The sequence below is a fragment of the Geotrypetes seraphini genome, chromosome 1 (genome assembly GCF_902459505.1).
Source record: "Geotrypetes seraphini chromosome 1, aGeoSer1.1, whole genome shotgun sequence".
In the NCBI taxonomy this organism is placed as follows: domain Eukaryota; kingdom Metazoa; phylum Chordata; class Amphibia; order Gymnophiona; family Dermophiidae; genus Geotrypetes; species Geotrypetes seraphini.
The window spans coordinates 236884854-237173211 of record NC_047084.1 but is presented as its reverse complement, the minus strand read 5'-3'; the positions used below and the strand labels follow the sequence as shown (position 1 = coordinate 237173211).

The following is a 288358-nucleotide window of genomic DNA, read 5'->3' as shown; positions in this document are numbered from 1 at the left end:
GAAGCTAGTGTTTAACAGCTCAATGGATCAGTTATTGAGGAGAAAGAGTTGTATGGGTCAGCAGTCTAGATATTTCAGGAACAGATATGTTTTTAGGCGTTTCCTGAATTCCCCATAAGTACCGGTAGTAGGCGTAAGCAATTGTTCTAGATCTTTACCCCATAATGGTGCCTGATGTGAGAAAAGGTGTTGATGGTGTCTTTTGAGTTTACATCCTCTAACTGGAGGGGAAACGAAGATCGAATGTGAACTTCTCTTATGTCTGTTGGCTGAGAAGGAGAAAAGGTCAGTTATGTATTTAGGAGCTAGTCCATATAGTATTTTAAAGCAGAAACAGGCGAACTTAAACTTTACGCGTGCCTCCATCGGTAGCCAATGCAGCTGTCGATAGTAAGGTGTCACATGATCAAACTTCTTCAGCCCGAAAATCAGTTTGACCGCTGCTTTTTGCATTAATTGTAATCGTCGCATATTCTTTTGGGAAATTGCTAAATAGGCGATGTTACAGTAATAAAGTTGACTCAGTATGAGGGATTGTACCAGATTCTAAATGCTGGCATATCAAAATATGCTCTAATGGATTGAAGTTTCCAGAGAATGAAAAAATCCTTTCTGATTAAGGAGTCTAGTGTTACACCCAATACCTTCATAGTAGACTGAATAGGATAACTAAGGTTATTGATGCATAGCGGTGTTTTGGTGTCAAGCGGGTGTGGCGAAGCTACAAAAAATTTTGTTTTTTCTGAATTAAGTTTCAGTTTGAACTCAATCATCCATTGCTCCATCAAATTTAGTGCTTCTGATGCCTTGGGAGTAATTTCCGAGAGAGAGTTAGTAAATGGAATGATAATCGTAAAGTCATCTGCATAACTGAATAATTTTATCTCCAGCTGGGTCAATTGCGCACCTAGTGAGGACATGTAGACATTGAAAAGCAATGGGGATAGTGGTGATCCTTGCGGTACGCCAGATGGATTGCTCCAGGTATCGGAGAGATCGTAATTGAAACGTACTTGATAGGCACGGGACATAAGGAAGCCTCAGAATCAGTCCAACACCTCTTCCCTAATGCCAATTGCATCTAGGCATTGTAGCATTTTCCCATGGTCAACCAGGTCAAAGGCAGAGCTCATATCAAATTGCATGATCAGGGCATTAAGGCCCTTACTGAACAAGAGACGCAGATTATCTAAGATAGCCGCAATTCTGTTCACTAGTGTCTCAGTACTGAACAAAGGTCTAAAGACAGATTGAGTTTCCTGCAAGAGAGAGAACTGATCAAAATATTCCATCAGTTGGGAATGTACCAATCCTTCCATGATTTTTACGATGAATGGAATGGATACTACTGGTCTATAATTGGTTACCAGTGCTGATGATTCTTTACTATTTTTTGGAATTGGGGTTATTATTATGTGATCATTATTAGTGAGGAATTTTCCATTTTTTAGGTTATGGGCTAAGTAATTCAGAAGAGATAGTTTAAATTCTAAAGGAGCCGCTTTCATAATTTCTGGGGGACATGAGTCCAGACTGCAGTATGATTTAGAGTATTTGTTATATAGTTTGATATAATTATTCCATTCTAAATCTTGAAAAGAACTCCAGATCATGTCTGCTGGTATTTCATTTCCCTGTATGTTATCTATTTGATTACCGTTAGTGTAATTTGTCGAACAGTTGTTTCTTAGGTTTTTAATTTTTGAATCGAAATGCTGTGCTAAATCATTTGCTGAAGGTAGTTTAATACTGTGCACAAGTTGAGTGTGGCGTGTGGTGTCAAATAAATTTGTAACCAAGTTGAACAGCTCTTTTGTATTGATTAAGTACAGTATCTGGTAGTTTTTGAATGGCACAAACTCACTGCATACTAATCTCTCTTTTTTTTTTGAGAGTCATGTAAGGGGTGAAGAGAGGGCATGCCTGTGCAAACCAGTTAGTGCACAGATAACCAAATCAGAGAAGGTAAGTGTCCTCTTGGTAATTTTTTGTTTCAATAGTCATGCACTAATGCCAACATTAGCACATGGCTCTTAATAGAAAAAGAGAAAATCGGGGGTTATATGGTGACGGTAAAATGACCTTAGTCACAGGAAAGACCCACATAAGGGTGCATTTTTTTTTTTTTTTTTAATCACATCTTAGTTAAAAGGATCCATAAATGAGAACATGGGAAATTACACTACTGCCAGTACTACAAGACTACTGCTAGAGGTTACGGTGGCCATTTTTGCTGAGCCATCCACAAGAAGCAGGAGCAAGCAATATTCGCTTGATCCTTATGTTAGGTTCAGAGAGGATTATCAGTTCATTCAACAGTTGATCACTTACAGTTGGCTGGCAATGCCGATGAGCTCAGATGGTGACTAAGCTCAGATGGTGATTCCTTGATTGGGATCCTTTTAGCTGTAACAGGACCTGTAGAGGTAATATTGACAATAATCCTTCACCCTTAAGATGTTCCTGAATCACAGGGATTGTGGCATGGTAACTTTCTGGAATTCATAATGATAGTCCAGCTTTAATCTTCTGTTCACTAATGTTTAAAAACATAGAAACATGATGGTAGATAAAGGCCAAATGGCCCATCCAGTCTGCCCATATGCAGTATCCATTATCTCCTCCTCTCCTTAAGAGACCCCCAAGTGCCTGACCAACGATTTCTTGAATTCAGACACAGTCTTTGTTTCCACCACCTCTACCGGAAGACTATTCCGAGCATCTACCACTCTATCACCTCTTAACTTCATCCTTTGTCCTCTCTTTCCAGAGCTTCCTTTCAAATGAAAGAGACTTGGCTGATGTGCATTTATGCCATGTAGGTATTTAAATGTCTCTATCATATCTCCCCTATCCTCCAAAGTAGGAATGGGAATGGGGACTTGTATACTGCCTTTTTGTAGCTTTGGCATTCAAAGCTGACATTCAAAGTGGTGGGCACTGGAGGATTAAGTAACTTTCCCAGGGTCACAAGGAACAACACTGGAGTTTGATCTCACAACCTCTGGGTGAAGAAGCAGCTCTACCAGTGAGCCATACCTTCCAGTATACATATTGAGATTTTTAAGTCTGTCCCCATATGCCTTATGACAAAGACTACCGACTATTTTAATAGCCTTCCTCTGGACCGCACCTTCAAAAAGATATAAACAGGATAGAGTTGGTCCAGAGCAGGGGTAGGCAATTCCAGTCTTTGAGAGCCACAAGTAGGTCAGGTTTTCAGGATATCCACAATAAATATGCATGAGATAGATTTGCATCTCAAGGAGGCAGTGCATGCAAATCCATCACATATATATTCATTGTGGATGTCCTGAAAACCTGACCTGCCTGTGGCTCTCAAGGACCGGAATTGCCTACCCCTGCTCTGGACCAACTCTATCCTGTTTATATCTTTTTGAAGGTGCGGTCTCTAGAATTGTACACAATATTCTAAATGAGGTCTCTTCAGAGTATTATACAGAGGCATCAATACTTCTTTTTCTTACTGACCATACCTCGTCCTATGCACCCTAACATCCTTCTAGCTTTCGCCGTCACCTTTTCAACCTGTTTGGCCACCTTAAGATCATTATTTACTATCACACCCAAGTCCCGCTTCTCTATCATACACAAAAGTTCTTCACCTCCTAAGCTGTACTGTTCCCTCGTTTTTTTGCAGCCCAAATGCATGACCTTACATTTGTTAGCATTAAATCTTAGCTGCCAAATTTCAGACCATTCTTCAAGCTTCGCTAGGTCCTTCTTCATGTTATGTACACCATCAGATTTTGGTATCATCCATAAGAGGCAAATCTTACCTGACAGCCTTTCAGCAACATCGCTTAAAAATGTTGTAAAGAACAGGTCTAAGAATCAAACCTTGAGGCACATCCTTTTCCTCAGAGCAATCTCCATTGACCCTCTGTTGCCTTTCACTCAACCAGTTTCTAACCCAGTCCATCATATTGAGGCTCACACCGAAGGCACTCAGATTATTTATGCAGAAGGATCTCTACCCTCAGGCATCCAGCATAAATTAGCTACTTTCTAGGTTCTGGTTTGCTGAAGTTTCAACCTTGATCCTTATGCCTAATAATACATTGGTCTGGCTTATTACTTCTGAGGTCTATACTGATAAGGCTTGGCTTGAAGGCTTTTCTCTAACAGAAAGGTCAGAGGCTGGGGAGGTTCTGGAATCTAAGACATGGCTTCAAGCTGGAATCTCTGTTTTATATTTGGAGGAGGATTCTTCTAAAACCAGAGCCTCCCACTGGACACTCTTTTGGTTCCAGTGTTCTGTAACTTCTAGATCTTTCTGAAAAAGTGCCAGAAAGTTCACCTGTCATACACCAATCTATGGTCAATGGATCAAAAACTGTTAACAGTTCCATCGCTGAAAATAATAAGGACCCGAAGACTGGATATTCTCTCTGTGAATGCACCTAGGCTTTGGAACACTATCCCCTTCTACTACAAAACTGCACTAGCAGTTTCTAGTGCAGAGAGCCACGCTGAATAACCTGTGCTGGTCCCGACGCTCATAGGAACTCTATGAGTGTCGGGAGCTGCGCAGGCCATTTAGCGCGGCTCCCCCCGCTAGAAACTGCTAGAGCAGTTTTGTAATGAGGCACTATATCATTATACCTTACACGTTTTAAAAGTTACTTGAAAAGCTTTTTGACTTGTAGCTTCCCCAAAACGCTATTGCAATTCCTCTCTTTTACATTCTTCCGATCCCCATCCTTACTGTACCTTCCATATATGTTAACTTTCTCTTTTTTATAACACATTGTAGTTCAACCCCCCTCGCCTTACGTACCAGTTAGTATCTGCACCTGTTTTGTTATAATGTTTTTATTGAGATTATTTTTTTTTAAAGTTGTATGATACTTTATGTTCTTATATTTTTATTGGTGTATTTCGCTTAGAAACACTGGTTAAGCAATTTGATCAAATACTAATAAACCTTGAAACTTTTCCTACAAATGAGATCAGCCAGAGAGTTTCATTCTCTTGGTGGTTTAAGTATGAATCTAATATATATTTAGTTAGATTCATACTTAAACCACCAAGAGAATGAAACTCTCTAGCTGATCTCATTTGTACTGCTCAAACATTTCAAATGGGTGGGATATGACTATACCAGGATACAACCTGCTTCGCCAAGACAGAGAGGGTAAGTTAGGAGGAGGGGTAGCACTTTACATCAAAGAGCACATCAAGACAACCAGGATTATGGATGTTAAGTATACTGGGGAATCCATCTGGGTAAACCTGGCCAGAGGCGGAGAAAAATGCCTGTACCTCGGTGTGGTATACAGACCTCCTACACAATCGGAGGACAAAGACGCAGAATTAATTGAAGACATTGAGAATATCACCTTGCAGGGGGATGTTGTTCTATTAGGTGACTTCAATATGCCTGATGTAGACTGGAACACACTCTCAGCGACAAATTGTGACAGCAGGAGGATATTAGCGTCCATGAAGGGAGTACAGCTCAAACAAATGGTGCTAGAGCCTACTAGGACTCAGGCCTTCCTGGACCTGGTACTTACGAACGGGGAAAGTGTCTCGGAGGTCTCGGTAGGAGAAACGCTAGCCACCAGTGACCATAACATGGTATGGTTTAACCTTAGGAAAGGCTTCCCTAGATCTCAAACAAGAACAAGGGTACTCAATTTCCGGGGCGCTGACTTCGCACGCATGGGAGATTTTGTTCATCAGACACTACAGGTTCAAGAAGTAACCGATAATGTGGAAGCTATGTGGTCAACCTTGAAATCGACCATTCAGGAGGCAACTGTCCGCTACATTAAATCAGTAAATAAACAACAAAGAAACAAGAGACCCAAATGGTTCACTGATGAGGTCTCGTACTGCGTCAAGGAGAAGAAAAGAGCATTTCTCTCATACAAACACACCGGGGAGAAAGAAGCGAACATTGAATACAAGACAAAGTCCGCAGCGGTCAAAACAGCAGTCAGGGAGGCCAAACTTTGAATGGAAGAAACTCTAGCGAAGAATATTAAGAAAGGGGACAAATCCTTCTTCAGGTACATTAGCGACAGGAAGAAGAATACAAATGGGATAGTACGCCTTAGAACACCAGACGGGAGTTATGTGGAAACAGATTCAGATAAAGCTAAACTGCTGAATGATTACTTCTGCTCTGTCTTTACCTGCAAGGCACCAGGGCACGGGCCACGGCTGGAAACAAAGCAAAGCATGGAAGATCCATTTCAGAATTTTGAGTTCACAACTGCTGATGTTTACAGAGAACTGTCAAGACTCAAGGTGAACAAAGCCATGGGGCCGGACAATTTGCACCCACGAGTGCTCAGAGAGCTATGCGATGTTCTAGCAAAACCGTTAGCCATGCTCTTCAATCTCTCCCTAAGTACGGGGAGAGTCCCCCTGGACTGGAAAACAGCTAACGTCGTTCCTCTGCACAAAAAGGGATGCAGAGCAGAGACTGCGAATTACCGACCAGTGAGTCTCACATTAATTGTGTGTAAACTCATGGAAACTCTACTTAAAGGTAAATTAGACACGATTTTGGATGAGGGAGACCTAAGGGATCCCCGTCAACATGGATTCACTAGGGGTAGGTCATGCCAATCCAATCTTATCAGCTTCTTTGATTGGGTGACGGGAAAGCTAGACCTGGGAGAGTCTCTGGACATAGTATACTTGGATTTCAGCAAAGCGTTTGACAGTGTCCCACACCGCAGACTATTAAACAAGATGAAGTCAATGGGTCTAGGCGAGAAGCTAACTGCATGGGTCAATGATTGGCTGAGTGGAAGACTTCAGAGGGTGGTGGTCAACGGCACCCTCTCTGAGACATCGGAGGTGACTAGCGGAGTGCCGCAGGGCTCGGTCCTGGGACCATCCCTTTTCAATATATTCATAAGAGACTTGACCCGAGGGCTTCAGGGTAAAGTAACACTGTTCGCCGACGACACCAAACTGTGTAATATAGTAAGTGAAAACAATCTTAAGGATAGTATGACGCAGGATCTGATCACTTTGGAAAACTGGTCCTCGACATGGCAGCTGGGCTTCAACGCTAAGAAATGTAAGGTCATGCATCTCGGCTGCGGAAATCCATGCAAAACTTACACCTTGAATGGAGAAACACTAGCTAGGACTTCAGAAGAACGGGACTTGGGAGTAATCGTCAGTGCAGACATGAAGGCTGCCAAACAAGTGGAGCAGGCCTCATCCAAGGCAAGGCAAATGTTGGGATGTATCAATAGAGGCTTCATCAGCCGCAAACCTGAAGTCATAATGCCGCTCTACAGAACCATGGTGAGACCTCATCTGGAATACTGTGTGCAATTTTGGAGACCACACTACCAAAAAGATGTGCTTCGAGCTGAATCGGTCCAGCGAATGGCCACTAGAATGGTCTCCGGACTCAAGAGTCTCCCATACGAGGAAAGACTGGACAAACTGCAGCTCTACACTCTTGAGGAGCGTAGAGAAAGGGGAGACATGATTGAGACGTTTAAGTACATCACAGGTCGTGTCGAGGCGGAATGCGATATATTCTTCCCCAAGGGACCCTCGGTCACAAGGGGACACCCGCTCAAACTCAGAGGAGAGAAATTTAATGGTGACACCAGGAAGTATTTCTTTACAGAAAGGGTAGTAGATCACTGGAACAAACTTCCGGTGCAAGTGGTCAAGGCCACCAGTGTACTCAACTTTAAAAATAAATGGGACATCCACGTGGGATCCCTACAGGGGTCGAGCTAAGGAACTGGGTCATTAGCACTCAGACTTGATGGGGCGGGTCAGAAGAGTGGGCAGACTTGATGGGCTGTAGCCCTTTTCTGCCGTCATCTTTCTATGTTTCTATGCCAGATTCTCAGTGAGTCCTACATGTGGATTTTACATATAAAATTGTAATATGGACATCTCTGACCCTGTTGTAACATATTCTGGTTATATTTATCACTCAGATACTCACTGACTGAAATATATGATGTGCTTAAGAATATACATCTGATGAAAACAAAATCTATCTTCTACAACATAAGGCATTAGCAGTAGGGGAAAAGGAGGTTAAGTTTAATAAAATTTGATTCCTAGTGAATGTGTTCTCTTTGCAGCAAACTTAGTACTGTGAGTCCAAAGAACACTTACTTCTGTTTGGAATTATGACTATATTGACCTGACACTTTGTTTTCTTGTTATGTATTGTTCCTTTTCTTTTGTTCCATTGTACCTTTATAAAGTCAATACATATATTGTACCTTTATTTTTTTTTTTTAAACCCAACAACATAATTCTCTCAGACATTTACTTGGACAAGTCACTTAACCCTCTATTATCTCAGGTACAAACTTGGACTGTAAGCATTCTGAGAACAGACAAATACCTACTATAAATCATCTTCAGTTACTACTGAAAAAGCATGAGCCAAATCCAAATTCCCATAATAGGACTGGGTCATGCTCAGGACCTGAAGAAGAAGAAAATTTGCTTTTCATCCATAATTTAATTCTTTTTATGTACTTATATATTTATTATAATTTATTTACAACCGTTTTGAAAGAATTCACTCAAGGCGATGTACAGCATGAATAAGTCAAACATAAGCAACAGACAATTTCAACAGTAAAAATATTCAAATTGCAATGTTACAAAATTATAATATTTATATTTTCCAACAAATTTCAGGAGCTGTCAGTTTATAGCTTTTATTCAGTTAAGCGACAGCTGCAGAAGTAATCTTACATAATCAAAGCTGTATCTGTCATTAAGGGGATCGTTTACTATGCTGCATCAAGCAACTAGCATGGGCTTCACCATGTGGTAGACATTACCGCAGATGCACATTAAAACCAGCAATAGGGTGCAAAAATCTATGCAGCTGCACATATTGCTTCTTCGAGATGTCCAGTCTCCTTTCCAACAGCCCCCAATGTCCAATCCCCCTTACTCATTCCACCACCCAGCAGATGGTCCAAACCCCACTGCCCCTCACCCTCCAATTCCCCTTGACACTTATCCAGTGGTCTTCATCAGTGTAGTGGTTCTAGGGAGGAGGATTCCACCTTTGCTCCTGCCCAGGCATTAGCTAGGATCTAAAATGGCCACCATGACCCCTGGAAGTTGTCTTGCAATACTACCTCTAAGAAACATCCTTTCATATAATCTTTTCTGCTAAGAAAATAGGCTGCTAAAAGTGACTTTGGGGTAACTGGACAAAATGATGACCAACAGAGACATTTCTGAGGTTTGATAGAGGGACACAGTGAAATGTTAGTTGAATAGGAAAGGAGAGTAAGAACTGCAAAGTCAGTGGAGAAAGAAAGGACCAGGAATTAATAAAGAAAATTTCTCCTTATATGGCAGGATGTGCCATAGTGGTAGTTCTATGAGACTATCACTAGGGGTCATGGCAATCATCTTGGATCCCAGCTGAGGCCCAGGCAGGAGCAGAAGTGGACTGCTTACTCCTGGAAGGATGAGAAGAAAAGGAAATGGGCAGGCCTCTGAAAGAGGTGAGAAGGTTGAAACAGGAGAGGTAAAAGTGAGAATGGGAGCCTGAATAGGGTATAAGACATAAAAAAAGGACTAGAGGTAAAGAGAGGATGAGTGAAAGGGAAGAAGTTCAATATGGTGAGGAATGAAAGGCAATAAATAGATGTGGTTGGAGAGAGGATATGTGCATGGGGTGGAACAAAAAAGTTGATGAAGGATGTGTATAAACAAGATACTTGGGAAGGGATGGTACAGATGGAGAATAGAAGAACTAGGTACATAAGAATAAAAAAGTTAGTAAGAAGGTGAAAAGAGGGAGAGTGAATAGTAGGGGGGAGGAGTAATGAGATCTAGTTATAGGTAGATAAAAGACAAATGAGAGAAATGGAGAAAAAGATGAAGTAGAAGGGTCAGTGTCAAAGGCAGATGTAAAAAAAGAAGTGGAAGATGACAGGGAAAGTGACGGAAGAGAAATTAGGTCCTAAAAAAGGGCATAGGAGACAACAAACAAGAGAAAGCAAGACCAGGACTAACTCAACTGATCAGACAACAAAGGTACCAAAAAAGTAATTTTCTGGTTTTAAAGGATGAATACAGTAGCTTTGAAAAGATAAAGTAGTTTAGTTTATTATTATTATTTCTTGTCCACCTTTGTCCAAAGCCAATTAGGAGTAGGCCATGCATTTCTGTTTCTTTCTTCAGTATTCCACGGTTTTTATATATTCTTTTCATTTTTTAAAATCTGGCTATTTGATTTTCCTTTTGCAAGCGAGATGAGAAGGGTGTTTCTGATCTGCTCTAATCATTTATTATTATAATTATTTATTATTATTTTATGTTTTGACATTGTTTCAGAACATTCATTGAACCATATCCACGTCATTTTCTTCTTGGCTAGGCTGAAAACTTTTCAGCACCCCATTGTAGAATACGTACATGTCAACGATGCTTTTTTGTTATCAAAAAAATTCTGAAAGCCTGATGCTTTTAGTGTGCTATATTCAGTAATAGTGCAAGATAAACAATCTGCTAAATGTGAAACTATTTTTAATAGATTATGGGATTATTACCCACCAAAGAAAGCTTTTTGTTGACATATTCACTGTTTTTTTAAAGATAAGTAATGAGCTTTCCAGTGAGAAAAGGTGTACTGAAATTTTAAAAAGCATTTTTGCATGAAAATCCTTAGCCAATGTTTAAAATAAGACTGATAAACAAGCATTCAAGGACTATGTGACAAAATAAAAGAACGGTGTCTCCAGTCAGCCTTTCTTTCTTTTTTCCCCCCCTTGCAAGAGGAACAAGTTTTAAAACAGTCATAATTGTTTACATTGGAAATATGACCTGCATGGCTACAGCTTTGGCATGGCCCCATGTAAGCCTGAGGCAAAAGTAAATATGTTCATTTCTGAAACCTGCCAAAGGTGAATACAAAGTGTGTGCAGATTTGCATGAATATATGTTTTTGGACATCGCTGTGGGAGGAATGGAAGGTGTAATGAAATGTTCATCATAGCATAGCACTGCCTCCTGTCCATTCCAAGTATCTTTTCAGGCCATGACATATCTTTATTATGCCAGATATCCAGTAAATATATTGGTTTATAGACAAACCCATATTATTTACCACTATTCATGTTAGGAGAACTGAGACTCATCTATTTTAGAATTAAGGCAGTTGATAATTTATGATTTCTTTGTTTAAAACATATTTGAATAGCAGGTTAGTTGATAAGATGGTCTAAGTTTTCACAGTCTCAAATTCGATGCTATGTGCTATATACTATGCTAACTTTCATCCCTTTTCCAACTTTCCTTTCTTTGCCAAACTCCTAAAGATCATTTTTCTCCAACTTGATCACTACTTTGATACCACAAATGTCCTACATTCCATGTAGGCAGGTTTCCATAAAGGACACAGCACTCAAATACTGCTTCTCGCCCTACACACTGCTATACACTCCACCCTGGACCACCACAACATAAGAACATAAGATCATAAGAATAGCCTTACTGGGTCAGACCAATGGTCCATCATGACTAATAGCCCATTCTCACGGTGGCCAATCCAGGTCACTAGTACCTGGCCAAAACCCAACCCAAAAAGTAACAACATTCCATGCTACCGATCTGTTATCCTGGTCACCTTAGATCTATCTTTAGTTTGACCTAGTCAACCACACCCTTCTTCTTACCCATTTATATGATATTGGCATCTCTGACAGTGCTCTAATGGTTTGGTTGTTATGGTACTTGACACACTGTATCTGCCAGCTGACCCACTTTGACACTTTTCCTGTTTTCTCTGGTGTACCCCAAGGCTCCATTCTAGCATCAATTTTGTTCATCTTTCTTTCCATGTTACTTACTGTCATTCAAGATCACAGTTGCACGTCCCACTATTATGTAGACAATATTCAAGTCTTTGCTGTGTCGCTGATCCCCATCCCCATCTCGATAAGCCACACTCAATTCCTATCTCACTAGTATCTCAGTCTGGCTCAAATGCAATCACAATTTTTTTTTTTATGGGGGTAGTAGGTCAAGTCAAACCTTCCAGGAGGGGTTGGGAACCCTCCTGCTGGCAAACATCGGAGGGTGGGGTCATCTTCGGCAAGGGGGGTTGGGTTCCCTCCTGCCTCTGCGAACATTGGGGGGGGGGGTCGTCTTCGGGCAGAAGGGTTTGGGCTCCCTCCTGCCTCCAGAATCATCGGGGGATGAGTCGTCTTCATAAAGGAGGGATTGAGCACCCTCCTGCCATGATTGATCGGGGGGGAGGGACTGGCAGTCGCGGCCGCTATACGTATCACGGCAGGGAGATCCCTTGTCGCGATAAGTATAGCCATTGTGTCTACTTACAATGTAGTTATGTTTCCACAACAGCAGGGACAATGTATCAGCCAGAGTCAGAAAAAACAACAAGTGGCAGTCTCTGCGCTAGCTACGGATGCAAGCATAGTTATACATCCAGCTGACAAGGGAGGGGGGGTGGTCATTCAAGACACTCATGATTATGTCACTGAAGCACAGCGCCAACTCAGTGACCCTACATATTATGAACTTTTGCAGCAGGACCCTACACAATCCATACAGGATATCATTTCTCAGCTTTTGTTGCAAGCGTTGGAGACTGGGGTTATTACGGAGAGGGAATTCAGATTTTTGAGCTGTCCCCACCCCAGGATACCAGTAATCTATTTTGTTCCGAAAATTCACAAATCTCTGTCCCATCCTCCTGGCAGACCCATTGTTTCTGGCATTGGGTCTCTCCTTGAACCTTTATCAGCATTTATAGATTTTTACCTTAAAGACAGGGTTCCTTTGGCTCCCTCTTACGTTTTGGACTCTACCAGCATGATTCAGTTTTTGTCATCTTTTCAGGATGTACCCCATGATGCTGTTTTACTTACCTTTGACATAGCAGCTCTTTACACTAATATTCCACAATGTGAAGCCATTGAAGTTATTCGAGTAGAGTTACAGCAGTTGGATTTTTCAACATCCAGGACCCAATTCCTGCTTGATGTGGCACATGTGGCACTTAGCCTCAATTATTTTCAATTTGACCAGCAGTTTTACAAACAGGTTAAAGGCACAGCTATGGGGTCAAAAATGGCTCCTTCTATAGCATGCCTGTATGTGTCACAATTTGAACACCGTTTTTTGTATCCTTCTGAGCACTGGCAGCATTTTCTATTTTGGAAAAGATACATTGATGATGTTTTTGCTGTCTGGATTGGTACAGAGCTTGAACTACTATCATTTTTTGATTGGCTCAATAAATGCGACTCGAATCTTCAGTTTGCCATGACCAAAGACTGTTATCAGGTTGCTTTTCTGGATATTACTGTTGTTCTACATCAGGGTACTTTTCAGACATCCATCTATCGTAAACCCACAGACAGAAATAATCTACTCCAGTATGACAGTTTCCATCCTAAACACTTAAGAGACAACATTCCCACTGGACAGTTCTTGCGTCTCAGGAGATTATGTTCGTCAGTGGAAGAATATGTGTACAGGGCTGAAGAAGTCAGGAACAGATTTTTACAGAAGGGTTATCCGCCAACAGTTCTCAAGAAGGCCTACAAGAGAGGCTTGTATGCCAATCGTTCCTTACTGTTACAGTCACATCCTGCTCCTCCATCACGTCCCTTGGTGTGTGTTTTACCATATTCCATTCATGCGTTCCACATCAAGAAGATCATCAAAAGTCATTGGCCCATTTTGCAGTACCATGAAGCTTTTCATGAGATTCCTATGTTTGCTTTCTCTAAAGCCACGAATCTTAAACAGAGATTGACCCACTCTCAATTTTTGAGTCAACCCTCTCAGCTACCCCCTCTGGGACATCATTCTCCGTGTGGACATTGCAAGTTATGTTTGTTCAGTGTATCAATACAACAAATGTCACTCCCTCCTCACCTGAAGTACACTCATTTTAGCACTAACTGTAACTCACATCATGTAGTGTATGCTATTTCATGTCCGTGTCAATTAGTGTATGTTGGATGTACTACACGTCATTTAAAACTACGGATTGGGGAGCACATGAGTCGCATTCGAACAGGGGTGCAGGAGGCCCCCCTGGTTCAACACTGGCAACAAGCACACCATGCATTGGAAGATCTGACTTTCACAGTTTTGGACAGTATAGAGTGCCCCAGGGGTGGTGACATCGCTCGAAATTTGTGGAGGAGAGAACAGAAATGGATCTTCAATTTGAACACTCTGCATCCACATGGCCTTAATGGCGAAATTGAATGGGCTGCTTTTCTTTGACAATACCAGGACGTGTTGTACATATGCCTTTGACAGTTACTTTTTTGCGTATCAGCTGTGAATTGATGACGTCATCACGTCTGTGCGCACGGGGCACCCCTCCCCCTCCTGCTTTTAAATTTCAGAGCGGGTGGTGGCGTTCCTTGTTGCACAGAATTTTTCTATTGTTTGACCGGTATGTATGATTTATGTGCCTTTCATGCGTATCAGCTGTTTATTTCTATGAAATTTGCACAGGTACAGTAGCTTTTTGAGTGCCTGCGTCTGTATCTGTAGCATTTTATCTTGCTTTTGGTTTTTGTATTTCAGACCACAGTTTGAATATCTTTATCAGTGTGATTCTTTTGCAAGCATTTATCTCTTGTGTGTGGCGGGGTTTCCTGAAGCAGACGCCGAAACGGGGCCGCGTCGGGACCCTGAGTATAGCTTTATGCTTACAAGATAAGTACACTTTCTGTACAACCTGAATGCAATCTCCTATTGTACTTTTTTCAAAGACGAATCAACTTATATAGTATTATTGAAAGCATTACAAACAGTCGCCTTCTTGAGTTGGACTTGCCCTCACTGCATATTTAGCTATGATTGGATGCAAAACTCTTTTTCTAAGAGAGGATAATCTTCCCCTCTTCAGAGTTACAAGTCTCTGAGCTGTGAGACAGTAGCGCTTGTCCTTCTCATATGTTGGCTTTACTGAGTGAGTCAGTCTCTATCTTGTTATTACTTACAATGTAGGCCAGCATTTTGCTGGCCTACATTGTAAGCGTCTCCCGCTCTACTAGGGAGACACGTAGGGCCACCTAGGTTTGCCTAAGGCTACCGCCTAGCCTTAGGCGAGCTTAGCCGGGCTTACGGGCCTCCCTGGGTTCTCGGAGGTGCCTTCATTATAGGCGGCCTACCTGGGGAGCTTTTTTTTAAAAAAATGTGCGTCCCTATTCTATTGGCTTATTAAACAGCTGTAGGATGCCTACAGCTGCCTACAATCAGGACGCAGTTTATAGAATCCGGGCCTTAGACCAGTGATTTTCCACTTTTTTCATTCCATCAGAAAAATATGGAATTTAAAAAAGTAGAAACTTGCTGGAGTAATTGTACAGCCCTTGATAGCGACTGCCCCAACTTTGTTGGTTGAGTTGAGAACTTTTCAGCTTGTAATGTGTCAGGACTTAGAAGGTTCCTGGTGATTCAGCAGCTTGACCTAAGTCAGTATATCTCAAACACTAGTGTGCCTCCTAATATTCCAAGTGTGCTGCGGCACACCGAGTAGGAAGAGAGGCGCCTGTCAGCTAACTTCCCTACGCAGTACAGGTACAGCGCCAGCACTACCTAATTTGCAGAAGGCCTGCATGTTTCCCCCTTCTCTCTAGCGTCCTCCGGCTTCCCCCCGGCCTCCTGGTATTACCTTTAAAGCTAATTACAGCAGCCTACAGAGGATCGCTAGTAGGTAAAATGATTTTATTTTCAATATAGTGATTGAAATGTGTCAGTTTTGAGAATTTATATCTGCTATGTATATTGTGTGTATATGAAAAATAAATGGAAAAAATTGCATTACAATTAGTAAAGGGGATGGGATCTGGGGGAAGAGCTTGGGTGGGCCTAGGGAGGTCTGTGGTTGGGGTACTCAGTTGATATTTGTTAGACTTAAGGGGTACTTAGCTTGAAGTAGTTGAGAAACACTGCTGTAGGCAATCAGCTGGCGCCAGTGTCTCTCCTTCTCTCCCCTCTTCCCTGCTGGCACCCCCTACTGGCATCTCAGGGCCCATCTGGAGGGCCTCTGCACATGTGCGGACGTCGACATGATGATGTCACGCATATGCATGATGTCATCACGGCAACGTCCATGCACTTCTGGGTGCCCCAAGCCATGAAAACTACCTTTAGTGTGCCCCGGCTCGAGAAAGTTTGAGACACTGATCTAAGGCAAGCTGCTAGACACTTCAATGCCCACTTGGCCTTATTTAAACATGATTTGAAACATTAACATGTCCTTATTTCCATAGGATGTTCTGGGAGAAAATACAGTATGATAACATACTTGGAAGGTCTGAAATTTTATTCTTAAAAAATCTCCACTAGATAAGAGAAGTAAAAAGCAAACTATAATTTTATTAGTAAAAGCAACCTAGTTCAAATGTCAGACAGTTTGTCTATTAGATGAAAGTTTCATTCTCAGAATGAATAAGGGGAGGGCCCAGGCTGAGTGGCAAAAGTCACAAGTCAGGACTGGAAAGCCCCCTTTTCATGAATGAATTGTCTGTTTTATTTTATTACTTTCATAAACAACTTTTTAAAGCCACCTTAAGATTTCTGAGACAAAGACTTTCTTTAAAAACAAAGGATATCCTCATTTGAAAGGCCTCAGCTGTATATTATATGAAACCTCATTTGTGTGAATGAGAACAATCTCACATGTACAGTAACACACCACATAGGACTGTGCTGAGCTGTAGTTGGGCCCTAGGTTTGTTTGTTTATTTCTCACCCGGCCTTATCCAGGGCGAGTTACATATTAACATACAAAATAAAAGATTTTCCTATTGGCATTCCCACCCTATTCGATTTGCCATTGCCAATGAGAGAGGAGATGGTAGGCTTGGAATAATTTTTGCACCCCTCCATATTTCTGCTGAATGACCAAACTGCTTGCACAACCCTTGATATGGGGCTGATGCCAACTATCTACATTTGATTTCCACCTTGTAGCAGATAATATGTAGAAATAAAACAAAGACATTTTAAAAAATATCATTTGTATCAGACTAACTTGTTGCTGTTAGGTGCCATTGACTTGTGCTCGAGTCCTAACGACTTGATGAATTGCAGATCTATAAAGTAATCACTTTTGTGCTAGACCTCCTTTTATCAAGCCGCGTAAGGGTATTTTATTGTCAGTTGCTGCAGTAAATGTGTCAGAGCTTTTACCACAGCAGCCGTCACTAAAAAAAACCAACCCTAATTGGGCTTAATGTAGTTTTCAAAGGTAACCCCTTCTTTCTCAGATCAGAAACCTTCCAAAAGCTACATTAAGTTAGTCCAATAAAAAAGGTATTATTTTTTGTATGATTTTGTTTTAGTTCTACATATTTCCTTGAAGAGTGGATTAACATGGCCACCAAACCATTTCACCTTGTAACAGAGATGCAGCTTCAAATGCCCCCGATGCAGACTCCATTTTTCACTTCTGCCCAGGGCAGGATTAATTCGTTGAGGGCCCCTAGGCACACAAGTATACTGGGCCCCCTGCCCCGCCCCACCCCACCATGCACCCAGGCGGAAACAGGAAGCTGCGTCAGAGGGAAGCTTTGGGCAAGCAGCACCACTTGCACAATTACAGTTCCCATTGTCTTTCTTACTCGCGTTGCTTGCTTGTCTTACTTTCTGTCGATGGGGCGGGGGGGGGGGGAGCCCGCGTTGCCGATCGATGCTGGAGGGGCCCATCGCCGTTTGGAAAAAACAATGTTGATGCCCTCCTTCATCGGGCCCTCCTGACTATTTCGGGCCCTAGGCACATGCCTACTTGGCCTATTGGTTAATCCTGCCCTGCTTCTGCCTTGTTCCGTACAATACCATCATCAGATATGTAGAGTCCGAGGATGAAGAAAGTATTCTTTGTTAACTGATGTGCCAGTGTTGCAAATGTATGGGCAGGAGAACTCTGAATCAATAAAGTAGAGTGCTGAGATGACAAAAATGTTTTTTAATATCTTGATGGGGTTAGTGTAAACCCTCTGGTGGCAGAGATTTAGGGCTCCTTTTACTAAGGTGCGCTAGCGTTTTTAGTGCACGCAAACCACACGCTAAATGAAAAATACTAACGCAAGCTCTATGGAGGCATTAGCGTTTAGCGCGCACCCAGCACGCGCTAAAACCACTAGCGCACCTTAGTAAAAGGAGCCCTAAATCTCTGCTACTTAAAAGCTGATATCCAGAACCTCCAGGATAGAATTTTCAGAAATGCTCCCATTCCACATCCAAAAGACAAGCAGAGATCAATGCCTGGATGAGGCAATGTACAAGAAAGAGGGTTTTAGATTTGTTAGGAACTAGTTAACATTTCATTGAAGGGGGTGAATAAAAATGCGGATAAAGGTAAACCTGTCTATAATTTGTATCTGGATTTTCAAAAGGCATTTGACAAAGTACCTCATGAAAGACACCTGAAGAAATTAGAAAGTCATGGGATAAGTGGTAATGTCCTATTATAGATTAAGAGCTGGTTAATATATAGAAAACAGAGAGTAGGGTTAATGGTATTCTCAATGGAGATGGGTAGATAGTAGGGATGAGTTTCAAAAGACTGTATGGTTTAGGTAGTAGACAGAAACAATGAAAATAACACTAAAAATAAAAAATGACAATGACAATAAGGAGAAATAAGTATTAAATTGAATAAAATATTTATAAAAATAACAAATACTAGTGGAAAAGCCAAAAAATTATATAGGGTTTAAGCTTAGTGAACCAACATGTAATACGCAATGGTGAATTAGCAATGCAGATTTTAGACTTGTAGAGGACTCCTTTAGGGGAGTAGTTTAAATTTTGAAGTGTGCAAATCGTTTGAGAACAGAGAAGAATTGCATGACATACAGATCGGTAGGTTTGTCCTACATTTGGTAGCCTGGCAGAGATGAGATATGAAGTTTTAACAACCACCAATCACAATGTGGCATTTTTATGATGTCAGACGCCATAGATTACAAAGGCTGACCCAGAGGTAGCCATCTTGGCCTTGCCAGTGAGCACGGAGTGAAAGTGCCAAAGTAAGTAGTAACACTCTAGCCTAAGGTTTTAAGGAGTTGCAGATTTTGTATGTTTTGTTAATGATCTGACACACGCATGTCTGCATTTTGTTTTATAATACAGCCTTGAATGCCCTGATGCAGCTTCAGCGAAATGCTGGCTGGCCACCGTCAGCTACGGCTAAGCAGATTTGCTTATAGTGATTCTGTTAAGTTGAAGAACATGAAACAGTAGTGCTGCAAGATAAGTGACAGAGTTTCTGGGATGTGAACATTATGAATTCAGAGCTCAAATATATATTGGAAGCACACGATTGAACACGCCCTCAGCACATAAATAGAAAGCTCTGAGGTATCACTACCTGACACAGCCTGAACATTAGTAGTTTGGCTCATAATCAGTAGGATTTAAAGGAATTCAAAATAACTTAAAAGAATTTGAAGGAATGGATGGAGGAGGAGGTTTTTTATGCCAATGAGGTATCTCCATGTGAAAGCCTGTTTGCATGCTAATCTGCTAGCAGCAGGCATAAGTCTGAGGCTTTTTCCACCTCTTTTATAAATCTTTGAAACTTTACGATGACACTTTTCTTCAATTGGATACACTAATTGTGAGCCAAAGGTATTAGAAGTAACCCCTTACATAGGAAGGGTTGTACATTTTTTCCAAGGGTTTTGGAGATTTGATTAGATAGTAGGGTTCCCCAGTGATCTGCGCTAGGACTGCTGGTTTTTAAATATATTAATGAATGATCTAGAGATGGGAATAACTAGTGAGATAATTAAATTTAACGATGACACACAGTTGTTCAAAATTGTTAAAATGCAAGAGAATTGTGATAAATTGCAGGAGGCCCTTGCGAGACTGGGCATCATAATGGCAGATGACATTTTGGGCTCCTTTTACGAAGCCGCGTTAGCAGTTTAACGCGTGTAATAGCGTGCGCTAATTTGCCGGCTGCGCTAGCCTCTACCGCCTCCTCTTGAGCAGCCGGTAGTTTTTCGGCTAGCGCGGGGGGTAGCGCACGCTAAAAAGTTGCATGCAATAAAGCCGCTAATGCAGCTTTGTAAAAGGAACCCTTTATGTGAGCAAGTGCAATGTGAACTATATGATGCAAGGTTCCACATTAGGAATCACCACCCAGGAAACAGATCTAGGTGTCATCGATGATACATTGAAACACTCTGCTCAGTATGCAGCAGCAGCTAAGAAAGTAAATAGAATACTGTATTAGGAATTACTGGGAAAGGAAAGGGGGGGGGATTAAGAATGTTATAATGCCTTTATATTGCTCAATGGTGTGACTGTACCCAGGGCAGGATTAATTCGTTGAGGGCCCCTAAGCACACAAGTACACTGGGCCCTCTGCCCCACCCCACTCCACCATGCGCCCAGGTGGAAACAGGAAGCTGCGTCAGAGGGAAGCTTTGGGCAAGAAGCACCGCTTGCACAATTACAGTTCCTGTTGCCTTTCTTACCCAGTTGCTTGCTTGTCTTACTTTCCGTCAATGGGGGGGAGCACGCATTGCCCATCGATGCCGGAGGGGCCCATCGCCGTTTGTAAAAAACAATGTTGATGCCCTCCTTCATCGGGCCCCCCTGACCATTTCGGGCCCTAGGCACATGCTTACTTGGCCTATTGGTTAATCCTGCCCTAGCTCAAATATTGTGTGCAATTCTGGTCACCGCATCTCAAAAAAAAAGATATAGAGGAATTAGAAAAGGTACAGAGAAGGGCAACAAAATGATAAAGGGGAAGGGATGATTACTCTGTGATGGAAGGATAAATAAGTTAGGGCTCTTCAGCCTGGAAAAGTGATGGCTCAGGGGAGATATGATACAGGTCTGTAAAATGATGAGTAGAGTGGAATCACTTGTTCAAAAATACTAGGATTAGGTGTCATGCTATGAAGCTACTACTGTATTTCTTCACTCAACATGTATTATATGTTGTTATTATATATTTTTAGTTTATCAGGTACTTTAGCTAGATTGTGAGCCTTTGGGACAGATAGGGTAGTTTTTCTCAAGTACCTAATTTCATTTTAGTTTGATACTTTGTAAACCACTTTGGTCAGTAAAATGCAGGAGCGGTATATCAAATCTTAAATAAACAAACATAATTCTGGAATTCATGGCCAGAGAAGTGTGTGGTGTGTAAGGCATTGTCCCCATATCCCCATTACCCTTTTCTTGGTGATTGAAAGTAAGGAGCTTCGCACAGAATGGAAAGGTAAACCTAGAGTGGAATCCTCCCTCCCTCCCACCAAGTCTCAATGTACAGGAGCAAAATTTTAACACTACTTCAGCTGCTGCTGAGCTCCTTTGAGATTCCCAGGTCAGATATATATATGTCTCCATGACACTTGCTACGGTCCAAGTCCAAGGTTTTCTATGCTGGGCCCTCAGCAGAACACACTGTACATCATATGTTCAGTGTTGAGACTTTAGAACCATTTCCTCACTACCCTGGTAGCCAGCTAAGCTCCTCATCACCACAGAGAATGGATAGCCTAGCATATGCAGAGACTTCTAGGCAATTTCCTCCTTGCTCGGTCATGCATTATAGTGCCTCTTCAGCACAGGTTACCAATACACTGCACAACTTCCTCACTGCACATACAACCAGCAGTTCATCCATACAGCAGTGATCTTGATCTTTGCCCATAGCAGAGGATTGTTTTCTTTCATCTGAAGCTGTCATACAAGTTTCCAAGTTTATTAAGTATTTGATTAATCGCTTATTCCACATTCTAAGCGATGTACAAAATATTAAAATATTAAATTACAGTAGTTCAAGGGAAACAGACAATATGAATATAACTCACAAGACAAAACATGACTCAAGAGGAAGGGAGGTATGTACTGTTTCATTCACATCTTTGTGGGGTGGGAGGAGGTCAGTACCCACTGGGGGAGTGTATGTGTGGTAGTGGTGGTGGGTCATACTTACATCTCTCCAGTAGTCATCTGGTCAGTTTGGGCACCTTTTTGGCAATTATTCATTGTTAAAACATGTCTAGCCCACCCCAGTCCCATCCACACCACACATCTAACATACCTCTTTGAAATTTAGATGATCTAATGAGCCCCAAAATGCTCTATACAACCGAAGACGCATACTGCAATGGCCAGCGATAAAAAACCCTAATGTGGCTTGATAAAAGAGGGCCTTAGATTGTGAACGCACTAGGACAGAGAAAATACCTGCTTATAATGTGTACAGTGTTGCATACTCCTGATAGTACTACAGAAATGATTACTAGTTGTAGTAGCGCCTAACGCATCTTAATAAAAGTTTACATATATGTAGGACCCCTAAGTGATCGAGCTTCAATAATAAAAACAATTCTACCTTTATTTTTAATAATTCATTTCCTGGGGCATCCTCTGTACCAAAACCTAGGGATGTAAAGGAAGAAGTTATTTCCTTAATAGCCTGATGCTCTAACTTTTTTAAAAAGATGTCACTTTTTTCAGATAGCGATACAAAATGAGTCATCAGAGTTGCATTCTTTGTGGACTCTACAACCAAATGTTTCCAAAAGGGCAATTCAATTCCCCTTTTCAAACTAATTCTCAGTTCTCCATCAGCCTGCCTCAGGCTCTGAACATAATGGGCTATAGAGATAGGTGGAAGAGAAGATGAGGCTCATTTTCAAATCACGTAGACACACAAAGTACCATTGTAACCTATTGGAACGATGAGTGAGGTGGTTAAATTTGCAGATGACACTAAACTGTTCAAAGTTGTTATAACGCATGCAGACTGTGAAAAATTGCAGACAGACCTTATAAAATTGGAAGACTTGCCATCCAAATGGCAGATGAAATGTAATGTGGACAAATGCAAAATGAAGAATAACCTAAATCATAGTTCCCAGATGCTAGGGTCTACTAGGGGTTAGCGCTCAAGAAAAAGATCCAGGTGGCATTGTAGACCGTATGCTGAAACATTCCACCCAATGTGCAGTGGTGGCCAAAAAAGCATACAAGATGCTAGGAATTATTAGAAAATGGATGCGACTTGTCTGTTAAATGTAACTTTATATTTTGTATGTAAGTGTGTAACTCGCCCTGGATAAGGGTGGGGATAAATAAATAAAACAAACATGAGACTTGCCATACTGGGGCAGACCAAAGGTCGATCAAGCCCAGTATCCTGTTTCTAACAGTTGCCAACCCAGGTCCCAAGTACCTAGCTAGATCCTAAGTAGCAAATAAGTCTAAGAATGTTATAATGCCTCTGTATTGCTCCATGATGCAACCTCACCTTGAGTACTGCGTTCAATTCTGGTCGCCATATCTCAAAAAAGATATAGCAGAATTAGAAAAGGTTCAAAGAAGAGCAACCAAGATGATAAAGAGAATGGAACTCCTCTCATATAAAGAAAGTCTAAAAAGGTTAGGATTCTTCAGGAAACAGACAGCTGATGGGAGATGCGATTGAAGTCTACAAAATCCTACATTGTGTAGATCTGAAACAAGTGAATCAATTCTTTTACTCCATCAAAAATTACAAAGACTAGGACACAGTGAAGTTACAGGGAAATATTTTTAAAACCAATAGGAGGAATTTTTTTTCACTCTGAGATTAATTAAACTCTGGAACGCGTTGTCAGAGTATGTGGTAACAGCAATTAATGTAGCTGGTTTAAAAAAAATAATTAATAGAAGTAGTAGTAGCAGCTTGAGAAGAGTAGCACAAGGGTGGGGATTGGTTTGTTTGGACTTTCCAATCAGTACTGTTCCGCTATTTCTGAGAAAATTAATGAGCATTGATGTATGAATATTTTTTTAAAATTGCCATACTAAAACAGCAGCAGATTTTACAAACATTTTTTAAAAATTCAGCACAGTTTTGCAATTTTCACCGAAAGTGCTTGCATGAAGCTGGGGATAACATTTGGCAATTTCACCTGCAGCTCTGCTTTGACTAAACATGTCTGAGCAAAACTGTCAGTAGTTTCATCAACAGTACTAGAAAAGGGGTTATTTTCAGGAAGTCTGTGGGTTTCAGTTAAGAGTGGAAGCAGAGAGATAATAGATAAAAAAACAGAATGAGAGAAAAAAGAGGGGAATTTTTATGCCTATGATTACACAGCTTGTATGTGTCTTTAAGGTTACATTTTTGAGTCTGTTGGCCCAATGTTTAGCAGCAGTTATCTATCCAGATAAGTGCCTCTAATCAGGGGCAAACCCAGATTTCCAGCGATATTATCGGGTTAATGCCACTGAAAATCTCTACACACCATCACGGTGCTATCTGAATAGACAGCAAGTCTATAAATTGGCACCTCAGTCTAGATGTGAGTTTGCTTTGGTGTGCCCATGTTTAGGTCTGCCCTCTTGTGCCATGTCAATGGCAGGTATAACTTGGCATGCCAAGGAGTGCCGACACACGTGATTTGTCGTAGTCTATAAATATCCCCCAAACCTTAAATTGTGCACGCAAACCAGTGTGCACAGCCAATTTGAACACACAACTTAATTGTTTAAAAAGCCTAATCAGAGGCAATAATTGGCCATTAACATCTCATAATTTATACCAATTGGCACTAATTAGAAGTTACACGCATAACTCAGTAGGCGCATTCTATAAACTGATGTGCATCAGGTCTAGTGCGCAAATCTGAAAAGGAAATAGGGCCATTCAGCTTAGTGCCCCTGGGGTTGTGAGGGTCTACTAGTGGTGTAGTCTACATTGTATTTATTTTTTAATTTATTATTTTGCTTTTACTTTCCTTTTAAATTCAATTTTGTAGATCCTTTCCAATTTTATGTTTTTATTGTAATTTGTGAACCGCCCTATTATTGCCTAAGGAAGGGTGGTATATTAAATAAAACTAAACCATAGAATATGCCCAATCCATGCACAAGTATTTAGGCCTAGTTTTCCTTGGCATAAATGGGTTCATCTAAAAGATATGGTATGCACTGGTGCTTAGTGCGATTTTACAAGGTGCACCTACCTTTATAGAATCACACTATGCGTCATTCTAGTCGGTGCCAATTTTTCAGGCCTCATATATAGAATATGGCCCTATGTGCTGGGAGATATGCCCATGGACCACCCATGCTTTGCAGTTAGGCAATATGGGGCTCATTTTCAAAACAGAAAGACATCCAAGAATTGGCACTGGACGTTTATCTCACCAAACCAAGTAACCATTTTTGAAACAGACTTTCTAGACTTTCTATTAGGCTTTTTCTCTGCAGTGCATCTAAATCTCAAGGGGGGGGGGGGGGTGTTGGAGGTATGTTATGGGTGTGATTTGGATGGGCTTAGCACTTGGATGTTTTGCAGTGATAAATCAAAATTTTTACAAAATATCCAGGGCACAATGTGGACGTTTGAGGTTAGACCTATTTTAAAAATGAATACGAGCCAAAAGTTTGCCCCTAACTGACTAGATGACCACTGGAGGGATTAAGGCATGATCCCCCCTCCCCCCGGACTCCCCCACTGGTCAATGACCTCCTCCCATCACCCAAAAATGCAAGAAACAGTACATTCCAGCCTGTATTCCAGCTTCATATGGCTATACAGACACAGTTCAGAAGAGAAGAACACCACATTAAAAAATCTCAGGTACACATCACAATAACCTGCATATATTGTATGGTGAGCCCTCCAAGACCCACTGCCAACATGAAGAAGAGTAAAGATGTATGAAAAAGTATCAAATCGGAGCACTACCCTGATGCAGGAACTGAAACGCTGGCCATGTCAGCAGAGGATCCAGAAGATGCAAGTAGCAAGTTAAGTGCCTTTGGATATAAAAAAAAGTGTGCAAAGTTAAAATTTTTGATGATGATGTATTTGACAATAGAGTTTTTGGATTTAAATTAAATTTGATATAAAATGGAATATCCAGTGATGAATTCAGGAGTTATGGAGGTACAGTTGAATTCTCTACAATCCACTACAGAGGATCTCCTAGAAACATTTTTGTTAATTCTGCAGAATTATTGGTATATGTGAAATATGAAATTTGGAGAATCTTGAGAATCTTATCCTTAAGTTGTTGCCGAGTTACTTCTATATCTATATCAAGTTACACCACTTTTGATTATTATTATTGTTAATTTGTTTGAAATTCCAAAGTAAGACACTGTACCCCTTGAGAACATTCCTTCCTGTTCATTCAGAGCTACTTTCTGCTGGGTGATGGCACCTTGAACCATTTTTTCAACTACTCATAAGATTTTGCTCCTCCCCCTTATGTAACCCTTCCCCACTGACCTCATCAAATCATTGCACAACTAGTTCTTGACCAAAGGTCATGTACTAGGGGCAATTATAGGACCTAACTCCAGCCAACAGATGTCAGCATTGCACAATGACTAGGATTTACCCAGGTGCTGTAAGTTCTGCTTCTACAGCATCTTCATTCCCAGTCAACCTATGAAGCTGTAATTTGTGGTATGTTAATACATGTTAAGCCTACTTTAGATAAGTATAAAAAGCACAGTTACTTACCGTAACAGGTGTTATCCAGGGACAGCAGGCATATATTCTCACATGTGGGTGACGTCATCTACGGAGCCCCAGCGCGGACAGCTTTTCAAGCAAACTTGATTGAAGTTTCAAGTTTGCACACTGCACCACGCATGTGCTAGCCTTCTTGCCCACTAGAGGGCGCATCCCCACCTCGTGGTCCTCAGTTCCATATCAAGCAAAGAAGCCATCCCCGGGGAGGTGGGCGGGTTGTGAGAATATATGCCTGCTGTCCCTGGATAACACCTGTTACGGTAAGTAACTGTGCTTTATCCCAGGACAAGCAGGCATGATATTCTCACATGTGGGTGACCTCCAAGCCAACCAAAAAGGGTAGGTGGGAGGATGGCAATCATGAAAATAGGTTACGTAACACCGACTGGCCAAACTGGCCGTCGCTTCTGGACAAAGTGTCCAGACAGTAGTGTGAGGTGAACGTATGAACCGAAGACCAAGTGGCAGCTTTACATATGTCTTCCATAGGAGTTGATCGGAGGAAAGCAACCGAAGCTGCCATCGCTCGGACCTTATGCCCCGTGACTCGACCCGAGAGCGGGAGACCAGCCTGAGCGTAGCAAAAAGAAATACAAGCAGCTAACCAGTTGGACAAGGTGCGCTTGGAAACCGGATGTCCCACCCGATTAGGATCAAAGGACAAAAACAATTGAGGAACCTTCCGATGAGACTTAGTACGTTGGAGATAAAAGGCCAACGCCCTCTTACAGTCAAGCGTGTGAAGCGCCGCCTCACCAGGATGAGAGTGGGGCTTGGGAAAAAATACCGGAAGAACAATAGACTGATTGAGGTGGAAATCAGACACAACCTTAGGCAAAAATTTAGGATGGGTGCGAAGAACCACCTTGTCATGATGAAACACAGTGAAAGGAGGATCCGCAACCAAAGCCTGCAGCTCACTAATCCGACGAGCGGACGTGAGCGCAATCAAAAAGACCACTTTCCAAGTGAGAAACTTAAGAAGAGATTTGTCGATAGGCTCAAAAGGCGGCTTCATCAGTTGAGCCAAGACCACATTAAGATCCCACACTACAGGAGGAGGTTTGAGAGGAGGATGGACATTCACAAGACCCCTCATGAAACGAGAAACCAAAGGATGCAGAGAGAGGGAACGACCCTCTAAATGTTGATGAAATGTTGCAATGGCACTGAGATGCACTCGAATGGAAGTCGTCTTCAGACCAGAATTCGACAGATGCAACAGATATTCCAGCACCGAAGACACGGGAACCGAACTCGGGTCCAGGTGGTTCGAGATGCACCAGGATGAAAATCTGGTCCACTTCTGGGAATAACAAAGCCTAGTCGAGACCTTCCGAGAGGCCTCCAAAATTTCCCGTACTGACTGAGAAACAGGAACCGAAGTCAAGGGGAAAGGAACCAAGCCGTCAGATGTAAAGACTGAAGATTGGGATGTAACAGCGAACCCCGACTCTGAGACAGCAGAGAGGGAAAGACAGGCAGAAGTAGAGGTTCCCTGACACTGAGTTGAAGCAGCAGGGAAAACCAGTGCTGTCTGGGCCAACGAGGCGCAATGAGAATCATAGTGGCTCCGGTCGATTTGAGATGCACCAGTGTTCTCAAGATCAGAGGAAAAGGAGGGAACACATAAAGGAACCTCCCCTCCCAGTCGAGAAGAAATGCATCGGCCTCGAGACGGTCCCGGGAGTACATCCGAGAACAGTAGAGGGGTAGTTTGTGAGTCTCGGGTGAGGCAAACAGATCCACCTGAGGAGTCCCCCAGCGGTCGAAGACCTCGCGTAGAACCCGGGAGTTCAGCGACCACTCGTGCGGCTGGAGAAGACGACTGAGTTTGTCTGCCAGACAATTCATCTCTCCCTGAATGTAAACCGCACGCAAGAAAATGTTCTGAGAGACTGCCCATGTCCAAAGGCGCAGGGCTTCCTGGCACAGGGGCCAAGAGCCCGTCCCCCCTTGTTTGTTTACATAATACATGGCCACCTGGTTGTCTGTCCTGACGAGCAGAACTTGATCGCGCAGGAGATGACAGAAAGCTCGAGCAGCCATAAAAATGGCACGAAGCTCCAACACATTGATGTGACAACGACGGTCTTCGGTCGACCATAGACCCTGCGTTCGAAGACCGTCGAGATGTGCCCCCCACGCATACTCCGAAGAGTCCGTTGTCAGGACTTTGCGATGCGGAGGAACGCGAAAGAGCAAACCCCCAGAAAGATTGGAAGAGTTGGTCCACCAACAGAGCGAGCATCTCAAAGAGGGAGTCACCGTTATTGGACGCGAGACTGGGTCGCGATCCTGACGCCACTGCGAGGCCAACGTCCATTGAGGAAGCCTCAGATGCAATCGGGCGAACGGCGTCACCTGGACCGTCGATGCCATGTGACCCAGAAGCACCATCATGCGCCGAGCCGATACTACCGGCATCAGCGAGACTTGACGACCCAATCGAAGCAGTGCCTCCAACCGAGGAGAGGGGAGGAACGCACGGAGGCGAACCGTGTCCAGCACGGCTCCAATAAACTGGAGGGATTGAGCCAGGCACAAGTGCGACTTGGGAAAGTTCACTTCGAATCCTAGACCCTGAAGAAGCGCGATAGTCTGTTGGGTCGCTGAAATCACTCCCTCCCTGGTCGGGGCCTTGATCAGCCAATCGTCCAGATAGGGAAAGACCTGCATCCCCCGTGAGCGCAGGGCAGCCGCGACCACCACCATACACTTCGTGAACACCCGAGGGGACGAAGCCAGGCCGAAAGGGAGGACCCGGTACTGGAGGTGCAACTCTCCCACTTGAAATCTTAAAACCTTGCGAAAGTCGGGATGCACCGGAACATGGGTATACGCTTCCTTCAAGTCCAGGGAGCACATCCAATCCCCCTGCTCCAGCAGCGGATACAGAATCGGAAGCGACAACATACGGAACTTCTCCCGGACCAGGAACTTGTTGAGCTTCCGGAGGTCCAAAATAGGGCGCAAGTCCCCGGTCTTCTTTGGGACCAAAAAGTAACGGGAGTAAAACCCCCTGCCCCTCTGGTCGCGAGGCACCAATTCGACTGCCCGGAGGCGCAACAATGCCCTGGCTGCGTCCAGGAGAAGGGTCAACTGGCTCCGATTGGGCGGGCAAACTCCGGGTGGCATGTCTGGAGGCTGCACGGAGAAATTGAGCGAATAGCCCTCTGAGAAAATCCGGAGCACCCATGCGTCTGACGTAATCTCTGACCAAGCCCCGGCAAAGGCCGTGAGCCGACCCCCGATGGGAAGGGGGTGTAGCGACCTCGCGGCGGGGGCCAGCCCCCAGCCGCCTATCCCATCAAAAGGACGGCGCAGGCTTGGATGCCCCCTGCGTAGCGGGCTTGGAGGGACCTCCCCTACCCTGATGGGGTGGACGTCGGGGTGGAGGTCTCGAAAAGGCCAGCGTCGTTTTCTGTGGATACCGCCTAGGAGGCTGCCGAAAAGCCCTTTGCGGCGTGGTCTTAGGCTTGGGGCGCACCAGGGAGGCCAGAGAGCGCTCTTGGTCCGAAAGCCTCTTGGTCGCCGCCTCCAAGGAGTCGTCGAACAACTCCGACCCCACGCAGGGCAGATTCGCCAATCGCTCCTGCAGATTGGGGTCCATCTCAAGGGTATGCAGCCACGCCAGCCAGCGCATAGCTACCGCACAGGCCGATACCCTCGAGGCAAGTTCAAATGCGTCGTATACAGCATGGAACAGATACAGGCGCAGTTGGGAAAGGTTCGACATAAAAGTGGCGAACCTGTCCCTATGAGAATCCGGGATGAACACCTGGAATTCGGGAAGGTCCTTCACCATCGTTCTTAAGTATGAAGAATAGGAAAAAGCATAATTTAGGACCCTCGTCGCCATCAGAGAATTCGCATAAAGGCGACGGCCAAATTTATCGAGGGTCCGACCTTCCCTCCCAGGGGGGACCGCAGCAGAGACCCTGGAAGGTTGTGACCTCTTAAGCACCGACTCCACGAGGAGCGATTGGTGCGAGAGTTGCCCCTTGTCAAACCCTTTAGGGGGAATCGTCCGGTATTTTGATTCCATCTTGGTGGGCACTACCGCGACTGTAAGAGGGGCCTCCAAATTCCGAAGCAAGGTCTGAAGGAGGACCTTGTTCAGTGGGAGGCAAGGGGATTCCCGTGGGGGAGCAGGAAGATCCTGCTCCTCCAAAAATTCTTTAGTATAATGGGAACCCGCCAACAGGTCCACCCCCAAGGCCTTCGCCATATCATGCACGAACTTTGAAAAAGAAGAAGTTCTTGCAGGCGGAGAGGGTGTCCGAGATCTCCCCGCCGAGCCGAAGGGAGAGGCCTGGAGAGAGTACCTCAGCTCCTTACCGGATCCCGATCCCCACGAGGCACGGTCCCGTGACCTCGAAGGGGTCGGGGATCGAGTCCGCCTGAAGGAACCCCTGGGGGAACCCCCCGGGGTGCGGGGTATGGAGGCCCGTCCCTTCCGTCCTGGCGAGGAGGCACGGGAACTCTCCCCGATCGGGGACCGCAACAGATTGGGGTTATCGAGGCGGAGTTCCTCGACCCGTAAGGGCTCGCCCTCGGGCGGCGTCGAGCGACCGCGCCTCCGAGGCGAGGCCCGAGACTGCTTGGCCTTCTTCGGCCGGCGCCTCGCCCGAGGCTTGCCCGAAGGCGAGGAGCCCCGCGAGGACCTCGAGGACGAGGTAGAAGAGATCCTCCGCACCCGGCGCAGCTTGTCCCGGGACTGTACTCTACCCTCAGGCTGTCCCATCGAGGTCGGGTCCGAGGGGAGCGCCGAGGTCGAGGCCGAGGGTGCCTCGGGCGCCGAAACCCCGGTACCCGAGGCCGAGGTCGCCACCTGCGGGGCCGCCGAGACCGAAGCAGTTGAGGCCAAAGCCTGCTGCAGTTGGTCAATGGCCCCGGACAGCTCCGAGGAGATTAACGCCCGGAGCAAGTCCTGGAATGCCGGGATCGACAGCCCCGGCGGCAACACCTGTCGATGCTCCTCAGAGGGCGACCTCGGTCTCGAGTATTCCCTCGGGGCTATCGACTTAGATACCTTGGACTGGGCAGAGGCCGATGCCCCCGCCGACGAAGAGCCCGAGGATGGCTTCCTGGTTGATCCTGGAGCTGAGGAGGGAAGTGGAGACTTACCCGAGGCCTGTTTTTGCAAGGCAACCGGCTTCGAGGGCAGCGAAGGTATAGCAGAGGGACCCGATGTCGAGGTCGAGGCCGGGGCCGAAGCCGAGGCCGAACTCGAGGCCTTCCCCGTCGGGGTCTCGACGGCGAAAAGATCCGCCATGCGGGCCCTGCGGCGTGTTAGAGCCCTTTTCTGGAAGGTGGCACACTTAGCACACGACGCTGTCGGGTGTTGGGGCCCCAAGCACCTTAAACAGCACCTGTGAGGGTCTGTGATCGACAAAAGTCGGTCACACCGACCACACTTCTTAAATCCCGTTACGGGCCGGGACATGGGCCCAAAACGAGGCCGGGAACGGACGAGGTTCCCCGGCCACGGCTACCGGGAGCCCCCGGAGCGACGGAAACAACAATTTTTTTTTTTTTTTTTGCAAAACAAAGAAAACAAGGAATGAAACAATAGAAAACGCAGCGACCGCGTCGAAAATCAAAACACAGCCGCGGCGACAGAAGGCAAACACGAGCACAATTTTCCACAGGGCTTCTGGCTCCGCGGATGAAATTGAACTGAGGACCATGAGGTGGGGATGCGCCCTCTAGTGGGCAAGAAGGCTAGCACATGCGTGGTGCAGTGTGCAAACTTGAAACTTCAATCAAGTTTGCTTGAAAAGCTGTCCGCGCTGGGGCTCCGTAGATGACGTCACCCACATGTGAGAATATCATGCCTGCTTGTCCTGGGATAAGTCGCCTTTACCTGATCATGATGGGAATAGCAGTTCAACTGATCACACATAATTGGAAGAACCATGAAAGGATTAATTACACTTTTTGGTGGGTAAATGTGTATACCACATATAAATATGAAAGAATGATGGCGGAGCGTTTGGGGACTAGTAAGTCCTTTAATGATGTATGGAGTCCATTAACTACTTTTGTTGCATTACAGTAAGGGTCATGTTTCTTTCTTTTTTCATTAGATTTCCTTACACATCCAGGGAGGGTGGGTGGGGGAAGGGAAATGTACTTTGAAGAGTTAAATTATTAAATTATAATATTGTAATCACATCATATGTATTATTGTATTAATAATTGAGATGAGGATGGGAGGAAATGAATGTTTAATGTAATAATTGTATAGTTAACAGTGCATTTTATGCAATATTTCTGATTTATTAATTGTATTGCACTATCAAAGTTTGAAAATCAATAAAGATATTAAAAAAAAAGAATGACCTATATAGATGTTTCGGACCTTAGGACATCTCGTTTTTGACCATTCTCAAATATAAAGATGTCCAAATGAAAATGCTCAAAAGCAAGTTTTCATCTAGGCAGCCTGCATTCTTAAGAAACTGTTCAGACAGCTGAGCATAGCAGAGGGCTCTTCTAAGAAGTATTATAGTGAATTTCACTTAAAAGTTCCAGGTACAGACGTCACTATATCTTGCTTATATTGGATGGTGAGCCCTCCAAAACCCACCCACCAAAACTTACTGTACCCACCTGTACTCCATAGCATTAGCCCTTATGCCTGCAGGTGTCATCTTTATGTAGGTATAGTAAGTTTTGGAGGGCTCACCATCCAATAGAAGCAAGATATAGTGACATCTGTACCTGGTACTTTTAATGTAAAATTTACTGCAGTAACTCTTAGAATGCCCTTCTGCTCTCTGGGCTCAAATGTCTGTGTTACAATTTGAAGCTGCTTGGGAAGTTCATAGCAATGCCCTCTAAGGTGACCCAATGCTCTACTGGCATGTCTATGTGGCCAGTCCATTATAATGCTGGCCCCTCCCACATCCAAATGGTCTGCATTAGAACATTTTCAACTTGGACATTTTTGTGGTCGAAAATGGTAAATAACGTTGGATGTTCTAAGGTTGGACATCCTGGTGACCAAGAATTAAAAAAATAAAATTGGATGTCTTGCGGTTTTGCAAATGGCCACTTCTCTGTCTCAGACTTTGGATGTCATGTGGGAAACTTCCAAAGTCAGACTTAGACGTCCTATTGAAAATGCCCCTCCATGTCACTTATGCATATCAATATAGAATAGCATATAGGTACTTTCCTGGGTAAGTGTACACTTATCCATGGGAACTCGCAGCAGCCATTTCTAATAGCAAGCCTGCATGGGGCAGGAGCGTAAGAGGATTGCTCCTGCTCCAATTCACCACTGGACCACCAGGATGTCAAAAGGTAAGAATTTGGGATATCCGGGAGGTGGGGGTGCAGAGATGGCTGGGACAGGACACAGGAGAGGTCACTCCTGTCCCAGCTCACCACTGAACCACCAGGGCTCAAGGCAAGCCCAGGGAAAGCGTGTAATGTTTCCAGGAGGGGGGAGAGCAGGGGGCACAGAGCCGGGGAGGACTCAAATATAAACGAAGACCCCCCATTTTTGAGCCATTTTTGGCCCAAAAATCTCAGTTTATATTCAAATATATATGGTATTCAAATTCTGGTGTTACCTCACTAGCTACAAATTAAAGGCAAGTGAGATGGTTATACAACCTTGAGATTAAATTTATTATGCAAGAAAATCATAAACACAAATAGTCTTACAAGAGGACCACAGCACATGCAGCACCAATTCTGAACAGGCAAGGTCAAATTAGTCCATTGCACAGACCTCCCAAACAAATTCCATAATTTTCGCTCCATAAGATGCACTTTTTCCACCCCCAAAAAGGGGGTAGAAAGAAGGGTGCATCTTATGGAGCGAATACCCACCCCATCACCTTTTTTTTTCATCGTCACCCTCCCTCGCTAGGCGCGGCTGCCTGCCTGGTCCCGGCAAGCAGTGACAGCTGATGTGGCTCAAGACTTGAGTCCTCTTCTTTTCCCTTGCAGGCAGGCCCCTTCCCCTCCCCGTTTATTTATTTTTTTTTTCATTCTGTCGACCTCCCTCGCTAGACGCGGCTGCCTACCTGGTCCCGGCAAGCAGTGATGGCTGATGTGGCTTGTGGCTCGAGTCCTCTTCTTTTCCCTTGCAGCATGAGAAGTGGCATAGGACCAGGCAGGCAGCCCTGTGTGCCGCTCTGCTGCAAGGGAAAAGGACTCGACCCGCGAGTTGCATCAGCCCTCACTGCTTGCCAGGACCAGGCAGACAGCTGCATCTAGCGAGGGAGGGCGACAGAATGAAAAAAAAAAGGTAACAGGGGAAGGCGGCCTGCCTGCGTGCCCTGTCCCTACCTGCCTGCCAGCCACTAGGCTTGCCTGCCCTGTCTTGGCCTACCACTAGACCACTAGAGGGGGGACAGGGTACAGAGCCTGGCAGGGATTGGGGCAGGGTGCAGAGCTTGGCAAGGAGTGTGGGGTTGGGTGGAGAGCCTGGCAGGGAGAATTCGGTTCAGAATGGGGTTTTTTCTTGTTTTCCTCCTCTAAATCTGGGAGCAAAAAATATGGTATTTCTTCAATGGAATCATACAAGTCTAAACTGGTGAGGTCAGATTAGTCCATTGAATAAGCATCCCGACTAGGATCCCAGTTTCGGCATCATGGGATGCTTTCTTCAGGGGGCACTTAAATAAATAACCATATAATCAAATAAAAGCATAATACACATAGAAATAATAATACATATTGAGGACTAAAAACATGTGCTGTGATCTTATTGTAGGACTATTTGTGTTTATGATTTTCTTGCATAATAAATTTAATCACAAGGTTGTATAAACATCGCATTCGCCTTTAATTTGTAGCACTTTTATAGTTTAAGGCATATTCTCCTCTGTTTTCTTGTTATTACCTCACTAGCAACACATCAAAATCCCTCCAATGCTAGATACAGTGAGAGAAATAATATGAAACTCTGCAAATGTGTTACTCAAATTATTTAACAAATACATCTTACAGACAGCAGATGTACAACATTTCCAGTGGCAATAGTTATTATTGGAGGTAGTGAGGAAGCAGAAAATGGGACTAGTTAAGAGGATTTCAAGTATATTATTCTCTGGTTCTTCCCAGCTAGCAGGCACAAATGGTTAAGGAAAGGATACACTGGTTGAGAACCGCTGTTGTACCGCTGGTACCGCTGGTCTTAATGGTAGCCCACATTAATGATAACTACGCCTTTAAAATGTTTTTCTGCCAATAATACTTTGAAACTCTGGTACCGCAGAAATCATTTATTTTAGAATTTTTAAAGTGCACATTAAGGCTCACATTTTCATGTAGAACGACTACTATTAAATGCTAACTTAATTCATACATTCAGCAGCATTATCCATTTAAGAAGCACCATTGAAAATACATATAAGCAGTACCTGCTTTAGTATAGTAGCTGATTATAGGTGTTAAAAGGGTAATTGCCAGCTCTGCCTTTGCTTTTCCCTAAAGTTTGTTCCTTATAGCAATTTAATCTGACCATTTAGCAAGTTATATAGCCAGATCTTATCCATATACTGGTAGTAACTGAACGTGCCAGCAAACATACAGTTATAGACTGTGTTTTTATATATTCTTGAGGCCAGGTCAGGAGCACAATAATGTAGAATGAAGTGGAAGTTAATCCAAGAGGACATATGTTTCCAAGGTTTTTAAGTACTTCAAGAATGCAGTGTATTTCGAGAATAGAAGAAATTAGAAAATGTATCATTAATCTCCCCCCTTTTATAAAACCACGCAAGAGGACTTTAGCACTGTCTGGCGCGAAAATCCTCTTGCATGGTTTTGGAAAAAGGGGGAGGGGGGTAAATAAATTGATATACTTTGAGAATATACTATCCTGCCACCAGAAATAAAGCACTGTTCTTTTTCACCCAAAATCAGATTTAGAAAAGCTTGGAGGCAATGCCTTTTTGCACAGAATTATTTAATTGGGAAATACTTTTAACCATATTTTCTTTAAAATTGTACTATTTAATTTAAAAAGGAACAGCAAATTGTGATTGCAATAGACAATGTATAGGAATGAATGCTGACACCACTTATAAACTTTGTGATTGATGACCATGGACAGGTTCCATCTGAAGATGTTTTAGTTTACAGTTTTGGCTGCAAACAACATATGCTGATACTGCATGCCTTATGATATAATCTTTAAAGAATTTTATAAACACAGGATATGCAATATGGGTTAACCACTTGTCTAGAAAAGAAAATAAGCAGACTTCTGCCCGAAGGATACATCTTACACATAAAACTAGCAACTTAGCTAGAAAAGTTATAATTCTAAATGTGAATAAATAATAGCCAGGCCTCAGAAACTGTACCACAGCTCATGACATTTAAATGGGCGTTATTCAACCACATTCAAACCAAACTGTTCATGCTCTCGTATTTTTTCTTTTCGTTTTAAAAAATATTCCAACATCCAGTGCAAATTCATGGGCATGATGTGAGTTACTTTGAAAAACAAATGTATAATTAAAGGAACCGTTTCAACTCTCAGGACATTAAGTAGCCTCAAAATATAAACCAAAGGTCCTTCTAGCCCAGTATCCCATCTTCACAGTGGCCAAACCAGGTCACAAGTAGCTGGCAAAACCCCAAATATGTCCTTTACCATAAGAAAAATGTTTTATTTCATTCTCTCTTATTTATTTAGTGATATGTCTTATAGTAACATAGTAAATGACGGCAGATAAAGACCTCCATGGTCCATCCAGTCTGCCCAACAGTCACATTCATTTGAACCAACAATCTAGTTCTACTTGTTAAGTTCCCCCGATATAGGCAAGACCTGCACTCATATGATATGAATGTGGTATAAGATTTGTATACTTGCTCCTGATCCATCTTGCAGTATATGGACTCAGACTGTAGAAGTCCGTTCGGCATCAGCTACATTGCTTCACTGCTGGAGTTGCCATCAAAGCTAACTCCAGTTTGTTCTGATCTGTCTTGCCCAGGGCCGGATTAAGGAATAGGCCCAAGAGGCACATGCCTAGGGCCCGAAGTTACCAGGGGGGGCCCAATGAAGAACCAAACAAGACTCTGATTTTTTTTTTCCTTTCTGCAGTGCCACCCCCCCCCCCCGGAAAGATCTGCAGTGCCGGCCCCCCCAGGAAAGATTTGCAGAGCCCCTCCCGGCAGCGGTGGCAAGTTCCAACCATTCCTGCAAGCGGTGTTCAGTCAATAGCTTCCCCTCTGACGCAGCTTCCTGTTTCCGCCTGGGCAGTGCGTGTCAGAGGGCAGCTTTGGCTGAGGAGCAGCACCACTTGGAACAGAACGGTTGCCGCCGGATCAACAATCCCAGAAATGCTGCCTCGCACTCTCCCAGCTGCACACGCACAGATCACCGGCTCAGACCATCCAGCTGGAGGCAGCGCGCGCGTGGCAGTAGCAGCTGTTGCTGCTGCCCCCTGACTTAGCGGTAGCGCGGGTGCAGCTCCCGGTCACCACGCTCGTTTTACACAGCCTCATCCATCCTGGAGAGCCCTTACACTGATGGCACCACCAGCAGGGTTGTCATGGCAACAAAGGAATTGAGAGACCAGATCACCTAGGTGGGAGAGGAAGAGACTAGATTGCCGGTGGGGTTCTTATGCCTACCCACTTGGATTTCTGGCTACCCAAAATTGGGTGTTGGGGAGAGGATGTAAGAGAGATGGGGAAGATGCTAGGTGGGGTAAAAAGAGAGAGAGAAATGGGGAGAAGGGGGAAATTCTGCATATGGATAGGAGGACAGGGAGAGGGGAAATGCACATGGATGGAAGGGAGAAAGTCTGCATATAGAGGGGGAGGAAAGAGAGGGAGCAAGTAAGAGGGGAGATGTATTGCACATGAAGAAAAGGAGATACCAGACCATGGAGGGACAGGCAGAGATAGAAGAGAAGGAGAGGAGAGAGATGCTAGGGCATGGGGGGGAAGGAAGGAAAGGAGATAGAGATGCCAGACCAGTAAAATGGAGAGAGGGGTGAAGCTGAGATGAATCATGTACAAAGGAGAGAAGGGGCACAGGATAGACAGTTTATTGAAGGGAAATAGAAAGAGGGAAGATGCCATATGGAAGAAGGAGAGGACGGACACTGGATGGAGAGGGCCGACAGTGGATGGAAGGAAGAGAATGATGAGAAGATGAGGAAAGCAGAAACCAGACAAGAAAAGTAGAAAAACATTTCTATTTGTTTTATTTATTTATTTTTGCTTTAGAATAAAGTATTATTGTAGCTGTGTTAATAATCATTTATTAATAGAGAGCTTAGAGATGTAAATGGGATGAAATTGAGTTTGGAGGGTAGAATGTCGACTATACATGCCAGGAACGGAGCATCAATGATATCTGTGGCTGGCGTTTTGTGTGGGGAGGATGAATTTTAAGAAATGCTGAAAACTCAATTATTTGCCAATGCCTTCTTATGCTAAGGTATATTTCAGTTGATAATTGCCTTTTAGAATTTTTTTTTTTACACCAATGTATGATTTAAAATTTGATTGTATTTCTGAATTGATTGAATTTGTGCTCTATCCCTGTTTATAACAGGGATGATTAATGATGTTCTTTAGACATGTCTACGTTATATGTGATAATCGTAGGGAAGCAATATTTTATGCATATGATATGGAAACCGCATAGTTGTATGCGGTATATACATTTTAAATAAATAAATAAATAGAAAATGGAAATAAGGTGAACCTGTTTATTGAACTAATTTTAATACATTTTTTTTTACTAATTCAGAGACCATAACTCCTTTCCTCAGGTCAGGACAGCGATACTGTAATAGCAGTATAGTTTACTGACCTGAAGAAAGAGGTTTTAATCTCAGAAAGCTAATTGAGAAATGCATTAGTCCAATAAAATGGCAGGCACTGAATTTTCTTTCTGCCATGCCCCATGCCTCCTAATCAAATGCAAAATATAAATTGGTAGGCTTCCCAAAGCCCTGCTAGCTGAAGATCTCTTCCTCTAGGAAGGAAGGGTGGATTTGGTCAGAGATGTTTGGAGGTTGCCTAGAAGAAAATCTGTACACAGGCACTGGTATGGTCATCTTTGTTGTTTGTTTTGAATTTTAAAATAAAAGAAATAAAGTGGAAATAAAGAAGTAAATAAGAAAATGGATAAATATATGGGGGCGTGGCATGGCAGGGGGGTCCAGTGGACTTGTGTGCCTAGGGGCCCTCAACGAATTACTCCTGCCCTGGTCTTGCCATATACTGGACACAAACCATATAAGTCAATCCAGCATGGATTTCGCTTCCCTGCTCCCTGCCATTAAAGCTTGTCCCAATCTATATTGCCATATACTATAACATTTTATTTTAATAGATATGGTTTTTAAATATATTCTTATGCAATGTATGGTTTTTATATGTGATATTTTGATTTTTATATGGTCTAAGTTATATGTTACTATTTTTGGTGCGCACACTATCAGTGACGCCAACACGAGTTTAGCTATGCAGCCCGCATTGATTGTGATTGTGTTTGTGTTTGTCCACAAGCCCGTACTTATTTAGTCTCCTGAAGAAGGCATTCTAAATAGCCGAAACTGGGATCCTAGTCGGGACTTTTACTCAGTGGTTTCATCACCTAAACATACTAGGACTTTTTATGCTAATAAACGTACTCTTTGGTTGTTTTATGACATTTCACTTGCCTTTCTTGTTTGACATATTTTGAAGCAAGTCTCCTTCCCTTTTCTTGAATATATGTTTTAAAAAAATGTATATCTGTTTAAGTGTCCTCTGACGAAGGCATTTTACAAAAGCCAAAACTGGGATTCTAGTTGGGAATTCTCTGATTCCAATTACCAGTTTGGTACTTTGCTAAATGCACAAAGACTAACACAGATTGATGTGTTTTGTGAACATTTTATAATAAATTTCCAGTTGTTTTCTGACATCTCACTTGCTTTTATCTTTATGTGTTTCTACATTTTAAGGCAAGTCCCCTTTTCTTGTATTAAAACCCAAATAGTAGCAACATTCCATGCTACTAATTCAGGGCAAGGAGAGGCTTCCCCAATATCTGTCTCAATAGCAGACTATAGACTTTTCTTCTAGGAACTTGTCCAAACCATTTTTTAAAACCAGCTATGCTAACTGCTCTTACCGCATCCTCTGACAATGTGTTCCAGAGCTTAACTATTCTCTGAGTGAAAAAATATTTCCTCCTATTAATTTTAAAAGTATTTCCTTGTAACTTCTTTGTGTCTTCTAGTCTTGTTATTTCTGATGAGTTAGACCCATATGGCAGGGAGGGAGTGTGTTGGAGGATGGTAGGGAGGATAGGTGTCTGGGGTTGGTATGTTTACCTAGCAATCAATCACCAGTGATTTCCCCTCAGTTCAATCTCCTGTAGATTCCAGAGTGCTGGAAGATGTATGCATCATGTGTGGAGCCTGAGTATCATACATACATGTCCCCCTATGTGTCAAACACATATATTTCCCCCTATGTGTCATACACAACCTGCATATTCATTGAGTGTAATGGTTCCATGATGTGGTAGGTGACCTTATCTACCCAGGGCGGGAGGAGATGATGCCTGTGACTGAGGGGATGCAAACTGTGTCATGGTGATGGTGATGGTGATGTGAGGGGATGGCATAGAACTGTGCCATGTGTTCTGTAGAGCTGGGGGGTGCTGATGATGATGTGGTCTGGGGTGTAGGTGTGGAAGTCTCAGAGGCACTGGGTGAGGCTGTTGGGGATAGTGGGTTGGGTGAGGCCTATGTTCACTTCTAGGACTGACTGGAAGCTCCCAGTGTCCAGTTTGTCTGTCTTGACTAGATTGTAAGCTCTTCTATGTTTTGATGTACAGTGCTGCATATGTCTAGTAGCACTATAGAAATGGAAAGTAGTAGTAGTAATGTGAGAGAAGCAATAACCTTGATGTGAATGGATATGGGATTGTTCCTGCAGGTGTTTTGAGCTACTCACAGAGCTCCTGTAAGGCTGCCCTAACAAAGTGGTATCTGTTTATGCATTCCTGGTCTCTGAGTTCCAGGAAGATGTGGGGCCTGAAGACTCTCGTCCAAGGGTATCTTGTGGGGCCCTCCCTGACCATTCTCTTCTGCCTACAGTATAGCTTCTACCACCACCAGTGTATTGAGTGCATACCCCCTCTATCCCCACAAACACTGCTGTGTGCACCTACACCTATCACTCCCAGATAACACCCAGGTATTCACTCTCCCAGGCCTAGCACATGGCCCTCAGACACATACAGCAAGTGCAGTACTGACTCAGGCACCCCAGCCCCTCAGATGTTCCAGACACACACAGGTGTCACAATCAGCACTCACTCTCTCCAGCTCCTAGCAGAGTACAGACATACAGAGACAGCATAGAACACAGTGACTGACTGGGGGTAGAACGGTGGGTGAGAGACAAGAAAAATGTAGGAGGGGTAGAGAAAGGGTGTAGTTAAGATCTGGCAGGTATGGGTGTGGGGCATGAGAGGTGGCAGGCAGAGGAGTGGGGCTGCTTAGGTGAAGGTTCACACAGGCAATACAGCACTCAGCAACTCTCCTGTAGTTCAAACAAATGCTCACTTCTTGCTCTCCATTCTCCAATACAACCAAATAACTAGTAGATCAAAAGACAATTTGTTGCTCACCAGAAAGTATTTCTTCACAGAGAGAGTGGTTGATCATTGGAACAAGCTTCCAGTGCAGGTGATCGAGGCAGACAGCGTGCCAGACTTTAAGAATAAATGGGATACCCATGTGGGATCCCTACGAGGGCCAAGATAAGGAAATTGGGTCATTAGGGCATAGACAGGGGGTGGGTAAGCAGAGTGGGCAGACTTGATGGGCTGTAGCCCTTTTCTGCCGTCATCTTCTATGTTTCTATTTGCTTTTAAAGCAAGTCTAAATCTAGGTGCATTTTAGGATGCCCAAACGAATCCTTTTGTATCCATTTTCACACCTAAATGCACTTCCCCCGATGCCATCCTTTAAGGTTGTCCAGAAAAACTGGAGGCCGTGTTGCAAGGAGTTGAACAGCATCCTATCTCAAGAACACATTAAATGTATGAGTGTTTGGAAGCCATTGGTATGTTAAATTTCTTTTATTTTCCACAATAAAGTGCAGATATTTGAATGTTCTTATAATTAAATACTGCAAGATATTTTGCATAAAGTGTCTTTTTATCAACATATCATTGTTGAGTGAGAAAACATAAAAAGTTATAGCTATTGTATATTACCAAGAAATTTGCTCCATTAAGCAAAAATAATAGCAAATTTTAAGATAAATGGAGTTTTATATAATCAGTGGCTTTGAGCAAATCCAGAACAGACTTTCAAAAAAAAATTTTCTGATCAATTCGTGGGAAAAACCTTCAATTTGTACAGTTTATCCAACTTGAGGTTTTTCTTGACAAAACTACCATTCATTTCATGCCTACATCATGCCCACAGACATCTTGATTTCAGTGACTAGCATTGTGTGACACTTTTGTGGTTGGTTTTTGATTATATGCTTTGGACATTTTGTTCACAGGTGGCTGTCCATCTTCCCCTTATATCGTGGTTTGGACTTTTCAGATTTATGCACTGGAACTGATATACGCCACTTTATTGAATGTGCCTACCAAGTTGTATGCATGCCAATTAGCATCAATTAAGAGATGTTAATTGTCAATTATGAGCACAGATTGGTCTTGTTAAACAATTAAGTTGTGTACCAATCCTGCCTCAGATATGTAGCATCATATCTGTTGTAGCCTTTGGGATCTTGACAGGTAGTTGTGACCTGGATATGCCACTGTTGGAGTCAGGATACTGGGCTGGATGGACACTCTGGCTGTCCAGGTATGGCCACTCTTGTGTCTGTCTGTCCACAGACTCAGTTCAGGGAGCAGCACTGCTGCAACAGCCTCTATAGCAGGCCCACCATTTTGACCTGGATCTGTCAGTGTATGACAAGAGCTCCTGCAGTAAGTCTCTGTGCATGATGGGAGATTTGTTGCAGGAGCAGCTCAGGTTGGCTAGATGAGCAGTAGGGGCTGCCAAAGCAGCTGGTCCTTGGGCCACCACTGGGTAGCTGAGAGGCTGCTACTGCTCCCCCTCCTTCTGTCCTGCTTCACCCTCCAGGCCAGGCATGTCACTCTAGGGGTCCTCATCCTGCAGGGTGTCTGCATTTGACACCTGGAATGGCAACTCCCAGGCTACAGGGTAAACTTCCACCTCTGGGTTCCTGCTCTGTTCCTCCTGGCTCTCCTCTGGGGTAGCAAGCTAGTCTTCCTCACACCCACATCCTGCTCCTCAATATAACCCCGCCCACTCTGGCCCAAGCGCTACAGCTCCTTTTTTCAATCTGTAGTCATGGTATACAAGTGGCCGTCTAAACACTCAGACAGAGGAGGCAGGATTTCAGATAAATAGCACTAGCTACTCCTAAATTAATAAATTATTTAGGAGAACCTGGCTAGGACTAAAGATGGATTGAGAATCAGCTCAGATGTTACACACATACACAGTTAAAAAAAAATAAATCTATCTATCTATCTACTTTAAAAAAAAAAGATATATTTATATACTTATATTTATATATATATACACACACATACTTTTTAAAAAAGATATAGATATAGATATATACACACACATATATATATATATATATATACACACACACACACGAATTTTGGAAAAGTTTAGCTACATCTGTGATGGTTAAAATTTTCCTCTTCAACGTATCAATACGATTCTGGTTTAAACAACAGTATAGATTGGTGTCAGAAAGTTGATGAATAGCTTTTGAAATATAATCACATGTATTCTGAATCATCTTTCAATGATTTGTGACAAAGTTTATAGAGAAGATAAAAGGACTTTCCACCAAACAAAAGGGGAAAAAACTGTATAGTCTTCAGGCAAACAGGGGAAACACCTACTGTGTCTCTTCTATTCAGGGAAAACTGTATGTATTATAGAAGCAGTGCACTGAAGGCCAGTGTTTAGATACCTAAATAATGTGGGCATAATACAATACTATATATATTCCCATGTTAAATCACTTTGAAAATGGGCTTTTTGTATTTACTTTGGCAAAATATGCACAAATTGTCATAATAATGGTGATTCCTTCAAGAAATATATACTGTGTGTGTGTGTACTCAGCATTTCTTCTAATGCTAACAATATGACATTAAGGGGCCCTTTTACTAAAGTGCAATTTTTGGTTGTTTTTTTTTAGGTTCAAACAATTTTTATTGATGAAAACAACAGTGTAAGCATAACAATGGCACATAAAGGGTGCACAGCACAATGATTCATCATATACAACACTATATCATGCAGGATCAGGTAAAGAGTAACAGCAACAAACCTTCCCCTCCTCAATCTACTCATGGCAAGCGAGGCCAGGTAAAGTGCAGTTTTTGTTACATACAGTTTTAGATAGTGTAGAATCATCCTCATTATCAGGCACTGCATGTATTGCAATGCTGGGCCACGCAAAAGGATAATTAAATATATAATTGCTGTAACGGTGCATCCCCATGACACATCTGTCTGCCATGTCATCTCGTTTTGAATGTATCACCCTCTATTCGATGCCTCCTTGCAACACTTTCCCAACATTCCCATACATCTGATGCCCCCTTCTGAACACTCCTCCAGCACTCCTTATATGAAGGAACTAGTGTTTAAGCCCATTACATTAACGGGTGCTAGAATAGATGTGTAGACTTAACAGGCCACAAAATCAACTGAAAACTTACCGTGGGAGCTTTAATATCCTTTGTACGGTTGATTTCCAAGCTTTAAACAGGCTTTACCCAAACCAATGCAAGATCACTCCAAGGCCCCCTTCACAGTACACCCCTCTCCCCAAAGCAAAGCAAGATCATTCCTTGCCCCCTAGCAAGCACACCATTCCCCCAAAGCAAAGCAAGATTGCTCCCTAGCCCCCTCCCCAGCACACCCCCTTCACCTAAACCAATGCAAGATCGGTCACTGCTCCCCCACCTTTCCCCAAACCAAAGCAAAATCACTCCCTGCCCCAAGCACAAAGATTTTGGCTTATCTGAGAAGTCTCCCATTTTCTGAAGCAGCTCTGGCAGGGTCTGACGCAGGCTCCTTGAAGCGATAGGGAAACCAGCGCACGCAAACTGACGCAGGCTCATCAGCTGGAGGAAACAGCCACACGCAAACCGCTGTGGGTGCTAGAATAGATGTGTATGGCATTTCTTTCTTTCTTTATGTCTGTCTTTCTCTCTCCCTGCCCCCTTTCTTTCTGTCTGTCTTTCTTTCTGTCTCTCTCCTTGGCCGCTGTCTGTCTTTCTGTCTCTCTCTCTCTCTCCTGGCCGCTTTCTGTCAGTCTTTCTTTCAGTCTCTCTCCTTGGCCACTGTCTGTCTGTCTTTCTTTATGTCTCTCTCTCTCCTTGTCCACTGTCTGTGTGTCTTTCTTTCTTTCTGTCTCTCTCCTTGGCTGCTGTCTTTCGGTCTCTCTCTCTTCCTGGCGCTGACTTTCTTTCTGTCTCTCTCTCTTCCTGGCGCTGACTTTCTTTCTTTCTTTGTCTCTCTCTCTCCTTGGCCGCTGTCTTGTTTTTCTTTCTGTCTCTCTCTCCTTGGCTGCTGTCTTTCTTTCTTTCTGTGTCTCTCTCCTTGACGGCTGTTTGTCTTTCTGTCTATCTCTCTCCTTGGCCGCTGTCTTTCTTTCTCTCTCCTTGGCCGCTGTCTGTCTGTCTTTCTTCTTTCTGTCTCTCTCCTTGGTCGCTGTCTTTCTTTCTTTCTGTCTCTCTCCCTCCTTGGCCAATGTTTGCGTGTCTTTCTTTTTTTCTGTCTCTCTCCTTGGCCACTGCCGGTCTTTCTTTCTTTCTCTCTCTCTCCTTGGTCGCTGTCTTTCTTTCTGTCTCTCTCTCTCCTTGGCCGCTGTGTGTCTTTCTTTCTGTCTCTCTCCTTGGCCGCTGTCTTTCTTTCTCTCTCCTTGGCCGCTGTCTGACTTTCTTTCTCTCTCTCTCCTTGGCCGCTTTCTGTTTGTATTTCTTTCTTTCTGTCTCTCTCTCTCCTTGACCGCTGTCTTTCCGTCTCTCTCTCTCTCCTTGGCCACTGTCTTTCTTTATTTCTGTGTGTCTTTCGCTCCTTGGCTGCTGTCTGTGTGTCTTTCTGTCTCCTTGGCCGCTGTCTGTCTGTCTTTATTTCTATCTCTCTCCCTGGGCCCCCTGTATTTCTGTGTGTCTGTCTTTTTTTTTCTGTCTGTTTCTCTCCCTGCCTCCTGCCTGCCTGTGTGTCTTTGTTTCTCGTGCGCTGAGACATTTCAGCTCCAGGCCCCTTCTCCCAACTATCTTGTAAAAAAAAAACAAATCTCGCAGGGTCCGACATAGGTTCCTTGTATTGAGGAAACCACTGCAGTATGCAAACTTAGTCAGCTGGAGGAAACCGCTGTACGTAAACTTAGTTAGCTAGAGGAAACCACCGCATGTGCCGTAAACCGCCACAGGCTCCACCGCCGCACATGTCGCAAACCTCTACTACGCATGTGAAGCAGGGATCACAAAGACTAAAGTCAGTACACAGAAAATTCCTGCCAGTTCATGCAGGGCCAACGAGATCAATGCACTGAAATTTCCTGCCAGTCCACTCAGGGCCGGCGAGATCATGAGGAGCCTCCAACAGTGGCTTTCTCCCCTCCCAGCAGCTCTAAGTACTTGCCAGCAGTGATTCACTTCGGCAGCCTTGGGGCTTTTGCTGAGTCGCAGCTGTCTCTGATGATGTAACTTCATCTTTCCTCAGAGGTGGCATAACCCATCAAAGGACCCAAGGCTGCCTAAGTGAATTGCTGCGCTGCTGCAGGCAAGTACTGAGAGCTGCCGGGAGGGGAGCGGAGGGAAGGAGAGGAAACCACTGTTGGAGGGTAGGAAGCTGCTGGACAAGGGAAAATAAATGGAGAAGGGTCTACTGGACCTGGAAGGAGGGAGAAGGAGAGATGCTGCTGGGAAGGGAGGTGGAAAAAAGGAAGGAAACAGCAGGGAGATTAGAGGAGGGGAAGGAGTCAGGGTGGAATTGAGAGATCAGATGAGGGAAAGGGGAAAGACTGAGAAATGAGAAAGTAGAGAGAGATTGATGCTGGGAAGGGGGTCAGCAGAGAAATAAGGAGAGAGGGAAAAGATCTGGTATAGGAGAGATAAAAATGAAGAGAGTAGTGAAGTTGGAATGAATCATGTAAAAAGAATAGAGGGGGCACAGGCTGGATGGAAAGGGGAGAGGGGCATAGAAAGAAGGCAGATACCATATGGAAGGGGGAGAAGGCAGACAGTGGATGGAAGGGGCAGATGCTGGACTGAAAAGACAGAGAGGGCAGATGCTGGAAGGAGGAGAGTGAAAAGAAGATGAAAGCAGAAACCAGAGACAACAGAAAGTAGAAAAAAAATGTATTTCTATTTTGTGATTAGAATCAGATTTAAAATATGTATCCTGCTAGAGCTGGAATGAACTGGGGACTGCAAAGCCCAGGCAGTGCTTCTTTAGCTTCCAGCTGGCTTAGGGCTCTCTCTGACCAGGGGTCAGTTGCCCTCCCCTAACACTATTCCTGTCATGTGTGACTGCAGTATTCTGTTAGAATTATATTTTTGTGTAGCATTCTGTAATAATTTGGCTTACTTAGTTTTCTTGATAGTAAAAGGGATATATGTGAAGGGGAGGGGAGACAGGGGTTTTGTTAATCCTTGTACATATTTATAAAATGACAATTGTACAGAATATTGTTTCTTTTTATTCTTTAATAAAATATGTTCAATATTAAATTATAACTGAGGCTTGTGTGGATGGGATCAGATTGTTTGCGGGGACCAAGCTTGCAGAGACAGGGCGGAAACGTTTTTTAAAATTTCAGTCTTAGTAGTTTGCTGGTCCACAAAATAATTCTTTTATTTCCGCCGGTCCATAGGTGTAAAAAGGTTGAAGAACACTGGGTTATAGCACAATTTTGGATCCCTGTTCAGTCCTGAGCAGGAGAAGAGGGGTACCGCTTCCTCCCAGGTTCCACTGGACCATCAATGGCAACCGAGTAGGTCTTGAAGGTGGATGGAGGGGAAGTTCTCATGTGGGTGTCTGGGGGGAGAGGGGAAGGACAATTGATGTTATGGGGATATGTGTCCAAGGGGAAGATCATATGAGAGGGTGTTGGACGAGGCAGGAGCACTGCCAAGGAATTTTGTTGTGCAACCACACTACCATAATGTTATTTATTTATTTAAATAACTTATTATCCAATTATCTCCTAAATGGCTTACAAGTAAACATACACAGTGGAGATCAAATTTTATCATACATTTTCAAATACATCATCAACATCAATTAGCTTTGTTTACATTATTCAACAAAAAATGGTAGTCATTCTCAAACATTTTATTGGATGTCAGAGGGACAGCTAAAAGCTAAGATGAAAAAATGAGCCTTAAGTAATTTTCAAAATAGCAGTACATTGTTACAAAAATGTATTGCTCTTGACAGGCCATTCTAAAGCACCATACCCACAACTGAAAAACAAGACTTTCTAGTGCAGGCATATTTAATTTAATTTCTTATTCTTGCATCTAACAGCATCCTATTTTCTGATCTCAAAACTCTATTAGGTTTATATACGGTATTTTCAAGCATTTAGACAGATAGTCTGGAAGGGTGTCATATATCCCTAGATGGATTATTTTCAAAATCTTACACTGTACCTGATGATTGGCAACCAATGTAATTTCTTTAAAATTGGTGTAATATGTTCATACTGTGCTGCTCCCGATAAGACTCGTGCCACGGAATTTTGTATAATCTGTAATGCTTTTAAGCGGGTGGATGGAAGACCCAGGTAAATGCCATTACAGTAATCAAGCTTTGAGAGCACTAGTGTCTATAAGACTTGTTTGAAATCCCAAACTGATAAGATCTTTTCCAGTTGGAGCAACTTTCTGATTGCGAAGTATGCAGCCTGCACTACTTTAGTAATGCAGCCTATGTACAACTGGTTTGTTTCCTTTGTATATCTATTGGAAAAATTCTTAAGTCCACAGGCTCATTTGTGTCTATGGCAAAAATACATTTGGTCTTCCTGTGTATTTTACTAGACTGTAGAAAGTAAATCTAACACTTCAACCCAGGCTTTCTCAAGGGGAATCCCTATTAACTCTTTCTCAAGCAATCCCTGGTACAATAATAACTTTCCTCTGCAGAGAGAAAAATGCTAGAGGCAGCAGGCATTAATCTCCTCAGCAACAAGGAGGCAGCAGGCACAGCTATTTGTTTTCCTGTTGTTGTTGTTAAGTGAATGTCACCAAGGAAACCTGAGGCTTTTTTTTTTTTTTTTTTGCTATTGGTGTTCAACCACAACTTCCGTTGACAACTCTATGCTGCTAACAGCAATAAGCCAGCTATGGATGGTTAGTGTTAGTTACAAACAAAAAATAAATAAATCATATTTCATAAAAATGACCAATCTAACAGCAAGTATAACACCTTCTCCAACCTATAACATACATTTGTGAGTAAATAAATATGAGTGGTTTAGGAAAGAAAAGGCCTCAAAACCTTTCATTGGCATTCTTTTAATTTTCAATACTAGGCAAAAAAACAGTGGAATTAAATGTACCCCAACATGAAAACTTATCTTAAACATCCTTATTTGACATTGCCCAGTGTTTTGCAGTCCTCAAACTACTGCATAAGGGAATGTCTTGGACTTTTCAATCCTAAGAATTTAAGCATAAAAGTGCTGTTTCACTCCTATAAATATATAATAACATTCTATCAGTCCTGGAAAAATCCATGTGTACTTATCTTTGCTGTAGACTGTGATGGTGCCAAACACTCTTGTGAAAAATGCTTCTGTAAGTGACTTGATAAATTTACCACTACTGTATCTGTATCTTTTACAAATGTGATTTGACTGATTTTGAACTTTCTTGGGGAATTGTCTCCATCTTCCCCCTCTGCATCTTTCCTTTGGGACAGTCATCTAAGCTAATTATCTTCTAAACTAGAAAAAGCACTACTTGAAAGATTAAATTGAAATTTCAAACGGTCTTCCAAAACAAATTGTTCATTCTCTGTTATACATGTAGTTTTGTGAGTTATGCTCCGCTTTCCTCATGTTATTTTGTACTATTACATTTTAATAGTGGCACGTTTCTTTATCATCTTAAAATACATTTTTGTAAATTACATTTGTGAAGGACTTAAAATAAAAACGTGCACAGGCTGTTTATACATACTGCACGAGGGCAAACACTAGGTCTGTATTAATTTTAATTATCAAGTGCTACTATAATTCTCAAACTTATTTACAAAATGTACTTAAATCACCCCCCAAGAATCAGATATAAGAATCATAGATTATATTAAACAGAGCGGTTTCTGAGGCGCTTGCGTTTTCAGTTCATCTGCAATCCTGACAATGAACCCCTTTTAAGATAACCGTTCTCCCTACATAATTTACCTCCTTAGATTTAACTATCATCCCCTGTGTCAGTATGATTCTGTCCAAGCACCCACATTTCATCATTTTCCGTTCAAAAACACAAAAAGCACACATTTAAAATCGGCCTAATATAGAAATCAGTGGGTTGCAAGGTATTTCCCCGTTGCCCCTCTTCAGGGATAGGAAACGCTACCTTCAGACAAAAAGCGAGAAACGAAAACCATGCTTGCAACCTTCTAGCTCAGCCCAATAATAATACTACTAATCATAGTGGGAAAGTAAGAAAAAAAAAAAAACCGGCGGGGCAACTCCTTCATTCACAGAAAGAACAGTGCACTCTGCCAGTAAAGAAAAAAACAGCCCAAGACTCCACCCTTCTCCATGCCAACCCACTGCACCATTCACTACCTCGCACCTCCCAGACCCGCCCCTTTCCAGCTCCCGCGAGACTCTCATCCCTCTTGCCGGAGTCCCTTACCCAGCTCTCGCGAGAGCTCGCAAAGTTCCCACGCCTGTTGTGTCTGGGAGCGTGACGGAGTTCCCCGCCCCTCCCCCCCACTCCCTCCTCCTCCCCCTCCAACGCCGCGGAGGACCAGCGGTGGCCCCAACTGCAGCTGCACGAGCTGTAGCCGTGGGGGGGATCTCGCGAGGCTTGGAGTTTAGGCGAGAGTTTGTGGAAGATGGCGCCTGTTGTGACAGGGTAAGTGTGAGATTGAGGGGGTTGCAGTGGTGAAGCTTTTCGCCTTTTCGGTTGATTCCCGCCGGTGGGGCTTGTGCCTGTGGAAGCAGGAGAAGGCGGCGCTATGAAGCCGAGACCAAGGCTCCGTTGCTCTCTCCTTTTCCCGGTCTACTGTTGCTTCTCGTTGCCTTCCCTGTGCGTGACTGCCCGGCCGTTCTTTCTCTCCCTGGAGGCGGGGGAGCGACGGGCTTGAGCTATAGGGAGACAAGCGATGGAAAGTGATTTAAGAGAGGGTTCCTGAGAATGGAAAGAGTCGGTTAATCCTCCCCCCAGACGTAGTTACCGTGAGATCTGAAAGGCCTGGGACACCTATATGGTGATAATCCCAGGTGGGGGGGTGTGAGGCTCTCGGGTGAGTTTGATAGTGGCTCCTTACGCTGTCCCCCAGTCTCTGCTTGTGATTCCAGAAACGGCCGGGTGCTTTTTTCATACTGATCAGGAGTAAGGTATCTTTTGTTTTGACATGAGTCGGAAAGTGGCAGCGCCTGGTCTGCAGTTGCAATGAAAGTGGCGCCGTGTTTCATTGCTGTGCTCAGGTTTCTGCAGCCTGTGGACTTGAAATATATGTTTATTTTGTGTATTTCCATGCAGAAAAATTGTCTGCAAGTTTTTCTAAAAACGTATAGAGAAAGCTGACTTGTGGGGTTTCTTTCTAGCTCTGTGGTCATCATTGAACCATGCTATACTTCCTATAATTTTATTTAATTCTAGACACGTCTTGGTTAGAATACGTGCAATTGTATTGACTTTTTCCCGTGAGGGAGGAACGAACCAGAAGCAAGACTGAAAGATCTGAGATTATTTCTGATTACTTCAATGTAGCAAATCAGTGTGACAGAGAAGCTGAGAAAGTTACTAGTAGTTTGCATAAAGGGGCTTATATGTTGAATATGCATAGTTACATTATTTTTTAATTTACATTTCATAGCATATGTTAAAATCAAGGAATAGCTATTAATGTACTAAGTTAATGGTTATGCATTTAGTTATTTTATACTTTGCTCAAGCATGTAGTAAAATTCTAGCATCCCGGTTGGCATGGCAACTGTTCTAAATGGTTGGGGGGAAGAGATCTTAACTCTGGGCCTTACCCCCGCTCTTACTTAATGAAGTTCTGTTTCTTCTCCCCACCTGATTGTGAACCACCCCAGTAATTCTCAATCAGAATATTTGATCCCTCCAACTCCCCTAGGGATCCTATGTACCTATCCCAAGTGTACTTGAATTCAGTTACTGGTTTTGTTTTCACCATCTCCAGCAGAAAGCCATTCCATGAATTCACCACCCTTTCCATGAAGACGGTTACTTCTAAACCTGTTCTCTTTTGCCTTCATCCTATGTCGCTTCATTCCAGAGCTCCCTTTCCATTGAAAAAGATTCCCCTCCCCTCTATCATCTCAATTTTCTCACCTTTCTTCCAAAATATGCATATTGAAGTCTGCCCCCTTATGCTTTATGACAAAGACCGCTGACAATTTTAGTAGCCGCCCTCTGGTGAGACCTAATTTAGAATATTATGTGCAATTCTGGAGACCACACCTTCAAAAAGAGCTAAAAAGGATGTAGTTGGTCCATAGGAAGGCTTCTAAAATGGTGTGTGATCTCAATATGTATACTTTGGAGGAAAGGCGGGAGAGGGGAGATATGATAGTTAAATACCTACGTGGCATAAATGCACATAAAATTCAGCGTGCCTGCATATGTTCTAAACTAAGAACATTTTGCTATCTTTGAGGGGCTTAGTAATTATGTAGTATTCACACGCTTTAACTGCTGTTAGAGTGTAATGCTCTTAAAATACATAAGCTGCCCTGATGATATAGATCTGGAATAAAACCCCACTTTGAATACTGAGTGCAGTTCTGGACATTAGGGTATTTCCTAAAAGAGCATTGACAGGGTAGAACAAATCATAGGAGGACCACTAAAATAGTATATTACAGTGCTTCCCTTACTCTTCTCTTCTCTATATAAGTTCATGTAAACCTTTTTTTCCTTCTCTTCCTATATTTTAAGTTCTTGTAAACCGTGCCGAGCTCCACAACATCCGTGGAGATGATGCGGTATATAAACTTAAGGTTTAGTTTAGTTTTGTGGCTGTGACGCCATATTTGTGGTTAAATAAAATGAGTCTAGTCTCTTTCATTTGAAAGGAAGTTCTGAAATGAGAGGGCATAGGATGAAGTTAAGAGGTGATAGGCTAAGGAGTAATCTGAGGAAATACCTTTTTACAGAAAGGGTGGTAAGTGCGTGGAACAGTCTCCTGGAAAAGGTGGTTGAGACAAAGACTGTCTGAATTCAAGAAAACGTGGGTTAGGCACATGGGATCTCTTAGAGAGAGGACGAGATAATGGTTACTGCAGATGGGCAGACTAGATGGGACATTTGGCCTTTATCTGCCATCATGTTTCTATGTTTTTATGAAAGTGCAATTTCCAAAATTGTACACACAATTCTAAATGAGGTTTCATCAGAGTTTTATAAAGAGGCATTGTCACCGCCTTTTTCCTTTAGGTCATTCATCTGCTTATCAACCCAAGCATCCTTCTAGCTTTATCATCACCTTTTCTACCTGTTTGGCCATCTTAAGATAATCATGTATGACCACACCTTAATCCTGCTCCTCTGTAGTGCACAAAAGTTCTTTGTCTCCTAAACTATACTGTTATGTTGGGTTTTTGCAGCCCAAATACAATACCCCAAAACAGGAAATACTAATCTGAATAAATAACAATACTCCACTTATATAATATAAGAGCACTATCTATATGAAGATGTAAGTGATACAACATATAAGCCAACGTTTCACGGTGTGTAGCTGTTTCTTCAGGGCTTTGTCAAATGTCGCTTCCCCACATTTAGTGTGTTGCTTGCAGGACGCTGGTAAGAGCAGAAAAGCAAGCAACACAATAAATGTGAGGAAGTGACATTTGACAAAGCCCTGAAGAAATGGTTACACACCGTGAAACGTTGGCTTATATGTTGTATCACTTACATCTTCATAATTTAAAAAAAATGAACTTAGTCCTACAAAAATAGAGTAGTGGTAACCACACATTCTCTTCGGAGTTTTTTTGCCAATGATGTGGGTGGAGGAGGTTTGAACATTTCTTGCTCTGCCGTGATAATACCTGAGGCTTTTTCTTCCATTGGGGATAGTATTCTTACATTATATAAGTGGAGTATTCTTATTTATTGTTATAGCCCAAAACAGTACACTAGTACTGTAGTTTACTGCAACTTTGAACAGGAACTTTATTTGTATCACTAAAACTACCCATTTGGTATAACTCCTGATACTGTAGCTTACAAAATTTTAAAATTCAGCGTGCCTGCATATGTTCTAAACTAAGAACATTTTGCTATCTTTGAGGGGCTTAGTAATTATGTAGTATTCACACGCTTTAATTGCTGTTAGAGTGTAATGCTCTTAAAATACATAAGCTGCCCTGATGATATAGATCTGGAATAAAACCCCACTTTGAATACTGAGTGCAGTTCTGGACATTAGGGTATTTCCTAAAAGAGCATTGACAGGGTAGAACAAATCATAGGAGGACCACTAAAATAGTATATTACAGTGCTTCCCTTACTCTTCTCTTCTCTATATAAGTTCATGTAAACCTTTTTTTTCCTTCTCTTCCTATATTTTAAGTTCTTGTAAACCGTGCCGAGCTCCACAACATCCGTGGAGATGATGCGGTATATAAACTTAAGGTTTAGTTTAGTTTTGTGGCTGTGACGCCATATTTGTGGTTAAATAAAATTGCGTGACCCTTTGGGAAGTGCAGAATAATGATGCACCTATGGAGAGACCACCTAGGTCGTGACCCCTGTTTACTGTCACAATCCACAGATTGAGAAGGCCTGATGTATGGCATGTATAAAGTGATAGGTAGAAAAAAGAATGACAAGTCTATTATATATAAGAAACTAAAGAGTATATTTAGTAGGCTTCAACAAAGTCTCAAAGAAAATCTCAAGAATAAGTGGTAATCATGAAGTTGAAGTGCTAAAGTTCAAACAAAATACATTCATAAATATAGTCATGTGAAAAAATTAGGACACCCCATGAAATATTCAGTTCTTTCTTAAGAAATGTTCACATATTGATGTCAGTTTTTAAAAAAATTTATCTCTGGAAAAGAAAGTGATGTAATTTAAGATAAACAACAAAAATTTCCTAGATTTATTCATGAAACAAAAATATCCACAAAAATGTGTATTCTAACTGAGGAATAAATTAGGACTCCCTAGTCCCCAGTCATTAGTAGTGATATAGAAGTAACTAGAGTAGATGAAATGAGGAAAGAAATAGATAAGAGCAAGAAACTCCGTATGGTCTCTCTAGACATATCTTCTGCTTTTGATATAGCGGATGGCACTATTATGTTGGGTAAATTGAGAACTGTGGGCTTAGGTGGAATGGTATATGATTGGTTTGTGTCTTATTTTCATGGATGCTCAATTAGAGTCCAAAGTAATGGGTGAATGTCTGAAGTTGCACCTGTTAGTAAGGGGGTCCCAAAGGGTCCTGCCCTCTCAGCATTGATGTTTTATCTGTACATGGTGAGTTATCGCTTTTATGCTGATGACATACATAAAATTGGGAAATTGAGTTGCAGCCTAAATTATCTGTATGCCGTTGAAGAGTGGATGTCATAAGCTGGCACTGAATATTGCTAAGACTGATGTGATTGGAAAAGATGAGGATCATAGGTGGCCAGAGAACATTGAGATTAATGTGAAACTCTCAATACATAAGCGTCTTAAAAATCCTATGGGTTTGGCTGGATTCTACCTTGAGTATGGCTGTGGTCAAGTCTATTTTCTTTCAAATGCGAGTACTTAGCAAGTTAAAACCAATGCAAATTTTTGTATTATGCATTTGCTTTTGAATAATTTTATATGAATGTAAGTTATTTATTGTTGTATTGTTATTATCATTATGTAATAATGATAATAGTTTATATACCGCAGGACCGTTAAGTTCTATGCGGTTAACAAAGATTAAAAGATGCTACAAATTGAATTAACAAAGTTAAAAGTTGGTGATTAACAGCTCAAGAGATCAGTTATTGTGGAGTAAGTTTGTCCTGGTCAGTTACCTAAATACTTCAGGTTCTCATCCCTTTTTGGTTCCTCCTGAATTTCTAGTTGTACTTACATCTCTGGCCATGAGGTTTTTGAAAAGCAATTTTTTTATGCACATCAAAGGAGTGGCCCTGGGGACATCTTTTGCCCTGGTGATTGCTAACCTATTCATGGCCTGGTTTGAGAGAAAATGGATATCCTGCTACTTTGTTTCAACATGTATTTTGTTGGTGGCGTTATGATTTGGACTGGGTCTGAAGAGAATTTAGCGCGGTTAGTGAATGATCTCAAACAACATCATCCTACCATTTGTTTTGAAGCACATTGGGCTATACATACTGTTAATTTTCTGGATGTAAAGGTGCAGCAGGGACTAAAGGCTTTGAAACTACTGTGTTTGTTAAACCAACTGATTGCAATATTTTTTTTTACACTTTATGAGTATGCACCCCATACATTCCCATAGTAGTATCCCTTTTTCTCAACTTATATGCTATTGGCAGATTTGTTCTTCTACAACTGTGTACACTAAAAGATCGATGGAATTGGTCGATCGATTTGCAGCAAGGGGCTATCCAGATAAAACCCTTAAAAATGCCACCAGAAGAGCACGTTTTAATTATAGAGAACTTCTATTACAATATCAATCTATGAAGAAGACTGAGGATATGATGAGCTTTGTTCTGAAATATAATATACATACTTCACAGATGGTCCGTTTTCTTAAGAAACATCTGCATATTTTGTCCACTGTATCTGCCTTTAGTAATACATCTTTTTTGTTTTCCTACAAACGAAATCCTAACTTGCGTGATATCCTATGCCCTGCTGTTGTGGGCAGAGATTGGGAACAGAGGAGGGTGGCTTTTGGTAGACATTCTAAATGTGGACAATGCTCTGTCTGCAATATAATGATGGATATTACAGAATTTAGAGACCCTAAAACTGAACAGATTATACAGTTTAGATCTATTACGTCCTGCACCTCTGCAAATGTAATCTGTTTTCATCTGTCCTTGTAATTTAATGTACTTGGTCAGATGTCTTGTCAGTTGAAGACCCAGCTCATCGAACATATATATTGCATAACCCAAAAGAAGATCAAAGAACCTCTGGTGGAACATTGTCTTGCTTATGAACATGAGTTCGCTGATCTTAAATATTTTAATTTTGAGCAACTTTACGTCAACCTCCGTAGGGGTGATGTCAGCCGCAGATTGCATCAGCAAGAGCAGCAGCTGATTTTTGCTCTACAAACTACTTTCCCTATTGGTTTGAATGCAGCCCTTGGATGGTGCACATTTTTGTGATTGGATTTTCGCTCTTCAGTTGCCTTTTCTATTGGTTGTTTCTTTCAGTCCCATCATGACGTAATTTAATTACGTGCAACGTAATTTTTTGTGGCCTTTGAAAAGCATCGATGTCTCCAATTTCCTTTGCCATTTTTTGCAGCATAGCCTTTCTGGAGGATCGTCTGTTCTACTGTCCCCTGACAATGTGACCAGTGAAACGGGGTACTCCCTTTGGGATTTGACTTCTACAGTTGAGACCTGAGTTTTATCAATATGGTGTTTGACTGGACAGCATAAGATAAGTGGCCATTATTTTTTTTTCAGTTGCTCTTTATGTATGACTGTGTCTAATTGGTCTCTGTGGACTTACTACCCTGCAATCTGCTATGTGGGGTGGCTTTGAATACTGCCTTTTAGAGTGGAGTTTTTTTCTGACCTATGACTGTTGTATACCTGCTGTATTTGCTTGTACCTTGTCAGTCTTGTGCTAATAGCATGGTTATAGCTCCCTTTGGGGCGTTAATGAGGTCTTTTTCTCCACTTGCAATTTTGAGTTGGCTTTCGTGATTCTTTGTCCCCCCCCCCCTTTAGCAGTAGAAGAGCAGATTTTTTTGTATTCTCTTGATTATTATCTGCTCTTTTCTCTTTTTGATATTATTATATAAAGATCAGTGTGATAAGCCATACTTTAGCACACTGTATTCACTATCAGACCTAGGCTTCCACAAATGGTTTCTTCACTGACTCACTCTATGGACCACATTCTAGATCTAATCTTTATTCAAAAAGATACTCCGCTCACAAAAACTCCTGGGTGCACCACCAAACCAGTACCCTGGTCTGATCACCATTTGATCACATTCAACCACACCCACACAACAAATTAACCATTAACCAGGAAGCAAAACCAACATAAGATATACAATAACGACGCTATCAACTTAGAGGATCTCTCCACAGACCTGTCTAACCTAGTGAGAACATTAAAATCCAATTAATGAATCTGTTGACAAGGCTGTCATGGCCTGGCACACTGAGATAAAAACCCTATATGAATGGCTAGTCCCAGTCAAAGAGATCAAATATTGTCCCCACAAATATTCCTCCCCTTCATTTACCAATGACTTTTAAGAACTAAGAGAATTAAGAAAAATGGAAAGGAAATGGTACAAATCCAGGCTTAACAGTGACAGGTCCAAATGGAAGGAACTGCATGAAAATTTTTTAAAAAGCCACCATAGAGGCTAAAAAAGATATACTACTCCCAATAATTATTAAAGATTCCTAATAGATTAAAAAAAAAAAACCTTTTTAAACTAACAAAAAAGATCACAACATCACAAGGAGACAACCTTGCAACATCACAAGGAGACAACCAATGCCTTAATACTGAACTTGACAGTGAAATGCTCTCAGATTACTTAACTGCCAAAGTAGACAAAATATGGTTTTGCCTCAACCCCACCCCACAACTCGGACAAGTTAATTAAAACTACAACTGGGAACCTAGCTCTCATGATTACATCACCAAGATACTAAACACTATTTGCCCTTCTGGCTCCAACCTGAACCCCTGTCCGCCACGTCTATTAGTGGCTGTGAAAGATGCCTTTTGTAGACGTCATCCTTCCTCTCATTAACACCTCTCTACAAACAGGCATAGTGCCCACAAACTGGAAGTCATCAGTCATCAGACCAATCTTGATAAACCCCACACTCAACCCTAATGTGCCCAGCAAGTTTAGACCGTCTCCAACTCCAAGACCGTCTACATTTTCAAGATCCTGGAAAAAACAGTGTTAAACCAATTACACTCTTTCATCGACAAACAAGGAAACCTATCCACCTTCCAGTTGTGATTCAGGAAATTCCACAGTACTGAAACTGTCCTTCTTAACATCCATGACTGCTAGAAACTCATGCATTAAGGTAATGATATCCTTCTGGTGCTACTGGATCTCAGCATGGCATTCAACACTGTTCACCATCTTCTTCTCATTTCTCGACTCTGAAATTGAAATCCGAGACCCTGCATTATGATGGTTCACTTCCTTCCTGAATAATAGATCCCAAAGTATACTACTCAACGATGCAGCTCTCTGAAATTGAAATCCGAGACCCTGCATTACGATGGTTGACCTCCTTCCTGAATAATAGATCTCAAAGTATACTACTACTACTCTAAACTAAGCACACAGCCTAGGAATACACCCTTGACTCCATCCTATCGCTTTCCAACCTCATCTCACAGGGGGTATTTTCCTCATTTTACTAAATATGACAGCTCTGAAAATAAGAAACTACTTTTCAGAGTCTGACTTCATCCAACTACTCTATGCCTTAGTCCTCTCCTACATAGACTACTGCATCGCGTGCTATTCAGTGGTCTCAAATCGAAGAACATACGACTCCAGCGTGTACTAAACACAGTAGTCAGACTTCTAAAAAACCTCCATGCCCGTGACCCTGTCTCCCAAGCTTTATGCTCAGCTCACTGGCTACCTGTAGCCAAATGTGTCTTCAAGGGCAAAACCTCCATGCCCGTGACCCTGTCTCCCAAGCTTTATGCTCAGCTCACTGGCTACCTGTAGCCAAATGTGTCTTCAAGGGCCTTATGCTAGCGTTCAAAACCTTGCACGACTACATGATGACCAAGCTTTCTCTGTACTTGCCAGATGGGTCCCTCTGCTCCCAGGATTGGTTGTCTCCTTGTGTCAAAATGCTCCCTTAAAGGATTCCTCAACTTTAGGAAAGTAATAAAAACATACCTCTTCACCTAATTTCCCTGCTGAAGAATCTGTCCCTTTCCACCCTCTCTATGCCCTTCATGATCTTGAAAGTCTCTATCATGTCTCCTCTGAGTCTCCTCTCCCTTGAAAATAGGAGACTCAGAGGAGACATGATAGAGACTTTCAAGATCATGAAGGGCATAGAGAGGGTGGAAAGGGACAGATTCTTCAGATTATTGGGAACCACAAGCACAAGGGGGCACTCAGAGAAGCTGAAAGGGGACAATTTCAGAACCAATGCTAGGAAGTTCTTTTTTACGCAGAGGGTGGTGGACACCTGGAATGTGCTTCCGGAGGTTGTGATAGGACAAAGTACACTACGGGGGTTCAAGGAAGGATTGGATAAATTCCTGAACAATAGGGGGATTGAAGGATACAGATAGAGGTAGAGATAGGTTTTAGATAGAGTATGGATAGAAGGATAAAAGGGATTAGAGAAGGATCACATTACAGGTCATGGGCCTGATGGGCCGCCGCGGGTGCGGACTGCTGGGCACGATGGACCTCGGGTCTGTCCCAGCAGAGGCAACTTCTTATGTTCTTATGTATATTGGTACTAGATCTCGGTATGTGTCACATTAGAATAAAAACTTATATTAATAAAATTTTCACTATAACTATGTCAAATTTAACTTGTAAACTGTATATTATGTATATTTGTATTAGATCCCTAGTGTGTGTCAAGTTGGGATAAAACTTGTATTGAAAAACCCTGCACTGTAACTATGGCAAATTGTAAACTGTATCCTATGGGGCTCATAATCGAAACTTAAATATGTCTATAAACCCGTCCAATTCAGCATTTGGTCATCCTAAAAGACAGGTCGTCCAAATGCTGATAATCAAAATGGCTTTTTGGATGTATCCAGGGACATTTTAGGCCTCTGAATCCCGCTGTGTGCCTGGAGCTGAAAGGGGTTTTTTTGGAGGCGTGGTTAGGGCAAAATGTGGGCTGACCTAAATTTAGTCATCCTGAAGGGATAATCGAATGTTTGACGAGACTGCCTAGACAAAACTTTAACGTTGTGAGTTAGACAATGTAAAGACAGGTGGGTTATTCCATGTCAAGTGATCAAGGGCTCCCTGCATGACCATCACGGATTTTGATAAAACTTTATGCACAAAGTCCCACATGTATCAAACGAACTTTGGTAAAGTTTTAGTTTCGCCTGTGGAATATTCGTGGAGATATAGCCATTTGTTTGACCCCATACCGCAATGACATACAGTACAACAGTGACATTCTGACAACTTTGAGACACAATATCTCACGAGCTATGTTTCCAAAAAAACTGAAACTTAGCTACCCTGCACAACTTTTGGAGCTCTATTCAGTGCTACCAATAATAATTTTTGTCGAGCACTGAGTGAATGGCTGAATTACAGTAAACTTGGCCAAAAAAATTAGTGCTCCAAAAAAAGTCAAAGTTTGACATTACTTAGCTCCCACAATAATTGAGTAATAAATGCGAAATTTGGCGCATAATGTCTCAGTACAACATTGTTTTCAAAAGTACAATTTCAACCTCCAAGCTTTTTCCATTAGTTTACAAATTAAGTGTAAAGTTGCTAATTTGTGTAAAAAGGCCAAAAATAGGGTATTTTCAGCCTGCTTTTACAGAAAAATACCTTTCAGAAACTCTTTCAAATCAGTCTCATTAGAAAGAGCATATTTCAAACCCCCTAGAAAAGTGGGCTTCATTTTTCAACGCAGGTTAACAATGCCCGAAAAAGGGGGACAAAGTTGGGAGATGTCACCATGGCAACGGCCTACGTTTCAACTTACAATTATGTTACTTTTCACACTGTTTTTCCCTGTTTATTTTTACTCAAGCTTTGGGTACAATTATAGTGTTCTTAATTAATGATTATTCCTAACTAGAAATTGAGGTGATAATTTTGTTGCATGCAGATCACAAATTACAACTTGTTTTCTTTTTCAGATCCACATTATTATTAATTCAGTTTAAAATGGATGCCAACGAATCGACTAATAATAATCCTTTTCTGCCAGACTGTACCATTGGGCAAAAATTGTTGTCAGTGTCATATGACGGCACATTTTATTCTAAAAAATGTGGGCTCATTTTTTTACATAATTTGTCAACCGATGAAAAATTGCTTATCACTCGGCGCTCTGAAGTTGAACTGATGGATAAAGACCAAATCTGCCTCCACCACAAAGCAAAGTATCTCGACAAATACGAATTAAAGCAAACATCGTGTTGTAATCCATTTGAAAAGAAAAATCACATTGTTCAAAGTGGATTGTTAAAAGTCGATCTTGCCATGTCTAATGATTTTAGAAAAGTGGCAAAAATAAATATCAAGCCAGGTCAGAAACTTTGCAGTAGGTGCAAAGCCCAATACGTTTCAATGAGTGAAGCTACTGCAGCATCTTCATCTTCAGATGATTTTGATATCAGCATCTCTGATCAAAACTTGACTGCTTTAGGAACCTCTCCATTGAAAATTCGAAGGTTAGCTAGTAGAGATAAAGCCGGCTATGTGATATGAAAAATTGAACGTGTGCAGAATGTGATAGCCAAGAAGATTACATCTGCTGCTGGAGTTTCAGCTGAAGAAGTTGGGCCGTCTCGTCAGTCTGTAGAATGCAAGTTATGTGAAGATTACACTGACCTCATTGAAGAAATGAAAACGAAAATTGCAATATCCAACAGGTCAATGAAAGTTCAATTATTGACGATGGACCCAAAAAGTTGGTCAATAAAGGAAACAGCAATAAAGTTTGGCGTTTCAGAGCGCATGGTCAGAACAGCCCAAAAAGTAAAGAAAGAGAAAGGCATTTGTTCTATACCTGATGCAAAAATTGGCAAGTCCCTTCCAAAAGAAATTGCAAATAGAGTTCAAGATTTTTACGAAGACGATGAATTCAGCAGAATATGTCCTGGCAAAAAAGATTGCATTTCAGTCCGCCTCAATGGTTTAAAAGTACAAAAGCAAAAGCGGCTGCTGTTGTGTAATTTAAAAGAGCTGTACGTGGCGTACTGTAACAAATAAGGAACTGAAATTGGTTTTTCCAAATTCTGTGAGCTCAGGCCAAAGTGGTGTGTAACCGTTGGTGCATCAGGTGCACACTCCGTGTGTGTCTGCACGATACATCAAAATGTAAAACTCATGCTACAAGGCGCCAATATCAAAGAGAACTACAAAGTTCTTATGGAAAAAACTGTGTGCGACCTAAATGTCAAGGACTGTATGCTACAACGATGTCAAAACTGCCCTGGTGAAGAAGCACTAACAGCATACCTGGAAGAAATATTCAAGGATTTAGATCCAGAAGAATCAATAGAATTTAAGCAATGGGTTCACGCTGACCGTGAAACATTAGAAACAAGCGTACTAACCATGGACAACTTTATTGAAAGACTTGCAAGCAAGATTTGGAAGTTGACAAGCCACCATTTCATTTCAAAACATCAAAGTGAATATTTGAAGATGTTGAAGACAGGCTTAAAAGAAACGGAAATGATCGTTTTGATGGATTTCGCTGAAAATTACTCATTTGTTGTACAGGATGCCGCCCAAGGCTTTCACTGGGAAAATTCACAAGCTACAGTACATCCTTTTGCATATTACCTCAATGAAGTGGGCACATTGCAAGTTGTAAACTGTTGCATTATTTCTGATCATATGCAACATGATACGATATCTGTACACGTGTTTATTCAAAAGTTGATCGAATTTTTGGTAACTCAAACAAACATTACCAAAATATACTACTTCAGTGACGGCTCAGCTGCACAATATAAAAACTACAAGAACTTTGTGAATTTGTGCAATCACAGAAATGATTTCAACATTGAGGCTGAATGGAATTTTTTTGAAACTAGCCACGGAAAATCACCCTGCGATGGAGTTGGTGGAACAACTAAACGACTGGCTGCCCGGGCTAGCCTCCAAAGACCATCAACGGATCAAATATTGACGCCAAAGGATTTATTTAACTTTTGTGACTAAAATATACATGGAGTTAAATACATTTATGTTCCAAAAGAAGAAATTGAAGAAAGCAAAAAGTTTCAAGAAGAAAGATGGCATGAAAGCAGCACAGTAGCCGGTACCAGAGAGCACCACCAATTTGTACCAGTCGACTCAAACTCGGTTCGTGTCAGCAAAGTTTCAAATGACACAATAAATTTTGTTGCCAAAATTTCTGATTCTGCCATTCCAAATTTGAAAGTGTCCGAAATCTTTCCTGGTTGCTACGTTGCCTGTACTTACGATAATCAATGGTGGATAGGCAACGTTGTTGAAGTCTCAATTGAACAAAATGATGCATTGATAAAATTTATGCATCCTCACTGTCCAGCTCATTCGTTTTATTGGCCAGAAAGGCAAGACGTTTGTTGGGTTCCAGAGCAACACCTCATCTGCATGCTTTGTGCCCCTTCAGTTACATCATCCGGCTGCCAATATCAATTTCCAGAAACTGCATTGAAGAAAGTGGCTCAAAAATTTAACAGAATGTTATAAAGATTGCTGGCAGTTAAAATCAAAGTGGACTTCACTTCGGCTTGGGAACCATATAAGATACCCAATTTAGGCTTGGGAACCTAGGATAAGACACCCTAATCATTGGCTTTGGAACCAGAAAGATACCAACAAAAGGCTTTGGAACCTTGACAAAGAAACCAAATGCGAGGCTTGGGAACCTGGACGAAGTGGCCCACCCGTGGCTGGTATTGCACAGCTATCGGGCGTGACCCCTATGGCGATGGGGTTGCCAGTTCAAACTCTTGAACTGGTAGTGACAATGTCACCATGGACCAACGCAATAGAGTAGTAGTAATACTACGTCAATACAAAACTGTAACTTTAAAAATGACAGAACTATGTTGAAATAGAGGTTGTTACCGTGGCAACGTCTCCCAACTTTGTCCCCCTTTTTCAGCCTTTGTTAACCTGCATTGAAAAATGAAGTCCACTTTTCTGGGGGGTTTGAAATATGCTCTTTCTAATGAGACTGATTTGAAAGAGTTTCTAAAAGGTATTTTTCTGTAAAAGCAGGCTGAAAATACCTTATTTACACAAATTAGCAACTTTACACTTAATTTGCAAACTAATGGAAAGAGCTTGGAGGTTGAAATTGTATGTTTGAAAACAACGTTGTATTGAGACATGTGCCAAATTTCGCATTTATTACTCATTGTGGGAGCTAAGTAATGTCAAACTTTGACTTTTTTTGGAGCACTAATTTTTTCGGCCAAGTTTACTGTAATTCAGGCATTCAATCAGTGCTCGGCAAAAATTGTTATTGGTAGCAATGAACAGAGCTCAAAAAGTTGTGCAGGGTAGCTAAGTTTCAGTTTTTTTGGAAACACAGCTCGTGAGATATTGTGTCTCAAAGTTGTCAGAATGTCATTGTCGTACTGTATTTCATTGTGGTATGGGGTCAAACAAATGGCTATATCTCCACAAATATTCCACAGGCGAAACTAAAACTTTACCAAAGTTCGTTTGAGACATGTTGGACTCTGCATATGAAGTTTCATCAAAATCCGTGATGGTCATGCAGGGCACTTTCCAAGAATCTGATTACTTGACATGGAATGACCCAGGTATAAGTGCTCAAAAGGTATACAAAGTGACCAAACAACCACTGCAGAGACAATGTAAAGACCCCCATCCCCCCATGTTCACTGACCCCCATCGCACCTCCACAAAATTCAGAATAAAAATGTATATACCTGCCTCCAGAACATCAGCATCTGGCATAGGAAAGCCTAGTCAAGCTGCAAAGAGGTGGCTTAAATTGTATGGGGGAGTGGGCTAGTGAACCATAGAGAGGAGGACCCAGGCTCATAAGCCACTCTAACCAATACATTCATGGTGGAAAATGTGAGCCCACCAACCCCCCCAAAAAAATAAAACCCCTACTCTAAACTAAACTAAATCTTAAGCTTATATACCGCATCTTCTCTATAAAGATAGAGCTCAGCACGGTTTACAGGAAATTTAAAAAGAAGGAAAAACATAATAAGAATTAGTGATTGTATAGAAAGCATTGAGGTTTACATTTTTGAGAATAGACAAGTTTTCAGATGTTTTTGGAATAATTGGAAGGAACCCAAATTCCGCAGTTGGGTATATAGGTGGCATCCGCAGCCATAAGGGCTATTGGGATTGTAGTAGGTATAGTGGGTTTGTGGGGGCTCACCATAACCTATAAGGGAGTTCTGGTGAGATGTTTATCTGGCACCCTTTTTGTTAAGTTCACAGCAGTGCCCTGTAAGGTGCCCCACTGCTCTGTTGCCATGTCTTTGGTATAAAGATAGACGTAGTTACAATCTGGACGATCAAACACCTGGATGTGCAAATAGATGATTTTTGGGGAAACCCCCCCCACCCCTATTTTAGATGTACAGGTAGTCGTCGACTTATGACTTATGTGACATGCGACCGTTCGACTTTACAACGCATTTCCCCAGTCCATACTAATTACAGTACTGTACAGTATTTTTTACCCCTCCCCGCATACCTTTTCCCTGGTGGTCCAGCGGTGTATCCTGCCTGAGCCCCTCCTGCTGATGTCAGAAGCCAGCAGCGCACCCGGGCCGGCATGCGTAGTAGTGAGCTTTTAGAACTCCCGCCCCGCTGACTAAAACACTGCTGTAAGTTCTCACGGGAGTTGTGGTTCTGGCTGCAGTGTTTCAGTCAGCGGCACAGGGCGGGAGTTCTAAAAGCTTGTTCCTGTGCATGCCGGCCCGGGTGCGCTGCTGGCTTCTGACATCGGCAGGAGGGGCTCAGGCAGGATACACTGCTGGACCACCAGGGAAAAGGTACGCGGGGAGGGGTAAAAAATAGCACAGTACTGTATACAGTACTGTATTAACATAGGCTGACTTATGACCGAATCAACTTACGACCTATCAGTCGGAACCGATTGCGGACGTAAGTCGACAACTACCTGTACTTTTCGAGAACGGACATTTTGCCACTGCCAGCTTTGAGCGACTAGTGCCCTACGTCCAAATCGGACTTAGACATTTTTTTATTATGACCTTACATATATATTGGTATTAGATCCCTAGTATGTGTCGAGTTAGGATAAAAACTTGTATCAAAAAAACCCCTTTATACTGTAACTATGGCAAATTGTAACCTGTTAACTGTATATTATATTCTGAGCTCTTTGGGTAGAACGGTATAGCAAGCAAATCAAGTAAATATCCTTCTCACAGGAAGTATCTCTGCTTCTGCATAGGTCCTCGATATTTTCAGTACAAGGTGTTACCCTTCGTACTAGTCTCTCTGCACCTCGTGTTTTCACAAAGAAGGAAATTCTATAACAGGTGCCTAAAAATAGGTGCTAAATAGACGCCTAACTTAGGCACCTAACTTAATTAGTATATTGGCTATAATTACGAGCTTTATTAAACTCATAACTGAAAAAATAAAAATTAATTGGGTGATAGGCGCCAATCTTCTTAGGTACCATTCTACATAAGAGGCACATAATGGCGCCTAACTCTAAAGTAGGTGTGTTTAGGGACATTGAAGGACCTTAGCGCTATTAGGCATGATTCTCTAAAGTACTTAGATGCCTATAATGTAGGCTTTTAAAACCCTGGCCTACATTTTAGGAACCTAATAGGCGCCTAATTTTAGTAAGGCACGATTCTGTAATGGGTGCCTAAGTGTGATTGACATGAAAGAGGTGCAAGTTTCAAGTTTAATAAGTATTTGATTAATCGCTTATCTTTTTTACTAAGCGATATACAATATAAATTGATAAAAACAAATTAAAAATTACAAAAAAACAAACAATGTAAAAACAAAAGAAATGAGAGGGAGAAAGGGAGAACTGTAAAATCAAGAAAAAGATGGGAAAGGGGAGAAACAAAAGGGAGGGGGAATTTTCTTTTTGGAGCCATTTCATTGAGGGACAGAGATCAATGCTCGAAAGCATCTTTAAATAAGCATTTTAAAGCTCCCTTGAATTTGTCCATATTTATTTCCTCTCTGATATGAAAAGGTAAAGAGTTCCATATAAGCGGAGCAGTGACTAGAAACATTGTTGTACATCTAGTGCTGACCATCTTAAGTGATGAGACATGGAAAAGATGTGTGGTAGATCTAAGGACTCCAGATGGAGCATGAGGGATAAACATTTTATTGATAAAGACCGGTTCTCTTGTTTTTTGTTTATTTAAGATTTGATATACCACTCCTGCATTTTACTGACCTAAGCAGTTTACAAAGTAGTAAACTAAAATGAAATTAGGTACTTGAGAAAAACTAACTACTGATAATTAAGGCTATTTTATGAGAGATTCTGTGAGATACCGGAAGCCAGTGGGCTCTTTTTTTTAGTAATTGAGCTATTGTCTTAACTTTTATTGATTTTACCTGATGTATCCTTTTTACTGATTGCTTTTATCTTGTATTAGATACTAAGGGGGTAATAATTAAAAAAAAAAGAAACGTCTAAAAAGTGTCCTAAATGGCTACTTGGACGATCAAAAAGCCTGATCGTCCAAGTACCCATAACCAAAGCTGGTTTTTAGACGTATCTAAAAACAGCTTAGGCCTTTCCCCTGCCTCTAAACGCACAGAAAGAAAAGAGGTGTGTTTAGAGGAGGGGAAAGGGCGGGCAGTGGGCGAGAGGTGGACCGACCTACACCTAGGCGTACAACACCTATAACCAAAACAGTTTAGTCGGCACTTAGACCTGTTTGACTTAGACGAAAGAAAACCAGGTCTAAGTGCCGAAAAAGGGGCCGCTGAGCTGATGGCCGCTGGCGCCATCAGTTCAGTGGCCTGGCAACCTAACCATCGCGGCAGGAGAGATGCCTCATCTGCCCTACCTCGATGCCATCACTCCTCTACCTGAACTGCCGCGACTCGCGGCAGTTCTGGTAGAGGAGTGATGGCATCGCGGTAGGGGAGATGAGGCATCTCTCCTGCCGCGATGGATCACTCCCCCCACACACACAACATCGGGGCAAGAGGGAGCTCAAGCCCTCTTGCCCTGCGGCAGCCGCGACCCCCCCTGACACGATCGGGGCAAGAGGGAGCCCAAGCCCTCTTGCCCTGCGGCAGCCTAGACCCCCCCGACACGATCGGGGCAAGAGGGAGCCCAAGCCCTCTTGCCCTGCGGCAACCTAGACTCCCCCGACACGATCGGGCCAGGAGGGAGCCCAAGCCCTCCTGGCCCAGGCGACCCCCTACCCCCACCTCCCACTACATTACGGGCAGGAGGGGGGCCTAGGCCGACCCCACGACACCCCCAACCCCTTCCCCATACCTTTTTTAAGTTGGCCGTACAGACAGGTGCTAAACCCCTCCGTCCGTCCGGCAGCCCACAGAAGAATGGGGCTGAATTGGCCCAGCCGTACCAAAGCCCTGCCTACTGGTGGGGCCTAAGGCGCCTGGGCCAATCAGAATAGGCCCGAGAGCCCTAGGCCCCTCCTGTGGGCAGGGCCTTAGGCACATGGGCCCAACCCGGGGTTTGGGTTGGGCTCCCTCTTGCCCCGATCGTGTCGGGGGGGGGGGGGTTTGGTGGTTTGACATGGCAGGAGGGCTTGGGCACCCTCCTGCCTGGATCGTTGTGGGGGGGGGAATTCTGTAACCAATGTTGTTTTTGACAGACACCGGTTACAGAATCCAGCTTTTAGGCGAAGGACTGGCTCCTCCTTCGCCTAAAAGCCCTTCTGTTGGACGTTTGTGGCTTAGGCGTTTTTTTGTTTCATTATGGCTAAAATGTGTAGACGTGGTGTGGGTGTACATTTAGACATAGTGGAGATTGGGCGTTTAGGCAGAGGAAGGCCATAATCAAAACATGAACGTTACGCCCCCGTTACGCCCACATCTACATACTTGGATGTGACTTTTCCCAAAACTTGCGTCTGTCTCACGTCTTTATTCTGAGAACGCCTACCTGACGCCTAACTCCATCTAAATCCCAATTAACGTTTGTTAAGACCCTTAAATCGCTCATTAACCACTTAAATTGGACATCTAAAGCAAACTTAAAGTTAGGCGCACTTTATATAATCAGGGCCTAAAAGTCTTCACAAATAAAAATTATGCAAATTGGTTTGTAAATCTGTATGACACACAGCTTTGAGTGTGGTGTGGATCCGACAGCAGCTATGCATTCTCACAACCTGCCCACCTCCCATAGTTGGCTTCTTAACTTTATTATTGAATTGATGGTTCCGCAAGCTGACATAGGGTGGGAAGGCATTGGCATGTGCGTGGTATGGGCAGTACCCAAAGATTTAACATGACGGTGCACTTGACAGTGTCCATACAAAGTTTCAAGGATGATGTCCTCAGAGAACTCCTGCTATAGTTAAGTACCTTTGCTTTCTCCAAGGACAAGTAGGCATAATATTCTCACATGTTAGACTCTTAAGCTACAAAATACCAAAAATTGAATATCCCTTGTTTAAGAGTGAAATCAAAAAATATTCAATCCACAGAGATAACCAATCTCAAGTGTCTGCAGTCAGAGCAAATCATGAGGAAAAACTCAATGTAGACTATCATTGATCGTTTTTTATCTCAGTTTTTTAACTCGGTTTTACCAAGTGCTATATACTTATATTTATAGTTGAAGTGAAATAGTACTTAGCTTGAAGGAAGATATCCGTTTTGCCCAAAAAATATGTTACATCGGGCTTCTTCACGAAGTTGGTCAATTCTTATAAACACTATAAACATAAGAATCATCCGTTAAGTGACCTCAAAGACATGGAGCACTTATTACATTCTAACATTATAATATTTTTATATCATAATATTTTTTTAGAAGAAGCACGTATCTCGCTTTAAACTCATTAAACAAACCATGGCGGTTCAGAACAGGCTGCCCTGGAGACCCTAATTAGAAGATACACACAAAACTTCACTTAGTAAGTCCGGACGTTAAGTGGTAAATAGTTAATTTAGTTAAGATAAGTAATTGATTACTTTAGTTTAAATTTATCTTTATTCTTATACCTATTTATAATTAAAGTTAAAATATTAAAGTATTAAAATATTAGGAAGTTTTGCTGAAGTACTACTCATATTCTATAGTCCTCATACATTTAAATTTTCAAATCTTCCTACCCATTAGACTTTACAACGGTACCTCTAATCCACACCAATACCTCTAGTTTACAATGGTCCCAAGAGCCCGCCGCTCAACGATTCCTACAAGGAACCACATAAGTTACCTATTAATCCATCTGTAGCCTGCACAAGAAACCGAGCGACGGCGTCTTTTCGCCTCTAAAGCCCAAACTTAAAGTGCAGGAACAAACAGAGACAGACGCTATCCACTGTTATAATGGCGTCACATCCGACCAATAAAGACCGGAAATGACACCACCTAATGGAACGCAATGTACAGATGTTCCATCAAAGGTCTCTAAACACATATCTAAAGGTTATTTGAAAAAATTGATTAAATTAAAAAAGGGCTGCCAATTGATAGTAAGATTTAAACCATTAGGTTGAATACAATGTAAACAATCAATCCATTTTAATTCCAACTGAAGCAACTTTTTCCCGCTGTCACCCCCTCGAACCGAGGGCCCAACTTTGTCAATGACCATGCAACGTAACTGCTCAAATGCATGACCATGAGATACACAGTGAGAGACTAACGGAGCCTCATGCCTATTTAGATGGAGACAAGATTTATGTTCGGTCATACGGGTATTAAAAGACCTGGTAGTCTTGCCTACGTAAATTTTTTGACAAGGGCACATAATAAGGTATACCACATGGTCAGACTTACAAGCTGCCAGGATTGTGTGACTGGAAGAAGGTGAAGCAAACACAGAAAGAGGCAAGTGAGATGTCTAAAACTAACCAAAGAAGCCACATTTATTAGTCCACAATAAAGTCCAGTAAGGATAAACTTGCTCAACAGTAGTGGTCCCAACTAGGATCCCAGTTTCAGCGAAAGCCTTCTTCAGGGGACTAGTGAGATACTTGAGGAGCGTATTTCTTCCCGAGCATAAAGCAGAGCAGCTCCAGAGCTTACGATCGACCTGCCTGTGATGCTCTGCTGTCACTGCTCCTCCTCCACTACTGTTGAGCAAGTTTATCCTTATTGGACTTTTTATTGTGGATTAATAAATGTAGCTTCTTTGGTTGATTTTAGCCATCTCACTTGCCTCTTTCTGTGTTTGCTTTGCTATTTGTACCAAGGCTTGTTTTGTGCTTGTCTTTCTGGAAGAGGGTAAACATGAATATACAGGAGCCTGGCAAAACTCCACAGGGTTAGAGGGAAGTTTGACTTAAGTAGAGATAGATCAGTGGTTTCCAAACCTGTCCTGGGGGACCCCCAGCCAGTCAGGTTTTCAAGATATCCCTAATGAATATGCATGAGAGAGATTTGCATATAATGGAAGTGACAGGTATGCAAATCTCTCTCATGCATATTCATTAGGGATATCCTGAAAACCTGACCGGCTGGGGGTCCCCCAGGACAGGTTTGGGAACCACTGATATAGATTGTGCAGAACTGCTTGCCCAAACCAACTGTGCATTAATTACCACAACGCATGATCATTAATACAAAAGGGTCATTTTTAAGGCTGCAGTAAAAATGGCCTTGGTGCAAAGGAAAGATCCATGGAAGGGTGCTGTAGGGCTACTTTTTGCCACAGCTTAATAAAAGCGCTTCTACATAAAAATAAAATCCAAAAATGACAAAATAGAGCAAGAAAGCATAGAGGACAATGTAGAAAAGGAAAAAAATGAAAAACTTCAAAAATAGAGGAAGAAAGCAAAATAAATAAAAGCAAGAAAATGATCATAAGTTGTAAGGCTAATTATATTTTTGCTTTGACTTCCAGAAAGTTTTTAACTGGTGCCAAGTTTTCTACATGTTTTTCCACCACTCTGTCAAATAAATTGTATAAAAAATAGCACAAGTTTTTGGCATGCTGAATTCACCAGTGAATATCATTAATCCATACACAGAGTGAACATTTTGATTATGAAGTCTGACATTTTCATGGATTAAAAGTATTCTTTTGACTTCTTGGCATGCAAGGGAACTTTTTAAACTAAACCTTAAGCTTATGTACCGCATCTTATCCCAGGACAAGCAGGCAGCATATTCTCACATGTGGGTGACATCATCCACGGAGCCCCAATGCGGACAGCCTGACAAGCAATCTTGCTTGAAGAACTCTAGAAAGTTTGCGACTGCCGCACTGTGCATGTGTGAGTGCCTTCCTGCCCGATGTAGGGCGTGCATCTCCTCAGTTCTAGTTTTTCTGCAGAGCTGAGAAGTCCCTTCTTCAAGGTTCTGCGCAAATGACTAAATGCCTTCGAGCCACGGGATTTAGTTCCTTTCAGATTTTTCGTCTTCGTTTTTCTTTTCTTTTGCTTCCTTGTAGTAAAAAAACTGTTTGTTTTTTTTCTTCAGCCGTTTTCAACAGCGGGGCCTGTTCCTCCGCATCAGCCCTCGAACTTTGATTTGGCTGAGGTGGTTTTTCCCTCCATGTCCCGACTGATTTCAGGTTTTAAAAAAGTGTAGCAAGTGCTAGCGTACAATATTGATCATAGATCCACACAAGTGGTGCATCTGGTGTTTGGGCTCGGACCATTGTGTGGCGTCATATTCGCGCTGTTTCACGCTACAAAAACGCACTATCAAGAACCGGCATATCCAACAAAGCAAAATCTTTGGCAGTATGGATTCTACTCTGGCCAAAACATCGAGATCGGGTTAGAAACATAGAACATAGAAACATAGAAAGATGACGGCAGAAAAGGGCTACAGCCCATCAAGTCTGCCCACTCTATTGACCCACCCCATTAAGTCTGAATGCTAATGACTTAGTTCCTTAACTCGACCCTCGTAGGGATCCCACGTGGATGTCCCATTTAGTCTTAAAGTCGAGCACGCTGGTGGCCTTTATCACCTGCACCGGAAGTCTGTTCCAGTGATCTACCACCCTTTCTGTGAAGAAATACTTCCTGGTGTCACCACTAAATTTCCCTCCTCTGAGTTTGAGCGGGTGCCCTCTTGTGACCGAGGGTCCCCTGGGAAAGAATATATCGTTTTCCACCTCGACACGACCTGTGACGTACTTAAATGTCTCAATCATGTCACCCCTTTCCCTGCGCTCCTCTAGGATATAGAGCTGCAGTTTGCCCAGTCTTTCTTCGTATGAGAGACCTTTGAGCCCCGTGACCATCCTAGTGGCCATCCGCTGGACCGACTTAGCTCGAAGCACATCTTTCCGGTAGTGTGGCCTCCAGAATTGCACACAGTATTCCAGATGGGGTCTCACCATGGTTCTGTAGAGTGGCATTATGATTTCAGGTTTACGGCTGACGAAGCTTCTATTGATACATCCCATCATTTGCCTTGCCTTTGATGAGGCCTTCTCTACTTGTTTGGCAGCCTTCATGTCTGCACTGATGATTACCCCCAAGTCCCGTTCCTCTGAAGTCCTAGCTAACGTTTCTCCATTCAAGGAGTATGTTCTGCATGGATTTCCGCTGCCGAGATGCATGACCTTACATTTTTTAGCGTTGAAGCCTAGCTGCCATGTCGAGGACCAGTTTTCCAACGTGATCAGATCTTGTGTCATACTATCCTGGAGTTTGCTTTCACTTACTATGTTACACAGTTTGGCATCGTCGGCGAACAGTGCTACTTTACCCTGAAGCCCCTGGGTCAAGTCCCCTATGAATATGTTGAAAAGGGATGGTCCCAGGACTGAGCCCTGCGGCACTCCGCTAGTCACCTCCGATGTCTCAGAGAGGGTGCCGTTGACCACCACCCTCTGAAGTCTTCCACTCAGCCAATTACTGACCCATGCAGTTAGTTTCTCATCCAAACCCAGCAATTTCATCTTGTTTAATAGTCTACGGTGTGGGACACTGTCGAAAGCTTTACTGAAATCCAAGTACACTATGTCCAGAGACTTTCCCGAGTCTAGCTTTCCTGTCACCCAATCGAAGAAGCTTATAAGATTGGATTGGCATGACCTGCCTCTGGTGAATCCATGTTGACAGGGATCCCTTAGATTCCCTTCATCCATTATCGTGTCTAATTTACCTTTAAGTAGAGTTTCCATGAGTTTACACACTATTGATGTGAGACTCACTGGTCTATAATTTGCAGCCTCTGCTTTGCAACCCTTTTTGTGCAGAGGAACGACGTTGGCTGTTTTCCAGTCCATGGGGACTCTCCCCGTACTTAGGGAGAGATTGAAGAGCATGGCTAACGGGTTTGATCTCTATGTCGACGAAGACTACACCGATGTCCAAGCCATCGTCCTCGGGGAAGACGTCAACATCACCCGATGTCATGAGGTCCAAGTCGATGTCTCTAAGTCAGTCAGGTAAGCTAGCCAAGAAGCCTCCAGCTTCCCAGGCTAAGTCTCTGGCCATTCGGGCATCGAGCCAATTCATGCCGGCCATTCAGAAACCCCTTCATGCAGCTTGCCTCCAAGTCTAGAGGAGCATTATCATCGATGTCATCCTTCCTGAAGTGCACCGAAGCACCTGTAATACCAACATCTACACCCTCGATATTAGTGCATGGGCTGAAAGAGATGCTCGATGATCTCTTTCCACGGGAGTTTGGTAACATGTTTGCCAAATTTGCTCCCATGTCAACACCTCCAACTCCAGTCCAGCCTGAGCATACCTCCGAGCCACTGACTAGTGTTGAATCATTGACGCTGCCTTAAAGTTGATCCTTGCTTCATGGTATCGGTCATCGACGCATCGATTCCCATTAAGACATCGATCTTTGACACAATGCTCTCCATCGAAGAGTCTTGCTTCACTTACATCGAAGCAGCGTCGGACTTCGGAAGTCTCTATCAGCATCGAGACAGCACTCCGCATTGAGGAAGAAGTCAGTCTCCCTAAACATTGACATCGAACTTCGAGGAAGCGGTCATCCTCTCCACGTTTATCGAGGTGTGGGTCTTCCTCATCAAAACATCATTCCTCGGAACGTCAGCATTCGAGACAGAGGTCCAGTCTCTCTAAATCTCCATCTTCTAAATCAGGGAAGCAGATGTCCAAGTCTAAGCATCTTTCCCCTGTACATTCTGCTAAGAGGAAGCATTTAGCATCACCTGCTCTTTCCACGCCTCAATGCTCTTGGGGAGCTATTCCTCTTCATCCATGCATGAGGATTCAGACATCCACTATATCAGTATGCTCAAGCAGCTTCACCTTCATACTCGGTGGCAGAAGGTTCTCCAGTGGAGGGCTCCCCTTGTTCTACCTCACAGAGGGGATCTTCACCATCTGAACCAATTTCTTTTACTCAGTTCCTTCACCAAATGAGTAGAGACTTAAAAAGTACTCTGGAGTCTGATTCCAAGTATACTAAGGAATTCCTGGAGGAATTGGAATTAAAGCATCCTCCAAAGGAGTCACTTAAGTTGCCTATGAATGGCATTCTTAAGCGTACTTTAAGGAGAAATTTAGATACTCCATATTCAGTTCCAGCAGTTCCCAGTAAAATGGAGTCTCGCTACAAAATGGTCCAGTGTAATGGTCCTAACATGCTCTCAGTATCCTTCTCTTTATTCTTCTTGAGCATAGTGCTGTGTCGGACTGTTGGCTCTCGCAAATTTGGTGGGAGCCGTTATACAGAGGACAGGAGACTGGGTTTCTTCCTCCGATGACCCAGTCATCCGCATTTCTCCCCAGTGTAAGTGGAAGGGACCCTTCAGCTCTCTCTGTGTACTGCTCGCTACTTTTGGGCCTACTCGAATTCTCCTGCTTGGCCTTTGAAAAGCAAGAGTTTTTCTTCTCCTTTTATTGGAGGTATCTTGGGGCTCCAGCCTCCCAGGTGATATCTTCCAAGCCCAGCAATTTCTCAGGATTGTGAGCATTGGCATTCTCTGCATCTTCTTCCCTTGACCTTTTGTCTGTTTGCTTCGGTTCCGTTCCTGGTTGTGCTCCGCTGGAAACCCTGAGCATGGAATCGCTCATGTTTAACTTTGTCCCTTTTCTAGGGTTCAGCTCCTTTTCTGGAGGTCCAGCGGGGCCATTTCCTATGATGTATGGGTTATGTGTGACATTCCTACCTGGTTGGGACCACTCTTTCACAGTTCCTTGCCACAGAGTTTCCACTCTAGCCACAGCTCCCGTGTTGGGATGTGCTGCGCAGCTGTGGCTGCATTGGTACCAGGGGCCTGTCTCCTGGTTCCGGAACATACCTTCTTCTGCCAGGTTACCTTTAGCTTCCAGTCTGGCTGCTGCCTCTTCTCTGGAGATGTAGGAACCAACTTACGATGCCTCTTTGGGCTCTGGTCCGTCTCTGGTTGTTGAGCTCTGCTCCCCTTACATATGGTGACAACTACATATTCGAATGGGGGGGGGGGGTGCAACTCTGCTTGCCCGGCTCTGGCTTCGTTTGTATGACGCAGCTTTCACTCTTTGGCTCAACTCCGTCTTTGATGAGCCTTCATCTAGCTATCTGGCATGACTCCTTCATTGGCTATGGAGTGTGGTTCCAGATCCACTTTGACTTTTTGTCTCAATTCCATCTGGCATCAGGCATAACTCCTTAGTTGGTTGTGGAGCACGGATCCACTTGGTTGACTGTGGAGCATGGATCCATCTTCTGCTTTAGAATGCGGCTCTACTGCCCTGTTTGGCACACGCTCTATTGGCCTCTTCGAATGGGTGCGGTAACACGTGACTTTTTGGTGCAGCCTCTTCTCTGGAGTCCAAGGCAGCTCTACTTACCTGTTGCTACAGTATTGTTTTTCATGCGTTTAAGTAAATAAGAGTTTCTCATCGATCCTTGTCATCGTGTTCATCGGCTCGATACCGAGATCATCCTATTTTTACTCAAAGACTGGACTTTTTAACTTTTATTCAGGCTTTGCTTGGTCTTTACCTATGCCTGACTCTTCCAGCATTCCTTTAGAACAGTGGTCTCAAACTCAAACCCTTTGCAGGGCCACATTTTGGATTTGTAGGTACTTGGAGGGCCTCAGAAAAATATAGTTAGTGTTTTTAAAGAAAAGACAATTTTGCATGAGGTAAAACTCTTTATAGTTTATAAATTTTTCCTTTTGGCTAAGTCTTAATAATAATATTGTAATTTATAGCTAAAGAGACATATGATCAGGAAACTGTTTTATTTTACTTTTGTGATTATGATAAAAATACTGAGGGCCTCAAAATAGTACCTGGCGGGCCGCATGTGGCCCCCGGGCCACGGGTTTGAGACCACTGTTTTAGAACTGTCTTTACAAGGAATTGCTTCCCAGGACCAGATCTTCTTTAGTAGATCTTTTCTTTCCTGGATATATGATGAGCTTAACACAGTTCTGCTTTAAGTTTAAAGCTCTTACTGACTCACTTGCTGAGTTCCTATATGTATGGACCAGCACTTCAATTTCTTTTTGCATACCAGGCTTACTGATATTTAACCCCCCCAAGAAACAATTGGGACACACTTTTGCATATTACGGTTTCCCCAAGAGCACTAGATTCCTGGTATAGGCAGATTCCTGTTTGTAGTCTGTGGACCCACATACATTCTTGCAAGAAGTACCTATGGATCAGTGATTAAAGGCACTGCTTCTCTCTTCTAAAGATCATGGGTTCAAATCTACACAACCCCTAGTACCTTAGCAACTTTGTCGCCATTATCAAAAATTTATGCTGGCAAGCAGGATTTTGGTTTTCTAATTTCTTCTTTTTTCTCTAAAGCAACTCAAAAGGAAATTAATTATCTGTCTCTAGTCAGTATATTTCTCCGGAGCACCTTTCTATAGTATCAAATTCATAGAATAGAATTTGCATATTAAGGTCAACCTCTGCTGCTTATCTGTTGCATCTGTTATGTTGTGAGCTCTGAGACGTCTAGTTGCTGGGAGTCTCTTTCTCTCACTCTCGAGAGCATAGTAGATTTCTCTCTGCCTCTTCCTCAACCTATCTGTTAGCATCAGAGGTTCTAGATGTTCGGTCTTCATTTACCTAATACAGTGTATCTCAAACTGTGTGTCGAGGCACACCAGTGTGCCTTCTGAGATTTCAGGTGTACTGTAGTACACTGGGGAAGAGGAGAGGTGCCGGCACTGACTGTCTACAGGACATGCCTCTCGCGAAGAGAGGCATGTCCTGTAAGCAATCTCCCGATGCTGGCACCTCTTCTCTCTGCCGGCTCTTTTCTCCAGCGCAGGTCCTTCTCTCGGCGCAAGGCCTGTTTGAAGGACTTTTGCGCATGCATTGACGTCGGCGCCTTTTAACGAGGGGAAAGATAATTTAAGCTTTTGGATAGGTCTGGTAATATCAGTTCTCGCAGAATTCCAAGATAAAGGAATTAAAGGGGGAAGTGTGCCATGCAAGAGCTTAAATGTTAGGCAGGCACATTTAAAGTAAACATTAAACCCTAGAGATTACTGAGAGTCAATGAAGTTTTAACAAAAGTGGGAAAACATGATCAAATTTGCTTTTTTGCAAATATCAGCCTAGCCACAGTATTCTGGATCTGCTGAAATCTTTTAAGACTTTTCTTGGTTAGGCTTAAATAACCGAGTTACAATAGTCCAACCTCGAAAGAATGATTGATTTTACAAGGACAGCAAAATGTTGTTCGTAGAAACAGGATCTCACTTTCCTCAGCATATGGAGACCAAAAAAACATTTTTTTACCAGAGAATTAAGATGGTCATTAAATGAAAATGTTGAGTCTATAATGACACCCAAAACTTTACTTGAGAATTCAATCTGCAGTGAAGATCCAGAAGGAAATGAAATGAACGAAGGAAGCTGATCTAATTTTGGGCCAAGCCAAAGTAGTTTTGTTTTGGACTCATTCATCTTCATTTGTACAGTAAGGGTCCAAGATTGAAGTTTCATTATACATGCTATTATATTCTCAGCGAATCTATCTCAATAAGGACAAAGATGTCATCTGTATATAATGTTTCAAAGGGAAATAGATAGAAAAGTTTCAAAGTAGACATATAGATGTTGAAAAGAATAGGGGACAGAGGTGATCCCTGTGGGACTCCGCATAACGGCTTCCAAGAAGATGATATGGTGCCATTCATATTAACAGTAAAGAGTGAAATCGTAAGAATTTTGAGAACCAGTCTCGGAAAGTTGATAAATCAAAATATTGTGGTGAACGACGTCAAAGGCCGCAGATAGATAAAATTGTAATAGAATTGCAAACTTATTGTGTGAATGTAGTTGCTGAACCTTTGAAATTAATGAGCCCAATAGAGGTTTGGTACTGAAGTTAGGTCTGAAACCGTATTGGCAAGGTAAAAGAAAGGAAAATCTCTCTAAGTATGATGAAAACTGAGCAGATATGATAGACTCTTAACATTTTGGTCAGGAGAGGGTTATTCGCTATAGGTCGATAACTAGAGGGTGAAGATGGGTCTATATCAGCGTTTTTCAGTAATGGGGTCAGAGCAATGTGACCCATCTCTATAGAAAATAGATCTGATAGTAAGGCAGAGTTTATAAGTCTGGTAAGAGATGAAATAGCCTGAGTGGTAATTTTCTCATATAGGTATGAAGGAAATGGAAATGGATCCAAGACACATATACAAGATCTTAATTTGTGACACAATTTTGAATCCTGAGCCTCAGATACATACTCAAAGACTGTCTAGGTTCTGTTTAATGGGATAACATTAGTGTCGCTGGTCACCAGAGAATTGTAAGAGACTAATGATGGAAAGAGTTTCTTATAAGAACATAAGCAGTGCCTCTGCTGGGTCAGACCAGAGGTCCATTATGCCCAGCAGTTCACTCAGGCGGCGACCCATCAGGTCCAGGACTTGTATAGTAATCCTCTATCTATTCCCTTCTATCCCCTTTTCCTTCAGGAAATTATCTAATCCCTTCTTGAACCCCAAAACTGTACTCTGTCCTATCACACCCTCTGGAAGCACATTCCAGGTGTCCACCTTTGGGTGAAGAAGAACTTCCTCTTAATTTTTCCGAATGCCCTCTCATTCTTGTAGTTTTTGAACGTTTGAAGAATCTGTCCCTCTCCACTTTCTCCATGCCCCTCATGATCTTGTAGGTCTCTATCATGTCCCCTCTAAGTCTCTGTTTTTCTGGGGAAAAGAGCCCCAATTTCTCCAGTCTTTCAGCATATGAAAGGTTTTCCATACCTTTTATCAATCGTGTCGCTCTTTTCTGAACCCTCTCGAGTATCGTCATATCCTTCTTAAGATACGGCGACCAATATTGGACGCAGTACCCCAGATGCGGGCGCACCATCGCCCAATACAACAGCAGGATAACTTCTTTCGTTCTGGTTGTAATACCTTTCTTGATAGCATTCTATTTGCCTTCTTAGAGGCTGCTGTGCACTGTGCCGACGGCTTCATTGTGTTGTCCACTATTACCTCCAAGTCCTTTTCTAGGGTATTTTCACCCATTACCAGCCCTCCCATCGTATAGCTGTACTTCGGGTTTCTGTTTCCTACATGCAAGACTTTACATTTCTCTACATTAAACTTCACCTGCCATCTCGTCACCCACTCTCCTAGTTTGTTTAGGTCCTTTTTGGAAATCTTCACAGTTCTCTTTAGTCCTAACTCCACTAAATAGTTTGGTGTTGTCTGCAAATTTTATTACTTCGCACTTTGTCCCTGTTTCTAGATCATTTATAAATACATTGAACAGCGGTGGTTTGAGTACTGACCCCTGCGGAACACCACTCGTGACCCTCCTCCAGTCCGAGTAGTGGCCCTTCACTCCTACCCTTTTCTTTCTACCCGCCAACCAATTTTTGATCCATCTATGTACGTCTCCTTCCACCCCATGGTTCTTCAGTTTCCTTAGCAGGCGTTCATGGGGGTACCTTGTCAAAGGCTTTTTGGAAATCTAAGTATATGATGTCTATGGGGTCCCCTTTGTCCATCCGTTTGTTAATACCTTGGAAGAAGTGCAATAAGTTCGTTAGGTACAATCTTCCCTTGCAGAAGCCATGTTGGCTTGTTTTTATCAGTTTATTCCTTTCTATATGCTCATCGATGCTGTCTTTTATCAGCGATTCTGCCATCTTCCCCGGAATCGAAGCAGCAATCTTTTCATTAAAAAATTTAGCTAGATCATCTGCTACTGGAGAGGAGGGATGTATAGATGAATCATTATTAGAAGTTAAAGTATGCCAGATGTTAAACAAAGTACTGCTTTGATTATTGGATCTGATAATTTTATCACCGTAAAAATTTTTCCTAGCTTTTTTTAATTCAAGTTTCAAGTTTATTAAAAATTTGATATACCACCTTATCATTTATTTCAATTCTGTGTTATAGAACCTAATACTGTCCCTCCAAGACTGTCTATCCGCAGGAGATTTAGATTTTTTCCAATTTACACTCCAATACTCGGCATTTCTGCTTCTTTTTGATGAGAAAGATACCAGGGAGACTTCCTGGAGGAGGAAACAGTCTTAGTAGATAGAGGAGCAAGAGTCTCAGAATTACCCAATTATGCCAGTTGACTTCCGAAGATTCAGGCTTAGGACAGAAAATAAACTGATTAAGAAATTGGGTCTAGAACTGTTCACTCGCAATTTTTTTTGCGGAAGGTAATAGATTTTGAGGCACAGGATTGAACCCCAAGGTGAGACATGAAAACAGAAAACACTTAAGAAGTGATTGGACCAAGGGACTTGTTCCCAATGAACATCTTCGAGTAAAGGTTTATAATCAGTGAGGTTGAGAAAAATAATGATATCAAGAGAGTGCCCCTTTTCACGGGTTGGAGAGGATAGATTGTGAGCCCGCTGGGAAAAATAGGGAAAAATGCTTGAATACCTGAATAAATTCATGTAAACCGTTCTGAGCTCCCCTGGGAGAATGGTATAGAAAATTGATTGATTGAATGAATAGAGAGGAAGAAGTTATAGAAAATTGAATAAATGAATGAATGAGGAGGAAAAGAAGAGAGGAAGAAGGTGCACATGGATAAAGTGGAATGGAAGGAAATAGAGAGAGGAGATGCACATGGCTGGAAGGGAAAAGGAAGAAGGGGAAAATATGCATGTGAATGGAGGAAGGGAGGGGCATGAACCTGGGACACAGAAGGGAAGAAGGGAAAAGAAAGGGAGAATTGTCAGGCATGAGTGTGTGAGTAAGAGGGAAAGAGATGGTGCACATGGGGAAAGGAAAGAAGAAAACTGTTGGGCATAGAGAGAGAGAGAAGAATGAGTTAGAGATGCATGGGGAAGTGAAGGATGAAAGGGAGAAATGTTGTATATGGTCATGGAGAGGGAGCAGTGTGACAAATTGAAAGGGATGCAAGGGGGAGGAATGTTGAACATAGTGGTGGAGGGAATTGAGGGCATGTGCAGGAGAGGGGTGATAGAAGGAGAAATGTTGGACATGGGACTGGTGGGCAGTGGTGAAAGATGCTGCACATGATCCAGGAAATGAGAGAAGGAAAAATGTTTGATGTGGCAGAAAGACAGATGGACCGTGAAAGAGATAAGGAGACATGTTGCCAATAGGGGTGGAGGAGAGAGGAAGAAAAGTTGGGCTCATGGAGGGACAGAGAGATGTTGGTAGGGGAAGGAAATGAGGTCCGGAGGAGAGAGGAAGCGTACAGGAGGCAGAAAGAAAGAAATGTTGGATGCATAGTCAGAAGGAAGTGTAACCAGAGACTAATGAAATCACCAGACAACAAAGGTAGGGAAAATGATTTTATTTCCAATTTAGTGATCGAATGCGCCAGTTTTGAGAATTTATATCTGCTGTCAATATTTTGCACTATTTCTCTATACACTTCTCCCTCCGTATTCACAGGGGTTAGGGGCAGAACCGGCCCGCGAATATTAATAAAACCGCTAATAATATTCGGGCCGGTTATGCCCCTAACCTCCGCTTCCCCAATGCTATTTTTAGCCCTGTAAGCCCCCCTTAAGCCGTACACGGTGGTCTAGTGGGTTTTTGGGGTAGAAGCGATCTTCTCACGCTCCTGCCCCTTACAGATCACTTATAGAAAATGGCTGCCTTGAGCTCCCGTCGTAGTCTCAAGAGATTATGGGTGCTCAAGGCAACCATTTCCTATGAGCGATATGCACCGGGCAGGAGCGTGGGAAGATCACTCCTGCCCTGAAAACCTGCTAGACCACCAGGTAAGGCTTAAGGGAGGGCTTAAAATAGCCTGAAAAATTTAAATGATTTTTTGTTTTAAAATCACGAATAACCAAATCTGCGGATGCTGAAACCGCAGATTCGGAGGGGGAAGTGTACCGTATTTTCACGCAAATAACGCGCACCCGTATAAAACACGCACACGGGTATAGCGCGCAGAAATCACGATGATATGTACAAAAACTTTGGTATACCGCGCTCACGGGTATACCGCGCATGCTGCCCGACGCTCCTTTCGCCCGCCCTGACTTTCCGTGCGCTGTCCCGACTCTCCGTTCACCCCCCCCTGACTTCCGTGCACTGTCCCCCCTTGAAGGTCTGTCCCCATCCTGAAAGCCTGATGCCCCCCCCCCGACGTCCGATACATCCCTCCCCCCGAAGGACCGCCGACTCCCCAACAATATCGGGCCAGGAGGGAGCCCAAATCCTCCTGGCCACGGCGACCCCCTAACCCCACCCCGCACTACATTACGGGCAGGAGGGATCCCAGGCCCTCCTGCCCTCGACGCAAACCCCCCTCCCCCCAACGACCGCCCCCCCAAGAACCTCCGACCGCCCCCCCAGCCGACCCGCGACCCCCCTGGCGACCCCCCCACCCCCCTTCCCCGTACCTTTGGTAGTTGGGCCAGAAGGGAGCCAAACCCTCCTGGCCACGGCGACCCCCTAACCCCACCCCGCACTACATTACGGGCAGGAGGGATCCCAGGCCCTCCTGCCCTCGACGCAAACCCCCCTCCCCCCCAACGACCGCCCCCCCCAAGAACCTCCGACCGCCACCCCAGCCGACCCGCGACCCCCCTGGCGACCCCCACGACCCCCCCACCCCCCTTCCCCGTACCTTTGGTAGTTGGCCGGACAGACGGGAGCCAAACCCGCCTGTCCGGCAGGCAGCCAACGAAGGAATGAGGCCGGATTGGCCCATCCATCCTAAAGCTCCGCCTACTGGTGGGGCCTAAGGCGCGTGGGCCAATCAGAATAGGCCCTGGAGCCTTAGGTCCCACCTGGGGGCGCGGCCTGAGGCACATGGGCCCAACCCGACCATGTGCCTCAGGCCGCGCCCCCAGGTGGGACCTAAGGCTCCAGGGCCTATTCTGATTGGCCCACGCGCCTTAGGCCCCACCAGTAGGCGGAGCTTTAGGATGGATGGGCCAATCCGGCCTCATTCCTTCGTTGGCTGCCTGCCGGACAGGCGGGTTTGGCTCCCGTCTGTCCGGCCAACTACCAAAGGTACGGGGAAGGGGGGTGGGGGGGTCGTGGGGTCGCCAGGGGGATCGCGGGTCGGCTGGGGGGCGGTCGGAGGTTCTTGGGGGGGGGGCGGTCGTTGGGGGGGAGGGGGGTTTGCGTCGAGGGCAGGAGGGCCTGGGATCCCTCCTGCCCGTAATGTAGTGCGGGGTGGGGTTAGGGGGTCGCCGTGGCCAGGAGGGTTTGGGCTCCCTTCTGGCCCGATATTGTCGGGAAGTCGGCGGTCCTGCCGGGGGGGGGGGGATGTATCGGACGTCGGGGAGTCGACCGGGCAAGAGGGCTTGGGCTCCCTCTTGCTCCGATCGTGGATGCGGGTGCGGGTGGGAGCGCGTGCGAGCGGTCGTTCGGGGTGGGGGTGCGAGCGGTCCTGCTGGGGGGAGGATGTATCGGACGTCGGGGAGTCGGCCGGGCAAGAGGGCTTGGGCTCCCTCTTGCTCCGATCGTGGATGCGGGTGCGGGTGGGAGCGCGTGCGAGCGGTCGTTCGGGGTGGGGGTGCGAGCGGTCCTGCTGGGGGGGTGAATCGGGCGTCGGGAGGGGTGGGAACTATGTTTTAAAACTTTTGTATACCGCGCTCACGCATATAACGCGCGAGGGGTATGCGCGGTAGGTAAAAACGCGTATAACGCGCGCGTTATATGCGTGAAAATACGGTAGTTGTTACTGAAGTGACATTGCATATATCTGCCTTGACCTCTTTGAAAAAAAACCTACAAATATAAATGATGATTAACATTTTCTCTGTGTACAGTGTGCTTTGTGTTTTTTTTTAATTTTGTGGTTACCGTTATCTATTATTGATAAGATTATATTGTGTATATGAAAAATGAATGGAAGAAATTGCATTATAATTAGTACCATTATTATGGGGGTGTTGTCTGGGGCGGAGCTTGTGTCGGGTATTTAGTTGATATCTGTTAGACTTAGAGGGTACTTGGCTTGAAGAAGTTGAGAAACACTGATGTATGTAGAGGATGTGTGTGTATATACTCACGCGGGTATATTCTGTGGTGAATGTACGAGTACATGTGAGTCTTCGAGAGTAAGTGGTGCTGTATCTGTGGAAGCATCTCTGTATGGGAGCGTCTTGAGGAGAGGGTATAAATGTCTGTATGTGATTGATATGAATGTATTGTGTATGTGACTGATTGCTCTAAAATTAATTTTCTTTCTCTGTCCACCTTTGTCTGTCTTCTTTCTTACCACTCACTCAGTTCATGGGTGTCTGTTGCGTATAATTTGGTTGTCTGATTCTCTGTTCCATAGGACTGTCGCTCCTCTTCTTCATGCTTTTATCCCAAAGCAAGCAATTGCCTCAGGACCCTCAGTAGAGTCAGGAACAATACCTAATTGCTCTTGTCCTGCTGGCAGTGACAGTAAGATGTATGCCTACTCTTAATCTGCAGAGCATTGTGTACTATTTGCAGTCTGCACATGAACAGACTGGCTTATGTGAAACACACAAATATCAAAGCAAAGCCCTACTCCAGTGCTCTTCAATTCAAGACCTGTGTGGCAGTGGCGGCCCCTTGATACCTCTGGGGCAGCTCCCCTCATCATTCAGGTTTTTTTCTGCTACAATGTGTTTCTCTATCCAAGCTTCCCACAGAAGAGGAAATTGGATGGTGAGAAAGAGCTGCATGCTTGAAGGATATTCTCAATACTGTAGATGTAGAAACATAAAATACATTTGAAAATGCCCACTCCTTGAGGATATCCCTAATGAAATGTTTGAAGGTAATCTGGTGGGATTGAATTTTGCTGACACAAGTTGATCACTAGTATCTCATCCCTATATGGGATATTTGGTGGCTCTCCGTCAGCTCTTTTGGATCCAGAGTGAAGACCACTGCCCTAAACTGTCAAGTGCAACATATTAACATCAAAGTTGAACTCCCCCACCTATTCTTGAGTTACTGTATCTGTGTTTATCTTTTTTACTTTCCATATAGTTGACATTGTGGAAGAATAGAAATAGTAAAATGCATCTTGTTAAAGTTAGATGTCACCAAATTAATTTAAAACACAAATGATGCTAAATAGGGAGATTAGAAAAGAAAGTGTAAGTTGGCATGCTTAAGGGGCAGAAATGTTCGTATTCAGTTCATCTTTTGATTACTAACTAATGAATAAAGCCAGTTTATTCCTCATTTCGTAGATTACCACCTGCTCAAGTCCTGCTTAGAGGAAGAGGGTTTCACTGAGATGGAAAGGTAAAGGCTAAAATGGGGGAGAAGCAGTACATTTTTATTGATATGCCTTTTGCTATTCTGACTTGAAGTATGTAGATAGCTAATAAAGTACTGTACCTTAATAATATACACACTAGGTTAACCCAGTATTAAAAATGGTCTGTAATATATATTCTTTATATAGTGGACTCTAGTTGATTTTAAAACACTTTAGAAAACTTCATCTTTATCAGAGTCGCAGAATAAAAAAAATAAGAGATTGTAGTTTATGAACTGAGATTTTTGCACCCTAAAAGGATTAGTGAGCAACCAGAGGGTAGAAATCTCATAATAAGGGATGATATTTAGGGAAAATGCTTGAAGAACCGGTACCTGTATGTAAACCGCTTTGAGTGTGGGTGTTTAACATACAAGTCCCAATCCCTGTCCCCTATTAGAGGTTTATAATAGTTGTAATTATGTTGAATGAGAAACCAGATTTTGATCGCAGAAAAATTACACTCTGTCCAAGCCTGGTTAATAGTGTATTTTTAAATGACATTTTAGTGAGAGTTGTTCTGTTGTATCTATCAGCCTGTGTTACAAGGATGTCCAGCATCATTCTCTGAAGGGCTGTTGACTTGAGTAGTAGTCAGGATATTCCTAATGAATGTGCATGAAGGATTTTCATCAACACTGTTGCGTTTGTATACAGATTTTTCTCATGCACATTCATTAACTTTTTTTTGAAAACTTAACCAATGTGTAGCCTAGAAGACTGCAGTTGACCACTTCTACTGTTGTGGTGAGACCAAGTCCAGGACCTCAATCAGTATAGTTCTATGTAGTTTCCTCTTTCAGTCAAATTCATTAGGATTATTCTGATGCCTCAGACAGACCTCATCTCTACCACACAAACTATCAGTCTGCTTCCTTATAAGATAAAGACTTGCTGCAGAACCCAAGTGAAACATCCAGAAAAAAAAGCCCTGAGAAAGGTGGTATAGGAATTCTTGGCTGGTGTAGTTTGCTGAGACAACAAATACATTCTGGGAAGGGAGAGTGAGATTGAAATTTACCAGTCAGTTTATTTAACCAATGTTTTATTTTTAGACTGTATTGTCTTAAAACACTTCCATTGAAATTTTAATATTTGCTAAAACAAGTTTAACAAAATTTAATCAAACCAGAACATAAATTATCATAGCGATACCAAAGTTGCTCTTCATAATTATTCTTGACAAAAGGATCCTCAGAAGCAATTCCACACATAGGGCAAACTATCACCTAAGACGATTTCTACTGCTAGCTTCCTCATTGATCATGTAACATGTCATATAAATAATCTTGTTACTCCAAATGTTAACAAATTCAGAGCTAAAAATATTCAGTCCATATACCTCTCTTTTTCTGATGATATTTCAGTTCTGTAGACAAACATGATTTAATGAGACAGCGTTAGCATGAGTTCAGCCGAGGGAGGTCTTGCCTCACCAATTTGCTTGACTTCTTTGAAGGTGTGAATAAATATGTGGATAAAGGCAAGCCGGTTGATATAGTGCAAGGGTGCCCAATACGTCGATCGCGATCGACCGGTAGCTCAGGAAGGCTACGTGAGTCAATCGCGGAGCCCATCCCGGGCTCCGTGATAGACTCGTGTTGCCGTCCTGATCTACCGGGCCAATCAGCCTTCCTCGCCAGTGTTCTCCCTAGGGCCTTTAGCTGAGCAGTCCGCCCAGCTGTCATCTGCTGCCGCCGCCGCTGCTGAACATTTAAAAAAAAAAACCGGCTTGGAGATTTCAGCCCGTAGCGAACTTATGCTCCGGGCTCTAACTTGTGCGTGCCGGCTTCTCTTCTCTTCCCTCCGAAACCGGAAGTTATGTCCGGGGGAGGGGGGGTGAGAAGGGAAGCCGGCACGCACATGTTGAGAGCCCTGAAGCAAGCGTTCACTACGGGCTAAGGCGGGAGACAGGTTAGTGAAGCATTTGCTCTTCTTGCTGCCGGGTCCTGCCTACTTTCTGTTTCTGCGAAGGCAGGACCCATCAGCATTTCCCCCAATAGATTGATTGCGATCTTGGGCCGATCAGCCTTCCTCTCCCCAACGGCAGAATTGACGTCGGGGAGAGGAATGCTGGTCGGCCGATGCAGGGAGAGCTTGGGGTGGCGTTGGCTTTCGGGCCTGTTATTGGTGGCGGTTTGGGTCCTGGTCCCCGATGGCAGTGGCTTGGGGGAGGGCAGGGAGAAAGAAAGAAAAAGGGCAGGCAGGGAGACAGAAGGAAAGAAGAGAAACAGAAAAAAAAGAAAGGGAGGCAGAGAGAAAGAAAGGGCAGGGAGAGAGGAAGGAAAGTTGGGGGAGGGAATGCGGTCTGGAGGAGAGGAAGCATACAGGCTAAAAGAAGGGAAGAAAGATTGGATGCACAGTCAGAAGAAGAAAGTGCAACCAGAGACTCATGAAATCACCAGACAAGGTAGGAAAAATGATTTTATTTTAAATTTAGTGATCAAAATGTGTCTGAATTTATATGTGCTGTCTATATTTTACACTAAGGTCCCCTTTTACTAAACCGCAATAGAGGTTTTTAAGCAGGGAGCCTATGAGCGTTGAGAGCAGCGCTGGGCATTCAGCGCAGCTCCCTGCGCTAAAAACTGCTATCGTGGTTAAGTAAAAAGGGAGGGGGGTATATTTGTCTATTTTTGTATGGTTGTTACTGAGGTGATAGTGCATAGAGTCATCTGCTTTGACCTCTTTGAAAAACCCTGGAATAGGAATGACAATTAACATTTTCTATGCGTACAGTGTGCTTTGTGTTTTTTAAAAATTTTATTGTTGGTAGATCATTTTGACTTGGTCATTTTAAAAGTAGCTCGCAAGCCCAAAAAGTGTGGGCACCCCTGATATAGTGTATCTAAATTTCTAGAAGGCTTTTGACAAAGTTTCCTGATAAGAAAATTAAAGAGTCATGGGATAGGAGGCAATGTTCAATTGTGGATTAAATACTGGTTATTGGACAGAAAACAGAGGTTAGGGTTGAATGACCATTTTTCTCAATGGAGGAGGGTAAATAATGGTGTGCCACAGGGATCTGTACTGGGACCGGTGCTATTTAACTTATTTATAAATGATCTAGAAATTGTATTTCGAGTGAGGTGATTAAATTTGCAGATGACACTAAACTGTTCAAAGTTGTTAAAACGCATGTGAACTGTGAAAAACTATAGGAAGACTTTAGAAATTGGAAGACATGGCATCCAAATGGCAGATGAAATTTAATGTGGACAAATGCAAAGTGACAGACATTGGAAAGAATAATCCAAATCATAGTTATTGGATGCTAGGGACCACTTTGGGGGTCAGCGCTCAAGAAAAGTATCTGGGTGGTGTCATCTTAGACAATACACTGAAGCTTTCTGCCTAATGTATGGCGGCGGCCAAGTAGGCAAACAGGATGTTAGGAATTATTAGAAAAGGGATAGTTAATAAGACTAAGAATGTTAAAATGCCTCTGTATCGCTCAGTAGTGTGACCTCACCTTGAGTATTGTGTTCATTTCTGGTCTCCTTATCTCAAAAAAGATATAGTGGCACTAAAAGTTCAAAGAAGAGCGATCAAGATGATCAAAGGGATGGAATTCCTCTTGTATGAGGAAAGACTAAAGAGGTTAGGGCTCTTCAGCTTGGAAATGACACGGCTAAGGGAAGATATGATTGAAGTTTATTATTAAAAATTATTATTATTATTAAACATTTGATAAAACAATTATTATGATTTCTAAGCGATTTCCAATAAAATAATGATAAAAAGAAACAGACGAAAAACATATAGACATCTACAAAATCCTGAGTGGTGTAGAAGAGGTACAAGTGGATCGATTTTTTTTTTTTTTTTTTTACTGCATCAAGATTTACAAAGACTACGGGACAGTTGATGAAGTTACAGAGTAATACTTTTAAATAGGAAGGAATATTTTTTCACTCAGAGAATAGTTAAGCTCTGGAACGCGTTGCCAGAGGATGTGGTAAGAGCAGTTAATGTAGCTGGTTTTAAAAAAGGTTTGGACCAGTTCCTGGAAGAAAAGTCTATAGTCTGCTGTTGAGGCAGACATGGGACAGTGGCATGGAATGCTGCTACTATTTGGGTTTTTGCCAGGTATTTGTGACTTGGAATGGCCTCTGAGAAGATGGGCTAGATGGACCATTGGGCTGACCCAGTAAGGCTATTCACATGTTCTTATGTTTTGCTGCGATGTTAATTATTGTCAAACTGAAGACATGGATTGGATAGTTTAAGGGTTAATACTACTTGTACTTCTAAAAATATAATTTATGTAATTGTGTGTCCATGCCCTAAATTGTATATAGGTAGATCCACATGTTCTGTCAGAACGAGACTGACAGAACATAAATCGAGGATTAAAGATCAGATTGAAGCAGCACCTCTAGTAACACATTGGGAATTACCCATCATTCTATAATTGCTACCCTACTATTATTTGTTCTAGCATCCTCCATCAAAATCAATATTGAAGCTTTATTGAATTTTAAAGAGCAATAGTGTATTTTTGATTTACAAACTTTAGAACCTGGTGGTTTAAATGCTGAACTTGAACTTGTGTTCTGAGTGATTGCCTGTGTTCCCTTCTGATGTCATTAAAGGAGAGGGTTTAAAACTGCCATGGACTGCTCAGCAGCCATCTTGAATGCTGTTTGATGAAACATGCATGTCGGCAGTAGTTGGAATTTGGCAATATTTAACATCATAGCAGCATTGAAATATCATCAGAATCATTGTTTGCTTATGCTTGACCTATTTTTACTGTACACCGTCTTGAGTGAATTCCTTCAAAAAGGTGGTAAATAAATCCTAATTCCAATGCAAAGTGTACAGTAGTCAGGACCATAGGTTTTATTCCCCTAACAGCGGGAAACTTGCAGAAGGCATCAAGCAGATTCATCAGCTCTGCCTCCTTATGTCACTAAGCTATGCCCTTCTCCCTCAGTTCTTAATTGCAAGTGGGTTTCGAAGGTGTCTTTTCTTCTACTCTGCATTTGATTTGATTTTTTTTTATCTGATTCTGGGAGACTTTCTGGTGATTAAGAGGCCCCCCCCAGTATTCCTGAGGGGCATCTCTACTTGGGAGAAGATACAGATTCTGTAATCAAAGATCTGTAGCTGGGGACGACGACTCTTCTTTTAGAGCACCTGCCTAGCCGACCTGCTCTAATATTCTGGACAGCTCAGTGTTCAGTCCCCTTGGAGCACAGCTCACCTGTGCTTAGTCAGACGCTTGAGTGCAGACTGACTGACCCCAGTGTTTCCTTGGTTTTGGAAGAATCTGGGGCAGAAAAGTCCTTTCCACCATTTCAGCTGCATTGAAGAAGCTGCAGGCAGGCACCATCAGGGAACTGTGAGTGAAACCCCATTGATTCCTATAGGAGAATCAGGGTGGGTCAGAAAATCCCAAATTTGAGGATTTCTGGAGTTAGGGTTCAGGTCTTCCACCTCCAAAACCTCTTTTTCTGTGTTTTTGAACTTTTCTAAAAGACTCCACGAGCCACTTTTGACGCGATTTTACTGGAGGCAGCCATATTGGATTTGAAACAATCTTTTATTTATTTTTTTTAAGCCTCTATCTACCTAAACCCCCTCCCTCCATTTTATGCTCCCAATCAGCTGAGATGGACCCCTCAGGGGATGAGGACACAAATTCACGCAGAAGAGTGTCTGTGTAGCGCGTGCTGCAATGCACCCAAGGAAGGGGCGAGAGCCTCAGGCTTAGCCTCACTCTCGTCCTCTAGGGCTGGTGAACTGCTATAAGTCCGTAACATAGGTTAAAAAATACCTCCTGGGACTTTTTTCTTTTGATGATGTGAAGTGAATGCACATGGCATCTGGGGACCCTGCGAGAGCCCAGCCAGAGGATTTTCAGGCTTCATTTACTTCCCCTGCACTAGGCTTCTCCCAGGAATTTGTAAATCTCATGTGGAGAGCCTTTCTGACATATCCAGGACAGGTAGTGCAGTCTACAAGCACATATCCAGGGAGCATCTTCTCCTCTGGTGTCTGCTGCTTGAGTAAACAAGCTGACCCCCTGGCTCTAGTGACCTTTCAGATCCTGGCAGGTTGGATGGAATGTCAGATTACCTACCGCTTTTGTCCCAGGATTCTGACTCGGTCCTGGGTGACTCTGGCTCCCTAATCAGGCCCAGCAGCCAAGAGACCTCCCTGGCTCCTGACCAGGGGATTGATCCTTGTATCTGCTGCCTTTTCAAGTCAGTCTCTGTCCACCATTTTAATTCTGATGCAGTGTTAGAATTGAAGCTGGAAGTGCAGCCCTTCACGTCCCAATGCACGATCATGAGTGGTTTTAATGATCACACCTCTTTCTTTCTGATGCATCCAGATATTACTGCCCTGATCACAGAACATTGGGAGACCCTGGAGGGGTTCTTGCGGGTTGCTAAGGTCATGGCTAAGCTTTATGCCATGGCACCTGAATTCCAGCAGTTCTTTGATCATCCGAAGGTGGATTTGGGAGTTGCTCAGGTCACCAAGCGTACTGTTCTCCTGAGTAAAGGCGGTGTTTTGTTGAAGGATGCTCAGGACCGCAGGGTGGACATGATGCTTAAGAGACAGTTTGAAGCTCTTGCTCTGGGGTTCAAGGCTGCTGCTGCTGCTGCCACTTTGCTGCTCAGGCCTGCCATACCAGAATGCACCAGACTCCCTCAGCATAAGAGGATGCCTTCCCCCATCATAAAGGAAGGGATGGAGTATGTGGTGGATACTCTCTACGAACTTATCAGGGTCATGAGCAAGGTGTCATCTTATGCAGTCTCGGCTCACAGAATGCTCTGGATCCAGCAGTGAGCATCAACTTGCTGTCCAAGGCGACCTTGAGCAGACTGTCCTTTAAGGGCCAGAGGCTTTTTGATAAGGGTCTTGATGACCTTATGGCCAGTGGCAGTTCATTGTCCCAAGTCCCTGCCAGAGAATAGGCCTCACCAACTTCCTGGCGGGAGTAGAAATACTTTTCATCCTTACTGCCGCTCTAGGCAGTACTTCTCAGGTCCCTCTATTCAAAGGTCCTTCCAAGGCCACTGGCAGTGTTTCAGCAGCTCCAGGCACCAGCAAGCTGTTAGGTCTCACCTCAACCCACCTTCCAAAAAGACCTATTGATGCCAGGCTGTCGGTCCCACTCCCACATATTGGGGGGGGGGGGGGTTGTTGGTGTTTCTGAGAGAGTGGGAGAAGATTTTCTCAGACTAGTGATATTTAGATATCATCTTTGACTCTGGCTGGATGGCTGGAAAAAGAGATAAAGGTCTGAGCCATTCTCCAGAGACTTCTGTACATTTGAACCATAGAACCTGTTTCCGACGATGACTTGGGCAGATACTCCAGATGCTTCATCATGCCCAAAAAAGGCACAGAAGATTGGAGGTTCATTTTGGATCTGAAGACAGTGAATGCATTTTTTGAGGGTCCCTCGTTTCCACATGGAGATGGCCCACTCAGTCATTGTGGCAGTGGCTCCAGGAGGATTTCTAGCCTCTCTGGATGTCATGAAAGCATATCTGCACATTCCCATCTTTCCGGACCACAAAAGATAATAATAATAATTTATTTCTTATATACCACTATACCGTGAAGTTCGAAGCGGTTTACAATAAAGATACATTTGACAGTACATGGGATAGAAACAGTTTACAATAAAGATACGTTTAGTCAGTACATGGGATGCAAGTGGTTTACATTAAAGATTCATTTTGTCAGTACATGGGATACAAATGGGTTACAGTAAAGATATATTTTGTCAGTACATGAGATGCAAGTGGGTTACAATACAAGTGGTTTACTATCAAGGTGCATTTTGTCAGTGTAAGGGATACAGGTGGGTTACCATAAAGATACATTTAGTCAGTACATGGGTTACAATAAAGATACATTTTGTAAAGATAAAGATATCTGCTGTTCCACATACTTCAGCAGCATTTCCAGTTTGCAGTTCTCCTGTTTGGCCTGATGACAGCTCCCCCCCCCCCCCCCCCCACACACACACGTGATGCGAGAACTGACTGCAGCCAATCACAGAGCGGTGCGGGACCAGGCAGGAAGTGCAAAGGTGTTCTTGCATTGTTCACTGCTCTGCAACTGAAAGGCCTCCTTCACAGACGGACGAAGTGGACAGAGATTTAATAGTAGACATTCAGAATATATCTAAAAAAAGGGGAAGTTTTACTAATAGATGATTTTAACATGCCGGATGTTGATCAGGGTATCCCTGTTGCAGGGTCTTCTAGAAGTAGAGAGATCCTGAATTCTCTACAAGGAGAACTGTTCCAGCAGTTGGTAACGGAACCTATGCGGGATGGGATCATAGTGGGCATAGTGTTTACAAACAGGGAAAGTGTTTCTGATGTTACAGTGGGTATCCAGTGATCACTCCATGATACGGTTTAATATTAAGATGGGTATAGAGAGGGCTTATTCAAAAGCAAAGATTCTAGACTTTAAAAAACTAACTTTGTTCAGATGGGGAATTACATCAGGGAATTGCTGTCTGGATGGAAAATTCTGGAAGGAGTAGAAATGCAGTGCAGTGTTCTCCCCAGAAATTTTTTCCAGCCAGGTGGCATGAAAAAGTAGGTGGGTGGGGCGGAACAGGGAAATTTGGTGGTGAGGAAAATTAAATGTGCACTATTTTTATTAGTTAATTATTATTAATTATTTTCCAATGCTCAATATGACTTCCTTTTTTAAGTTTTAACACTTAAGCCACCCTTGAAAAAAAATAATGCAGATCCTCTTATTACGAATAACTACTGGCCAGTATCAAACCTTCCATTTCTTTCAAAACTACCGAACTTGAGAGAATGGTATTCAACCAACTTCAAACTCATGTTGAATCAGTTACCGTATTTTCTCGCATATAACGCGTGCGTTATACGTGGTTTTTACGTACCGCGCATAACTTTGCTTGGTATACGCGTGAGCGCATAGTACAAAATTTTTTTTACATGGTCCCCCCCCCCGATGTCCGATTCACCCCCCCCCCCCGCAGGACCGCTCGCACCCCCACCCCGAAGGACCGCTCGCACGCACCCCCACCCTCACCCCGAAGGACCGCTCGCATGCACTCCCACCCGTACCCCCACCCTGAAGGACCGCTCGCACCCCCACAGCCTCCCGACCCCCCCCCCCCATCATGTAGAAGCTCCTACCGGTGTCCTGCTGCTTCCTCTTGGCGGTCCCGACACCCGACACGATCGGGGCAAGAGGGAGTTCAAGCCCTCTTGCCCCAGCCAACCGCGGCACCCCCGACACGATCGGGACAAGAGGGAGCTCAAGCCTTCTTGCCCCCCCGACTCCCCGACACGATCGGGGTAAAAGGGAGCCCAAGCCCTCTTGCCCCGCCGACTCCCCAACTCCCCGACAATATCGGGCCAGGAGGGAGCCCAAGTCCTCCTGGCCCTGGCGACCCCCCCCCCCGCTAGTTGTTCGGGCCAGGAGGGAGCCCAAACCCTCCTGGCCATGGCGACCCCCTACCCACACCCCGCACTACATTACGGGCAGGAGGGATCCCAGGCCCTCCTGCCCTCGACGCAAACCCCCCTCCCCCCAACGACCGCCCCCCCGCCAACCCGCGACCCCCCTGGCTGACCCCCACGACACCCCCACCCCCCTTCCCCATACCTTTGTGTAGTTGGCTGGACAGACGGGAGCCAAACCCGCCTGTCCGGCAGGCAGCCAACGATGGAATGAGGCCGGATTGGCCCATCCGTCCCAAAGCTCCGCCTACTGGTGGGGCCTAAGGCGCCTGGGCCAATCAGAATAGGCCCGGGAGCCTTAGGTCCCACCTGGGGGCGGGGCCTGAGGCACATGAGCCCAACCCAACCAACCAACCAACCGTCGGCTGCCTGCCGGACAGGCGGGTTTGGCTCCCGTCTGTCCTGCCAACTACACAAAGGTACGGGGAAGGGGGGTGGGGGTGTCGTGGGGGTCAGCCAGGGGGGTCGCGGGTCGGCTGGGGGGGCGGTCGGAGGGTCTTTGGGGGGGCGGTCGTTGGGGGGAGGGGGATTTGCGTCGAGGGCAGGAGGGCCTGGGATCCCTCCTGCCCGTAATGTAGTACGGGGTGGGGGTAGGGGGTCGCCGTCGCCAGGAGGGTTTGGGCTCCCTCCTGGCCCGAACAACTAGCGGGGGGGGGGGGGGTCGCCAGGGCCAGGAGGACTTGGGCTCCTTCCTGGCCCGATATTGTTGGGGAGTCGGCGGGGCAAGAGGGCTTGGGCTCCCTTTTGCCCCAATCGTGTCGGGGAGTCGGGGGGGGGGCAAGAGGGCTTGAGCTCCCTCTTGCCCCGATCATGTCGGGGGTGCCGAGGTTGGCTGGGGCAAGAGGGCTTGAGCTCCCTCTTGCCCCGATCGTGTCGGGGAGTCGGGACCGCCAAGAGGAAGCAGCAGGACACCGGTAGGAGCTTCTACATGATGGGGGGGGGTCAGGAGGCTGTGGGGGTGCGAGCGGTCCTTCAGCGTGGGGGTGCGGATGGGAGGGGCATCAGGCTTTCAGGATGGGGACAGGACTTCAAGGGGGAGAGGAGAGTTGGGGCGGGTGAAAGGAGAGTTGGGGTGGCCAAAGGAGAGTCGGGCGGCGACGGGAGAGTCGGACAGCATGCGGGTCATTCCATGTCAAGTGATCAGATTCTTGGAAAGTGCCCTGTATGACCATCACGGATTTTGATGAAACTTCATATGCAGAGTCCACCATGTCTCAAACGAACTTTGGTAAAGTTTTAGTTTCACCTGTGGAATATTTGTGGAGATATAGCCATTTGTTTGACCCCATTCCACAATGAAATACAGTACGACGATGACATTCTGACAACTTTGAGACACAATATCTCACGAGCTATGTTTCCAAAAAAACTGAAACTTAGCTACCCTGCACAACTTTTGGAGCTCTATTCAGTGCTACCAATAATAATTTTTGTCGAGCACTGAGTGAATGGCTGAATTATAGTAAACTTGGCCGAAAAAATTAGTGCTCCAAAAAAGGTCAAAGTTTGACATTACTTAGCTCCCACAATAATTGAGTAATAAATGCGAAATTTGGCGCATAATGTCTCAGTACAACGTTGTTTTCAAAAGTACAATTTCAACCTCCAAGCTCTTTCCATTAGTTTACAAATTAAGTGTAAATTTGCTAATTTGTGTAAAAAGGCCAAAAATAGGGTATTTTCAGCCTGCTTTTACAGAAAAATACCTTTTAGAAACTCTTTCAAATCAGACTCATTAGAAAGAGCATATTTCAAACCCCCTAGAAAAGTGGACTTCATTTTTCAACGCAGGTTAACAATGGCTGAAAAAGGGGGACAAAGTTGGGAGACGTTGCCACGGCAACAACCTCTATTTCAACATAGTTCTGTCATTTTTAAAGTTACAGTTTTGTATTGACATAGTATTACTACTACTCTTGCGTTGGTCCATGGTGACATTGTCACTACCAGTTCAAGAGTTTGAACTGGCAACCCCATCGCCATAGGGGTCACGCCCGATAGCTGTGCAATACCAGCCACGGGTGGGCCACTTTGTCCAGGTTCCCAAGCCTCGCATTTGGTTTCTTTGTCAAGGTTCCAAAGCCTTTTGTTGGTATCTTTCTGGTTCCAAAGCCAATGATTAGGGTGTCTTATCCTAGGTTCCCAAGCCTAAATTGGGTATCTTATATGGTTCCCAAGCCGAAGTGAAGTCCACTTTGTTGGCATCGATTCGTTGGTATCCATTTTAAACTGAATTAATAATAATGTGGATCTGAAAAAGAAAACAAGTTGTAATTTGTGATCTGCATGCAACAAAATTATCACCTCAATTTCTAGTTAGGAATAATCATTAATTAAGAACACTATAATTGTACCCAAAGCTTGAGTAAAAATAAACAGGGAAAAACAGTGTGAAAAGTGACATAATTGTAAGTTGAAACGTAGGCCGTTGCCATGGTGACATCTCCCAACTTTGTCCCCCTTTTTCGGGCATTGTTAACCTGCGTTGAAAAATGAAGCCCAATTTTCTAGGGGGTTTGAAATATGCTCTTTCTAATGAGACTGATTTGAAAGAGTTTCTGAAAGGTATTTTTCTGTAAAAGCAGGCTGAAAATACCCTATTTTTGGCCTTTTTACACAAATTAGCAACTTTATACTTAATTTGTAAACTAATGGAAAGAGCTTGGAGGTTGAAATTGTACTTTTGAAAACAACGTTGTACTGAGACATTATGCGCCAAATTTCACATTTATTACTTAATTATTGTGGGAGCTAAGTAATGTCAAACTTTGACTTTTTTTGGAGCACTAATTTTTTCGGCCAAGTTTACTGTAATTCAGCCATTCACTCAGTGCTCGACAAAAATTATTATTGGTAGCACTGAATAGAGCTCCAAAAGTTGTGCAGGGTAGCTAAGTTTCAGTTTTTTGGGAAACATAGCTCGTGAGATATTGTGTCTCAAAGTTGTCAGAATGTCACTGTCGTACTGTATGTCATTGCAGTATGGGGTCAAACAAATGGCTATATCTCCACGAATATTCCACAGGCGAAACTAAAACTTTACCAAAGTTCGTTTGATACATGTGGGACTTTGTGCATAAAGTTTTATCAAAATCCATGATGGTCATGCAGGGAGCCCTTGATCACTTGACATGGAATAACCCATGCGCGGTATACGGGTGTGCGCGGTATATAAAAATTTCTGTACATAAATTTGTGTTTTTCGCGCGCTATACCCATGTGCGCGTTTTACACGGGTGCGCGTTATCTACGTGAAAATACGGTAATGCTTTGCATCCCTAGCAATCTGGTTTTTGTTTAAGACAGCACAGAGACAGTAGTTCCTGCCTTAGGGCTCCTTATACAAATAGCAATCCTGCCACAGCAAATGCACTGAAGCCTATAGGAATTGAATGGACCTTGGTGCATTTGCACCAATCGCTACTGTGGCTTTGTAAAAGGGGCCCTTACTGAGTGAACTCCATAGTCACCTAGACCAGTGTTTCTCAATTTCTTTAAGCCAAGTACCCCATGAGTCTCTAACAAATACCAACCAAGTAACCCAGCCAAAACTCCGTCCCTGACCTACCCCTATTATAGTAGTATTAATTGTAATGCAGTTTCTTCCATTCATTTTTCATGTACACACAATATAATCTTATTAATTCATAATGGTAACCACAAAATTTAAAAAAACCCACAAAACACACTGTATGCAGAGAAAATTATAATTATCATTTATATTTGTTTTATTTTTCAAAAAGGTCAAGGCAGATATATGCAATGTCACCTCAGTAAGAACTATAGAAAAATAGACAAATATAGTGCATAATATAGATAGCAGATTATAAATTCTCAAAACTGACACAGTTCGATCACTAAATTGAAAATAAAATCATTTTTAATATCTTTGTTGTCTGGTGATTTAAATAGTTTCTGATTGGACTTCCTTCTGACTGTGCACCCAACATTTCTTTCTTTCTGCTTCCTGCACGCTTCCTCTCCTCTGGATCTCATTTCCTTCCCCAACCAACATCTCTCTCTCTCCCTCCATGAGTCCAACTTTTCTTCCTCTCTCCTCCACCCCTATTGGCAACATGTCTCCCTCTTTCTCCTTCCTCTGTTAATGATCTTGCATCTCTCTGTTCTTCTTCAGGGTCTCCCACCCTCTGTCTCTTCTGTCTGCACCTCCTATAGTCCAGCATCTGCCTCATGTCATAGAAAGATGATGGCAGATAAAGACCAAATGGTCCATCCAGTCTGCCTCTTTAGTCCAGACCTCTGTCTCTCTGTCTTTCTTCTGCTTACAAACCTCCCCCCCCCCCCCTTTCCAGCATTTGTTCTCCTTTCTTCCAGGTCTTTCTCTGCCTCTTTCTCTCTCCTTCCTACCTCCCTCCTTGGGCCAGAATCTTCCCACCTCTCTGCAGTCTCTTTCTCTCTCTTCCCTCTATACACCTCCAACACTAGCAGTAAGGCAAAACTGAAAGGAGTTATTGAAAGGGCAACAGACCTTTTTGTGAGGCAAGTAAGTAAAAGTAAGAGGAAAAGAAGGCCGCTTTGGTTCTCAAAAGTAGTAGCTGAGAAGGTAATGAATAAAAGGTTAGCTTTCATAAACTACAAAAGATCACAGAAAGAGGAAGACAGGGAAAAATATCTGGAAAAGCTAAGAGAGGCTGTTCGTGTAGTCAGGAAAGCAAAGATGCAAATGGAAGAAAAAAATAGCTGACACAGTAAAAAGGGGAGACAAGACTTTTTTTCCCCGATATATTAATGATAGGAAAAAGTGGCATTGTGGGATTCAAAGGTGAAGGGAAGAAATACTGTATGTAGAAGCTGATAAAGAAAAAGGCTGAATTGCTTAACAAATATTTCTGTTCTGTGTTCATGGCTGAAGCACCGGGAGCGGGACTGCACAAGATAAACATAAATAGGGATGGAGGAGTGGTAGATCCTGATCGATTTTCAGAGGGTTATGTTCGTGAGGAGCTAGCTAAAATAAAGGTAGACAAAGCAATTGGGCCAGATGGTGTACATCCGAGGATGCTGAAGGAACTTAGGGAAGTTCTGGTGGCTCCACTGATTGACTTTTTCAATGAGTCTCTATAGTTGGGAGTGGTACTGGAGGACTGGAGAAGGGCGGATGCGATCCCTCTCCGCAAAAGTGGAAGTAAGGAAGAAGTAGAGAATTACAGGCCGGTAAGTCTGACTTCTTTTAAAACAGAGAATGGTGAAGTTTCTGGAATCCCATGGATTACTGGACCGGAGGCAACATGGATTCACTAGTGGTGATTAGACAATCTGATCAATTTCTTTGACTTGGTGACCAGAGAATTAGATAGAGGGCGTGCGCTAGATGTACATTTAGATTTTAGCAAAGCCTTTGACAGTGTTCCACACAGAAGTCTAATAAATAAACTGAGTGCCCTCGGGATGGGTCCCAAAGTGACAGGCAGGGTCAAGAACTGGTTGAGTGGAAGGCAACAGGATAGTGATCAATGGAGATCGCTCTGAGAAAAGGGATGTTACCAGTGAGGAAAGGGATGTTATCAGGTTCTACTCTTTGGCCTATTCTTTTTAACATTTTTATAAATGATATTGCTCAAGGCCTATCGAGTAAGATTTGCCTCTTTGTGGATGATACCAAAATCTGCAATAGAGTAGACACCCAGGATGATGTGAATAACATGAAGAAAGACCTTGCAAAGCTTGAAGAATGGTTTGAAATTTGGCAGCTAAAATTTAATGCTAAGAAATGCAAGGTCATACATTTGGGCTGAAAAACCCGAGAAAACAGTACAGTTAAGAGGGTGAAGAACTCGTGCATGACGGCGAAAGCTAGACGGATGCTAGGATGCATAGGGAGAGGTATGGCCAGTAGGAAAAGGAGGTATTGATGTCCCTGTATAAGATTCTCATTTAGAATATTGTTTACAATTCTGGAGACCGCATTTTCAAAAAGATATAAAAAGGATGGAGTCAGTCCAGAGGAAGGCTACTAAAATGGTACGTGGTTGTCATCATAAGGCATATGGGGTCAGACTTAAAGATCTCAATCTGTATACTTTGGAGGAAAGGTGGGAGAGGGGAGATATGAAAGAAACATTTAAATACCTATGTGAGCCTAGAATCGTCGAAAGATTTTATAGCCAAAAGATCAACATTGTTGGTCACCTTTAAGACTGAAATAGAAAACCAAGCAATTCTTAAACTATATTTTACAAAACTAAAAATGCCCTGTTTTGTGGTCAACAGATAAATATCTTTCCAGACGTCTCTAAACAGACGCAATACAGGAGAAAACAACTCAAGACTCAAGTCTTGGCTGTGGGAGCTCTATTTTTTCTTAAGTTCCCATGTAAGTGTTTAGTGACATATCAGGATACTAGATATATTTTTGTTGATCCAGCTCATTTGGAAATTTTTCTTCAAGATAAACCTATATTAGACACATTGCCTGTAACTAATTCCGAGGTTGAGATTGAGTGAAAATGAATGAATATTTGCCTGACTTAGAGGAATATTGTTTAATGTTTTCTTTTTTCCAGTGATGTGATTCCTACAGGACAATCAGCCCCTATAATGTGGACTTGATGATCTTTTTTTAGTTTGATGTATTTTCTTTGAACTTGTTTATTCCTTGAAGTTGTTATAATGTGTAACAAATCAATAAATTTATTTTAAAAAAAAGAATAATAAATACCTATGTGATGTAAATGCGCATGAGTCAAGTCTTTCATTTGAAAGGAAGCTCTGGAATGAGAGGGTATAGGATGCAGTTAAGAGGTGATAGGCTCAGGAGTAATCTAAGGAGATACTATTTTACAGAAAAGGGTGATAGATGCGTGGAACAGTCTCCCAGAAGAAGTGGTGGAGACAGAGACTGTGTCTGAATTCTAGAAAGCCTGGGATAGGTATGTGGGATGTCTTAGAAAGAGGAAGAGATAATGGTTACTGCAGATGGGCAGACTGGATGGGCCATTTGGTCTTTATCTGCCATCATGTTTCTATGTTTTGAGTACTTGGAAAGTTCAAATGAGTTGCATCTTTCTGACCATCTATCTGTTTGTTCTGGCATCTAAGGCCTCTGTTGCTAGATGGATTTGTCTGGCCATCTCTTTGGCATGCGTTGCCTGCGGGAAGCAGTCACTAGTCTCTCTCAAGGCACACTTGACAAGGAGTCTCTTGCTGGGTGGAATCTCAGGCAGTTCCTCTTGCAGAGATTTATTAGGCATTTACTTGGTCTACTCTGCATACTTTTCCAAATTTTACAGAGTGGATGTGGCGGCTCAGGAGGACACCGCTTTTGGTTCCTCGGTCCAGCCACTGCTTTAGTACATCACCATACATAGGGAATTCGGAGTAGATGTAACAGAACGAAAGATTAGGTTCTTACCTAGATAATCTTCTTTCTGTTAATCTATTATGGATTCCTTATGGCCCGCCCTCTGTCTATTCTGTATTACCTGCTTTTCTGCCTCGGATATTTCTGTGTTCCAGGTTAAATGACAAGAAATACTGTATGAGTAAGTGTATTCCTCAGCCTCTGGCTGCCTTAATGTTCATACCTATTGCACACAGCAGGTTGTTTCTCTGTGCTTGTTTTCTGATTGTTCTGTTGAATTGTTCTAATTCTGGTTTTTCTAAGTTACAGAGCAGAACAGAATTGTTTATTGTATGCGGGGAGATTCTCCATTCACCTCCTTCTTTGTCTTATGTTCCAGTGGAGATCGATTGCTTTGGGACTTAACTGGAGGGTGCACCAGGCTCCACCTCCATACGGGAGGTGCTCAAAGCTGTATTCTCACTTCTGCAAGTCCAGTTCGCAGGAATGAATTGATCACCATAAGAACATAAGAATAGCCGTATTGGTTCAGACCCTAGGTCCATCAAGCCTAGTAACCTGTTCTCACAGTGTTCAATCCAGGTCACTAGTGCCTGGCCAAAACCCAAAGTAGCAACATTCCATGCTACTGATCCTTGTAAATCCGTAGTAGATTAACAGAAAGAAGATTATCCAGGTAAGAACCTAATCTTTCATTTTTTTAACTGAATCTTTGTTTTGTTCTTTTAAAAGAGATGCCAAAAGTTATGTATTGCTTCTCAATATTATATTTTTAAATTGAAAAATATGGCAGGATATTACTGAAAAATAAATTTAGAAGGGGTCTTAAAGATCTGTATGTAACTAAAGAACTGAAATGGTTAACTGTTTACTTTCCTCTCCATCCAGCTTGAGCTCATTAGTCTAAACCTATCCAGCAAAACTGAAATATAATTTTAATATCCATTGAGGTTGTCAGTATTACAGGTGGCAACCCCAGGAGATGCAATCACGGTTCAGCAGTATAAAACAAAACATCTTGTTTGTTGTAGCAAAGTGGAAGCATCAGCAGATTGGCTGTAAAAGAGGACAGGTGTTGGCATCAACTTAGTCTCTGCGGAGTGAGGGTACTGGCATGGGATTTCATTTTTGACACAGAACATTGAACTACGAGTCAGTAATCTTCCTAGAACTTGCAAGCTGAAATCCTGCTCTAATTGACACTGTGGCTGCTTTCAATCTACTTGATCTCTTTGTATCACAGTTTATCTATTGTAGATAGAACATTGTTCCAAGAAGCTGTCATGCAATTCAGATGTCAGATGTATCTTGATCTGAAGCATTAAAATATACAGAGCTTTATGATCTTGTTTTGATAAGACTTTATAAATTGAAATTAGACTTAACTTTCTGTAGTTGACTAGAATGTCTGTCATACAGTGTTACTGTTATTCCATTTACTTCCTTGTGCCTAAGATGGGGTAGTTGGGAGCTGGCTCTCATTATGGTACTTTAGTTTCTCAGAGTTAGACATTTCTGGAGAATGGCTGGGCGCATGTTTACAATTTCGCTATGGCCACCGAATTTGCTCGATCTTCGTTTAGCTCTCATTGAGCAGCGCTATCAGTTTTGGCAGATGCCGTTTGGCCGCACCACGGCTCCATGAACATTTTAGAATATTAGAGCAGTTAGCAGTAGTGGCGTTTTGGCACAGACCGGAGATTCTGGTACTTTCATTCTTAGAAGACTGCTTGATTCGGATGTCTTTCAGCCAGGTGGATTTGTCAGACACAAACGGGTGATCTCTTTTATTTGAACTTCTTTTCTTCAATTCTTTGGATGTGAATCTTCACTTTTCCACAGAGCACATTTCTCCTGGACTAATTCTTGGAATATCAGGGGATGTTGTTCACGTAGGAGAAGAATGGGTTTCTTCCCAGAGTCGGGGGCGATAGATTACGGTCTCAGGTTTGCCTTCTTCAGTCGCCTAGAACATGAGTATGGGATTCTGTCCAGGGTGGTGATTCCACTGGGAACTTTGGCTTGCTTTCACATGAGACCACTCCAGCAGTTGCTTTTGTTCCTGTGTTTCCTGGTATTTCAAGGCTTCAATTGTAGTATCTCGTAGGCTCCTCAAGCATCGCTCATTATAAGTTGGTGGCTCAGCGAGATTAATTTTTTCAAATGCATGCCTCGATCTTTGCTGGACTGGCTCAAATTCCCTAAACATCCCAGGCTGTCACGTTGGGGGGGGGCGCCGTGCCTTCAATCCTCAGCGCAAGGAGTCTGGTATTAAGAGGAGACTCCGTACTCATTCATTCTTCTGGACTGAAGCATGGTCAGGCTACCGTTTCAGGAGTTTTAGCCCATTCCTCCGGAATGCCGATAAAAGGTCTTTTAAGACTGGGCTGAGACAGTGGTATTTCTCTACAGCCGAGAACATATGTGATGTGCTCAGTTGGCGAGTAAAGTACTTGTTCTCCTTCAATTGGTGGAATCTCATCTTCCTCTTCTGTCAGTGCTTCATTTTACAGGATAGGAAAATCTGAGCATGGATCGTCTATTGTAGGTTGACAGGTACAGCGCTGTGTTCGCCTTTCCGTGCTTTAGAAAGCATGATTAGTAGTTGTAGTAGTGGCGAAATCTTCTACATCCTGGAAATTGGGAACTTTTGATCAGGCCTTGTATTTGCTTTGTATGGCACTAGAACTAGACCTCCTGGTCTCGTCTCGGATTCAAACCTTCCTAGCTTCTTCAGCAGACGCAGGGAGTGGCGGTCAGAGGGGGTAGCAGCGTTGCTTCTTTCTCGCCTCTGATTATTCTTTTTACATGTTTTCCCCTGGCTGATGATTGGATGAATTTGCCAGCTCGCTTTCAGGGCCATCCTTGCTATGCGGATCTGTGGGGCCGTCGAAGGCCGAACTGTTGAGATTCCTGGTATCTTCGGATTTACTCGTCTAGGGTCCAATCAACCTGGATATTCATCCTACTTTGATATCACGATCTAGCTTTTGCAAAGTCATGGCTGAAGTGTGTAAGGGTTATGCAAGGCAGGTTGTTTCTTCTCTTATCCAGATGATGCAGCCGTCTTCTCCTGTGGCTTATGCTTCATTTTGGAGGTTTTTCCTTTCTTGGGTGCTTCTCAACTTTTGCACCCTTTCAGAGTTCTCTGTTTTCTATTGTTTCTTTTTTAACACATGTGGATTGCCGAGAGCTTAGCGTTCACTTCACTCCAGCATCAAGTGCCAATCTTAGATTGTTACAAGGGCTAGGTATCTCGCTCTTCACTTTCTTCTCAGCTTCATGTAGTTCAGTTCCTCAACGGAGTACAGTATATTCGTACATCTCTTGTGAAGCCCTATCCGGGGTACAGTCTTCAGGTTTTTCTTCGCAGTTTACCGAAGGCTTCATTTCAACCTTGTCTTTTGAGACTCTAAAAGGCTGTGCCGTTGAACACGGGGTTTCTTATGGCCATGGCTTCAGCTCGGCGGTTTTCTGAGTTGCAGGCTAGAGAATGACACGGTGGCGGTTTACCCGCGGCCACCGCATTTTAGCCGCGGGTCACCCGCCGAAAATGGGGAAGAAAACTAGCAGTCGCTGCGGCGACGGGGACAAGGCCATTCACTGCCCGCGGGGCGGTGAATGGTCTTGTCCCCGCAGTGAGGCATGAAGGATCGCGCGGTCCCCGCAGCTCACACCCGCCTGCCCAATCGATTCTAGTGTTTAGCCAGCTCTCTCCCTTCTCCTCACCTTAGTTTGTAGATTTTCTTTTTCGGCGACCCGCACGCTATCAGAGAGCCGCGCACGCGCGGCTGCTCAGTGTTCAATCTTCTGCTCTGACGCAACCGGAAACAGGAAGTTGCAGCAGAGCAGAAGATTGAACACTGAACAGCCGCGCATGCGCGGCTCTCTGATAGCGTGCGGATCGCCGAAAAAGAAAATCTACAAACTAAGGTGAGGAGAAGGGAGAGAGCTGGCTAAACACTAGAATCGATTGGGCAGGCGGGTGTGAGCTGCGGGGACCGTGCGATCGCTAGTGTTCCCGGCTCAAATTGGAAGGAGGGAGTGAAAGGGAAAAGGATTCTGGGCCAAGGGGATGAAGTCGGAAAGAAAAGCCCACAGCAGGAAAGAAAGGGAAGGACTGGCAGGTGAGCCAGATGCTAGAAGCAGGGGGGAGGGAAGAAAGAGGGAAAAAAGCTAGATGGGGTTGAAAAGAAGAGACACACTGGTATGGAAGAGGAAGATAGGGGAAATCTGGACACAGGAAGGTAACAGAAAGAGGGGAAATTATGTGCATGGGGCATAGGGACAGAGACATAAAGGGGACATGCCATGGGGATGGTATATGGACACAGGGGGGGCAATGACAGATACATAGGGGAGATATTAGAAATGGAGAAAATAGGAGCACAGAAGCGAGATGGTTTGTGGGGATGGGACAGGGACCGAGCTCGCAGGCTCCAGTGGCTTGCACAAATTACATTGTAACGTGCCATGAAAATAAGAGGGAGGAAGGTAGATAGATAAGCCACGTGAGAGGAGCTGAAGGGTAGTAGAAAGGAACAGATGGTAAAGGAGGGAGGGAAGGGTGGTAGTGGAAAGGAATAGGACAGACATTGAAGGAGGGTGGAGAGGAACAGACCCCGAAGGGAAATGTGGAAGACAGAGTGGGAAGAAGACAGATGCCAGACTATGCGGGAGCGGAGGGAAGAAGATGGGTGCTAGACCAATTGGGGGGGGGGGTTAAGGGAGAGGCACAGTAACAGCAAATGGAAGACGCAGAGAGAAGACACACAGTGGATGGAAGGAATTCAATGAGAAGATGTGGAAAGCAGAAACCAGACAACAAAGGTAGAAAAAAAAATTATATTTATTTATTTATTTTTTGCTTTAGGATAAAATAGTATATTAGTTGTGTTGATAAAAATTTATAAACAAAGCCCTGCCAGCTGAACATCTCTTTCTCTAGTTCAGCAGCAGGAACTTTGATTTATAAAAAAGGAATAAGCTAAATATTACAGTACTAAGGCTTATATGGATGCAGCGGGGACGGTGACGGGGCGGTGAATGGGATGGCAGTGGCGGTGACGGGGCGGTGAAAGGGATGGCGGTGACGGTGACGGGGCGGTGAAGGGAACGGCGGTGACGGGGCGGTGCAGAGGATGGTGGGCCGGTGACGGGGCGGTGACGGGGACAGATTTTTTCCCCGTGTCATTCTCTATTGCAGGCCTTGTTTGGCAGGGATTCCTCTTTCTGATTTGCAAATTCTGGGGTGTCAGTTTAGTCTGTACCACGTTTTCTTTCTTAGGAGAGGTCATACGTTCTTTTATGCCACTCTCACTTTTCCTTCCTTCTTCCTGGGAGGAGAAATGGGGAGACGTGCTTTTCTTCGCTGCATTTTTTGAAAGTGCGTAGCGTTCTCTGCGAGCTAGGTTTCTAACGACTTTTAGTTGTTTAGATCACCTTTTTGTATTCTTCAAGAGATGCCTCAAACGTATGGCAGTGTCCAAAGCCTCCATCGCTCAATGGGTCCAGGAGGACATTATTTTCCCTTGCTTGATGGCAGGGAAGCGGTTGGCGAAAGAACTTCATGTCCATTCCGCCAGAGCGATGTTTACTGCTTGGACTCAGTCCAGAGGGTTTTTCCTTGGAGGAGTTTTGTCTCGCGGCTCCTTGATCTTCCGAGAGTGCTTTATCTCAGCATTACCGGTTGGATGTGGTGGCGCTTGCGGTGGATGCGTTTAGTGCTTCGGTTGTTGCGGAGGCGGCGTTTGCTTCCCACCCAGATTGAGGATTACTTTGCTACATCCCATAGGTCTCTGGATTCATCTGCTGCTGTTGCTAAGGAAGGAAAAATTATGTTCTTACCTGTTAATTTTCTTTCCTTTAGACGCATCAGATGACTCCAGAGCCCCACCCTTTCTGGATAGTCTGTCGGTTTTTTCTTTTGCAACTTTCGTAGTTTGTTATTATTGATGGTTGTATTCTGTATTATTGCCTTTTGAGATTTGTTATGGGAAAGAAGTTTTTTACATGCTATGCCTATTGATGGTTACGGATGCTTGGGCAAGGAGCTATACTGGAGATACAAGAGGAGTGGCAGCCAATAGGACCACCTGTTAATCAGTTTCTCTATCTTCGCCTGCTGGTAGATTTGTGCTATCCCATTGGTCTCTGGATTCATCTGCTGTGTCTAAAGGAAAGAAAATTAACAGGTAAGAACACAATTTTTCCTTTTATTTTTAAAATTCTGGTTAAGTGGTTGAGGCAGATTAGAACGGAGGGTTAGGTCTTCTGTAATGTTCCTTGGGATTTCTATCTTTGGTTATACAAACTAAGAACAAGGTTGTTGTATTACCGTATACTTTGATGTCTTCTGATAAAGGTTAAGGTAGTAAGGTACAGAGATGACACTAATAAATGCTGTGTCTGTGTTTTATACACTTTGGGGCTGATTCTTCAAATGGATGTCACGATTGTAGGCGGCCTCACAGCTAATTGGGAAGAACTTTTTTTTTTTTAAATGCAGGCAGGAAAGGATGCCTACCGTATTTTCTCGCATATAACGCGCGCGTTATACGTGGTTTTTACGTACCGCGCATACCCTTGCACGTTATACGCGTGAGCGCATTGTACAAAATTTTTTTTACATAGTTCCCCCCCCGACGTCCGATTCACCCCCCCCCCGCAGGACCGCTCGTACCCCCACCCCGAAGGACCGCTCGCACGCACCTGCACCCCCACCCCGAAGGACCGCTCGCACGCACTCCCACCCGCACCCCCACCCTGAAGGTCCGCTCGCACCCCCACAGCCTCCCAACCCCCCCCCATCATGTAGAAGCTCCTATCGGTGTCCTGCTGCTTCCTCTTGGCGGTCCCGACACCTGACACGATTGGGGCAAGAGGGAGCTCAAGCCCTCTTGCTCCAGCCAACCGCGGCACCCCCGACACGATCGGGGCAAGAGGGAGCTCAAGCCCTCTTGCCCCAGCCAACCGCGGCACCCCCGACACGATCGGGGCAAGAGGGAGCTCAAGCCCTCTTGCCCCCCCCGACTCCCCGACACGATCGGGGCAAAAGGGAGCCCAAGCCCTCTTGCCCCGCCGACTCCCGTGCGAGCGGTCCTTCGGGGTGGGGGTGCGGGTGCGTGCGAGCGGTCCTTCGGGGTGGGGGTGCGAGCGGTCCTGCGGGGGGGGGGGTTTGAATCGGCCGTCGGGGGGGCATCAGGCTTTCAGGGTGGGGACAGGACTTCAAGGGGGAGAGGAGAGTCGGGGCGAGCGAAAGGAGAGTCGGGGTGGCCAGAGGAGAGTCGGGGCGGGTGAAAGGAGAGTCGGGCAGCATGCACGGTATACGGGTGTGCGCGGTATATAAAAATTTCTGTACATAAATTTGTGTTTTTCGCGTGTTATACCCGTGTGCGCGTTTTACACGGGTGCGCGTTATCTACGTGAAAATACGGTATATTGTAAGCATATGTCGCATGCATGCAGAGATGTGTAGAGATGCTTATGGATGCCCAAGGTGTGGTCTCTACCGGAAATGGCATTGGATGTCCATAAGTGTCCCTATATGTCTCCGTAGGTGCGAGACAGATACCATGCAATCGGCCTCTTTTAGAGAATCAGGCCCTTTCTTTTTTTTTTTTTTTTTGTTTTGTGCTTGTAATGCCTACTTCCTTAACAGTTAGGTTTTTACTATTATAAGTGGGACTTAAGCAAGGAATTGAAGGAGGGAGTTTGCTTTTGGTTTTCTTATTTTTCCTCTGTGGCCAGTTTTGAATATCTTTTTTTTTTTTACATATTTTCATAATTTCCTGTTGAGAGATTCATTCTGGTCTTAAAAATGGAACTGCAGAATATATTTTGAAATCTGACCATCTGAATATGCTGTATGGTTGAACTAATGCAAGAGGTCTTATGGACTGGAGGATATTTGACTCTGTAAAAATTCTTTATAGGTATTTATCCCAGAACAAGCAGGTAGCATATTCTCACATGTAGTTGATGTCATCCACATAGCCCCGCACGGACAGTGTAAAAGTGTACTGTCTTCTTATAGAGGTGCGCGTGTCTTGTTTCTTTCTTTTTTAATCCGTCAATAGATCTCGCGACTTCCTCCATCTTGTGAGGCTGCGGCGTGTCGGCGTGAAAATCATGCAGCTGTTTGTGCATGCACAAAGCCTGCACACCCTTGAGGTGTCTGGACAGGAAACTGTAGCCCAGTTAAAGGCTTGCGTTGAGTCTCTTGAGGGCCTTGCTGCTGAAGACCAGGTGCTGTTGCTGGGCGGAACACCCTTAGAAGATAAGGCAACTCTTGACTAGCCACCCTGGAAGTTGCTAGCCATATGCTGGGAGGTAAAGTTCATGGGTCTTCAGCCCGTGCTGGGAAAGTCAAAGGTCAAACTCCCAAAGTTGCCAAGCAGGAGAAGAAGAAAAAGAAGACAGGGCATGCCAAGCGGCGCATGCAGTACAACTGTCGCTTTGTCAATGTGGTTCCAACCTTTGGCAAAAAGAAGGGGCCTAATGCTAACTCTTAAAATATCTTTCTATTTGCTATTTCCAATAAAGTAGACATGAATATCCAATTAAAAAAAAAATTGTACTGTCACTTTAAGTTTTAGAAGCTTTAAGACTGCCTGAACCGTGCATACGCAAGTGCCTTCCTGCCTGACGCTGGCTCGTGCAGTTGTCTGTTTTTTGTTTTCTGTGGAGTGAAGAACATGTATCTAAACTTTGTCTAGTCGAGTTTGCCTTCCTGCTTCATATTTTTCATTAATGTCATTATTTCTTGTTACTTTTTTTTATTTTACATCCTTTACAATTTCAAGTAAATTTCTTTATTTTCATTTTCAGTGTATGTAGGCATTTTTGCAGCACTTTGTCCCCGCTGATGACATTAACAGCTTTTCGCCCTTCTTATCACTCGACCCGTGCCATTGATCTTTCCTGCTGTATCTTTTCCTGATCTTCCAGGGCTTAAAAAAAACCCCAACAAGAAGAATAAATGCCTTAACAAAGAAATTTTTTAATTCTTTTTGTTCCTGCATTTTACCTGGGGTTGGGTAATACCCTGTTTCCCCGATGGTAAGACACTGTCTTATTTTTTTGGAAGGCCAAAATATGCTCTAGGGCTTATTTTCGGGGGGATGCCTTATTTACCCATGAAGAAGACTACAGTACACAGTTATTGTTGAAAAAAAACAGAATTTTATTACATGTATTGGATGTTCTGGCCGTGAACAAACTCCTGCAGTCTCCGTTAGGGAGGGATGAGGGAAGCTGCCTGTGTTTCCTTGCGCGGAGTCACGTGCGTGCGCTGCAGTCCTGTCACTTCCTCCTCTTCACTTCATGACGAGGCGCGGCACGCAGCCATGGAGGCAAATACGGTAGACGGAGGAACCACACGGAGTCACCCACCGTACCACCCGATTCGGGTAAGCGCAGGTATCGGTGGGTGGCTTATTTGCGGGGGGGTGCCTTATTTTACATTTTTTTCTAAAAAGGGGGGGCTGTCTTATTTGATGGCCCTGCCTTATCATCGGGGAAACACGCTAGGCAAGCAGGGCTGTGGAGTCAGTAGATAAATCCTTCGACTCTGACTCCTCAGTTTCTTGTACCCCCAGCTCTGACTCCAGGTACCCAAAAGAGTCTCTGACTCCACAGCCCTGCCAGGGCTGTGGAGTCGGTAGATAAATCCTTCGACACCGACTCCTCAGTTTCTGGTACCACGACTCCGACTGCAGTACCCCAAATTGTCTCCGACTCCAACTCCACAGCCCTGCTGGCCAGTTGGACTTTTTCTGTGGTACCGTTTTCTTAGTGGTACCAGTGCATCATTGTCAACTTCTTCCATCGTGAGTTCCATCTAAACCCTGACTCTTCCCTACCTCCTGGACCACTCCAATCTGTACCTGTTGGCATAGCAGTGAAGCGGAGCAGGAGCGATCTTCCTACGCTCCTGCCCTGTGCCGTGACCTGCGATTGTAAGTTGTAAAGGCAGAGCCATGAAAATTCCAAGTTCCTTTCCTCCTTTTAAGTAGGCGACTTTGGCCCACCCCAGCCTCCCTTCTGCCTCCTCGACCTCTCCACACCTTACCTGGTGGTCTAGTGGTGAAGTGGGCTCAACCGTTTGTTTGCGCTAGTGGTGAAGTGGGGCAGGAGCGATCTTCCTATGCTCCTGCCTTGTGCAGATCCGTCAACAAAAATGACTACTGCGAGTTCCCGTGGTCTCACAAAACTACAGCGGGAACTCACAGCAGCCATTTTTGTTAATGGCTCTGCACAGAGCAGGAGTGTAGGAAGATCGCTCCTGCCCCACTAGACCACCAGGTAATGTGTAAAGAGGTCCAGGAGTCAGGAGGGAGACGGGGAAGGTCAGAGTCTGCCCTAAAAGTTATTTGCAATTTTTCCATATTCGTAGGTCGGCTCTGTCGCTAACCCCCTGCGAATATGGAAGAAGTGTACCTCTGTACAGGTTGCTATCTGTGTCAAATAGACCAATGGGATGTTGTCCATTCTTTCTTGCGGTTTCCATACTTCCCTTAAAAAAACAACAACAACCCAGAAGACAGAGGAAGAAAACTCCAATTCTTTTGTTATTCTAATGAGTTTGGAGGACTGGGAGTAGCTGTAGGGGAAGAGGAGGCCACTAATACATCATGCTAAGGATGAAATTACACCTTTCAGGCCTCACTTGTATTCATATCTGGTCTAGCTGCAAAATTTCTAGACCTTGCATGATCCTCTGATTATTCCTTTGTAGTTACTTGCACCTATTACATAGCATCTCATAATGCTATCTTCACAGTTTCTCCTTTCCTTTTCTATGTTTCTATCAGGAATGGACACTCCGTTATTTCCAGTTGAGACCTTTTCTCTATTGCAAGTCTCAACTTATTTCTTTATATATCTGTTATATATTCCACTACTTCATGACTCGCTAATATTAAATATAGCTAGTACTTTCAAATTTTTTTTTTTTACTACTTATAAAAAACAAAACCAACTCACCCCAGGAGGATTGTGTGCCTCACTGGTGGAGCTACTGCCCCTATGCCCATAGGTTGTGCAACTGGGTCCCAGTACTGCTCCTTGTGACTCTTTGCAGGTCATGTCACACAAATGGTGGGATGCTCTAAATGTCACTTTTTCCTTTATTCCGTTTGAGTCAGTTGAGTTTTTCTCCATTGCATTTCCTCCCTCAGTGCATTCAATTCTTTCTTCCTTGTTGACCCTTCATTATTTTCACCTATAGCGTTTCATTCTCTAGAAACTTCAGACTAATCCAGTACTTGGCAAAGTTTCTTTGACACTCTAGGGTAGTGGTTCCAACCCTGTCCTGGAGGACCACCAGCCAGTCAGGTTTTTGGGATAACCCTAATGAATATGCATGGGGCAGATTTGCATATAATAAAGGTGACAGGCATGCAAATCTGGTTGGTGGTCCTCCAGGACAGGTTTGGGAACTGTTATAGGGTATTGGAGGTTTTTTTCCCCTGTTGTGGCTCTTTAGGCCTCTGGCCTTTTCTCTAATCTATGTATGTCCTCCTTTATGCTTACAACCTGCCATGCATTCAGTGGAAGAGTGGTCTAATACTTAGAGCAGCTGCCTCAAAGCCCTGAGGTTCCGAGTTCAACTCCCAGTGCAGTTCCTTGTGACTCTGGCAAGTCTCTTAACTGCCCAGACAGTTATTCCTGTGCACTTCTTTTTTCAAATCTCCAATGACTGCTATGTTGGATTTTAATTTCCTTGGTGCTGTTTTCAGTTCTTCAAATACAACAAACTTTTTTTCCACTAGTGGACTTCATGTTCTACCGCCACTATTTCTATTCCATTTCATAAGCTAGGGAGTCCCACAAGTGAGAATATGCTGCCTGCTTGTCCTGGGATAAAGCAGAGTTACTTACCATAACAGGTGTTATCTGGATACAGCAGGCAGATATTCTCACATACCACCCACCTCTCCTGGTTGGCTTCTTCACTTGGGCATAGAACTGAGGACCTCGCAAGCCGGTGTCGAGTGGGAAAACACTCGCACAAGAGCAATGCGGGCAGTCTTAAGGTGTCTAAAGCTTAAAGTGATAGTACACTTTTACACTGTCCTTACCGGGCTCCATGGCTGATGTCACCCACATGTGAGAATATCTGCCTGCTGTCCCCAGATAACACCTGTTATATTAAGTAACTTTGCTGAACAGTCCTCTCATGTTATAGTCTTTCAGTGCTTTCTTAAGCACTGTCTTCATTTCATTTGGTTCACAAGTCACTACTCTTTTTCTCTTGGGGTCTGCAGACCAGTTTTGGAAAGAACACATACCCACACTTACGCTGGAAATAAAGATTAAAGTCATCTTTCATACAGTGAGCTAACTTAAGCTGCCCATTACTTTTGATATGTAAAACTGGACTGCTGATAAGTGTTGCTGGATTTTATTAAAACACTGAGATGGGTGTTGCTGAAACTTTTGAAATGGTGGATTCTAAAAATGTTTTAACCTTTTCCTATCATAATAAATTTTACGTTACGCTGGTTCCAATCATAATTATCGCTACTGCCCGCTACATTTTCTGCATCAAAGTCCAAATCATTATCCAACTCAGACTCCGAACTACTTAGTAATAAATAAATGGGAGAAATGATAAGTAGAAGTGTACTGTATGTCCCATGCCATGGGACATACAATGGCAATGACATTTTTGGAATGTCCTGTCATCCGGGACACACGATAGGAAAAGGTTAATGAATATTGGCTTTTCTGTGCTTTGTACAAGGACAAACTAGAAAATAATTTGAAAGTAAAGAGATATACGTATAGGGTGAGGGCTAGTATGCAGGATAGATGAGATTTCCAGCAAGTGACATGAACAGTTTTTTTGCTAAAATATTACAAAATACATACATATATACATAAATATTTAGGTGCATTAGTTTTTCTTGAATCATTTTATTACGTTTTACCTTGGAAAAATAAATGTTTGGGAAAAACCTGTATAACACACAAAGATTCCATCTATCTTTGGAATGTGTGTTATATTTTAATCATGTTTTGAATGGTATGCATAAGGTGAATTTAAATGAAGGAAAGCTTTTGGTTAGGAAACCTGTTCTGCTGCTCTTTTTTCTGTATTGGTTTTGGGTTTTCTTGTCTATTATCACTATATTTTATTCCTGACATTTTTATTTTGAAATAATAAGGAAATATGAATATTTGGTTTCTGATTATGTAAACCTTGACTCTTATTTGTTTACAGGAAGTTTGGGGAGCGACCTCAACCCAAACGCCTCACAAGGTAAGCTTTGACCTGTTCATTATTTACTGCAGTATTTACTTTAAAGGTACTGCATCACAAGTTGGAATGTGTTCAGGTGTAAAGGCGACTTTTTTCCACCATCTTGTTACAGTAGCTCAGCTTTTTTTTTTGCTCCCAATTTTCTTAAGTAATAGAGTTACAAATATTTTCTGTCTTTGTAGAATTGCACTTTTAGTGTAGTTGCTTGTTGCTTTTGTTGGTTTAACTAATAGAGAGGGAAAGGGGAAAAGGTAAACTGTAGGGATATAACAGAAGTAACTACACAGTGGTCCAACATCCAGATGAGACTCACCAAGGTGAGAGGAAAAATGAATCATGAGTTAATTTCAACTGAAAGATTCAGTTCAGACAATTGAGGCATAGTTGATTAGTGTTTCTAAAATATATAAATGAAGCATTTACAGGTGGTAAAGAAATGTGTTTGTTTTGTTAAAAGCTTGCTGATTTGGGAGGCGTCACGTGCCTGCTTGTAAGATGGCCGCTTAGCTTTTCTCCTCCGCTCAGCCCCGTTAAACTTTTTCCACGTTCGGCCCCCGAAGCTTTCAAAGTGGCCAGAAATCGCTCTTAAAACATCACAGAATGTCTTCTAAACAGGGTAAGACAGATTCCTCCTCTGCCGCGGCTCCCAGCACGTCGCATTCTGCCTCAAAGCGATCTAAACATGAGCCACCATCTCCCGCCAAGGCCTCATCCTCCTGCACGCCCAAAATTAACTCCTCAATCTCACAAGACCTGCAAGTTCTCCGCGAACTAATGCAGGAGAATCTCGCTGCCACTGCTGAAATTAAAAATGAGATGGGCACCATAATGTCCCAGCTAAAACACCATAACAGCACATGATTCTCAATACCAGGCAATCCAGCGTGACTTACATAAGATCACCTCCTTGCATTCTGACATGGAAGATTTATCTAATAGAATGCGTCGGAGCAATGTGCGCCTCATTGGATTACCAGAATTAATAGAAGGATCTGATATGATGGCATTTTTACATACTTTCATCCCTGACACACTGAAACTTCAGTTTTCTCCACCTCTAGAGATCGAGAGAGCGCACAGGGTTCCCTCGGGCCCTCCATTGCCTGCTAAGCCTCCCAGGCCGGTAGTTATAAAACTACTAAGCTACCCTCAAGCCATCCAAATTCTCCAATCTGCAAGGTCTGCCTCAAATTTAATGGCAGATGGCAAACGCATTTTATTTGTTCCTGATGTCTCAAAAACAACTGCTCAGAAGCGAAAAGCTTTTCTCTCCATGCGACCTCAACTAAAGTCCATAGGTGCGCAGTATGGATTATTCTACCCGGCCCGCATGAGAGTGACATACCATAACCAGACCAAAAATTTTGACAATCCAGTGGATCTTCAAAAATATCTGGATGAAACCATAGGAGTCATGACCTGATCTCCTGCACTAAACTGCTTAACCCACTTTTCACTTTGCGGGGCCGCACCCAGCATTTGTTCTGACAATGGGGCTGATTGCGGAGAGATTGCTGAGCCTCTCTTGCCAGCATGCGATCCCATTCTTGGATCTTCATTTGTTTTATTCTTCTCAATGTCTACAAGCATGTTTCCTGTGTTGTTTTAGTTTTTTCCTTCTTTGCTTCCTCCCTCGTGGATGAGATACCCACCATTGCTCCTACCAGTATTCCACTCTCCTATCTCCAATATCATCTGGATTACACCGCTGCAAGGCCGCCTTGATGACTAAACTTCATATTGTCTCTCTCAATGTTAAAGGAATCAATCATCCAATTAAAAGGAAGAAGATTCTACACTACTTCAAGCACCTTGCTGCGGAATTCTGCTTAATACAAGAATCCCACCTTACTCTGGATGAAGCACAGAAACTAACTGGTGGTTAGGTAGAGCATTGCCTTGCCGCTCCAGCTCAGAACAAAAAGAATGGAGTTATCACCTTGATAAAGAAAAATCTAAATTTCCAGCTATCCTCACACAGCTTTGACCCTAATGGTAGATGGTCTCTAATCACGGGATCCATTTTAGGCAAACCTCTGAACCTCTTCAATGTCTACGCCCCCAATGCGGATGACCCTTCCTTCTTCCAAGCTTTTCAATCTCTCAATACCTCTTCTTCGACCACCAACACCATCTTTGCAGGAGACCTCAACTTTCCGATAGATCCCTTCATCGACCGCTCCTCTACTTGCCGTCCTGCCAAACTGAGGGTTCGAGCGGCTCTCACCAAACTCATGGACCTCCATGGATGGTCGGACATTTGGAGAATCCTCCATCCCACCACTAGAGACTACACCTTCTACTCTGCTCCCCATCAGTCCCATTCAAGAATTGACTATATTTTGGGCTCCAAAGACATTGTGAACCTTGTCACCTCATCACAAATTCATGATATCACAATTTCAGATCACGCTGCTGTATCCTGCACCCTCAACTGGTCCGCCAATCCTTCATTTCGACAATGGCGACTAAACAACTTTCTTGTACACGACGAGACCTTCCTCTCTCATATCAAATCAGAATCTCAAACTTTCTTTATCAATAACCTCAACTCAGTATCGCATTTCTCAACCGTTTGGGAATCCTATAAAGCCTGGCTTAGAGGTGAAGTAATCAGCTTTTCAGCTTTCCAACTCAAAAAACGTAAATCAACTTTGCATCAACTTGAAACTGATATTCACGCAAGTGAATCCCAACTGTACAATCGACATGATCCTCTTCTATATAAGAAACTTCAACAATTAAAATTTCAATACAACGAAATCTTCAGCTCCCTTGCATCAGCTTCCATCTTTCGTCGATCTGCCACGTATTACTCATCATCCAACAAGACTGGTCACCTCCTGGCTACTTACCTAAAAGGCAAACGCTCAATAAACCGGATCACCCACATCAAGTCCTCTGATGGTAGCATTCACACTTCTACCAAAGATATGCTAAATGATTTCCGCTCTTTCTATGAAGAGCTCTACTCGTCTGATAATATTTCATCTGATAGTTCCATCACTGATTTTCTTCGTCGACTGAACCTACCTGCACTATCAAAAACGCAGCAACAATCCCTTCAACAGCCAATATCGTCGGATGAAGTTATTCAGGCCATAGCCTCTCTATCTTCAGCCAAAGCGCCTGGTCCTGATGGCCTCTCATCGGAATTTTTCAAATTGTTTTCTACCCTCCTCACGCCTCATTTACTTTCCTACTTTCAAGATCTACAATCAACTCCACATGGACTCAATCGCTTTCTAGAAGCCAATATCATCATTCTCCAAAACCGAACAGAGACCCTCAGTTAGTAAAGAATTATCGCCCTATATCTTTGTTAAATATAGATTATAAAATATTTGCTAAAATTCTTGTGTTTCGCTTAGAAAAAGTTATGTCTTCCTTAATTCACAGAGACCAAGTTGGTTTGATGAAGGGTCGCTATGGAGCTGATAACACTAGACTCCTATGCCACGTACTTCACTTTGCCCGGACGAGCACTACTCCAGCTGTTCTTGCTTCACTTGATGCTGAGAAAGCGTTCGACAGGGTAGAGTGGAAGTACCTTTTCGCTGTCCTAGCTCAATATGGTTTCCCTCCATCCTTCATTCATTTAACTTCACTGCTTTACCAGTCTCCCACTGCTAAATTAATAGTTAATGACGAAGCCTCCTCGCAGTTTCCACTCCACAGAGGCACCCGTCAAGGTTGTCCAATGTCCCCTCTTTTGTTTAATTTAGCCCTCGAACCTCTCCTCACAGCCATCAGACAGTCCACAGACATCAAAGGCATAACCATCGCCAATATCGAATTTAAAATCTCGGCTTATGCAGATGATGTCCTCCTGTACTTGTCTGACCCGGAACCCTCACTGACCTCTTTAATGCAATTGATTACTTCCTTCTCTTCGCTCTCAGGCTATAAAATCAATTGGGACAAAACAGAACTCATGCCCCTCAATGATTCTTGCATCCCCTTTATTTTCTCCTCTCAACCTTTCACATGGGTCTCTAAGGGAATCAAATATCTTGGAATCACTTTCGATAGGGACCTACCTTCCACTACCCAAGCAATCTGCTCCACTCTTCTAAGTCAGATTTCCACCACCCTGTCATCTTGGTCTCCCTTACATCTCTCTTGGTGGGGCCGTCTCGACTCTTTAAAAATGGTTGTGGTTCCGAAATTAACATATATCTTCAATATGTTTCCTCTATTGCTCCCCCCTATTGTATACAAAAAACTGGAAGCTAGAATGCTTAGTTTTCTATGGAATGACAAACCCCATAGAATCTCTCTTAAAAAGTTGAAAACCCCTACTTTACAAGGCGGAGTCAACTTTCCAGATCTCTTCAGTTACCATAAAGCCTTTATCCTCAGACAAGGGGCTGAATGTCTTGTATCCCCCTCCCCCAATGATCACCCCAATTGGTTGCGCCTAGAAATGTCTTTGATGTCTCCCTTTCCGCTGATAAGACTTCTGGGTACAACTATTCCCCAAATCTTTCCCGTAATCCCATCATGGCGACCACACACAAAACCCTCATGGACCTTGATGCCCACTTGGACACACCTTGGAACAAATCTTCCTTTTGCCCTTTATGGTATAACAAATGTCTTCTGATAGATAAAAAACCCATCTGCTGGCCTTCCTGGTTTCAACAACAAATTTGGGACCTTGGATCCTTATGTCGACCAGATGGGTCTTTTCTTACCTTCAGTGAGGTCATGGACTCCTTCTCAATCAAAGAATCTCATTTCTATAAATGGTTACAGCTGAAATCTTCCCTCAATAAATCAGGCCTCTTACCTATTCCAGTAAACTCTACTCCCTCTTTATATTCCCTCAATTTTTAGCACTAGGTCATACAGCATCACACTTTTATAAACTTCTCAAATCCCTCCTTCCTTCCTTGTTAACCCCATTACACTCCTCATGGGAAGTGGACTTGGGGATTCAAATATCCGATGAAGTCTGGAATATGGTTTATAAATCCACTTTTCGAACGTCCCGCTCTGCATCCATCCTTCAACATATGTTTTTCTTGCTTCACAGAACTCCGTGGACCCCAGTCAAATCTCATAAAATCAACCCCACTTACTCCAATAAATGTTGGACCTGTCAAACTGAAGTTGGTACTCTTAAGCACCTTCTTTTCTCTTGCCCAGCAATCAGCTCCTTCTGGTCCTCAGTTTGGGCTACAGTTTGCACAGTCTTCCAGATCAATATTCCACTGACTTACCAAATGCTCTTACTAAAATCTTCCGCAATATCTGATGATCTCTCAGACTCCGATCATCTTCTCTTTGATATTTTACTCACCTTGGCCTTAAAGACTATTCTCACTTATTGGAAGGATTTATCCAAAGCTTCACACTCACATTGGTGGAACCTCGTTTGTCTCACGTACAGAACTGAAGCGTATTTGGCTAAGTCCTCCAATAGGTTTCCTCGTTTCTAGCTCAGATGGAATCTACTGAAACTCTACCTGCACTCTTCTCTCCCTTGATTGGACCCTTCTCTAGTCTTTCTTCTCCCTTCCCCCCTTTTCTTTTACTCATCTACTTATTCGTCTATCTACTTACTCATTCATTCATTTGTTTATTTATTTATTTTCTTTTCTTTTCTCTTTCTCTCTTTCTTTCTCACACTTATTTCTCTCTCTCCCTTTATTTTGCCTGGAACGTGCTTGTTTAGGTAGTTAGGATACAGTTTGTTGTATTAGATATGCTATGAAGAAAATTTCTTAAGGAATGTACGAATCCATGTTCATGTTCTGCATTTCATTTTCTGTATTTGTTGATTCCATTCATTGGCATATCTTTTGTTTTCCACTATTATGGATTGTTTTATTCCATACTTTGTAATTTTGTAAAAATTCAATAAATAAACATTGACTAAAAAGCTTGCTGATTTGTGGTATAAATTTTAAGAAACACCTGTTATGCTAACTTTCCTGAGAATAACTTTGATAATATACAGTTAAAAAAAAAATCTTCATTAAAGATGACCAAATTACCCTTTCTTTGAGAATACTAAGCTGCATTAGCGTTTTTAGCGCACGCAGCATTTTAGCGCACGCTAAATCCGCGCTACGTGGCCAGAACTAACGCCAGTTCAATGCTGCCATTAAGGTCTAGCGCAGGCGGCAATTTAGTGTGCGCTATTCCGTGCGTTAAGCCCTAACGCGGCTTAGTAAAAGGAGCCCTAAGTTAAAGTTGAATGTTAGACAGAGGGAAGTTTTGTAGAAAACTGAAGATGAAGAGGATTCTCTAGCAGCTGTTCTTGGCCTTTTGTTTATTTTTTAGTCAATTATTTCCTTTGAACTGTTAATTATATTTTTCAATAAAAAATTAACATTACCTTTCCCCCCTCCAAAAAAACAACAACCTCTACCCCAGTTTTGGCATCATGCCTTCATCTGGGGCTTAAAAATTACTTAAAATCTCTCCTTTAAAAGACTAAAGCAAATGATGCAGTATATTCAGGGCCGGATTAATTCTTCGAGGGCCCCTAGGCACACAAGTACATTGGGCCCCCAGCCCTGCCCCGCCCATGCCCCACTCCCAAGGAAGAGACAAGTTCATCTAATCATGTATTTTTTAATGGGTATAACTTATGGGCAGACTGGATGAACCGTTCAGGTCTTTATCTGTCGTCATTTACTATGTTACAATATTAAATGTGATGTCCCCGTCCACTACCCCATCTGAAGCCAGCGTTCCCTAGACAGGAGGAGCACCTACCTGCCTGCGGTTCCCACCCTCCCTGGATCCCATGACACGATCCTCGGGCAGAGCCTCACTTACCTGCAGCTCACCTCAATCTCTGGGCTGTAACCAGCCAAAGACACCACCACGGGATTCACTTTATAATCTAGTCCTCCCCAGAGCAGCCCGCGGAACAGCACCCTGTGCCACTTCCAGCCACTGCCGCCTCCTCCTTCTCCTGCCCCGCACGGCAGCCACCGTCCCCTTCTCACTGCTGCCGCTCAATGGTATTACTCTTTATTAGAACCACCAAGAAGCTAGACTCTGCATACAATGCAAGACCACATAAACAGCGATGCATCTCCCCTAAAGCAAAAAAAAAAAAAAAAAACACAACATTTTTTCTACCTTGTCTTCTCTGGTTTCTGCTTTCCTCATCTTCTTGTCACTCTCTTCATTTCATCCACTGTCTACCCTCTCTCTGCCGTTCTCTATGGCATCTTCTCTCCCTTTACCCCCATTGGTCTGGCATCCATCTTCTTCCCTTCCCTCCTCCAATGGGCTGGTATTTCTCTCCTCTCCTCTCCTTCCCTTCCCTCTCCCACACCCCCATGGTCTGGCATTTCACTTTCTCTTCTCCCTTCCCCCACTTCAATCAGCATTTGCCCCCTTTCTTTCCCTCCAACCCAATTCCTTCCAGTATCCTTCCCCCTTATCTCTCTCTCCCCTTTCCCTGCACACTAATTCCATCAGCATCTGCCCCCTTTCTCTCCCTCCAACACAATTGCATCTAGTATCCTTCCCCCTTGTGTCTCTCTTCCCTTTCCCTGCACACCAATTTCATCAACATCTGCCCCCTTTCTTTCCCTCCAACTCAATTGCATCCAGTATCCTTCCCCCTTATGTCTCTCTCCCCTTTCCCTGCACACCAATTCCATCAGCATCTGCCCCTTTTCTTTCCCTGCAACCCAATTGCATCCAGTATCCTTCCTCTTTTTGTCTCTCTCCTCTTTATGTCTCTCTCCCAGTTCGATCAGCATCTGCCCCCTTTCTCGCCCTCCACCACGCTTCCATGCTCCTTTCTCTCTCCAAACAAATGCAAGATCCCGCGTTGCCGGCTCTGCTCTCTGAGCTCCTTGGCAAAAGGCAGCCTGAAAGCAGAAATTGTTAGAACAAGTGGCGGCATCGATGGCAACGAGGTCAACTCTACTTCAGGAAGGTCCCGCGATGACTGCGTCTGCTGGTCCATCCCCTTCTGACGCTATTTACTTGCTCCGGAAGAAGTAAGTGACGTTGGAAGGGGATGGACCGGCAGACGCAGTCATCAAGGGACCTTCCTGGGACAGACCGACCATATTGTCGGGGGGTTGGGGGGATATTGATACTGGGAGGGGTATCGCCGTTGATGCCACTGGGGAGGGGGGGCATTTCCGTTTGAAAAAAAACTGCAAGGTGAGTCGTCTTTTTATCCTCCTTCGGCGGTCCCCTTTGACAGTTTCGGGTCCTAGGCATGTGCCTACTGGGCCTACCCATGAATCCTCTTATGCCTCTTTGTGTAAAATTAAAAGCAGTCTTTTATATTGCTGACCATACACCTTCACAACAAATTAATGAATTTCAGCATACATCCCTCCTAATGAGCTTATGACTGTTCTTAAAGGATATGACAAGATACAACCTTTTTCATTTTAGTTTTTGAAATAGGAGATTTTAAGTAATTGTTTAACCCCTGATGAAGGTATAGATACTGAAGCATGACCACACAGGGCTTTATTTTGTTTTACTGTAAGAATAAGTTATGCACTTTTAACTATACTTGTCATTGGATTTACTTCTTTTGCCTGTCTTGTGTGTGTAAATCCCTGCTCTCTTTTTGACTACTATAGACTTCATTTAATTACATGAGGTTGCACCAGCTGCATTATTACAGAGGCCTCCTTGCCCAAAATGCCAAACTCTTTTCCAATATTAATCCTATTCCAAATTATATTGAGAAAGTAGTCCTTACTTGAAAAATAATGAAGCTTATTGTACTAACTTGTCCTGTTTGTATTAAGCTATCAGTTTTTCAAATTTATTTCAGCTAAAACTGCTTAGAGCATTTTTAAAGTGTAAGATAAATTTGAGAAAATAAATAAACCATTCAAAATATGAGCTCTTTCCTTGTTTTCCACTCAAGCCATAAAACTAAAAGAGATGTGCGCACCTGTATTCTACTACTGCTGCTGTTAATTGCAGTGCTATATAAATGTTTATCATTTGTATAGCACATACCGGATGGCTGCAACAGTGCATAGACACATAATGGACAGTCCCTACTATTTAGAACAGGAGGACAAAATGCAACAAAATAAATAAGGAGCTTTGAACTGAGAAAGTAAGGTTGCTCTTGAAGTCTAAGATAGGTGGTGGTTGAGGATAAAATGAGAGTTTTGATTATGAAGAAATGTGGTGTTAGAACTGCAAATATTCAAAATAAATACAGTGCTATTAAGACAAATAGAAGTAGTAATTCCTACCCTGTGAAGCTTATAGTCTAATCAACACAATGTCATTCTTCTTAATGTTCTCGCTGCTACTCTAACCTTTATATCAAAATCTCTTCTATTTATCGGGCGTGTCTCATTTCTTTGGAACAGGTTTCCAGAATACACTATTATTGTATGTGAATAGAACCACATTTAAATCTCATTAATTCCACTTGACTTTCTGCAAACTTTATTAGGTATTTACTCTCACTTGTTGTGTTCAGCTTGCCCAACTAGTAGAACTGAGAGTAAAGAAAAGATAAAAGCATAGAAATTAGAAATTAGCATTTTAAGTAATGACAGCATTTTGATTTTATTTATTAGAATTTATTTACTGCCTTTTTGAAGGAATTCATTCAAGGCGGTGTGCAGCAAGAATAAGTAGAACGTATTTTTAGTAATAACAAGAGTAGCAGAAAGCTCACATGAATGGTCTCCGTACTCGAGATCATTGGTACGCTACAGATTGTCGCCATCACATAAATCTGTTGGAACTCAGAACGATTTTCAATGCTCTCAAGGCTTTTCAGCACCTTCTTCAAGATCAAGTCATTTTCATTCGTACAGGCAATCAAGTAGGGATGTACTATGTGAACAAGCAGGGAGGAACAATGTCTCTTTGCCAGGAAGCTCAAAAGATTTGGGATTAGGCAATTCTTCAAAACATTTTTTTTGAAAGCTGTTTACATTCAAGGAAAGGAAAATTCACTGGCAAACAAACTAAGCCACATCCTGCAACCTTACGAATGGACACTGCACTTGGCAGCTCTCCATCAAATTTTTTCTCAATGGGGAACCCTCAGGTAGACCTTTTTATGTCACCCCACAACAGCAAGCTGCCCAATTTCTGTTCCAGACTGTACTCTCCTCATCACCTGGAGGCAGATGCTTTTCTCTTGGACTGAACGAACAAGTTCCTCTATGCGTTCCCTCCATTTCCATTTATTCTCAGGACGCATGTCAAACTCAAACATGAATCTGCCACCATGATTCTGATAGCTCCTTGTTGGCCCAGACATGGTTCTCCCTTCTACTTCAACTCAGCATCAGGGAACCTTTTCTTCTGCCAATTTTTCCTTCTCTTCTTACACAAAGTCAAGGCTCTCTTCTTCATCCCAAACTGCAATCTTTACACCTGACAGCTTGGTATCTCTTGGGCTGATTTCACCTAACCTTCAGTTTTCTCATACTGGCAGGGACATCTTAAATGCTTCCAGAAAACCAGCCACAAGACAATGTTATACTCAAAATGGACTTGGTTTTCTAGTTGATGCAATCTTCATTATCAGGAGCCACAATCCACCTCTTTGTTTTCAATTCTATATTATCTTTTCCATTTATCCCAGTCTGGCCTCAAATCTATCTCTATGAGAGTCTATTTCAGTGCAATTGCTGCTTTCCATCAACCTTTAGATGGAAAACCCCTCTCGGCTCATCCTGTGGTTTCCAGATTTATGAAAGGACTATTTAATGTTAAACCACTTCTCAGGGAAAAAAGGAAAGAAAGAACCAAGCCTCGAACTCCAATCGAACACACATCGAAAAGAGGCAATGGAGATGTCAAAATCAACTGATGGGTCCCTTGTCCTCTAATGAAATTAAAATATCTACAAAACATCAGATAAAGTCCCGACTGGGATCCAAGTTTCGGCGACAAACTTCCTCAGGGGACAATAATGAACTAAAGGAAAACATAAAAAGATATACATATGAATGATTACATATATATATATAAGCATAATAAACAATGAGTACATTTATAAAAATATGAATAACCACTTCTCATAACATAACTTATCCTAGGACAAGCAGGCAGGTATTCTCACTAGTGGGTGACGTCATCCAACGGAGCCCCGATGCGGACATCTCACAAGCATACTTGCTTGTAGAAACTTTTAGAAGTTTCGAGTTGCCCACACCGCGCATGTGCGAGTGCCTTCCCGCCCGATGCACCGGGTGCGTCTCCTCAGTTCTTTCTCTTCTGCGGAGCTGAGAAGTCCGTCTTCGACTCTCTGCGCGAAGTCCCTTCACTTGTGACTTCTGTGCCCGCGGTTTTGAGTTTTCTTTGCTCATTATCATTGGCTCACGTTGCGTTTTCTTGTTTTCAAAAAAAAAAAAAAAAAATTTATTTCGATCGTTCGACCGGGCAGGCTGCGTGGCCGCAGACCCGCGGCTTCGATCTTGCGGCGGAGCTTTTTCGGCCTATGTCCCGGCCTGTTACCGGTTTTAAAAAGTATGTCAAGTGCCAGCGCGCGATTTCGTTGACGGACCCTCATCGACGCTGTCTTCAGTGTCTAGGGCCTCAACATCTTCCGAAGTCGTGCCGGCCTTGCTCCACACTTACAACACATGCTTTTAAGTGTCGCTGCATTTTGTGGGAGTAGCTGTTCAGCATGGAGGCGTCGCCGGAGCTGCTCACGTCGCAGACTTCCACTTCAGCTTCTTCGGCCTCGAGTTTGCTCAAGCCGCCTCGTTCGTGCAGGCTTCGACTCCGATGCCTGCTGCGGTGCCTTCCGCTGTCTCAGGTCAGGTAACGCAGCCTCCCATTCCTCCAGTGGTGCTCAAGGTGCCCAAGGCTTCTAAGCCCAAGCCCCCGGGCGGCCGAGTTAGCGATGTCCGTGCTGGAGGTCCCATTGCGGATGCGGATCCCTCTTTGCTGGCTTCGTTCCATGCCACGACGCACACTCTCACTGCTGAGAGCAGAGTCTTGGCGAGTGTCTGGTCTGGCTTCGGGGCATGCCTCGCAAGTAGCAGAGTCTTTGCCCATTCCACCTTTGGAACCGATACCCTTGATGCATGGCGCACCCACCTTGCCTGGAACGGAACCTTCCTCCTCGATGCCGAGCCTCGAGCCTTGGGGAGTCTCAGCCTCCGCTGCTTCGATCTACTCGATGGCTGCCTCGTCTGGGCTTCGCTCGCCTCGTCACTCGAGGCCTGCTTCTCGACACAGTTCTGGTCGTCGCTCAAGACATTCATCGAGGCATTCTTCGATGCATGCCTCGCCTAATCTTAAACAGCCTTTTCGGGAGTTTTCACCGGATTTCTCGCCTCCTCCTCCTATACCGGAACTCGGGGACTTCGGGGGTTCGTTCTCTCCCTGCCGGTCCTCTGCCTTAGCGGACCAGGCCGCCTCGTCTTCTTCGAGTCCGTCTCGAGGCCCAGCCCTGGCTGACCAGTTGTCCTTCTCGTCCTTCCTGAGGCAGATGGCGGTGGATCTGGATATCACCCTGGATTCGGGTTCAAAGTTTTCTAAGGAGTATTTGGAGATGATGCATCTTCCTCAACCTCCTGCTGAGTCTCTCCGTCTGCCTTTCCATAAGCTTCTGGACCAGACTTTCATGAGATGCTTCGAGACTCCGTACTCCATCCCCGCGGTCCCAGGGAAGTTGGATGCCAGGTACCGCACGGTGCACCATAAGGGCTTCGACGGGGCGCAGCTCTCTCACCAGTCCCTCTTGGTTGAATCCTCCTTGAAGCGGTCTCATCCCTCCCAGGTCTATGCCTCCACTCCTCCTGGCCGGGAGGGCAAAACCATGGACAGATTTGGCAGGCGCATTTACCAGAACTCGATGATGGCTTCTCGAGTCCTGAATTACAGTTTTCATTTTGTGACCTACTTTGAGTTTTTTCTCTCCATTCTTCAAAAGTTTTTGCCCTATCTGGACTCTCAGGCTCGCTTCGAGTACTCAGAGGTCCTGGCATCGTTGTCTCAACTCCGCCTGCAGATGATGCAATCATCTTACGACGCCTTTGAACTCTCGGCCAGAGCTGCTGCTTGTTCGGTGGCCATGAGACGCCTGGCGTGGCTCCAGGCCATTGATATGGACCCGAATCTCCAGGACAGGCTGGCGAACGTTCCCTGTGCGGGAGCAGACCTTTTCGACAAGTCCATCGAGGCGGCGACAGAGAAGCTGTCCAAACATGAAAAGTCTTTTCAATCTATTCTCCGCCAGAAGCCCAAGCCTGCTATTGCTCGTCCGTCTCGCCTGCCTATGATCTATCAGAGGCGCTATCCGCCGAAGCAGGCACCCACCATCCGTCCGCCTGTGAAAAGGCAGCACCAGCAGAAGCCCCAACAAAAGCCTCAACCTTCTGCTGTCCCCAAGGCTCCCCAGCCTTTTTGACTGTCTCGTAGGGAGCATAACTTCCATCGTTCTGCCCTCCCCGTTTTTTCCCATCGGAGGTCGTCTCCATCACTTTTACCATCGATGGACGACTATTACCACCGACCTCTGGGTCCTTTCCATCGTAAGAGAGGGATATTCTCTTCAGTTCCATCAAGTTCCGCCGGAACATCCTCCAAGAGAGTATCCTTCCAACTTAACCCAGACCGCCCTTCTTCTTCAGGAAGCTCAGGCTTTGCTCCGGCTTCGTGCCATCGAGCCGGTCCCTGTGGACCAACTGAACAAGGGTTTTTACTCCTTGTACTTCCTTGTTCCGAAGAAGACGGGCAACCTGCATCCTATTTTTGACCTCAGGGTACTCAACAAGTTTCTGGTCAGGGAGAAGTTTCGCATGTTGATCCTGGCTTCTCTCTATCCCCTCCTCGAGTGGAATGACTGGTTATGCTCTCTGGATCTCAAGGAAGCCTACACTCATATTCCCATCCATCCGGCCTCCCGTCAATGCCTCAGATTCGGGTGGGACATCTTTATCTTCAGTACAGAGTGCTCCCTTTTCGGCCTAGCATCGTCACCCAGGGTCTTCACCAAGTTCCTGGTTGTAGTGGCCGCAGCACTCAGGAACCATGGTCTGCAGGTGTTTCCCTACCTCGACGACTGGCTCATCAAGGATTCCACGTCTCAGGGTGTCGTCCAGGCCACTCGGAGGATGATCTGGTTTCTGCAGAGTCTGGGATTCGAGATCAACTTTCCCAAATCCCTTCTACAACCTTCACAGACTCTTCCCTTCATCGGAGCTGTTCTGGATACCATTCCACTCAGAGCATTCCTTCCTCCTCAACGCCTGGCAGCTCTTCTTCATCTTTGTCACTCGGTCTCCTCTCGCCCGTCCATCTCGGCGAGACACATGATGGTGCTTCTGGGCCACATGGCCTCTACAGTACACGTGACGCCTTTTGCCAGACTTCACCTGCGGATTCCTCAGTGGACCCTGGCGTCTCAATGGTCGCAGATCTCCGACCCTCTGACTCGACACATTCAGGTCACTCCTGCTCTGCTACAGTCGCTTTTCTGGTGGATGCTCTCTTCCAATCTCTCCAGAGGTTTGCTGTTTCACATGCCGCCCCATCAGAAGGTCCTCACGACTGACTCCTCGAACTATGCTTGGGGGGCTCATCTGGACGGTCTCCGCACTCAGGGCTATTGGACGAGTGCGGATCGCCTGTGCCATATCAATCTCCTGGAACTCAGGGCGATTTTCAATGCTCTCACTGCTTTTCAGCATCTGCTTCACGGACATGGCGGTCCTCATTCGCACGGACAATCAGGTCGCCATGTATTATGTCAACAAGCAGGGGGGCACTGGATCGGCCTCCCTCTGTCAGGAAGCTCTGAAAGTTTAGGATTGGGCGATTCGCCACAACACCTTCCTCAAAGCTGTCTACATTCAGGGGGCGGACAATGCCTTGGCGGACAACTTGAGTCATCTTCTCCAGCCTCACGAATGGACTCTCCATTCCACGCCCCTTCATCACATCTTCTCCCTGTGGGGAACGCCTCAGATAGACCTCTTTGCAGCTCCCCACAACTTCAAACTGCTTCAGTTCTGCTTCAGGATCTACACTCCTCATCGTCTCGAGGCAGATGCTTTTCTTCTGGACTGGGGGAATCTCTTTCGGTATGCGTTTCCTCCGTTTCCTCTCATTCAAAAGACTCTGGTCAAGCTCAAGTCCGACCGGACCACCATGATACTGATTGCTCCTTGGTGGCCCAGGCAACCTTGGTACTCCCTTCTTCTGCAACTCAGCAGCAGGGAGCCCTTCCTTCTGCCAGTATTTCCATCTCTGCTTACGCAGCATCAGGGATCTCTGCTTCATCCCAACCTGCAGTCGCTATACCTGACAGCTTGGTTCCTCTCAGCGTAACTCCCCTTCTGTTTTCACCAGCTGTGCGGGATGTTTTGGAAGCTTCCAGGAAGCCTGCTACTAGACAATGCTATTCCCAGAAATGGATTAGATTCTCTACTTGGTGTTTTTCTCATCACAAGGAGCCTCAACATGCCTCCTTATTCTCTGTTTTGGACTACCTTTTGCACCTGTCTCAATCTGGCCTCAAGTCTACATCGATCAGAATCCATCTTAGTGCAATTGCTGCTTTCCACCAGCCTCTTCAGGGGAAACCTCTTTCTGCACATCCTGTGGTTTCCAGATTCATGAAAGGACTTTTCCATGTCAATCCTCCCCTCAAACCGCCTCCAGTGGTTTGGGACCTCAATGTTGTTCTTTCCCAGCTTATGAAGCCTCCATTTGAACCTCTTAACAAGGCTCCTCTGAAATATCTCACTTGGAAAGTGGTGTTTCTCATTGGTCTCACTTCTGCTCATCGAGTGAGTGAGCTTCAAGCATTGGTTGCGGATCCGCCCTTTACAGTGTTTCATCATGACAAGGTGGTCCTTCGTACTCATCCCAAATTCCTCCCCAAGGTGGTCTCGGAATTTCATCTGAATCAATCCATTGTTCTTCCTGTGTTTTTTCCAAAGCCTCATTCTCATCCTGGAGAATCAGCTCTTCACACTCTGGACTGTAAACGTGCTTTGGCTTTCTACCTGGAACGCATCAAGCCTCACAGAACTGCTCCTCAACTTTTCATCTCCTTCGATCCGAACAAGTTTGGATGCCCTATCTCTAAGCACACCATCTTCAACTGGTTGGCGGCTTGTATCTCTTTCTGCTATGCCCAGGCTGGATTACCCCTTCACAGTAAAGTCACAACCCATAAGGTCAGAGCAATGGCAGCCTCTGTAGCTTTCCTCAAATCGACACCGATTGAGGAGATTTGTAAGGCTGCCACTTGGACCTCGGTTCACACCTTCACTTCTCATTATTGTCTGGATACTTTCTCCAGACGGGATGGACAGTTTGGCCAAACGGTATTACAGAATTTATTCTCCTAAGTTGCCAACTCTCCCACCATCCCATTGTGGTTAGCTTGGAGGTCACCCACTAGTGAGAATACCTGCCTGCTTGTCCTGGGATAAAGCAATGTTACTTACCGTAACAGTTGTTATCCAGGGACAGCAGGCAGCTATTCTCACGTCCCACCCACCTCCCCTGGGTTGGCTTCTCTGCTAGCTATCTGAACTGAGGAGACGCGCCCGGTGCATCGGGCGGGAAGGCACTCGCGCATGCGCGGTGTGGGCAACTCGAAACTTCTAAAAGTTTCTACAAGCAAGTATTCTTGTGAGATGTCCGCATTGGGGCTCCGTTGGATGACATCACCCACTAGTGAGAATAGCTGCCTGCTGTCCCTGGATAACAACTGTTACGGTAAGTAACATTGCTATCGTGCTTCTTAACGCATAACCATAAGTTCTACATCGTTTACAAAAGATTATAAACTAGAGACAATTTAAAAATGACAGAAATTATTTAACTCGCAGCATAGACAAATTGATAACCTAGCAGCAATAAAAAAAAAGTGAGAAAAGACAGAGAGAAGATTAAAAACTAAAGACAATTTAAGAATGACAGAAAGGAATTATTTAACCAAGTATTTTGAAAAGAGATAAGTTTTCAGTTGAGTTCTGAAATGTTTATAACAATAGGCTTCAAGTAATAACAATCAAAATTCTCTGTCATATGAAGCTGCTTGGAATGCTAAAGTATGGTCCAGAAATTTCTTGCTTTTACAGATCACCTCCAGTAGTTTGGGATCTTCATGTTGTACTTTCTAAACTAATGAAGCCTCCATTTGAACCAATGTCTACGGTTCATCTTAAATACCTCACTTGGAAAGTAGTTTTCCTCATTTCTCTGCTCGCAGAGATAGCGAACTTCAAGCCTTGGTAGCGGATCCACCTTTTACCTTATTCCATCATGATAAGGTTGTACTCCTCACCCATCCAAAGTTCTTACCCAAAGTTGTTACTGAGTTTCATTTCAATCAATTGATTGTTCTTCCAGTATTTTTTCCCAAGCCTCATTCTCATCCTGGAGAAACAGCTCTTCATACTCTGGACTGCAAATGAGTATTGGCCTATTATTTGCAAGGGACTAAATACCATAGATCTTCTCCACAACTTTTTGTCTCCTTTGATCCAAACACGTTGGGGCATCCTGTTTCCAAGCAGACAATTTCCAACTGGTTGGCTGCTTGCATCTTGCTTTGTTATTCTCAGGCTGGGCTGCAACTGGAAGGTCGTGTCACAGCCCAGAAAGTTCGATCCATGGAAGCTTTAGTAGCTTTCCTACATTCTACTCCTATAGATGAAATATGCAAAGCTACTACCGTATTTTCGCGGATATAACGCGCACCTGTGTAAAACGCGCACAGGGGTATAGCGCGCAGAAATCACGATGATATGTACCAAAACACCGCGCTCAGGCATATAACGCGCATGATGCCCGACGCTCCTTTCGCCCGCCCTGACTTTCCGTGCGCTGTCCCGACTCTCCGTTCACCCCCCTGACTTCCGTGCACTGCCCTGACTTTCCGTGCGCTGTCCCGACTCTCCGTTCACCCCCCCTGACTTTCCGTGCACTGTCCCCCCTTGAAGTCCTGTCCCCCTTGAAGGTCTGTCCCCATTCTGAAAGCCTGATGCCCCCCCCCGACGTCCGATACATCCCCCCCCCCGGCAGGACCACTCGCACCCTCACCCCGAAGGACCGCCGACTCCCCAACAATATCGGGCCAGGAGGGAGCCCAAACCCTCCTGGCCACGGCGACCCCCTAACCCCACCCCGCACTACATTACGGGCAGGAGGGATCCCAGGCCCTCCTGCCCTCGACGCAAACCCCCTCCCCCCAACGACCGCCCCCCCCCAAGAACCTCCGCCCGTCCCCCAGCCGACCCGCGACCCCCCTGGCCGACCCCCACGACCCCCCCCCCCCCCCCCTTCCGCGTACCTTTGGAAGTTGGCCGGACAGACGGGAGCCAAACCCGCCTGTCCGGCAGGCAGCCAACGAAGAAATGAGGCCGGATTGGCCCATCCGTCCTAAAGCTCCGCCTACTGGTGGGGCCTAAGGCGCGTGGGCCAATCAGAATAGGCCCTGGAGCCTTAGGTCCCACCTGGGGGCGCGGCCTGAGGCACATGGGCCAAACCCGACCATGTGTCTCAGGCCGCGCCCCCAGGTGGGACCTAAGGCTCCAGGGCCTATTCTGATTGGCCCACGCGCCTTAGGCCCCACCAGTAGGCGGAGCTTTAGGACGGATGGGCCAATCCGGCCTCATTTCTTCGTTGGCTGCCTGCCGGACAGGCGGGTTTGGCTCCCGTCTGTCCGGCCAACTTCCAAAGGTACGGGGAAGGGGGGTGGGGGGGTCGTGGGGGTCGGCCAGGGGGGTCGCGGGTCGGCTGGGGGGGCGGTCGGAGGTTCTTGGGGGCGGGCGGTCGTTGGAGGGAGGGGGGTTTGCGTCGAGGGCAGGAGGGCCTGGGATCCCTCCTGCCCGTAATGTAGTGCGGGGTGGGGTTAGGGGGTCGTCGTGGCCAGGAGGGTTTGGGCTCCCTTCTGGCCCAACTACACAAAGGTACGGGGAAGGCGGGTGGAGGTGTCGTGGGGGTCGGCCAGGGGGGTCGCGGGTCGGCTGGGGGACGGGCGGAGGTTCTTGGGGGGGGGCGGTCGTTGGGGGGGGGGGGTTTGCGTCGAGGGCAGGAGGGCCTGGGATCCCTCCTGCCCGTAATGTAGTGCGGGGTGGGGGTAGGGGGTCGCCGTGGCCAGGAGGGTTTGGGCTCCCTCCTGGCCCGATATTGTCGGGAAGTCGGCGGTCCTTCGGGGTGGGGGTGCGAGTGGTCCTGCCGGGGGGGGGGGATGTATCGGACGTCGGGGAGTCGGCCGGGCAAGAGGGCTTGGGCTCCCTCTTGCTCCGATCGTGGATGCGGGTGCGGGTGGGAGCGCGTGCGAGCGGTCGTTCGGGGTGGGGGTGCGAGCGGTCCTGCTGGGGGGGTGAATCGGGCGTCGGGCGGGGTGGGAACTATGTTTAAAAAGTTTTCTATACCGCGCTCAGGCATATAACGCGCGAGGGGTATGCGCGGTACGTAAAATCACGTATAACGCGCGCGTTATATCCGCGAAAATACGGTACTTGATTCTCGGTTCACACTTACACTTCTCATTACTGTCTGGAATCCTATTCCAGACGGGATGTCCACTTCGGCCAAGCAGTATTACCAAATTTATTTATTTATTTAAATTCTTTATTTATACATTTGTTACAATTTAAATAACAAAGGAATATCCATTTCATCCTTTTTTGTTACAATTTAAATAACAAACATAAAGGAATATCCATTTCATCCTTTTTTGGTTAGCTAGGAGGTCACCCATATGTGAGAATATGCTGCCTGCTTATCCTGGGATAAAGCACAGTTACTTACCATAACAGGAGTTATTCAGGGACAGCAGGCAGATATTCTCACAACCCACCCACCTCCCCTGGTTGACTTCTTAGCTGGCTATCTGAACTGAGGAGCCGCACACCTACATCAGGTGGGAAGGCACTTGCGCATGTACGGTGTGGTTAGTCGCAAACTTTCTAAAGTTCTTAAAGAGCAAGAGCGTTCTAGCAGCTGTCCATATTGGGGCTCTGTGGATGACATCACCCACATGTGAGAATATCTGCCTGTTGTCCCTGGATAACACCTGTTATGTGCTTTCCACTCTGATGAAATCTCCGTTAGAACCACTTTCAACTTCATCTTTCAAACATCTCACTTAGAAAGTAGTCGTGCATTTCTCTTACTTTTCCACATAGAATTAGTGAACTTCAAGCACTTTTATCAGATCTTCCTTACACAACATTCTACCACAATAGGATAGTTCTTCGCACTCATCAAAGGTTGTCTCGGAATTTCATCTGAATCAGTCTATTAGTACTCCCTGTCTTCTTTGCAAGACCACACACTCACTTGGATGAAGCTGCACTTCACACATTGGACAGTAAACGTGCGCTGGCTTATTACTTGAATCAGACTAAACCTAACAGAACTTCTACACAGCTGTTCTTGTCATTCGATCCTAACAGACTTAGAGCTCCAGTCGCCAAGAGGACCATCTCTACATGGCTGGCAGACTGTATCTCCTTTTGCTATAGGACTGGGCTGATGCTTGAAGGCCGTGTCACTGCACATAAAGTTTGAGCAATAGTGCCTTTAGTAGCTCATCTGCATTCTACTCCCATTGAGGACATCTGTAAAGCACCTGGTCCTCAATTCATACATTTACATACCACTATTGTTTGAGGAATCATTCCATACAGGACAGACGGTTCGGCCAATCAGTTCTGCAAAATGTATATTTCTACTTAGATGCCAACTTCCCTCCAACCCTGCTGGTTGAAGCCAGGCTCATGGTAGTTGTCAGTAAGCCTCTTCTGATCCTGGCAGCTAGGGAGTCCCACATGTGAGAATATACAGCCTGCTTGTCCTCAGATAAAGCATACCTACACACATGTAGTAGGTGTTATCCGAGGTCAGCAGGCAGATATTCTCACAACCCTCCCAGCTCCCCTAGTTTAATTTTTAGCTTTGTTACTGAACTGATGGTCCTGTGAGCTGACATTAGGGTTGGAAGGCACTAGCACATGCACAGTACGGGCAGTCTTAAAGATTTAAAGTGACAGTATACTTTTTGACTGTGCCAGGTTCCGTGGATGATGTCACCCACATGTGAGAATATCTGCCTGCTGTCCTCGGATAGCATCTGCTACAGGTGAGTAACTATGCTGTGTGTAAGTTGTATATGTTTTATGTTGCCCTTTGTATTGCAATTGTAATGTTTCAGCAAGCCATATTACTATTCTGCTTCCTCACTCCCTAAGTGATTCTCATGCAGTTTAAACCCAGTACTGTAAGCATATAACATCACCAGGATAGACCCTTGATAAGTAAATCTTCTTTAAAGTGGTAACTTAAACCAAGGAGAAAAATGACTTACAGTTGAATTGCTTGGAAAGAATTCTAGCCTCTGCTACCAGAGTCCTCTCTCAACCAGTGTACCCTGGGTTCATGGAACTGGGAGAGCATTTTCAGTGTATGCTGAGAGGTAATGCTGTGGTTTACAATAACAATGGAAGATGCTGTACAGTAGGGTAGGGTAATGGTTGGATAATGGTAAAAAGACTTGATAGAATTACAATAGTTTTTTAAGGCATGCACTGTTAGATCAGAAAGCTGTTTCTGCAAGCTCCAAGGTACGAGCAAAAGGGAGACTGCTAGCCCAGCATGCTTGGAGAGCTAGCAACCAATAGGAACATTACCATAATCCACAGGGAGCTGTATATGTGCTCTGAAGAAGTCTATTACAGAGAACTACAATATTATATAAGTTTGTAGTCCAAGAGCACAGTCTAACCTTTTAAAGGCACAAGCAATGCATACTCTATACAAAACAACAAGCAGCCTGTCTCCATGAATATGGGGATAGAACACTCCTCGTCTGGTATAGGTAGATACCACTATTTAATTTCTCAATCTAAACATTGTAAACGTGCAAAATCCATTAATAAAGCTGGAACTTGAAAGTTGACAACTTCTTGTTTGTCTTAAGCTCTGTCATTCAGGTGACTTCTCTCTTGCAGTCTCGCAGGAGCTGAAACAAGAGACAACACAAACAACGAACAACATAAAAAAGAGAAAAGAGAGTCCCTGAGTCTCTGGAGTGGAAAACAGTCCACAGAATCCACGTTCATGTCTCTTTGCGGGGTAAGAGTGGTATCACTTCAATGACTGGTCAGATGAAGGTCTTTGTCGTTCCTTGATTCACAGTCTTGATTTCCAGCTTGCGAACTTTCCCATCTTCACTTGGAAAAGTTTTACTGATGAGCCTCAAAGGCCAACTGTTGCATTGAGCTTGGCTATTTTTCAGCAGTACAAGGTCTCCTTCTAGACTAATTATCTTGCCACTTATTTTGATACTGTAGAGTAGAAAGGTATTCTCTCTTTCAGCATTTTTGAAAGATGTCTGTGAGATTTTGAACCTGCTTCCATTGATATTTGTAGATGTAGCCCAGAATGACTTTAATGTCAACTGTGGCATTGAGCTTGGCTATCTTTCAGTAGTACGAGGTCTCCTTCTCACAGGTTAGAGTGATTATCTTCCACTTATTTTGATACTGAAGAGTAGGAAGGTATTCTCTGTTCCAGCATTTCTGAAAGATGTCTATGAGGTTTTGAACCTGCTTCCATTGATGTTTGTAGAAGTAGCCCAGGAGGGCTTTACTGTCAGTGTAAAAATTGACTGTGTCTATTTGAATGTGAATTTCACTTAGTATTATCTCTGCTATCTCTAGTGCTAGCACTGTTTCATACAGTTCTAAGCATGAAATGATATTGGGTTGTGATGATAACTTGGCCTTGCTGAAGATGAATCCCACATAAGAGAGTCCTTCTGCACCTGTGACGTTTTCAGAAGCATCTGAGAAGATGCAGATCTCTTTGTGACATGCAGTACTGAGTGCTTCAGGGAAATAATTGTGTGGGATGTTCAAGAGTCTTTAGAGAATTTTTCCATTTTTCCCATATGTCTGGTGGCAATGGGAACATCTTATTTGTCAGTACTTTGAGAAAGCTTCCTCTGTGGGCATCTGCCGTAAATAGTAACTGGAGCCACAACCCCCAGTGGATTGTACAGAATATTGACTGGAGACAAAACACCTCTGTGTTTATATGGTTTCTTTTGGGTGGCTATTTAAAAGGTAAAAATATCTCCTTATAGGTCCAAATGCAGTCCAAAGCTTCTCTGAAGCAGAAGAGTATCTATTCTTAGATTTAAATCCTTTAAATCATTGGCATGATCCTCTGCAAACATTGTTTGTGCTGTTGTTAATAAATCAATGGCCTCTACTACAGTAGGCAAGGAATTTAAACCATTATCTTCGTAAAAGTCTTTTTCAATACAGCATCTGTGCCATTCTCTCATTCGCCTTCTTGAGCTATTCTCCTAAGCCCATAAGTTGCTACTGCAGGTCAGAGACTGTTACCAAAGATCTGAACAGGAATCTTAAGTAGTTTCTGGATATACAACAAAGTAGAAGGTGCCATCACAGTACTCAGGAATCTCAAATAGTTTCTGTAGCCTGGATGTACAACAAAGCAGTAGGTGTAAGGAAACAACAAGGCAAATGATCTACTATATTTAACATGGAACAGAAGACAACAAGCAGATCATATGAAGAAAAAAACTTGTATTTAATCAAAATGCTTCCAGGAGCTGGTTCTGGAGGGAGGAATCAAGATGGTGGCAGCAATGTAGTTTGGAATTCTATATACCATTCCAATTATGGTGAAAAGGAAAGGTAAAGTGAAGATTTTTCCCTCAGAACCCCAACTTCATCCTTCTGCTTCATTTCAAGGACCATTAGATGTTTATCTGCAACAAGGAACACCAGTAACTGCAGATGGCAGGGAGTCACTGGCTACCTCTACCCCATTTCCAAGAGGAATGGGATCAGGCTACGGCTCCGAGTTATTTTTGACTCCCAATTTGCGGTCACTACCGTCCCAGTTGCTTTTAGCAAATCCTAAGAGCCCAGCAGCAGGTGTCCCGAAGAAATTGTTGGACAGTCCCACTTTGTGTGGGAGTGCTCCTGTGACAAGAGAAGAAAAGATTTCATCTCCTCTGGAGCAGCCTGCTGTGGCATCGACACTGGGTAAGACTGCAGCAGAAGCAAAGGTAATAAATATTCTTCAAAATTCAGCTTCAGAAGTCTTCAGTATTTACACTGGAATCAATTTGGACCACAGTCTCCTGATCTTGGTAAGGCACTTTCAGTTTAATTTGCTTTGAATTCTACAATTCAGAAAAATTCAGCTAATACAGCTTCTACTCAAAATCAAGTCAATCAAGTAATCAGGTGTATGGAGGCTCAAACTGAGAAAGTATCTAATTTCCAGGTGGTGAACTCAGTTATTATGAAAGAGAATACTTTATTGAGGAGGAGAATTGATAATTTGGGAAATGCAATTAGATACTCAGACCTTCATTTGAAAAACTTTCCCGATTCCACTTGTTTCTCCCAGAAAGATGCTAATTTGCTACCTTTAGGAGATATTACAGGTTTCAGTTAATGTAGTGCCTCCAATTGCCGTATTTTCTACCACTAGCAAGGAAAGAAATTAGATGTTTTGAATATTTCTGAAACTGTTGAAGCTTCAGAGACTGATTCAGTAGTTAAAGCTACTTTGGTTATTACTTTATCACTGCCTTCTGATTCTGACTGGCTTTTGCCAATGTTTTTTTTAAGAAGAAAGAGATTCTTTTTTAAAGAAATGCAAAAAAGGAGGAAAATGTTATAATGCCCTTGTATCGCTCTATGGTAAGGCCGCACTTTGAATACTGTGTGCAGTTCTGGTTATCGTATCTCAAAAAATATATAGTGGAATTAGAAAAGGTACAGAGGAGGGTGACAAAAAATGATGACTTCCCTATAAGGACTTCCCTATGAGATGACTTCCCTATGAGGAAAGGCTAAAGCGGCTAGTGCTCTTCAGCTTAGAAAAGAGATGACTTAGGGTGATATGATAGAAATCTATAAAATAATGAGTGGAGTGGAAAGGTAGATGTGAATTACTTGTTCACTCTTTCCAAAAATACTAGGACTAGGGAACATGTGATGAAGCTACTAAGTAGTAGAGTTAAAACAAACTGGAGAAAATATTTCTTCACAGAATGTGTAATTAAACTCTGAAATTCGTTGCCAGAGAATGTGTTTTGCAAGATGAGCAAAATGTTTTATAAAATTTTATCTTGATCAACAAGCATTGTCTTGTAATACGAGCACGTCAGTGCACAACATATGCGCATTGTATCGCTGAACGCATCAGAACACAGCACAAGCATTACAACTGAGTACAATATGTGTGCCACAAGCACATACAGCATATGCTCATCGCTGAGCACATCTGAATGCATCACAAGCATCACAACTGAGAACAATATAAGCGTGACACAAGCACACACGCACAACATATGCACAGTGCAGAATGTAAAATCCTCTCCTCTCTCTCGTCTCCCTCACACCAGCCACGATTCTATTCAAAAATAAAGTGCAGGTTATTTGTTTTATTGTATATATTTTTACTTTATACAGTACCGTATTTTGTATCTAGGGGAAATTCGCTTTGATATACGAGTGCTTTGGATTACAAGCATGCTTCTGGAACAAATTATGCTCACAAACCAAGGATTTACAGTACTTTTCTTCATGAGTAACAATTGGAAAAATTTCTGAATCCGAGTGGTACTGGATTACTGTTTGACTTGCACAATTGTATAAGTTGGAGATACTACCACTTTAATGTATTATACTTTTCAGCTGTGCTGATGGAAATGAAATAAAGGACTTCAAAACCTTTCACTTTCTGTTTGATTTTAGGGAAGCCATGAGAAATTATCTGAAAGAGCGGGGTGATCAAACAGTACTAATTCTCCATGCAAAAGTTGCACAGAAGTCCTATGGAAATGAAAAAAGGTAAGATAACAGCCCATTACTTATTATATAGAAGTGACTATACTGTACGTAGGAAAATAATTGTGTTGCAGATATTTATGAATAACCTATAGGGAAAAACATTCCACAAAAATAAAACTATAAGTAAATTACAGGGAAGGGGCATAAAGAGGAGAAAATACAGAATTATTGTGATAGCCAGCAAAATAAGTTGTTATGCAGCTGTACAGCAACTGAAGCTTTGTTATTTACTCTGGCCACTAATGATGTTTTCCTCGTACCTAAGTCCTGTGTTATGTACTTTACTAAATTTTTTGTCCCTTATGTTTAATATTAGGAGATTAAATTCAGGCATGTAAAATTAATGTGTCTCTACTGTGAAGGATAGACATTTAGTTTGCCTGATGGATTCTTCTAAGTGAGTTTTATATGAAATAACACCACCTAGAGGAAATTGACTGCAAAACTGTTTTTAGTAGTTTACCTGAATCTTGAAAATTAATTAATTGCTTTTCTGCTTGTTAAAAGACCATGTTAAAGGGAAAAAAATAAAAAAAATAAGTAGCTTCCCTCTTTCCCTACCTCACAGTAATTTTTGCTGCTCATTTGTTTGAGGTGTGCCCAGCAAGTTAGAAAAAGCCCTTGCTCCATGTTCACAGTTGTGAACTGGCAATATCTAATTAATTCATGGGAGCCAACATTACCCCTTCCAGGACACAAGGAAAGGGTTTTGTTCAACATTAGGAGTGTTTAACCCTTTATTTGACATTGTTGTTCAGACGCAACATGTGTTTTCTGTGGCTGTTATGGGAGATCTGCATCTCTAAATGCCTGCTGCTTGGTACTGTTGCTCTCGTTCAACATCAAGTTACATAAAGCAGCCTTTTCACCATCTGTCAGTTAAAGGGTTAAGCACCCACAGAGCTGGTTCCTGTGAATTACTTGATATAATTCATTACATTTTATTCTTTCCTATCCAACAGAAATTGCTAAGAGATGCAAAAGGAGTTGAGAATATCTTAATGTCCATATAAGGGCAAAATAACTCAGAAAATTTAACAGTGGAGGATGAAGCTTGGTATTTGGCAAAAGCAAGTAAAAAGAAATATGAAGTTTGAAAATTGTATTACATTATAGCTCCATTTATATTCCACATTTACCTATCAGGTTAAATGTGGATCACAATAAGGTAATCCAGCTCAAGTTTGATACTGGAATTAAAAATTTAATCATTTAAATACCATTTAAATAAATAGAAAAGTTCTTAAGTGTTTCTTAAATACTTACTGTTTTCTGGCCTAATTTCTGTTGGCAAAACATTCCATGATAAAGGATTGTTAGAGAATATGACATGTTTGAATCAAATACCATTGACAGATCAGTAATTTAGCTTTCATTGACTATTTGAACTGAGGCTTTTTCCAGAGGAAGATGACAACAGAATCAATGTGAATGGCAAAGGTACAGAACCATGAATACTACTGAATATTAACATACATTATTTTATACAGCGTTCATGCTTCTATATCAATCCAATGAAATAGCTTCAACCATGGAGCAAGATCATATTGAGGGTTTCAGAAAATTAAACACTTCCCCCCCCAAAAAAAATATGGTCTTGTTTATTCTTATAGAAATGTACATGCAGTAAAATGTAGCAATTAAGGAATTCTTCCCTTCAAACTGCCTATCTATATTTCCAACCCCTTAAATTGCCCCAAACTACTACCCTTCAAACTGCCCAACCCTATAATGGACACAACCACAACTTCCCCATCCCTAGAAACTATTCCCTGCAACTGCCCCACTACTCCACCTTAAAAAGATATCCCCTTGCCCCTGAAAGCTACTCTTCTATGATTGTCATTCACCTGCAATCTACCCCTCCCCCAAACAAACTCCACTGCAAACTGTCCCACCACTCTGCTAAAAAGGCCCACCCCCAGAAACTATTCCTGTGACTGTCCTATAATGGTATAGATTGTTTCCATCCCCCCAAATTAGCCCTCCTGATGACTGCCCTACCATGCTGCAAACTGCCCCTTTGCTGTCTCACCACTATGTAAATTGTCTCCAAACCCAAAACTTCCCCAACCCCAACACCTACCCCCATAACTGCATCACCAGTTTTTTTTCTTTTCTGGCATGCTATTGCTAGGATAGAATAGGAGGTGGTATTGTGCTACTGTATAATTCATGTATACCCATCAGCGAAGTAAAGATTGATTTTGATTATGGTGAAGCATTATTATGCAACCATGACCTTGCATTTTCCTCCTTTATTGTCCTTTGTTACTTAAGAGGGGAGAATAAAAAAGAGCATGCAATTGATGATGCTTGCCAATGTATTTTGGGGGACTTTAGTGTCCCTTATAATGCTCATAACATGCCCAAAAATAAAGACTGTTTTTTTCTTTTTTACGCAGCCTTGAGCTGTGTCAATTGGTTTGCAGCAAATATTTATATGTTAGTAGTATTTGTTTGATTTACATACTCATGTAAACTATTTTTGCATCTGTTGGTTTTTCTATAATAGAAGATTGGGATTGTTTTTGAGAACAGACTTGAAACCATGCATATGTATACTCTAGAGCAGTGAGTCAACTCAGTCCTCAGGACAAAGCCAGCCAGTCAGATTTTCAGGAATCCACAGTGAATATGCATGTACACTTCTCCCTCCGTATTCACGGGGGTTAGGGGCAGAGCAGGCCCGTGAGTACTTGCCCAGACTCTGCTCAGTTTTGCACTCTTCGCCATACGCCTCAGTGATCCGTGCCACGCTTTCTCTTTTTCTAGTCTCGGCAGCACCTGCCAGCAGCTGTTTAAAAATCTGAGGACTGTTTCTGATTCTCCCTTGTGCCGCAGAAGGGGAGAGAGGGGGAAGGAGGAAGCTTTGCTGTTTCTCACGTGCACCTCAGTCCTGTTCCAGGAGAAACCTACCTCACTGTGTGCACGCTGTACTCAGGGAGTCGGCAGGGTGGGGGAGCCAAAGCGGGCTCTTTGGACGTAGCCAATCAGAGACTGAGAGCCAGGGCTGGAAGAGGCGTGATGATGATTGGCAGCCACCCTAGTCAATAAGATGTCAGCACTTTGGGACTAACTCCATGACAGGAAGGAAGAGGGAGGAATGAAAGGCTTGTCCTATTGAGAGAGGGGCAAGCTTGACTGACTTCATGAGTGCCCTATCACTGAAAAAGAGTGCCTACACTGAAAAAGAGGCGACAGGAGAAACCTGTCCATCAAGCAGGTTACGACGACGAAGGGTGTGGTGCCAGGTGCAGCTGCTAGCCAATTAGAAGAGGTATTTGACAATTGGAACTTTCTGCAAGCCAAAGGCAATAGGAACAGCGTGCCGTCTGACAGTCAGGCCAGGAAAAAGTAAGTTTATTGCTGTGGGCACGGGACCAGGGCGGGGGAAAGCCATCAAAACAAAAACCATAAATAATCAAAATTGCGTGAGTAGAAACCGCGAATATGGAGGGAGAAGTCTAATACTTTTTCATGCACCACCTCCATTGTATGCAAATTAATCTCATTGTAGATATCCTGAAAACTTGACTAGATGTATGTGTCCCGAGGACTGGGTAGAGAACCCCTGCCTTAGAGGAAAGGAGGGACAGGTTTGATATGATACATGTACTTGGAAAGTATTAATAGAAAGGGAGTAGTAGAATGCCCTTTCTGATCTCCTTCGAGTTCTTACTGCTTATGCGGTGTCTGTGTGCCAACATTTTTAACTATGTCCTTGGGCTGGGGACACTACCTCCAAAGCCACGTTCAGCAATCTTCCTTTCAAGAGTCAGCTTATTTGGGGGGACAGATCAGGATGACCTGTGGCCAGTGTTGATGATCGATGCCCTATGTTCTCCTTGTGAACAAGTCTCACTGGACTTTGAGAGAGGATGGTAGTAATCTTCATCCCTCCTGCCGTTTTCTTCAGAGATCCTCGGGCTCTTCCTCCCAAATATTCCCAGGCATACAATCCCCAGTGTTCTCCCCAGGGCCTTTCAGCCGGGCGCTCCGCCCAGCTAATTTAGATGAGCGCCCGGCTGTAATCTCGATCACAATCCTGCTGCTGCTGCCGCCTTCTGCTCAACATTTTTTTAAAAAAACCCTTCTCACCGGTTTGGAGATTTACCGGGCTGACTCGGCACAGCCTGAATCGCAGGAGCCTGACTTTTTTTTTTTTTTTTAGTTTTTAACGCCAGCAAGCGACTTGAACCCATGCTCCGGGGCTCTAACATGTGCATTCTGCTTCTCTCCAAAACCGGAAGTCACGTCCTGAGGGGGGAAGGGAAGTCGGCATGCACACGCCCCGGAGCATGGGTTCGCTATAGGAGACAGGTCAGCTTACAACTTGCTCTTGCTTGCTTCAGGCTTTCTTCGCTGCCGGTTCCTGCCTACTTTTTGTTTCCGAAAGTAGGCAGGACCCGGCAACGAGGAAGGCCCGAAGCAAGCAAGAGCAGCAAGTTGTAAGCTTCCTTCCGTTGCTGACTTATGGAAGATAAGTCAGCGATGGAAGGAAGCTTACAACTTGCCTTAGTCCAGCCCTGCACAACATGCGGCCCAAAACGGATCTCACTGCAGATATGGCTCTCACTCCGCTCTCCTTTGGAAGATCAGCTCAGGAGGCAAGATTTAGCCCGAGATCAGGCGAATATTAAAGGGCATTTGAAGGCATCTGAGCAGATTGAGGAGAACATGTCCTGTTTTTCCATGCCTAAAAATACCACCTTGTCTAATGTAATCTCTGATCAGATCCTTAAGAATGATGCAACTATGTTTGCTGGACAGTCTCCTCCAGTAAACAGAGCTTTAAAGCCTGCAACCATACAGAACCAGATGGTCAAAGGGCTCCGAAGTGTAGTATTGCCAAGGGATCTGTCTCACAAGTTTCTGACGCTGGCAGATGTAAGCACAGCACAAGAAATAGAGACTTGTGGCATTCTGTGTAGAAAGCTGATGCATAATGAATTTACTATTACCCATGTAATAGTGCCAAAGCAGTCTGCTGGACCAGACTACAGTACAGTGATATGGAGAATGTGGAAGAATTATTCAGTGTTCAAGATCAACATGATCTCCTCACAGAAGAAAGACGGAGAGAAAGAGAGAGGCTTAGACCAAAGGGGAAAGACAGGAGGCAGATACTGAAGAGGGGGGAGAGAAGGGAAGGAGATAGAGTTGTCAGACCATGGGGTGGAGTGGGAAGGAAGGAAGGAAGGAAGGAAAGGAGAAAAGAGAGATGCCAGAGCATAGGGGTGGAGACAAAAAACGGAGAGGGGTTGAAGCTGAAATAAATCATGTACAAAGGAGAGAAAGGGCACAGGATATAGAGTTTATTGAAGGGACATGGGAAGATACCATATGCAACAGAGAGGGCAGACACTAGATGGAAAAGGCAGAAAGGGTGGACAGTGGATGTAAGGGGCAGAGATAGGGTGGACAGTAGATGGAAGGGGTAGAGAGAGGGTAGAGGCTGGGTGGAAGGGGCAAAGAGAGAGGACAGATGTTGCATGGAAGGGAGCGAGGACAAATGCTGAATAGAAAGAAGAGAGTGAAGAGAAGATGACTAAAGCAGAAACGACAAAAGGTAGAAAAAAAAATATTTTTGTTGCTTTACGTAGAATCAAGTAGTATTGTAACTGTATTGATTAAAATTTATCAATAGGAAATGGAAATAAGGCAATTTTGGGAGGGAATAAACCCCTTTCCTCAGGTCAGGACAGGATACCATAACAGCTGTATACTGTACTGTCTTGAAGAAAGATTTGGTCTCTGAAAGCTAATTGAAAAATGGATTAGTCCAATAAAATGGTATTTTCATATTTCTCATTATTTTATTTCTATTTGTTAATTTGTAAAGTGGTGATTGTTATGTAGAAGTTTTTTTCAAATTTACATCTACTGTCTTTATATTTTGCACAGTATTAGGGGACATGTGTCACTGTTTCTGTGGTGTTGCTTTGTATGCAGAGTCTAGTTTCTTGGTTCAGTTTAATTTTTGTCTACATATTTCTATTTTTAGTTTGTGATTATTCCATATTGGGCAAGGGTGTATCTGTGTTCTGTGTGTATGAAAAGGACATGGCTTTCTGTTAGCATCAACTATAGGATCAATTGTCTGTGTAGGATCTGGTTTGTTTAGTTTTACAATGCGTGTGTTGGTGTTCTAGTGCTCACTGCAGTGTTTAAGATGCTGCCTTTTCCTAGATGCACCCTTATTGTGTGACTCATGGATTATTACTAAAAATATATTTTTTTATATAGAGGAGAGGGTTGTTAAAAAAATGATTAGCACTGGCTGTCATATATACTAGGTACACCACTGGATTTAATGACTCTATTCTAACTTTACTGTTGACGTAGGTGTTGTCCCCCCCAACACACAGACACACATTATAAAGAATTAAATTAAAGTTGTATTATCATCAAGTAGCTTTCAAATGACATTATAAGCAAATAAAAATAAAATATTTTTAATACATTGCTAATTATTACCTGCATCTTTACCTATACTGTTTTGCCCTAGCTCTTAGTTTGCACTATAGCAAAATAAAAAAGAAGCAGATAAAGATCAATCACACAGGTGCCCTTCAAGGCTCAGTAACACCTCTCCATAAATTATGTGGAAGAGGTCTGGAAGTGGGGATAGCATCTATTTCATATCCTCAGTGAGACCTCAGGAAGGAACCTAATGATCAAAACATTATTAGAGGTGTTGTACAGCCATTTCTTGTATGACTGGATGAGCTATATTTATCTTTTTTTTTTAGTTGTTTAAATTCATGCATAAATAAATGGTTAGATTGAACCTAATGACTTCATTAACACATTTCCCTTTTTTAAACCTCTATTCTATTTGAAAGAGGATGAATATCTAATTATTCACTTCTAGAATTGGATACTTCTTAAATTTAGTAAAAATATTCTGGCACAAGTGTCAAACCTTAAAAAAGGAAGTCATATCGAGCATTGGAAAATAATAATAATTAACTAATAAAAATAGTATACATTTAATTTTCCCCACTACCAAATTTCCCCGCCCCGCCCCACCCAGCTACTTTTTCATGCCACCTGGCTGGAAAAAATTTCTGGGGAGAACACTGAATCCCTGTGACAATTTTTCCAATTCCAGCTGTCATAGTAACATAGTAAAATAGTAACATAGTAGATGACGGCAGATAAAGACCCAAATGCTCCATCTAGTCTGCCCAACCTGATTCAATCTAAAAATTTGTTTGTTTTTTTTCTTCTTCTTCTTAGCTATTTCTGGGCAAGAATCCAAAATTCTTCCCGGTACTGCCTTTTAATCTACCTTGTAATGAAAAGCTTTCTAATGAAATCCCAGTTGATAGATATTGGATTGGCACACGTTTGATGTAATAAAGGAATACCAACTTCTGCAGCTGTGCACTAAATTTAGTCAGATAAAATGCCTGCTTGATCCTGTTCCTTCATACATTTTTTGTAATATTCCTACTTCTGTTACTTCTTGGTTTACAATGTTGGCTAAACATATTCTTGCCAGTGGTTATTTTACATCAGATACGGGACAAGTTATACTTAACCCATTATTTAAAAACTCTAACTTAGATCAACATTGGCCCTTAATTATCGACCTGTTGCAAATATACCGCAGTTAACAAAGATTTCGGAAGCTATTGTATCGAAGCAATTATCAGAATATTTGGATAAATCTTCTATTATTCTTCCATTTCAACATGGATTTCGTCCGAATTATAGCATAGAAATGCTTCTCATCTCACTGCTTATAAAAATTCAACATTTTCTAGTTCATGGGTGTTGTGCTGTTTTGTTGCAATTTGATCTTTCAGCAGCTTTTGATGTCATAGATCATGATATTCTTACACAACATCTGATTAATATTGGCCTAGATCAAGGTGTGCTGAATTGGTTCAGCGGCTTCCTCAAATTATGATCATATCAAGTACTTGCTCCTGTTTGTGGAGTACCTCATGGTTCTCCATTGTCTCCCATATTGTTTAATCTATATATGACGATATTGAAATATTTGAATTTATCTATCTCGGAATCGATTTTTACATATGCTGATGATATTTTTATCTTATTTGAAGTTGATCCATGACTTCTAGATTTAACGGTAGATAATAACTCCTGTATCTCCAGACTTCAAGAGTGGGCTTCCTTAGTGCATATGAACTTAAATGCCATCAAAACCAAACTGTTATGGTTTGGCCCTGTTTTACACAATTTACCTTTTATCTATAAAATTAAATTCGGGTGATTCACTAAAGATCGAATTTTCATCCAGAATTCTTGGATTTGTCTTAGATTCTACTCTTTCTCTGACTAATCAAATTAATAACATATCTAAAAAGTGCTTTTTTAGTCTAAGCATGCTAAGGAGGGTTCAGTATTGTTTTCATCAACATCATTTTGTTATTCTGGTCCAGGCTATAATTTTAGCACATTTAGATTATGGATTGAGCAAATATAATCTAAAGAGACTACAGTTTATTCAGAATACGGCTGCCATATTGATTTTTGGAAAAAATAAATATGATCATGTTAGCCCATTGTTGAAGGCACTACATTGGCTTCCAATATATTGGAGGGTTCAGTTTAAGTGTGCCAATGTTGTCTTTAAGAGTTTATACGGAATTTTTTCCCCACTACTTTCTTTTTCTTTTAATTCTTATCGCCTCCAGTCATCTGGATCCTGGGCGGCTAATGCTCCTAAAAAGCCCTTCAGAGGGCCTTCTAGCTCACTGTACTAGGAGTAGATTTGCATGTCCACAGATAAATAGATGTGCGACAGATTTGCCTGGACTTGCCGTCAGGTCGGTTGAAAAAGGAGTCAAAGGTCTGCACTACTTTGCAGCGTCTCTTTGACATTCGAGCTCTAGTACCCATTCCAGATTATGGCTCAGGCTTTGGCAAATTCTCTTTATAATTCATCATGCCAAAGTACGATTGGTGAACTTAAGGCCCATTCTGGATCTCATGTCAGTCATTTGCTTCCTGCACATTTCTTATTTCCGAATGGAGGCCATGGGCACAGTCATTGCTGCTGTCTCATGGGGAGTTCTAGCGTCCTTGAATCTTGCAGAGGTTTTCCTCCATATTCCAATATTTCTGGATCATCTCAGATTTCTGCATTTCCATGTTCTACAACAGCATTTCCATTGCCTTTTGTCATCGCTACATATCCCCATGCTTTCACTAAAGTGATGGTAGTTGTGGTAGCTTTTCTCCACAGGCGGGGTGTCCTAGTTCCTCCTTACTTGGATGATTGATATGGGCTATGTTTCGACAGGAGTGCGAAAATGGAGTGGAGACAGTAGTGTCTCTACTATAGGCTTTAGGTTGAACTTTCAATTTCCAGGAGAGCCAGTCGAAGCCATCCAAGTACTTGGAATCGCTGGGCCTAATCTTCCATTCCCTACATGAGCAGCATATATTGATTCACAACTTTTGTCCATTGTGTCTTTCATAATTAGATTGTAATCTCTTTTGAGCAGGAACTGTTTTCTTGTGTGTGTGATTTACAGCACTGCGTGCGTCTTGTAGTGCTATAGAAATAATAAATAGTAGTAGTAGAATTTGTTGCCAAAGAATGCAGTGAAGGGCAGCAGTATTGCTGAGTTTGAAAAGGGTTTGGATTATGATAATCTGTTTCAGAATGGTAAAGGCACCCTAAACACTAATAAAGAAAAGATGTGTGTAAAAAAAAAACCTGCTAGGAAAGTTTGGAGCAATGAAGGGGATGTGCTACCATTGGAAAGAAAAACAAAGAAATAATCGCTTGTTAAGTAACATTTCAAAGGTCTTTATTTTAAAGATTTTAGTTTAACTTTATAGGTTTCTTAGAAAACTTTCTTGATTTATTCTAGTAACAAAAAACAAACAAAATCTAATTTCTCAACTGACTGGAATATGAAATAAGCCTAAAAGCTTATAGTTATCTGCAGTTCTTTCTAAGTTTCTTCATGTTTTGTGATATTTTTCAGGAATGTAAATGTTGAAGAAATTGTTTGGGTTTTAATGTAATGTGCTATTTTTTTTGTAGGTTTTTTTGTCCCCCTCCGTGTGTATATCTTATGGGCAGTGGATGGAAGAAAAAGAAAGAACAAATGGAGCGTGATGGTTGTTCAGAACAAGAGTCGCAACCGTGTGCTTTTATTGGTATTGGAAACAGTGACCAAGAAATGCAACAGCTGAATTTAGAAGGAAAGGTAAAGAGCAACCTCCTTGTTTGAATGCAGAGTCAGAGTAAGAAAGTGACTAGAAAAATAATAGATTGTAAAAAGTGACTTCAAACCACCATATTTTTTGGCTCCCTCAGAGTCTGATTTTGCAGATTATATTCCAATTAATGATAAGAATGTATGGAAATACAGAATGGTGGTCAAGTAAGTCATTAGTATCACTAGGTACCATAGCATATACTGTACATCGGTGACCCGTCAATTGAGCGCAGGACAAAAGCACTCCGACAGACGCACCGACAATCGCACGCAGGACATATGCACGCTGCTGGTTCCGCAGCTTTAAACTCGTAACGTTAGCGCTGTGATGGGGGATGTGGGGGGATCTCCCCCCACTACATGTACGAGTCCTTGCGCTCCCGTTGGGGTGAGTGGGCGGGAACACCCCACTACACTGAAAAACTTCCAACCTCCGAAAACTGAACGGGAAACGGAAGTTTTAAGTGTACTTGGGGGGTTTCATCCCTTCAAACCCCCCCCCACCCGCAATGGAAGTGCGAGGACATCTACATGTACTGAGGGCTTTCCTCCCCTATACCCCCTTTCACAGCGGTTACGTTACCAGTTTAAAGTGGCGGGACTGGCGGCGCATACGTCCTGTGCGCAGTTGTCGGCACGTCTTTGTCGGTGCACCATTGTCCGGTGCGCTTTAGTTACGGAACCCTGTACAACAGTACAGGAGGGGAGCTGTTGCAATCTAACTTCGGATGCATCAATACCACCTCAACCGATGAGATTTCCTGTTCTGATCTGTCATTGTTAGATTGAAGATCCTAAATATGTAAATCCTAGAACAGTGCTTTCTAAACTTTTTGTGCCTTTGACCCCATGATTGCAGCCAAATAAAGGTATGTCAGGGGTGCCCACACTTTTTTGGCTTGCTACCTACTTTTAAAATGACCAAGTCAAAATGATCTACCAACAATAAAATTTTAAAAAACACAAAGCACACTGTATGCAGAGAAAATGTTAATTATCATTTATATTCGGGGTTTTTTTTTCAAAGAGGTCAAGGCAGATGACTTTAAAATATGCAATGTCACCTCAGTAACAACTATACAAAAACAGACAAATATACCTCCCCCTTTTTACTAAACTGCGATAGCGGTTTTTAGCGCAGGTAGCTGTGCTTAATGCCCCGCGCTGCTCCCGACGCTCATAGGCTTCCTGCGCTAAAAACCACTATTGCGGTTTAGAAAAAGAGGACCATAGTGTAAAATATACACAGCAGATATAAATTCTCAAAATGGACACATTTTGATCACTAAATTTAAAATAAAATCATTTTTCCTACCTTTGTTGTCTGGTGATTTCATGAGTCTCTGGTTGCACTTCCTTCTGACTGCATCCAATATTTCTTCCGTTCTTTCTGCCTCCTACATGCTTCCTCTCTGACATCATTCCATTCCCCAGCCACCATCTCTCTCTGTCCCTCCATGAGTCCAACTTTTTCTTCCTCTCTCCCTGCCTGCCCCCTGTTGTCCGACATATTCCATTCCTTCTCCCAACTTTTTCTTCCTCTCTCCCTGCCCCTCCCCTTTCTTTCTTTCTCTCTCCCTGCCCCTTTTCTTTCTTTCTGTCTTTCTTTCTCTCTCCCTGCCCCCTTTCTTTTTTTTTCTTTGTCTTTCTTTCTCTCTTTCTTCCCCCCAAGCCACCTCCACCATTGCCAAATGCTCCCAGCAATCACTTCCTCCTCTCTTATTTCCCAAATTATGTATTTTTCTCTCAGTTCCCTTCCCCCATTATAGCCTATTCTCCACTGCCACAGCTCCGCTCCAAGTTTCTGTCTCCCATCAGTCTGTCACTCTTCCCTTTAGAACTTTCAGACACTTCTGGCTCTTCATAGCAACATTCTCTGTCCCAGCTATTAACCCTTTCAATTCACTTCATCCCTTCATAGTCCCCTGTATTCCTTCCCATGACTTCACTCCCACATGCGCTTCACTCCCAACTGTGCGCCGGGCCCACAAACCTTCCCTCCCCCGACATAAATTCTGACATTGGAGAGGAAGTCCCGGGCAAAACAGGCGGTGATTGGCTGGCCCGGAATTTCCTCTCCAACGTCAGAATTTATGTCGGGGTGGGGGGAAGGCTTGTGGACCTGGCGCTTGTGCAGCGGATGCACTCGCCTGGCTTTTGCAGAGTCTGGGAAGCAGGGAGAACGCAAAGTCAGCACGAGTCTATCATGGAGCCTGGGATGGGCTCCGCGATCGACTTGCATTGCCCTTGCAATCTGGTCGATCGCGATTGACCTTTTGGGCACCCCTGAGGTATGTGATCTCCCAAGAGTTGCAAAATAATGATGTACCTATGTAGAGCCCACTTGGGTCATGACCCCAAAATAAGGTTTTGTGACTCCATTTGGGGTCCTGACCCACAGTTTGGGAAGCTATGTCCTAGAAGACAGGACAGGACAATATGATAGAAACATTTAAGTATCTGAGGTATAAAATGATACATAAGAAGGAAGCCTTTTCTTTTTAAAAAAAAAATCTTTATTCATTTTCAATCAAAAACAGTGCATACAAAAATTCATACAAGTTATTTGAAAAAAACAGCACTTACATCTACCTGTAAAATACATCAAGTTTCAAGTTTATTCAAATAATTTGATTAAACGCTTTTCAAATTACAAAGCGTTTTACAGAAATAAAATGAAATTAAAAAAAAAAAAAATCACTAATACATAATCTTTATAATTAGACCAACAGGGGTAAATTGAACAAGGGAAACATTAGGAAAGGGGGGAAGAAATACAATTTTTTTTTAAAGAAAAGTACATAAAAGGGAAGTACATTAGGAGGGGGGGAAAGAAAGATGGTAGTAGAGAGAGATCAAATGAGAGAAATACTGATGCTATAGTTTTATGAATGGGAAAGATCATAGGATGGTACCTCATAATGGATTTGGTGGATTCAGTTAAAGGCTTCTTTAAAGAGAAGACACTTTAAACTGCTCTTGAATTTCTGCAAATCTTGTTCGAGTCTTATGTATGAGAATCATTTTCACCCGCCCCCCCCTGATTTCAATGTATTCATAAAAACATACAATAATACTTTCAAATCATTAATAGACCAGTTCCTATATACTATCCCTCTCCCTCCTACCCACCCCCTTCCCTGGATGTGTAAATTATAACTAGAAGTAAAGGGAAAAACCATTCAATTAGAATCAATAAAATTGCTCAATGGACCCCATGTCAGTTTAAACCATTTGTTACCCCCTTGCTCTGAAACCATTTTCTTGTATCTATAACATAAGCATAACGAATCAGAGTAATAAGTCTCCATATAGATCTCCAAAAACTGAGTATCAAAGGACAATAGAATAATAAATGATTCAGTGTCCCTATATCAAGGTGACAGTGCAAGTATCTAAGAAGCCTTTTCTTGTTACACAAGTTGTAAAAGTAGGGGTTATGATTTGTATGTCCAACAAGGAGTTTCGAGAGCACTATTAAGAAATGTTTCCATAGAAGGGTGGTAGTTGCTTGGAATGCCATCCTGGAGGACATGTTGAAAATATAACTCCAGAGTATTATTTAAAAAAAAAAAAAAAAAGGATAAAGAGGATGTTAGTGGCCATAGAGATAGTAATGAAGCATGGGAAAAAGCATTTGGATAGCCTACACAAACTGGGGAATGCACAATACATGTCCTGATCATCGCTAAACCAGTTTAACCAGTTTAGCGATCGGATTCCCCGATGCACAAAACTGCCCACCATGCATTTTTTCCCCTGATTGCCCATTTAACGATCCAATCCGCTCCAACCCATGCAAATTAATAAAACCCCATGCAAAATAGCCAAGCGACTGATGCACAAACATCGCTTGGCTATTTAGCATCGTGTTTTACTAATCGTAAAACGCAATTGATCTAGTCTTGTCGGTAACTGTTACCGACTGGTCTGCCTGGGGTTTTTTTTGCGGGGAGGGGGTTCTTTTTTTTTTTTTTTTTTACAATGGCACAGATATTTTGTGTGTATTACACATGCAAAATATCTGTCCCATTAAAAAAAAAATGAAAAATATCCCTCATTGCCGCCACCGGCCCTCCCCAATGACCCCCGACAATTGCCTGCCCCCGCGACAAATGTGGTAACCCCCCAAACCTAAAATAAACGGTAGGAGGGATGCCCACTCCCTCCTTCCTCGATGGCCCCCTCCCTCCCTGCAAAAAAAGGCAGAGGAATGACCACTCCCTCCTGCCACGAAAAAACTCCCTCCCCCACGCCCGAAAAAAAAGGCAGAAGGGTTGCCTACTCCATCCTGCCATGATGGCGCCCACTTCTTCCCCCCATCTCCCCTGAAATAAAAGCAGGAGGGATGCCCATTCCCTCCTGCATGAAGGCGTGCACTCCCCCTCCAGGCTCCCCTGCCCGTACCTTAAAAGTTGGGAGCAGGAGGTACTGAAAACTCCTCCTGCACCTCCTCCCTCCCCTTCATTAGGAAGGAACCTAAGGAAGTCCCTGATTGGCCATTTATTTGGCCAAACAGGGACTTCCTTAGGCTCCTTCCTAAGGAAGTTGCTGATTGGCTCAGACGCCTCAATCCATCAGCCTCATGCCAGCAGTTATCCAGTCGGTAATACCGACTGACTTTTGTGAATCTGGGCCATAGTTTCCCAACCTTTTTTGAATCAGAGCCCACTTTTTCAGTGAATGATTCCATAGCGCCCATGGGTAAACTATATTGTGCATACTTCCCTTCAGCATCTGTTTCCCTCTCTGTCCCCTCCTCACTTCCCTTAAGTGTCTGTTACCCTTCCCCCCCTCCCTCCACTTCCCTTCAGCACCACTCAACCTCTTCCCTTCATCGGGCTACCTTCCTCCTTTCCCCTCACCTTTGCAGGCGCTTTTCATAGTTTTCTATTTCTGAGGTGTCCGGACACAGCAACGTTCTCACCAAGTACCACGTGACTGCCCTAAAGCTGCTCTTCTGACGCACTTCCTGTTTCTGCCTGGGCGGCTTGCATCAGATTAGGAGCAGTGCTGCCATCAGTGGCCATTGGATTCGCCAATTGGTCAAGGGGGTGGTGGCTGGTCCTCAACGCCCCCTCAATATGACTTGACATAAAATGCCCCTTTAGACGTCTCAGCGCCTATTGGCGGGAGTATCGCCCCCGTTGGGAACCACTGATTTAGGCCATAGTCTTTGTTTTCAGAGCAATTAACTTAAAAAATTGGCAACATTTCCTCTTTCTCACATTTTTAAATTCAGTGAGGTTTTTTTTCTTTTCTCTTCCAGTACATAGAGTTTTCTCATTTGTTAAGTTTTATTCTAGTGCAGTCGGTGTGTCTTTCCGGATGCATGGGTAATAATATCCCAGTGCTCGTGAGCCCTGTAGAAGGAATCCACTCCAGCTTTTGAATCCTTCCTCCTTCACTAGAGTTTTTCCTTGTGCAGGCGAGCTGGAAGAAGTCTTTCTGTAGTAAAGACAGGATTCTGTACCATAGTTGTTCCTTCCTCCCAGTCATGAACTTTGCAAAAGGGTATCATTCAGATCTTCCAACTCCTCCCCTTCTGCACTGGAGAATAGCTCTGTCTTCAATTTTCCCTTGTGTAGGTGAACTCAGAAGGTGTATTCTGATCTGTTCTGCTTTCTTTTCTTATTTTCAGATATTTTTGGCATCAGTTTTGTACTTTTCTGCGTGACTTCGGTGCTTGGAGGTCACCTTCTTGGGCTTACTCTATCAGGGAAAGGGCGCAGTCTTACATGGGCAGACTGCTGCTCGCAGGCCATTCTCACTGTGGAGCAAGCTTGCTTTGTGTCCCTTCAGGATCCCGTGCCCCTGGGAGCTTGCTTGCCTACTGATTTATCAGAGGCTTGAGCGCAGGCTGATTGGCCACTGTGTAACAACCCTTTGGATATCAGGGAGCTGGCTGTGAAATTTCTCCCCCCAACACATAACATGGATTTTTGAGGGTTGGCATCTGTGGCTGTGGTCCGCCTAATCGGCAGCTAGAAGATTTCCAGCGGTGGACTTATTCCTGGTACTCTCTGAGGCAGAAATTATTTCCCTACAGGCAGGCTGCTTCAAGCTGACAGGCACCAGAAGTTACAGTGAGAACTCCCATTATTCCCTAAGAGGAAAATTAGGGGAGGGGGGTCTGAAAAAAACGCAGATTCAAGGGTTTCTGGGGTTAGGTTTAGGTTCCCTACTTCCAAAACCCCTTTTTTGATATTTTTTTGTTTTTCAGTTAAGTTCCAATGAGCTGTTTTTAGTGCAAATTTTTTGGTGGCAGACATCTTAGATTTCTAGCAATTTTTTTCATTCTTTTTTTTTTTTTTTACCCAGAACCCTTCGTCTTGCCTAGGAATCATCTGCAATAGATTCTCCAGGTCAATCTAGCCCTAACTTGTGCATTTTTTTGTGCGGAGTTATTGGATGAGGAGTGGCTGTGTTCCATGTGCCACGGGATGTGGGAGGAAGGGGTAGGAGCTTCAGGCTCAGCCTCTCATCAGTCCTCCAGTGCCCTAGAGCCCCAAAAAGCCCAGTCTTCGGGGAAGAGATCCTGTCAAGAGGGAGCTAAATATAAGTGTGGAGATGGAGGAGGCCTGACCTCCCTAGTCAGGGGTCTGGGCTCTCCGGGCCAAGGATTTTGTGATTTTGTCAGTTTCCTGTGGAAAAACTTGCTTAATGGGCCTGGGAAGTGCAGAGCTGCCTGTGACTGTGCCAGCTCCGTCTCATGGGGATTCATGTTCCAAGCAGGCATCGCAGCTCCTAGTGTCAGTGACCATTCAGAGCAGACCTGGAAAAAATGGAAGTCCCTTTCCATGCCTTTGTTGTCTGGATAATTGGTGTGTTTGGAGAAAATTTGAGAAAGAAATTCCTTTCACTTCACTGCAGCTGCAAGATAGAGCTGAGAGGCAGGCACTTGGAGACTGTGAGTACAGCCCTTTTACTTCCTATGAGTGAATTGGGGCGGAGGGGGGGGTCTAAAAAAGTGGTTTGGGGCACTTTCTGTAGGTAGGGTTCAGGTCTCCCACCTCAAAACCCCTATTTAAGCAATTTTTATCTTTTTAATTTGTCTCCATGGGCTGTTTTTGGTGTGAATTTATTTGTGGTGGCCATCTTGGATTTTATCGATCTATTTTCAACTTATCTTATAACCCCTTGATTTTGTAAAAAAAAATCATTAGGGATGGACTCCTCAGCCTTTAATCTGATGATTTCATGTGCAGATTGTGCTGGATTTCCAGTCCTTGTACCGCATGCCACGATATGTGAGGGGAGGGGGTGGAAACTTGGGATTTCACCCCCTTTGAGTCCTTTAGGACTGGGGAGTCAATGTGGGTCCATAAACTGGACAAAAAATTCCCACCCAGTGCCAGTTTTTGGCGATGGTGTGAAACATAAGTGCATAAGAATTGCCGCTGCTGGGTCAGACCAGAGGTCCATCGTGCCTTATCAGGGGGGGGAGACTGGGGACTCCTTGCATGCCTCATCAGGGGGGGGGTCATCGGAAGCCAACCTCGGCTCAAGTGTGTGGCTTCTCCCCAGAATTAATCTAGCTCATGTAGAGAGCATATCTCACAGACACAGCCGGCAGGCATGCTGCTAGCTTCCATGCCAGTGCCTCTTTTGACTGAGGTCACTGCTCTGGTTCCCAGTACCCAGGCCCCTGTAAATCCAGATGGTCTTGATGGACACACTAATACTTTGAACACTGTTTCCACCCTGGATGACACTGATTCCCTTTGTGGAACAGTTCAGTTAGATGACTTGGGGAGCCCTGATCTGGGTGATGACCCCTCTATATGCTGCCTGTTTAAGTCTGTCTCAGTCCACCATTTTATTATAGATGCCATGAAAGAACTGAAGTTGGAAGGTCAGCCCACCACGTCTTGATGCACTGTCATGAACTGTTCTAATGCTCTGATGTCCTTTTTTCCTGCGCATCTACATCTTACTGCTCTAGTCACAGAACAGTGGGAGACGTCAGAGAGTTCTTTCAAATTGACTAGAGCTATGTCTAAGCTTTATTCTATGGTGCCGGAGTTTCAGCAGCTGTTTGAGCAACCGAAAGTGGATTTGGTAGTGGCTCAGGTTACCAGGCGCACAGCCCTCCCTAGTGAAGGAGGAGTGATGCTTAAAGATCCCCAGGATTGCAGGATGGACATGATCTTAAAAAAACTTTTTGAAGTAGCTTCTTTGGGCATTAAGGCTACAGCAGCTGCCTCATTTGCGACACGTGCCTGTCACATGAGATTGCAATGTGATCCCTCGGTGGAAGAGGATACCTTCCCTAGCTAAAGCTAAAGGGAATGGACTATGTTGCAGATGCCTTGTATGACCACATCAGGGTTCTAGGCAAGGTCTTGACTTATGCAGTGTCGGCTCACAGGACACTGTGGATGCGCCACTAGGCTGGAGATTTGGCCTGTAAGGCAACTCTAAGCAGGCTTCCCTTTAGGGGGCAAATGATTTGTGGCAGGAATTGGATGACCTCATGGCTAGCATGGTGGACTGCTGTTCTAAGTCTCACCTGAATAGCAAGCACCATCCTCCGGGAGGTAGTTTTAATCATTTTTGTCCCTCATGCAGGTTTCACAAGAATTCAGCAAGCTCCTCCACTCAGGGATACTCCCAGGGGTCCAGATGCCAGCAGACTTCGGGGTCTTTAATCAGCCCCTCTTCTAAGAAATCCCAATGATGCCAGGCTTCCAGCCACGCCTCCTCTTATTGGAGGCTGATTGTCTGAGTTTCTGCAGGAATGAGAATAGATCTCCTCAGGCCAATGGGTGCTGGACATCCTGTGGGAGGGACACAAGATAGACTTCTTTTGTTCCCCCCCCCCATCCTCGGATTTATTTTGGGATTCTATAGCAGGAAAGCCAGTTTGGGTCATACTGCAATATTTCTTGGACATTTGAGCCATAGAGCCAGTTCTTGAAAGCAAATCGGGCTCTGGCAGATACTCCTTATACTTTATCGTACCAAAGAAAGGTTCAGAGGACTGGAGGCCCGTTCTGGATCTTAAGGCGGTCAGTGCCTTTCTGAGGGTCCCAGACTTTAGTATGGAGATAGTACATTTGGTACTTGCATCAGTAGCTCTGGGAGAATTTCTGGCATTAAGAACACTATTTAGTATCGGTGCAGTCCACTGTGCTTGCTCAGTTGGATTATTGCAATTCTGTTTACTTGGGTATTAAACAGGGTAGTCTAGATCGGCTACAGTTGATACAAAATACAGCAGCTAAACTCATCTTTGGAAAGAGAAAGTACGATCATGTTTTCCCTCTGTTGAGAAAGCTTCATTGGCTTCCAGTTCGATTCAGGATACAGTTTAAGTGTGTATGTGTTATCTTCAAATTCCTTTACGGAATATTTGACCCTTTAATTCCTTTATGTTGGAATACTACTAGATCTTGCTATTCGAGGATTACACAGATATACAAATTATTGTTTCCCTCTTCTAGAGGACTTAAATCTGTTGGTAAGCTTAGCAAATCTATGGTGTTTAAACTGGTAGAAACTTGGAACAAACTTCCTGACTCTGTCAGATTGATAGGTCAGCTACAACAATTTCGAAAAGATCTAAAAACTTGGCTGTTCACACAATATCTTAAAGGCTTACCTACTGAAGTGCCGCAGTAATAGCACATTTCATTCTTTCAGTTTTCCATGTAATTTTATACCGTAATCTTAACTGTCAGTGTTTTTCTGGAAATAATGCATCAATAGCATTTTCATTCTTTAGGTGTATACTTTATAATATACTCTGATCTTAATCATTTGTGAACCGAGTCAAGCTCCTTTGGAGATGACCCGGTATATAAACTGAAGATTAGATTAGATCTCTGAATCTGATAGAGGCTTATCTTCATATCCCTTTATTCCCGGGACATCGGAAGTATCTGAAATTTCATGTTCTCCAGCAGCATTTCCAGTTCGCAGGCCTCCTACACCTTCACCAAGGTGATGATTGTAGTGGTGGCACACCTCCACAGAATGGGGGCCAAGTTCATCCCTATCTGGATGACTGGTTGATCAGAGCTCTGGCCAGTCTGGAGTGCGAGCAGGCAGCGAAGACATGGTGTCTCTTCTACAGCACCTGGGCTGGATTGTCAATTTCAAGAGGAACCATCTCGAATGCTGGAATATTTGGAAGTTCAGTTCAATATGATCCAGGGGAATGTTTTTCTTCCCAAGCCATGCAGACAAGCTCCAGAAACAGATCTTGGACCTCTTGGCGCGTCTGAACCCCACAGTCTGGCATTACCTTCGGGCATTGGGGTCCATTGAGGCCTCCCTGGAGGTTGTGCCCTAGGCCAGGACCCATATGCGGCCTCTGCAGGAGTCCTTCGTTGGTCCCCTCAGCAAAACCCCCTTCCCTGGCAGAGCCTGCACACAGCAACCTGCAATGGTGGCTTTAAGCAGATGCTCTAGGGAAGGGCATGTCTCTTCGAGTAACACTGAATTACTCTCATGCCCAATGCCAGTCTTTCTGGTTTGAGGGCTCATTTCAGAGAGCTCTATCCAAGATCAGTGGTCTCCCCCATCAAAAGGGATGGTTGATCAACCGTCTGGAGCTTCGAGCCATATGGTTGGCATTGCAAACTCTCCAAAACACCCTGGAAGGAAAAAAAGGTAAGGATGTTTATCCCAGGACAAGCAGGCAGCCTATTCTCACATATGGGTGATGTCATCCATGGAACCCGGATGCGGACAGCCTCGCTTGTAGAAGCATACTTGCTTGTAGAAACTTCAGAAGTTGCGAGTACCTTCCCGCCTAGTGCAGGGCGAGTCTCCTCAGTTCTCAGTTTTCCGCAGAGCCAAGAAGTCCGTCTTTGATGCTCTGCGCTGAACTTCATTCGCTTCGTGCCTTCTCTCATCACGATTTGTGTTCTTTTTAGTCGCAAATCGCTGTGCTACTTTCATTTCAGTTAAAAAAAAACAACTTTATTTTTTCTTTGTTCGACTGGCGGGGCAGGCCGCTCGGTCGCAGCTTGCAGGCTTTGACTTCGCAGCGGCTATCTTTCCTCCTATGTCCCGGCCGGCAACAGGCTTCAAGAAGTGTAGCCAATGCCAGCGTGTAATTACCCTCACGGACCCACACCGTTGGTGCCTTAAGTGCCTCGGGCCTGACCATAGTCCTAAGTCATGTGAGCGCTGTGCTACTCTTCAACCTCAAGCCCTAAAGCATCGTCGGATTTTAGTGGAGAAACTCTTCAGGATGGACTCTTCAGTGACACCCTCGACCTCGAGTGCTGCCTTGGTCCCACCTTCCACCGAGTGTCCTTTTACTTCCATGACTCCGACCTCGAGTCTCATCCTACCTTTCTCGTTTGGATTGTCTATGGCCTCGAGTACACTTGCTGTATCTTCTCCTGAGCTTCCCTCAGGTCAGATACCTAAGCAGAAGGTTCCAGTAGTGGTCCTCAAGCTATTTAAGATCTCCAAGTCCAAGCACATTTCCACTGACTCCTTGGAGCCTATAGTCTCTGCATGTGGTCCAGTTTCAGACTCTGATCCACAATTGCAAGCTTCTCTCCAGACCATGTTGGAGCAGCAGTTTATTCAGTTACTGAGCAAATATGGTTCTGCCTTGACTCCAATTCCTGCAATCCAGCCTGGGCAATCAGCAGTCTCCAGCGAGGTCGAGTCCCTGCTTGTGCCTCATGCTGAAGTTACACACTCAATGCATGGAGCAGAGTCTTTGCGAGTATCTGGTCTGGCATCTACACACTCTATGCAAGGAGCAGTCTTTGCGAGTTTCTGGTCTGGCATTTACACACTCTATGCAAAGAGCAGTCTTTGCAAGTGTCTCGATGGGAATCTCCACACTCGAAGCAAGGAGTAGATTCTTTGCGAGTATCTCAACAGGAATCCTCACACTCCATACAAGGAGCAGAGTCTTTGGGAGTGCTTCGAGATTCCTCGATCCAAACCACTGAGTTTAGATCTACTGCTTCTAGCCCTATTCATTCACCAGCGGATTTGCCTGTTTCCATACATAGAGCGAAGTCTCCTCGATCCTGCTTCCAGGCACCACTCTCATCGACGATCGAGGCCCTCGTCGAGACATCCATCGAGGCGCAGCTCTTCTTCCAAGGAGCAGCCTTCCTCGTCCAGGCCTCATTCGAGACCTTCCAGCTCTTCGAAACCTCCAACTCCTCGATCAAGGTCACCGCTTCCAGACCCCGCTTCCATTGCCTCCTCCAAGTCTCAATATTCTTTGGATTGCCACTTCTCCAGAGAAGCTTCACCTTCGCTCTCCGCTCAAGACACCTCAAGGTCATCGAACCCTTCTTGAGGCAGAGCCTCGGTGGATCAGCTGTCTTTCTCCTCTTTCCTTTGTCAGATGGTTGATGACCTGGACATTAAATTAGGTGCTAAGGAGTATCTCGAGGAAATGCATCTGCCTCAACCATTTGCAGAGTCACTTAAGCTCCCTCTTAACCTGCTTTTGTCTTAGACTTTTACACGCTGTCTGGAGACTCCTTATGCCATTCCTGCTGTTTCAGGCAAGTTGGACTCGAGGTATAGAAACATAAAAAACATAAGAAACGCCGTCACCGAATCAGACCTTTTGGTCCATCCAGTCCGGTGACCCACATACGCGGAGGCCAAGCCAGGTGTTCCCCGATGAAGACCTGTTTACCCATATCCATCAATGTGATTTGCAAGAAGGTGTGCATCCAACTTGCCCTTGAAACCCAGAATGGTGGTCTCCGTCACAACCTCCTCCGGGAGAGCATTCCAAGCGTCCACCACTTGCTGTCGCCTCTCAACTTCAGTCCATGACCTCTTGTCTGATTCACATTTGACAATGTGAATAACGATGCTTCTCGCTCTATTTTGTCGAATCCTTTTATTATTTTATAAGTCTCTATCATAACCCCTTGCAGTCTTCTCTTCTCAAGGGTGAATAAGCCCAGTTTTCTGAGGCGTTCTTTGTAGCTCAAATTTTCCATACCTTCTACTAGATTCGTAGCTCGCCTCTGCACCCTCTCCAGCAGGGTCACATCCTTCTTTAGGTAGGGAGACCAGTGCTGGTCACAGTACTCCAGGTGTGGTCTGACCATTGCTCTGTAAAGCGGCATTATGACGTCCGCCGATCTACTCGTGATTCCCTTTTTTATCATGCCCAGCATCCCGTTTGCCTTCTTCGATGCCGATGCGCACTGCGCCGACGGCATAAGGGTCCTGTCAATCAGTATCCCCAGATCCCTTTCTTGTTCGCTCTTGCCCAATGTCACACCTAACATTTTATATTCATGTTCCTAGTTTTTCCTTCCCAGGTGCATCACTTTGCATTTCTCTATATTAAACTTCATCTGCCACTTTTCCGCCCATTTCTCTAGCTGGTTTAAATCTCTTTGGAGTTCTTCAATGTCCATTAGTGACCCAACTGTCTGGCATAGTTTCGTGTCATCTGCAAACTTGATTATATTACTTGTTGTTTCCTCTTCCAGGTCATTTATGAAGATATTGAACAAAACGGGTCCAAGAACCGAGCCCTGGGGCACCTTTTCCCAGTCCGAGAACTTCCCATTTATGCTTACCCTCTGCAATCTGTTCTCCAGCCATCTACCTATCCATCTTAGGATGTCCCCCTCTATTCCATGGCATTCTAGTTTTCTCATAAGCCTTGCGTGTGGGACCTTGTCGAATGCTTTCTGAAGGTCCAAGTATATTATGTCCACCGGGTCTCCTCTATCAATGTGTTTGTTCACCTTCTCAAAAAATTGTAGCAAGTTCGTCAGACATGACTTCCCCTTCCTGAAGCCATGTTGACTGGCTCTCATCAGATCATGATTATCCAAATGTTGCATTATACTATCCTTGATTAGTGCTTCTACCATCTTCCCAGGAACCGACGTAAGACTCACAGGTCTATAGTTGCCTGGTTCTCCTCTCGATCCTTTTTTGAAGATTGGGATGACATTTGCTATCTTCCAGTCTTCTGGTATTTGACCTGTTCTGATTGACAAATTAGCAAGGGATTGTAATAACTCTCCTATTTCTACCTTAAGTTCTTTTAGGACTCTCGGGTGAATTCCATCTGGTCCAGGGGACTTGTCACTTTTTAGTTTGTTGATCTGTTTGTATATCATATCCAAGTCCACATTTACTGTGGTGAGGCTATCCTCATCTTCTCCCTTGAATACTTTCTCTGCTTCAGGCAGTAATGCAGTGTCCTCCTTGGTAAAGACAAACGTGAAGAATGAATTTAGCCTATCAGCAATCTGTTTATCGTCCTTAGTGAACCCTTTTCTTCCTTGGTCATCTAGAGGGCCCACTGCCTCCTTAGCTGGTTTTTTCCCTTTTATGTATCTAAAAAAGGGTTTGAAGTTTTTGGCTTCTTGCGCTAACTTTTTCTCATAGACCTTTTTGGCGTCTCTTACCGCCTTGTGACACTTCTTTTGGTCGACCTTGTGACTGTTCCAGGCCTCCGTTGTTTGTTCGCGTTTCCATTTTTTGAACGAGTTCCTCTTATCCCTTACCGCATCCTTCACTCCTTTAGTTAACCAAGCTGGTTCTCCTTTGCACTTATTGTTCCTTCCTTTGGATATCCGCGGAATGTAGAGATTCTGTGCTTCGGTGACGGCATTTTTTAGTAGGGACCATGCTTGATCGACCGTTTTGATTTCGGCTATCCTTTTCCTGAGCCGTTTTTTAACCATGATTCTCATGCTGTCATAATTGCCTTTTCTGAAGTTAAAGGTTGTGGTTTCGGTCTTGGTTCTTTTCTCCTTCTCGATGCCAATTTTGAAATTGATCATGTTATGATCGCTCATCCCCAGGGGGACCGTGACTTCCATGCCTGTTGTTCTTCCAATTATGCCATTAAGGACTAAGTCCAAGGTTGCGGTCCCTCTTGTCGGTTCTTCCACCATTTGCTCTAGGAAGCAGTCTCCTATTATTTCCAGGAACTTTGTTTCCCTCCCGCAGTTTGAGGTTCCTAGGTTCCAGTTTATCCCCGGAAAGTTGAAGTCTCCCATGATCGTTACGCTACCTGTTCTACATTCATGGTTGATTTCCTTTATCATTTCTGCATCTGCTTCCTCTGTCTGTGCTGGGGGTCAATAATAGAGGCAAATTTTTGTGTCTGCTTCGTTATGTCTAGGGATCTTTATCCAGAGGGACTCCAGTTTTTCTTTTCCTTCTGTCTTCCCTTCTCCAATAGACTCTACTCCTTCTTGGACATACAGGGCAATACCTCCCCCTTTTTGCCCTATTCTATCTCTTCTGTATAGTTTGTATCCTTGCAGTACTGTGTCCCATTCATTTTCATCATTCCACCACATTTCTGTTATTCCAATGATATCAAGTTTTTCTCTTCTCGCTAGTGCTTCCAATTCCCCCATTTTGTTTCTCAAGCTTCTGGCATTTGTGTACATACATTTGAGCTCCTTGTGTGGTACCCTCTTAGACTTTTTAGTTTGCGCAGCCCTCGTTGTATCTATTTGTGTTCCTTCTCTGTCTCTTTCAACATGCTCTTGCCCTTTATCTAAGCAGTTGTTTGTAGTTCCTTCTTTGGGATCTCCCGCACTGGTCCGGGCCATTGACTGGTTGTCGACTGTCGGCTCTCCCCTGTTCCTTAGTTTAAAGCCTTCTCAATGGTCCTCTTCATGTTTTCAGCCAAGACTCTCGTTCCCTGCTTGGTAAGGTGTAGGCTGTCATTTCTAAAGTATCCGCTTCTTCCCCAGAATGCTGTCCAGTTGCGTATGAATTCGAATCCCTCCATTGCAAGGGGTTTGAGAATTCACAACTATCTCATCAATCCCTCCTTGTGGAGTCCTCTTTGAAAAGATCCCATCCTTCCAGAGTCTATGCAACAGTTCCTCCTGGAAGAGAGGTTAAGACCATGGACAAATTTGGACGTCGGCTTTATCAAATTCCATGATGTCCGCCAGAATCCTCAACTACAATTTTGTCTTCATTACTTATCTCAAGTTCCTTATTGATATTCTTCCAGGTTTTCTGAGGAACCTGGATCAACACAGACATTTTGAGTTCCAAGAAGTCACTGCTACTCTCTCACAACTCAGATTGCATCTTCTTCAGTCCTCTTATGATGCCTTTGAACTGCTAGGGCTACTGCTTTTTTGGTATCAATACGCCGCTTGGCCTGGCTTCGCACCGTAGACATGGCCCCTAATCTTCAGGATCATCTGTCTAACATTCCTTGTGCAGGCAATGACCTCTTCGATGAATCCATAGAGGCTGCCACTAAGAAGTTGTCTGAACATGAGAAATCCTTTGCCTCCATTGTCAGACCAAAGCCAGCTCCTGCAAAATCTTCACGCCCTGCTCCAGTTTTCCAGCGGCGTTATTCTTCCAGGGCGGCTCATTACACTCGAGCACCTCCCAAGAAACAACAGCAGAAGCAACAGAAACCTCAGCCTTCTGCTGCACCTAAGGCTGCACAGCCTTTTTGACTATTTAAAACAAAGCATAACCTCCATCGTTCTGCCTCTGTCCTCCCTTCCTCCCCTAGGCGGTCATCTCCATCATTTTTACCATCGATGGGAGACATTACATCCGACCTCTGGGTCCTGTCAATCATCAGGGAAGGATACTGTCTGCACTCAGGTTCCACCAGAGCTTCCTCCAAGAGAGTATCCTTCCAATCCATCTCAGACCGCCCTTCTTCTTCAGGAAGCTCAAGCTCTGCTTCATCTCCATGCCATCGAGGAGGTTCCTCTGGAACAACAGAGCAAGGGGTTTTACTCCCATTACTTCCTAGTTCCAAAGAAGATGGGCGATCTGCAACCCATTCTGGATCTCAGGGCTCAACAAATTTTTAGTCAAAGAAAAATTTTGCATGTTGTCCCTGGTCTCCCTTTACCCCCTTCTAGATCAAAATGATTGGTTATGCTCTCTGGATCTCAAGGAGGCTTATACTCATTCCCATTTATCCAGCCTCCTGTCAGTACCTCAGATTTCGGGTGAGGAATCTGCATTACCCTTTGATGTGGCATCATCTCCTAGAGTCTTCACCAAGTGCCTGGTGGTGGTATCAGCAGCTCTTAGGAACCATGGTCTTCAGGTATTTCCCTACCTGGACAACTGGCTCATCAAAGATTCAACATCTCTGGGGGTTATTATAGCTACCCAATGGACTACGTGGCAGTGGCGTACCTAGGGGGGGGCGGGGGGGGCGGGCCGCCCCGGGTACCAGCCCTAAGGGGGTGTTCCCGGCCTTGCCGTTCAGTCCCCCGCCACCCCCGAAGGACCGCTCGCCCCCCTGGCCTCCCCGCACCACCTATGAACAGCCGCAGCAGGATCGCGAAGTCAGCGTCAGCATCCCTGCGCTGCTTCCTACGACGCGATCCCGCCCCTCCTCTGACGTCAGAGGAGGGGCGGGACCGTGGCGCAGGAAGCAGCAGGGATCGCTGACGCTGACTTCGCGATCCTGCTGCGGCTGTTCATAGGTGGTGCGGGGAGGCCAGGGGGGCGAGCGGTCCTTCGGGGGTGGCGGGGGACTGAACGGCAAGGCCGGGAACACCCCCTTAGGGCTGGTACCCGACGCTGACTTCGCGATCCTGCTGCGGCTGTTCATAGGTGGTGCGGGGAGGCCAGGGGGGGCGAGCGGTCCTTCGGGGTGGGTCGGGGCATCAGGCCTTCAGGGTGGGGCGGGCGGGCAGGCAAGCAGGCTTTCAAGGGGGAGGGGGGTGACAGGCAGGCAGGCAGGCAGGCCTTCAAGGGGGGACAGGCCTTCGGGGGGGGGGTGCAGACATTCAAGGGGTGCAGGCCTTCAAGGGGGGCAGGCAGGCCTTCAGGGGGGTGCAGACCTTCGGGGGGGGGGTGTAGGCCTTTGGGGGGGTGCAGACCTTCAAGGGGGTGCAGGCCTTCAAGGGGGGAAAGGCAGGCAGGCCTTCAAGGGGGGGTGCAGGCCTTCAAGGGGGGGTGCAGGCCTTCAAGGGGGGTGCAGGCCTTCAAGGGGGGAAAGGCAGGCAGGCCTTCAAGGGGGGGACAGGCCTACAAGGGGGGGGGACAGGCCTACAAGGGGGGGGACAGGCCTTCAAGGGGGGGTGCAGGCCTTCAAGGGGGGTGCAGGCCTTCAAGGGGGAGACAGGCCTTCAAGGGGGGGAAAGGCAGGCAGGCAGGCCTTAAAGGGGGGACAGGCCTACAAGGGGGTGGGACAGGCCTTCAAGGGGGGGACAGGCCTTCGGGGGGGTGCAGACCTTCAAGGGAGTGCAGGCCTTCGGGGGGGGGTGCAGTCCTTCAGGGGTGGGGTTTAGGCCTTCAGAGGGGGACAGACCTTCGGGTGGGAGGTAAAGTCCTTCGGGGGGTGCAGGTCTTCAGGGGTGGGGTGTAGCCCTTCGGAGGGGGGACAGACCTTCGGGGGAGGGGGGTCCTGGTGTAAAAGTACACAGAGGGAGAGAGGGAAGGGGGGGTTCAAAGATACATGCATATGCCAGACTTTGGGGGTTAGAAATAATGGGTCTAAAAACAGAGGAGTGGGAGAGAGATGGTGCATAATGGGATTTAGGGAGGGAAGGAACAGAAAGGGAGAGAACTTGGAAACAGGGGATGGTGTGGAGGGGGGATAGAGATACTGGATAGGAGGATAGTTGGGAACAGAAAGGGAGAGATGGTGGATCCTGGGGTGGTGGGGAGTTGAGAAAAGGTGAATCTGTGGATGGAGACAAAAAAAAGGAAAGATGCCAGATCTCCGGGAGAGGGAAGGGAAACGGAAGGGGAGAACAGAGATGGCAGACGGATGGTTAGCACGGAGAAAGGAGACCCTGGCAAGCAAGACAACAAGAGCCTGGGACCAACAAGATTTGAATATTGATCAGAGAACAAAAGGTAGAAAAAATAATTTTATTTTCTGTTTTGTGATTACAATATGTTAGATTTGAAAAGTGTACATGAGACAGCTTGAAATGGGAACTTTTCTATTTTTGTGAATGGCAAGGCTGAGTTCAGTTAAAATATATGCTTTATAAGAAAATATAATAATGTGTTTTATAAAGTTTATAAGCATTGCTGGCATACTCGGTGAGGTGTTCCTAGTGTTGGTGGTGGTGGTAGCATGTCAGTGTGTTGAGAGGAAGAGGTAGTCTGGGAAATTCTGCTGAGCAAACTCTGGGCCCATTTCCACCCCCAGTTAGTCCACTCCACTCAACTGGTTCACACACTGAGTGGGTCTTTGGGTGTTATTTCTGGGTAGTTGTTTTAGAATCTCTTCCAGTGGTTTGTCAGTATCTCCTTCTGGTCCAAGGAAGGAAACTTTGTCAACCTTAGCATTGACCTTCAGAATATGTTTGTAACAGCGCTGCTTGTGTGGCATTAGGCTATGTAGTGATCGAAAGAAAAAAACAGACCTTTGCACATTTTTGCACTATATGGTGGGTGTATGAGGAGATTCATTTCCTGCACAGTTAAGTCCATTTTTTCTACTGAATAATAGTCTAGGTACAATGAAAGTAAATAGCAAAAATGTTTGAGTAGATAATTAAGGAAATCTTTTTCATATTGCTTGCTTATGGACTGGGAAAAAAGACTGTTCAAGCAAATGTCTCCAGAACTGCTTTAATGGAAAAATGTGATTTTTTTTTTTTTAAGTACTTTGTGAAATTTATTGTTGTTGTGAAATTTATTGTTATACTTTGTTTAAACTTAAAAAGCGGTGTCATTAACAGTGAATCTAATCGAAAAATCGATTCAACAGGGTGAATCGGATCGAATGAAATATTTTTCTCTGAATCGGGCAGCACTATTGGCTACCATGAGAATGGGCTACTGGGCATGATGGACCATTGGTGTGACCCAGTTAGGCTATTCTTATGTTATGTTCTCATCTGTAGGGGCCTTTGTTTTCACTTCTTATTTTAATGTATTTTTTTCCTGGGAACTTATCAGTGTTTTTTTATAATGGGAACAAAAATGGAAGAGAATTAATGTGTGTGGAATGGGGGGGGGTAACTAATTTCTTCAGCTAAATAATTCAATCCACTTCAAACAGACATAGGAGAACTCACGCACCATTCACACACCCTCCAACCAAAAACGTCAAAAGAAAAAAACTGTTCGACAACCTCCTAGCCATTCGAGCTGCAACACTTGACCCCCAACTCTACAACCTATTGACCTCGACCACAAACTACAAAACCTTAAAAAAAGAAATAAAAACCCTTCTATTAAAAAAACACATAAAACCAAACTAACATAATCAGAACTGTCCCAAGCATCACCTGCAACTACTCCATATGTACTTCTGATGTCATGACAATTCAGACATAATTTATGTTATGTTATGTTTGGAATAATGGTTACATAAATGAGGTTCAATAAAAGAAAATTTTCTGTGGGAGCATTTGTTGGAACTTCTGTTATCCTGATTTCTTCTATCTGTGGGCTTTCTTTAGCTAACCTACTTATCTGGGGCTTTCCACTTCTGCAGCTGCCCTTTTCACGGTCCACTTTGCGCTTGCACTCTCTGGGGAGGGGGGGTTGGGTCTGGGCTTGGTGGGGTAGGTGTGTCTGGTAGTTTTGTCTGGGTGGTGGCTGGGTGTTTCTTGGGTGCTTGTGCGGATTGGTGTGTCTGGTGAGCGGTCTGGGTGTTGTTGCTTGTGGGGGTTTTTTTCATTATAAAATATGGCTGAGGGTCTAGTCCGGCTTATTATTCTTGTGGGTTCTGGGGTGGGATTTGTTTGCTTGCCCCAAGTTTTGGCCTTTTGTTGTGTATTGCTATGCCTCTCATTGGCAATTTTCTCTTGGGAGAGGCTTGTTCATGCTTGTTGTTGCTGTTACTCTCATTCTGTGTTCTTTTTGATAATGTATAAGTTTCTGTACAGACCATGGTTGCTTGTCTGGACCTTTTGCCATTCTCAATAAAAATACTTTGGAAAAAAAAAAAAAAAAGAAAATTTTCACTGCCTGTTTCTATTCTGACCATTTATTCCATTTCATGGTTATTGCAAAAAAAAAAAAAAAATTTTACATGAGGGGGGGGGGGGGGGTGTCAAAAAATGATGGGCCCCGGGTGCCACATACCCTAGGTACGCCACTGCTACGTGGTTCCTCCAAAGCTTGGGATTCAAAATCAACTTTCCCAAATCCCACCATCAGCCCTCAGAATCTGTAGTTCATCGAGCTGTTCTGGACATTATCCAACTCAGAGCATTCCTTCCTCAGCTGTGTCTGGATGTTCTTCTTTAACTCTCTTACACAGTGTCTTCCCGCTCTTCCATCTCAGTGAGACACATGATGGTGCTACTGAGTCGCATGGCCTCCATAGTTTACGTGACTCCTTTTGACAGACTTCAGTAATTTACTTAGATTTCAGCAAAGCCTTTGATACAGTTCCTCATAGGAGGCTGTTGAACAAACTTGAAGGGTTGAAGTTAGGACCCAAAGTGGTGAACTGGGTTAGAAATTGGCTGTCGGACAGACGCCAGAGGGTGGTAGTTAACGGAAATCGCTCGGAGGAAGGAAAGGTGAGTAGTGGAGTCCCTCAGGGTTCGGTGCTGGGGCCAATCCTGTTCATAAGAACATAAGAACTGCCATCTCCGGATCAGACCTTCGGTCCATCAAGTCCGGTGATCCGCACACGCGGAGGCCCTGCCAGGTGTACACCTGGCGTAATTTATAGTCCACTTTTTTCTGATAATACGAATTTATTTGAATATCACTTTGGTGTGACGGTAATTTATAGTCCACCATATCTTTATTTGCCTCTCTTAAGGAGATATGCATCTAGTTTGCTCTTGAAGCCTAGGACGGTCGATTCCGCAATAATCTCCTCTGGGAGGGCATTCCAGGTGTCAACCACTCTCTGAGTGAAGCAGAACTTCCTGACATTAGTCCTGAACCTGTCCCCCCTTAGCTTCATTACATGTCCTCTAGTCCGTGTCAAATTGGACAATGTAAATAATCTTCTCTGCTCTATTTTGTCGATTCCTTTCAGTATTTTGAAGGTCTCGATCATATCCCCACGCAGTCTCCTTTTCTCAAGGGAGAACAATCCTAGTGTTATAAGTCTATCCTCGTATTCCAGTTTCTCCATACCCTTCACCAGTTTTGTTGCTCGTCTCTGCACCCTCTCCAGCAGTTTTATATCCTTCTTTAGGTAGGGAGACCAATGTTGGACGCAGTATTCCAAGTGTGGTCTGACCATTGCCCTATAAAGCGGCATTATAACTTTCTCCGATCTACTCGAGATTCCTTTCTTTATCATGCCCAACATTCTATTTGCCTTCTTTGCCGCTGCCGCGCATTGTGCCGACGGCTTCAGGGTCCTATCTATCAGTACACCCAGGTCCTTTTCTTGTTCACTCTTCCCCAGAGTTGCACCTGACATTGTATACTTGTATTCCTTATTCTTATTGCCTAAATGCATTACCTTGCATTTCTCCACATTGAACTTCATCTGCCATTTCTCCGCCCATGTTTCTAACCGACACAAGTCGCTCTGGAGTTCCTCTCTATCCGCCTGCGATCTGATTTCCCGGCATAGTTTTGTATCGTCTGCAAACTTGATGATCTCACTGGATGTTCCTTCCTCCAGGTCATTGATATAAATATTAAAAAGGATCGGCCCAAGTACCGAGCCCTGGGGTACACCACTAGTTACTTTCTCCCAGTCGGAGAACTTCCCATTTATGCCCACTCTCTGCTTTCGGTTTTCCAGCCATTTGCCTATCCACTTGGGCCTCGGTTCACACCTTCACTTCTCATTATTGTCTGGATACTTTCTCCAGACGGGATGGACAGTTTGGCCAAACGGTATTACAGAATTTATTCTCCTAAGTTGCCAACGCTCCCACCATCCCATTCTGGTTAGCTTGGAGGTCACCCATATGTGAGAATAGGCTGCCTGCTTGTCCTGGGATAAAGCACAGTTACTTACCGTAACAGTTGTTATCCAGGGACAGCAGGTAGCTATTCTCACAACCCACCTACCTCCCCTGGTTGGCTTCTCTGCTAGCTATCTGAACTGAGGAGACTCGCCCTGCGTTGGGCAGGAAGGCACTCGCGCCTGCGCGGTGCGGCTGACTCAAAACTTCTGAAGTTTCTACAAGCAAGTATGCTTGCGAGGCTGTCCGCATCCAGGCTCCGTGGATGACATCACCCATATGTGAGAATAACTGCCTGCTGTCCCCTGGATAACAATTGTTGTGGTAAGTAACTGTGCTTTTCTGACCATGCCACGGTGGTGGTGTTCATGAATCGACAGGGAGGTACCAGAAGTACTCACTTGAGTCATAAGGCTCAGATGCTATTCTAGTGGGTGGAACTGCACCTTTTGGCTTTCTCCGCAGCGCATGTGGCTGGAGTAGAAAATGTGCAAGCAGATTTTCTCAGTCACCAAGTCCTGGACCCAAGAGAGTGGTCTCTCTCGCAAAGGGTGTTTCATCTCATTATGCAATATTGGGGCAGATCTGCAGTGGACTTGATGGCTTCAGCCAAGAACTCAAAAGTCAAGGGCTTCTTTAGTCGAAGAACAGAACCAGTAAACCCAGGGCTAGATGTGTTGGTTCAGCCCTGGCCAGCTCAGGATCTCCTTTACATCTTCCCACCTTGGCCCATGGTGGGTCGAGTCATTCACAGAATAGCTGCTCATCCAGACCTGATAATCCTGGTGGCCCTGGACTGACCTCACCGTCTGTGGTATGAAGATCTTGTCCGACTTCACTGAACAAGTACCCTCTTCATTGTGATCTCTTCCTTCAGGGTCCAGTTCCCATGGAGAACCACCAGCGCTTTGGTCTTATGGCATGGTTCTTTAACACCAGGCATTGATTTGGAGGGGTTATTCTGACATGGTCATTGCCACTCTGTTGAGGTCCAAGAAGCCCTCTACTATGACAAGTTATGCCAAGACTTCAAAGGCTTTCCAGGAATGGTGTGCCAAGGACTTGGTCGAGCCATTACATGCTCCCACTCCGGTGGTCCTGGCTTTCCTCCAGGCTGATCTAGAGAAGGGCCTCGTGGTGGCTTCCCTCAAGGTACAAGTGGCAGACCTTTCCTGTTTCAGGGTGCACAATGGTTCAAGTATGCTTATGGCTCATCCAGATATGATCAGATTTCTCAGGGAGGCGCTTCGCTTGCGACAGCCTTTTCCTACATGGAATCTTAATGTTGTGCTAAAGGGGCTTGCTGAAGTTCCTTTTGAGCCGCTTAAGGATGCATCCCTTCTGGACCTTATGTTGATTGTTTCGGCCAGGGTTATTTCTGAGCTACAGGCTTTCTCTTGAAGAGAGTCCTTTCTTTGCTTCATGGAGATGGGGGCATCCCTCCGTACTGTTCCTTCTTTTCTTCCGAAGATGGTTTCAGATTTCCATGTCAACCAGGAAGTTAGTCTGCCTGCCTTTCATCCCATAGGGTCGGAACAGAAGGATAAGATCCTACAGAAACAAGACGTGGAGAGTTTTACTCCATTACTTAGAGAAGACCAATGACGTCCATCTTTCTGTCCTTTTGTTTGTTTTGACTAGCCAATCCAGATGAGGTAGACTGGCATCCAAGGTCTCTATTGCCCGATGGATCTGCATGGCCATTTCGGCTACTTACATTGCCAGTAGTAAGCAGCCACCAGTTTCTCTTAAAGCTCACTCGACCAGAGGTATTGCAGCTTTGTGGGCGGAGTCTCTAGCCGAGATTTGTAGAAAGAATATTATCGAAGTAAGAACTTATTTTTTCCTTACTGCAGTATATGCAAGATATTACAAAGCTCATCTAGTTCTTTGTTTTTGTGCCCAACAGAACTGGGCTAGCCTTTTCAAAGACAAGAAAATCTAATTGGATAGTGGATTTCATATTCTTTGTTTTATTTCTGGGCAGCTTTGACCTTAAAAAGCTTTATCAAGACCCAAAGCCAGTACACATTAGTGGCCCATCTAAGGTCAATTTATGAAGAAATGTATAAAGCTGTGATACGAGATTTGATCCACACATTGACATCGCATTAATGTTTAGACATAGAAACATGATGGCAGATAAAGGCCAAATAGCCCATCTTAGTCTGCTCATCTGCAGTAATCATTCTCTTTCTCTCTCTCTCAGAAATCCCACGTGCCTATCCCAGTGACTTATTATGTGATAGTGGGTTTAAGCAGTCAATTGTTGAGCTCAATTGTTACCCTAATGATCAAATTTTGTTGTTTTGGGTTCTTTTGTTTAAAGGGTGGGGGGGGGGGAGAAGTCTAATCCATTGTTGTTAAGGTATTATGTCAATCCATTTTATTTTATTCTGTTAACTAATTTTTACTTATGTGATGGGTGAACTTCTTGTGTAAGAGTGAATAAGGTTGCTTGGCTTTAATGGGTGATCTCTGAAGATAGCAGTTTACCAGAAACCCAAATCCATCCTCCTGGAGGTGAGATCATTAAATTGTGTTTTGTTTATGAGATTTCTTGATATACCACCTTTCTGTTGTACAACCAAAACAGTTTACATTTGGCATAAAAGAGAGAGTTTAGGCATGCATAGCTGCATAGAAATTACAGCGCATGCCTAGTGGAGCAGAAGAATCCTGTAGAGCATTGGTCTCAAACTCGCAGCCCGCCAGATACTATTTTGAGGCCCTCAGTATGTTTATCATAATCACAAAAGTAAAATAAAACAGTTTCTTGATCATATGTCTCTTTAGCTATAAATTACAATACAGTGGTGCCTCACACAACGAACTTAATCCGTTCCAGGAGCAAGTTTGTTATGTGAAACGTTCGTTGTGTGAAACGCGTTTTCCCATAAGAATACATGTAAAACAAAATAATTCGTTCTGCAGCCCTGTTTTCCCATAAAAATACATGTAAAACAAAATAATTCGTTCTGCAGCCCTACATTTCCCTCCCTCCACCTCACCTTATATGCAGAGTTTGCCAGCTTTCTTTTTCACCCAGCCGCACGCTTTCAAAAAGCTGTGCACGCGCAGCTGCTGAAGTTGATCAATGTTCTCTTCTCCTGCAACTTCCGGTTTCCGGTTGCGTCAGAGGAGAAGATTGAACAACAGAGCATGCGCGCATGTGCTGCTCTTTGAAAGTGTGTGGCTGGCCGAAAAAGAAAGCCGGAAAACTCGGCATCTAAGGTAAGGTGGAGGGTGCTGCTGTTCCCGGCTCACATTAGGAAGCGGCGAGAGTAGTTCCGCCCCCCCCCCCCCGGGCCCCTCGGGCGACTTCGTTGTGTGAAACGAAGTTCGTTATAGGGAGCAAGACAAAAAGTTCGTTATGCGCAGCGTTCGCTGTGCGAGGCGTCCGTTATGCGAGGCACAACTGTATTATTATTAAGACTTAGCCAAAAGGAATGATTTATAAACTATAAAGAGTTTTACCTCATGCAAAATTGTCATTTCTTTAATAAGACAACTATTTTTTCTGAGGCCCTCTAAGTACCTACAAATCCAAAATGTGGCCCTGCAAAGGGTTTGAGTTTGAGACCACTGTTCTAGAGCATTCTGGAAGGTCTCTGGTTTGATGATTTCAAAATTACATCATCGAGTTATCGAATTGCTATCCTCAGGGAACATTTAGTACAAGTAAGCCACTTTTTGTGTTATCATGAGACTGAGTAACATTTTATCCTTTCATTTTTTTAAAGTCCAAATTTTATCTGACTAGTCATTTTGCTTTTGAGATATTTTAGATATTGATGTGGCCCTTTTGAACCTGGGCGTGGCAGCCTATTAAAAATGGACACACATGTGGTAGAATGGGCAAGCATGAAAAATAAAATAACCATTATATTTTCCTCCCATTGCTCTGGATTTACTAGTCAGGGTTTGATTTTATAAGATAAGGACCTAATCCAAGGGCAGAGCAGAAGGATTTATAAATGGCTATATAAAAGTACATTTGGATAAGCCAGAACACAAACCAGATAAGACAAATATGGGATAATATATTGACCTAAATATGTGTTTTGTGCTGAAAAACTGGAACAGGAATAGGCCTTCTTTCAGATCACTAGAATTAATATATAAGCTCTGTTGAAGACCAGAGCAGATACACCCAGGCTATAGCTTAGTTTTATGAAGTTCCATTGTTTCAATGTGTGCCCAGTCTCCAAAGACCTGTGGCAGATAAGGTTTGGCTTTTGACCTGGTTGCTATAGAGATGGACTTTTCTTCTTACTACAGAGATTATATTCCAGGGGAGGGGGTTTCCTCTCCTTTTTTGCAGGGTAAAGTTAGAAATTCTAATTGAATATACAAAAAGCATATGTGAGGAATACAATTTTAGTAAACTATTAATGTAGGAACTTTCCTATTCAAGGGTTCAGATTGAAATATAATTACCTTTAAAAATTGTACTGGAAGAGTCATATAGGAAAATGTAGGTTTTGTGGGAGTGGATTGGCCACTCCCCTTCTCTTTCACTGAGACACAGGATTTTCAGTGCATGCTCTTAAGTGACTCAGTATAACATGGGAGCAACAGTTTGACTGTTATGGAGAAATGATTTAAAGCTGTATGTATGGATAATTTTTTCCTCTGTAAGTATATTGTAATACTTTTTCTTGGTTTCTTCTGTACCTTTTCTTTATTAGATAAGCTAGTATTAAAATGTAACTTTTAGGAATTCTTGTGTGAGGGGGACAGACACTCCCCCAATATGTATGCAAGCGCCTTATATGGTATCAAGCATTCTTGACCAATTATATGCAGGCAATAAAATGTCGTCATGTATTAGGTATATTTAAGTGAACCTAGCAGAACGGAATTTTGAGGGCGTTAAGTCAGGAAAGTTGCATTTACACTCTCTGACTTGTTCCTCCATTGTACAAATGAATGCCTTGAAACAGGACTGTCTGTTAAATTTTAATAAACAATATTTTATCGGAAATATTTGTACAGTTATTATCATTTCAATGCACCTATAAGCAGGGTAGAACCAAAACTCTGCTCAATATGCACAATCTAGTGAAGCATTTTAAATTAAATATGAAGTTAATTTTTGAGATATGTTCATTTTTTCATTGTATGAGGTATACCATCAAATAATTCATATTTGTACTAGGTAAACTACATATCATATGAGTTCTTAGGTGAGTATGTCACTCATGATGTAAGGTATGTTCTGAACTAAAAACATTGTGAGACATACATCAGGAGAATTTTATGTAAATTTTCTACCATATAGACCTTATGGAGGAAAGAAGGTACCAGTCCTGAAAGATAACAAATATACTTTTGCCAGTAAGGGTATTCTGTTACAATGAAGTACTCTATCTTTTTCTTTTACAGAATTATTGCACAGCCAAAACATTGTATATATCTGATTCAGACAAAAGAAAGCACTTCATGTTATCAGTAAAAATGTTTTATGGCAACAGCGACGACATTGGTGTGTTCCTCAGTAAACGGATCAAAGTCATCTCTAAACCTTCAAAAAAGAAACAATCTTTGAAAAATGCAGATTGTGAGTGTTTTATTTTAAGCTTTGGTGAAAATGTAGTGCTTCCTGTTTTAAAATGGCAATCAACAGTTCCATTGAAACTTGTTAGACTGTCAAGAGCTACCAGCATTTTTGGGGGAAAGTAGCATTTTATTCAATGGTAAAAGAGGTTAATGTGTTTGAAAAAGCCATGTTGAAGAGTCAAAATAGCATTATTACATTTATTCAGAAATTTTTCTTTGTTTCTTGACTCTTGGCAACTTGCCTATGGGATCTGAAAATCCCTACACTGAAATATCTTAATGGGTGGTCCTTTTATAGGGTGTGTCAGCCTACAAAAAGGACAGTTTGTTCAATTTTAATTTAACATGGCATTTAGAATGCTTAATAAATAATAAATATAAATACTCCACTATCTATTTTGAGAGCACTATCTCAACGGAAGAAAAGCTTCAGGAATTACAGATCCGAGTTCATAAATCCATCGTTGTTCTTTTTGCTGAAGGCATAGCTGCCGATTGGCACCACTCATATCACGTTCTACGTGATCAAGCACATAACATTGGAGTTGAAAAAAATCATGATTATGGTCTAAACAATGCTGTACCATCGGGGCTTGTATATTTTTCCGATTTAGCGCACTTCTATGTACATTTAACCGAACCCTTAATTGTCTACTAGTCTGACCTACATAAACTTTAGGAACTTTATGAACTTGGATCTGTAATTCCTGTGGGTTTAAATATGTGTATTGACTGGTATTATTTCCACTAAAAACCTTGATTTATGAAGCATACCATTTTAGATTAATGTAATAAGCCGCGCTGATGAAGATGGCCTATCCATGATAGCTGTGGCTGAGCCAGCCAATCAATGAAGAGTGGCCAACGTTCTCCATGTGATTTACTAGAGTAATTTGATTGGTCAAGCTCTCTTTAAAACACAAATGAGAAACCGCCACAGGACGCTGGTGAGAACAAACAAGCGAGCAACTCAGTGAGTAATGCAGCTAGAGACTTTTAAGAAATATTGCTTTATATGAATTAGATACACACAGTATTTGTATACATTTATTTTCACAGAAGTGTATGGGAGAGTGGAAGTTGATATGCCCTGAAGAAATGGTTATCTCATCCTGCACTAAAATTGAATAGTGGTATTTGCACATTCTCCTCGGAAGTTTTTTGCCAGTGATGTGGGTGGAGGAGGTTTAAGCATTCATGCTCTGCCTGAATAAAAACCTGAGGCTTTTCTTCCGTTGAGATAGTGCTCTCAAACTAGATAGTGGAGTATTTATATTTATTATTTATTGACCTACTTTCACCATATTAGATTTAGAATGCTTAGCCAGGAAGCCAGTACAAGGTAGATTATTATCAATTAATTAACCAACTCCTTCTTTTACGAACGCATAGCGCGGGTTTTAGTGGCGGTAAGTGCTCCGAAGCTCATAGAATTTCTATGAGCATCAGAGTAGTTACTACTGCTGCCGACGCTAAAACCTGCGCTATGTGTTCGTAAAAGAGGGGGTAAATTAGTTACCCATAGAATAAAAACATAAAGTCAGAAGTATTGCATAGAAATTGGCAAAATAATGATCAATCATAAAATATAAATACAAACATTAAAAAGACCTTTCAGATTACTTAAACAATTGTGCTTTAAATTAGTTTTTGAAACTTCAATATCTGTACCACAATCTTGGATTTCCTTTCTTATTTGAAACAGAAAGGGGAATATTTGAAGTGTAATTCCTCATGGAAATCAATCTAAAATGCTTCACAGATAGATCTAATTGCCACTCATAGATCTAATTGAGATTTCAAGGTTTGCTAGGGGCAAATGTGTTATATGTATATCTTTTCTGGGTCCAATTTTTCTTTAAGTCTAAAATAAATTGTGTTTCTTAAAATATTGATTGTAAGACCTCTACACTGGCTTTGTTTTGAAATCTAGGTTTCTAGAGCAAAAGGCATATGAGTCTTGACCAGTAGGTTATTCTCCTTTACTTGTGAGTGTGTAGAAGGCATTATTGACCTTTTTCTCTCGGCTCTGTGTTCTATATCCCTGGGCTGTGCCCCATCTCCTCAGTTTTTCCTTCTACAAGTGAGTTGGAAGGTGTCTTTCTGATCTACTCTGATTTATATGTTTTTATTTTTAAGTTTTCATCCAAACTGTGAGGCTTGTGGTGCTCCAGAGTTTCCCAGCTTGACTGGGACAGCTCTGCTTGGGAGAAGACACAAACTCTGTGGTCTGTAGCCAGGAGGGTAACCCTTTTACAGGAAACCTGCCTGGCTAGCCTGCCATAAACATTTGGTGGCTCGGGGACCCTTTCCTCTGGGATCAAGACTCACCCCTGGTTTTTACCAGAGTTTGAGTGCAAGCTGTGTGACCCCATGTTGGTCCTCAGGACTTTAGTGGGTGCTGGCTGCATTTCTGCGCCCCCCCCCCAGAAGACATGTGAGCAGCTATGGGGGTCTGGGGTCTCAGGTTTGTTCAGGGTCTGACTGGCAGACCAAAGAATCTAGCATTTGGAGTGAAATCTCATGCTTCTCTGAGGCAGCTTTCTTTTCCATTGTCAGGCTGCAGTTTCAGCAGAAGCAAGCACAGCACCACTACAAATGTAAGTACAGTCTATTGTAGCCTTTGGGAGACATTGGGGTGATCTATAAATTTAGGTTTTAGAGGTTTCTGAGATTGGTATTTGGGTCCCCCACCTCCAAAGTCCCCTTTCTTGAATCTTCTGTGCTTTATTTAGCTCTCCCAGGTTGTTTTTGGTGGGTACTGCCACAGTGGCCAACTTAGAGGCTTTTAAAGTCAAAATGGAAAATCTGTCTGCTTCAAAACACTTTGATTTTGCTTAAAATCATTCCAGATGGACTCCTCATGCTATTCTAATGTGGAGTCATGCCAGATCGCGCTAGATGGCCGGCTGAAGAGCATCCATGTTCCAAGTGCCGCAAGGCACATGGGGGTGGGCAAGAGCACTGGGATTATCCCCCTCTGGTCCCTCTAGGGCATCCCAGTCGCAGGTTGCTCGGTTGGGGGGGGGGTCAAAAATACTCCCTAGAGCTCTCAAGTATCGACTCAGTGGATTTGGCAAAGCACAGGTGAGTAGATGCCTCTGGGCCCTTGAGGAGACAAGATGAGTCCCTGGAGCTTCCTATTCAGGAGTTTACTCTAGATTTTGTGAATTTAATGTTCGCAGACTATTTAAATTATAGGGGGCTGTAGGTGCTGTTGTGGGGTCACACCTGTGATTGTGCATTGGGGTTTGCCCTTAGTGTGCAATTCCCCTGCCTAAGAGTCATCCACAGGACACACAGACCCAGTCAGTGAGGGACTAGGAAGAATGGGGATCAAAGTCAATGCCCTTAATACCCTAGACCAGGGGTGTCCAATGTCGGTCCTCGAGGGCCGCAGTCCAGTCGGGTTTTCAAGATTTCCCCAATGAATATGCATTGAAAGCAGTGCATGCAAATAGATCTCATGCATATTCATTGGGGAAATCCTGAAAACCCGACTGGACTGCGGCCCTCGAGGACCGACATTGGACACCCCTGCCCTAGACTGAATCTTCAGTCTTGTAGGATGCAGGGTCTCGGATAGGGGACACCAGCCAGGAGTCTGTGGCAGCCCTAAATCAGGAGGAATGCTTCTGATGGTGTCCTGCTTCTTTAAGCCTGCAGTTTTGCTGGAGATGATTACAGAATCCTTGCAGGAGTTGAAGCTTGAGCCCCCACAGACCTCTGAGGCCCAGCTCTCAGTTATGAGCAGTTCTAAGGCTCAGACCACATATTTTTCTATGCATCCAGATATTACCAAGATGTTGATAGAGCATTGGGATATTCCTAAGGCCCCCTTGCAGGCTGCCAGGACTATGACAAAGTTGTATCCAATGGTTCCAGACTTTCAGCAACTGTTTGTCCCGCCTAAAGTGGATTCGTTGGTAGCACAAGTAATAAAATGTACTTCATTACCTAGTGAAAGCAGAGTAATTTTAACAGATGCACAATACTGCATAGTGGATTTAGTCCTCAAAAGGCAATTTGAGGCTCTGGCCTTGGGTCTAAAGGTGGCGGCTGAGGATACTTTTGTTGCACGCACCTGACATAACAAATTGCGCCAAGCCCCATTGCTGGAGGGTGATGCATACTCACGGTTTTTAATTTCAGGAGTGGATTATGTAGCAGATTCTCTTATCAAACTTTCAGGAAGTCAATCAAAACTTATCTCTTTGACAGATTTCTCTGACTCCACTTCTACCTTGATGCATTCCTAAAACACTCCCAGATAAACTCGTTTAATCTTAACATGCTAATGTAATTCTGAATGTTTTTTGTGTTAACGCAGTCTGTATACAGTCTCTTCCTCTGTAAACTGCTCTGAAATATTTGTGGTATTGCGGTATATAAAAAATAAAGTTGTTGTTATTATTATTGTATGATGGTTTCAGAGTTATGAGCAAGGTTTCTGCTTTTTTGATCTCCGCCCATACAGTGGGCGGGACATTCAGAATCTAAGGCCACTATGAACAGGCTTCCATTCAAGGGCTAAATGCTTTTTGGAAAAGGACTGGACGATCTTATGACCAGTAACATAACATAAACATAGTAACATAGTAGATGACGGCAGATAAAGACCCAAATGGTCCATCTAGTCTGCCCAACCTGATTCAATTTAAATTTTTTCTTCTTAGCTATTTCTGGGCAAGAATCCAAAGCTCTACCCGGTACTGTGCTTGGGTTCCCAATACCGAAATCTCCATCAAAATCTACTCCAGCCCATCTACACCCTCCCAGCCATTGTAGCCCTCTCTAGCCCCACAGCCATATACAGATCATCGCCTCGCCTGAATTCCTTGCCAGACAGCAGACTACAGGCTCCTGGGGTATCAGATCTAGTTCCTTTTGAAGTTCTTGATGCTTCAGGGTCCTCTGCCCATAGACCATTTCAAGGATCTCAGCAGAAGTTTAGAAACTCCATGAGAACTCTAGTGCTTGCTCTGCACCAGCCTCCAAGAAGTCCCGATGATACCAGGTCGGTAGCCAAACCCCCTCAAATTGGAGGGAGGTTGTTGGGTTTTTGAAAGGCTTGGGCATGGAATTGCACTTACCACTGGATATTAGACATCATTTGAGAGAGTTACAAGCTTGAATTCTTTTATCCTCTACTGGACTTATTTGTGGACTCTCTTTTCAGTCAGTCAGAGAAAGCGGTCAGAGTCCGAGCAACGGTGAAACAGCTTCTAGATATTCAGGTCATAGAACCTGTACCTGCTGAAGAATCGGGCTTGGGCAGAAACTCCATATATTTCATTGTGCTCAAGAAAGTCTCGGACGACTGGAGACCAGTCTTGGATCTGAAGTCGATCAATGCAGCACTGAAGGTGCCCTTTGTGTTTGATCATAGCTTTGGTGGCGCCAGAGGAATTTCTGGCCTTTCTAGATCTGACAGAAGCTTACTTATATATTCCCATATTTCTGGATCACAGGAAGTTCCTGAGTTCCATGTATTGGAAAGACATTTTCTGTTCACAGTGCTCCCATTCAGTTTGGCAACGGTTCCTCACACCTTTACCAAGGTGATGGTCATTGTCACAGTGCACCTGCACAAGGCATGGATCCAGGTGCATTTGTACTTGGACGACTGACTAATCAGAACTCCATCCAATTTCAAGGGAGAGACATCAGTAGTGCAAGTTGTCCAGTTGCTGCAGGATCTTGGTTGAATCATCAACTTTTGGAAGAGTCACTATGAGCCCACGTAATCCCTAGAATACTTGGGAATTTGCTTCAGCACAGCAGAAGGCCATGTTTTTCTGCCAGAGACACACAAACTGAAATTTTGGTACCAGATTTCGGAGATCCTGGAGATGACAGCCCCCATGGCTTGGCACTATCTGCATGTGCTGGGGTTGATGGTGTCGACCATAGGGGAGGTTCTGTGGGCAAAAGCTCATCTGTGTCCTCTTCAGGATACACTATTATCCCACAGGTCTCCACAGGCAGATTCTCTGCAGAAGCTATTAATCTAGACAGTGGAGGCCCATCACAGTTTTCGTTGGTGGCTCTGTCCAGAATCACTGGAAAAGGGCTTGCCACGCCATATCTCCTCTTGGGTGATCCTGATGACAGATGTTAGCCTTTACATAGTAACATAGTAGATGACGGCAGATAAAGACCCGAATGGTCCATCCAGTATGCCCAACCTGATTCAATTTAAAAATTTTTTATTTTATTTTATTTTTTTTTATTTTTCTTCTTAGCTATTTCTGGGCAAGAATCCAAAGCTTTACCCGGTACTGTGCTTGGGTTCCAACTGCCAAAATCTCTGTTAAGACTTACTCCAGCCCATCTACACCCTCCCAGCCATTGAAGCCCTCCCCTGCCCATTCTCCACCAAACGGCCATACACAGACACAGACCGTGCAAGTCTGCCCAGTAACTGGCCTAGTTCAATATTTACAGATGTTGAGGACACTGCAAGGGTCACCTAATTCAGGGCTGTTGGTCACCCTCGCAGAGGAAGTGGTCTATCAACCACTTGGAGCTGAAAGCCTTTCGTTTGGTCTCAAGAAGGAGGAATACGAAAGAAGCATTATGGCTTTATCTTTCTTTGCAACAACTGTTCCCAATATGGCCTTCCACGTAAATCAAGAAGTCCGATTACCCACCTTTCATGCCACGGGTCCGAAGAAAAAAGACAACATTTTGGCATAGCTAGATGTTAGGAGAGTTATTTTTCTGTTGCATAGAGATAACAAATTATTTTTGCCTCTTGGATCATCTTTTTCTACTAACAAGCACTAGCCACCTGGGTCAGACAGCCTCTTCTGTTTCCAGGTGGATTTGTGCAGCTTTTGGGTGTGGTAAACAACCACCAATTGCATTGAGAGCAAACTGTATGAGGGATGTAGCTTCTTCATGGGCAGAGACCAGGGCACTGTTGCCCGAAGAAATTTGTAGGGCAGTCAAATGGTCCACCCTTCATACTTTCATGGAATTTTACAGAGTGGACGTAGCAGCATGAAAAGATGCCGCTTTTGAGTCTGTAGTGCCCCAGCAGGCTCATCTGTCCCGCCCTAAACTCAGGACTGCTTTGATACATCCCACTGGTCAAGACATGCCTTTTGTACTAGAAGGGAAGATTATGTTCTTACCTTGATAATCTTCTATTAGAAAGGCATATGAGTCTTGATGCCTGCCCTGTCAGATTTCATTTAGCCTGCTTGCTGTCTTAGACATGTATGTATTTCCAGATCTGAGAGTACTGATTGATCTCCCTGTTTCAGTGAGAAAAACAAGACACTTGAGAGCTATATAAGTGTTATTGCTGCTTGCACTCAGGTAGGTGGCTTGTTCATTTCCACCTTGTTTCCAGTTATATTTATATTGACATTGATTTGTTGCCTTTGACTTGTTGCAGAGCAGAACAGAAATGTCTTAGTCGGGGGGCATCCCGTATCCCACCTCCTTATTTCTCCTTTTATAGGACTTGTCAACTGCTTTGATATGAACTAAGGAGATGGAGCACAGCCCAGAGATACTGGAGGTGGATCTGAGAGAAGGTAGATGATATCTTCTACAAACTTGCAAGTAAAGGAGACTAACTCACTGGTCAAGACTTATATGCCTTTCTACTAGAAAGAAGATTATTGAGGTAAAAACCTAATTTTCCCTTTAATTGCCCTCTTTGTACTGTTAGTACTCCAAAGTCGAAAATGACATGGGGACAAATGTGTCCCCTTCCCCGCAAGATCTAGCTCCGTCCCTGTCCCATCCCCACAAGTTCTCTCCCTGTCCCATCCCTTAAAGCTCTGTCCTCATCTGCACAAGCCTGAAACACTTATGATTTTAAAGTGCTTGAAGCTTGTGCAGATGAGGACAGGGATGGGGCTTGCAGGGATGGGGCAGTGACAGGGACAGAACTTGTGAGATGGAACGGAGATGGAGATAGATTCCGCAAGGACGGGGACAATTTTGCTCCCATGTCATGCTCTATAAAGCCTTCGTCCTACATGCTTTTTGACATTTCTGACTACAACTCTTCTTTGGTTTATCTGATGCTTATATCTGTTTTGTCATTTATCACAGAATAAGGCATATTTTTACATTTTTCATCTTCTGCAGTCTGTAGCACAATCTTCATCCTCAACATCTTCCATTTCCTCTCCTTTCTTTTGGTTTACGAGCAGTAGTTTATATAATACTATCTTCTTTATACAGGAGAGCTATTTAGTTTGCCTCTTCCCTAGACTCTGATTATCCCTTTCAGGTTCTTTACCTTCTCTGGTCTTGTTCATACTTTGTCTTTGTGACTTCTGTTGGCTCCACACTTCAGTCCTCCTGCTAACTAGTGCACAGCTGTTTGTACTACCATATCAAGCACATCCGGTGTTTATCCCTTGGTTATCCATATTACCAGCTTACAGAGTTGCATATATTGTAAATGCTTTTCATGTTAACAAGGCGAATTGAGTCAGGCACACAGGTGGGTGACATTGCACAGTCCCAAGATGGGATAGCTTTATCATAGCTCAGAACTAAGTGTTAAGTTCTGAGTATTCAAGGCTCTTTTATTTCCATTCTGTCAAACAGAAGCAAAAACAGCTCTCTTGTTCGTGAGGCTTTTTCTCTTTGTCTTGTAATGGCATTTTTCTTACAAAACATATTGCTTTCCTTTTATTTTCCCTACGTGTGGAGAGATATCTGACAAAAGTCAAGGTTCTAATTCTGCCCTCAGTGAGTAGAAAATTCCAAAATTGTGGCGCACAGTCCAGATGTCTCTTTTGTCTTGGTATAGAGTATAGACTGTAATCAGGCTGAATGTTTCTATTAAAGAAAACTATGGTCAAAACCTTTATTTATTTGCTGCTGATATCCAGCTTTGGTTGGAGGTTAGGAATGATCAGGTTACAATTAGAGAGTGCACAGTGACAGTTTCCCACTGTAAGCTGTAGCAAACCCACAGGAACGGGGAAAACTTTGTCCATTTGCCATGGGTTTGGGAACAAGGCTTTCCACTGCCCTGCGGAAGTGGTAAAGGGCCTTATTCTCACAGTAAATGATTACTCCCATGAGTCTCCCCTCCTCCCCACCTCTTCTCCCCTCTCGGTCAGCAGCCTCTCTCACAATCAAAGGTCGAGCAGCTCCCCCCTCCCAATTGTGGGTCCGGCAGTTCCCCCTCCCAATTGCAGGTCCCTCTCCAGATCACAGATCCAATAGTCTCCCTCCCTTCCGATCGTGGGTCCAACAGTCCCCTTTCCTCCTTCCCTCCCAATTGCGTGTCAAATGGCTAAAAAACCCCAAAAACACCTGTGACTACCAGGTTTGCCCTTTTGCGCTTCCTGCCCTGGGCCTACCAGCCTCTGAGAAGCTTCATCAATGTAGAAGCAACATTGCAGGCCTGTTCTAGAACCTTTCTCCAGCTGAGTCCCTCCTTCTAATGTAACTTCCAGTTTTGCTAGGAGGGAGGGGGTTGCCGAACCCATGATCTGGGGGGCTGCTTCTGTACCCGCAAAGGGGGGGGAGGGGATTGCTTGGGATGCTGGACTGGCTGGAGCTAAAGGGAAGGGAAACAGGTTCTGGATTTGGTCTAGGGATAGCATTGAAGGAAGAGAAGTCCTGGGCTCATGTCATGTGGGGGTGCTGGAGGGGAAGAGAGAGGTGCAAGACCCACACCTGGGCACTGAAGGGAGGGGATAGAGGTGTTGTACCCATGAGAAGGGGGTAGGGAGAGAGGTGTAGGACCTGCAGGGAGGAGGAGAGAGAAGGGCAAGAGAAAAGCTGAATGAAGGGGATGAAGGAAGAGTGAGTGAAATATTGGACATAACAGAGGGAGGAAGGAGAGAATGTGAGAGACACATTGGTGTAAGGGAATAAGAGAGGGGATGAGCTGGATACATACAAAAAGATAGGGAGAAGGTGAGCATGGATGGGAACATAGGAACAGGGGCAAAAAGGGAATGCTCCATGGGGACGATATATGGACACAGGGGTAATGCCAGACATGGGAGGACATATGGACACAGAAGATGGCTAGACATGGGGAAGAATAAGAATGCAGAAGGAAGATGCTAGACTTGGAGGGCATAAGGATATAGAGGAGTATACAAGGGGAGGGCAGTATATAATGGTGAGATGATGAAGGCAGGGAGATGGGCACGGTGGAAATAACTAGTAAGGGAAATATAGGAGACATAGAGAAGGTAGATGCTCAACATGGGGAACAATACATACACAGAGATAAAAGAAATGTCAAATGGTCAGGAGACCCTGGCAAGTGAGTTAAGAGAAGACAGAAGAAAACAGAGACCTGTGCCTGAGATATGATTTGAAGAATAAAATGACGAGACAACAAAAGGTAGAAAAAATAATTGTATTTTCTATTTTGCGATTAGAATATCTGATTTGAAATATGTATCCTGCTAGAGCTGGAGTTAGACATAAGTGGGGGCTGCAAAGCTCAGGCCATGCTTCCTTAGCTTCCAGCTGGCTTAGGGCTCTCTGACCAGGGGGCAGTTGCGCTCCCCTAACACTATTCCTGCAATGTGCGACTGAAGTATTCTGTTAGCTTGATTTTTCTATATAGTATTCTGTAGTAATTTGGCTTGTTCAGTTTTCTTAATAGTGGAGAGGATATTTGTGAAGGGGAGGGGAGAATAGTTTTGTTGATCCTTTCTCTGCATTATTTGTGTTTATAAAATGACAAGCGTACAAAATATTGTTTCTTTTTATACCTTAATAAAATAAGTTCAGTATAAAATCATAACTTCGAGGCTTGTGCGGATGGGATCAGATGGTTTGCGGGGACCAAGCTCACAGAGATGGGGTAGGGACTGAGCTCGTGGGAACGGGGACAAATTTTTTCCTCGCATCATTTTCTAGTTACAATTTTGAAGTTGATGGAACAAATATGTGCAGGAATTTTCTCAATGGTTTAGAAAACATTTGTTGAAACTAAATCTTTTAAAACACCACCACTCATTTTGGCATTCATTTTAGAAGGGTTATTCACATTTGAGACATGCATAAGTTTATCTTGCATAAATGTGTATGTTCCCATTTTACAAAGTTGACATATGCACATCAAAAATTCAAGAGCATGCAAGTGGCAAGGGAGAGTGCATGTTTTGGGCAGGTCTAAGACATTCCTAGAAGATACAACATGTTTATTCCCCCATTTTATAAGATAAAAAAACAGTGATGACCTAACAGATCGATATCAGAATTTACACCTGCTACCAAGCACATTTAGGTTTTGACAAACTGCTCTGATTGTGTTCAGTACTGCACTGGAGAGGTTAGGGGAAGCTGCCCTTTTAACCCCAATGGTGGTCCTAGTGTTTTTTCAGGATGGTCTAGCAAAGGACCAGCAGTCGGTTCCAAGATGCTGGTGGTAGACCTCTCGTGCTTTAGGCCTAAAGTGGAACAGGTTTCTCTGACTTCCCATCCTGATGAAGCCAAATTTTTGAGGGCAGGTATGCGGCTGCGACCACCAGTGCAGCAGCCTTTTCCAACTTGGAATTGCAACATTGTCTTGCATTCTCTAACTAAGGCTCTGTATGAGTCTTTGCAAGAGGTGTCGCTGAGACAGTATCAAGACAGTATTTCAAATGGCTATCACCTCAACGAGGAGAGTTTTGGAGCTTCAGATAGGACTATCAGGCAGAGAACCCTTAGTTCACGGAGGCTAGGGTCTCTCTGCACACAGTTCCCTCTTTTTTGCCGAAGGTGGTCTTGGCTTTCCATATGAATCAGGAAGTTCAGTTACCTGCATTCTATCCCACTGATTTGAAGAAAAAGGACAATGTTTTGATATTGTTGGATGTTCGAAGAGCTCTTCTCCGTTACCTCAAGATGACAAATGATTTTTGCCTATCAGATTATTTCTTTGTGTTATCGAATTCTAGTCGTCTGGGGAATCCGGCTTCTAAGGTTTCCATTGCCAGATGGGATTCATAAGGAGATTTCTTCAGCATATATCAAATGTGGTAATCAACCACCAGTTACATTGAGGGCAGACTCTACCAGGGGTGTGTCGACTTCATGGGTGGAGTCTTGAGCGATGCTGTCTGATTAGATTTGTAGGTCAGCCACTTGGTCTACCCTTCATTCATTCACAAAGTTCTACACTGTGGACGTGGTGGCATGTACAGGGGACCTCTGTGTTAGCAGGCTCCTCAGCCACGCCCTAGACTAGAGGGACTGCTTTGGTACATTCCACTGTTTCAAGACTTGTATGCCTTTTGCACTAGATGGGAAGATTAAGTTCTTACCTCGAAAATCTTCTTTCTAGTAGAAAGGCATGAGTCTTGACAGCACTCCCTACCATATGTTATTTTCGCCTGCTTACTGTCTCGGACATGTGCGTACTTTTCTTTTGCTTGACACCTTCTGTCAAAAGGGTCTGGAGAGTGATAAATGCCCAGAAGTTTTCCACAGGTGAACCTCCTTGAAGGGGAGGCATCATGTGGTTGACTCTCTTCTGAATTAAAAAAGATGACAACACATGAGAGGTTGTGACGTGGATTGTCCACAGTTGGAAACAGGATATTGGGCTTGATGGACCTTTGGTCTGTCCCAGTAATGGCAACTCTTATGTTATGGGAGTTACATAATTGTTTGTGTCAGATGCACTTAGGTAGCTAGTGTGCTGAGTTCCACCTTGATTTTTCTTTCCATTCTTATTTAACATGATTGACAATTGTTTGTTTAATATCATATCAGACGGGCCTGCACGGAAGGATTTGTAATACTACCAGCTAAAATACAGAGACCTGTGACAGGAGAGACTCATGATGTACAGATGTATAAGACCCTCACCCTTGTGTGATACTTGGCTCCCATATCCCCTGTCTACAAGAGAGATTCCTGCTTGGCAAAGCAATGGACATTGACTTAGGCATTATCTACAACAAGGGCATCCGTGATCTGAAGCTGCAGAAACCCTCTAGCAAGCCTGCCTCATTGACATTTATCAACCACAGGTGGGGTAATCTCTCCTTGCAAATCACATGATCTTCAAGAACAGCACAGAAATAGCTGTTTGCATCTTGACCCATGGAAACATAGAGACCTTTGGACATGTAGGCCCTGCACATATGCAAATACCACTAACTGCTCTTTTAAAGAATGCGGAACCAGGACAGGGTGTGGGCCATTCTGGAAGGGAGTAGATCATGCACAAATGACCTCTGGAAAGCCCCAAAAAGAAAGGTGTGAGGTTTTAGGCCACAACCCAAGTCTGATAATAAATATACATAAATGCTAATTTGCTCTAATGATGTACATCAATGTTAATTACTCAGACGTCAATAAAGATATGGCCAATTAAGAAAAACAAATTAGATCTACGGCCAATAGATTAGCAATTGATCAATTATGTTAATACTAGCAACCTATCAGAACATTTCTAATAGATTGTAACACAAGGCTAAGAATATATCAACTGCTGTAAGATAAGGAAGTTAGAACAGAAAGGGTTATTTTCTCTGCATTCTACAGGTGTAGGATTTTATCTGTTCTGTTTCATACGTGAATGCTGTCAATTTATTACTCTGCTCTTTCTTGTGCTGCCAATTACTTTATAATAAATTTATACTTTTAATAAACAGCATTCCATGTGCGGGCCGGAGTTATTAGTTGGAAGGGCTCTGCAGCCTGCCCTTTCCAGTTGATTCTACACTGTGTGCAGAATTTATTAAATCACGTGTTGTGGTATTTGAACTTGTTTGGCAGTATTTGATTTTATCTGGTTTGCTGGACTGGTGTTTGAGGTTTATTGATGATTGTTTGGTGGTATTTGATTATTGGTGTCAGTATGATGAATTCTTATTTTTATTTTTAGAAACTGCATGTGTGGTTTTGGCATCTCCAGTCCTTGTATTGCACATCATCCAGAGGTCTTCAGTTCCTGTTGATCTTTAATACTTTGGGACAGTGACAGTTTTGGACCAGATTCAGCCATTGTTTATACTAACTTAGCAGATTTGGCCTTCTTATATCCAGCCACCCGAGTATAATTAAGATGAGTGTTCCAAACAAGAGCAAAACCTACCACTTTCATGATGAATGGGAAATGGACTACTACTTCATCATGGTGAAAGACAAGTGTTGTTGTCTAATTTGTAACACCCCAGTATCCTTGCCCAAAAAGGGTAATCTGGAACGCCATTATAAGGCTCTGCATAGCAATAAGTTTGATGCTGATTTTCCACCCAAAAGTGAAATTCGTAAACTGAAGCTCAACGAACTTAAATTGAAATTGGCTACTCAGCAGTTGATGGCGAAGCCAAGGTCACATTCGGTCAATGCAACCATAGCATCTGATTGCAAAGAAATGTAAACCTTTCACTGAAGGGAAATTTTTAAAAGATTGCTATCTTGAAGCAGCTGACAATCTTTTTGAAGGATTTAAAAATAAGAAAGAGATCATAGCTGCTTTTTAAGATGTACAATTGTCAAGAAACACCGTCGTGCGGCGAATAGAAAAGATGTGTCGTGTTGCTTTCTCACTCCAACTGGATGAATCTACAGACATAAGAGACATAGCCCAGTTACTAGTCTTTATCTGGATGGTTTCTGAAGACTTCAGTGTTAAAGAAGAACTGCTTGGAATGATTTCTTTAAAAGAGAGAACTACCGGTCAGAAAATATTCAGATCTTTCCATTTTTTTGTGACAAAGTGTAATCTTCCATTGCATAGACTTGTTTCCATCGCTACTGATGGAGCAAGAACAATGACAGGTGAGGTTAAGGGGGGTTTCATAGCCCTCTGTAGACAGCATGACAACTTCCCTGATTTCCTTTCTTACCACCGCATCATTCATCAGCAAGTTTTGACAAGCAAGAGACTCAGTACAAAGACTGTCATTGACATCACTTTCAAAATTGTAAATTTAGTTTGCGGAAGATCACTTCAAAGACGGCTTTTCAATCTTACTCTTGATGAAGGGGCAGCGGAAATCATTTTGCACACAGATGTAAGGTGGCTAAGTAGGCACAAATTTCTGCAAAGATTTTGTGATTTGCTGAATGAAATAAGAAGTTTTTTGAAGGAGCGGGGAGATGACCAAGCAGAGTTAGAAGATGAGGAATGGTTATGTGATCTGGCATTTCTCGCTGACTTTACAGGCGAACTAAATGATATGAACCTTGAACTACAAGGTAAAAACAAATGCATAGGCGAGATGATGAGTACAGTTTCATCCTACAAGAGCAAATTGAGGTAATGATTACTGACCTTGCAAACAACACTTTTGATCATTTTCCTAATATGCAGGACCATCTGGGACAATATCCAAATTTTGTTTTTCAGAACGAGAAGTATGTGACAGAAAGCTGTTCTGTTATCCAGGAATTCAAAAATAGATTCTGTGACTTCCAAAAAATTGGAACAGTTGTGGAGTACTTGTCATACCCTTTCAAAGTAGATGTGGACATTAAAGAAACTGCAGCTGCTATCAGTAAAAATTACTCATTGAACAAGCCATCTCTTGAAAACAAAATATTAACTCTTAAAACTGACATTTTTCTCAAGACCCATGCTGAACAAGAATCGTTTTGGAAGCTAGTGCCTAGAGACAAATTTCCTAACTTGAGAAGATGCAGTGAAGCTGTACACGCCTGTTTTGGTTTAACTTATTTGTGTGACTCTGCGTTTTCCCATCTGAAAATGACAGAGTACACAACATTCCAACATGACAGATGAACATCTCCAGGATTCCCTGAGACTGGCCCTCACGCAATATTCACCCAACTTCAAAAAGCTGGTGGATGAAATGTAAGCTCAGACGTCTCACGCAAGGGCGAAATATTAAAGATTGTGCAAGATCAGTCTGGATCAATACTCAACCTAAATTTAACACAAATTACTCAATAAAAGTTAAAGAAAGTTATTAAGACAGTTAAAGAAAGTTATCTATAATAATAAAATGCTAAGCACGCATATGCACTCCTACCTGCGTGATCTATGATCCGTAGGTCCCTGGCCGGCAGGAGTGCACATGCGCACTTCGACAACCCCTCACTCACTGTAAGACAGCACTCACTGTAAGGCAGTTCATCGTTGTCGACCCGTCTTCGGCGCACCCAAACCCCCAATGACCCTCCCATCAAACCCTCCCACCGCGAGATGACCACAAACCTCCCAACTCCAGCAGCGTCCGCAGTACTCTAAACACGCTGCTTCGCGGCCTTCTACTGCCCTGATTTCCTCTGCCGCATCCCTGATGACATCGAGACAGAGACGCGGCAGAGGAAATCGTGGGCAGTAGAAGGCCGTGAAGCAGCATGTTTAGAGTGCTGCGGTCGCAGCTAGAGGTTTGTAGGTCATGTCGGATGGGAGGACCAGTGGGGTCTGCTGCATGTCTGCGGTAGTGGGGGGGGGTGGAGATGGAAACATGCTGCTCAAAGGTTCTACTGCACAGGGGGATGGGAGGGAGGTATAGAAAAATGCCGGGTTCTACTGTAAGGGGGGATGGAGGTAGAAATGGAAAGATGCTGCACAGGGAGATGGGAGGGAGGGAGGCAGGCAGGCTGGCTTTGGGGGGTGGAGGTGGGACAAAGTCTGGAAAGCAGTGAGGGAGACATAGGAAGGAGGCACTGGGGGCACTAAGGACACAGGACAGAGGCACTGGGGGCACTAAGGACACAGGACAGAGACACTGGGGGCACTAAGGACATGGGAAGGAGGCACAGTGGGCACTAAGGACATGGGAAGGAGGCACTAGGGGCACAAAGGACATGGAAAGAAGGCACTGGTGGCACTAAGGACAGAGGCACTGGGGGTACTAAGGACATGAGAAGGAGACACTGGGGGCACTAAGGACGTAGGAAGGGGTACTAAGGACATGGGAAGGAGGCACTGGGGGCACTAAGGACATAGGCACTGAGGGCACTAAGGACATAGGAAGGAGGCATTGAGGGCACTAATGACAAAGGAGGCACTAAGGACATAGGATGGGACACTAAGGACATAGGAAAGCGGCACTGGAGGCACTAAGGACATAGGAAGGAGGCACTGAGGGCACTATGGACATAGAAAGGGGGCCACGGAGAGGCAGGCAGGCATGGCGCAACAGAGAAATACAGACAGACAGGGGGCGACACAGATAGAAAGAATGGCAGACAGACAGCGTCCAAGGAGAGAGAGACAAAGAAAAAACCCCCAGACAGACAGACATCTACTCTAGCACTCATTAATGTAACACTAGAAACATAGAACATGACGGCAGAAAAGGGCCATGGCCCATCTAGTCTGCCCACACTAATGGCCCACCCCCTAACTACCTCCATGAAGAGATCCCACATGCCAATCCCATCTTTTCTTAAAATCTGGCACGCTGCTCAATTACCTGTTGTGGAAGATTATTCCAGCGATCAACCACCCTTTCGGTGAAGAAATATTTTCTAGTGTCGCCATGAAATTTCCCACCCCTGATTTTCAACGGATGCCCTCTAGTTACTCAATAAAACTTTAAGAAAAAATGTATTTTCCATTTCTCCTCACTGTTCTTACTGGATCTTCGTCTCTCTGTTTGGTTTTTGTTTAATTTGCTTGAATACCGATCACATCCAAGTAAATAACAGAAGGTTCATTAAAAATGGAGAGTGGGGGGTAATCCTCCAACTTTATTGGGTTAAAATTTAATTTGGAACTATTTTGAAACTTAATTTTCATGATGGTAGATCACCAGCACTTTTGGCCAGGAAAAATAGATCATGACCTGTTCGAAGTTGGATATGCCTGCCCTAGGCTGTGAAAGGATAAATCCAGATATATTACAAAGGATTAGAGAAGGATCAGAATCCTCAAGCATCAAGGGAGAGAGATGTTACTTTCTCATACATCAGTCCTTAAGCACCTCAATTCCAGTCATACTTTTTCATTTCACAGCAATATTTTATTTTGTTATTCCTTTGCTTTTGATACATTATCAGTGGGAGACATTCAGTATAACTACTTTTCTTGAAACAGATTTTATATTACTTGTTTCATTCTTTTTTCTTTGGATCATCAGATGGCTGACAGGGGCTTGAAAGAGAGTCAGGAGTCAACAATAACTCCTAGAATCTTGATACTATCCCTATAGGGCAGAGGCAGACCATCAATAGAAGGTGGAGGAGTAGAGGAAGGAAGAAGAGAATAGACTCAAACTTGGTTATCCTTCAGCCAAAGGGAAACAGCGAAAATGAAGGAGTTGAAATGAGCTATCGATGATGAATCAGCAACAGGACAGAAGATGGATGTCATCTGCGTGACAGACGGGGAATACAAGTGAATGATAGCAGGGACAGAAAAATATTAGAGAGAGCACCAGATCAAAGAGGGAGACAGGTAGTGGAGATGGAAGTGAGTTGGTAGAAATGCTGGGCGAAACAGCTAGTGAACCAAGAGAGGATGGTGTCTGAAATGCCAAATGACTGAAGGTGACACAGGAGAAGTGAGTAATCAACAAGGTAAAAGCTGAGGAGAGCTAAAGTGAATTTATTACAGTGGAATGGTTTTGATCAAGAGAAGCACAAATGGAATCGTAGAGGGTTGGCAACAAAGTTTTGGTGCTATGGAGGAGCAGAAGCCTGCCTGGTATTGGTGAAAAACATTGATATTTTCAATGTGCTAGACCAGCTGTGATAGGATGAGGATCTTAGAGAAAAAAGGGAGATTGGAGATGGTATGGAAGCTGGATGGAACAGAAGGATTGAGGTTTGGTTTTTTGAGCAAGGGGCAAATTGGACATGTTTCCACACTTGAGGCACAAGTCGTTTGTTGAAACAAGAGTGAAGGATAAGGAAGAGGAGAGGAGTGAAATGTTAGGCTAGTTGCATAACCAAAGAAGCAGGCCATGGATCTGCTGATGACGAAGAGGGGTTGAAAGAAGAGATAACTTGAGAGAGAGAGACAGGGCTGAGGGGAGGTTAAAGGGTAGACCAGGTGGCAATAAGGGAAGTGGAAGGAGAGGAGTTAAAGCTGGAAGGGGCTGAGATGGAGAGGAAGGAAGAGGAGGCGAAGGGGATAGAGAGAATGCTGTTGGATGAAGAGCAGAGTCCCTAATAACAGGAGTAATTCCACAAAGCTGGAAATCTGCTGTAGTAAGGCCACTCCTGAAAAAAAACACCATGGAACCAGACATCCCAAGCAGCTTTAGACCTGTCTCAAACCTCTCATTCATCTCAAAAATACTGGAAAAGTCAGTACTCGTACAACTACAAGACTTCATGGAGACAAATGACACCCTCGCCAACTTCCAGTCAGGATTCAGGAAACATTATAACATAGAAACAGTACTACTGGACATCATAGATGACTGCTGGTACTATTGGACCTAAGTGCCGCCTTCGACATCATCGACCACTCTCTCCTCCTGTCTAGGCTAAAGACCATCGGAATTTGTGACACCGCACTGGAATGGCTCTCCTCATTTTTGAATGGAAGATCACAGAGAGTACTGCTAGGACAATCCCTAGCCGAACCTAAACCACTCCACTGTGGAGTGCCTCAGGGTGCTTTACTTTCACCACTCCTCTTCAACCTCTATGTCAGACCTACCGGACATAGCAGAAAAATACCAAATCAGAATCCACTCATTCGCTGACGACTTACAACTCAACCTCCCCCTAGGCTGACACTGAGACACAGAAATCAAGAACCTCCAGTTATGCTTAACTGAAATAAAGACCTGGATGCGCATACCCCCATCTGTCCTTTTCCTGGGGCACAGCCTAGGAGTAATTCTTGACTCAAACATCACTGATGGATCATGTATCCAAATTAGTGCCATCTTGCTTCTACTACCTCTGCCAGCTAAAATGCATATGTGCATACTTCTCAAAATTCAAATTCGCCCAGCTACTTTATGCTTTTGTACTATCTTGTTTAGATTATTGCAACACACTATTAGTGGGCCTGCCTGCCAAAACCATCTCCCACTGCCAAAGTGTGCAAAATGCTGCAATCTGCGACCATGTTACCCCCTGCACTAGCATCCATGTACTAGCTGCCCATTCAAAAACGCTGTGGCTTCAAAGCCCTGGTCCTCACTTTCAAAACCTTCTACAAAATGATTCTGCACTGTATGACAACTAAAGTATACAAATCTACTTCCCAAAGCAACCACTAAGATCCCAAGGAAAGAAACGACTGACCATACCACCTGGTCACTCTCTCAAGACCGTAACAGCCTGAAAATGCTCCTACTCACATTTCATACCCAGACTATGGCACATCATCCCTCCATTTGTCAGAACACTAGATGGACTATGGAGCTTCAAGAAGGCCGTGAAAACTTTCCTCTTCACAAACCCAGCGCCTTATTGACATGCACCCAGAAACCTAGCACCTCCATTACTCAACCTAGTGAACACAAACGCCACTCCTAGTTCAACGTAACTGTGTCACCTAATGTCACCCAGATGCTGCATAGTGAAATATATTTATATTTTGTCATGTCTATATTGTCAATTATGTCATCTATGTCATGTCTCGGCCATAATGTGACGTTCTGGACTTATTTGTGAGAACGGGCTAAATAAATGAGCAAATAAATAAATAAAATAAATGAACTTGTTGATCAAGAGGGAGGGAAGATTGAGGTAGGATGAATGAGGCAAGGCTTGGTGGTAGGGGGAGGTAAAGAAAAAGGAGAATTGTAGTAGGGGATGGTCAGACCATGGGAGGGAATAAGCAACAATGGGTGAGGACAAAGTCAAGAGTATTCCCAGCAGAGTGGCTAGGGACATTGATGTGCTGGTTTAGGGCAGTGCTGAAAGTGAGCAAAAGGTATGAGGAGTAGGTTGCTGATTGAGGTAGATTGAAATCACCTAAGAGCAGAAGAGGGTCAAAGGAGGCAGCACATTCAGAAGTGAGAGCCATGAGCTCATCAGTAGAGGGGGAGTAAAAGAGGGGAAGGGTTGTAAAGGAATGCAAGATAAAGACAGGACAGTAGGAAACTGAAGCAGAGAGTAAGAGTTTCTGCAGTGCATAGAGGCTTGATGTCCCATGTCATTTTATTTCAGCTTAATTCTATAGGAACAACAGACAATGTATTTTATGATTCTCATCTTTTACAAAAAAAAAAAAAAATGACACTATAGAGTTTTAAAAAATGAAAAGACCTCTGGTTAAAGAATGTTTAAATTATTGTCCAGTAGCAAGAATACTATTTTTGGCTAAAATATCTGAAGCAGAAGTGAGATCTCTAGGGAAAGGAGGAGATAGTGAATGCTGTGGATGGGCAGACTGGATGAGCCATTATCTGGCATCATTTTTCTATGGATGATACACAGGGTTTAGGAAGAATTTTATCACAAACTTGTTTTTTTTACATTAATGAATATAGGATGATTTCATTTTTTTGCATTAATTAATGTAGGATGATTATAGATAAAGGAGCTGAGGACCATATGGAAGTTTTAGGAGGCAGGTAGATAGCCTGCATATACTGTATATTTATCTCAAACAATTATAGCTAAAGGAGCTGGAACTCTATTTTTACAATTGGATTTGAGTTCAGCTTTTGATTTGGTATCCCATGACATTTTGTTATTTCATCTTAGTTCTGTCAGAACAATAGGTATTGTACTTTTATGGTTTCCTTCTTTTTAAAAAATAGGCACTGTAGAGTTTGACAAAATAGAGACCTATTGGTTAAGGGGTGGAATGTGTGACGCAGTGGTTAAAGCTGCAGCCTCAGTACCCTAGGGTTGTGGGTTCAAACTCACGCTGCTCCTTGTGACCCTGGGCAAGTCACTTAATCCCCCCAGTGCCCCAGGTACATTAGATAGATTGTGAGCCCTCCAGTACAGACGGGGAAAAATGCTTGAGTACCTGAATAAATTAATGTAAACTGTTCTGAGCTCCCTTGGGAGAACGGTATAGAAAATTTAATAAATTTTTTAAAAAAAGATTTTCCATAGGACCAATTACTGAGGGGCAAAAAATACCTTTACAGGCAACAATTTGTATTGTGGGTAATAATCATTGATTATTTTTTTTTTAACTTTAGAACCAAAAATTAATCAGATAATCAAATCATGCTTTTGTAAATTGAAATTATTGAGTCAAGCTCTTGATTTTTCTCTAAATGATCTGCAATTGGTTGTACAAGTAATGATTTCTTCCAAATTGGATTATTGTAACAACATAATTTTGGATTTAACTACTTCAAAATACAGCTTTTAGAATTATTTTATATTAAAGCAGATATAATAGGACAGCACCTCTAATTTTTTTTTCTTTACATTGGCTCCTGTTAAGGCACACATTGAATTTAAAATATTATGTTAAGTTTTTAGGATTATATATAGATTGTGTCCTTATCTCTCTGGTTCATATTTCTTCAATCTTAGATAATCTTCACAATGAGCCTATATAAACTCATTACAGTAATTGTCACATCTGCTTTAAGAAAGTTAGGTTCTTCAAAAAAAAAAAAAAAAAAATGCTTTCAGTTGTTATATCTAGTATGTGGAATTCTTTCCATCTGATCAGCTTACTGAGACTAATTATATTGGAAGCAAAAGTGAGTCATCATGTTTGGCACCCTGATTGGGCAGAAAGCTCCAAATTCTGAGGCTTTTTTTCACCCTTACAATTATTAAGGCTGCACAGAAGCTAAGTTATAGAAGCTATATAACTATTAAAAGAAAATAAGACCTTTGGTTTTTGCAATTTGATGAGTGGAGTTTATAAGTTTATGTAATATACTGAGACTAATTTTCAGACTTTAAGAAGTTGCTGAAGATGAGGCTTTAAAAAATATATTTTGCTTGACTTTGGAAATTCTTACAAGTTTTATTTTATGTGACTTTTTTTTTTTTGCTGTATACTGCCTTGAGCTACTTTTTGATAGAAGCAGTATAGAAATTCTCATATTATATCAACTTGCTGCCCTACAATCATCTCCATTTTTGCCAAATTTAGGGTTAATTTATTAACAGTCTTCAGTGACTCCAACATTCACCATCCTGTACAAGTTTCAAGTTTTTTATTAGTCTTGATGTCAACTGCAGAAATCCTATGCTCCATTCCAGTTCGTGCAATATGTTACAGAATGGTATGAGATACAAATTAGGTAGCATTGCAGATAGTGCTGTCCTTGTGGTACACCCATATTCATAGGTAACACAACACCACTAAACAACTGCAATGGCAACATTCTACCGTACCCGCTTTGCTCTTCCAGTTAAACATACCATAAACTATGAATGTACAATCTTTCAAAACCCCAACATTTGCAGTCTGTGGATTAAGATCGTATAATCTATGGTGTCAAAGGCCATGGAGATGTCTAGTGCATCAAAGCAAAATTTATATTCCTACCTGTACCACTCCCAATCATATTCACAGTTGAAAGCAAAAAATTTTACTCTGTGTTTCCGAATTCCATATTGATTAGGGTACAATAATTTTGCTACTTGAACAAACGCCATCATTTGATTAAGCACCATGTTTTCAAAGACTTTTGCCACACCTGGTAAAATTGGTGTTGGCTTATAATTCACAGAAGAATCAAGAATATTTTCAACAGTGTGACTGTTACAACCTTAAATAACTCTGGAATATTTATGTCCTTAAGGGACACATCTATTTTTTTTATTTTTTATTTTTATAACTCATTTTCCTAGCCATTTTGAAGTGATTTTGTCTGGGTCAAGTTTCTTAGAATGGTTCACTATTTTAAACTTACCCACCTTCTCAAAACACTCCCACTTCATAGACAAATCAACCCCATCCTCAAACTGTTGTCTTACATCCAGCTGCTGTAAAACATTAGCTTTTGAAATTAAAAAAAAAAAGATAATACACAAATTCTTCAACTATTAGCACCAAATTAGCAGCACATGTCCTTTCTTCTATTAAGAAACTAATATTAAATAATTCTTATGCCAATTCATAGTAACAAATTTTTTAACTCTAAAATAGTTATTGGTTTCCTCCTAAACTGCTATATATTCAGATAATCAAGTTTTATAGGAATCACAATCAGGATCCCTTGACTTCCATTAAATTCTGTCCATACTTCTAAAGTTCAGAATGCAACAATGTAATGTCCTCATTCTTCCAAGGGCTAAAATCACATCCATTTCTCACCCTAACAAAATGAAATCTATGAAGTCAATGCTGCTGTTTTGACTCCTTTAGTCCAATGTACTTGGTACTTTAGTGGTTAAATGTGCCTTTACTAATTGGCTAGCATCCAGTATTCAATTCTGTTATGAGCAGTTGGGTACTACTCTAGCCAGTAAGCTTAAACATCATCAAATCAACATCAGTACAGCTGCTATAGATCTCTTGAAGTCTGCTACCCTGTACAGCAGCGTCTCAAACTCAAACCCTTTGCAAAGCCACATTTTGGATTTGTAGGTACTTGGAGGGCCACAGAAAAATAGTTAATTTCTTATTAAAGAAATGACAACTTTGCATGAGGTAAAACTTGTTAGAGTTTATAAATCTTTCCGTTCAGCTATACACATCTGAAAGCAGTGCAACATGCAGAAAGTGAAGTTTAGATAGTTTTTCACTTTCTGCATGTTGCACTGCTTTCAAATGTGTATAGCTGAAATTATGAAAAGCAATTAAGGAAATATTTATAAACTATAAAGAGTTTTACCTCATGCAAAATTGTGATTTAGATTCTAATCTAAAGTACCAACTGCAAGAGACAAGATTTTGGTGTAGTCCTCTAGGCTTTTTTGTAGAGAGGAAAATCAATATCCGACTTGTGCCTGGAAAACTTGTGCCTTAAGTGACCGGTGGTTGCGTTCGCAATTGCCTTCAGCTTTCACCTCCTCTAGCACCGGACACAACCGCCATCTTACATCAAGCAGTCACCGCCAGGAGAAGTGCCAAATTTCATGAGAGTTCATGAGATTACGTACACACGCACAAGTTGCATTGACTCCAATGTTCTGGAACGTTGCCTGCCTCACTGCTGTAACCTCACACAAGTGCTTTGCTGCGTCTGTACACGATTGACCTCTCCACTCCACCTCACAATCACGTACAGACGCAGGAAAGCGCTTGCGTGAGGTTACAGCAGTGAGGCAGGCAACGTTCCAGAACAATGGAAACATACCGAGGGCCTCAAAATAGTACCTGGTGGGCCGCGAGTTTGTAACCACTGCTGTACAGTATACACAAAGCAGCTGTGTGATACTCACTTCATATGTTCACGCGTTTCTCTAATTCTTGGACCAGTGTTCATTCAGAGGAAAGTGCTTTTGGTCAAGCTGTACCAATTGGCTTGTATCTGCAACTTCAGCAATTCTTGCATCGTTATCTGTAAATTAATCATTGCTGGAAATTAGACAAATTATGAAACATCATTGAGTGGCTCTGGACCTGAGAATCATCCCTTTATGTAACTGACTCAATCCTGCTGGTCAGTGGAAAAAGGATATGCTCACCTGTAACAATATTTTCTGTCAACAGCAGCACTGATCAGGAACACTCAATTTCTCCCACCTTCCCAAAAGCTGCATTTTCTTTAAGTTTGAGCATAATTTTATACTTAGTTTTGAACTCTTGGAGAGCTGTTTTTTTGCTAGTGCTGTGCAATAAAGTCACCTAATTGTGTGCCTTCTCAATCCTGCTGACTTAAGGAACATAACTCTTACAGGTGAGCCACATCTGTATAAGTTCAGAATCTTTCTCCTTTAGTTGTAAAGCATTATGTAATGTTTGTATGAGATTTTAAAATGTATAATGAGTATGATGATCTTTATTTTCCAGTATGTATTGCATCAGGGACAAAAGTGGCACTATTTAATAGACTGCGATCTCAAACTGTTAGTACACGATACTTGCACGTAGAAGGAGGTAACTTCCATGCAAGTTCACAGCAGTGGGGAGCATTTTACATTCATCTTTGTAAGTATTTGTGTAAAAATACCATTTTTGGAACAGGTTAAGGGACAATGTTCCATTGATTAGGACTTGTATACCTCCTTGTTGTAGTTATATAACCACACTCAAAGCTAGTTTACATACAGGTACTTCAAGCATTTTCTCTATCTGTCCCAGTGGGCCCTCAATCTATCTAATGTACCTTGGGCAGTGGAGGATTAAGTGATTTGCCCAGGGTCATAGAGAGCAGCGCAGAGTTTAAACCCACAACTGTAGTTCTAACCACTATGCCACAGTCTCCTCCTGATGAAGAGTGTAATATGCAAAAGAAGACATCAGCAACTTATGAGATCCACTTAGCCTAATTTTAAATAATCTGTACCTGGAAGGGTGTCATAACATGCAGTACAAATGATACTCATAAAGATTTTCAGGAGTATCCAAAGCATAAATACTCAGCATCTTAAAAGTGCTGTGACCAGAAGTCTCAGTTTTATACCCCATAGCACTATTAGTATCTAAACTTCCATTGAGATGCAACTGTCCCTCCCATCCAGATTTCCTGCATTATTGCATTTGTCATATTGAATGGTTTCTGATCTTTAAACAAAATATGTTATACTATATGAGACAAAGGGAATGAGTAAACATATAACACAGTTTTAAAATTACTACTTCATTTATTTAAGGAATAAAGTTATCCAGCACCATATTGCCCATGTGAAAAAGTATTACCCCTTAAACTTAATAACTGATTACACCACTTTTAGCAATAATAATTGCAATCATACACTTCCTATAATTTGGTAGCAATCTTTCAATTTACTGTTAAGGAATCTTAGTCCACTCTTCTTTGCAAAACTGCTTTAATTCCGACACGTTCGTAGGTTTTCATGCATAAACTGCCTGTTTTAGGTCCTGTCACAGCATCTCTATTGAGTTCTGGTCAGAATTTTGACAAGGACAATCCAAAACTTTAATTTTGTTTCTCCTCAGCCATTGAAATATAGATTTGCCATTATGTTTTACATCATTGTCTTGCTGCATAACCCAATTATGCTTTAGCTGCAGTCCACAGACAGAAGATTGGACATGCTCCTTGAGAAGTTTATGATAGTGCAGAATTCATGATTCATTCAACAATGGCAAGTTTTCCAGGTTCTGAGGCAGCAAAGCATCGCCATACCATCACCGCCATGTTTGATTGTTTATTTGTATGAGGTTCTTACTATGAAATGGTGTTTCTCCAAGGACAAGCAGGCAGTATATTCTCACAAATGGGTGATGTTGGCCACAGGGCCTGGCATGGACATGTACCAAAGTGTACTGTCATTTTAAAACTTTAACATTGTCCATACCACACATGCACGTGTGCCTTCCTGCCCAATGTCGACTCAAGCAAACTTAAATTCTTAATTTTCCATGGAGCAAAGAAGCTGTGCTTTTCAAACACTCCTGTGTGCACCAGAGACAGTGAAGAAGCTTTGACTAACCAGTTATCTAAGTATGGGTAGATATGAAACCCGTAGTTGTGCAAAGTCGCAGCCACTACGATTAGACACTTGGTGAAAACTCTCAGAGCAGAGGCAAGGCCAAATGGCAGGACTTTTTCACTTTAGGTGTGTTTCTGTGCCATTTTGTTTTATTAATTTTGATATAATTTGTTTCCATGTTTTGCTTTTTTTTGGGCCTTCGGAAGGGTTTCCGTCTCTGACGTGACCAGGAGCGTCGACTCCTTTTCAGGTGCTTTTCTACTCAACCTCCACTATGATTGAGTCGTTTGACTTAGCATCAGCGGTTTTCCCATTGATGACCCTGATGCCCAGTGGATTCAAGAAATTTTCTCAATGTAACAGGACCATTTCAGACTCAGACCCTTACAGTTGGTGTGTGCAATATCTTGATCCTGAGCATCGGGATGTTTCTTGTAACTTTTTATGGTCTCATGCGAAAAAGAGCTCTAAAGGCTCATCAAATCCAGTTTGAGAAGCTTTTTGGGTCTTCCTCTACCATGTCTACAGACCCATTACCAGCCCAAGTGCCTCCTCCATTGACATTGATGTCAACATCTCGTCAACTGCCAGTTCTTTCCAGAGGAGGCTCCGGCTCTTCTACACATCAGACCTTGGAGGACCTCTCAAAAAAATCTAAGAAGCGTCAGGATTTGCATTTTACATGGACTTCTACCTCCTCACCATCTTCCATTACTCAGAAGCGTCGACATTTGGAACGCTCTCCATAGCTCATGATGCTTTCTGCGATTGGTCATCTAAGTTCCCAATGCTTCAATGTCAATCTGAGACAACTGTACCTTTGACTATTTTCCACCTTCCTTGCAGGATCAAATTAATGTCCTTTTGCAGCAGGAATTGGCGTCCCAGATGCTGTCTCCTCAAAGCAGCATGCCTCAGCTTCAGCCCAGCTTGATATACTTCAACCAGATGCTGCTTTGCAGATTTCACATCCTCAACATTGTTCTTCATCATAACATCATGATTCATCATCTTGACATTGATCTACATCAGTGATCTTCAACCACTGGTCCCTGGACCGGTGCCGGTCTGCAGAAATTTGCTGCCAGTCCACATGGCTGGCATGTACATCTGCTGTCTGTATTTTGCACTGTTCAGGAAGAAATGCATTTGTTTCTTTTTCTCTAGGGTTGTACTACATGCAGAGTCTTGCATCTTAGGGTTTTGTTTGTATACATTAGTACTTTTAATTTTTTGTCCCCTATTTGCAAAGAGGTTATCTGTTTTCTGGTAGGAATGAATGTTGAGAAGCATACAGTGTGCTTTGTGTAGTTTATGATCAAACAATTTTTTTTTTATTGATGCAAAAAACAAATATAATCACCAATGGCAAATTTAGGAATATAGCTTTGTGGTTAACCATTATGTGTTAATAAAATTATATTATGTGAGTGTATATATGAAAAATGAATGGAAAAAATTGTGTTATAATTAGTACTATTATGGGGGCAGAGTCTGGGGTGGAGATGAGTGGGGTCTGGCCACGTCTTGGCCCAGTGTTCTTCAACTGCCAGTCTGCGGACTGGTGCTGGTCCACAAAACAATTCTTTTATTTCCACCGGTGTAAAAAGGTTGAAGAACACTGATCTACATCCAAGCATTGAGCTTCCATGTCTCAACGTCTAACTTCTCTTCAAATTCATTCACCTCATGCCTCTTTCTCAAGGCATATTTCCCAAGCCTCCTCTTGACACTCGACATCTCCATCGAGGTACTCTTGATGCACATCTCCTTCACTATCTCGACACTCTTTATGATGCTTCCCTCGACGTTCCGTATCTTGTTCCACTAGACATCATGTTGAGGACAATGGCAGACATATGTCTGACATAGACGTCTCCAGTGAGGAGTCTTATGGAATTCCATTGATCTTTCACTTGAAAGTCTTTCTTTTATGGGTCTGACTTCCCATTCATATGGAATCTGAGCAGGAACCTCAAGCGGAAATCATGAAAGCATTAGACTGTCATATGGTCTAATCACTTAATGAAGGAAGCTCTCTTTAAAAATACTTTCACAGTCCCAGTAACTCCTAGAAAGTTTAACACATTATACCAGTGGTCTCAAACTCAAACCCTTTGCAGGGCCACATTTTGGATTTGTAGGAACTTGGAGGGCCTCAGAAAAAATAGTTAATGTCTTAATAAAGAAATGACAATTTTGCATGAGGTAAAACTCTTTATAGTTCATAAATCTTTCCTTTTGGCTAAGTCTTAATAATAATATTGTAATTTATAGCTAAAGAGACATATGATCAAGAAACTGTTTTATTTTACTTTTGTGATTATGATAAACACTAGTCATTAAGCCCGTTACATTAACGGGTGCTAGAATACTGTTCACCCTCTATGTTGCCCCTTCCATTAACTGCCCTCTCTCTCTCTGTCCCATATGGCCTCTCTCCATCTCCTCTTTCCTTTTCCTTTGGTCTGGCATACCTTCCTCCTTCCCTCCATGCCCTGCCATCTGTTCTTCCCTCCAAGCCATTCTCTCCCCCTCTGCTCACTTTCCTCCTTCAACTACTTCATCAGGCAACAGCAGCATTCATTATTCATTGCTGTTGCTGGCTTCAGGTATTCCTCTCTGGCAGGTCCTGTGTTCATGAAAACAGGAAGTAGTTAGGACCGGCCAGAGAGGAAGGCCTGAAGCCGGAACAGCAACCCGTTACATTAACGGGTGCTAGAATATATGTCTGTCTGTCTTTCTTTATTTCTGTCTCTCTCTCCCTCCCGCTATCTTTCTTTCTGTCTGTCTCTCTCCCTGGCCCCCTTTGTCTGTTTGTCTTTCTGTCTCTCCCTACCCCTGTGTCTTTCTTCTTTTCTTTCTGTCTCCCTTCCTCCCACTGTCTGTCATTCTTTCTATCTGTCTGTCTCTCTCCCAGCCTCCTATGCAGCAGCATTTCTCTCCCCCCCCACTTCCCTGAGCAGCCACAGCAGCATTCCCTCCCTCTCCATTTCCCTCCCTCCACACCTCTTCCCTGTGCAGCAGCAGCGTTTTCCCTTCCCCCCCTTTCCCTTCTCACGGTCTAGGCAGCTTCTTTAGTCAGTTGCCGCCCCCCCCTTCCTTCCCACGGTCCTGACAAACCTGCCGACTCCAGCCTACAGCACTCTGCACACGCTGCTTCGGGGCCTTCTACTGCCCTGATTTACTCTGCCGCGTCTCTGATGATGTCATCAGAGACATGCCAGAGTAAATCAGGGCAGTAGAAGGGCCCGAAGCAGCGTGTGCAGAGTACTGCAGGCTGCTGGAGTAGGCAGGTTTGGAGTCGGGACCATGGAAAGGGGGAGGGGCGGCAAGACATCGGGAGAACTGAGTTACCGAAGAGCAGGGAGTCCAGCAATGGCGGCCAGTGCTGCGAGTGTAGCAGGTTTGGAGTCGGGACCATGGGACAAATAACAAACCTCCCTCCAGCGTTGGCAGCTGCAGCACGCTAAACAGGCTGGTTCGCGGCTTTCTTTTGCCGTTGAGTCTCTGTGTCGCGTCATTGATGACATCATTAGTGACGCGGCAGAGGGACTCAACTGCAGGAGAAAGTCGCCAAGCAGCCTGTTTAACGTGCTGCGGCTGCCAACGCTGGAGGGAGGTTTGTTATTTAAGTTATCTCGCCGGGAGGGTATGTGCAGAAGCTCTCCCCCTCCAGTACCTGTGCAGCACTTTGTCTGTGTCAATGGCGTCTCTGAGTGGAGTCTGTTTCTCCCGCTTTGTCTAACCGCCGCATACGCACTCGGGCCACGGACCTACAGATCAGGGATTACAGATCACACAGGTATGAGTGCGCATGCGTGGCTAGCGTTTTATTATATAGGATACAGAGGGCCTCAAAATAGTACCTGACGGGCCGCAGACAGGCATGGCTCTGTGTTTCCGACTGGAGCCCAATGTTCAAGACTATCTGTCAAACATGCCTTGTAGTGGGGACAACCTTTTTGGAGACCAAATAAAGGAAGCTGCTGAAAAAAATAAAGATTCAGTTTTATATGAGTCAAATACCTTCACAGGGTAAATCACAGAGCAAATTTTTACAAATAAATTTTGGGGGGGGGTTAAAGTTCAAAAACACAAAATGCTTCAAGCAAAAAAGATAAACTTAGCTTGTATAGCTGCCTTACCGGGCCACTGTTTATCTTTTTTGCTTGAAGCATTTTGTGTTTTTCAACTTTAACAAAAAAAAAATTGATTTGTACACGGCTCACCGAGACCAGCAGCAGTATCGGGAGCCCCTCTCCAGCAGGGCACCTGATCACAGTTACACCCCTCCCCCGATCCAGCAGGGGAGAACACTTTGAAAGAAGCGGTGCTAACGGCTCACTGAGACCAGCAGCAGTATCGGGAGCCCCTCTCCAGCAGGGCACCTGGTCACAGTTCCACTGCATGTAGATCTTCATATTAATATTGAAGAGTGTCAGCTCAGGAGTGGCGTGTGAGCATCGCTCCGCCTCTCCCTCGACCCAGCAGGGGAAACAAAAAAAAAAGATTGCTTTCAAGCAGCGGGCTGACATCTTTTCGCCAGCCCGCTCAGGAGAGAAGTGCGATCACTGCTCCGCCTCTCCCACGACCTAATAGGGAGAAAAGATTTAATCTCCTCTTCCTGCTGGTAACGGGGAGGAGGTCGAGCTGGCTCGACCGACCTGCATGCCGGTCCGATGTAGTCCCTCCGTGGCGGCGTGGGACAGGTCCCGCCTTCATCTGCCCTCAGCACGCCGTTGTTGCAGTTTGAATTCAACGGAGCTGGTCCTATGCTGGTTCGGGAGGGGGTGAAGCAGTGCTCCCACACTCCTCTCCGCTAGTGGCTGGACATGAACACAAAGAGCCGAAAGCCAGAACTCTCCCATACATCACGAAAAGAAACAGGACCCAATTCTTCAACTCTTAACCGTCACCATAGAACCATTCAGGCATCAGGCAACGGCTCCCTCAGCTGCCAGATTGGAGCAACTGTCAAACTGGAAATCGGTAGGTGAGCTCAAAAGAAGCAAACACCAACGAGATTGGAAGTCCCAAATGAAAACAACAGAGATAGAACAAAAAACCAACAAAAAAGAAATTTAAAAGAAAAATCAACAAAGGCAAAATAAAACAAAAGCAGGACAAGGAAGACAGCACAGAAGATGACCTAACTGGCCACCATCTTGTTGGAATATTCATTTCTATCTCTATCTCTACCTCTGTCTTTATATTTTTATCTTTACTTTTCATAAATTGTTTCTTCAGGTACTTTAATTAGATTGTGAGCCTTTGGGACAGTTAGGGAATTTCCAAGTACCTATCTTATTTATTTTTATTTATTGTATCTTTTAATGCATCATTTTTGTAAACCGCTTAGAAACCTCACGGTTATTAGCGGTATATAAGAATTAAATTAAATTAAAATTAAATACAGGAGACCAATGATGTGAAGTTTATTTAATTACACTGCTGGATTTACTAGTTAGAATTTTGACTATGAAAAAAATAAAGAAGCATACTGATTGTATGACAACATTGTCCAGAGTACAGTCTGTTTCACCTACAAAGCAGTCACAAAAATGCTCTGTTCCTTATTGACGACAACCTTATCAATCCAGGTGTTGTTTTTCTCAGCCTGCCTTCTCATCAACAAAGGCAACAAAAGCAGCAAATGCCTCTTCCTTCAAAGTCTGAGTCTTTTTGATTTTCTTATAGAGAGCTTAGCCAACATCCCCCCCTCCTCCCCCATTCTACCAACACAATTACCAGTGGGAGGCTGAATTCACCATTTTTATCCGTGTTCTCTTAGGCTTCCGTGGCTGGTGTCATGATTGTTGCTGTTCGGGTCTTGCTGGGTCTGGATAGGTAGAACTGGTTTCATGTTGGCTAAAATGTTGGTTCTACCTACCCAGAAGCGGCAAGACCTGGACAACAGCAACAATCATTTTTATCCATGTTGGACCCATGTAACAACAGACAAATGGGTCATGCAGGCATGTTGATATGACATGAGAATTTCTATACCGCTTCTACCAAAAAGTAGCTCAAAATTCATAACAGCAAAACAAACAACAAAAAAATAATCACATAAAATAAAACTTATAAAAATTTCCAAAGTCAAGCAAAATATATAATTTAAAGCCTCATCTTCAGCAACTTCTTAAAGTCAGACAATTAGTCTCAGTATATTACATAAACTTATAAACCCCACTCATCAAATTGGAAAAACCCAAGGTCCTATTCTCTTTTAATAGTTGTATAGCTTCTATAACTTAGCTACTGTAGTGGGCATGATTTACTATTTAGTGTGATCTCTGCTCCTTAAATCCAGTCACATGTCCTCTAACTTCTTCATCTTTCAAATTCTGGACGTCAAACATTTTCAGTACGTATCCAGTGCAGTCAGTGCCTTTCATATTCAAATAGTAAACCTATCTCTATGCATCCATTGGTCTCCAGATTCAAGAAAGGTCTTTACCACATCAAGCCTTCACTCAGACCACTGCCTGTGGAATGGGATTCAAATGTTGTTCTTTCTGTACTCATGAAGCCACCATTTTGAACCCCTCTGGTCTGCTTCACTAAAGCACCTCACCTAGAAAGTGACTTTCCTGATTGTACTTCTGCACATTGAGTCAGCAAATTATAAGCACTGGTATCAAATCCATCACAACAAGGATGTCCTCTGTACTCATCTGAAGTTTTTGCCGAAAGTGGTCTCTGAATTTCATCTCAACCAGTCAATTGTTTTACCCATTTTCTTTCCAAAACCACATGCCTACTACTTGGATCGAACCAAATCACATAGGTCTACAACTTAAATGTTTATCTCCTTTGACCCTAACAGATTGGGAGTTCCAGTTACCAAAAGGGCTATTTCATGCTGGCTAGCAAACTGCATATCCTCTGCATATTCTCAGGCTGGGCTGACGCTAGATGACCATGTCACTGCTCATAGAGTAAGAGTATTACAACTTCTATTGCACATTTAGGTTCCACTCCCATTCAAGATATCTGCAAATCAGCCACTTAGTCGTCAGTCCACATGTTTACTTCTCATTACTGCTTAGATCAACATTCTAGATGACAGTTTGATCACGCAGTTCTCAAAATTTATCTCTCTTTAAAAGCCATCTTCCTTCCATCTTCAGGGATTTCACCAGCCTCGTGACAGTTATATTTAACCCTTTTCCTAGAGACATGAGTCTGGCAGCTTGGAAGTCCCATATGTGAGAATATACTGCCTGCTTGTCCTCAGAGAAAGCATACCGTGTTTCCCCGAAAATAAGATCTACCCCGAAAATAAGCCCTACTTGAAGCGCAGGATTCGCCGGTAGCAGCACTTCCGCCCCGCCCCCCTTCCATCTCTCCCTCCCATCCTGTTGGACGGCTTAAGCCGCTCAATGCAGGAAGTTTGGCAAGTCTCGCAAAATTCTAAACCACGAGACCTGTCCAAACTTCTCTCATGCTAACAGGGAGCGGAATGGCAGCAACAGGGAAGTAGTAAATGCGCTATTTGCAAGGTGAGAAGACAGAGGGTTGGAGTGAAGGGTCACTACTCAGGCTGGAGGAAAGTCACGAGCGGAGTTCCGCAGGGGTCTGTACTCGGACCGCTGCTGTTCAATGTATTTATAAATGACCTGGAAACAGGGACGAAGTGTGAAGTTATCAAATTTGCGGATGACACTAAACTCTGTAGAAGGGTTAGAAATGCGGAAGAGTGTGAGGACCTACAAAGGGACCTAAACAAACTGGAGGAGTGGGCGAACAAATGGCAGATGGACTTCAATGTAGGGAAATGCAAGGTCATGCATATAGGGAGAAAGAACCCGATGTTCAGCTACCAAATAGGGGGATTGGTATTAGAGGGAAGTAACCTTGAAAGAGATTTGGGTGTACTGGTGGACACAACAATGAAGTCAACAGCACAATGTGCAGCAGCCGCGAAGAAGGCAAACAGAATGTTGGGTATTATTAAGAAGGGTATTACGACCAGAATGAGAGAAGTCATTCTGCCGTTGTATCGGGCAATGGTGCGCCCGCACCTGGAGTACTGTGTTCAGTATTGGTCACCATACCTTAAGAAGGATATGGCAATACTTGAAAGGGTCCAGAGGAGAGCGACACGAATGATTAAGGGCATGGAAAACCTTTCATACACTGAAAGATTGGAGAGATTGGGGCTCTTCTCCCTGGAAAAGCGGAGACTCAGAGGAGACATGATAGAGACCTACAAGATCATGAAGGGCATAGAGAGAGTAGAGAGGGACAGATTTTTCAAACTTTCAAAACATAAAAGAACAAGAGGGCATTCGGAAAAGTTGGAAGGAGACAAATTCAAAACGAATGCTAGGAAGTTTTTCTTTACCCAGCGTGTGGTGGACACCTGGAATGCGCTTCCAGAGGACGTAATAGGACAGAGTACGGTACTGGAGTTCAAGAAAGGATTGGACAATTGGAAAAAGGGATAGAGGGGTATAGATAGAGGGCTACTGCACAGGTCCTGGACCTGTTGGGCCGCCGCGTGAGCGGACTGCTGGGCACGATGGACCTCGGGTCTGACCCAGTGGAGGCATTGCTTATGTTCTAAGTGGTAAAAACTGGAAGAGGATATGAGAATGAGACAGTGACTGGGAGGGAGGGGGAAATGTATGTGTGAAAGACAGTGAAGACTGGAGAGCGATATAAGAGACTGACAGGCAGATACTTATGGCATTATCACTTCTTTAACATTTAATTTCCTAATGTCAGCAACCCCAGTCTTTTTCTTATGGATATGAGTTTGATAAATACTTAATTGCCTTTATAAGTTACCGTATTTTTCACTCCGTAAGACACACTTTTTTTCCCCAAAAAGTGGGTGTAAACTTCTGTGCTTATGGAGTGAATGTAATTAAACCCCCTCTCCCCCCAGAACAAGTCTACCTTTTCGGCGGGGCATGCACACAGTAGCAGCATACTGACCTCCCTCGTGGGCCAAGGCTCCGTTGTGGTGCTGGAAGAAGTGCGCGGCTGGGGAGTGATGTCAGGGTAGGGCGTGCACTCAGTAGCAGCACGCTGACATCCCTTGTGGGCCGAGGCTCCGTTGTGGTGCTGGGAGAAGCGCATAGCTGGGAGTGACGTCAATGCCCCATGAGCCTGGGTCCTGCTGCTTCCCGAGAACGGTGGCTGCCGCCTTCCTAAAGCCACCAGTTGAGGATGCTCTGAGCTGTGAGGAGCATTGGGGGCAGCCCTGCTGGTCTCCAGCCTGGAAAGTGATTGCTTTGCCTAGGAAGCCTTTGCTTTCCGCTGGCGTTCTTTGTCAAGGGCCCTGCTTTATATTACAAAATCTCTCCATAGTCTGGTTTCTCCTCCTTCCTGTTTCCCTCACCTGTTATCGCCTGCAATTCTCTCAGCCCCCCCCCCCCCCCCAAGAGTTCAGAACCTCTGTCTCAGATCCCCTACTTCTCTGAGTTTAGTACTCCTTATTCTCCCTTAGGTCCACCCTACCCCTGTCCTTCAGACTTCTCTATTTTTCCAGCAGCAGTAAGTCAGTGCTTGGGCTGACCCCGATCCAACTACACCATCCTATCTATTTTATCACCTCTGTCTCAGATCCCCCACTACATTGAGTTCAGTACTCCTTATTCTCCCTTAGGTCCACCCTGCCCCTGTCCTTCAGACTTCTCTATTTTTCCAGCAGCAGTAAATCACTGCTTGGGCTGACCCGAATCCAACTACACTGCATCCTATTTGGCTGACACAATTTGGTTCAGAATGTTTTTTTCTTGTTTTCCTCCTCTAAATCTAGGCTGCTTCCTCACCTGTTACCTGCATTTCTCTCAGCCCCCCCCCCCCCAAGAGTTCAGAACCTCTGTCTCAAATCTCCCACTTCTCTGAGTTCAGTACTCCTTATTCTCCCTTAGGTCCACCCTGCCCCTGTCCTTCAGACTTCTCTATTTTTCCAGCAGCAGTAAGTCAGTGCTTGGGCTGACCACAATCCAACTACACTATATCCTATCTATTTTATCACCTCTGTCTCGGATCCCCCACTACTTTGAGTTCAGTACTCCTTATTCTCCCTTAGGTCCATCCTGCCCTTGTCCTTCAGACTTCTCTATTTTTCCAACAGCAGTAAGTCACTGCTTGGGCTGACCCCAATCCAACTACACTGCATTCTATTTGGCTGACACAGTTTGGTTCAGAATGGTTTTTTTCTTGTTTTCCTCTAAATCTAGGGTGCGTCTTATGGTCAGGTGCATCTTATAGTGCGAAAAATACGGTATATTACTCTCTTTTAGACTCTCAAGAATATCATTATCTTTGCCTTTGAAATGGCTGCTGAAATACCGTGTGTCCCTGAAAATAAGACCTAATGCGTTTTTTGGGCGCAAAATTAATATAAGACAGTGTCTTATTTTTGGGGAAACACGGAAATTACTCACTTATACCAGGTGTTCTCCGAGGACAGCAGGCAGATATTCTCACAACCTGCTCACCTCCCCTAGTTTGCTTCTTAGCTTTTGGACAGAATTGAAGGTCCCATGAGCTGATGTTTGGCAGGAAGGCACAAATGTATTCATGGTATGGATAGTGCTAAAGTTTTAAAGTGACAGTATAGTTTGGTACATGTTTGTGTCTATCTCCGTGGACAGTGTCGCTCATATGTGAGGATATCTGCCTTCTGACCTCTGAGAATACCTGCTACAGGTGAGTAACTATGCTATTTGCTTTCTACCAGATATAGTGTGTTGTCCACAGAGTTTTACTTTTGACTTGTCTATCCATAGAATGTTATCCGAAAAGATAGTTCCTATCCCCTCTTCCCTTCTGTTCCTGTTTGTTTTTGTCCTTGAATCATTTTTTCCCTTGGTTTGTTTTAGATTAAATTATACTTTTATTGGTATATTGTTGTTGCATTTTTGTACACCGCCTAGAAGTCTCGAGTAGGCGGTATAGTAAATTTTAAATAAACTTGAAACTTGTTGCAAATTTGAGAGGAGCATTGATATTACTCTCAAATAGCAGTTGTTTCTATCTTTTGCTCTCCCATAAATCCCAACTTTCGTATTGTAGAGTCATAAACATTGACCTTAGCTGAGGCTAGAGAGACCTAAAGATCTTTGGATATTCTTCTGGGAAGTGTTGTGACTTCCCGTATGACTTGTTAACTGTGCTTTTGGAGCAATTATGGCAGGCTGAGCACTCCTGGGAAAACCCACCACTGTTCTAAGTCTTTTCCATTTGGAGATAATAGTAACATAACATAGTAGTGTGGTAGATGATGGCAGATAAAAACCCGAAGGGTCCATCTAGTCTGCCCAACCTGATTCAATCTAAAAATTTGTTGGGGTTTTTTTTTTTTTCTTCTTCTTAGCTATTTCTGGGCAAGAATCCAAAGCTCTTCCTGGTACTGTTCTTAGGTTCCAACTACTGAAATCTCCATCTAAGCTCACTCCAGTCCATCTACACCCTCCCACCATTGAAGCCCTCCCCAGCCCATCCTCCACCAAACAGCCATATACAGACACAGACCATGCATGTCTGCCCAGTACTAGCCTTAGTTCTTCAATATTTACTATTATTTTCCGATTCTAGATCATCTATGTTCATCCCAAGCCTTTTTGAACTCTGTCACCGTTTTCATCTCCACCACCTCTCTCGGGAGCACATTTAAGGCATCCACCACCCTCTCCGTAAAGAAGAATTTCCTTACATTGCCCTTGAGTCTCCCACCCCTCAATCTCAAATTATGTCCTCTGGTTTTACCATTTTCCTTTCTCTGGAAAATATTTTGTTCTACGTTAATTCCTTTCCTCTAAGGTATACATATTCAGGGCTTCCAGTCTCTCCTCATATGTCTTTTGGCACAAGCCTCCTATCATTTTTATCGCCTCCCTCAAACCTTTTTGTGTCGTCCGCCAGATATGGTCTACAAAACTGAACACAGGGACATAAATAACTTCTTTCTTCTACTGGTTATGCCTGTCCTTATACAGCTCAGCATCCTTCTGGCAGCAGCCATCACCTTGTCGCAATGACTGTCATTGTGTTCGATGGTGTCCCAGAAACCACTTTTAAAAATGGCCTTGTCACACTTCCTAGACTGATATATTTCAACAAGTTTTTCTCATCCTATCATTTTCATTCTCTCCCTCCTTTGTTTGTAGCATTGCATTCTTGTAGAAACTTTGCCTTGACTATGTCACTCTCAAGATATAGTGGGGTTTATATTTAACAGGGCTGGTTGTAATCAAGCCTGGGTGTATTAATTTATCTGAATCTAGTTATCAATTAAATTTGGTCAGTTGGTTGATAGAATAATTAAGAGGGTGATTACTTTTTTACACAGGTGATATAAGTGTTGGATAACTTTGTTCCTTAAATAAATGATGTACTAATGTAAAAACCATGTTATGTGTGTTCTCGGGTTCCCTTTGTCTAGTATTACATTTTGCTTAATGATAGAATCCATTTAGAGTGATGTATATCAATAAAAAGAGAAGTCAGGAGGGGAGCAAAAAATGTTTCATATCAATGTATATTTTAATTTTCTTAATGCAAAATGACAAAATGCAATAGGAGATTTTAATGTGCCAGTTGATGTTGGGGTATCCCTATTGCGGGATCGCCTAGAAATAAGGAGATCCAAGATTCTCTACAAGGAGAACTACTCCAGCAATTGGTAATAGAACACATGCGAGATGGGGCCATATTAGACATAGGGGCAGATTCTCAAAACTAAAATCTGCCTTTAACATGTATTTTAGCAGCAGATTATCAAAACGACTTACCAAGGTCTTTTCCAAGTTTTCTAGCAGTCTCTGATTCTGCCATGCAAATGTAATACAACATTAAAATGATCACTCCGAGCGATTCTCTATAATTGCCGAGTTATTCTCTAACCTCGTTGTGCCACATTTGCAGCCAAAATTTGCCATATCTGAGCTATCATTGCCTTTCTGATCAGTGCCTTAGCGCTGATTGGCTCACAAATTTTTTTTAAAGAATCCCAAATTGCAGATAATCACCAAATATATTCCAATGCAACGTTGTATTTATTTTCCCAGGGATCTTCAGACCACCACCCGAGTAACATAACTCAATGTGGTTTCATTCCTCATCGATCCCGGTAGAAATGAAACACCTGTCTCTTATTAATGTTCTTATTATTCTTATTATTTCTCTATAATATATTTCTTGACTTAATACAGAAAAGTGAAACAGATGTGAGTTTCTTTATGACTTAGCTTTTATATTACTTCGTCCCCTCACTAACATGTTTCATAATTCTTCCTCAGGGTCAGGGATACTAAAATCAAAGAGAGATACCTATAGTTACTCTCCTAATGCCTGTCAAGAAATAATTTAAAAAATATATTACATACAATATACTCTTACTGTTATAGTTTAGCTACTCTGTCTATCAAAACTGCTGCTATATAGTCAAATATGGCTGCGGCATTCTCACAACGCTTTGAAATAGGGAACCCCTTTGACGTCACACCCATATTGCATTGCAAACAAAGCTCGCAAAGACAGAATGGATATAGATGTTTTAACTATTTAAAGAGCTACTTACAGACTTAATAAGCAAAAAACTCAATCTGCTAAAGCCATCCAGTCAGTCATTTCATTAAGTCCTTCAGGCATCATAAAATGTAATTCAAACATCGATCATAGTTCCTTGATATTGAGAATCCTTTCTATATTTCCTCCCTCCTACCCTACTGTAATGGAGCCAAGATCTCTCCATTTCTAGTCATGTATAGTATGATGCAAAAGTTTCCAATGGCAAACTAGCGGTGCTGACTCATTATGAGTATGAACACGGGACTTATGCTCGTTCAATTTTATTTTTATAGGTCTAGTAGTATGCCCTTCATCTAATTTTGGACATGGGCATTGAATCAGATAGATCACATATGCTGAATTTTAATCCGTTCTCTTGATTGATACATTTTTCCTGTACACTTTTGTCCTGGGATAAAGCAGTTACTTATTCTGTAACAGGTGTTATCCAAGGACAGTAGGCAGATATTCTCACAACTCACCCACCTGCTGTTCTTGACTTCTTCTGAACTGATGGTCCCGCGAACTGGCAGTAGACAGGAAGGCACCCGCACATGCATGGTACGAGCAGTCTTTTGATTTCTTAAAATGACTGTTAACATGAACAGTCTGTGCTGGATTCCATGGATGACATCGCCCTACATGTGAGAATATCTGCCTGCTGTCCCTAGATAACACCTGTTACAGGTAAGTAACTGTGCTATATTTTTAGTTGTGAGCTAGCAGAATGAGGCATGCTTAGATGAAAAGTGCTGTTTGTCTGCCAGTGGGAGAGACTTTGCAGTGAGTGTCATGTAGAATTTGGTTTGTGCCATGAAGACAGAAGAAATTCAAAAGTATACCATAAAATGTAGATTGAGAAGCCTTGATTTGGGGATTTATTAAAACATACAATAGACTGGGGCACCTAAATATTTGGTCACAAGTTCATATACAATGTTGTTTGAACTGAAAAATCTACAGAATAAGAAGTTGAATTTTGAACTTCTAATCACTGCAGACCAAAAACAGTTCTTCAGCCATGGAGATTTTTTATCAAGATCTTATTTTAAGGAGGTGAACTCTTACATTGAAGAGAATTAAATCTGAAATAAGAGAGTGGTTATTTGCATCCATTGTAAATGTTGACCATTGGTGGTGGTTTGATTTGCAGGTAATTTTTTAGTGGAAAACAGTAAGATGCTAGGAGCAACACCTGTTAGTTAACACATCAATAGTGGCAAAAGGTTCCAGGATTCCAGTCTACAGATTTCTCTCTTATGCCAGAAGCCTTCTATTGTGCTTCTTTTGCAGTGGATGATGAGGAGTCTGAGGGAGAAGAATTCACAGTTAGAGATGGCTACATTCATTATGGACAGACTGTCAAACTTGTATGCTCAGTGACTGGAATGGCTCTTCCAAGATTGGTAAGATTCACTTTATATTTTAATATATGATCTGACTTTATAATTCTGTCTTTATCTGGGATATGATAGAGATTGTAATATTCCAGACATTTAGGGCTCCTTTTATGAAGGTGCACTAGGGGCTTAACGCTCGGAATAGTGCGCGCTAGCTGCTACCGCCTCCTTTTGATCAGGTGGTAGATTTTCAGCTAGCGCGCGCTATAGCACGCACTAATCCAGTGCGTGCGATAAAAACGCTAGCACACCTTCATAAAAGGAGCCCTTAGAGAATTCAGTCATTGTTATTTTTCTGCAAATGTTAAAGAGCTGTGTAAATTGGCCAATGCTTTTCAAGAGAAATATGTGAAAAGTAATTGGAAAAAATAATAAATGTAAATATTTATTATGTTAAGTGCCATCGATTCATGTTTGAGTCCTAGCGACTTGATGAATTAGAAATCTCAAGATTGGTTTTGTAGTAGTTTGGTAAGGTCCTCCAGCGTCATCCCCATGGTTGTTTTCAACATGTCCAGCCATCTGATTGAAGGGTCACCCTCTTTGCCTGGTTCCTTCAATCTTCCCAAACATGATGTCCTTTTCCAGTAATCTCTCTCTTCTGATGGTGTGATCAAAATAAGACAGTTGTAACTTCATCATTTGGACTTCGAGTTATATAGCCGATTTGATTTCTTCCAGAATCGATTTTTTGTAAATATTTATTAATGCGTACTAAAATAAAAAGTTCACAGTGTGTTCACAATCAGATCCTTTTACAAAGGTGCATTGTCAAGCTACATTTGCTAAATACTCCCTCCAATGGTGGATGCTTCTGTCCAGTCTCTCCCAAGGTCTCCCCTCATCAGAAACTCCTCACCACAGATATTTTGCTGTTAGGCTGGAGGGCTCATCTCAACGGCCTTCACACTCAATGAGTCTGATCTTCTCATGAGAAGACTCTCCACATCAACCTTCTGGAACTCCATGCGATGTGCAGTGCTTTCAAAACATTCCAAGACCATCTTCTCCACCAAATAGTCTTCATCCAGACAGGCAATCTGGTCACCATGTTCTGTCTTGAACAAACAAGGGTGCACAGGATCTTTGCATGGAAGCAATCCAGATTTGGAGTTGAGCAATTACTCATGGTATCCTTCTCAGAGCATTTTATCTGGTAGTGAAGCAGAATATGTTAGCAGACTCCTTTGGCCTCACTAGTGGTCTCTTAGCATGTCCATCCTGTGCTAGAGTTTCTCTAAATGGGGAATTCCGGACATAGATCTCTGCTTCCCCCCACAACAACAAACTTCTACTCTTCTGCTCCAGACTCTGTTGCCTGGAATCAGATGCCTCCTCATCAACTGGGGGAACAGATTCCTATACATATTCCCTCCAATAACCTCTCATTGGGGAAAATCTGCTCAGACTTCACCAGGATCAGGGCACCATGATCCTCATCATACCTCACTGGCCGAGACAACCATGGTTCCCTCCTCTTCTACAGCTTTCAACTCTGAAACATTGCTACTCACACAGAACAAAGGCACTCTCTTACATCCCAACCCTTGCTCATTATGCACCCATGGCATGATATCTCTTACTGAGAACATAAATACCTACATGCTTTCTTCTCCAGTCTCGGTTTTTATTGAAGCATCCAGAGAACCCTCCACTCAGCCGTGTTACTGCTTCAAATGGACCAGATTCTCTGCCTGGTGTGGCCTCCATTCTCTTGAACCTATCACATGTCCATTCCCATCCATTCTGGGCTACCTTCTTCTAAACATGCTGCCTTCGCCAGCCTGAAAACTTTCCCTCTGCTACTGATTTCCATCTAAGTGGGGACAGGATACCTCTCTAATTCAGGCCTAAAGACTAACTTGATTCAAGTTCACCTCAGTGCCATCAGTGTGTTTCACTCTCCATTGGATAAGAAGCTATTTTCTGTTCATCCTTTGGTACCCAGGTTCATGAAATGACTTACAGTATTAAACCACTTATCGAGCCGCCGCCTGTACCCTGGATCTTAACATGGTACTCTCTGCTCTTGTGAAGTCTCCCTTTGAACCATTCATGATTTGATCACTCAAAACATCTTACTTAGAAAATGGTTTTTCTCATAGCCCTAGCAAGATAAACTCGGATATGTGAAAACTCAATAATGTTCCAAAATACACTTTCACAAGAAAGATACAAAAAATGTCATATAAAACTTAAACAGTGCTGCTTTGGTTTAAATAGGATGTGTCTCAAAAAAATGGAGGAAAAGCCTCAGGAGATGCGGTTCGGCGTCCCGTTTAAAGTTTGATCAGATTTTTTACAGACTCGTGAAACGCTGGCCACCGTCGGTGTACCGATCAGAAGATAAGTTGAAAGTTTCTTTCTTCTATCACCTTGCACAGACAGCCCTGCTTAAGGTTTTTACACTTTGGGAGTGCAATGGAGTTTTTTTTGGCAGTGAGGTTATCACCCAACCACCTTGGACCACCATTTTGGTGGTGGGAGGGCTTCAGTCTGAGGCTTTTCCTCCATTTTTTGAGACACATCCTATTTAAACCAAAGCAGCACTGTTTATGTTTTATATGACATTTTCTCATAGCCCTTATATCTGCACGCCGGGTAATTGGTCTTCAAGCATTTGTATCAGATCCACCCTATACAAGATTCTACCATAACAGAGTACTCCTCAGGATGCATCCTAAGTTCCTTCTTAAGGTTGTCTCGGAATTCTATATCAACCAGTTCATAGTTCTGCCCGTTTTCTTCCTGAAACCACATTCCCATTTAGATGAAGCAGGTCTCTACATTTTAGACTGCAAATATGCTGTAGCATATTTACTTGGATAGGACTAAACCTATCTCACTTTGATATTTTGACTAGTAAGACGTCCAAGTGCCGGTTTATGCATCTTTGGGACATCTATCTTTTTTGAAAATGAGCCTCATATTAACATATGCAACTTTGTAAGTCTAAGTGCTTGAAAATGAGCCTCTAAGTTAAATTGTTGTTTTCAGTCGGAGAATAGTTAAGCTCTGGAACGCGTTGCCAGAGGTTGTGGTAAGGGTGGATAGCAAAGCTGGTTTTAAGAAAGGTTTAGACAATTTTCTAGAGAAAAGTCCTTAGTCTGTTATTGAGAAAGACATGGGAGAAGCCACTGCTTGCCCTGGATCGTTAGCATGGTTTTGGCCAGGTACTAAGGACCTGGATCAGCCACCATGAGAACAGGCTACTGGTCTTGATGGGACCATTGGTCTGACCCAATAAGGCTATTATGTTCTCATAGAAATTCTTCCCAATTCTTTGTGGCTTTCAACCCTAACAGACATGGAGCTCCTGTTACCAAGAGAACCATCTCTACTAGGCTAGCGGACTGAATCTCCTTTGCACAAACTCAGGTTGGGCTAACGCTACAGGGCCATGTCACAGCCAACAATGTAAGTGCTATGGCAGCTTCAGTAGCCCTTTTCTGCTCTACATCTATTGAGGACATCTGCAAAATGGTCACTTGGTCCTTAATCCCTGTGTACCTTCACGTCACTGGTTTAGAGCAAAACTTCAGAAGAGATAATCAGTTTGAGCAAGCAGTTCTGCAAAATCTATTTACTTTCTGAGCACCAACATTCCCACCAATCCTTTTTGGGTTTCGCCAGGATCAGGTCTGCTGAGTCAGACCAGTGCCCAGCAGTCCGCTCCCGCGGCGGCCCCTAGGTCAAATACAAGAGCCCTAACCAAGACCAGCCCTACCTGCATACTTTCCGGTTCAGCAGGAACTTGTCTAACTTTGTCTTGAATCCCTGGAGGGTGTTTTCCCCTTTTTAAAGATGCTTTTGATAATTAATTATCTCTCTTTGTTTTATTTATCTTGTTGATTATGATTATGGAATTTTATATCCCCTACCTTATGTTTTTTTCCTTGATTGTTCTACTTTTAATATTTTGTAGTTCACTTCCCTTTTTTCCCTCTTTTCTTGTTTGTTAATAGTCCTGTTCGGACCTAAGTTTATGTTAAGTATTGTATTATTCCCTAAATACTGTAATTTTATTATTATGTCCATCGCTTTGAATTATGATTAAGCGATTAATCAAAAACACTAATAAACTTGAAACTTGAACAGCCTCCGGAAGTGCATTCCAGTTTTCCACCACTCTCTTGGTGAAGAGGAACTTCCTTACGTTTGTACGGAATCTGTTCCCTTTTAACTTTAGAGAGTGCCCTCTCGTTCTTCCTACCTTGGAGAGGGTGAACAACCTGTCCTGTCCCCTTCAGTACCTTGAATGTTTCGATCATGTCCCCTCTCATTCTCCTCTTTTCGAGGGAGAAGAGGCCCAGTTTCTTTAATCTCTCGCTGTACGACAACTCCTCCAGCCCCTTAACCATTTTAGTCGCTCTTCTCTAGACCCTTTCGAATAATACTGTGTCCTTCTACATGTACGGCGACCAGTGCTGGATGTAGTATTCCAGGTGAGGGCATACCATGGCCTGGTACAGAGGCATGATAACCTTCTCCGATCTGTTCGTGATCCCCTTTTTAATCATTCCTAGCATTCTGTTTGCCCTTTTCGCCGTCGCCACACATTGCGCGAATGGCTTCATTGACTTGTCGACCAGTACTCCCAAGTCTCTTTCCTGGGGGGGTCTCTCCAAGTACTGCCCTGGACATCCTGTATTCATGTATAAGGTTTTTGTTACCAACATGCATCATCTTACACTTATCCACATTAAACCTCATTTGCCATTCCGCAGCCCATTTCTCAAGCGTGTTTATGTCCTTTTGTAAGTCTTCGCAATCCTTCTGCATCTTCACTACTTTGAATAGTTTCATTTATCGTCTGCAAATTTAATCACCTTGCTTGTCGTACCAATTTCCAGGTTGTTTATAAATATGTTGAAGAGCACGTGTCCAAGCACCAAACCCTGCGGCACTCCGCTCGTGACACTTTTCCAGTCCGAGTATTGTCCATTTACCCTCACTTTCTGTTTCCTATCTGCCAACCAGTTTTTTATCCACATGAGTATGTCACCCTTGATGCCATGGCTTGCAATTTTTCATAGTAGTCGTTCATACGGGACCTTGTCAAATGTCTTCTGAAAATCCAGATATACATTGTCGACTGGCTCGCCCTTGTCTATCTGCCTGTTTACTCCCTCGAAGAAGTGCAACAAGTTCGTCAAGCAAGATCGCCCCTTGCTGAATTAGCTTGGGAGTCCCACATGTGAGAATATTATACCTGCTTGTCCTTGGAGAAAGCAAAGAAACCTCCCCAAACCACTTACTGGCAGGAGGGATCCCAAGCCCTCCTACCGGAAGGCAACAACCCCCCCCCCCCCAAATGGCAACCGCGGCAGAAGGGATCCCAAGACCTCCTGCCAGAATGCGCACCCCCACCAGACCACCCCCTCCACACACCCCTCACGGATCCCCCTCTACACCCCCCCAAAACCTGAAATGTTGGCTGGCCGGACAGGCTCTCACTCCGGCTGGCAGGCCCGCCATCTTCCGAATGGTGGGCCTGCCCCTTCCCGGTGCATTGTGGGATGCACCGAGGAGGGGCCTAGGACCTGATTGGCTCAGGCGCCTGATACCCTGCCCATAAGAGAGGCCTTAGCAACTGGGCCAACTGGAATTTTTTTTTGTTTTGTTTTCAAGATGATGTCTGTATAGGATGTTGGGCTATATTGCCCCCTTGTTTATTTTTTAATTTTCCTTTTAATTTGGTTTATTCTATTCTTTTATTGTGTTTATTTCCTTTATTAGCTTTATTTTGATAGTTTCTCTTTGATTTAATTCTATTTTTAATCGTGAAACTGACCCCCTATCATCAGTATTGACATTTTTTAGAACTTGACCATTGGCTGTCTAACAGTTGAGGCCTTACTTGTGACGTTAATACCTATTCTTGTCAAGTGCTGGATGTCTCCTTCATCATGCCAGCTGATGACTCCACGTCTTCCTGCTTGGTGCCGGATACTTCTTCCTGCGTGCTGGCTGTTTCCTTCGCAGCTGTTTGGCCCCGGCAGTGAGCTTGGTGGGGATGAGTGAAATAATGACAACAGGAGATTGTTGTTTCACCTGGCTCCTCTCCTATTCCTGATTATGGCATCAGGCCCAGCTCTGCACATTAGGGAGGGCGGATGGCTGTGGAGCCCTGCTGGGTTTTTTTCTCCAGCTGTGGCAGGAATCCGAAGTCTCCTCACCGCCTGGTGGATGGGGTTGTGATACACCTAGTCCTGAAGTGCTGTTCACCTCTCCCTTGCTGTTGGTGAATCTTTTCTAACCGCTTCAGCGAACTATGGCCTCTTTCAAAATAAGGACTAATTGGACTGCCGGGATGATCTTTAACTTTTATTTATTCATTCTTTTATATACCATTTTTTACTTATTTACCCCTTCCTTTTTACTTCTTTGCTTTGTTTAGATAAATTTTATACCATTTCCTTCTTAGGTATTTTATTCCACTGGTTGTGCTTTGAGATTATTATTTCCATTGTTAAAACTTTTTTCCTATGTTTTACTTACTTTTCTGTAACCGCATCAAACCGAAAGGCATTTTGCGGTATACAAATAAACACTTATGTTATATTTATAAAAAATGTAGAACGAAACACAAGTCACATACATTGCCAGAAGCAGTCTCCCAGCTAAACCACACAACCACTCAACCACTGCAGAACTACAGAATCAAAAGCAACAAGCAGGCTACCAAGGGTACGAGACCTCACAAAACAAATCTCCCAGCTTCCCCAAGACCTCTCTCCCCTCCAAACCCTTTCTCCCCCTCTGTTACACCCCCCCTCATTCCACTCATCGCCATCCAACACAGGGACCACATCCGCTCTTCTCCAATCCCACACAACCTCTCCCGTCTGCAATGATTTATTGAACAAATCTTTAAGAAGACACGCCAGAATCTCTCTGAGCTCCCTCAATATCCTGGGATGGATCCCGTCTGGTTCCATGGCTTTCTGCATCCTCAATTTTTCAAGTTGTTCATAAACACTTTCTTCTTGTGAATGGTCTGGTATCCACTCTATTCTCACGTATAATTTTACCAACCAATCGTGGTCCTTCTCCAAGATTTTCTTCCATGAACACAGAACAGATGTATTTGTTTAGTAAATTTGCTTTTTCCTCAGCATTCTCCGCTTGGTGGTTTACAGCTTCTTTCAGTCTTACAATTCCATTTTTTTGCCTTTCTCCTAACACTAATATGCCTGAAAATATTTTTAACTTCCTTTTTTCTTTTACATTTTTAGTCATTTGCTCTTCTGCTTGCACTTCTTTCAGTTTTATCCAGTATTCCTTTCTGTGAAACTCTTAATGAGTTTTTTGTATTTCACAAACGCCAACTCTTTTGCCTTTATTTCTCCGCCACTTGGTTGGAGAACCATATCAGATTCCTTTTTCTCTTGCTTTTTTTTTTTTAACAGTTTATTCAGGAAGCAAAGCATAGAGTAATACAAGCAGATAACATTTTCCAATAAGAGAAGTACTGGAGAACGACACAGTGGCTGTTAAGAGAGGGAACGCGTGCGGTCACCGATCACACACAGCTCCCTCCCTCCTGCTTACCAACCGTCCAAATCTATCTCCCTCCCTCCCTCCCCCTTACCTTCGTGGCGTGTTAGTTTCCAGAGTAACTTGCTCAAGACGCCTGAGCATGCCTGCAGTCACGTACGTCTGTGGGCGGAAGCTTCTCCTCTGACGCAACTTCTGGTTGCATCAGAGGAGAAGCTTCCGCCCACAGACGCAAACAACTGCAGGTAGGATCCAGCGGCTTGAGCAAGTTACTCTATAAACTTAAAACGCGTCGTGAAGGTAAGGAAGGAGGGAGATTCTCGGACCGCACAAGGGAGGCTCAAGGGCGGTGAGGTGACGAGAGGGAAGGGTGGTGGTGGAAAGGAACAGACGCTGAAAGGAAATGGGGAACAGAGTGGAGAGAAGATGCTGAAGGGAAAAAATGTTGACAGAGTGGGGAGAAAACGCTGAAGGGAAATAGGGAAGATAGAGTGGGGAGAAGACGCTGAAGGGAAATGGGGAAGACAGGGTAGGGAGAAGACGCTGATGGGAAATGGGGAAGACAGAATGGGGAGAAGACGCTGAAGGGAAATGGGGAAGACAGGGTGGGGAGAAGACGCTGAAAGGAAATGGGGAAGACAGGGTGGGGAGAAGACGCTGAAGGGAAATGGGGAAGACAGGGTGGGGAGAAGACGCTGAAAGGAAATGGGGAAGACAGGGTGGGGAGAAGACGCTGAAGGGAAATGGGGAAGACAGGGTGAGGAGAAGACGCTGAAGGGAAATGGGGAAGACAGAGTGGGGAGAAGACGCTGAAGGGAAATGGGGAAGACAGAGTGGGGAGAAGACGCTGAAGGGAAATGGGGAACAAAGAGTGAGGAGAAGACGCTGAAGGGAAATGGGGAACAAAGAGTGAGGAGAAGATGCTGAAAGGAAATGGGGAACAGAAAGTGGGGAGAAGATGCTGGAAGGGAAGAAGATAGAGATGCCAAACTAGGGGGGAGCGGAGGGATGAAGATAGGTGCCAGACCAATGAGTGGAGGGTGAAAGGAAAGGCACAGTAACAGAGCAAATGGAAGACACAGAAAGAAGAAAGATAGTGGATGGAAGGGATTGAATGAGAAGATGAGGAAAGCAGAAACCAGACAACAAATGTAGAAAAAAAAATTTCTTTTTTTTTTTTTTTTTTGCTTTAGGATAAAGTTGTATATTAGTTGTGTTGATAAAAATTTATAAACAAAGCCCTGCCAGCTGAACATCTCTTTCTCTAGTTCAGCAGCCAGAACTTTTATTTATAAGGAAGGAATAAGCTAAATATTGCAATACTGAGGCTTGTATGGATGCTGCAGGGATAGTAGTTGCGTGGATGGTGGAGGGGACAGTGTATGCGGGGACGGGGTGAGGATGGTGGTCGCGTGGACGGGGACAAATTTTTCCCCCGTATCATTCTCTAAGAAGTACATCAAAATCTAACAGATATAACAAAGGTTAAACAATCAGAGTCCAGGTTTGGATTTTTATAACCCAGACTCGGCCAAAGAAAACTACTCCACTGTAAACCCCTCCCCCATCTAACATCAAATAACAGGCATTAAGGGTACTGCTGGCTTCCGCAAACTGTTTATAATTTGACTCTTAACGATAGGGATAGAGTGTCTAAATAAGAAGACCAAACAGACAGAAAGATCTTACTCTAGTGTCTTGCAAACCAGGCCGACAAAGATTCCCAGACCATTACAAGATTAAATTTATTTTGTCAATACCAGAAGGTGGGTGGGGAATCCTGATTCAGAATACACTTCTTCCCCACAGTGTAGCTTTTACTAAGGAGGAAATTGTCCCCGGTAGAGTGGTTTTCCAAATAACCTTTAGCAAGAAAGATTATCCCCTCAACATGACCTGGGAGAGAATAGCCCACCAGTGATTGGCGGTACATATGGACGTCCAGCCAAAAGGCAGTAATATTTTTATAAGACCACTAGCCATGCGCTAGAAAGTTATCAACCCGATGGCATTTAAGACATTTGGGCTAGAGAATGACACAGGGACTGTTTACTGTGGTCACCGCAGTAAATCCGCAAGAATGGAGACATTTGCAACTGGTTTACTGCAAGAATGGGGACAAGACCTTTCACTGCCCCGCGGAAATGGGGACAAGACCTTTCACTACCCCGCATCTCCTTCCCAGCTCTTCTTGCACCTATTTTACCTTCAGGAGCCAGCCATGCTATGATGAAGACAGAAGGAAACCAAAGCCTGAGACCAATGTGGTTTGAAGAATAAAATTACCAGACAACAAAAGTTAGAAAAAAATTAATCTATTTTATATTTTGTGATTAGAATATTTCAGATTTGAAATTATGTATCCTGCTAGAGCTTGTATTAGACATAACTGGGGACCGCAAAGCCCAGGCTGAGCTTCTTTAGCTTCCAGCTAGCTTAGGGCTCACTCTCTCTGACCAGTTGGCAGTTGCCCTAGTTGCACTCCCTAACACTATTCCTGCCATGTGTGACTGAAGTATTCTGTTAGCTTGATTTTTCTATGTAGCATTCTGTAGTAATTTGGTTTGTTCAGTTTTCACAATAGTGGAGGGGATATTTGTGAAAGGAAGGGGAGACAGGGGTTTTGTTGATCCTTGCTCTGTATTATTTGTGTTTATAAAATGACGATTGTACAGAATATTTTCTCTTTTTATACTTTAATAAAATAAGTTCAGTATAAAATCATATTTATTCAAGGCTTGTGAGAATGGGATCTGACATTTTGCAGGACGGGGACCAAGCTTGCGGCGATGGGGCAGGGACGGGGACTGAGCTCATAGGGACGGGGCGGGAATGGTGAAAATTTTTTTCCCCATGTCATTCTCTAATTTGAACATAGTGGCACACCCAAAATGGAAGGCATGTTTCTGGGAAACATAGCCCCTATGAAGACCTCTAAATTGGCATTCCTGGAGCTCTGCACTTTGCACCACTCTGGGAATCAGCCACACCAAAGGAGACAGAGAAGCCAAACGAGGGCGCTTACCCAGGTCTCGAGTCCACAGGGACAACAACTGCTGGGGTCTCTCCGGGGTTGCAAAGCCACTAGTTGGCAGTGATACTGAGACACTGAAAGCCAATCACAGTTAGCATCAATAAGGAAATCCTGCATAGTAGCAAGAAAGTCCTTGTTAATGGACCCCCTAGGGCTATGAGGCCATATAATGAGAGAGTTGCCGATAGGCAAAATGATCAGTAGCACTCAAGGACCAGGACACCCGGAGAGCCGGAAAGGGAGAAAGCTTCTCTTCAGCTATAAGAAATTGTCCCAAGCTGCAGAGTCTCTTCCGAGCCCAACGTTTAAACACTACATTGTCCTGTCCAGAACTAAAGTCCGCATTACCTACTAGGGGCAAAAGAACCATGCTGGAAGGAGACTGGCCCCAGAAAGAGGGGAGACACTTCTAAGCGCGATGGAGTGCCAAACCAAACAACTACGTGCCCCTGAACCCAGCACCCCCAGCCCGCTCCAGTGCAAAAGGTGGATCAGATTCCAAATGACATCAGTGATGCAGCAGAGGGATGGGAAGGCCCCAGCGGGGAAGGCCATGAAGCAGCCTGTTCAGTGCTGCCGTCACTGCTGTTTGGAACAAAGGTATGTTGGCCTCATGGTGGGAGGGTCAGCGGGGTTCTGTTGCGCGGGATGGGAAGGAGGAATGGAAAGATGCTGTGCAAGGAGATGGGTGAGAGGGGAGGAAAGTTGCTGCATGTAAGGGGGGGAAGAAAGCGCTGCCACCAGTGAATCGGGAGTGCTTTGAGCAGGGTGCCTCATGCAACAGTTGGTTTGGCCAGAGTTCATGCTGAATTTGTTTTGAGTTTAGAGTCCACACTCGTATGACTTTTTTATTTATTTTTTTTTGTCAACAGAAATGTGCATAAGTTTTAGTTTACCTGGTTTCTGGTTGGCCTTACCAGTTGAAAGACTCTGTTGACCATTGTTTGTTGATTTCAGTGACTTAGTAGCTAGGGATTCCCAACTGTGGTAAATACTGTTGTATTTGTCCTCAGAGAAAGTAAACACTTGCTACAGGTGAGTAACTTCACTTTATGGAATTTAGATTGGGCGTATTTAAACCATTCCTTAGCAGATGTAAACAAATAATTTTAAGACACTGAGACCTTTGGTATAATTTTCTGTTTTTTTTCAAAAATGGACAATCTTCATGAACAAGTGTACGCAGGCTGCACAATTCTTTACATTGTCTTAGATAAAACTAAAACATCTTGAAACTATTTGAAGAAAGACCTCTTTCTAAGACGATTAAAACAGACCAGATGGAGTCCAAAGAAATAGTAACTCTCACCAATACACTTCTTCATCCAGATGCAAGTAACAGTGGCCTTTCTGGCTGCTGGATAAGTCCCGTAATCCTTGCCCTTTTAAACTAAACTAAACTTTTAAGTTTATATACCGCATCATCTCCATAGAGATGGAGCTCGGCACGGTTTACAAGAACTTTAATATAAGGAAGGAAAAACATAAGAGTTAGTGATTATAAAGTAGATTCTCCTAGATGAGAATAAGAATTTGAAAATATAAGTTGTACAACTGAGCGATTGAAATAAAAAGCAATAATATATGAGAAGAAGTTTAAAACCAGTGACAAGCAGTGATAACAACACTGAATAAGTGTGAAGTACAATGTTGCCGTATAAGAAACGCTGTAAAACGTGGATTCGTTACTCATGGCACAAGTTCATTCACTCATTTGACAGGAGTACAAGAGAGTTGAGAAAAATAACTTTTCAAGGAAGAAAACGGAAAGCATTGGTTCAAATGTAAACTTCAGTAAGTGAACAGGGACCACATTGAGATCCCATACCATTGAAAAATGGTTGCACATTGAAAATATTTTATATAAATCTAGGAAGCATTGACCAATAAAGGCAGCAATAGTACTAAAAAACAAACTCTAATAGAAGTGAGTTTGAGATCAGAATCCGACAAATGGAGGAAAGAAGTCCAAATCAGAGATAAACCCACAGATATGACTTCAGATTTTAATGAGGCCTAAGTCACCTAGCTGAAAAGAAGATGTCCATCAATGCTGGGAACACTGCAAAAAATAAGCGTTCTGGAAACTGTGAATATCAATGCACTAGGCTGAAAGAACGGGGGAACACCTGAATTCAGCCCAAAAATTAGCCATTTCATTTAGAACCAATGAAATGAATAAATCGCTGAAACTAAAGTCCAGTCAAGAAGGTGAAAAAACTTTTTCTCAGCCCCATAGATGAGAGAAAAAAAGAATATGCTACTCAGAACAAAGAAATAAATTCCCTGAGAACAAAAGAGAATAAATTGTCGATCAAATAGGGAAGCAGAAGATATACAGTAGAACAAGTGTATCGTTTGTGGATGAAGGAAAGGGAAAAATAAGCCCCTGGTATTCATTGAAGAATTGAGGGAAAAAACATCCACGGGGCCCCAATGCACTTCACTTGTCTACATAAGATAGCCTATTAGAAGGTGGAGGTCCATACGGATTAGAAGTCTGAAAGAACTAGACCGGGGGTCGGCAACCCGCGGCTCCAGAGCCGCATGCGGCTCTTTTTCACCTTTGCCGCGGCTCCGGTAGTGTGTCACGTGGGCCAGAGTCTTTCAGTGGCTGCGGCGCGCTCCTGAAGAATGGGAGGCGCGGAGGATGACGTGTGATAGAGGTCTGCACGGGAACAGGGATCTCTTCGGCAACTCAGCAGCAGCGTTCGACACAAGCTTCTGACGTCGGGGCCTACCCTCTGCGAGTCCCGCTTGTTTCAACTTCTTTTTCCACAAAGGCGAGACTCGTAGAGGGAAGGCCTCGATGTCGGCAGCTTGTCTTGATCACTGCTGCTGACGAGTTGCTGAAGAGAGCCGCGGAGCAGGGGGGTGTTGCCAGGTGCAGGTAGAAGGGAGAGGGCCAGATGCAGGACTCGTGGGTGAGGGAGGAGAAGAGAGAGAGAAAGAGAGAGGGGAGGGAAACAAAAGGAAATATTTCATACTGGGCTGGGCCGGAGTGGAGGGAGGGTGGAAAGATTCTAGCTACAGGGTGCAGTAACAAAGGAAAAGGGGGGAAAGCTGAAAATGGAGATAGTGACACAAAGAAGAGAAAGGGTAAGCAGGACCTACTGAATAAGGATAGAGATACAGAGGGGACATGAAGAGGAGGTGAAATAGAGACAGAGAAGTAATGCTGAAAAAGTGTGTGGGGGGGGAGATAAAGACATTGAAAGGGCAAATGGTGAACATGGGGTAAAGACAAGGACAGAGACAAATGAAGATTCTGAAAAAGTGGTGAGATAGGGATATAGTGAGATGGACACAAAGAAGGGTGATGCTGGAAAATAGGTGGAATGGTAATTCTGACAAACACAGAAGGGAAATGCTGGATCAAGGAGAGATGGGGCTCAGGCTGGATGGAATGAGGAGAAATGCCTTGTTGGCCTGGAACTTCTCTCCTACGTCAGAATTGACGTCAGGGAGCGGAATGCTGGTCAGCGCGATGCTTCTGCAGGGAAAGCTTGGGACGGCGGTGGCTTGGGGGCTATTCCCCGATGGCGGTGGCAGCAAACTGAGTGGCTTGGGGGAGGGCACGGAGAAAGAAAGAAAGGGGGCAGACAGAGACAGAAAGAAGGGGGAACATGGAATGCCATCCCCAACACTTATATAAACATGAAAAAGTATGCATTTGGAGTGCTGTCGATCTTCGGCTCTACATATGTATGTGAGCAAGTCTTCTCCAACATGAACTATATTAAAAACAAACATCGATCACGCCTCACAGATGTCAGCTTGCAAGCCTGTGTGAAAATGAAGGTGACGTCTTACAGCCCTGATGTGCAGACACTATGCACTGAGGTTTAGGAGCAAAAATCCCATTAACCAGCTAAATTAAATATTTTAATTAGCTATTAATGTGCAAAAATATATTTTACATTGTTAAGTGAAAAAGTCCTTTTTTTCTTCAGATTGACAGCTAACTGCATGATCCTGTATATAGCATTAAGATAAGAAACAATATATGCAGTGTTAGATTTGTTTTATAATGGTTTTGCGGCTCCAAGTTTTTTTTCTTTTCGAAAACGAGTCCAAGTGGCTCTTTATGTCTTAAAGGTTGCAGACCCCTGAACTAGACTGTAAAGCAAAGAGCAAGTCAATGAGTCAGTTGTAATAGAGTTAGAAATCCATGAATAGGATTGATGGAATAAGGAAACAACTCACTGAACTGCAGAGAGAGTTGTAAAGGGAATCACATGGATTGCAAAGCTATATACTCCATGTGGAAAGTAGAAACGTTGAGCCAGAAATGGCCAAATGTAAATAGAGTGTGCTGGTATTACTAAGTAATGAAAAAACACTCCTGGGTCTACCTTTAAAAACAAACCTTGAGATACAAGATCCTGATTGAGTCAGATGATCAGGGAACAACCTCAGTGAAAAGATAAAAATAAATATGTTCTAGATGCAAGGTTCAAAAAAAAAAATAAACAAATTCCCTAAGATCGAAAGAGTATAAGTTGTCCATCGAATAGGGGAGCAGAAGTTAGCAAGTAGAACAAGTGTGTTTGTGGATGAAAAGGGAAAGTAAGTCCCTGGTGTTCACTGAAAAATCGAGAGAAAAAAACATCCTAAAAAGGATGTAGTGGCCTCCACCTCCCCAACAGCCACTCCCAAACCTCCGGGCTATGAGAAACAGAAGGAAATATATAAGAGAAAAAATATTGAGGCAATAGAATGCCTGTAAGAAAAACACAGGCTAACATTGGTGATACAGTGAATTTTGACTAAAAACAACCCAGTTGATCTTGCCTGATGGCAATATCTGTTGCAGGGTTAGAAAAAATTGGTGAAGAAAACTAACTGAAAAGCTTTCCACCCTTGATAGCTTTCACCATATCATGAAGAAAGAAGGTCCAACTGAATGTCCAACTGAACAAAATGGTAGACAATGGTCTGGTCCTAGACACTGGAATATATGTTTTAGGAATATTTGTCACAATATCCTAGCTTACAGGTCCACTTAGTTTTCCATTTATCCCAACCCCAGAGCAAAAACTGAGAGGGAAAAAAATGGGATAGAAGTGAAAGAGGGTGAAATGAGATGTAAATGAAGCAGCCAGATCTCCTATGCCTCCAGTACCCTCTAGTGTCAACTCAGACAAAGTCTGCAGCCAAAACACATTGTGCACTTCTTCAGGAATGAGAATTCCCACTCAAATGCCAGGACTCAGAAACTGTTTAGTAGGATGATCACTCCCCTGCCTATATCAGGAGAGGGCGCATCAGCTAACTGTTAGGATTCCTAATGCACAAACCCATCCATAGAGGCTTGAGAGAATAAAAAATATTGGCACATGTTATTGATGGTAGATTTGGAGTTTTGCCTTTTCTCTTCCCCATATTAAAGCAATATTTATAAGCATAAAGTCCAAGTATATCATCAGGGGACCACAAATTGGTGTATCCTGTCCTTCAAGTTTATTTAAAAATTTATTATACCGCCTAATCAGGCTTCTAGGCGGTGTACATCATCAATAAAAACCATCAAGTTAATAAAATAAACATGATTGGGGGAATATTTAACCAGACAGATAGACTTGAACAAAAGGAAAAAAGGGGTAGAACTACAATATTAAAAAGAAAAGAGACATTAAAGGAGAGAACAAAAGGTGGGGGGAAAAGGAAAGGAATGTCAAGATGTCCTTATGAGGACAGTTGCTATTCAACAGCGTCTTTAAGAGAGCAATTGCTACTCAAATGCGTCTTTAAACAAAAAGGTTTGTTAATTTGGATTTGAAATGATTTAAGTCTGTTTCTTCTCTTGTGTAGTTTGGTATAGAGTTCCAGAGGGAAGGTGCAGTAACCGAAAAAATATTTGAGCGCATGATGTTAATATTTTTTTAAGAGGGGATATTTAGAAAATGTTGTATAACTGAGCGAAGGGATCTGAGAGGGGTGTAGGGTATGAGAAGTCTATTGATGAATTACGGTTGATTATTAATTCTAGTTTTAAATGTAAGTAGAAGGATTTTATAAGTGATTCTGTGTTCAATAGGCAGCCAATGTGCTTTGATTAATAAAGGTGAGACATGGTCGAATTTCCTTACCTGGAAGATAACTTTAACAAAAGTATTTTGGATGATCTGAAGATGTTGGATTTCTTTCTGGGTGATCCCTTTGTATAAGGCATTACAATAGTCAATACAGGACATCACCTGTGAATTAGAGTATTGACAGATGATGGTTCGAACACTTTGGAAGGGGAGCGGATCATTCGCAAGCGATAAAAAGCATTTTTTCACTACAGCACTGATTTGATCATGGCAATTGAATTTACTTTCGAGGATGATGCCAAGTAATTTTAGGGTGGATACTGTTTGAATAGGGATGAAGTCAAGTTTAATGGGATTGAATAGAGACTGGCCTTCTTTGAGGGGAAAGATCAGAATCAAGGAAAAAAAAATAATACAGAACTATAGCATGTTACTTACAGTATGCTGTAAGTTACACATGTAAATGTGGAAACTGAAAATACTGAAGTAATAGAAATAGACATGCCTTTCTGCTTAGACTAGGCAAAATTCAGAGAAATTATAAATGCATAGTTCCAAAGGTGACACATCCCAACCACCAAAAACTGTAAATTTGTTTTTCCTGCATTTGCTGTGTGGTAATTTTTTAAATCAGTTTGGTCCCAGTTTTTTCATTCTTCTTATTGATCTTCTAAGTTCTTTATCAAGGGCATCTTTTCATTTTCTCTTCTCCTTTCCTTTCTTTCTTTCCTTCCAGAGGAGTGGTGTATTGATTAGTGCATTGGGCTGAGAACATAGGGAACTGAGTTCGATTTCCACTGCAACCTGCTGGTTAGAGCAATAACAGGCCACTCATTGAATGTCTCTTATCTGTATCATTCTCCTCTACATCCAACTCTAGACTCTGTCCCTGCTACCTTGCTGCATGTATGCCTGTAACAAACTGCCTGACTTGACATATTATATTACATTAGTGTCTTCTATACCATCAATACCTTTCAGTTCTAGGCGGTTTACAACAAGAAATTAGCCTGGACATTCCCAGGGAGATTACAAGGTTGATAGCTATAGTTTGCGTTGGGATCTGGAAAGGGTCGATACGGTTTGGTTAGATCATTTGAGAAATGAATATGTAACTGAAACAATATGTAACTGAAAAACGATATATTTCCACCACGCCATGTACCAAGTTTACTTCACCTTGGAAATTTCTTGACAGGTTCCATAAAGTTGTTTCTGAAACCATATCATAGCTCCTCTTTGTTCCCATTTTCCTTTTTCCTGTTCTCACTTATTTTATTTTATTTGTCTTTTATTTATTTGTCTTTTCTTCTCTCTAATCCATTCTGGTAATTTGAAGTCCTTATTATAATGTGCCTGTAATAGACATATCTTGTATTATTATATTTTGATACAGTGGATTTCTGTTTGTTTCCTTATGTAAACCTGAAAATAATTCAATAAAAAGTTTGAACTAAAAAAAAAAAAGATCATTTGAGAAATTTCTTGAATAGTATGATTTTCAGTTTTTTCCTCAATATTTTGTAATTGAGCATCGTGGTGTAGACCCTGAAAGGGGCTAAGTGAGGATTACACCCCCCCCCCAACTGAAAACCTATATAGTGAAATATAGGTATAAAGAATATCAGCTAAGATTTGCTATGGTAGAAAACTTGCCTTTCCATCTATTCAAGTTGGATTTATCTCCTCTTTTTTTATTTTTCAAGCCTCAGTCCCCCTTTTTTCACCTAGCACCAAACTACAAGTTTCCATTTCTCACGATCACCTACTCCCTAGTCCTCCAATTGTACACCACTTTATTTATTAAAAAAAATTATAGCCTGCCTATACCTAAGCAGATTCCAGATAAACATGCACAAAATGTCAAAAATACACAAACACATAAAACAATATTAATCATAATCCACTACTACTACTTAACCACCCACACTAAAAGCTTCCATAAGAGGAGTTGTTTTTAAAAGCTTCTTTAAATTTTTTCTTCTTAGTTAATCTGCTAATGCAGTTAAAGGCTGTATAGTAAATAAAATAAAATAAATCCCCCTTTGCATTTCACCTACTTTCCAGTTCACCCGCTTTACTCCCTTATCTGCTTTCCTCTACCGCTCATTTCTTTACCAGCCTCAACTCCATATTCATGTCCACCCCCTGTTTTTTCTGTCTTCCCCATAATCAACTTCTTATTTCTATTCTTTGACCTGCTCTAAAGCTTTAACTTTTCCATTCTGTTACTGTTCACAGCTGTCTGTCCATTTACATTCACAGCTGTCAACCCATTTACATTCTTCACCCAGTGTTTCACACTTAACTCATTTAACACAACTCCATTCATATTCCTCACCCCAACTGCAAATCCTTGGGTCCCCAATTCATTTAGGGCCTGATTCTGTATAGCATGCCTAAATTAGACGCCCTAATCAAGGATGCCTAACTTTGGAATCCACACTCAACTTTTTTCTAATTAGCATTCACTCCAGTTTTCAGCCAATAAAAATTTTAAAGTAGCAATTAAGAGTTTGTTGCCAAACTCTTAGGACACCTAACAATACCTAAGTTGAGATGTCTAACAGCGCCTACCTAAAATGTAGCCATGTTTAGGGACAGAGAATAGATGTGATTGACTTAGGTGTCCAAGTTAGGAGCCAGTAAATTAGACCAAGTAAAACCGGTGCCTACCTCTAGGATACCTAACTACGCCTAAGCTTGGCTAGGCACCAATAGACAGGATTCTATAAAGGACACCTTGCGGTTGATTGACAACTACAATGTAGGTGCTACTAGGCGCCTTTTATAGTCTCCAGCCCTTAGTCCCCACTGTCCTTCCTAGTTCTAGAGCCCCTCCTTACTGTCCTACCCTATTAAGTCTATATTCTTTGGCTTTTCTACCAAAATTCCAGGACCCCATCTAGTCTTGTGTGCCTGTTTATTCTCCATCTTGTTCTCATTTGCATGTTCTGCTCTCCTTTCGAATCCTTGAATCCCTGTTCTCCTACCCAGATCTCAATAACCGATTTTTAATCTTCAGGTCCATGTTTTCTCTTATACTCACTAATCCACAAGTCCCTGTTGCTTTCTCATCCCACCAAGCATTTACATTAGCTCATGTTCCACTACCCTTGACTGCTACTCTACCCCCATTCTCAAGTATTCACTTAATTCCTTGTTCTTCTGTCTTCTAAGTCCCAGGTCCTTTACTTTATCTTCCTCACTGTTGTCCTACTTGGTGATCACTGAAGCAGAGGAGGCAGCCATTTTTAAGGCAGCTGCCAACAATGGTGCTGTTTATAGAGTCCGGGCCCATATGATCTGGCTTAGGAGTGAGGTTTATTTCTGTCATGGTATACACAAAACCCATTTGAGAAATTGCACTTATTCGGGGAAGGAAGTTTTTGTAAATTACACATTTGTGATTTTTGGACTTTGTTACTTTTTCATTTGCAAAGCATTAAAACATACATTCTATTTTTTTAATTATTTTTTTTTTGTTAGATCTACTACTGCTTTAGTGAATGTTGTATTTATTTATTGGGATTTATTAACTGCCTTTTTATGAAGAGGTTCACCCAAAGCTGTTTACATTGAATAGTAGTCAGGTTACTCTAGGCCAGGGCTGCCCAAGTCCGGTCCTCGAGATCTACTGGCAGGCCAGGTTTTCAGGATATCCATAATGAATATGCATGAGAGAGATTTGCCTGCACTACCTTCTTGGTATGCAAATCTCTCTCATGCATATTCATTGTGGATATCCTGAAAAGCTGGCCTGCCAGTAGATCTCGAGGACCAGACTTGGGCAGCCCTACTCTAGGCATTGTCCCTATCTGTCCCGGTGGGCTCATAATCGAACTATGGTACCTGGGGCAATGGAGGGTTAAGTGACTTGCCCAGGGTCAAAAGGAGCAGCACTGGAATTGAACCCAGATCCTCAGGATGCCGAGGCAGCAGCTCTAACCACTAGGCCACTCTTCTACTCATAACGGCTCCTAACCTGAATAAAAGCTTCACAATATGGGCTACTGTTAAATTATTTAAATATAAGTTGGTTTATTTAGGACAGGGTCTCATTGGCATAAAATTAGATCCTGTGCTAAACACAAGTTTCAAGTTTATTGTGTGTTTTATATACCACTTAGCAAGGTTTATCTAAGTGTTTTTTATACAATCAAGTACTCAAGTATTTTCCCTATCTGTCCCAGTGGGCTCACAATCTATTTAACGGACCTGGGGCTATGGAGGACTGAGTGACTTGCCCAGGGTCACAAGGAGCAGCGTGGGGTTTGAACCCACAGCCCCAGGGTGCTGAAGCTGTAGATAAACCACTGTGCCACACACTCCTCCACAACTTAAGGTAAAATGACCTGACTTAACAGTGGCACACAATAACTTCCAAGTTTATGTAAAATTTGATAATCCACTTTATCAGGTTTCTAAGTGGTGTACAAAAATCTAAAATGGGGATAGGACATAAAATAAGAGGGTAAAAGAGGGAAGAACCTACATCGTCAAAATAGGAAAGGCAGACATTTAGGGGTGATGCATGAGGAGGGTGCCCATCTGTTCCAATAAAGGTGACTTCAGAGGTACCAGGCAGTGACGTAAAGAGAGAGAGCCAAGGCTGGTGTGAGCCATAGGTTGGAGATGCTGCTCGTACTGGTGAAGAGCCAAAGAGGTACCAGGGGACAGAGAGGAGAAGAAGCACTGGTGCCCCTACCAAGATGGCACCCAGGTCATTCCACCCCCTCACTACGCTACTGAGGGATTATTATTTAGATGTTTCTGCTGAGTGGATAAGTGCCACAGGCTGTTGCTATCTGGATAGTGCTGGGGTGGCTCATAGGTGGAGCCAGTAGTTACTGGGTTAGTGGCAATATACAAACTGCTAACCAGGTAATTATCCAGATAAAATTACAGTTTGGATATTGCTATTATCCAAGTAGCACAGCCTCTTGCTAGACTCTAGATGTTCAGTGCTGACTATAGTCTGGATACCGGTGATCAATATCGGGATTTGTTTTTATAAATCTGACAATGTTGTTTCGAGCACCTAAATCCAAGCATTGGAAGCGATAGCTACATTCAAAGTTTATTATTTAAGTTAACCCTTTTAGCAACTTAAAAAAGGGAAAATATGCCAAACTTTAGTGAGTTCTGGCAGAACATCATCAATTCACTGATTTTGCTGAATTCTGAGAGAAACACAAATTTTGAACTTTGAATGGTATGTGAAAGAAGATATGACCAGCCTATGCATGTGTGTTGTCCAAAGTCATTAGAAATGGAAACCATTCTACAAAATCCACAGAATATATTAACTCTTGCAAATTACCAGATTTGAAAATGACATAAAATTGAATAGTTTCATCTTGGATAATTCTTTTGTAATCCGCCTTGAACTGCAAGGTAATGGCGGAATAGAAATCCCTAATGTAATGTTTATTTAAAATTTGATAAAACGCTTCTCCTGGAATACAAAGCGTTGTACAATAAAAATTTAAATATGGATAGGAAATAAACAACAAATAATAAACATGGACTTTTCAAAACTGACATACTTGGTTGGGATTGCGACATGGAAACAGTAGGAAAAAAGGGAAGAACTACAATTTGTTAAGAAAAAGCACATAAAAGGAAGGAACAGTAGGGAAAGTGTGACAGATCAGACGCTAATAAAATAGCTATATACATGTGATAAATCAATTGTAGGCATCTTTAAAAAGAAAGCATTTTAAACTACTTTTGAATTTATCCAAATTTTGTTCCGCTCTGAGGTATAAAGGAAGAGAGTTCCAAATTGAAGGGGCAGTAACTGAGAAAATAAGAGTACGACAGGTGCCAATTATTTTTAAGGATGGGACATTAAGAGAGTGTTGTAAGGCTGATCTTAAGGTTCTGGGAGGGTCATATGGGATTAATAGTCTATCTGTAAATGCAGGAGCATTAGTCTGTAGAGTTTTGTAAGTTAGAAGGGCAATTTTATAGGTTATCCAATGTGAGATGGGCAACCAATGAGCTTTCTTTAACAAAGGGGCGACATGATCGAATTTTTTGGAACTCGAGATGATTTTGGTGGCCCTATTTTGTATGAGTTGAAGACGCCTAATATCTTTTTGGCACAATCCTTTATGTAATGAATTGTAATAATCGATTATAAGGGAGTGAATTATGATATTAAGAGAATTAGAGTCAAGAAGAGGGACCAGAGATCTTATCATCCTAAGTTTGTAGAAGCAGTTTTTGACCAAAGCACTGATTTGGGGACGAAATGAAAGTGTATTATCAATGATGACACTTAGGACTCCTTTTATGAAGGTGCGTTAGGGCCTTAACGCGCCGAATAGCGTGTGCTAGCTGCTACCGCCTCCTCTTGAGCAGGCTGTAGTTTTTCAGCTAGTGCGCGCTAATCCGGTGCGTGCGCTAAAAACGCTAGCGCACCTTCGTAAAAGGAGCCCTTAATATTTTGGTCGTTGGAGTAGATTTGAGAGGGATATTGTCAATAGAAACCGGTGCGGCTAGCTGTAAACCTTCTTTCCATGGGAAAAGAACAGTACTTGTTTTTGAGATGCTTAGAGAAAGCATATTTAAGTTTAGCCAGTCGTGAATTTTAATTTAATTTAATTCTTGTATACTGCTAATAACCGTGAGGTTTCTAAGTGGTTTACAAAAGTGATGCATTAAAGATACAATAAATAAAACTAAATAAATAAATAAGATAGGTACTTGGAAATTCCCTAACTGTCCCAAAGGCTCACAATCTAACTAAAGTACCTGAAGAAATAGTATGAAAAATAAAAATAAAAAGACAGAGGTAGAGATAGAGATAGAAATGAAATATTCCAACAAGTAATGAATAAATAATTTAAAGATAGAATTAAAATAATAATTAAAGTAAACAAAATAGCTAATTTAAGGTTAATGGTGGCAATATCATTTAAGTTAGTGGGGTCAGTGGTGTGAAGAAGTTGAAGGTCATCAGTATAAGCATAAACAGAAAAACCAATCGATTGACTGAGGGTTAATAGAGGGGCCAGATAAATATTAAAGAGTAGAGGGGACAATATGAAGCCTTGTGGAATATCAAAGGTGGCATTAAAAGACTTGGAGACTGAGTTATTGAAATGAACAGTGGAAACCCTGTCAGAAAAGTAAGATTTAAACCAGGGGTGTCCAACCCGCGGGCCGCATGCGGCCCCGTGAAGTATTATGTGCGGCCCCACTCATGCTCAAGGGTGATAGGTGTTTTCCTCTGCTGCCCCCCGGGTGTTTTTCAGTCTTGCTGGCTCCATCCTCCGTCTTGCTGTAGCATATGTTCAAAGCCGCGAGCAGCGGATCCTATGTGCCTCTTGCGGCTGACCTGGAAGTGTTCCCTCTGACGTTGCAACGTCAGAGAGAATGCTTCCAGATCAGCCGCAGGAGGTGCATGGAAGCCGCTGCCCACGACTTTAAGCGCATGCTGCAGGCATTTAAACATCATCGGAAGCATCAATAACTTAAAAAAAAAAAAATGGGCAGCACTATGGGCTACCATCGCTCCATTCCCCAAGACCCTTCGGACTTTTGTTCCAAGAGCCGCAAGTTCAGCACCACCTACAACTTCAGCCAGATCCTGGTGAGCCCAGAGTGACTGAACATCAATGCGGCCACTGAGGAGGAGCTAATGAGCCTGCCGGGGGTGAGCCGGGCCATGGCGCAGTGAGTCTGCAGAGCGAAGAGCTCGAGCTCCCTGCCGGCGGCCCGAGCAGCTGCAGTTGGCGTGTGTGCCCCTTGAGCTCTTCCCCAGCGTGCACAAGGGCCGACCCTTGCTGTGCGTGGCCACGTGGAACCTACAGCATTGCTCCATGGACAAGGCCTACAACCCAGTGCTCTGCATGACCCGGCTGGAGAACGGGTAAGGGATCAGTGGTATTAAGCAAATGCTTTACTTTGACCAGGAGGGGTAATTGGGGATGAATGCTGCATTGCTGATGGGTTTGTGAGGGGAGGAGAAATGCTGCTGCACAGGGAAGGGAAGGGAGAAGAGAAATGCTGCTGCTACACCCAATTGGGGAGAGAGAGGGAAAGAGGGAGAAGGAAAAGGGAGAAGAATGAGAGATGCCAAGTCCATGGGAGGGAGTTACCAGACCATGGAGGGGGAGGAAGAGATGCCAGGGCATTTGGGGGAGGGAAGGAGACAGATGCCAGGCCAGGGGAAAGGAAGGAAGGAAGGAGGGAGGGAGAGAAAGGAAGGAGAAGGGATTCCAGATAATGGAGGGAGAGGGGAAGGGGGAGTTGAAAGGAAAGATGCCAGGGCATGGGGGGAGGGAAGGGAAACTAAGGAGACAAATGCCAGACCAGAGGGAGAAGAGGTGCCAGAGCAGAGGTACAAGGGCATGGGGGGAGGGAAGGGAAGGAGATAGAGATGCCAGACCATAGGGTGGAATAGTTAGGAAGGAAGGAGAGGAGAAGAAAGAGATGCCAGAGCATAGGGGAGGGGTGGAGACAGAAAAATGGAGAGGGGGGTGAAGCTGAAATGAATCATATACAAAGGAGAGAAGGGACATAGGATAAACCAGTGTTCTTCAACCTTTTTATGCCCGTGGACCGGCAGAAATAAAAGAATTATTTTGTGGACCGGCAAACTACTAGGACTAAAATTAAAAAACCCCGTTTACGCCCCATCTCCCCGCAAACCATCTGATCCCATCTGCACAAGCCGCAATTATGATTTTATATTGAACGTATTTTATTAAAGTATAAAAAGAAACAATATTCTGAACAATTGTGATTTTATAAATACGAATATACAGAGCACGGACCAACAAAACCCCTGTCTCCCCTCCCCTTCACATATATCCCCTCTACTTACATTACATTACATTACATCAGGGATTTCTATTCCGCCATTACCTTGCGGTTCAAGGCGGATTACAAAAGGTTAGTTTAAGGACAGAATTACAATGAATAAAGAATTACAGCGTTACAGAATGACAGAATTATATGAATTGTAGAGCATAGCTAGAGAGGTAATATGAAGATCTTGAGGGCTTTTAGTGGTTGTGTTGTTATTTCTGTTTTAGGAATTTCTTGAAAAGTGTGGTTTTTATTTCTTTTCTGAACGTCTTATAGTCTGGGGTGGTCATCAGAAGGTTGGAGATTTGGTTATCCAGTCTTGCAGCTTGTGTGGCTAGGAGGCCGTCATGTTGTTTTGTTCTTTTCACTTCTTTGGATGGGGGGGGTATGAATGGGGAGTGCGTTTTTCTGTGTCTGGTGCTGGTTGCTTGGATGAGGCGATTATTCAGGTATGATGGGCTGTCTCCGTGTAGTGTTTTAAATAATATGCAGTAAAATTTAAATTGGATTCTTTCTTGGATTGGGAGCCAGTGTGAGTTGATGTAGGCTTCAGTGATGTGGTCGTGTTTTTTCAATGAATAGACGAGTCTTAAGGCTGTATTTTGGATTGTTTGGAGTTGTCTTATCTACTATCAAGAAAACTGAACAAGCCAAGTTATTATAGAATGCTACATAGAAATATCATGCTAACAGAATACTGCAGTCCCCAGTTATGTCTCTAGCAGGATATATATTTCAAATCTGATATATTCTAATGACAAAATAGAAATAAAATTTTTTTTTTCTACCTTTTGTTGTCTCTGGTTTCTGCTTTCATCTTCTTTTCACTCTTTTCCTTCCAGCATCTGCCCGTTCCATCCAATGTCTGCCCTCTCCCCCTTCCATATGTATCTGACTTCTTTCTATGCCCCTCTTCCCTGTCCATCCAGCCTGTTCCTCCTCTCTCCTTTTTACATCATTCATTTCAGCTTCACTGCCTTCTTCATTTTTATCTCTCCTACACCAGATCTAGCATCTTTATCCCTCTCTCATTTCTCTGCTGACCCCCTTTCCAGCATCAATGTCTTTCTACTTTCTCATTCCTCTCTCTCCCCTTTCCCTCATCTGATCTCTCCATTCCACCCTGACCCCCTTCCCCTTCTGTAATCTCCCTGCCAGCTGTTTCCTTCCTTTTTTCTTTCTCCCTTCCCTCCTTCCTTTTTTTCCTTCTCTCTTCCCTCCTCCCTCTATCCAACATTAACTCTCTTCCCATCCCTTTCCCTTCTCCCCTCCCAGCAGCATCTCTCCTTCTTTTCCCTTCCCTCCTCCCTCTATCCAACATTAACTCTCTTCCCATCCCTTTCCCTCCTCCCCTTCCAGCAGCATCTCTCTTTCTTCTCCCTTTCCTCCTCCCTCTATCCAACATTAATTCTCTTCCCATCCCTTTCCCTCCTCCCCTCCCAGCAGCATCTCTCCTTCTAACTCCCTTCAAGTCCAGTAACAGCTCTCCCTTTATCCAGCAGGTTCCCAGCCTCCTAAAGTGGCTTCCTCCCCTTCCAGCAGCTCTCAGTACTTGCCTGCAGGAAGTTGCCGGTAAAGCACTGCCCTGACAAGTAGGAGAGCTGGTGGGAGGGGAGACAGCTACTGTGAAGGCTCCCCAGGATCTTGCTCGCACACGCTGACCATCTCCCTCCACCTGCACCTGAATCTGCAGCTCTCTCTGTTCTAATCGCAACTTCCCCGCGGCCCTCTTCAGCAACTCGGCAGGGGCGGCGATCAAGACAGGCTGCCGACGTCGGGACCTTCACTCTCTGAGTCCCGCCTATTTTGTTTCAACTTCCTGTTTCCGAACAGGCGAGACTCAGAGAGGGAAGGTCCCGACGTCAGCAGCCTGTCTTGATCGCCTGAGGCTGGGAGGAGCATTAGTCAGCAGGAACCGCAGTCGGGAGGAACCGCAGTCCGTAGGAAATTTAACTACCAACTTGATCTCGCCGGCCCTGCGCGGACCGGCAGAAATTTTCTGCGGACCGGCGGTTGAAGAACTGTGGGATAGACAGTTTATGGAAGGAGCCCTCTCTTCTCCAGTCTCATAGAGTTCCAAGCTCTTCCCCTGTGCTAAAATAATCTTTAAAATCAACAGGCTTAGGAACTGGAAGTTACAGACACCAGTAGCGAGTAGCCCTTCAGGAGAAGGCAGAGAGGGCTGGGGGCAGCAGTGTAGGAGACAGAATGAAGGGAAAGATAGAGGGGAGCATGAGCCATAAGATGGAAGAATGGAGGGAGTGAAGGAAAGAGATGCAGAGGTGAGGGAGATAATAGAAAGGGATAATTGGGTGTCTGAGAGAGGGAAGGAGATGGTGCAATTGGGGAGATAAAGAAAAAGGAGAACTGTTGGGCAGAGAGAGGAGGGACGGTGACAGCGAGGGAATTATTGGACATGGTGGTGGGAGAGGAGTGAAGTAGAGATGCATGGGCGCAGAGAGAAGGGGGAGAACATGCTGGGCCGAGGAAGCCTCCTGGACTTTTTTTTTTAAGGTGGGGGCAGGATATTAAAAGAAGTGGCAGATTGGGCCTGGTGGGAGAGCTTATGGGACCAGAAACAGAGGATATAGAGAGAGAGATGGTAGGCAATGGTCTGAAGGGAGAGAAGTTGGACCTAGGGTAGTGTGGAGGAAGAGGGAAAGAGATACTTGAAGGGAGAATTGTTGGGAAGAGAAAGAAATAAATGGTGGACCTGGGGAATGGTAGCAGGCAGGCAGGGGGAGAGATGGGATGGGGGGCAGTTGCGAAGAGAAAGGGAGAGAAGTTGGATCTGGGGATGGGAGGGCGGGAGAAATGTTAGGCCTGTGGATGGAAGGCAGAGACATGCAGCATCTCTCTTTTTTCTCCATTCATTGTTGAACATCAAGGAGGGAGAGAAGAAGAAAAACAGAAAAGAGAGGGCGCAAAATGTTGGACCATGGAGATAGAGGAGGAGAGATGGAACCATGGAAGGGCAGGAGGGAAGAGAGCTGGGATAAGATGATGCTAGGGGATGGAAAGAAAGGGATAGGGAGTTATAGCCTGATCAGAGGAGAGAGGGAGGGGGATTCTGAAAGTGGTGAGCCATGTGGATGAGGTCTAAATGGAAATGACAAGATGAGTGAGAGAGCAGTGAGTACAGTGATAGAAATGTGGTAATGGGGAATAGATAGAAAGGAATAGGAGGCTGGGAAAGGAGTGAGATGGAAAATGGGAGAGCTAGAGACTGAGAGAAGATGGAGAATTGAGAGATAGTTGAACATTTAAAAAGAAGAAGGGTGAGAGAGAAGGCAAGATTTGAGTAGACAGAGGCAGAAAATAAAAAAGTTAAGAAAGCTGAAAGGGAAAAATCAATACGTTGGAGACAGGCATAAGAAGGAGATGGAACGAGAGAAGAGGAGAAAAAAATGGACAGCAGACACTGGAAAGAGAATTAGTTGAAGATAGAGAAAAAGCTGAAAGAGAAACTGGGACCAAGATGATGGAAAAACAAAACATCCAGACAACAAGGTAGAAAAAAATTGTTTTATTTTGAATTTATTAACTGGAATATGTTAGCTTTGGGATATGTGCATTACAATTATTTTTGTGTTCAGTGGCTTAGTCATATACAGCTGATTTGGGGGAGGGACTGGAGCCCAAAATTAGTGGATGGGCACCAAAGTTTCTCCCTGCCTGAGTGCAATTTATAAATACTTGAGTTAGTGGGGATTCCCAAGCCTTGCCAACTGAAGACATCTTCCTCCAGTCTGGCAACTCAAAATCTCCAAGCTTTGCAGCCAATGGCAATATCCTCAAACTGCCCCTGCTTTCATGCATGCATGAAAGCCAAAGGGGGGGCAGAAAGGTGATAAGGCAGCAGCTCTGCAATATTGCTGCCAGCTGCAGAACTTGGGAAGTTGGAGGGGGAGGAGGTGGCTATCAGTTGGTGAGGCTTGGGGATCCCTACTAGCTACAGCAGAAGAGATATTCATTTTGAGGGAGCTTAAGCTCAAAGTGGGAGGCCCAAAAAAGCAGTAAAATTTACCCTGATTAAACGATCCTCCACGTGTGCTGCTGACAGCTGATTCAGCATCCCCACTCTGATGAGGCTCACTTCTGAAGAGGCTTACCGTAGCTGTAATAGAAGTGAATGGGAGAACCAGGAGCATGCATTCCTGCTCATCAGAATGGGGATACAGAAGCCTGTGGCTGCTCTCACTGTCAGCGGTGTACATGGAGGATCACTCAGTCAGGGTAAGTATTGCTGCTTTTTTGGGTTCTTCTCCACAGTGTCCCTTTAATGAAGGTTTATTATTATATACGTACATCTTCTATATTAGTAATTGCAAATTTGGGACCTGCTCAACCGTTTTTTGGCTCATCAGCTAGTGTTAGTGTTTGTGCGGCCCCAGAAAAAAAATTTTCGGCTAGTGCAGCCCAGGGAAACCATTTACACCCCTGATTTAAACCATTTGAGAACCTGATTTGAGACTTCAATCAGAGGCAAGTCTTTGAAGAAGGAGCTGGTGATCTATAGTATCGAATACTGCGGCAAGGTCTAAGGAGATAAGAAGCACGGACTTATGTTGGTCGAGGTAATAATGAATGGTTGTAGCGAGTCCTAAAAGGGAGTGCTCTGTTGAGTAGTTACATTGCTTTTGCCATTTTTATTTTTGCCTTGTACTTTACATTGCTTCAGTCACATGAGGATCTGATACATGCTCTGGCCTTCTGATATATATATATATATATTTTTTTTTTCCCTCCGTATTCGCTGTGATAGGGGATTAACAGAACCGCAAATACAGAGAAACTGAATAACTTTTTCATATGTTATTCGCTGTTTTCTATTAAAAACCATTGTGAATATGGTGAAACCTCAAATAACATGGTTGGAGACCTAACCTGTTCCTGAAGGAGAGGCAAAACATGGTGAAGAAAGTGCTGGGACTCAGCAATTTTATCTGTAAACACTTGGAATCAGCGATTTCTCTATGCAAGCTGTTGTAATTTGGAGGGAAGTGCCAGCAAGCTAAACACCGTGAATAATCGAAATCGCGAATGCTGAATCTGCAAATACGGAGGAAGAAGTGTAATTATGTTACACGCCTGTTTGTTTACTCCTACTTAATGCTCTTGATGTAACTTCGCTGCATTCCTGCAGCCTCTCTTGTTGTAAACCATCTAGCTATTATTATTATTATTATAACAAGAGCCAACTGTATAGGAAGAAGAGAATGTAGTAGCGTTCTGATCTTTGGAAGCTCTGGAAAAATATTCTGCTCGATACAGTCTGCTATCACATAACTGACTTGTGCAGCCGGTTGATCTGCCTTCTACAGAGATTGCCTATTACAGGTAAATAACATCCTTTTCTTAATATGGTATAAAAAGGCCCTGTTCTTCATCCTATCTCAATTTTGCTATATCAAAAGACAGTATATCAAATTTTAGTAAATACAAATATAAACCTGCAGTTTCTGAAACTGAAGGCCTAGAAGTTAAGAGGAGCATCCCCCGCCCCCAAGATCCAAAGGATATTCTAGAAAATGTCTGAACTGTTGGGTATAAAAGGTTTATATGAAGCAAGGTGATTAAGCTGTCTGCAAATCACTCCTCTGTGCAAAGATAAGGTGGAAACATTAATGAAAAAAAATACTATTCTTTTACAGATAACCAACTGCTGTTGTGAAATCTACAACTGCGACTAATCAACCCCATCCCCCCCACCCCCGCAAAAAAAATTGCTGTTAGCATGAACAAAATTGGTTCTCTACAATGGTGCAAAAAATACTTCAAGCAAATACACTCACCCACCATATAGCCCAACCAGTACAAGTTACAATAGAACTTGTTCATTTCAGAAACAAAAAGTACTACAATGGGAAGGAGTTATATGCACTACAGTATATATTCTTCAGCTATTTAATCAGTGTTTTTAAACCCAGGTATGTGATCTTTCATATAAACAGGCAAGGCTAAACCTATCTATTTCCTAAAATTGTGCACGGCCAGAACCTGCATCATCATGTCCAACTTGGTTCACATGATCTGCTAATAGCATCCTGTATAAACACATCTTCTGTATTCATAGGTCCAACCAGATTTGATTTGATCATTTTCAGTAACCTCATTGCTGGCTGATTATAACATTTAGTGGTACAATGGTCGGATATGAACCGACGCTACAAAAAATATAGCCAAGCGTCATGCGACCTGAACAACTGACCCTCATACCTGCTCACAAATGCCTCCCCCAAATTCAGAACTAGCCTCATGCAATGGATTCAAACTACTCTCACGGAAGGCCAATACCCACAAGACCAAGGAGAAATCATAATCCCCCCAATACTGAAAGACCACAAAGGCCCAATAGATACCCCTTCCAACTACAGATCCATTGCCTCAATTCCATTATATGTTAAACTAATAGAAGGTCTGGTAGCACAATACCTCACAAATTACCTTGAAGACCACAACATACTTCACCCCACACAATCAGGGTTTAGATCCAACCACAGTACAGAGACACTACTAGATATAGCCTGACAGCATCTTAGCAAAGGAAGAAGGATGCTGATTATCCAACTCGACCTCTCTGCCACATTTGACCTAGTAGATCACACCATACTTCTTCAGATTCTAGAAGCCATAGGGATCTCAGGAGGGGTATACAATTGGTTCCAAGGATTCCTCAAAACAAGAACATATAGAGTAAAAACAAAAGATCTTATATCGGACAACTGTGGAGTACCTCAAGGGTCACCTCTGTCGCCCATGCTCTTCAACCTCTTCATCTCCTCCCTTGGTACTATTCTAGACAACCTAGAAGTAACTTCATTCAGCTACGCAGATGACATAACCATACTCCTCCCCTTCGACTCGCAAGACTCCACTCCAATAGACAACCTGAAAAAAACTATAGAAGCAGTGGAAAAATGGATGTAAGACCACAAACTGAAGCTCAACCCGGACAAAACAAAATTTCGATTGCTTGAAAAGGACAAAACCCCATCTATAACCGAGTTAGAAATAAAAGCCACCAAATACCCCATAAAGCCCGTTCTTAAACTCCTCGGAGTTACACTAGACAGATGCTGCACCCTGCAGGTCAAAATCAATAAAACAACACAAAAAGCATTCTTTACCATGCCCAACCTACGAAAAATAAGAAAATTTTTCGACAAAGATAAATACAGACTCATATAGTCCAAGTCCTTGTCCTGAGTCTAGTGGACTACTGCAATATCCTCTACCTACCATGCCCCACATATTTAATAAAACAACTACAGACTGTACAGAACACAGCTCTCAGGCTGATCTACTCACTTGGAAAATTTGATCACATCACCAATGCCTACCTAGATTCACTCTGGCTACCTATACAAGCCCGCATTCAATTCAAACTATACTGCCTACTATACAAAGCAGTAAACGGAACTGCACCCACCCACCTAAATAACTGCCTAAATCGGAACCTCTCATTCAGGCAAAGGAGAACCCAGTCCCCATTCTCCTACCCCCCTTTCAAGGGAACTCAGCGCAAAAAGATGTACGACCACCTACTAGCAACACAGGCAGCAAAATTGGACCCCTATATCTCCAATCTGTTCACAGCAACAACTGACTTCAAAACGTTCCGAAAAGAAATCAAAACCCTGCTATTCAAAAAATTTATCCAGATAGCTTAACCCCCTTCTCCTCCCCTCTTGTAATCTCCCTCCACTCACCCTCTCTACCTGCATTATCCCCCTAAGACTCAACAATGTAACAGTTTTTACTCATTAACATCCTCGTAATCTTCCAGCTTCATCTGACGTTTTTCCTTTTCTCTCTACCTATCTGGTACAATCTTCTCAAAACTTTATTATGAACCAGCTCCTTAATTGTGTAATGTAACCAGCTCCTTAATTGTAACTTTTTCCTGGAAATGTCCAGTTCTCTTAATTGTAACTTTTGTTCCTGGAAATGTCAAGTCATCTTTTGATGTAATCCACTTAGAACTGCAAGGTACAGGCGGAATAGAAGTCAGTAATGTAATGTAATTTATAGCCCGTACCTTCCAGTGCTCAAAGCGAGTTACAAATATACATATACAATATGTTAAAATGATACAACATATAAAATACCATAAATGTCAACAAAACATAAATGGACGAGTGAACTAGCAACATATCAGTTGCTAGACAGTGTCAGTTCTCATCAGCATAATATAATAATCACAAGTGATATATAGCATCAGCACTCTTTTATATACAAATAAGTTTTTTTTTAAATTCCACTGTTTTAGAGAGCTCAGATTTGATGGCAGCGCATAAAACTATAATATGCATTCTCTTTGTGATGCGTTTCTGTATAGCAGACAACTCTGTTGGAGATCATTCTACAAGTTTATCATTTAGGAACATAGAAATATGATGGCAGATAAAGGCCAAATGGCCCATCTAGTCTGCCCATCCGCAGTAACCATTATCTTTTTCTCTCTCTGAGAGATCCCATGTGCCTATCCCAGGCCCTCTTGAATTCAGACACATTTATGTACTCAAGTATGCATGCATCATTTATAAATTAAAAACTTTTGCCGTTCAGTTTATGAAAATGAAGATTTCATTGTCTTCAATATATCTGTATTTTTGTTTTCACTAGATAATTCGAAAGGTGGATAAACAGACAGCTTTATTAGATGCAGATGATCCAGTGTCACAACTCCATAAATGTGCATTTTACCTTAAGGATACTGAAAGAATGTACTTGTGCCTTTCCCAAGAGCGAATAATCCAGTTTCAAGTGAGTTATTCAACATCTAATCTTATCTGCTGACAAGAAAAGTGATTCAAATAAATCCAGTGGAATGATGAATACAAACTGTAGCACTGTTTGCACTTAATCCCAAATTTTTTAGAAATCTCTCAACATATAATTACTGATGTTTCTCAGCCATGTTTCTTTTTTTTTTTCTGTTTTTTGGTTTCTAGACTGGGGTTTTAAAGAAGGGGCTAGGATAGGGATTTTTTGATATGTGAATCATAGACTCAGTGTGCAGTGCTGGGAATAAATATGGTTTAAAGTTATGCTCTGTTCCCTGGCAGCTACAAATGCTAATTACTGCAAAATTTTCTGAAAGTTGTCATTATATTGTAATATTTAAAGTAAAGTTCTCTTTCTCCTCATATGTGTTACAAATCAATGCCAAGGTGTGCAGCAGAAGGAGCTGAGATTCTTCTATGATCTCTATAACTTGGCAGAAATCATCACTTTTTCATATGGTCTATCTTTTTCTGGACTTGAACTGAAGACTTATAGTGTTACAACAGAGGGTAACAGTTCCTCAGTCAGATAACAGCTAAAGTGCAGGACAGCCACAGAAAACTCAAAGTTCTGGATTTCAAACATTCAAAATGAGAGGAGGAGGGAGATGGAAAGAAGAAAAATCATGGAAAAATTCTGATATGGGAAAATCCTTTTAAGTCCTGAAGATAAAACAGGTGAAGTAGGATAACTAAGAAAAGCCAAAGCTCACAGAAGCTTTTCTCTCTCTCTCTGCAACTGACATCTATCTCTGCAGCTGATGGAAACAGTAGATTAGCTGTGAAAAGATATTTCACACCATTTACCAGAGTGTATGCAAAGATGGGGAAATGCCCTATTTTTAAGTTAAATTAACTACTGTATCAGTGAAACTTGAGAAAAAAGCATAAGGTCCTGATGCTGCGGTTTAGCACCAGGGCCCACCCAGCCAGATACCATGAAGAGATAAATGCAGACCATGGTCCGAAGATAGAATTCTCAAGAATTATCATCTAATACCAGATACCAAGAAATGTGCTAGGACATCACAGCTGGGAGGGGGTTTGATGCTCGGAATTGCTTATATGGTATGGGGAAAGGCATTTCGGGGAAAAGGTTAGGTCTTACGGTAAACAGAGCGAATGTATATCATGACGCAGGTAAACTAGCCAATAAATGAATGTAGTTAGGCAGTAATGCATAGGAAAATAGCCAATAAAAATGTATCATGTGATTTAGGCCAACGTGGTGTTGGCCACCAAGAAATGTATAAAATCAGGCCTCTGGGAGGAAGAGAACAGAACAGACACCGGAGGACCCTCAGGCCTGAGGATCACCTTATTCTGTTACGCTATATGCTAAATACTTTATTGCTGTAAGCTGTTACTGATTGACTAAATAAATATATACTTATGGAAACCAGTATATAGCGTGTGAGGTTGCCTTTGAATCTAGGCCTGGGCAGCTGCCTACTTCAAAAGTTTAATAAAATGGGAGAGTACTTAAAGAAAGACTTGATAGGATGGGAGGACAAAGTGGAAAAAGCAGAATGGGGCATTAAAAGCAGCAACTGGTCTTTAGGTGAGGAAAATAAATAAAAGCAAGAGAAATCACTTCTGCTGGAGCCATGGAGCTATGAAGACGTGTGTTACCTCAGCTCCAGTGGACCCTGCAGTGAATAGCCTTTCAAACTAGCCTACCCCCCTTCATTTTGCTCGGGTGAGGTGTCACGGAGCTCCGAGAACTGCGGGGCTTATCTGCATTTTGGATATGCGAATAGATGGCCTCAAAACCTGCGCGTAAGGATCGGGAGAAGGGGAAACTTGATTCTAAGATGGCGGTGGTAGTGGCTTCGGCCTCCCCTTCTCCGAGCTCGCCTAGCAGAGGTTACCACGGAGGTTCAGGCGGTGCTGGAGCACATGGTGGGCAAGGAGGTCCAACTGATTTGGGACAAATTAAAAGCCATGGACCAGTGTTTTACGGCGGTTACCAAAGAACTGCAGAAATACAGCAACGCATGGGTGCGGTGGAAAAATGTGATCCATGAGCTGACATCAGATTCACAAACCACAACCACGCATATCTTGGAGCTTGAAACCAGGTTGGAAGATCTTGAAAACAAGTCACCCCAGAATAGTCTGTGATTGGTGGGCCTTCCAGAATCGATACCTTCCCAGACTCTGTTGACCTTTTTGGAGACTTGGCTCGTGGTTACTTTGCAGCTCACTTCCTTGCCCGGCCGCCTGCGCATAGAAGAGCGCATTGGCTGGGCCAGCAGCACAAGGCCTTGGGTCAACTCAGGATTGTAATCTTCAAATTCCTTAATTATATGTATCTCTCTACTGTGCAGCCTAAAATACAATACATGAAACATAGCAAAACATTTATTTATTTATTTATTAGGGATTACCACCTTTTTAAAGGAGTTCATTCAAGGCAATAGACAATTACAGCACTAAAAAAATATTCAGATTACAATACAAAGTATGGCATAATGGATTTTCTTTGACGTCACCAACCTCGATGGACGGCTGAGCAGAGAGCTCCGATCTCCTACAGTAAAATACTCCCTTATTTGTGAGCTTTGGCACTGGAAAATTGGAGCGGATTACTTGCCTAGTGCAGGGTGATGGTGTGGAACACTCAGATGCCGTCAAAAAAAAAAATGAAGATGCAAAAATGCCGGAGCAGGGTTCAGAGAAGAGCGGCCTGCACCATGTGCGCAGAGCCTCCTGTGGACCAGTGCATGAGTCTGGCGAGAGTGCCTCGGAGGAGGAATCGGAACAGGGCGCTTTGCCGTGGCTACGGAGGCATGACTCGGAATTGGCAGCGGCAGCCACAAAAGCGGACTTGCAACAGTGGGCTTTGGAGATTAAAAGTGAAGTGGCTGGAGTGAAAGGTAAAATCAAGGATGCGGTCAAGGAAATCAGGAAAAATTTTGCGGACTTACCGGGCCGTGTGGAGGAAACAGAGCGGAGAGTAGGGGAGCAAGAGGACTTGATGCAAGAAGTGAGTGGCCAGGTTGAGGAAGCACCCAAGGAATTGCATGAGTGTCTGCTTTGACTTGAGGATCTAGAAAATAGATCCAGAAGATAAAATGTGCGCATCAGAGGGGTCCCTAATACTGAGGACTTTAGAGTGGTGCAGGAGTCTTTGGCTTCCTCTTCGCACCAGGGGAGGGAGACCCAATTACCCCACCTACCTTAAAAGTGGACAGAACGCATAGAACAATGGGGTCCCGGAGGAGTGAGCTGTCTTGAGATATTATTGCATGTCTGCACAACTTTACTGATAAAGAGCGGCTGGTGCGCAGAGCCCATGAACTGGGAGTTTTCCGGAGGCAGAGCCATAAAATTGAGATTTTTCACGCTGCATAAAAGGAGGGAGTTTCACCCTATTGTGGCAGTCTTGGATCAGAAAAACTTATGATACTGGTGGTTATTACTGTTTGGTCTTCTCATCACAATCAATGGCGTGCACATGTGAGTAACGACTGTGGCAGAGGTGGGGGACTACCTGCGTAAAGAGGGTCTGATGGCTGAGACAGTTTCAACTTCTGGAGTATCAGCGGCGCAGCAGCTGGAGAAGTATCGCTGGAGGGAGACGACTTCCCGATCCAGGGGAAAGAGGCATGGAGATCCAGGAGAAGAGATGGGGAAGGGGCATCTTACGGAGAGTGCTGCTACATGAGTTGGAGACTATAACCTGATGACTTTGAAATGCACATTGTAGCCAGAGCCTGGTGTGCTAACAGAATGACTATTGGCTGTAAGGTGTGAATGGGTGTGTGTAAGTTGTGGATATTTTGTTTGCAGGGGGCTTTGGGGGGAGTAAGTGAGAAGGAGATGAAGTATTCTGAGTCTGAAGAGGTCTGGGGATGTCACATGAAGTCATGGTGGTGGGGAGGAGTGAAGTGGAGAGAGGGAGGGGGGGAGCCCCAAGGAGCCTGGATGGGGCTTCATACTTTCTGGTAGGGAAGGGTTGTAGGGGTATGTAAGGGCTATGGGAGCAGTAAGTTGCAAGTGAGCAGTATGAATGTGAAGGGGCTGAATATGCCTCGCAAGAGACAGTTATTGTTGAAAGAAATGAAGTGTTTGCGTTTAGATGTTTGCTTTGTTCAAGAAACGCATTTGTTGAAATCTGGGGAAAAGATGATTCAGTACCAGGATTATCTAGTGTGGGTTTGGCATAATATGTTACATTATAATGTCAACACAATATGTGATAAAAACATTTTAATAGCATAGGGTGTAAGCAAAGAAGGAATGTATAGATAGAAGGGAGAGAGAGTAACGGAGGTTAGAAAATAAGGGACTAATTTGAAGAAAGTTGCATATGAGGTCAGACTGATACTTGAAAATTATCTCATCCAGGGTAAGAGTGGTTAAACATGTCCTGCTGTAGTATTTGCACTCCTTGTGTGTGTGACTAGCAAGTTAGTTACTTCTTCCATTAAAGGCCTGTGTGAAGAGCCATGTTTTCACCTGCTTCCTGAAATAGAGATACAGTAGTCTTGTGTTAAGCAAAGCCTTTCAAGGAGTGTGCTCCTTAGTATGGGGGCTACTCCAGAGAAGGCTCATTGGCAGGTATCACATCTTGCTCTCTCAAACTTCTCACTTGAAAAGTAGTTTTCCTCATAGCCCTCACATCAGCACACCAACTTCAAGCCCTTGTATCAGATCTTCCATATTACAATAGGAAGTCCTTTAAACACATCCAAAATTCCTCCCTAAAGTAGTTTCAATCTCAATCAATCCATTCTTTTTCATTTCCAAAGCCACATTCTTATCCTAGGGAAGCAGGCCTTCGTATCTTAGACTGCATACATACACTGGCATACTACCTGGATAACACTAAGCCACATAGAGGGTCCTCCAAGCTCTTTGTCATCTTTGATCCTAAAAGGCTAGGAATTGCTGTATCCAAAAGAACCATCTCCATTTGGATATCAGACTGTATCTCCTTTGCCTATACTCAGTCTGGGTGGACACTACAAGGCCGTGTGACAGTTCACAATGTACAGGCTATGGCTACATTGATGGCTCAATTTCACTCTGAATCTGTTGAAGAAATCTGCAAAGCAGCTACTTGGTCCTCATTCCATATGTTTACTTCTCATTACTTTTTAGTATACGACTCCAAAAGAGACAGTCAGTTTGTAGTTCTGTAAAATCTATTCTCTACTTAAAGCCAGCTTTCCCTCCAACCCTATAGGGTTTCGTCAGGCTTCTGTATATTCAGTTTTTAACTCTTCCAGAGATATGATCCTGGCATCTTGAGAGTCCCATGTGTGAGAATATTATACTGGCTTGTCCTTGTTTAAAGCAAAGATACTTACCTGTAGCAGGTATTCTTAAGGACAGCAGGCATTCTCATAACTCACCCGCCTCCCCTAGTTGGCTTCTTAGCTTTTTTTACTTAACTGATGGTCCTACGAGCCAACATTGGGCAGCTAGGCACCAGCATGTGTGCACTATAGGTACTGCCTAAAGATTTAAAATGATAGTGCACTTGTCATTGTCCATACTGGGTTCCATGGATGATGTCACCCACTTATGAGAATGCTGTATATGCCTGCTGTCCAAGGAGAACACCTGCTACAGGTAAGTATCTTTATAGGTTGTATACATATATGATTAATATAGTTACGTTCTTTGTGCTTCGTGCATTGGTTTTGACTTTGGTATATCATATATTCTTGCCTTAATTTAAATAATGTACTAAAAAAAAGGTATTAAAAATAATTTGTTAATTATCTCTTTAAGGCCACTCCATGCCCAAAGGAACCAAATAAGGAAATGATTAATGATGGAGCCTCTTGGACAATCATTAGCACCGATAAAGCAGAATACACATTTTACGAAGGGATGGGACCTGTTCATGCACCAGTAACACCTGTGCCTGTAGTAGAAAGTCTTCAAGTAAGTTTGATACATGTATTTTCTATTACCAAAATTAGCTTGAAAGTTATACAAACTAGTGCTAAATTTAAATTAGTCATTCATTGGTCTATGCATCTAGGAGATATTTTAGTTCCAATTAAAACCACAAAGTAACATAGGATATAGACGAAAGGTGTCAAAACTGCAGTCCTGTATAGGTGCATGTATTATTTCTTTTCTATGCAAATATACTGTATCTAGGATTGCTTTTACTAATAGGCAAAGGGGGAAGCTACCTCAGGCCCATCTTATCAGGGAGCCAACTCCATTCCAGCATCTTCCTTCCCATACTCCAATGCAGCTGCTTCCAAGGGATAAAAAGTAGCTTAAAGTCATGGAGCCACCATCATGTTATGCTACTGTTGCCTCTGCTGGCCCACCCCTTCTGAATTCACTTCCTGTTTCTGAGGGCCAGAACCAGCAGAGCCAACAGTGGTGTGGACTGATGGTGGCTCCATTCATTTATGCCTCTCACTTTTTAATCCTAATGAAGTAATATAAGCTGTGCTATTGAACTGGGGGCTGAGGATTATTCACAAAGATTTGCCTAGGGCCCCTTAAGTAGTAAGCATGACCCTAAATGTATCTTGTACATGTTCATTAGGGATATCCTGAAAATCAGATTAGTTTGTGGTCCTCTAGGATTACAGTTTGGTACTACTGATATAGACTGAAAAGATTTCAATATATTAGGGTTTTTCCAGTGCAAAATGGATGGTATGCTGAACCAAGGATCTTCCATCTGCTCCCACGAGTCCGTTGCGAGAGGTACTGATTGCTGCTTTCAGCGCCTCCTCCTCCTCCTCCCTGCTCTCTGCCACCTCCAGTCAGTTATTTCTTCTGAAAGCAAGTTTGTAGGAGCAACTTTGATCTGCTTTATTTTCTTTTTTGTTTTCTGCAAGTTTTTTTTGTAGTTTTTCACAGGACTTCATGTTCCAGTACAGCTCCAGTGACTGCCTAGCCTGCATGAGAAGAGCAGACTTGGGTCTGAAGCTGTGACAGATGGATCCTGCGGGAATCTGTTCAGCCAGCCTGCTTGAACTGTGGAGCTAGGAGTTTCCCCCTACTGTTTGCTCACTCCTTGACTTGATCAGAAGTGCTAGCTCAGGCTCTACGGACACTAAGGGCCTGATTCTCTAAAAGTGCGTCCTGATTTTAGGCAGCTGTAGGCGTCCTACAGCTGTCTAATCAGCCAATCGGGATGCACGTTTTTTAAAAAAAATGCTCCCCAGGCAGGCCGCCTATATTGAAGGCGAGGCCCGCAAGACACCTAGGCCCTGATTCTGAATAGGACGCCCGGGAGAGGTGTCCTATTCAGAATCGGCCTAAACTAAACCCCGATTCTGTAACCGGCGTCCATGTTACAGACGCGGGTTAGAGAAACGGGTTAGATTAGACACGGCCCGCTACACTTATCGCAAGGGATCTCTCTGCCGCTTTAAGTATAGCGGGCCGCGGCCCCCTGACCAGGAGGGTGCCCAAACCCTCTGCCCGAAGACGCACCCCCCCCCCCCACTACCGACCGCCCCCCCGACACTATCGACCACCCCCCCGACACTATCGACCGCCCCCCCCCCGACATTACCGATCTCCCCCCCCCCCCCGACATTACCGATCTCCCCCCCCCCCGACAATATCGATAGCTGGCAGGAGGGTGCCCAATCCCTCCTGCCCGAAGACGCACTCCCCCCCCGGCGCTAACAACCCCCAAACCTCCACTCCACCAAACCTGTTCTTAGATGGGTCTTGCACGTCTTGAGCCGGCAGGCACGCCTCGTCGAAATGAAGCGGGCCCGCCCCTTCCCGGCCCATCCCGCCGAAGCCTAAGGCCTGATTGGCCCAGGCTCTAGAAGCCTGGACCAATCAGGCCTTAGGCATAGCGGGTCCGCCCACCCCCACTTAATCTAAGGCCTGATGGGGATGGGCAGACCCGCTATGCCTAAGGCCTGATTGGTCCAATCAGGCCTTAGGCTTCGGCGGGATGGGCCGGGAAGGGGCGGGCCCGCTTCATTTCGACGAGGCGTGCCTGCCGGCTCAAGACGTGCAAGACCCATCTAAGAACAGGTTTGGTGGAGTGGAGGTTTGGGGGTTGTTAGCGCCGGGGGGGGTGCGTCTTTGGGCAGGAGGGATTGGGCACCCTCCTGCCAACTATCGATATTGTCGGGGGGGGGGAGATCGGTAATGTCGGGGGGGGGCGGTCAATAGTGTCGGGGGGGCGGTCGGTAGTGGGGGGGGTGCGTCTTTGGGGCAGAGGGTTTGGGCACCCTCCTGGTCAGGGGGCTGCGGCCCGCTATACTTATAGCGGCAGAGAGATCCCTTGCCGCGATAAGTATAGCGGCCGTGTCTACTTACAATGTAGGCCAGCATTTTGCTGGCCTACATTTTAAGCTTCTCCTCTACTAGGGAGACGCGTAGAGCCGCCTAGGTTCAGCCTAAGGCCCTTAGACGAGCTTAGGCATCTTGCGGGTCTCCCTAGGCTCCTGGAGGCGCCTTCAGGCTTGCCTGGGGAGCATTTTTTTTTTTTAAAACGTGCATCCCGATTGGCTGATTAGACAGCTGTAGGACGCCTAAAATCGGGATGCACTTTGGAGAATCAGGGCCTAATTGCATTTCTTCAGAGTTCACACAGTGTCTGCTTCATTTTCCTCCCCCCTCCTCGTGGCATCTGGATCCTGATCCAGGGGGTTGAGGCTCAGTTTGGCAGTGGCCCGACTGGCAACTGAAGATTCAGAAGAGGCAGCTTTCCTAGTGGCAAAGGTTCTCTCCGGTTTCCAGCTACCCTTTAGAAAAGCTGAGGTGGGCTGCAGCACTTCTTTTCAGCATCTGGTCTATGAGTAGGACTGTCACAGTCCACAGAGCAATTTGGATGGGGGTCTGAATTGTTGTTTTTGAAGGTTTTATTTGATGTAGCCTTGTTCCCCAACCACAAAATCCTAAAATCACTGGTTTTGGCTGTCCTCCAATGAAATTGCAGCTGTTTTTTTCTGCGGGAAATCCTGGTTGCAGCCATCTTGGTTTTTTCCCAATTTGAATTTGAAGTTCTCAGACTTCCTTAAAAAGCCTCGTTTTCAAATCTGACCACTAGGGATGGTGTCCTCAAGCTCCAATTTCATGAATTCATGTGAAATTTGCTCTGGTTGGGCACCAGAAGAATGCCCTTGTGCTAGATGGGGAGGTTGGGACGGTTGGCGGACGATTTTTAGTCTCTCAGCGCCAGCACCTAGTAAGGACACTGATGACCCCAAATTGAAAAGAAAGCACTCTAACCCTCCTCTTCAAGGGGGCTCTTGGTCCTCTATGCTCCTTACAACTGACTTTTTAAACTTGCTCTGGGATGCCTATGTTGGCACTAATGCACCTTCTTGATCAGCTGGAATGCAACCTGCTGTGCAGCCCTCTGATGGTCCCGCATCTGAAGGCCTGCATCTCCTCTGAACTCCAACAGGTGGTCACCGAGGAGATGATCTGGACACTTTGCCTTTTTCCCAGAGTGAAATCTCAGTTAAGGATAATGTGGTTTTGAATGAAGTAAGCCAGGGAATAAGTGCTGCTGTAGACCAGGGCGAGGGCCCCTCCATTCACAGGCTGTTCAACTCTACAGCCCTGACAGACCTCCTTATTGAGTCTCTGAAAGAGCTCAAAACTAAAGTGGACTCTTTAGTGGCTCAGGTGACAAAACACACATCCCTACCCAATGAGGGAAGAGTTGTGCTCAAGGATCAGCAAGATCACAGGCTAGACATATTGCTAAAAAGGCAGTTTGAGGCCTTCACACTGGTGATTAAGGCTGCTGCGGCAGCCTGCGTTGTTGCTTGAACATATCATTCTAAATTGCGTGACTCATGAGGAACGTCTTCAGAGCCCCTGTCCCAGCTGTTGCTGGTGGGGGTGGATTATATGGCTGATGCTCTGTATGATCTGATTAGGGTAGTGGGCAAGGTCTCTGCTTATTCTGTGTCTGCCTGCTGCATCTTGTGGATCAGACATGGGACTCCACATTTAAAGCCACGCTCAGCAGGCTTCCGCAGCAATATTCTATTCGGCCAGGGGTTAGATGATCTCATGCCTAGAGTGTCCGGGACCACCATCTGAAATCACTTCCGGACAGCAGACCTCTAGCTGCGAAAGGGCAATCCCGTGGGTCCTTTTGAAGCTCAAGCCATTCATGCCTTTTCTCCTGTGGATTCTCTTCTTAGAGATCCCTTCAGAGCTCATGACAGAGGTTCACCAGGGCTAGGTCGGAGGCAGGCTGCAAGACTTCCTGGAGGCATGGAAAGCTATCATGTCTGAGAAGTGGGTTCTAGAGGTTATCAGGGATGGCTACAAGTTAGAGTTATCCTGTCCCCTCTCTGACCATCTCATTGCTCGATATCCAGGTGACCAAAAGGGTGCCAGAAGCAGACTCTGTTTCCAGAAGATACTCCATATACTTTGTTGTGCCCAAGAAAGGCTCCAAGAATTGGAGGCCGATCCTGGACCTCAAGTACGTCAGCACAGCTCTCAAAGTGCCTCATTTTCAGATGGAGACGCTTATGTCAGTCATTGCCTCTATACAGCCAGGGGAATTTCTGCCAGCTTTGGACCTGACAGAGCTGTATCTACACATCTCCATCTTTGCGGATCACAAGCACTTCCTGCAATTTCATATCCTGAAACAGCATTTTCAGTTCACGGCTCTGCCCTTCGGGCTTGCTACTGTGCCACAGACCTTCACCTAGATGATAATAATAATAATAATTTTATTTTTATATACCGCCATACCGAAAAAGTTCTAGGCGGTTCACAACAAGATGAGCTAATACATGGGATACAGATAAAATACAAATTAGAATAATGAACTTAAAAAAAGATAAAGACAGAAAGCATTTACAATATAATGCAGAAAATAAAACGACAGGTTAAAATTGGGAAAGCATTGTTGACAGTTTAAAAAGAACTGTTAAATGCCAGCCAGACAGGCGATAAAATACCGGCATGGCAGGTAAAGAAGTAATACATAGAACAGATAAAATACATCAAGTTGAATATAAGGAACTTGATTGAAAAAATGAAGCAGAATGCATTAAGATACCAGCCTATCATAGAGTTGAGTCTTTAACAATTTTCTAAAATCAAGATAGGAAGAGACCTCTAACATAATTTTTCAAGCCATACATTCAATTTAGCAGCTTGAATGAGAGGGTTCTCTCAAGGAACTTCTTATAACGACAGGATTTTATGGAGGGATATGAAAACAAGTGCACTCTACGTGTGGTCTTTTTGGCGTGACTCAAAGAAAAATGAGACACAAGATAACCTGGTAACAAACCCGAAACTGATTTATAACAAATGCAAGAAAATTTAAACAGAATTCTCGACTATCGGCAACCAACGGAGTTTCAAATAAAAAGGAGTGATATGCTCCCATTTTTTAAAACCAAAAATGAGGCAAACGGCAGTATTCTCAATCACACTCAATTTTTTGAAAATTTTCTTGAAAGCACCTAGCTATATAATGTTACAGTAATCAAGAATACTTAAGATAGAAGACTATAGAACAGTATCTTAAATATTCTTGATTTTTCAACTTCACAGACGCTGCAGCGGCTCGGCCTATTAGGTCCGTGTGCAGGCTCCTCTCGCGGTTAATGGAGGGAGAGGGAATACTGCGGCTGCTGCACAGGGAAGTAGGGAAGGAGATAGGGAGAAAGGGACGGTCTGATGTCGCCCTCGCCTTCTGTTTTGCTGAAAAATTCACCACCCTCGGCTGCAATTCAGAAACATTACGCCGGGGGAGGAGGGGGGAGAACCGCGGCAGATTGAAAGCAGGAAGGGGAGCCACGGACAACGTTCCTGAATCACAGCTGAGGCCAGCGGATTTTTCAGCGACACAGAAGGTGAAGGCAATATCGAATGGAATGGAGAGAAGAGGGAGAACATGTTGGGCCTAGGAAATTCCATGGATTAACTTTTTTTTAATTTTTATAAAGTGCAAAGGGGGAGAGTATTAAAAGAAGTGCCAGACTGGGCATGGGGGACAGCTTTTGGGGCCAGGAACAGATGAGAGAGAGAGATGGTAGGTAATGGTCTGAAGGGAGAGAAGCTGGATCTGGGGAAAGAGATACTTGAAGGGAGGACTATTGGGGAGAGATGGTGGATCTGGGGGAGGGAAGTTGGACCTAGGGATGGAAGGGAGGGAGAAATGTTAGATCTGGGGGTGGAAAGGGAAGAGAGATGCAGCATCTCTTTTTTTCCCTCCATCTTATTGTTCAGCATCAAGGGGGGAAGGAAGAAGAACAACAGAAAATGGAGGAAAAAAGAATCCATGGGAGGGCAGAGAGCTGGGATAAGAAGATGCTAGGGGATGAAGAGAAAGGGACAGGGAGATATAGACTGACCAGTGGAGAGAGGGAGGGGTATTCTGAAAGTGGTGAGCCATTTGTATGAGGTCAAAAGAGAGATGACAAGATGAATGAGAGTATGGAGAGAAACAGAAAGAAACACAGACATATATTCTACCGCCAGCGGGAGGAAGGGAGACAGAAATAAAAGAAGAAAAACACAGGGACAGCGAGAGACACAGAAAGACAGACAGACAAAGGGGGCCAGGGATAGAGACAGACAGAAAGAAAGACAGCAGGACAGAGAGAGAGACACGGAAATAAAAACAGACAGACAGACATATTCTAGCACCCGTTAATGTAACGGGCTAAAATACTAGTATATTTATATTTTCCCACTTTCACCATTTTTGAAATTTGTAAATGCAAAGTGATACACATTTGGAAGAATAATCCAAATCATAGTTACCTGATGCTAGGGTCCACGTTAGAATTCAGCACCCCAAAAAGATCTATGTATCATTGTAGATACTATGCTGGCTATGGCAAAAAAAAAAAAAAAAAAAGCAAATAGGATGCTAAGAATTATCAGGAAAGGGATAGTAAATAAGACCGAGAATATTATAGTGCCTCTGAATTGCTCCATGGTACATCCTCACCTTGAGTATTGCATACAGTTTTGGTCATTGTATCTCAGAAAAGATATAGCAGAATTAGAAAAGGTTCAAAGAAGAACACCAAAATGATAAAGGTGTTGGAACTCCTTTCATATGAAGAAAGACTAAAGAGGTTGAGGCTCTTCAGCTTGGAAAAGAGGCACTTAAGAGGGGATATTGAGGTCTTCAAAATCCTGAGTGGTGTAGAACAGGTAAGAGTGAATCAATTTTTCACTCTTTCAAAATTACAAAACCAGGGGACATGTAATGAAATTATATGGGAATACTTTTAATACAAATGGAAGGAAATATTTTTTTACTCAAAGAATAGTTAAGCTCTGGAATTTGTTGCTTGAGGAGGTGGTTACAGCAGTTAGCATAGCTAGGTTTAAGAAAGGTTTGGACAAGTTCCTCGAGGAGAAAAGTCCATAGTCTGCTTTTGAGACAAACATAGGGGAAGCCAAAGGTTACCATATGGCTCTTGTAAAAAAAGGACAGATTGACATCCGGGTTTTACCTCCATTGAAAGCAGTGGAAGTAAGGAGGACAGATTGATACATCTGGGTTTTATTTCCATGAAAGTAAAACCCAGTTGTCTCAATTTGTCCTCCTTTTTCTGCAGCCATATGGTAACCCAAGGGAAAGCCACTGCTTGCCCTGGATTGGTAGCACGGAATGTTGCTATTATTTGGGTTTCTGGATTGGACACTGTTGGAAACAGGAGACTGGGTTAGATGGACTGTTGGTCTGACCCAGTATAGCTGTTCTTATTGTTCTAAATCAGTAGTTTCCAATCCTGTCCTAGAGGACCACCACCAGCCAGTCATGATTTTGGGATAGCCTTAATGAATTTGCATGATTTGCATATAATTGAGGTGACAGGCATTCAAATGTATGTGTCTCATGGAAATTCATTATGGCTATCCTGAAGACCTGACTGTTTGGTGGTCCTCCAGGGCACAGTTGGGAACCACTTTTCTAAAACCATGTTAAATATTTAGGTTTCTTGCATTAACCTAGCTTATTATGCATTTATACTTATTTGAACTACAGAAAACCTATATTTTTACATAATACATAAATTTTAAATTGAAATGAAATTTAAATTGAAATGAAATTTTAAATGAAATGACATTGTGTTTATACTGCTCTGTAAGTTTTGAAAAGTACGTTTTGTTTAGTATTTTTATACATTGTAGATACTTTTCTGTGTTATAGAATTTTGTGTAAATACTTTTACAAAACTTTGAGATTTTTATTTTTGTTCTTTGTGCAATTCTAATTCTTTCAGTTGAATGGTGGTGGGGATGTAGCAATGCTAGAACTTACAGGACAAAATTTCACTCCAAATTTACGTGTTTGGTTTGGGGATGTGGAAGCGGAAACCATGTACAGGTACAGTGCTGATTTTGCAGTTCTAAATTTTAACACACCATTGTTTAATTGTTTTTGTGCAAGTGTTTACCTAATCCAAAATCCACTAATATTACAAATTTGCAAACAGTGCCAACAGTTTTTATTACTCGTAGCTGTGTAAAAAAAAAAAAAGTGGTCAGTAAAGAATATAATTTTTTCATCATTTATACTTGTATAGTTTCAGTTGTAATATGTCTTCATGTCATATCAAAACAAATGTTAGAATAAAACAGTTGCAAGAAATAGTAGTCTTACAAAAATTTCAAAATAAGACAATCAAAAAGAAGGAGAAAGGATCACATGAAGCAACTGAAGAGGCATGAGGCTAATTTTTGCCATATACATTAAGAAAGAAAAAATGGAAGTTACCAGAAGATACAAAATAGTAGTGAGATAACATTGTAAGCAGGTCATTTCCTAGTCTCTGAAGCCTTCCTAAGCTACTTTGAGTAGTGAAGAGCAGCAGCAAAATCAATATACAGTACATCCCAGTGTCAAACAATATTTACAAGGAAACAAAAAAATGAAACATTACAAAACCCACCACTTAAGAATTCAGATTGCAACCATTTTTTGTCTCTCCTGAGTGACTCTGGAAAAGGCAGGAACCAATCTTTTTTTTTTTTTTTAAATTTTATTATTTTAAAAACTACAACAGTGTAGTACATTTGATTGAATACAGAAAAATATTACAGAGATTACACCATGTTATACAATTAGTATATAGAACCATAACTTTACCCACCCATCTATCAATTATTAATAATACAAGACAACTTTATTTATTACATTGATATGAAGAATTTATATTAATTTCTCAATTACCTCTCCCTCCCCCATCCCGGATGTGTAAGGAAAAACTTAAAGAAAAATACATAAACCATTAATGTGAAGCAGCAAATAAAGCCAATGGACTCCATACTTTGTTAAATGAAACACTTGACCCCAAACATTCTGCATTCATTCTCTCATATTTGTTTGTATTACATACATTTGTCCACCAAAATGTGTAGTTTAATCTATAATGGCTTTTCCAATTTTTCGTGATCAATTGAATAGCTATTCCAGTCAGAACCAATCTAAACTTAAGAAAAACTTCAAAATCCAATTTCTTTCAAATTCCAGGGTAAATGTAACGATTAAGGTTGCTCTAGGCAGGACATTCTCTTGTAAAGTTTCTGAAAACATGGTTAGATCAAGAATGACAGTACACTTCTCCCTCCGTATTCACTGTGATAGGAGATTAACAGAACCACAAATACTGAAAAACAATGAATAACTTTTTCATATGTTATTTGCTGTTTCTATTAAAAACCATCATGAATATGGTGAAACCGTGAATAAAATGGTGGGACACCTGGCCTGTTTCTAAAGGAGAGGCAAAACACGGTGAAGAAAGTGCTGGGAATCAGCGATTTTCTCTGTAAATGCTTGGAATGAGTGATTTCTCTATGCAAGCTGATGTAATTTGGGGGAAGGAGCCAGCAAGCTAAAAACCGTGAATAATCAAAACCGCAAATGCTGAAAGCACGAATACGGAGGGAAAAGTATAGATAAATCTAGCACCAAATGCTGAGGATGAAGTCCTTGGAATCTACATAGGACTTTCTGAAAAGCAGGGGGATTAGCATCCTTAGACACCCGTAGTATCTCCAAACAAAGAGCCAGATACTCAAAAGCTTTCCGTGGCAGTAAGAGTTGTAGCAAACACCAAGCATCTTATGGTAATGCATTACAAGGAGCTTACTCGAGGAGTGTAGAGAGAGGGGAGACATGATTGAGACGTTCAAATATGTCATGGGCCCTATTGAGGTAGAAGAGGATATCTTCTTTCTTAAAGGACCTACGGCGACAAGAGGACATCTTCTATGTTTCAGTGTAATGCACAGCAAAGAAATGTGTTGTTTCCCATGCAAACTTTAGCAACAGGGTCTGAGCTATCATAGCCTTACTTCAGACCCCCCCACCCGAGCAAGAAAATTCCTCCCACCAATGTCCCTCCTCCTGCCAAGTTCTCCAACACCAAAGAAACACCTAGTGGTCTAGTGGGACCCCATGTTCCCGAGACCCTACTGACAACCCTTCCAACACCCTGTACCATAGAAAAGTTCAGCAGAAGGGATTGCCACTCCCTCTTGCCTCAGGCCTGCTTCTTCAAAATGGCAGCCTACCCCTGCCCAGAGCATCTTGGGATGGAGTGGGAGGGGCCTAATACCATAGGCCAGTGGTTCTTAACCCTGTCCTGGGGGACCCCAGCCAGTCAGGTTTTCAGGATATTCCTAATGAATGTACATGCGAGAGATTTGCATATAATGGAGGAGACAGCCATGCAAATATATCTCATTCATATTCATTAAATATAATATAACTAGACAGGTTTTTTAATTTAAATATACTGTAGGCTTCAATGCTAAGAAATGTAAGGTCATGCACCTCAGAAGCGGAAATCCATGCAGGACGTACTTCTTGAACAGAGAAACTTTAACTAGGACTTCAGCAGAACGAGATTTAGGAGTAATCATCAGTGCAGACATGAAAACTGCCAATCAAGTGGAGAAGGCTTCATCTAAGGCAAGGCAGATATTGGGTTGTATCAATAGAAGTTTCGTCAGCCGAAAGCCTGAAGTCATAATGCCGTTGTACAGGGCCATGGTGAGACCTCATCTGGAGTACTGTGTGCAATTCTGGAGGTCACATTACAGTAAAGATGTGCGCAGAATTGAATCGGTTCAGTGGATGGCCACCAGGATGATCTCGGGGCTCAAGGGTCTCTCGTATGAAGAGAGACTGAACAAATTGCAGCTCTACACTCTCGAGGAACGTAGGGAGAGGGGAGACATGATCGAAACACTTAAATACCTCACGGGACGTGTCGAAGTGGAAGATGATATTTTCTTTCTCAAGGGACCCTCGGCCACAAGAGGGCACCCGCTCAAACTCAGGGGCGGAAAATTTCATGGCGACACCAGAAAGTATTTCTTCACAGAGAGAGTGGTTGATCATTGGAACAAGCTTCCAGTGCAGGTGATCGAGGCAGACAGCGTGCCAGACTTTAAGAATAAATGGGATACCCATGTGGGATCCCTACGAGGGTCAAGATAAGAAAATTGGGTCATTAGGGCATAGACAGGGGGTGGATAAGCAGAGTGGGCAGACTTGATGGGCTGTAGCCCTTTTCTGCCGTCATCTTCTATGTTTCTATGTATTTTTTATTAAATAACACAAATCTTAACACTATATTATACATTAAACATAAATGAATCCATATTGCAGTTTCAGTTACTAAAATCTGTATTATCCCACAGTACAATGGAAGAAAACCTGGAGCTTATACTCAGTCCATCCACAAGCCTTTTCTGATGAACATAAAGCTGTTCCATAGTCTGTATGTATTATTTCATTTCTCCAGTATTCTCCAATGTTCCAACAAGCATATATTGATTTTTAGACAAAGCTGTTATAATGCCTTCTCACTCCAATTCAGACTATGTCCAGCCAGCCTAACATAGCACCACATTTCGCTATTACAGCGTATTCAGAGCTGAAACTGTTGCAAGTTTTCAACTTCTTTACTGATTCATTTCATTATAAATTAGCAACTGTATGGGTTCACAAGCCCACTCTCCTCTCAGTTTCTATCCTGTCTGAGGGGAGAGTGGGCTTGTGAACCCATGTAGTTGCTAATCTATAATGAAATGAAGCAGTAAAGAAGTTGAAAACCTGCCACAGTTTCAGCTCCTGAAGACGCTGTAATAGCGAAACGTGGTGCTATGTTAGGCTGGCTGGACATAGTCTGAATTGGAGTGAGAAGGCATTATAACAGCTTTGTTTAAGAATCAATATATGCTTGTTGGACATTGGAGAATATTGGAGAAATGAAATAATACACATAGACTATGAAGTGGAACAGCTTTATTTTCATCAGAAAAGGCTTGTGAATGGACTGAGTACAAGTTCCAGGTTTACATCCACTGTATTGTGGGATAATACAGATTTTAGTAACTTGAAGTGCAATATGGATTCATTTATATTTAATGTATATTTAAATAAAAAACCTGTCTAGTTATAGTATATGTATTAAACACTTTTTGAGATAGGTAATTTGGTTAATTGTACCCTGCTTTGTAATGCATATTCATTAGGGATATTCTGAAAACCCCACTTGCTGGGGGTCCCCATGAAAGGGTTGAGAACCATTGCCATAGGCCTAATACCATTAACCTAATAATATAGGCCCCTCCCAGTGCATACCATTTGGCCATTTGTATGTTTATTAGGCCAATGGTATGCACTGGGAGGGGCCTAATACCATAGGCACTGGCAGGGGCCTACTACTACTACTTATCACTTATATAGCACTGAAAGGCATACGCAGTGCTGTACATTTTGACACTTATAAATGGTACCTGCTCAGAAGAGCTTACAATCTAACTTGTACAGTCAGACATGACATATAGAGTTGGGGATGACATATAGGTGAGAGGAGTTAGGAGTCAAAAGAACTCTCAAAGCGGTTGGCTTTTAACTGAGCCTTGAACGCTACCTGAGACGAAGCCCACCGTAGGGATTTGGGCAGCTTGCTCCAAGCATACGGTACAGCAAAGCAGAAGGGACGGAGTCTGGAGTTGGCAGGTGAAGAGAAGGACAAAGATAGGAGGAACTTATCAGCTGGGTGGCACTCATGGGAGGGGTGATCATAGGGAGAGATAAGTGAAGAGAGAGAGAGCGAGGGGCAACTGAGCTCAGTAAGAGGAGTTTGAATTGTATTCGGAAACAGATGGGAAGTCAATGAAGTGACTTTAGGAGAGGGGCAACATGAGTATAGCGACTCCTGAAATATAAGTTGTGCAGCTGAATTCTGGACAGATTGGAGGGAAGCGAGATGGCTAAGCAGAAGGCCTGAGAGTAGCGAGTTGAAGTAGTCTAAGCGTGAGGTGATGAGGGCGTGGATAAATATTTTAGTAGTGTGCTCAGAGAGGAAGGGTCGGATTTTGGTAATATTATATTACCATTGGCCAATTGTATGGTTATTATACCAATGATATGCACTGGAAGGGGCCTGTGGAATTAGGCTAATGGTATTATGCCCCTCCCATTGCATCCCAGGATGCTTCAGGCGGGGTGTGCCACCATTTTGAAGAGGCAGGCCTGAGGCAGGAGAGTGAGCATCCCTCCTGTTGAATCTTTCTATGACAATATACAGAATGTTGGGGGAGATCTCAGCCCATAAGGCCGGGTGGGGGCGAGTGTCTTGGAGCCAGCCCACTAGGCCAGTGTTCTTCAACCTTTTGACGCCTATGGACCGGCGGAAATAAAATATTTTGTGGACCGGCACAAATCCGCAGACCAGCAGTTGAACACTGGGCTAAGTTTGTGTGATTCCTATTGAGTCTAGTATTTGTAGGAGGATGTCATCGTCTACCAGGTCAAAAGCTGCGGAGAGATCTAGTTGAATAATCAGCATTTTTTTTCCTGTGCTGAGGTGTTATCTAGCAGTGTCTATGAGTGATCCTAGCAAGGTCTCAGTGTTGTAGTTGGTTCTGAAGACAGATTGTGTTGAGTGGAGTAAGTTGTGGTTTTCTAGGTATAAGGTTAGGATTTTAGCTACGAGGCCTTCCATTAGTTTGACATAAAGTGGTAAGCTATGGGTCTGTAGTTGGAGATTGATCTTTGGGGTCTTTTAGGATTGGAGTGATGGCGATTTTGCTGAGGTCTTGTGGGAAGAGGCCGTCTGTGAGTAAAGTTTGTATTCATTGCATAAGGAGGGTGCGAAATAGTGTACTGGAGGTTTTTAATAGGAATGGTAGGCATTGGTTGAGGTCATAGGCTGCGTGGCTGTATTTATTATAGAGTTTGTTTAGGACTGACCATTGTATAGGGAAGTGGGACCAGGTTCTCTCTGCTGTAACTGATTCTTTCTCTGTGAGGGGTGTTGTGATCTCTTCAAGGTGTGTAGATGTTCCACTGAAAGTGGACCCGATAGTTGCGATTTTGTGTTTGAAGAATGTCGCTAAAAGGGTGGCTGAGGGCGGGGGGGTGTCATTATCAGTTAGGTAGGGTTTGGTGTCTGTGAGTTCTTTTAGTAGTTGGAAGAGCTTTTTTGTGTCTTGGGATTCTTCTCCTATTTGTTTTGTGTAGTATGTCTTTCTTTTTTCTTTCAGTTTTTGTTTGTATTTTTGGTTTAATTTTCTCCATGCTGTTTTTGTGGAATCTTGACTGGTTTTTCTCCATTTTCTTTCTAGTTGTCTGCATTGTCTTTTGAGCAGGAGTAATTCGTTGTCGAACCATTTGTTTGATTTCCTATAGATTCTGGTTTTTGTTTGTTATGGGGCTAGCTCATCTAGGGTTGAGCTTAGATGGCTCCATTGTGAGATGAAGTCTTTGGGGTTATAGTCTTGGATTATGGCGTCTGTTTTAGTCCAGAATATGGTGGGGTCAATATATTTACGTGAGTTGTAAGTTATTTTTTGTGTGATTGGTTTGTTTTTGTTTTTAGTCCATTTGATATTGAAGGAGTAATAATGATCTGACCAGAGGGAACAGTGCCAGTTTCAATTTAATGTGTTAATCTCTGGTTGCTTGGGCTGTTGGGACATGTAGGCTGCAATGTCGAGTTGGTGACCTTTTTCATGTGTGGCTTGAGGCTCTAGTATCCTGTATGTTAAGGCTTCGAGGTATGATAATAAGGTTTCCACTTGTTTGGAGGTTTGGTTTTCGAGGTAGAGGTTTAGGTGTATGTATGGATGATAGGTGGTATATTTGAAACTTATTTTGGATGTGGGGTAAATTTAAAAATAATTCCAATTCCATTCCCGATCCCCACCCTCCTCCCCGTACTTTTAACGGAGCAGGAAGGGTGCTCAATCTCTCCTGCTCCAATGCCTTCTGCAACAAGTCTGAGGTCTTAGGCCCTGATTGGCTCAGGCATCTCGGGCTCCTCCCTACTGATTTCAACCACAAACTACAAAACCTTCAAAAAAAGAAACAAAAATCCTACTATTCAAAAAATACATAAAACCAAACTAACACACCTAGATCTACCTCAAACATCACGTGCAGTACACTCCATTCTTTAACAAATTAGAAAATATCCAGACAGCTCCTTATGTACTTCTAAATGTCCTGACAATTGATATGTAATCCTCCTTGAACCGCAAGGTAATGGTGGAATAGAAATCACTAATGTAATGTAATATTGTATACCACTGAAAAGTATGCATGCATTCATAAGGTACAGTATATTGAGATTGGGACACAAACACCAAAGTTCTCATGTGTAAAGTTCTTAAAAATAGACTTTTAGGACAGTTGTTAAAGGGCCAAACTAGAAGCCTCTTAAATCCACAGCAAATGTAGATACAAGGAAGAGTGAACTAAAGAGGAGTGGATCCCATTCAAATGTGTAAATTAGTTCTTTATTCAAAAATCCAACTAAAAAAGTCTTTAAAAATACCCAATGTGGCTCACTCTTCCTTGCATTGACAGTTATTAAAGTACAGAAACTCGTATTGAAAGTTTAAACATATTCATGTAATGTGTTCTGAGAATAATTTATATCCCTTTTAAAAAAAATTTTGTCTTTTTTTTTTTTTTTTTTTTAGATGTGCAGAAAGCATGTTATGTGTGGTTCCTGACATTTCTGCATTCCGAGAGGGCTGGAGATGGGTCCGTCAGCCTGTCCAAGTCCCAGTAACATTAGTTCGCAATGATGGTATAATCTACTCTACCAGCCTTACCTTCACTTACACACCAGAGCCAGGGCCACGACCACATTGCAGTGCTGCTGGTGCTATCCTTCGAGCCAACTCAAGTCTCATGACTTCAAATGAGTCTAACAGCAATAGCGAGGGAAGTTACACATCTGTCAGCACAAACTCGACAAATGTCACATCTACAGCAACTGTAGTATCCTAACTGTGGGCCTGTCTTTGAACTTAAATGACTCTCAAGTGCTACAGACAAGAAACATGAACAGATTTGTCTTTGTGGTTTCATGTGAAAATGACTTTCCATTCTAGTTGAAATCACTTGAACCTTGTTACCTGCAAGTGCCCAGTGAAAATGGAAGCCACAATAATAATTCAACAAAAAAAGACATCAGATGGATATGTATAAACTGTATCAAAAATCTATTTTTTAGCTTTTTTTTTTAAGGGCAAGAAATAGAAATGTGGCTGGGATAAAGTAAAAATAGAAAGCATGAACTTAACATAGTTTTTATGGACCAAGGAACTTGTATAAGCTTTAGTAAAAGGTACATTTTCACCATACCTTTTTTGTATCACAACATATAGTACACTTTTGTTACCAAATAGTTTCTATTTTTTTTCTCTGAAGTATATTCAGGTTCCAGGCCTGACCATGCTTGTATAATCTATTTACCATACTCTTCCAGGTTAAAAATTCTATATTTTTGGTCTGTGGCTGGAACTGTTCCTTTTTTTTAAACTGAAGTCTTGTGACTTTTTTTATAAGCTGAAATTTTTTTTATTTCAGCGATTAGAACCTTGTAAAGGCCAGCATATTTTTTTTAAGATTATATGAAGTCTGTGCAAAAGCTTTAAACAATGCCTCTGCCTTGCCTGCAATACATGCAATGTATGTTAATCTTTTTTTCTATTGCTCTGTTTCCAGTCCTTGTCAGAAGTAATGTTTGTTTTCTTAGGGGGTAGGGGGGAAGAGGTTATTGTTCTTTTTTAAATATATTTATAGTCCTAACTCATGAGGTTCTTAATGTACCTGAATTCAAAAACATGGCATTTAAACAATCACGTTCATGACTGCTCTTCACGTTGCAGCTACCCTGAGTGTTTGAATGTTTCATCGTAAATTCATCAGGTAGTTTTCCAGCTTCTGTTCAGGTTTATGAATCTTGTATATAATTTGTATTAAGCATAAGTTAAATATTTTTTTATTATTATTTTTTGAAAGTGAAATATTCCCAAAATTTTCATTTGGCAGTTGTGTGTATATGTATGTATGTGTGTGTGTGTTTGTATAATGCCTTGTTGGCACATGATTGAGGTATCATCAGAAGTATTTGTGTATCTGTGAGACTGGCCTTTCTTTTATATGAAGCAATCAGTTGCAACAAAAGAATGTTTTTCATTACACTTTCAGCTGGTGAGGCCAGAAATGTAGTGTCTTCCTGAAATAAGAGCATGCTTCTGCTGTGAAATCAGAAAAGCTAGAAGCAGTACTCAGAAGTGGGGAAAGTAAATGGCATTTTACATATTTCAAATTGCATATGGGCAACTTTACCTGCTTTTAAAAAGTACTTTTCCCCATTTCCTTGTCCAGGAATCAGGGGTTGTACATCTCCTTGAGAGGCATAAAGTGACATGGTTAAGAGTAATCTAGATGCACTTCTCCTTATGAGAAGCTCAGAGTGATATGGGGACTAAAACTATGCCAGGGTACACCTGGAGGGGCGTGTGCGGATCGCCGGACTTGATGGACCTAGGGTCTGTTCCAGGGATGGCACTTCTTATGTTCTTATGTTCATTTAGGTCAAGGGTAAGGATTCGCACAAGCATATATATTAGCTTTTCATAAGAAGCATTTGTATCAGTTTTACCCCTCTGGACCATTCCCTTTTCCAAATTAATTGAAAATGTCAGTTTCTATGCTGAAGAAGGGAAAATATCTCCTCCCTAGAGCTAATGAAGATACATATTGTTATTCCAATAAAAAGGTATAAGTTTTTTTGTGTTATAGCCTTTAGTTCCATACATATAAATGGACTAGCACAGCAGCCGTGGCACTTGATGCACATAGCCTGAAATACAATTCAGTGACTCCACTGTGTCTGCATTTCTTATTGCTTACACTTCTAAGAAAACAATCTGTAAGTAGGTTTGTCTCCCTTATACATGAAACAGTAGCCACAAGTCTGAACCTAAGATGTAATACTTTTAGGGCTCCTTTTACAAAGCCACGCTAGTGGTTTTAACGCACGCACCGGATTAGCGCACGCTATAGTGCGCGCTAGCCGGAAATTACCGCCTGCTCCAAAGGAGGCAGTAGCAGCTAGCGCATGCGGCAATTTAGCGCACGCTATTCCACGCATTAAGGCCCTAGCGCGGCTTTCTAAAAGGAGCCCCTAGCCTTTTTCTATCTTCCTTTTACAGCAACTTTTTTGTTCAAAATATTGTTTACTGAATTTTTTCTTACCCTTCTTCGGTTCCATTTAAAATAATTTTTTGTATGCCTAAATCATCTTTCTCAATTAAAATAAAAAAATATATATAAGGGAATAAATTGGGCTTATAAATTTGAACATGGCTGCCAGTTAACTGGGTTTTGGTGAATTGTTTCGAATGTAAGTTTGCTGGAGCATCATGCTAGTAGTAAGTGATAAGGAGGATGGGGAAAAATTTATCTACATATCAATATGTTTATTTCAGGTATTATGATACCAAAACAAACAAGATGAAACAAGTAGATTAAGGGCTCCTTTAACTAAGGTACACTAGCGTTTTTAGCGCACACAGGATATTACAACGCGCTACGCAGCTAGAACTAACGCCAGCTCATTGCTGGTGTTAGCATCTAGTACGCGGGGCAATGTAGCGTGTGCTATTCTGCGCGTTAATGCCCTAACGCAGCTTCGTAAAAGGAGCCCTAAATGTTAAACGCCAAACATAGATTTATTACAGAGAGGTCTTAGAGAAACTTAATATAAAATTAGATGATATCTATATTACAGATTAAATATATTTATGATTTACTTTCTTGGAATACATTATTATAAATTGGTTTAGTAACTCAAGTACAGGGTACTGCCATATGGAGAGGTTGAATTCCCAGCTTCTCAGGCTAGATAAGGGTTAGTGATGCTTCAGAGCAAGGTTCACAGCCCCTGTGTAGAGAAAGTCTCAGTCATTGGTTAATATCAACACTCATTGTCCAAATTCATGTTTGCAGGGTTCTGGCTAGCCCAGGACTGAACTAAAATTGGAACGGGATGTAAAATATGGGGAAAAGATCCATAGGTAATTTGCAAATGATAGCATATGTCACCCAGTTTTAACCATGGTTCTACTTGAGTCGAAAGTCCAAAGGAACAGAGGGAAGTAGGTTAACTGTTCTATTTTAAGGCTACATTTTGTAGGGATGTACCTGTTTTGATTTGTTTTGTAATAGTATATACTATTTAGGGATAGGTTTATTAAAGTATTCTACTGTTTTAGCACACACTAACACAGTTGACACTTGTTATCAGTAAATAGAGCCCATTGTATAAGATGGGGCCTGTGGTAGATAATATACATAAATGTGGTTAGTATGTAGTAGTACATTTTTAGTAGATCTAACCCTTAGTGCATCTAAACTATTACACAATGAAATAAATGCCACAAAACACTACAGAATGAATTAAAAACCCAAAAGTAAATGACAGCTTTCTGGCTGCATTTCGTAATATTTAGTGCTTATTCTTGTACTTTGGAAATTTGATTGTTACATGATTTTACTGGAGAATTGATTAACAGATATGTTAGCCTTTTCCATTTTGCAGCACAGTTCTACTAGTCTTACTAGTCCTAGAAAAAAGCTGAAATCTTTGTAGATAGTTAGACCTTTCTGTGGACCTGAAGAAGGAACCTATGTATTAGATCCTTTTTTTTTATTGTCCAGTAATATAATTAGCTACAATGATTCCAGTTTGCCTTTTCATTTAAAATAATATGCATCTTTGCCTATAAGTACAACAAAATTTCAGATAAACAATAGTCATAAAGTAAATAGATTGTTTATTTCGACAAACATATGTATTTATCAGTTTGATACCCTAATACCTGAAATAGACATATACCCAATTGTGTATGTGTATGATTATATTTTTTTCAACCTTTTTTTTCCTAAAATACAAGCTTCCCTTGTTTAGTGAACTCTAGAACTGAAATGTTTCTTACCTCTAAGTAATACTTTGATCAAATTGTCACCCATTTTACAAAATGGGCTCAAACTACAAGTTTAACAATTAAATAAAATATATTTGATTAGCAAATCAGATTGGGGCCATGGTTTTCCAGAATGTACTTCTATTTCACTAGGGACTTTGCTAATTATATACAGACTGTTTCATGTGATGCACCATTTTCCAAGCATGGTTAAAGTGCTAGTGCTGCCTCTTTTTGACTCCATTTCAGTGACCAGGGACAAAATAACTGTGGCCTTATCCTTCTGTTGTAAACTTGTGTACTTGTACTGTTTAGCTTTCTGTTGACTGAGCTGCTAGCAGCAGGCATTTCGTAATTGTTGGAATTTTGTGGGTGTTAATACAATACTGTGTCATTTATTGTGGGCCACAAATTTTCTTTCATTAACATGAAAATAATACTGAATACACAAAATAGTCTGATATAAAAAATAAGAGCCCCCTTTACAAAGCCACAGTAGTAAGTTCCGGTGTGGCAAATGCGACGCAGCCCATAGAAATTGAATGGGCTGTGTTGCATTTGCCATGCGGGTCTCGCTACCGTGGCTTTGTGATAGGACTCGTAAGTTAGCAAAGGCAGATCTTTGAGATTTGCAATAACCCATTTAAAGATAGCCACTTAAGACACACACACAGGCTCTATTATCAGCCTTTAGATTTAGGTGGATAATTGAAATAGGTTATTACAAATCTCAAAAATCTGCCTTTACTAATTTATATTTTATTTATATAGAATATAGCATTCAGATACATCATCGGGTTTTCTGATAGGAATAAACTTGCATAGCATAACACATTTCTGGATGTTCTTATAAAAACCCATTATAATGTGCTGTTTAGTTTATTAAAATTCTAAACAGTAAATGCTAGTAGTCATAAAATCTGTTTGGCATTTAAGTTTTGCGAAGTATAACTTTAAATTATACTTTTTTTTATTTTTTACTAGCTGACAATTTTCCTGGATTTGTGGCTCAGCTGCAATCATCAGTTGATTGATTACTAAACCGCTGGAATTCTCTTTTAAATGCCTTCCCCCAAAACATACTTATTTGTAATTAAGTATAACTTTTCACCCATTTTGTTCAATGTAGTTGTAAAATGGTGTTGGTGAATCTTTTTTTTTTTATCTTATACAGTATAAATCAGGTTTGTCCAACCTTTTTCTATCCGTGGCCACTATTTAACAAAGCATATGACAACATACAACAGCAGAGAAGCAGAAATCTTGCTATAAATACCACATGACTTACTAAGCTTCCCAGGGCCAGGAAAAGCACATGCAGAGCCATAGGTTGGACAAGCACGGTATAGACTGTTGTCTGCTAAACATTTGTTTTTCACAATCCTCTCTCTCTCTCCAAAAACCTGTAAATATATTACACTAGAAACACTCAGATTTTGTGGTACTGACTCATTTGTATATTGGAATAGCAAAGGAAGTTAACTGAAAAAAAATTCAAAGGCTATTTTTGTGGGGGTCAAATGCAACACTGTTGTTCTTTTGCTGCTTTTTCTTACCATTTCCTTCTGAAAATATTCTTATACCCAAGTCTGAAATACAAGTACAAAATTGTTCATTTTTGTGTAGACTTATTAGGGATTGGGATTACATATTGTAATGGAAATGAGAAAATAAAAAAGTATGCATCCCCACACACCATAATAGACACACCTGGCAAAATTGACATGCAAAGGTGATTCAAATGAGCTACCCATTTTTATTATCATGATTTAGACCAAATAAATCCATAGAGGTTTTCTTTTGAAACAAAATGCTCTTCAGTTATTAACTGTGTAATTTACTTTTTCTCTTGGAAGCAGCTGTGTTTATGATGAGTACTGAACAAATGTGTGTATACTTTTCTGTGCCAGATTTTTGACTTTGTTTTCAAGCACTGTGTAATGTGGGATTGAGTGGCAGCTTTGTTAAAAACAGTAATAGTTTTCATGTAACCCTCTGAGGACTGAACTGCTAGTTCTTCCTTTGTGACTGTGTATAATGCCTCCACACTCTTAGTAGTGTAATAGTTTTTGTCTGCATTCAGCATTGTATTTTATACATTTGTAGGCTGAAGCCTTATCTGTAGCTTTTACATCCTTTTTACCATGCGTTTTGTTTCAGTCCTGAAGGGGTTATATTCTACAAACTGCACCTGTAAGGTTTCTTAGCAATAAAATAGGTAATTCAACAATTTTTTATCATAATTTTATAGAAAAAATCTGCTCAGTTCCATATTTCATCAAGAAAAACCTGCAATATGAGCAGTTTTAATAAATAAAAAGAGAAATGTAAACCATGTTGAGTGTATTGTCAAGTATACTGGATATGTACCAATTCACCAAGGATTTCAGTTAAACATTTATATTTAGAAGTATAGTAATTGTACATCACTAAGGAGCTCCTTTACTAAAGCATAACAATATTGGCACCTAACTTAATTGATAAATAGGCTTGATTGGTGCCAATATTGGTACTCAACACCTTAGAATAGGCTTTGATTGGTCTTAATTGAAAGTTAGGTACTTAACTTGAAAAACTCAAGTCTATAAAAAGTAGGCGCCTAGCCCAAAGTGCCTACGCTAAAAGTGGGCATAGTTAAGGGCGGATTATGAGCATGTTTTTAAATTAGGTGCCTCTTTGTGAATCAGTTGCCATTAGGCTCTGATATCGGCGCCCAACTTTCAGCATAGAAAACCCTGTCATAAATTGGGGATGCCTAAATGTTAGGATGCTGGGTGTCGCCTAAACGTGATTCTGTAATGGATGCTTCAGTTTTATAGAATGAGTGCTGATATTGGCGCCTAACTTTAGTT

At 43.1% G+C, this 288358-nt stretch overlaps 1 protein-coding gene and 1 pseudogene across 4 annotated transcripts; both read left to right on the top strand.

Annotated features, from left to right (window-relative positions):
• Positions 1-51474: 51474 nt before the first annotated feature.
• RBPJ (recombination signal binding protein for immunoglobulin kappa J region) lies at positions 51475-287841 on the top strand. Of its 4 annotated transcripts, XM_033948063.1 has the most exons (13): positions 51542-51629; positions 88340-88394; positions 118448-118486; positions 140401-140524; positions 144196-144291; positions 154325-154490; positions 182675-182849; positions 208563-208700; positions 224999-225111; positions 259129-259269; positions 265035-265190; positions 273479-273582; positions 281205-287841. In XM_033948063.1, exons 5-13 carry the CDS (start codon positions 144203-144205, stop codon positions 281515-281517), a joined length of 1395 nt encoding a protein of 464 aa, XP_033803954.1. In that variant the 5' UTR covers positions 51542-51629; positions 88340-88394; positions 118448-118486; positions 140401-140524; positions 144196-144202; the 3' UTR covers positions 281518-287841. The 4 variants fall into 4 exon arrangements, with proteins under 4 accessions (XP_033803935.1, XP_033803954.1, XP_033803945.1 ...); XM_033948054.1 differs by lacking the exon at positions 140401-140524; XM_033948073.1 differs by lacking the exon at positions 88340-88394 and having other exon boundaries at positions 51554-51629.
• Positions 113339-113757, top strand: LOC117362165 (annotated as a pseudogene).
• Positions 287842-288358: the final 517 nt, after the last annotated feature.

Excerpts from the sequence above, each read along its gene's own strand:
- RBPJ (XM_033948044.1), top strand. The coding sequence starts at position 51,610 with ATGGCGCCTGTTGTGACAGG. Across the intron at positions 208,701-224,998 it reads AGCATTTTACATTCATCTTT|TGGATGATGAGGAGTCTGAG; the intron begins GTAAGTATTTGT and ends CTTCTTTTGCAG. Across the intron at positions 265,191-273,478 it reads CTGTAGTAGAAAGTCTTCAA|TTGAATGGTGGTGGGGATGT; the intron begins GTAAGTTTGATA and ends TAATTCTTTCAG.